General features: G+C 40.1%; 2 protein-coding genes across 3 annotated transcripts; both read right to left on the bottom strand.

Moving 5' to 3' along the window:
* Positions 1 to 1882: 1882 nt before the first annotated feature.
* LOC126236703 (nuclear fragile X mental retardation-interacting protein 1) lies at positions 1883 to 144694 on the bottom strand. Of its 2 annotated transcripts, XM_049946221.1 has the most exons (7): positions 144127 to 144694; positions 74999 to 75246; positions 66742 to 66884; positions 61516 to 61695; positions 46195 to 46383; positions 16442 to 16854; positions 1886 to 2787 (listed from the first exon to the last, which is right to left on the bottom strand). In XM_049946221.1, the coding sequence occupies exons 1-7, from the start codon at positions 144610 to 144612 to the stop codon at positions 2542 to 2544; spliced, it is 1905 nt and encodes a 634-aa protein (XP_049802178.1). In that variant the 5' UTR covers positions 144613 to 144694; the 3' UTR covers positions 1886 to 2541. The 2 variants fall into 2 exon arrangements, with proteins under 2 accessions (XP_049802179.1, XP_049802178.1); XM_049946222.1 differs by lacking the exon at positions 46195 to 46383 and having other exon boundaries at positions 1883 to 2787.
* A 37161-nt stretch (positions 144695 to 181855) lies between these two features.
* On the bottom strand, positions 181856 to 189845 carry LOC126234521 (larval cuticle protein 16/17-like). The gene is made up of 3 exons (XM_049943218.1): positions 189803 to 189845; positions 185713 to 185813; positions 181856 to 182106 (listed from the first exon to the last, which is right to left on the bottom strand). The coding sequence occupies exons 1-3, from the start codon at positions 189815 to 189817 to the stop codon at positions 181905 to 181907; spliced, it is 318 nt and encodes a 105-aa protein (XP_049799175.1). The 5' UTR covers positions 189818 to 189845; the 3' UTR covers positions 181856 to 181904.
* Positions 189846 to 229910: the final 40065 nt, after the last annotated feature.

The raw sequence follows: 229910 nt of genomic DNA, 5'->3' as shown, positions 1-229910 counted from the left end.
ATAGAAGCTTAACAACTTCAGTGCAATTCTCTTTAAAACTGAGTTATACCTCCTAGCCCAACACATTGAATTTTAGTGACCTTATTCTTACCTTCATTACTGGAACAATGTTTAAATCCTGGTACCATAGCATACTGTATAAATGTTCTTAACTGTTTCAAAAAACTGGGCTGTCTCTTGATTACTCTCTGCAGTGACCTTCAAAGACTAAATTTAAATTGTGACTTTTACAATGGACAAAATTATGCACAAGCCTCTTATTTCTTTATTCTGTTTTATACATCACTGATGATGGATGTTCCCAAGATAGCTTTGGTCATGGAATTCGTTCAGATCTAGCGCCCTTTCATTCTAAACATTTAATGAGCTGATGTTTGAGGCCTAATGCAGACTGATGTTTGACTTTACGTGCCTTGGAAGGATTTCCTGGATCACCTTTGATTTTAATATAGCAAATGACTTCACTTAACTGGTATCATGTTATATTTCCATGGCTAGTGAGCAAATTTATATTTACTTATGTACTTGGCACTGATCAATTTGTTTACAGGTGAAGTGAACCATTATTACATCTTATAACAAATTAAAAAAAAAAAAAAAATGTTTTAGCTAATCTACAGATCATTACTCATAAAAGTTTCTTTACTTACTCTCCATGATTATATTACATTACATGTATCCAAAATTCATAATCGTGTCATTCATTAATGAACAGATTTTTTTATGTTTGATTGTCACTTTTTTACAAGCAAGCAAGCATGAGTAAGGGGTTGGCTTTCTCAGCAGAAGCATATGTTGTTTTCTCCCTTAGCAAACTCTCATCACCATTTTAAATTTGTCCAGTGTTTTGCAGCTCAATTGTTAAGTTAGTTTAGATACTTCCATTTTCACTTTGCTTGGTAATGTTTACTCTATACCTTGGCAAATGAGATGAAAAACCAATGATCATGACACTACAGCATATTATAACTATCGGTTCTCTCTATAAGACGGCACCTGCATCATTTTCTGAGAATTTAAATTGTTTAGTTTTCAGTTATATCAAAGAATTATAGTATTATGTTTGAAAACTGCAACTATGGTATCTTTATGGCTTATACTGTCAGAAAGGAAAAAAATGCATGTTGTTTCAAAAGACTAACCAGATTTTACAACACTACCTCTTCTAAATGAATGAAGACAGAAACTTTGAGATTTTAACTTACACACAGGACTAAAATGACATTACATTCAAAAGAACCATCCAATTTTACAAGAGTACTTCTCTCACGTGCACAACTGTGTCTGAATTCCAACTCATGCAAAGATAAACTTTCGATTTCAATGGGCAAGTTAAAATCTACTCCAAGTTTCTATCTTCATTCATACAGAAGATGTAGTCTTCTGAAATATGATGAATCATTTTGAAACACCCTGCTTATGAAATATGATGCATATGCTTGAACCATCTCAGATTTTGGATTTTTATATGAATAGTTAGGTCATCAAAATATCATAAATGAATTATCCACAACTAATATTTTATTTTTCTTGTGGTAGAAGTGTCAGTAGATATATTATAGCCAGAAGAACCTTCTTTGATGAAATGAGGCAATCTGATGACATTTGATTAAATAAGAATGTGTGATGGATTCTATTGTCATACGGAGAAAGTGTCAATAAAAACTTACTCCTATACTTAATAGGAAACATCCATTCTTTAGGTATATTTCACAACCAAAATGGAGGGTGGAGAATAGGAAAAGGGACAGGTCTAACACATAAGAGATTAAGTGAGCAAACTGCCAATTTGATATATCATAGTTATGTTCATTGATCTTTTTTAAAAGTCAACCAACAATTATTCCTTTATGACCACTAACAAAGCCATTCGAAAATCATAATGGTTATTTAGCTGGATGATTTTTCAGTGCAGTGTGTTTGATTATATAGCTAGTTTAAATAATCTTTTGATCTACTACATTTTGAACAGAAGTAAAACTAAAAATGAGAATATTATTCTATCTAGGAACAAAATCTGGCAATCACATTTGAACTCAACAGAATGTTCTATTAAAAATGAAAATGAAAATAACAACATTTGTCATTTTAGCAAACTTTGTGCAAGATGCAGCCTTCAATTTTCACTTTGGCATCACAAGGATTCATAACAAGGAATTACACGTCAATAAAGCCTTATACAATGAAGATCAACAGGAACGTAGCACAAATAACAAAGTTCACATAATGGAAAGTATAAAATTTGTATTGACAATATAGCACTCATGTAGATAATTTACTCATTCACATCACCATTCAGTTTCTACTGCTACTTCATTTTGCAAATATGTATATAAATATATCACAATAACACACAGTGACTTAGCAAATTGTTACAGGAAAACAATGATAGATATCTGCAAGTTTTCAAGCAAACATTTTTCAGCTGTTACTAGCACAAAAAATAACACTGAATCACCATGTAAAAATCAATAACAGGCAAAATAACACAAAACTAACAAAACTTCTATTTTTATAGTACATTTAGTGTAACAAATGACTTCAATCATCTTTATCTTCATCACATTTAATGCCTTCACTGCATGGAACACCAAAAAAGTTTTTTTCCACCACATAATGATTACATTGCCTTACAGTTTCTAATTTGCCAAGTATTCTGTCATAAATCATCTGTTTTTCTTCATCCTGTGTGTACTCAGCTGGTACATCAAAGAAATTTTCATTCACCACATACCTGACACACTGCAAGATAACATTCCTTTCATGGCGAATTTCACTGTTAAGGAGCTGAAAAATGAGACATTTAATTTTCTTAGAAAACTATGACAATAAGGTGTAGTGCTTTTTACTTGCTTTTAGTAAATGATCTAACTAGGGACTACAACTACTCGACATCACCAATTTAGACCAAAGTTAAGGTGGATTCAAAAATGAATGAGACAGAAGTGGAAGCTCCAGATGGGTAACTGTTTTGAAAAAAATAGCATTTTTGGTGCAGGTTGGCAAGGCATGAGCCATTAATGTTAAGTGTTGTTTCCATGCAGCAGTTGGTGGAGAGGAAACAATACAGAAGGGTAATCTAGGGCCAGGGGTCAAGTCCTATGAAAAGGAAACCCAAAGAAAACTTTTTGATTCCAAATAAATTTCCAAGAAGTGACTGTAAGATGCACATGAGAACTTTGCACATAAAATATGTTAATTTTGTTATTCTACAATTGATGATTTACACATGGCACAATGATATTCACCGTAAAAACCTAGGAAGTACTTTTGTACACATTATGAATGGCACACTTTTATCCCACAGTTTGGCAGTAAATCACGTACAAGACAAACTTTTGCCAAATGTTGGCGATCGTAGCTGGTGATGTACAATGTAATGTATTTTGATGCAGTCTCCTCCAAGGTCAAAATGAAACTAATGAAATACGATGTCCTGAAACTTTTAATTGCACTCCCTTCTTTAAATGCTATTTGCAGATTACTTATGGGTGGTGTAAGGGCAATCCCTTTTTGGAAATCTATTTGCAATCCCAAATTTTCCTTTGCCTCAGTTTTTCATGCTTGTTATGAAAGTATTAATAAATACAATATATTGAGCATTATTTCAATTTATTTCCATTGTAAGTAACATAAAAATTGAAGATAAAAAATAATTTCCACTAGGGGACTCGACCCTATGCCCTTCAGATTACTGATCTGTAATCTTTCCACTGCACCAACCACTGCCTAGAAACTGCCTTAACATAACTGGCTCCTCCCTTGCTCGAACCATGCCAAAAATGCTATATTTTTCGGAACCTTTCGAGATCTGGGGCACACACTTCTGTCACTTTCATTTGGACAAAATTAATGACGACGGGTAGGTGAAGTTCCCTTGTAAGTTAAAAAAAAGTTTGCAAAATAATACAACAATCTATCAATTTAGAAAAAAGAAATCACTAGGAATACTCTACTAGTGTGATGACTGAGCCATTCTTCAAGCAACATGATAAGATTTGGATGTAGGAAAATGTTGATCATGATGTGTAGTGTTTGTGAAGTAACTCAGGAGACCAGAGGGTGCACACAGCAGTGTGCGTAATGCCTCATGCCTCTGTCTACATGTATCATCTGAGCTGTTCCTTGCACCAATTATTATCAAAGTGCTCAGTATATCTTGTGAAGGTTTTATGTAACATTTAAGGTTTTTAAAGTTTAAAATCAGAATTTGATATGAAAATGTTTTCTAATGCAATATCTGTAGATCAGCTACAGGTACTGCCAAAACAGCTACTCACTTGCAAATTAAATAGAAGAAACTACAATGTTAGAAACACAGTTGCTTCTGTTACACATCAGTGGATTTAACCATTTAAGTTGAACAACTGTTAAAAGTTCAGGGATTGTCAATAATGAGAATCACCTTTCTTTGATAGATGTCAACAAAGAAATACATAATAAGCACAAAAAGGAAATGTGTTATTTTGAATTGCTGGGTATCATAATAGTAAACTTCTAAACAAAATGTTCAAATGCGTGTGAATTCTTAAGGGACAAAACTGCTTAGGTCATCGGTCCCTAGACTTACACACTACTTAAACTAACTTATGCTAAGAACACAAACACCATGCCCGAGGGAGGACTCGAACCTCCGGCAAGAGGGACTTCTCAACAAATTCAAGGATACTCATACATAAAACTCTTCTCATGCATTACACTAACAAAATTAGGAGATGATGAAACTAAAAATGTTTGAAAGGAACATTTTAAGAACAATTAGTTAGAGGAATTCAGAGCAGAATAAAGAAAACCAACAAAAACAAAAGTCTTATGATTCATATGAAGAGACAGACATCACATCCTCAATTAAAGCCAGGAGTCTCCACTGGATCAGGTATGTACTTTAAGCTCCAGCATAAAGGGAAAAAAATCCACCAAGTGTGTACAGGGCACTTTTGAGAACAAAATCCTCTTGCAGACCTTTGACAACATCAGAGAAGATATGAAAGTCATACACATGAGGAAATTAAATCCCAAGATAGAACACCTAGCACAGCACTGTGAAATCAGCAGTGAACCTTGTTTCTATTATGTTATTATCATTACTTTATGATTTGAAATATTCCCGGTGTAAGAAGATTTTGAATCTTTCTACGGTATTCAGCTAGGTAATGTAATCAAGAAGGTGTGATACTTCGACAAATTGATTTCTTGCCATCTTCAGGCACTCTCCCCAACCCCCACCCACCCATCCATCCTTGAGGTGGATGGGCGGGATGGTTGATACCTCTCAAGCTCTTGCGGCCTTTCTTCTTATATTTATTTTGTTTTGACACTGTTTACTTGTGGTTTGGGTGGGATGATTTGGGTGGGCTCATTTTCCAAATATTGTCTTGGACTTTATTGCCACCCCCCCCCCCCCCCACCCCCGCCCAACTCCTCTGCCTGGTCATCTGCAGGGATGGGCCTGGTGCAGTGGTGGAGAAAGCAGTGATGATACATTCTCATCCTCCACAGCTACCATGACAGAAGTAGATTTCCACACAGACTGCCACTGTGTTTTGACCATACTCAAGCTTGGGATGCATGCCTCACTTAAATGCTCTGCCACAATGGACTTCGTCAGTTGTTCGTTTTGTGTACAGAATTTATGGTCAGTGCATCTCTTCTATACCATCCATGTAGTCTGGCCTGCCTACACGCATTTTCCCACACTGGCAAATTATGAGATAGATTCCCAGTTTACAGAGACCTGTGTCATCCCTGACCGACCTCAACAAGGCTTTCATCATGGCTGGTGGGTGGAACCTGCACTGTGTTATGTTTCTGCCGTAATCTTCTGACTTTTACAGATGTGTTCCCACAGTCTACCAAAGATGAATAGAAACCTATTGTGGCAGCAATTATCCTGTATGTTGGGAACCTACAGGATAATTGCTGTCACAGTAGGTTTCTCATCTTTGGCAGGCTGCAGCCTAGGCTTCTTCGGTCTTATGGTACATTTTATCTGGGGGTTGCCATAACTGTTCATAAGCCTCACAGCCTTCAGTTGCAGCAATTCGGCTGCTAGACTGTCTTGGTCTGAGGTTTCATATGCTCTGTGCACTAGTGTCCTCCTCATAGTGAAGTGTCATAATAGCTGGAGCCATGCAAGTACAAATCCGGATGCACCAATTTAAGGTAAATGCAGTGTCCAAGTGTGGCATATGGCCTTGACATGCACATCAAGAAATGATTATTTTCTTCCATCTCCATCATTAAATGATGTTTTGGTGCAGCAAATTCAGGTGTTGTAGGAAGTCTGAAGTCATGTCATATGCGTGGCCAGATTATAAGTGTATCATCCACATGTAAATAAAGCACAAGGGCATGCAGGCTACTGACTCCAGGGTTTCTTCAACAAATGCCTCCATAAACATATTGGCCACAATGGGCCGCCCATTGCTGCCTCATCTGTTTGTTCATGATAATTGCAGTTGAATAGAAATTAGGCTGATGTAAGCAGAAACTCAAGTAGTTTTGTCATAAGTGGCCCGAACTTTTCTCCTATGAGGTTTAGGAAGTCTCTTAAAAGGTATCATTGTGAAGAGAGACGCCACATTGAAGCTCACCACAAGGTCATCTTGGCCCAGTTGGAAGTTAAGATCCTGCTGGATGAAATGCATCAAATTTTGTATGTGGTACTGGCATTTGCCCACAAAGGGGCTTAGCATCACTGTTGGGTGTTTGCTAATACGACAATCAATCAACAGGAAAGACTGAAGATGGCTTGCCAAAATATCAAACCCTCTGAATGGTGTCACCCTGCTGAGTACCAGATAAATATGCAGAATTATTAATTAGACTCAATTATTAAAGAAACATCAAAATGGAAACTCAAAATAAGCTAAAACGAGCCTGTAGATGGAATTCACTTAATGGTCAATACCCAAACCACCTGGGAAACGTCAATATTGACACAGATGTGATGCACCTATGGCTTAGAATACACAGACTGAGGGCGAAATCATAAGCTCTAATAGTAACTGCCCTAGATGAAGGCCTCAAGGATAAAGAACTACAAAAAAAGTTATAACAAAACTGCTCAAGATGATGGTAGTCAACTTTATGGGGTACTCTCCAAGGCAAAAACCACATACTGTTAGGCTGTCATATATTTATGAAACATGAATACAGAATGAAGTGTGCACATACCTTCACTGGCAAATATGAGGAGCTCTAGCAACATTAGATCTTTTCAAAAAAATGGTACAAGCACACAGCAAAAGCAGTCACAACAGCTGGATGTAGCACTATCCTGTATGACCAATACACACATTTTGACTTAATAGTTGCAGCTAACTAGCCTGACATTGTTGAACGCCAGCCAAACCCAAGAGCATGCCTCCTAATTGATTTATCAGCACTGTATGAAGAGAATATTAACAATCAAGTGGTGCAGAAGGAACTGAGCATCAGGGACAGTCAAATGTAGAGTGAAGGAACTAATGTCATCACTGTCACGGGTGCCATGGGATCTATATCACAAAACCTGAAGATGCTCTGTCTAGAATCTTAGGATATGTAAACACAGTGAAATACAAGGTATAGTGCTGTTTGGAATCACCCATATCTTGCACAAAGTATTGTAAAACTGTTTAAGTCACCAGTTGTACTCCTGCGGTAGATGGATATAACCTGAAATAGACCTGACTGTATCCAGAAATGTAATCTATGATGTGAAAAATAAAGATGGTGGTGGTGGTGGTGGTGGTGGTGGTAGTAGTATTAACAGTCCCCATTGTTCCTGTAAGCCACACTCAGTTTCCACAATAGCCAGAAATAGTTTGCAGCATCCTAGGTCGACAATTTGTGAAGGAATTTTGTGGGAATGATGCCTTTGCAGTCATAGAAAAAGGTTTCAATGTTTCTCCCTGGGGAAAGATGTGTTTTGAAGCTCACAGCACATGGCATGGCATGGCGTGGCGTGGCATGGCGTGGCATGGCGTGCCTCCACAATATGATATTCATTACTTTTATCTTAGGAATGAAGTGATGGCTTAGTATTCTCTAACCAGTAACTTGAAAAAATTAGCCTCTCATTGAAATTCTTTCTGTAGAGGCTGAAAATGAGGTCAGTGCAACAACTCCATACCAATAATGATGAATTTTCTCATGTTGGCTATAAGAGAATGGGCCAGTACATACTAATGTGAACCAATGGAGCTCTTCTCTATATTTGTATAGGGTATCCAGAAATGTAATCTATAATGTGAAAAATAAAGATATAAGAATATAACTAAACAATGGAAAGAGAAAGAGAGCACAGAATATGAGCAACAAACAGTACACAAAAAATAAAAAAAGGTATTTCTAGTTACCTAGCAGCAAAAATAGGCAGAAAACAAAGTGATTTGATAAAAGAAAGGGCAAACAGATGGGAATGAGTGATGAGAATTAACTTTGATACATCTGCCGAACCCCATCACAAACAGAACAAGAGGTACATGAAAAACAAAATGTAAGCAAAAGAAACAATTTGAAAATACAGGAAGTTACAAGTCTCAGAAGAATTAGCAAGAGCAAAAACATGGAAGGACACCAGACGAAATTGGAAGGAAATACCAGTTTTAACAGAAAATAGTGAAGAGAAAGCATCCAAGGACAGGAAAGGCAGGAAAATCCAGACAAAGAGATGGAAATGAAAAATAAAGTAAAATTATGACACTGATGAATAGAAAAAGTTAATGCATAGATACATCATCAAAGGCCACATTATTTCACGATGTATATTTTAACTTCTGCCATGCACTTCAATGTGGTGTGCAGAAGTTTTTTAAATTGTTTCACTCTGCAAACAAGAGCATCTTCAGTTGCTTGTTGTGCTAATGGAAGCATGGTGAAGTTTCAATGTTCTGTTCAGTATCATCGTCAACACAAAGCAGCGTATGTTAATGACTATGGTGAACAGTGCTTTAAACCTTCAGTGTGATGACATCATGACAATAAGCATTTGAACATGCTCTCTTTTACAGAGTCGAACTAATAATAGAGCAAATATACTTGTGGGAATCTATATGCACGAAAATTTGTAATGGTTGCTGTGCAGTTTGTGAACAGGAGTAGAATGAAAAAAAAAAAAAAAAAAAAAAAAAAAAAAAAAAAAAAAAAAAATGGTTCATGCATATTCATGCTGAATACAATGAAACACCTGTTTTACTTTTTAGTGCAGTCCAGACTTAAAAAAACGCAAAATGGAGGAAAATGTACATTGGAAAAATGTTAAAGCCACCCAAACACAAGCAAAAACACACGTAATTGACATATATGATTAAAAATCACAATCCTGTCCAATACTTTGTATAAAATCTGTCTAAGTGAAGGAAATGAAATATACAATACAGTGTTTACAGTTTTTAAAAAATCGGGTACAAGGTAATTGGGCTGTTTTTCAACATGCTACAACCAGAAATTATATGTTCAAAACATGCATTTTTGAGAGATCATCCTATTGTGCTGACTCAGAAAAAACATAAATAAATGAACATGTTGAATTAAACCAAAAACATCACAGCAGTTATGCGGTTAAACAATAAGCATAAATGCAAACATCTGTTTAATGACAATTTTTGTCACCACTGCTATTTTGTTTAATGTTTTTCTTATGAGCCGCACTTCCAAAGCTCACCACCATTAAAGCATTATTTTGGGCTTAATGAGAAACAGAGACATCAAAAAATGGGTTTACTTCCCTAATTGACATTACAACTTATTAAAAGTCAGCTCAGTTAATTTCTGTGCACTGTGTAAAACGTAAATTTGAAAGAAAGCTCAGGTGCTACAGTTCCGTTTCATGCCCTCTGTCACTACTGCCACTCTTTAAGATCTATAGTTTGTGGTGTGTGGGGTACAAAGTATATATGTGAGCAATGTATGTAGTTCTTGTAACTGTATCATGTCAGATTTGAACACAAAAGTCTTTAAAATGTGCTATCACAAAACCCTTCTTCTATTCCCACTTGACATCTCTGTCATAAAACATCATCAGCATGAAAAGTGTATTTTCAGCACTTCACAAAATGGTTTCACCCCTACCTGCACTCCTGTAGTTGAAGGGCCACTTGCCCTCTCCAGACATCCAGTAGGTGAGCTCATTTCGTGTGTGTATGTGTGTGTGTGTGTGACGCTTCCTCAATTATGACTGAGCATATTCTTCAAGACTCAGTGTTTGAACTTAAAAGATTGATGACTGATATTGATGCTGGATACACTAAATCAGAAACACATGCAAAAAGATGAGACTTAGTTGTGAGTGTACAAGAAACAGTGGTGGGTGCCCCTTTGTCACGTACTGGTTTGGTCCAGAACACTTTGTGCTGACTGTCTTGGTTTTCTATTACCACTGCAGCCTAGCAGTAGTTGTATCACAACTGAGCAGTGGAGCTAAATATTGAGGACTGTGTTGGCAACACCAATTGTGGATTACATTAGCACTTTCTCTCTCATGTCTCCCCTCTCCACAACAGCCTAAAATATTCCCTTAACTCCACCACCACCACCACCACCACCACCACCACCACCACCACCTGAGATGTGAACCATTTGTCTTTTGTGCCACTTATAACTCCCCCCCCTCTTGGACCATGAACCTTGCCGTTGGTGGGGGGGGGGGGGGGGCTTGCGTGTGTCAGCGATACAGATAGCCATATCATAGGTGAAACCAGAACAGAGAGGTATCTGTTGAGAGGCTATACAAACATGTGTTTCCTGAAGAGGAGCAGCAGCCTTTTCAGTAGTTGCAAGGGCAACTGTCTGGATGATTGACTGATCTGGCCTTGTAACTTCAACCAAAACAGCCTTGCTGTGCTGGTACTGTGAACAGCTGAAAGATAGGGGACACTACAGCCGTAAGTTTCCCCAAGGGCATGCAGCTCTACTGTACGGTTTAATGATGATGGCATCCTCTTGGATAAAATATTCCCCGAGTTAAAATAGTCCCCATTCGGATCTCCGGGAGGGGACTACTCACTAGGATGTTGTTACCAGGAGTAACAAAACTGGCACTCTATGGATCAGAGCATGGAATGTCAGATTCCTTAATCGGGCAGGTAGGTTAGAAAATTTAAAAAAGGATTTGAATAGGTTAAAGTTAGATAAAGTGGAAATTAGTGAAGTTTGGTGTCAGGAGGAACAGGACTTCTGGTCAGCTGAATACAGGGTTATAAATACAAAATCAAATAGGGGTAACACAGGAATAGGTTTAATAAGGAGTAAAAAAATAGCAGTGCAGATAAGTGACTACGAACAGCATAGTGAATGCATTATTGCAGCCAAGATACCGTATTTACTCGAATCTAAGCCGCACTCGAATCTAAGCCGCACCCGAAAAATGAGACTCGAAATCGAGGAAAAAAAATTTTCCCGAATCTAAGCCACACCTGAAATTTGAGACTCGAAATTCAAGGGGAGAGAAAAGTTTTAGGCCGCACCTCCAAGACTAAACAAAGTTGGTCCATTGTAATATGAGACACAATTTAGGTCGAATGAATGACGATACAGCTACAGTAGTTTGGTTCGAGTCGAAAGCTTAGAAGTTAAGCTTTACCAGGTAGCCATTGCTATGCGTCAGGCGCTCCGTCCGTATTTATACGGGTACCCTTCCTTTTTCACGTGCTTCGACTAGTTTGAATTCATTGCTTATTTTTCTTTGATCTGATAAGTGCCGTTCTCTTTGTTATAGGTGTTTATGTCACTCTAAATTGAAAATGCATTACTGTAATGTGTCATGCATTGTTTGTCGCATTCTGATAATAAGTGCTTACGGCCTGTCACCGCTCGCGGCATGGCTTGCTTTTGTGTGCGCTACCACCACTTACAATTTAAAAAAAAAAAAGAGAGTAATTGTCTCATTAGCGAAACAATGGCAAGAGACTGCTATTTGTTGTTATTGCTGCTTTCTTTGTTAATGATCAACAAGAACCAAATAATAGACTGCATATGATAGAAGATGTTCTGAACGAGAGTTTAGCGAAAATTTTTATCCGTTTGAAAATCTTTGCAGACACCACTTTAGTACATTACATTCTGCACAGAGCCATCTTAGATTTAAAAATCTAGTCAATTGCTGTGCTTCATTTCTGACTGTATAACTATTAGGCACACGAATAATACAAATATAAACATGAAATGATATGTATATTCTTCCGCGTTTGCTGTTGTCTCACTCTAGTTTCGTAGTTTATTAGGCAGACAGGATTTAAATGAGATAGCAGCAAACACGAAACACATACATGGCAAAATGTTTATATTCGAATTATTCTTATGGTGAAGAGAATACTGCATGTGATTCACAATTCATAAAAGTTCCTATTAGCAACCATGTCTTCTCACAGGTAGGAAAAAATTCAGATCGTAGAGTTGGCCATATTGAAAAACATCCCAAACAGTCTTGCCAGTTGGATTTTCATAGTACACTGAAGTGCTGCTACATTCGAAGATAAGCAATACGGAATTTGTATTCACTTTGTTGGATAATGTATGAAAATGCAGTGGTCGAAACTCAGGGCGGCGAAAAAAGCTCGTCTTCCACCTTTTTTTATTTAATTTATTTAATGACGCAGAGGTTTTGGCACCAGTATTTATCTTTGTGCCTGCAAAGCATACCTGTGTAGCGCTACATATATTCGATGGCAGAAGTTAGTTGTGGCAGCACCTACCAAATTTTTCAGAACTTCCGCTTGCTTTGCACTCGATTCTAAGGCACAGGCGGTTTTTTGGATCACAAAAACCGAAAAAAACGTGTGGCTTAGATTCGAGTAAATATGGTATACACGAAGCCCACGCCCACCACACTAGTACAAGTCCATATTCCAACCAGTTTCGCAGATGAGGAGGAGATTGAAGAAATGTATGATGAGATAAAAGACATTATTCAAATAATTAAGGGTTCTGAAAATGTAATAGTCATGGGGGACTGGAATTTGATAGTCGGAAAAGGAAGAGAAGGAAAAGCAGCAGGTGAATATGGATTGGAGGAAAGGAATGAAAGAGGAAGCTGCCTGACAGAATTCTGCACAGAGAATAATTTAATCATACCTAACACTTTGTTTACGAATCATGAGAGAAGGTTGTATATGTGGAAGAGACCTGCAGACACTGGAAGGTTTCAGATTGATTATATAATGGTTAGACAGAGATTTAGGAACCAGATTTTTAATTGTAAGACATTGCCATGGGCAGATGTGAACTCTGACCACAATTTATTGGTTATGAACAGCAGATTAAAACTGAAAAAACTGCAAAAAGGCAGGAATTTAAGGAGATGGGACCCGGATAAACTGAAAGAACAAAAGGATGTAGAGGGGGGGAGGGGGGGGGGGGGGAATGATCATCACAATAAAATATGGGAAATCAGGGCCGGCACAGAAAGATATAGGTGTTTGTTTTTTCTGTGTGCTGTACAAGATGGGAATAATAGTGTGTCATTGTGAATGTGGTTTGATTAAATCTCTGCCAGGCACTTAAATGTGATTTGCACAGTATCCATGCAGATATAGGTGTAGATGTAGCAAGCAGTAAAGGAAACAAAAGAAGAATTTGGAGTAGGAATTAAAGTCCAGGGAGAAAAAATAAAAACTTTGAGGTCTGCTGATGACATTGTAATTGTCAGAGACAGCGGAGGAGTTGGAAGAGCAGTTGAACGTAATGGACAGCATCTTGAAAGGAGGATATAAGATGATGATCAACAAAAGCAAACAAGAATAATGGAATGTAGTCAAATTAAATCAGGCAATGCTGAGGGAATTAGAGTAGGAAATGAGACACTTAAAGTAGTAAAGGAGTTTTGCTATTTTGGAAGCAAAAAACTGATGATGGATGAAGTAAAGAGGATATAAAATGTAGACTGGCAATGGGAAGAAAAGCATTTCTGAAGAGGGTTGGGTTGGGTTGTTTGTGAGAAGAGACCAAACTGCGAGGTCATCGGTCTCGTCGGATCAGGGAAGGAAGTCGGCCATGCCCTTTCAGAGGAACCATCCCGGCATTTGCCTAGAGCGATTTAGGGAAATCACGGAAAACCTAAATCAGGATGGCCGGACGCGGGATTGAACTTTCGTCTTCCCGAATGCAACCACTAACCACTGTGCCACCTCGCTTGGTGCATTTCTGAAGAAGAGAAATTTGTTGACAGGAAGTGTCAGGAAGTATTTGTATGGAGACTAGCCATGTATGAAAGTGAAAAATGGATAATAAACAATTTAGACAAGATAAGAATAGAAGAAGTTGAAATGTGGTGCTACAGAAGGATGCTGAAGATTAGATGGGTAGATCACGTAACTAATGAGGAGGTACTGAACAGAATTGGGGAGAAGAGAAATTTGTGGTACAACCTGACTGCAAGAAGGGATCAGCTGACAGGACACTTCTGAGGCATCAAGGAATCACCAATATAGTACTGGAGTGAAGTGTGTGTGTGTGTGTGTGTGTGTGTGTGTGTGTGTGTGTGTGTGTGTGTGTGTGTGTGTGTGCGTGTGTGTGTGTGAGGGGGGGGGGGGGGTAAAGATAATCATAGAGGGAACCAAGTGATTAGAGCAGATTCAGAGGGATGGAGGTTGCAGTAATTACTCAGAGATGAAGAGGCCTGCACAGGATAGCGTAGTGCGGAGAGCTGCATCAAACCAGTCCTTGGACTGAAAACCACAACAACAACAACAACAACAACAACAACATAACTCATTCAGTCACATCAATTTTCAACAGGGAGAAAACGGGATGGAGTGAAGCGAGACATCGAGTAAGAACTTAGAAACGAGGCAAATCTATGAAGAAATGTAAAAATCAGGGAACTTTTAGCATTGATCCTATGACTTCATCACAGGAGCTATGAATTTATAGTACACCATAAATTCATAGACCCTGTGATGAACCCATAAGATCAATGCTAAAAGTTCCCCGATTTTACATTTCTTCCTAGATTCACCTCGATACTGCGAAAAATATAAAATTGGAGAACGTAAAATCAAAGTTCTACTATAGTGGATGGCAAGAACCAGATACATACTTTAGAACATGTTCCAATTTTCGTAGTTCTCAAGTATCAATGCTGGGCAAAAAAAACTTAAAATGCCTGCAAGATGAAGCAGGGACCAACGTAACTGTCACTATATTACAGGCTCTGTGACAGCATAATGTGTGTTAACAATGCAGCCTGTCATAAGCACACTTTCCTCACTAACGGGACAGAAAGACAAAGTGGTGACATTGAATTTGGGTACATGTGGCAAATCACTGAACAAACACATTAAAAGAATGGCAAGCCTCCACAACAGGGAGGCATCACACTGTCATAAAAATGTGGACAATGTCTGTACCTCAGCTTGTCCCATAGAATGCTTTCCTCTTTATGAAGTCAAGAGACTGAGCAGTGGTGGGACTAGAATAGATGGTGGTAGGACAAATTTGACAATGTCTGCAGTCATAGCAATAACCACATGGCATGAATGCTAAGGCACGACTCTCATTGAGAGACCACCTCAGAAATAATAGGCCCGACACAGATATTTGCTAGTGTGCCTGTGAATGAAGCTGGTGCATTACTGTGAAAAGTGGTGACACTATAAAAATCTTGAATGCAAAAATCTTGAAAATTCTTGGTGTTCCACAGCTTTTAAATATTTCTTAAAGGATGTCTTCTAAATACCATGAACTTCACTTGAAACACTTATTAGTCAAATCAGTATTCAGGTATACAGCACATCACTATGACATATCATCTATCTCTTTATCAATGACATGAGTGTCAATTATAAATTCTTTGTGATTTTCAATTGACACCATTCCTGCCATTGACGATGAGTTATACAGATGAATACCAGTTTAGCTAATAAATGTTTAAGTGCTGCTCATGATGTTTAGATGTTGTTTAGCAAATGGTGACATCATGTTCATGTAGTGAAGTATTGGACTGACAGACATTTAAAAAGAATGTCAACACCCTATGGAAGGAACTGCTGCCTATACAAAAAAGGTAGAGAACAAATATTATTTTTTATTGCTCCATATAACTTGCAATGAAATAATGAATTTACCATAAATTAGACAGAATCAACAATGAGGAATGTGGTATGAGATTCATAGACGAATTAACACAGTTGTCCTAGGAATTTCAGCAATTTCCTCTCAGTATGTATGAGAATGTCAAAGCATCAGAAAGCTGACAAAGATTATCATCCATGGATACCAAAGAAGCACTCTCCATGCAATGCACTGAAAGAAACACTTAAGAGGGATTGGTTCTGGTTTTGACAGCTATATCCTTCATCTGTCTGTTTATTTCAAAATTCATTGCAAATTTTTCCCTGCTGTTACCAAGCTGTTCCTTTCATGCTGTAGTGTCCTGAGTGAGTAAATGCTTCAAGAGATATAGCATTTCACAGTTAAAACTTTTTATACATAAAGATCAAATGGGAAATAAGATCATTACCTTTTCAAGAAGTGTTAGTCGTCTTCGGTGTAAATGTATCTTCCGTTGAGGAGCTTGGGGCTGTCCAGTTTTCTCTGCACTCTGACCATTTTCTCCTTTTCCTTCAAACTTCCGTTTGCTAACCCGCTGCCTGTGAAAACGTTTTCTTTTTCGTCCAGTTGACCGTACAGGTGGTTGCTGCTGTTCTTCACTTTCAGACTGGTTTTCTGTGGGCTGAGTAGTTTCCAGAGCCTTCACTACAGGAACTTCTTCTGGTCCACTGCCTTCACTGTCATTTGAAACTGATGGCTTGCAAACTTTATTACTGGCAGGGGATTTACTTTTACTTTCAGGAGATACAGCTACAGCTGTTTCTGTATTTGTTTTCTTTGCATTGTTTTCAACTCCTTTAACATTGCTGTGGGATTCTTCTCCTGGAACAAAAAACAACAACAAATCAAACAACATTTTCCATAACAGTTTTGTTCAAACCTGTTGTTCAAAACTGATGCAATCGAGAGTTATTTGTCTGCATATGTCATAAATATCAAATGTTTAACGGAAATGCAAAGGTTTTTTACCATACAATTATGAAAAATGTTTATATAAAATAGATGACTATGGGGTTTGCAATGTTACACTGACACTGATAAGAATGGATGTCTTTAGTTTAACGTCATTTAATAAACCTTCAAAGGCAGTAGGTATAATTTAGACATTTAGAGCTACTTTTGTTTGGCAGGGAACTTGATGGAGCACTTCACATTTACATATTGCTAAAAATATCATTTTTACACAAAGCTTTACACGTGAATCAGTTGGTTGGATGCATAATAGTAGCTTCCCAGATTAGAAGTCATCTTTTAGTAAACCTACTTTTGTCCACTCAATGGTTATAAAACTGCAACTACAAATATATGAATGAAGGTGAGCTATAATTTAATTAATATAGAATTGATCACACTTAAATAATTTCTACCAAGCTTTCTGAGCATGGATTTAAAATGAAGCACTATATAAGAAATACAGGCTGATGGAGTATGTCACTCATGATCATTTTCCATGAACAAAGACCGAAATTTTTGGACAAGGCATTTCATTAAATTATGATGACAATGATGATGATGATGATGATGATGATTGCTTTGATAATCCGAGGTAAATTTTCTTTGTTTCATGCAAATCACTGCTCATGGCTATGTTGCAATAAAAAAATATTCTTCAGAGGGGGATAAAAAGGGTGAGCTTATTTAAAAAGAGAAGAAGAAGAAGAAGAAGAAGAAGAAGAAAACATTACTACTGCTAGTGGAAATGTGCAGGTCTACATCTGATCATCTGTTCATAAAATTATTACATTCAGAGTTTAAAAATTTTAATGCACGATTATTTTCCACATCAGATTTCCAAGTAATATCTCTATAATGCAGAGTAGTTGCATTTAATGACAGGGTAACTGAAATGTTTCAGAAATAGTGAAACAAGTTGTATTTTGAGTGTCAGGAAACACTGCTAACATTATCCGATGCTAAAATACATAGGGTAACTTGGACCAGATGGACGAAGGGAGACATTAGCAAAAGATATGCACAAGGAATGTTGGCTGATGTTCAGTAACTACTTTCAGAAGCAGGAGTGGGAGAAAAAGCTACTCTATAACAATTTGGAGACAAGCCTGAGCATAGCTTGGGCCACAACTCAGTGTTAAAAAGACTGCACCTGAGTACAGGTTGGGCCATGATAATCTCAACTGTGAGCCATCTATCACTCAAAAATTGGACTCATTCCATATGAGAACAATGTATGGTCATCTTGTGACCTGCCCATTGACTGGTGCTGCTTCTGTTGTCAACTTCCAGAATTATTAAAAACCACTAGGGAACGTGATAGCTGCTGTCATGAATGGCTCAGGCAGTATGATTGCAGTGACATAATTTTGTGATGTACTCGTTAAGTTTTGCAGTTGGCTGTAATTCTGCTACAAATATGTCACGTCTGTTGAGTGAGCAAAAAATTTTGAGAACTTGAGAGGAGCAAATAAATTCACCATCCAATTTTTTCTTGAGCAGTAACTACTTTAAAATTCATAATTTATCAGTGAACTAAAGTAAATAATAAAAAAAAAATCTTGGTGCTTGGTCATTTTTGGCATGTATTATTCTTGGTGATATATCAATATACATATGTACCAGTAAGACTTTAACTAACAACACAAATGGCCTGTTTCCTAGGCCCAAAATTCTTCTAAGTGGCTGGTCTCCAAAGTGTTAATGGAGGCTGAATGGTGAATGTACGAATTAACTGTAACAGTGTGAAAATTGTATATGGTTTATAGTTATAATTGGATGGGACATGATAACGATATATCAGCTGTATCACACTTACAAATAGATGGGCAAACCATCGGTAATGAATGTGGTCAGACATTTGTAGTTGGCAGTAAATTTTCCCAGTTAATTCACGAAATAAATAAAATGAAATGAAAAATTTACACTCACAACAGCAATTACAGGTAAAACTATCCTGCTGCTTTGAAGTGGTTTATGAGACCAAGAATCAGATTTTCGCATTTCTCTCTGAGCATTGTCATGAGAAGTTCATTGTCACCATTTCTCAGCATTGTCACAATCTTTATGCCCATTATTCAATATTAAGCACGATTTCTAAGTTCTGGACACATTCATAACATTGCCGTACTTGATTACCATGGTGAATATTACTAGGTGTAGTACTCAATGCCTGTAAAAAATGAACAGTGCCTTACATTGCACACTTGAATGGAACTTCAATAGCATATCTGACTGTCATAACTTTTTCTGCTTTTGTAACTATGCTACTAGGGAGCTCTAAATGTCACAATATAACTGCTAAAACATTTTTTTTCCAAATGAATTTCACATATTTCTAATGAAAATTTCATGTTGGCCAAACAATTAGATGTCTTCCTGAAAAATAAATGACAAATGCAAGATGTATTTATCTTTTTGATCAGCCACTTTTTTACATAAGTTAGTTGTGCTTTGTGTGAACACTTGTGGCAGCAAAAATTACTCAAGATTCTATTGTACAATACTTTATTTCTTAATTCATCTAAGGAACACCTTAAGATAATATAGGATTTGTCATCATAATATAAAGAAAATAGATAGCTCAAAACATGTATAATCATATATCAGTCGCCTATATTTGTGACCATACAATACATTGTTATTCTATGAACCACAGTATGTAGTAGTTGAACTGCACTTTGTAATCTTGTTCACTGATTTATGTTATGTAACCAACATACCTTCCTTTGCCCTTTTTTATTCTCCTTTCACCCTCAACCTTTCCTTCTATTAACAACAGTAGAAATATACACACATCAAAATAGTTTTGCATTATCTCAGTTTTGAGAGTTCTGGAACCTGTACAGAAAATTGGAATAGAGATCAACATAAACATCATTTCTGCCATTTTTTACTGATCATGAAAATCACACATTGCATGTTGTACAACCATACAGCGAGACCTTCCGAGGTGGTGGTCCAGATTGCTGTACACACAGGTACCTCTAATACCCAGTAGCATGTCCTCTTGCATTGATGCATGCCTGTATTCGTCATGGCATACTATCCACAAGTTCATCAAGGCACTGTTAGTCCAGATTGTCCAACTCCTCAATGGCAATTCAGAGTGGTTGGTAGGTCATGTCATTCATAAACAGCCCTTTTCGATCCACCCCAGGCATGTTCGACAGGGTTCATGTCTGGAGAACATGCTGGCCACCTAGTCAAGCAATGTCGTTATCCTGAAGAAAGTCATTCACAAGATGTACACAATGGGGGCGCGAACTGTCGTCTATGAAGACGAATGCCTCGCCAATATGCTGCCAATATGGTTGGACTAATTGGATGAATGATGGCTTTCTCGTATCATATAGCCGTTACTGCACCTTCCATGACCACCAGCAGCGTACGTCAGCCACATATAATCACCCGAAGACAGCAGGGAACCTCCACCTTGCTGCGCACTCGCTAGACAGTGTCTCTAAGGCGTTCAGCCAGACCGGGTTGCCTCCAAACAAATCTCCGACGATTGACTGGTAGAAGACACATGCAACACTTATCAGTGAAGAGAACATAATGACAATCCTCAGCGGTCCATTCGGCATGTTGTTGGGCCCATCAGTACCGCGCTGCATGGTCTTGCGGTTGCAAAAATGGACCTCGGTATGGACGACGGGAGTGAAGGGTGCATCATGCAGCCTATGGCACACAGTTTGAGTCGTAATATGACATCCTGTGGCTGCACGAAAAGTGTTATTCAACATGGTGGCATTGCGGTCATGGTTCCTACGAGCAATAATCCACAGATAGTGGTTATCTACTGCAGTAGTAACCCTTGGGCAGCCTGCGTGAGGTACGTCATCGACAGTCCCTGTGTCTCTGTATCTCCTCCATGTCCAAACAACATCACTTTGGTTCACTCCAAGACGCCTGGAAACTTCCCTTGTTGAGAGCCCTTCCTGGCACAAAGTAACAATGTGGACATGGTCGAACCACAGTATTGACCGTCTAGGCATTGTTGAAGTACAGACAACACGAGTTGTGTACCTCCTTCCTGGTGAAATGACTGGAACTGATCGGTTGTCGGACCCCTGCGTCTAATAGGCACTGTTCATGCATAGTTCTTTACATCCATGGGTAGGTTTAGTAACATCTCTGAACAGTCAAAGGGACTGTGTCTGTGATACAATATCCACAGTCAACATCTATCTTCAGGAGTTCTGGGAACTGGGGTGATGCAAAACATTTTTTTGATGTGTGTATATTTGGCATTCCATAAGATATATCCTCTTTTTAAAAGTTACTAACATTTCTCTGTTTACATATTCTTCGCAATACTTTGGTGCTGGATACTTTTGCTGTCCAAAGTATTTTAAGCATTCTGTGGCAAATTCACATTTGAAACAAATCGATCTTCCTTGCTACTTTTAAATGTAGCACCCATCCTTCAGAATTGCATAGAAGTACAGACCAAATATAGGACCTTACAAATTGAACTTTAGCTCTAGGTCTGTATTTCTGAGAATTTTCTCAAATTTTATGAAAGCAGCATGGGCATTCTCTATGTGACATTTTATCTCTGTATCTGATCTCCAGTCTTTCCAGAGCCTTGTTCCAAGGTACTTAAACTTGTCAACTCTTTGTATTAAGAAGCCACTGAATCATAGATCTGCATTTGTAAAGGAGTTGGGCTGCCATGTGTCTTTTTGATATTAATACTGAGACCTAGATTACTGCTTCAATCTCTTACTATTTCAACGAGTTGTTGAAGATCACCTGAGTTATCAGCAATCCATATTGTATCATCACTACAGCAAAATGATGCTGATAAAGACTACATTAACCTTTATGCCTTTTTCTATATCACCAAGTGCTTCCTGAAAAATAGTCCGAGTACAGATTCAATAACAGGATTGAAAGAACACATCCTTGTTGGACTCCTCCACAGGTGTTAACCAAGTTGGTGACCTCATTATCAAACTTAACCTATGCTGTCCAATTCCAATACAAATTCTCGATACAGCTGATGCATTTATGATCTATGTGCATTCTTTTGAGGATTTCCGTCATTTTTATGACATTACACTCTATTGAAAGCTTTTCCATGATCAATAAAACAAAAGCCAACATTTTTATCCTGGTACAGCAGTTTTGCAGTAGAACTTTTAATGCCACTATTGCATGTCTTTTATCTAAAGATTTCCCACACCCAAATTCTGTCTCACTAATCATTTTTTCAAATTTTTCATATGACCTTTGGTGGATGACTTCCAGAAATATTTTTGTGGTGTCACCGTCAGACACCACACTTGCTAGGTGGTAGCTTAAATCGGCCGCGGTCCATTAGTACATGTCGGACCCGCGTGTCGCCACTGTCAGGATCGCAGACCGAGCGCCACCACAAGGCAGGTCTCGAGAGACGTACTAGCACTCGCCCCAGTTGTACGACGACATTGCTAGCGACTACACTGATCGAAGCCTTTCTCTCATTTGCCGAGAGACAGTTAGAATAGCCTTCAGCTAAGTTAATGGCTACGACCTAGCAAGGCGCCATTTGTACCATTGCATGTATCTCAAGATAGTCTCACTTGTATCATCAAGAATGCTGTATACCAAAGGACGATATAAAAGTTAAGTGTTCTAGTAGCTACGTTCTTTTCTTTATCACATTCATTACAAATCCTGTTCCAGACTTCGCGCCAGTCGGCGTGTGTGTACGTGTGCCCTTTCGGCTACCTGTCACTGTGGACTGGCTGCCTTAACAGTCCACTACAATTTTCAAGGCATGGGTTATAAGACTAATGAGTCCATGACCTTCAGATTTTCTTGTATTCTTCTTTTTTCGAAAGGGAATGAATGATAATAGCCATTGGGCAGGATAATGCTCTGTATCGTAAATCTGTATAAGACTCTAGATACCTTCTTCACCAAGAAGTTGAATGAACTCCACTGGAATTCCAAAAAGTCCTATTGCTTCATTGTCTTTTGGGTATTGTATAGCTTTCTCAATTTCTTTTTCCATAATTCCAGGTCCTGTTAGATTTTTGTTCCCAGAAATCTCAACATTTCGTTTACCATCCAAAAACACATTCTTAGTACAGTGTTCCCATGTCTCTATCTTTTCCATAGCATTAATAGCTATTTCATTAACTTTGTTGACTATCAAAGAGACATATTTTCTTCTATATAACTCTGTGGTTTCTTTTAGGTTTTTATGTAAGTTATCATTATGATATGAAGCTTGCAAGCTTTCAATTTCTTCACATTAATGTTTCAATCATTTATTTTTTGTTGCTCTAACCTTTGACTTCATGTGTTTCTGATAACCACATTACTGTAATGTAAGAAAAATTAGTGGATTGCAGCCATAGCAGCAATAATAAATGGTAACATAAAATCGAATGTGAAAAACTGAGTTAAATCTATCTGGGATCTATGCTCTTGGTGTTCATCAATCAATGAAATAATTTCATTATTCAACCATCTCTCTCTCTCTCTCTCTCTCTCTCTCTCTCTCTCTCTCTCTCTCTCTCTCTCCCCCCCCCCCCCTTTCTGCCCCCCAAGCTTATCTTGAGCAGTGGTTATCACAAAGTTTTTCATCTCTTCCCATACTTCAGTACAGTTTTCTTGACCAGAGATGTCATTGTTATTACCACCTTACAGTTGATATCCATGCCCACTTCGCTTCTCAATTCAGGCTGTTTGTTTTTTCATAAGCCATATTCTTTTGCTGAGTTCATTTCCTGTGTTTTACTTGTTTTGTTTCTAGAGAGCTGCAAGTAGGTATGTGTCAGGTGCAGTCAAACGGTATATCTGCTCTACGATAAGTGAATGCTCTTGTGATTTGAGTTTCAAAACACTTGTTGATCACAATATACCCTATCTGATGATGATGATGATGATGATGATGATCATGGAGCTGGTTATAATGCTTGAAAGTCTGCCTAGCAATTATAAAAAAAACCACCACCATGACGCACCAGACTATGACATCGAAAAACAATTAATAAAAATGTGAAACTGCCTGGGTAAGCTATCCATCAGAACATACTGATCTCCCTTCCCCAGAACTTTAGGCACAGGCCACACAGTACACAACACTTCAAAACTGGTGTTACACTGGTGTCAGTATCAATGAGGATGTGACAGATCTCTTGTCAAACTAATGGCTGCCCTAAATGTCGGAAAATAGAACACACTTAGCCAAAATATGATGAATTGAATGTGACATATCACAAACCTCACAGAATGGGGAATCCTCCCAACACAGGAGGAAACCTGACTTTAGTGGGCAACACCCTATGTGCAGTCTCATGAGCAGCTCTTCATTCCATCAGTGTGGTTGATATTAAGCCCACCATGCCCGTGTGGTCGATTTGAGTGACCATAGTTTATCATTTGCCACTCCCAATCATTTTATTTGCCACTGATACAGGATTATTCTGTCAGACAATGAGATAACAGCATTCCAGGGAACAGCATATAAATCCACACCACCATTCTTATACCCTTCTTTGGCTGCTTTGTCAGCTTTGGCATTTGCCTATACCCCAACATGCCCAGGTACCCAGCATAATACCACCTCCTTGCCTTGGTGTCAGATCTGCAAGGTGTCATGGATGATATGAGTCAACTGGCCAGTTTGATACATGTGGTGGACCACTTGTAGTGCACTGAGTCAGTCAAGAGTAGTTGAGAAACTTCATACTGTGATATCTTTGAATTCACTTTAGTACTGACATCATATTCTGGAAGCCATACTTGGAAAATACTATCATGGAAAACAGCTGAAGAACCTAGTGCATTCCCTTGCTGGGAGCCATCCACATACATAATGATAAAATTGAAGCAATGTGTAAAACCATGAACTGGTGTTTTCGTGTCCAGTGTCAAGCATAAAATCACTTTGTGGCTCTAAAGATACAAGGGTTCCATACCTGGCTGCATATTCAAAGATCTGACATATCCCGATCCACGAGACAGTTGGTAGCACGTGTCCCAAATGACTCTGTCGCATAGGGCCAATTCCTGAATAACCATTCACAGTTGGGGTTGCCAATGACTGAGGCAATGCTAGGATTTTCAGGGCTTGCTGGGACAGAAGGGTGCACTGTCGAGTCTGGAGTGTTGGTTCACCACCCCCTGTACATATACTCTGAACTGGGCCAGTCTAATAGTATCCAGTTCTACATCTACATCTACATCCATACTCTGCAAGCCACCTGACGGTGTGTGGCGGAGGGTACCTTGAGTACCTCTATCGGTTCTCCCTTGATATATGAATGCCCTCATGGTGGACAGCATCAAACATTTCGAGGTAGGATGGATGAATCATGCAGCCACAATTTAATCATGCTTCGGCAAACATCCTGTAACACTGCAGGACGTGGGCCTGTCAGCTACCTGCACCTTTCCACTGACAGAATGGGTAGACTGGGAAGCAGACTTGAAACAGGGTTCAAACATGGAGCAGAAATAGATATACAGTTGGAATTATTAGATGACAAGGTAGAGGATCAGTTACAATGCATACAGTCCATTAAGACAACCCAGGACATTATGAAATGGCTCCGAACAGTAGAAACCACGGCTTTTTCTTTTTCTTTCTTTCGTCATGAGTCTTCTGACTGGTTTGATGTGGCCTGATATGAATTCCTCTCCTGTGCTAACTTCTCCATCCCAGACTAGCACTTGCAACCTACGTCCTCAATTATTTGCTGGATGTATTCCAATCTTTGTCTTCCTCTACAGTTTTTGCCATCTACAGCTCCCTCTAGAACCATGGAAGTCAGTCCCTGATGTCTTAACAGATGCCCTATCAACCTGTCCCTTCTCCATATCAGTGTTTTCCACATGTTCCTTTCCTCTCGTTTATGTGCAGAACCTCTTCATTCCTTACCTTATCAGTCCACCTAACTTTCAACATTCGTCTGTAGCACCGCATCTCAAATGCTTCAATTCACTTCTGTTCAGGTTTTCCCACAGTCCATGTTTCACTACCATACAATGCTGTACTCCAGATGTACATTCTCAGAAATTTCTTCCTCAAATTAAGGCCGATATTTGATATTAGTAGACTTCTCTTGGCCAGGAGTGCCCTTTTTGCCATTGCTAGTCTGCTTTTGATGTCCTTCTTGCTCCGTCCGTCATAGGTTATTTTACTGCCTAGGTAGCAGAATTCCTTAACTTCATCTATGCATTACTAGAGGCTAAAATGAGTGTGCAAAAATTGACAAATAGAGATACAGAAACAATATCATTCATAACTGATGAAACTGAAGTTTGTTTACAAATGCTGGAATGCCATAATGAACACAAAGAAACTACATTACACTCAAAGCTGAATAATACCTACAACACAAAAGATGTCCCCTATTCAGATATTGTAGAAAGACCAGCAAACATTAGGTCAATGCCTAGTAACAATAACAACGGGCTCCTGCAATTATTGTCCAATAGAGACAATACATCCACTCAATACTGCCAACCAGAAAGAAAGAGTAGGGATGAGAAATCAATTAAGAGCAATCAACACAGTAGTGTATGTAATGGTTTATGTCAACACTTAGTAAAGTAATCAACAGTAAATTTCCTCAATTTACACTAGGTGGACATATACAACCTGTGCTATTTCTCAAGGCATTTCAAGGTATGTTACCCAGTACCTGGTCGAACCACAGAAAAATCAGATTCGCCGTAAGCCATTCATCATGAAATGCTGCACAATGGCGTATGTTAAGGCTACACGATTTCAAGTCTTTTATTGATTTTGAAACAAAATTCAAAGCTACATACTGGAGTGTGGAGCACAAAAGAACTGCACTTGAAATTATTGGGGTCGAAACCATATAACAGTGATGAATGGACAGGATACAGAGATTCTGTTGAATTCAATTAAATAAAACCAAATACCGTGATGATCGAATTTGTGAGGAGCACTTATTAGAAGTTATGATCAGCTGCATACCATGGAGTGTATGTATAAGTTATTAGGGAAGGGCTGGGGAAAAGCTGACAGCCTTTTAGAATATTTGGAACAGCCAGATACAATAAAAACCCAATTGGAACATTAGGACAATAATTGTACAAACACAGTTAGGGACAGTAGACAAGTCCAAGCTAACAGGCAGTTTATGGGACAAAGAGAGCAGAGAAATGAATATGAAAAACAACGTAACAATAGATTGAGATGTAGATGGAGAGATGGTAAGTGACATACACCTGGCAGAGGTCAGGAAATTTGAAAATTTCATAATAACATGCAGAGGGAAAATGAAGTTTCGGAAGAGAGGCTTGATCTTCTGAAGCTGTTTCAACTGAGCCAGTATCACAGGAAACTGAAATGATTAGGTATGACAAAGGTGATATGATGGATGATTTACTACATGTCAACAAATGTATACCTACATGTCAACAAATGTATACCTGAAAATTACATCCTATCAAAGTTATGTGGCACAATAGGAGAGGTACCAGTAGCTATAATAATTCATTTGGGCAGTGTAATTTGTCTTGTGGTCCAGAATTTTTTAATGATTTATAATCTGATGCGTATATTCCTGGTGCTGATGGTCACTAGAGTGATGTTGGTGGGAATTACAGGAAAAGCAGTAAATCGGAACAGGCAGGAATATTAATTAATTTTTCTATTGGCACATATAAGTTCATTTACCTGATGTTCCCTGTATCTGATTTAAACATCCCTATCCTTCTCAGAATGGGCTATTCTAATACTTCTATTACATTTTAACACTTATACTAAAAAGGTTCACACAATTAAAGCTTTCGGCCATAAAGGCCTTTGTCAGCAGTACACACACACACACACACACACACACACACACACACACACAAACACACACACACACACACAGAGAGAGAGACAGAGAGAGAGAGAGAGAGAGAGAGAGAGACATCTGCAGTCTCAGAGAGCTGAAACCACACTGCGAACAGCGGCACAAGTGCATGATGGGCGTGGTGACTGATTGGGAGTAAGGAGGAGGCTGGGGCAGGGAGAGGGAGGGATAGTATGGTGGGAGTGGCGGACAGTCAAGTGTTGCAGTTTAGACGAAGCGCAGGAGAGAAGGTGCGGAGGGGGGAGGGGGTAAGTAGCGGAAAGGAGAGAAATAAAAGAAATTAAAAGACTGGCTGCGGTGGTGAAATGACGGCTGTGTAGTGCTGGAATGGGAACAGGGAGGGGCTGGATGGGTGAGGACAGTTACTAACGAAGGTTGAGACCAGGAGGGTTACGGGAACGTAGGATGTATTGCAGGGAAAGTTCCCACCTGCGCAATTCAGAAAAGCTGGTGTTGGTAAGAAGGATCCATATGGCTGTGCCCTATGGATGCGCCTGGTGGTCAGTGTGAGTTCGTGATATGCACCATTAGTGCTGATTTGAGACTGCGAGATCGTGTGTGTGTGTGTGTGTGTGTGTGTGTGTGTGTGTGTGTGTGTGTGTGTGTTTATATAGCAATACATATAAGGCTAAGAACTGAATTGCTAAAGACTAGGTTTAAATAATAATAGTTTACAGGTAAAAGGAAATTAGATTCTGTTTATATTGGTGTGGTGATTTATGTTGGAGATATTCCAGGGACACCAGATGGCTGCTCATGATGTCAGAGAAGGCAGGGGCTCAGATTTGCAGAGCAGTGTGGTGTGCCATGGCACTTCATCCATGGGTTTTTTAGGTTAGAGGATTCCGTCCCTAGGCCGACAAGATGCCTCCTGAGATGCAGCAAGGTAGGAGTAGGCAAAATGCAACAGGGAATAACAATATTAATGTGCTAATAGTAAACTGCAGGAGTGTCTATAGAAAGGTCCCAGAACTGCTCTCATTAATAAATGGCCACAATGCCCACATAGTACTAGGGACAGAAAGTTGGCTGAAACCAGACGTAAACAGTAATGAAATCCTAAACTCAGATTGGAATGTATACCACAGAGACAGGCTGGACAGTGAAGGGGGAGGCGTGTTTATAACGATAAGAAGTGCAATAGTATCGAAGGAAATTGATGGAGATCTGAAATGTGAAATAATTTGGGTGAAGGTCACGGTTAAAGCAGGCTCAGGCATGGTAATTGGATGTCTCTATAGGCCCCCTGGCTCAGCAGCTGTTGTGCCTGAGAACCTGAAGGATAATTTGGAAAATATTTCGAGTAGATTTCCCCACCATGTTATAGTTCTGGGTGGAGATTTTAATTTGCCGGATATAGACTGGGAGACTCAAACGTTCATAACGGGTGGCAGGGACAAAGAATCCAGTGAAATTTTTTTAAGTGCTTTATCTGAAAACTACCTTGAGCAGTTAAAAAGAGAACCGACTCGTGGCGATAACATATTAGACCTTCTGGTGACAAACAGACCCGAACTATTTGAAACAGTTAACGCAGAACAGGCAATCAGTGATCATAAAGCGGTTACTGCATCGATGATTTCCGCCATAAATAGAAATATTAAAATTTCAGAGTACCTGACGGCTCAACACAAAAGTTTTGTCTCAAGTACAGATAGTGTTGAGGATCAGTGGACAAAGTTCAAAACCATCGTACAATATGCGTTAGATGAGTATGTGCCAAGCAAGATCGTAAGAGATGGAAAAGAGCCACCTTGGTACAACAATCGAGTTAGAAAACTGCTGTGGAAGCAAAGGGAACTTCACAGCAAAGAAACATAGCCAAAGCCTTGCAGACAAACAAAAATTACGCGAAGCGAAATGTAGTGTGAGAAGGGCTACGTGAGAGGCATTCAATGAATTCGAAAGTAAAATTCTATGTACTGACTTGGCAGAAAATCCTAAGAAATTTTGGTCTTATGTCAAAGTGGTAGGTGGATCAAAACAAAATGTCCAGACACTCTGTAACCAAAATGGTACTGAAACAGAGGATGACAGACTAAAGGCCGAAATACTAAATGTCTTTTTCCAAAGCTGTTTCACAGAGGAAGACTGCACTGTAGTTCCTTCTCTAGATTGTCACACAGATGACAAAAAGGCCGGTGGACCTGATGGGATACCAGTTCGATTTTACACAGAGTATGCGAAGGAACTTGCCCCCCTTCTTGCAGCGGTGTACCGTAGGTATCTAGAAGAGCGTAGCATTCCAAAGGATTGGAAAAGGGCACAGGTCATCCCCATTTTCGAGAAGGGACGTCGAACAGATGTGCAGAACTATAGACCTATATCTCTAACGTCGATCAGTTGTAGAATTTTGGAACACGTATTGTGTTCGAGTATAATGACTTTTCTGGAGACTAGAAATCTACTCTGTAGGAATCAGCATGGGTTTCGAAAAAGACGGTCATGTGAAACCCAGCTTGCGCTATTCGTCCACGAGACTCAGAGGGCCACAGACACGGGTTCACAGGTAGATGCCGTGTTTCTTGACTTCCGCAAGGCGTTCGATACAGTTCCCCACAGACGTTTAATGAACAAAGTAAGAGCATATGGACTATCAGACCAATTGTGTGATTGGATTGAAGAGTTCCTAGATAACAGAATGCAGTATGTCATTCTCAATGGAGAGAAATCTTCCGAAGTAAGAGTGATTTCAGGTGTGCCGCAGGGGAGTGTCATAGGACCGTTGCTGTTCACAATATACATAAATGACCTTGTGGATGACATCGGAAGTTCACTGAGGCTTTTTGTGGATGGTGCTGTGGTATATCAAGAGGTTGTAACAATGGAAAATTGTACTGGAATGCAGAAGGATCTGCAGCGAATTGACGCATGGTGTAGGGAATGGCAATTGAATCTCAATGTAGACAAGTGTAATGTGCTGCGAATACATAGAAAGAAAGATCCCTTATCATTTAGCTACAATATAGCAGGTCAGCAAGAAGCAGTTAATGCCATAAATTATCTGGGAGTAGGCATTAGGAGTGATTTAAAATGGAATGATCATATAAAGATGATCGTCGGTAAAGCAGATGCCAGACTGAGATTCATTGGAAGAATCCTAAGGAAATGCAATCCGAAAACAAAGGAAGTAGGTTACAGTACGCTTGTTCGCCCACTGCTTGAATACTGCTCAGCAGTGTGGAATCCGTACCAGATAGGGTTGATAGAAGAGATAGAGAAGATCCAACGGAGAGCAGCGCACTTTGTTACAGGATCATTTAGTAATCGCGAAAGTGTTATGGAGATGATAGATAAACTCCAGTAGAAGACTCTGCAGGAGAGACGCTCAGTAGCTCGGTATGGGCTTTTGTCGAAGTTTCGAGAACATACCTTCACCGAAGAGTCAAGCAGTATATTGCTCCCTCCTACGTATATCTCGCGAAGAGACCATGAGGATAAAATCAGAGAGATTAGAGCCCACACAGAGGCATACCGACAATCCTTCTTTCCACGAACAATACGAGACTGGAATAGAAGGGAGAACCGATAGAGGTACTCGAGGTACCCTCCGCCACACACCGTCAGGTGGCTTGCGGAGTATGGATGTAGATGTAGATGTAAAAAAGTTCTGTAATTGTGGAACTTAGAAACGATGGAAATCTATGTATAACACAGAACTGAACTTGACTCAGAACTGTACTGAGAGTCTATTCTTATTATTGCTTGTAAGAAATTATTGTTGATTGGAAGTTAAACCAATCTGTAATTGGGCTAATAAACCTTGCTTGTGTACCTACCAGTGCTTGTTACTAAATAATAGTAGTCATTTCACAGGAAAAGTCTGGTGGAAGGCGGGCACCTCTGAAACGAGTGAGAAGATCGCATCAAGGGGGAGAGAATTCTCACACCTCCCAGGAGTTCCTCTTCCATTCCCTTATCAGTCACCTCATTTGTGCTCTCACTGATGTGAAGGAAATGGCATTATCTGTAGTTGGATGGTGTTTGAACTTGCACAAAGTTGCACACATGAGTGTGATTGCTGAGTGGCATTCTTCATTTCATTGGCCATTACCAGAGGTGAGGAATGGGATCAGTGGCAGTTTGGTGGATCACACAGATGATATGGTCCCTATCTCCAGTCCATATTCCTGTTTGAAGATGGCCTGCTGACTGTCACAACCAAGTCAGCAGGTTCCACATCAGAAGATGTTCCCTACAATATAGATTAACAGCCATCATCGGTGCTTTCAACGTGTATGTTCCCTGAGTAATAACACTGTCTTAAACAGTTTAAAACAGTGCTATTACTCAGGGAACATACACGTTGAAAGCACCGATGGTGGCTGTTAATCAGTTGAAATCGATTTGCAAAAGTAAATAAAGAAAACATGATCTTGCGACTGGTTGCTGCTTATTTGATAATTTTTTAAGTACCTTACAATACTGTTTGTAATGGGCTACTGTAGCTCTATTGTGACTACTTCTAACACTTTTATATAATTCCCACTTTGTTCTACATGATATCCTTATCCCACTAGTCAGCCACCCGGGCTGCGTATTACCACTAGTACCCCGTTTAGAGCGTCCTAATGGAAAGCAACTCTCAAATAACATGAGAAATGTGTTAAGGAAAGCATTATACTTATCATCTATGTTATCGGCACTATAAACATCCTGCCACTCTTGTTCCTTGACAAGGTTAAAAAAAAAACACTCTACTGCTGTTGGATTAACTTTCCTACATAGTTTGTAATAATATGTGACATTTGTTTGAGTACAAGAGCCTTTTAGTGTTAAAATTTGTGCATCATGATCTGAAAGGCCATTCATCCTTTTACTAACAGAAGCCCATCTAGTAATGAAGAATGAAAAAAATTATTGTCTATGGCTGTGCTACTGTTCCCCTGCACCCTAGTTGGAAAAAACACAGTTTGATTCAGCTCATATGAATTTAGGAGATCTACCACCATTTTTTTTCTTGCACCATCATATACAAAATTTATATTGAAGTCACCACATATAACTAATTTCTGGTACCTCCTATAAAGGGAATCAAGAATCCTCCCTAGCTTGAGCAGAAATGCTCTGAAGTCAGAGTTTGGAGACCTATAAACAACAACAATTAGAAGTTTAGTTTCACTAAATTCAACTGCCCCTGCACAAGATTCAAATATCTGCTCAGTGCAGTGCCGTGATATGTCTATGGACTCAAATGGAATACTGTTTTTTTTTACATTCATAGCCACTTCCCCATTCCACAAGGAACTCCTTGAAAAACAGCCAGCTAATCTGCATCCTGATAAAGGGAGCCTCTGAATTGTCAAATTATTTAAGTGGTGGTCCAATATACCAATAATTTCAGAGTCAACATCTATAAGCAGTTCACTAACTTTATCCCTAATGCCTCTTACATTTTGATGAAATATGCTAATTCCTTCTCTACTTGGAAACATGATGTCCTCTGAAGGCAAGCCCTTAGTTAGAGGGACTTCCTTTAAGCAGGCATACCTATCAGCTGACTTCAATCTAAAACAGGTGCAGCTCTAACACCAACTACTACAGGAGTTTTTCCATGAGTTTTCCCACCACCACTCACTACACTGTCACCTATAAGCTTTGCCAGCCTCCCCTTCCCATATCTATTGAGGTGCAGGTCATGCCTAGAGAAACTCTATCTACTGATAGACTCAACTGGCACCACTGAAATGTGACCCACGCCCTCTGCCATCAGTGCCCCCTCCAGCCTCATGTTAACGCGCCTAACAGCCGTGTTAAGATGAGGCCGATCATGATGTTGAAACAGCTGCACGAAATGCACATTAGTGCCACCAGTTTGAGTAGCTACCTTTACCAGATCACCACCTACATCATACTCCCCATCCCTATCAAGACTGCTCCCTGCTCCACCCACTATCACTACCTGATATTCCTCTGTAAAATTCCTCCATAACTCCCCTATGCTGTCAGTCACCTGAGCCAACCCTGCACTAGGCTTCACAATGCTGGTGAACTGCTACTCACTCTCTAGCACTTCCTGCAACTGCTGGCCCACACCTCTACCATGCGAACTACCTAGCAGCAGAACCTCCTCCTTTCGGTTAGACATTGCAAACCTAGGCCTCCTAACTGCTGAGGACTGCTGCATGTTCCCAACATCTACAGCTACAATAGGATCCTCTCCAGTCAATTCTGACAGTTGGTCAAATCTATTGCATATATGCAAAGTGTAACTGTCTGAATACCTCCTCCTCCTCCTCCTAGCTGCCTTCTTGTCAACTGCCAGTCCCCATTCCAGTTTTTTGCCATAATGAAAAACTAAAACCTAAATCAAAATATTATGAATATGAAAATTAGCTGCATGTCAAATAACAACACAGACAAAAATAAAGTCTTTCAGGGACTCAGCTAACAAAATAACACTCATAACCACCCACTCTAAAAATTTATGCTGATTACAAAAATGTTGAATAATACACAAAAACAAATCCAAACAGACAACAATACTGAGTAACACAAGTAGGGCCTATGTACCCTAGAAAATGTGCAGGAAAGAGGAAAAATAACAATCGATACAGCACACATGACTTCCTGATTTTTATAAACATTGATACTTATGTTGATTAGAACCTATTACTGAGCAAACCGAAATGGTGGGTTTTCAAAACAAGTGTCTTCAGTTAGATGACAATAACTAAAAATTGGGAAAATAATGGAACAATAGAGAGGCGGAAGAAAAAGTGGAAAATTGGGAGTCTCCCACCAAAACTGGTAGAGTTAGCTGGTATGGCCAAATGCATATACTCTTACATTAATCTGTGGTCTGGGTTCGTGTTGAGGTATCACACTACACATCTGGCTTCTTAAGAGCAGATGCACAAGGAGTAGTTAACAATGGAGGTTGTGTAGCTTTGAAAGCTTTAGTAGCTCCGCCATTGGGTATGTACTATATCTTACATCATAAGATGCCTAAGAGACAACACACTCCAGACCAACAACAGAAAGGTTTATTCACAAAACAACAGGGTACTGACGAAACAAAAACTTCTTTCCACATAAATTAATGCAAAGCCCTCTCAGTCTTCTATCAGGTGTGCATCAGGAAAACAGCAAAGTGAATTAAGATGCAGGGACTTAAAGACTAATCCAATGAAGTTTCCCGTCAGAATGAAGTAGAGTGTACTAGGCAGAAGCTGGCCAGATACTTTCAGGGGAGTTCCGAAGTCCCACTGCGGTGGCTCCTACTGGCCTCCAATTGAGGGGCTAGGATTAGCTGGCACATGAGTGGTCCAGAGCATCAGCAGAGAACTGCAGATGATTGAAATTGTACCACTATGAATAGCCACTGTACAGAGGTACACTTACAAATCTCTTTCCGCATACGTGACTCAGTGGAGGGAAGTATCCCCGGTGAGAAGGACCTCCAGTGACACTAGGCCTGCTGTCTACCCGTTTCAATATGACTGTCGCTGGTGACCAAAGTCCTGGGAGGTGACACCCTGGAGTTACATGTGTAAATATGGGATGCTTCTCCACTCAAAAGGTTGCCCATCCTTCAGACGTACTGCTGATATATGACATCTCTCCCCTGCAGGAAGATAGAGGGAGGGAGGGGGAGTGGGAGGGGGAGGGGAAAAGAGAGAGAGAGAGAGAGAGAGAGAGAGAGAGAGAGAGAGAGAGAGTAACCAGTCTCGAAGTCTGGGTTGTTCTCCCTAGTGTTGGCAGGTCGCCCTGGCATGTGATGGTCCAGGGCACTCTGACCTACATCCATCAGGGTTGACCAGGGGGTGTGTGCTGGATGGCCCCTGTGTGCTGTTAATGGCAGAGGGGCCACCATAGGAGGCACTTGGGTGAAGCTTCTGGCTATTGACTAGACCAATCTGGTACAAAAGACAGGTGCCGAGCCTGCATTGGGATACAATTGTCCATTCCAGTGACGGACTTGGTTCAGACATTTTCAGCTGCAGGAACCATTCGAGAGATGGACCTCTACCATTGCCTGTCCGAAGAATCGCATTGTTACTGCCAGAGTCCAATAGTGACTGCGTTGAGAGAACATCACGGCCCAGATGTCATCGCAGAAGGAAAAACAGTGCAAACAACCCCATGATGGTGGCACCGTTGGCTGTTATGCATGTAGATGGGAGAATTGTGATAGCTGTGGCCACCCATTGAATCATTCAGCTGGACATGTCCCCTCATGCAGGGTTGTCCGATAAGAGGCCAAAACGATGGAGAGTGCATCATCCAGTGAGTGGTGACTGTGGAGCTTCAACTATTGATCCTTAAACATTTGGATGAAATGCTCTGCTGGACTATTGGATGCAAGGTGGATAGGTGTTGTGTGATGTGAGCAATTTCATTGTAAGCACAGAAGGATGTAACTTGGTGGATAAAATCGAGGCCCGTTATCCATGACAAATGTTTTGGGAAGATCTTGTAACATCCACGTGATAAATTTTTGGCTACAGTGCGACGAGAGGAAATTATGGCTCTAACAGTTATAAACATTATCTATTCGACATATGAAAAACAGTGAAAACTTATAAATATTAATTATTTATATAATATTCTACGATGTAATTGGAAATATCAATGTGTATCATACAAAGACAATGATAATTGTAATTTCCTTTTATGATCTGCGTTTGTCTTCCTCTGTTTTTACCTTTTGTTGGTTGGCTTTTGTAAGTTGCGGACGCATATCAAACTGAGGTCTGTTAAGAAATTGTAATTATTTGTTAATTATTACTTGAAAATAGAGTTCATTATTATTATAAATATGAGTGATTAATTATTTGTAACTCTAATTCCTCTCTCAGTAAGCATTATCTGTGTTAATTATTTCTTTCCGCTGCAACGAGCGCAGCCATTGATGATAGCAATTTGTATTGCGTGTTTGTCTGTGTTTTCCTTAGAAACAAATCAAATGTTTGCTTGACGAAGTCTAAATAGTGCACAGTACGAAAGTAGATTTTATAGTGTTTAATAACCATTTTAAATATTTACTTATTTGCTCTAACAATAGAAAGTCTCTATCAATTGTCTGCCGCCATCTTAACAATTATCTCAGCGGCAAATTCAAATTTAAATTACGCAACTCTGCAGAATAAATGCCGAAGGTGATACAAATGTGTAAAAATAAATGTGCACCGGTGGTCCCGAACTCATTTTAATGAAAATAATTCGAATCAGATTGGTTCTTAAAAAACAGTGCTCATAGCACGAACGTTATAACAAACTTTTATAGCTGATGTATGGAGCCGATGGAGAGTGCATCATCCAGTGAGTGGTGACTGTGGAGCTTCAACTATTGATCCTTAAACATTTGGATGAAATGCTCTGCTGGACTATTGGATGCAAGGTGGATAGGTGTTGTGTGATGTGAGCAATTTCATTGTAAGCACAGAAGGATGTAACTTGGTGGATAAAATCGAGGCCCGTTATCCATGACAAATGTTTTGGGAAGATCTTGTAACATCCACGTGATAAATTTTTGGCTACAGTGCGACGAGAGGAAATTATGGCTCTAACAGTTATAAACATTATCTATTCGACATATGAAAAACAGTGAAAACTTATAAATATTAATTATTTATATAATATTCTACGATGTAATTGGAAATATCAATGTGTATCATACAAAGACAATGATAATTGTAATTTCCTTTTATGATCTGCGTTTGTCTTCCTCTGTTTTTACCTTTTGTTGGTTGGCTTTTGTAAGTTGCGGACGCATATCAAACTGAGGTCTGTTAAGAAATTGTAATTATTTGTTAATTATTACTTGAAAATAGAGTTCATTATTATTATAAATATGAGTGATTAATTATTTGTAACTCTAATTCCTCTCTCAGTAAGCATTATCTGTGTTAATTATTTCTTTCCGCTGCAACGAGCGCAGCCATTGATGATAGCAATTTGTATTGCGTGTTTGTCTGTGTTTTCCTTAGAAACAAATCAAATGTTTGCTTGACGAAGTCTAAATAGTGCACAGTACGAAAGTAGATTTTATAGTGTTTAATAACCATTTTAAATATTTACTTATTTGCTCTAACAATAGAAAGTCTCTATCAATTGTCTGCCGCCATCTTAACAATTATCTCAGCGGCAAATTCAAATTTAAATTACGCAACTCTGCAGAATAAATGCCGAAGGTGATACAAATGTGTAAAAATAAATGTGCACCGGTGGTCCCGAACTCATTTTAATGAAAATAATTCGAATCAGATTGGTTCTTAAAAAACAGTGCTCATAGCACGAACGTTATAACAAACTTTTATAGCTGATGTATGGAGCCGAAATTAATTACGCACGAGTTGCGAAGAGTATTGTTTCAGGTAACATATGTCAGTGTTGTGCGTGGCTAATATTCAGTGGTTTCAATGATCATTTTGCTGAAGATTACTGTTTCCATCATAATCCATAATTGTACAGAATCTGTTGTATGAACTGTGATTTAGTGACACTTACACAAGTTACAGACAACACTTTAACACGACGTTAACTTGGAGTTCTTTAGCAACTTCATCAAATCTTTAGCCGGGAGAAAAATTATTTAGTAATTACTCAATGTAATAAAATAAGATTATCATTTCCATTTACAAATTAGTTAAATACCAAACCACTGAGTAACCCAGCGAACGCCACAACTTTCAATAACAAAGATTCATGTCAAGGCTTGGATCACACATGTAGAGGACGGAGAGAACATCCAGGAGACATACGAAACACCACACCCAGCATTGACCATGACCAACGGTGAATGGCCCAAGAAAGGGCCCACAAAATTCGGATGAAGCTGCAACCAGTGTCAATGCCTCCTGCCACATGCCACTAGAACCACTTGTTTGCTTTTGTAGGATGTGCAGGCTGCCACCATGGCAGCAATGTCAACATCCATCCCTTTCCAACACAAATGCTGACATGCAAAGCATTTTGTTCGCGTGACGCACCAACGACCACGGTGAAGCATTCTCCTGCTTCACCATGGTCACGGGCAATGGAGGAGGAATGACCACCCTAGTTCGGCCTTTTATGGTCTGGAGCAGCAGACCACCACTGCAGGCAGAGAATTGGTGCATACAATGCCAATAACTTTGAACTTATGGGTTGAGCACCATCTGGTGATCCAATGGCTATCTCTACAGGACCAAGAGCAGCAGCTCGCAAAGAATCAGGTCTTCTGCCAAAAGCTGGACCACTAATTTGGCATCTATAGGGAGCGAGGCAGCGACTACTTCATAACTGACAACCAAGTAATAGCACATTTCCAGATCAGTCTAAAAGGAGGAGTTATGATCTATTGGCACTCATGAGAGTAAGTCAGATTTGTCGTGGTCAGTCACAGAACAGAATGATACTAGATATCATAGGAATAACTGTTGAGAAACAGTGAGCCAATTTTGTGGGAATGTTCCCAGGGTAGCAAAGATTTGTGGTCTGTCAACAGGGTAAAATGGCGACCATACACTTAGTCATGGAATTTTTTTTAAAGCAAAGATGTGGCCACACACTCCTTTTCTATTTATCCATAACTAAACTGTGTCAGTGTCATTATTTTTTAGGCAAAAGTGAGTGGTTGTTCCAGTCTGTCGAAAATGTGCACAAATACAGCTGTTAATCCGTAATCAGATGTGTCTGACGAGACAACCACAGGGAGCGAGGGATCATAAGCTATCAGATGTTATTTCTCAGGGTGCATCTACATTATATTGGAGCAGTTAACAAAGCCTTTACAGAAGTTACAGGTGTTATGCAATTCAGTCACTACAGGATCATTAGTTAAAAATCTTACATACCAGAAGTTCAGGTAACTGGCGTGTTGTGACAGTTTCAACTAGAGATGTACCATTACAAAGTATTTTCAAATAACTTCCGGGAATTCAGCCGGGTAACACTTTCAGCGACAGCCAATATTTCAGCAGGAGAACACCCCAACAATTTCAGGGCAAACTGCAACACACAGCTGATGTACAAGCAAATTCTCACACCGAAATATCAGCAGTCGCTGAATTCTCAGAGGTTATTTGAAAGTTGTATATGCCAGGAGAAACTCAGGTCTTACATTACAAAGTAATTTAACACTTTTTAAAGACCCAAGTAACCCTTCAATCCCATGTGAATACAGAAAGGGGAGATCATTTCAAATGTTCCCTCTAATCTGTTGATTATAATGAAAGTATTATGGTAGATCAGTAATTCCGAGACTACTACTTGGGTGGATTGGCCAACCAAGCTCTCTTTGTTGGTTCGGAATAGGTGCATGACTGCACACCCATCCCAACAGGAGTAGATTTGAGTTTAAGTTGCTCTATATGAATCCCAGGAGTCACTAGGAAAACAAATTTTGACTTAGGCAGAGCCTCGCATTGCTGAGCATGCCTTATACAATACGGAGGCAGCTGGTTGCCGACTAGAGGTTGCCGACTAGAGGCTGCCTTACTCAACAGCCATTCACCTCCCTCAGCACATAGCACACCTCAAGGTTGAGTGGTTTTTTAAAGAGGTGTGTACCTTGTGGTCTAGGCAGCGAAGCCAAGGTCTCTGTTCTATGAAACAAGCAACGTTCCATTGCCTGAAGTACACACAAAGTTTACGGTAGAAGAAGTCTGGCAGTGCTGACCAGTTCAAAGCTCAGAAGTCTGGAGTCACTGGGCCCATAGCCAACCGCTGCTGGCAGAGTTCCTTGGGAAAACAACAGCCCTCCTTCCCTAAGTTTAGGACACTCTTCTTCAGGCTTCTTCATTGAAGCCCATCCGGCTTGGGTGGCCCTGCCAGTAGCTAAGCTACCGCATGCGTAGCTCTCAATGTCACTGTGGCACGCAAACCCTCTCATCCAGCACTAAAGGTGCCTATGCTAAGGCAGCATCCCCAGGCAGTGTAGCCTATCTGGTTATGAACAATGTTTTCTTGGTCGTATGTTGGGAATTCCATGTATACAGTCAGTGAGGTGGTAATTTGAACTTAATACTAGTGCATTTCATTTTTTCTTCTTGGCAGAATTTAATGCACCTACGACAAAAGGCCATGCCAGATCTCCATATCTGCCATTTCCCTGTCTCCCATTATTATATTAAATTTGTCATGTTTCATCAGAATAAGTACTTCCTTGATGTGGTCATATAAAGTGTCCACTTCTTGCTCATTTGTGTCTGCTGTTGGGGCATACACTTTAATAATGTTCAGTTTCACTGGCTTGGCACTAAGTTTTTAACAATACAAATCTATGACAGCAGGGCAAAATGTGTAACACTCTCAGAAATGCACTCTCAAGACTACCAGGTGTGCCAGTACGAGATGAGCGTTAAGATACAAATGTGTCGATAGGGAACATTTGTTGTGAACGAGCCTTAATTTTTTGTTTGTTTGGTTGGTATGACACCTGTCAAAGATATTTAGTATACATCAAGTCATGGAACAAACAACATCATATGTTTTCATCGTGTTAACAATGTCGAATTTTGTACCAGAAAGTGATGATTTACGGAAAGCATTAATTTTTTGTTTTCATATGAAAAAAAGTGCTGCAGAGTCACATCGAATGCTTGTCGAGGCATATGGTGATCATGCTCTATTAGAAGCAACATGCAAAAGATGGTTTCAACGGTTCAGAAATAATGATTTTGATGTAAGAAATGAAGAACGTGGACCACAAAAAAAGTTCAAAGACGCAAAATTGCAAGCAATATTGGATGAAGATGATACTTTGAGTCTGAAGCAAACGGCAGCAATGCTAAATGTTGCACAACAAACAATTTGTGACCATTTGAAAGCTATGGGAAAGACCCAAAAATGTGGGAAATGGGTGCCACATGAATTGAATGGAAGACAGATGGAAAACCGAAAAACTATTTGTCAAATTTTGCTTCAAAGACATGAAAGAAAATCAATTTTGCATCAACTTATTACTGGTGATGAAAAATGGATTTATTTTAAGAATCCTAAACGGGAAAAATCATGGGTTAATCCAGGACAACCATCAACATCGACTGCAAAACCAGATCGATTCGGCAAGAAGACAATGCTCTGTGTTTGGTGGGATCAGAAAGGTGTGGTGTATCATGAGCTTCTAAAACCCAGTGAAACTGTGAATACTAATCGTTACAGACAACAAATGATCAATTTGAACTATGCATTGATCGAAAAAAGACCAGAATGGGCCAGAAGACATGGCAAAGTAATTTTTTTACACGACAATGCACCTGCACACAAAGCAAAACTGGTTCAAGATACAATCAAAACACTTGGCTGGGAGCTGCTACCCCACCCGCCGTATTCACCAGACTTGGCCCCTTTCTTTTCTTCAATGGGACACGCATTGGCTGAGGAACACTTCGTTCCTATGAAGAAGTCGAAAATTGGTTTGCTTCAAAAGACGAACATTTCTATTGGCGTGGTGTCCACAAATTGCCAGAAAGGTGGTCAAAATGTATAGAAAGCAACGGTCAGTACTTTGAAAAAAATGTTTTTACTTTTCAATTCAAAATTAGTGTTTCATTTTAATTTAAAAAAAAAAAAAAGGCTCATTTCATACCGGTACACTTGGTATAACAGCCATTCCTGATTTTGGTCCTGATTCCCAGAATAAAAGAGATTACCTCCAACAGTAGAAAACACTCCACTGTCACACCACTACATTTCTATTATACATGGGATATCAGTATTTAGCCTTGTTATTTCCTGGATGACATCTATTTTTCTGCTTCATATACACTTCAAGTAGTCTGTGTTCCAACACTGATTTTCTTCCTTGTATTTCACTTTAATGAGGATCCACTCAAAACTGTTCCCCTGGAGTTCCAATTGGGGAACTATTTCAAATTCCCAAATGTCTAGAGATGAATGCATCCACGTGGTTCTCTAGGAATTCTGTTGGGGTAGTATCCTATTGCATTCCCACACAATGTCAGCTGTTCTTATCATGGAGGCAGATGCTGTAAGCAGCTGCACACTTTGGACCAGATTCTGCTGCTGCTGCTGTGCCTGTTGGTCTGCAGGAGGTATTAATCTTCCTACTTTCCAGCATATCAAGGAGGGATCCCCAGGTGATGGAAAACAGACATAGAATACATAAGAACATTTTAAGAGGAAAGGACAGGTGGCTGGCCATGACATTGGTCGAGGCATCATCCTGGAATTTAACTGAATTTTTTTTAGGAAAAGTACAGAAAATAAAACTAGGATCGCAGGTTAGCGAAAATTTCCACTCTCCCACATACCAGGTCACTGACTTAACAATTACACTGCCTCATTCAGTTGGTCCCTATTGTTAAACAGCTATGCTTGCCTCTACCAGGTCCTTTAAATGGCATATCTAAAAAAAATTTCATAATTTTGAGGTAAAACTTCGGAGGCAAAAAAGAAAAGACAATAAATAAAAATTTGTAGAGGTAGGAGGTTTTTTTTTTAATTCTATCTATAAAGGAAGGAAATGTCACACACTAACAGCTGGATATACATAAAATTATCTTCCTGTAAGCAATTACTTTTCTTCTGGCATGGTACAGACTATTCTAATTATCTCTGAGAAAATAAAACTGATGGTTGGGTCAGTACCCAAGCACAAATGCCGGTACTTTAATTAGAATTTCACTTAACATTAGAGTTGAATCATAATAATAATTTCAAGGAATCAATGGCCTGGTGCAAGTCTTTCAATGCCACATCAATGACTTTAATGTCCAAACCTATCCCACTAATGCCGCTAAGGAAAGGTTCAATAAGGAATCTGAACCACGTGTCATTCCTGCCAAATCTTCACATCACTGAGAAGTTAAATGCACAAAGAAAAAATTCGTGGACCCAGATTCAATTCTGCAACCTTTCAGTTTTCAGCAGTTTTCAGGCCCACACTCTACTGCTAGACCACCCGACCCAAACTGAGATGGATTGATTGAAAGATTCATTTGAACATAGAGTCAACTAACTAGAGCTGAAATTCCATAGATGCTGTAGAACTTTACATATAACTATTATTTATGTATTGGGTTAAGTTTTGTGTTCATAAATATATAACAGGCAATATTAGCAGTGGCTTGGTCTTTGCTGTATGTCTCAGTTCAGCCAAGATCGTTTTGTGCTGTTGATGTAGGATGTCTTTTTAAGAATTCTGCCTGTTTCTCGGGCCAAAATGAAATGGCCTCATAAGATGATACTTAATGTATTGAGATCAGTTCCCTTTTGTATGATCTCCACAACATGATTGGATTTATGCAATGTGATGTGTGAATTACCCCCATTTCTTTGTCATCCATCCCCATGCTTCTCCTGAACTGTCCACAGTTTTCTGTATGATCTCCAATCCCAAGAACAGTAGCTGATGGCAAGACATATTGTTCAGGACAGATTTATTCGTTTCTGGACTTGAGAGTGTTTGTTTCCAACCTTTCAATGATTTTGAGGCAGGATTTCACAACTTCCTGAACTTAAGCAAGCATCTCTGCTGACAAGAGTTGAAATTGATAACATTTTCCAAATTACTGCATACATGCCAATATTTTTGTTTTACTGTAACTCATGGTGTGCTCAAGCAGTAGACAGTGTTCAGTGACAGCTGATTTTCTCACTTTGTCTTTTTCATAATCTTTTGATACATTTTCAGGAACAAATTTTAACAGTATAAATGAGATCTGTTAATTTCTGCGATCCCCTGAAAGTTTGTTGGTAATAATGATCATAGTTAATAACATTTACTCAAGCATCATGTGCACCTTAGCTTGCCCCCCCCCCCCCCCCCCACACCTTCCTCCCCCTCCCCCCCCCCCCCCCCAAGTGCTTATTATGATGGTTCAATATCTCAATTTAACTAAACTTATTTAAGAGAGTTCACGAAACATAATGTACAAAATATCCTAGCATTTTTCTGGTGTACCGTATTTACTCGAATCTAAGCCGCATTTTTTTTCCGGTTTTTGTAATCCAAAAAACCCCCTGTGGCTTAGAATCGAGTGCAACGCAAGCGAAAGTTCTGAAAAATGTTGGTAGGTGCCGCCACAACTAACTTCTGCCGTCGAATATATGTAGTGCTACACAGGCATGCTTTGTAGGCACTATGATAAATACTGGCGCCAAAACCTCTGCGTCAGTAAATAATTTTTTTTTAAAAAAAAGGTGGAAGACGAGCTTTTTTCCTCCGCACCGAGTTTAGACGACTGCATCTTCATACATTATCCAACGAAGTAAATACAAGTTCCGTATTGTTCATCTTCGAATGTAGCAGAATTTCAATGTACTACGAAAATCCGACTGGCAAGACTGTTTGGGATGTTTGTCAATATGGCCTACTCTAGGTTCTGAATTTTTTCCTACCTGTGAGAAGAGATGGTTGCTAATAGGAACCTGATGAAATTTGAATCACATGCAGTATTCTCTTCACCATAAGACTAATACGAATATAAACATTTTGCCATGTATTCTTTCGTGTTTGCTGCTATCTCATTTAAATCCTGTCTGCCTAATAAACTACGAAACTAGAGTGAGACAACAGCAAACACGCAGGAATATACATATCATGTTATGTTTATATTCGTATCACTCATATTCCTAATATTGATACAGTCAGAAATGAAGCACGGCAATTGACTAGACTTTTAAATCTAAGATGACTAATTTCTGTGCAGAACTTGATGTACTAAAGAAGCGGCCACAAAGATTTTCAAACGGATAAAAATTTTCGCCTAACTCTCGTTCAGAACATGTTCTATCATAAGCGCAGTCTATTATTTGGTTCTTGTTGATCATTATCAAACAAAGCAGCAGTGTAAGTAACAACAAATAGCAGTCTCTTGCCATTGTTTCGCTAATGAGGCGATTCCTCTCTCTTTCTTTTTTAATTGTAAGCGGCAATAGCGCGCACAAAAGAAAGCCATGCCGCAAGCGGTAAACATGCACTATCAGCATGCAACAAACAATGCATGACACAGTAAACTAATGCATTTTCAGCTTAGTGACGTAAACACCTATAACAAAGAAAATGGCACTTATCGGATCAAAGCAAAGTAAGCAATCGATTGAAATAGGATGAAGCACGTGAAAAAGGAAGGGTACCCGTATAAATACGGTCGGAGCACCTGACGCATAGCAATAGCTACCTGGTAAAGCTTTACTGATAAGCTTACGACTCGAACCAAACTGCTGTAGCTGTATCGTCATTCATTCGACCTAAATTGTGTCTCATATTACAATGGACCAACTTTGTTTCGATTTGGAGGTGCGGCCTAAAACTTTTATCTCCCCTTGAATTTCGTGTCTCAAATTTCAGGTGCGGCTTAGATTCGGGAAATTTTTTTTCCCCTTCATTTCTGGTCTCATTTTTCAGGTGCGGCTTAGATTTGAGTGCGGCTTAGATTCGAGTAAATACGGTAAATGAGAGGCAAAATGGGAGTCTGCATACCTTCAGAATCAGATGCTCCAGATGCATACATTCCCATTATATTGCTTAGAGCTGTACTCACAGTCACAATAGGACCTGTAAAATCCTTTGTTTCAGCTTTGTTCTCCTGGTTTGCATCCCACTCATCATCACTAAACTTCTTTTCTTCTTTCTCATTTTCAGGCTCTTCATTTTCATGACTGAAAGCAACTAAAAAATCACCATTTGTTCAAGTTTTATTTCAACTGAGAGTCAAAAACTGAACTAAAATATTTTGATGAGTAACAAGAGTATCTAAAGCACTTAAAACAAAGACTATAAAAATGAACATAATTAGTTCTAAGAATAGTGCTCTGTGAATGTATAAAGCCACAAAGTGGTCAATACTTTGTGTAATACCAGGAAACTACTTGGAAATATCATATATTGCTTAAAGACATCAAAAGATCATATCAAAATATGGAAACTTTATTTATTCAATACAACAAGGATTGCCTGTTTAAGATGACAAAAATAAAACAACAAAGCAGCTATTACTCCAGTCTGGATTACATACATAGACGGATGACCCACTTCAGTACATTATGTTGTACATTTTGTAGCGATATGAAGATGGTCATAATAAACGGAAACCAGTTATTAAATTATCAGATAAATGAATCCAGTAAAGTTTCTAAAATCTCCTTGTTAAAATCTCCTAGTACATAGAAAACAATGAATGTGAAAACTGAAGAGTATTCAGGATACAACAAGACAGCACTATGAGAAAATGTTGGTGACTGCACCACAGATGCCTTCATAGAACATTTTTAGTAAGACATGTAGTAAAGAAACTGATGAGTCAATAGAAGCAATGAATTTAGCTAAAACGTGTAATTAATTTTCCTTGTGGAATATAGCAATTTGATGTACTGAAAGCAGCCTCAAAGCTCAAGTTACAATCATCTAGTGTGTGGATTGACATATAATCCCAATTCCTTAAAGAATCCAGAAATGAATTAATAAAACTATTAACACAAAGAAGAAAAACCAAAGTTGATTTATCGTACCCTCCGAAAAGGGTTATTTGAATAAATAAATAAATAAATAATAAAAATACTGAAATAGTTAATAAGTCACTGGGACTTTTCTGGATTTATTGAAGACAGCTGAATCTGAAAAATTCAGTACTTTTAAGCAAATTAGAAAGTTGCAGTATAAAAGGAGTGGCACGAAAGTTTCTTACTTTCTTATCTGTGTGATAGAACACAGCACGAAACTTCATTTTAAGAATGAAGGAAGATTCTAACAGTAAAATAAACATACAAGTTTCTCAACTGTAGTGTCATACACAGAGATAATACTGAACATTTTTGTTTCTCATATGTTCTTGTGACACAAAGTGGTGACCTAGAATATCAGGGGATTAGCAAAAGAAGAAGAAAACTTAGCAGACTTCTTGAAAAATATTTGAACAGACATCACAGCAATAAATGAAACAAAGAAGAAATTATGAGGAAACAAATACTAACAAAGAGATAGAGGGGCTGGCCAGTACTTACCTCAGCTCAGTACAGCCGATAGATAACACAAAACAGAACAGAAAATTTACATTCCATTCTTTGGCTTCCCTCTGACAACCATGCCTCCATCTTTGCTACCCTCCATGTTTACCTTTCCCTGTTGCTTCATAACCTGGGTTGTGAGTAACTAAATCCACTTTCCCTTCTTCCCTTTTTTCCCCTCTCTCCTCCCTGATGAAGGAACAAAATTCCGAAAACAGGAATGTAAATTTTCTGTTCTGTTTTGTGTTATCTATTGGCTGTACTGAGCTGAGGTAAGTACTGGCCAGCCCCTCTATCTCTTTGTTAGTATTTGTTTCACATCTTTGTATGAGATTTTCCATTAATCATTTAAATTATGAGGAAATAAAATTATAGGCAACTATCTGATGCTCTGCAGTGGAACAGCTCCATAAGAGATCCAATACAGGTGTAGCAATTTATGTTCACAACAACTGGGGAGAGAAAATAAGACAACTACATTAGTAATACAATCATAGTGCTGAACATCCTGGAGGAAAGAAGAAATCTGTCAGTGACTGGAGTCTATTCCCCTAAGGAGTCAAAAATTGCTGAGTCCACATATTTTCGTAACATCCTCCAAGAAATGCTACATAGATATAACAATAAACACCAAACAATACTTCTGTGGGATATCTTCATCTCATAAGTAATGAGAAGAATGGAGGAGAAAACTGTAAACAAAAACAAGAGGTAGCACAGAGATTTTGCTGTTTTTAATACATTAAAAAGAGCAAACATATTCTTTCAGAATGAAGACATTCACAAATTTTACAAGCCCAGGGAGAAGATACAGGTTACCATAGAATATGTGATAACACATGATAAACTTGAGGGAATAGTAAGACACACAAGAGTTTTTACAGGATATGATGTGGGGTCATATCATTTTATAGTAATATCCCAAATAGACAGGTTCATAAAACTGAAGAAAAAACAAACGAAGTTCACATACAGTAGACTTGCTTAACAAAGACAGTGTCAGGGACCTGTATCAAAGAAAATCAAACAGGTATCTGCAGCAGACAAATGCAGTAGAACATATTGGGCAGGAATCGAACAATACAAGAAAAGCAATAATGAAGGCTGCTGATGAAGCACTGGGTAAGTAGAAAATTATACGATGGAAATGGGACCTCAAAATCTGGACACTAGCCCTTGAATTACAAATAAATCTCAAACAAGATTATCTCCATTATTTTAACAACTTTGGAGAAGAAAATCATTGGATTTACAAACAGAAGAGGAACACCACTAAAAAGGTAGCAAAAGATGGGAACAGTTTGTAAGTACAATCAAAGATGACATCCACAAAAGATGAGCACTACCTACAAGAAAATGAAAATGCTTTACAAATAGACAGATAAAGAAATAGAAATAAGTGACACAGAAAAACGGCACTGGATTAAACACTACAAATACCTTTGGTATGCAGCCAGGCAGATAGGAAATGGGGAAACTGAATAAACAGGCTTGTAAAGTGTGGCTGATTTATGCACAGAAGAGGATGTGGAAGCTATGGTGGCCTTGAAAAAAAGGAAAACTACAGGCACGGACAGCATGAACAATGAATTTGTAAAATATGGTGGAATCTTTCTCCACATGAGGCTCCTAAATCCATTCAACCTATTTTGGAAAAGAAGTGTCACACCAAGAACAAGGCAACAAGCAAAAGTTGTGTCATGTATAAAAAGGAGAGAGAAATAACTGCCAAAATCATAGATGGATTAGCTTACTAGAAGCAGCACACAAGGTTTACATTAGGGTCCTGAATAGTGGATTAAAAGTAATATCAAAGTGCTTATTAAGTGAAGTACAAGAGTACCTGTATAGAAAGATCGGCAACAGATACAGTATTTATAATAAAGTAGATCACTGAGCAACACACAGAATTCAATCGAGACACCCATTTAGCATCTGATGATTTAGAATAGACCCTTCATGAAGTTAACTCAGATGAACTGAGAAGCACCATGAAGAAAAAAGGTTCCATTTAATAAACACTTTAAGAAGGCTAATACAATAATCATGTTACATACAAATGGAAAACTAAATGAGATTTTCGCTCTGCAGTGGAGTGTGCACTGATATGAAACTTCCGGGCAGATTAAAAATGTGTGCCGGACCAAGACTCTAACTCGAGTAGGAAGGAGACAAGGTACTGGCAGAATTGAAGCTGTGAGGGCAGGTCGTGAGTCATGCTTGGGTAGCTCAGTTGGTAGAGCACTTGCCCACGGAAGGCAAAGGTCCCGAGTTCGAGTCTTGGTCCAGCACACAGTTTTAATCTGCCAGGAAGTTACAAATGGAAATCTCTAATACAGAGGTGGGGGGAGGGGGGGAGAACTAAAATGGCTTTTATAAAATAGGACCCCATAAGAATGTAAATAGTGCTGAGCAATATAGCAGTAAAACAGGTCAGCCATTTTAATTATCTAGAATCTGATATCATACCTTACGAAAAAGATGGTGATTTATTATTTGATCAAATCATACCTGGAGAGGAGATTTGGGTCAAACATGTGGACTGCAAGATCAAATTGAAGTTTATGGACTGGAGCACACAAATTTCCTCCAAAAACAAAGAAAATGCTAGAAAAATTATCTACAAGAATGGTTATGGTGATTGTTTTTTGGGACAGGAAAGATGCACTTCTTGTTGATTTTCTTGAGTGTGCACAACAATCAATTCTGGAAGTTATTGTCAAATTTTGGAAAACTATGAAGAGCAATTCAGAATAAACACAGAGGAAAGTTGAACTCCAAAATTTTTTTCTTGGATGAAAACACTTGACCACACACAGCAAATTGCTCTAGAGAAGTGTTCGATGCTTTCAAGTGGGAGGTATTTCCTCATACCCCGTATAGTCTGGATCTTGCACTCAGTGACTACCACCCATTTTCAATGATGAAGATTTGGCTCACAACAGATGCAGAAGTGAAAGGGGTGGGGGGGGTGGGGGTGGGGGGGGGTTGACTACCCAGTTAAAGTCTCAGGTGGCTGAATTTTATGACAACAGAATTTCAAATCTCTTCTGCCGCTATGATAAGTGCATAAATTTGCGTGAAGACTATGCTGAAAGGTAGTATATAAGTGTCGCTTTCAAATGAATACAGCAGTTTTTTCCTGTACTACTACTTTTTTGTTTCGCAACACCAAAATATATTCTGGATAGTCCTCCTTTGATCCTGCCCATAGTCGACAGTGACTATGAAGTTATTCTGGTGTTAGATTTACTGGTTGCCAAAGTTGACTTGAATGTTATTTAGTGGAATTAGATGGAGCACTTTTTCATCTTGGCATCACAGTCAGAAAACTATTACTGTCACAAGGAATACCCAAGATGTTGGGTGGACTGCCTAAACTCCATACTAGATTCCTTAAAGTCAACTTGCAGGATATCACAACTGAAGGTACTGGGAAGTTAATTTAGGCTGAAGTAGGAGCTGACCTGCTGCTGAATTCATTGCATATGGTTGAACCTTTGTCTGACAATGAAGAAGTGGGTAAAATGAAATGTTTTGCACGGTGTAGTTTATCCTAAATACAGGAACCTGAAGGAACCAAAATAATGCCTGTCGGTGCTGATAACTTCAGCACGGAAGAAGTACAGCTATCATGTGGTACTCTGATAGCTAATTTGGAAATATTAGACAAAGAAGAATTTGACAATGTTTCCACGTAAAATCACGCAACACCAAGACAGTCTATCAATTTGACTGCACCAAGGAGAAAAGTAGCACATCTAAAGAGACCGGACGATGAGGACAGGAAAGGCTTTAAGAATAATATATAGGATTGTTTAATTATCCTGGCCTATTGTCTGCCTCGTCGCTAATTCAACATCATATCCTCAAGGGAAATGAAGTGTCTATCTATAAGAAACCATATAGAGACCCACAGAAACTATAGCCTGTCATGAAATAATTTATAATGCAGTGACTTCAAGATAGAATCACTGCAACAAGCAACAGCCCCTAGTCAGCACCTGTTGTCACGGTCCTAAAGCAATCACCAGGTGGCAGCAAAGCATAGAAGTTCTCTTTCGACTACCACTATTTAAAGCAGCAGATGCCTAGCCTATGCCGAATACTGAGTGTATCAAAGAGGTCTTTCCTATTTTGAAAATTCATCCAAACTTATTCATATGCCTTACGAACTTAGTCTTGGTGTCATCTTGAAGGAATATAGATCAAGTTTTGACTCACTTGGTATGTTAGTATACCACTGTGCCATCACAACTGCTACCGGCAATTGCAGCAAGGATTGCTGCCTTTACCGGTCCCAAGAATGCTCAGCATTTGTTTTGGTTTAATGAATTGAGTTCTATGACAACTGTGCAATGTAATTTTTGTACGGAGTATGGCAAGATCCAGTATACCCACTATTTATGGGTGGCATAAGTGATTTATGGAAAATGGATGTTTAGTAAGACATAAATTCTCAGGTCATCCCTGTGTCTGACAGTACCATAAAACAAGTGAGACAAAGCTTTGTAAATAGTCTTACATCGACCCAGTGTGCTGCATGAGAGTTGCGTGTCCCACATATGACTGGAGTGTTTTCGGAAAAATCCCACCTCTCAAACCATAGAAGTTACAATAGTGCAAGAACTAAAAGACACTGATACGATTGTTCATAAGGACTTTTGTGTGGACATCTTACATCAGTTGGATGATGATGATTTCATTTGAGAGGTTATCTTTAATGATGAATCACCTTTCCAAAAAAAAAGTTAATAAACATAACTAAGATTTGGGGCAGTGAAAATCCAGAAAAATGAACATGAACATAGTAGTCCAAAACTGAAAGTATTTTTTGCATTGAGCAAGAGCAAAATTTACTGACCTTTCTTTTTATGAGAGAAAACTATCAATAAAATAATGTACTTAAGACATGCTGGAAAAGATTCAGACTAAAGTTGAGATCAAGTACGCAATGTAGTTTATGCAAGATAACACACCACCACACTACCTCCCTGACATCAGGAATTTCCTAAATGTCCGCTACCCATGAAAAAAGCACACCTTGGCCCATTCACTATGGTAAATGAATGGGTGAAGGAGTGATAACTGCATGGGTCCCATGTTCACCGGACCTCACACCTCTTGATTTTTTTCATTTGGGGATTTATCAAGGATGCTGTGTTTGTTCCAACACTGAGCTGCAGTTCACCTCACAATTGAACAACTCACACGTGAGATGGCGCAACAAGTTTGGCAAGAAATTGACTTCACATGAGATGTGTGCCACATGACCAGTGGAAATTACATTGAAGCTGTTTACATTTAAGGTAAAAAACTTCATATATTTTGCTATAAAATGACACCAAAACCATATCTGTAAGTTAAATGAACAAATCATCATTAGTTTTCAAACTTCTAAAGTTCTTTTTGATACAATCATTATAACAGAAATCCTAGATAGACTGGGTCACTTGTTATTTCACAACTATAGACCTATGAAGTGTGCACCATCAATTAGAGGTAGTGCCTGGAGATCATTCGAAAACAGCATTCTTAAATCCCAGCTAATTTCCAGCAAATTATTAGATGGTTTATTGCAAGACTACAACCAAAGTAATGCAGAGTCTATTTGGATGATTTGTTCTCCAACGAGATCCAGGATTTTTTATTTAAGTTTTAGTTTACATGCAGCACAGTTAACACGGTCTGGAAAATCCACCTGTTTTGCAAGAAGTCCATTGTTTACAACATATAATTAGCCAAAATAGTGTACATACCTATTAACAATTTGTTGATTTCATAAAAAAATTTCCAACACCCACCACTGTAAAAGAATTAGTCGTTCTAAGGCCTTGCAAATTTTTAGTGAAAACTGTTTCCAAGATTCACTGAAATTGCCAGATACCTCACCCAACTAAAAAAAAAAAGGAACAAAGTTTCATCGGTCATCTGATCATAGAACAGCTTTTCTGAAGCTGAAACGTCTATTAACAAGTACCACAGTTCTCACTTTCCATGACTATCAGAAACATTTTATACTGCATTGTGACTTTAGCAGCTTTGTCTTAGGTTGCAGGAACAAGAACTCGATGGACAAAAACACTCCTAGTGTGCACAACAAGGCAACTTAATAGAATTATTCAATAACTGAGACAGAAATTCCTGCATTAATATAAGGAACAACTTATTTCCAATGTTATTTATACAAATAATGTTTTAAAGTAATAACAGAGCATGCAGCACTCAAGTGCTTATTTAGACTTAAAGATCCAGCTAGTAGATGAACTACGATTTTGATTTTTAAGTAATACAATGGCCAGGGAAGTCATGAGCAACCACAGATATTCTCAGCTGTAAAATACTCACCGTGGAAAGCACTGGCATAAATGAGGATGAATGGAAAGAAGAAAAAGATTGTCAGCAGTTTGCCAGACAGCCACAATTCACCACAAAGACAGAGTGCTGTACAAAAAGATGGGTTGAAGATTATGCATAGAAATACCAGTGAAGCTAAGAACTGAGTTACTGATGCACACCCATGATTCAATTTAAGCCAGACACCTTGGTCAAAGGGCAATGGAACGTACATTACCACAACATTACTGGTGAATACTACACTGACAAGATGTCAATCAATCGTCGAAGGTACTCCTTGCGAGCAAAATGTGGAGCTCAGTCAAAAAAGGATTATGTTACAAAGATTACTCAAGGCAGATAAGCAACTTCAAATAATTTGAATGGACATCCTCATGTCACTTGCACTAACACCAGCAGGAAGCTGTTATGTATTGTAATAGTCAATCATTTTTCATGTTTCGTTTCTGTGACAGCTATACCAAACCAGCAGCCAGAGACAGTAGCCATAAGATAGTGAATCGGTGGATACTAAAATTCAGATTGCTGAAACAGTTATTACTGAACAAGGAACAAATTTGAGGTCCAATTTAATGAAGCACTTCTGACAGTTATTGCACATTAAGATACTTTGGACTAGTGTTTCACACCCACAGCTAAACAGTCAACAGAGAGAGTCCATCATACCACTGCAGAAATGCTAAACTATTATGTTAACTCACATCATAGTGACTGGGATGATCTACTTCTGTACATCACAGGGATGTATAATTCGAAAATCCAAAGACAGAACCCATAATAAGAAAGAAGTGTTACGTAAGTATTACATAGGCCAATCGGTTATGATGACCAACCTATGTGTACCACAGGAAAGACTGAGAGTTTGTGACACATTATCATGCTCCCTCTTAAGTGATAGAAATTACATCACCAGTTTACATCAAATGCAGCTTCCAACCTGCCCCACAACTATTCACATAAGTTGCATTCATCACTACAAGGGAGCCTTCACTGTTGGCAACATTTTTAGAAGAGGGGAGGGGTCATGAGCAGGAATAATAAACTAGGAATAATACACTAACAACAGGATTTTCTCTTCCTTTAGGCATATGGTTCTTCCCCGCAACAAGAAGCAGCAGTTTCAGCACCAGGTATTGGGCTTTGAACAAAGAGGAAAAGGAATACAGGAATCTTCGGTGTAATACGTGTACTATGCTGTAGGAGGAGGGCAGAAGCCTTCAAGGTACATCCTCTAACATGTGGTGTTTTGTCTATATGACAACCAGACATGTTAATGTCAGGTCATAAGTGGACCCTAAGGTTAGGCTGCAATCTTTGGGCCTATGAGACAAACAAGACTCAGTGATATGCATGGAGAGTGTCAGCTGCTGTGATCAGCTTTTGCACAACTTTTCAAGCAAGGTTGACAAAGTGCAACCCAGCGAACAGAAGGTCAGGGCTTGTTACTCAGTGGTGCCTAATGTGATGTATCTGGACTGACCTTCCGATTTCTTGCCACCATAAAAGGAACTAACCTCCAAAATGTAACTCGCATGCTGATTTATGTATCTGACCTACCCCTAGAAACTCTACCCACAGAAAATCCAAATTAGCTAAATCACATATTACATCCGACTCTCCTTGCCTCCTGAGACCTAATGTTGACTCTGAAAAATGGTCACACACCTCAATGGAACACGTTTTAGACTGCGTACGAAAGTACTATACTGAACATCAACAACAACTAGCAACTATAGAACCCTCAACCTCAGCTGCCTGTATGAATTTAGCAGTGACAGAAATTGTATGCTACTAATTCAAGCACAAATCAGTCCCAATCCCATCTTTGCCTATCTTCAACCTAAGTGTTCAAACAACTCATAACAGCATCAATAAGAAGCAGTTCAATGACGGTCAAAGTGAACCATGAACAAAGACCTCTTTGGAGAGCCAAGTGCTAGTGAAGTCAGGCAGAAAGTGTAAATAGTGCAAAGGATAAAGTGACACTGTGAGTGAAGGTGGGAGTGTGAAGTCTAAGTAGTTATAAATAAACCAATGTCTATGTTTCAGCAAAATCCAAGAGCAGATTTTTTTTCCTTAGGGGGTAGGAATTGTAAAGGGAAAAAGTTATATCCAGACTTGGATGATGATGATGATGATGTTGATGCTGATCAACATCTGTATCAATGCTGGTATGGATTGAAGGAAATGTAACTGTAACTGATGATATTACTTTGTATTACAATTATTAATAAAGTGTGATCTGTAGCATCAGCCACTAACCAGACAAGGCTTTTAGGAATAAAATTCCCATTTGTTAAAAGCAATTTCATTTTGATTTAATCAGTTACTCCCTGGCAACTACTTCCACGCTTACATAGTGTGATTAAATGTGTTAATGTTCTTGATGAATCGCTAGTAAATAAAGTAAATTCTTAAGAAAAAGTTTTGAAAGTAAACTCATGGTTCACATCAAATCTCTGACATCGCTGCAGTTGGAAAAACATCCTGCATGAATGGGACCAGCGGTGACTGAAGAGAATCATTCAAGGTGACATAAGTGCAACCCTTCCGCAAATTGCTGCAGATTTCAATGCTGTGCCATCAACAAGTGTCAGTGTGCACATAATTCAACGAAACATCATCAATATGGGCTTTTGGAGATGAAGGCCCACTCGTGTACCCTTGACAACTGCACAACACAAAGCTTTACACCTCACCTGAGCCCTTCAACACCGACATTGGACTGTTGATGACTGGAAACATGTTGCCTGATCAGGCGAGTCTTGTTTCAAATTGTATCAAGCGCACGGACATGTAAGGGTATGGAGACAACCTCATGAATCAGCATGTCAGCTGGGGACTGTTCAATCTGGCGGAGGCTTTGTAATGGTGTGGGGTGTGTGCAGTTGGATTGATATGGAACCCCCGACACGTCTAGATATGACTCTGACAGGTGACAAGTACATATGTGTCCTGTCTAATCACCTGCATCCATTCATGTCCATTGTGCATTCCGGCAGACTTGGGCAATTGCAGCAGGACAATGCGACACCCGCCTCATCCAGTATTGCTACAGAGCGGCTCCAGGAACACTCTCTTGAGTTTAAATACTTCCACTGGCCACCAAACTCCCCAGACATGAAAATTATTGCACGTATCTGGGATGCCTTACGACGTGCTGTTCAGAAAACATCTCAACCCCCTTGTACTCTTACGGATTTATGAACAGCCCTGCAGGATTCGTGGTGTCAGTTCCCTCAAGCACGGCTTCAGACATTAGTCAAGTTTATGCCCTGTTGTGTTGTGGCACTTCTGTGTGTTCGTGGGGGCCCTACAAGACATTAAGCAAGTATACCAGTTTTTTTGGCTCCTCAGTGTTTTAGATACTTTGAAATTTATGATTTATATAGCTAAATAAAATTAAATTACAATGCTAAGTAAAAAAACACAGAATCCTCTGAGATTTTATGAAATTTCTGTAATTCGCTGAGACTTCCCTGATTCTTCCAGGTAAAACATAATTCTCTGAGAATTCCAGGTTTTCCAGAAGAATTGCCACTCTGAAGATGCACACACCAGCAGAAACTTGGAGCCGACATCTTCTTCAGTGATTAAGTTTGTTTTCATTTAAACAGGAGGGAGAATCGACATAACACCATTCACTGGAGAAACAACAATCCGCATCTCACTGTCGAGGCATATGGTCCAACTAATTCTAGGATAAATGTGTGGTGTGGCATACAGAGGGATGTCGTTACTGACCCAATATTGTTCAACAGTATTCTCAATGCTGCATGCTACTGACATCATCTTGAGGAAACATTACTACCCTATTTGGACGATCTGCCTTTTCTATGGAAATGTAGGTTTTTCTTTCAGCATGATGGTGCACCTATACACTTCAGACAAAATGTTTGCTGGACCCTAAATAAGGTTCTCTTTGGGTGTTGGACAGGTAGACGGGTTCTGGTGGAATGTCCACCTAGGTTGCCAGACCTGACACCACTGGACTCAAGTCTACAGTGTACACCAACACACCAAGAACATTAACTGACCAGCAGAAGAATATCACTAAAGCCTGTACAGAAATACCAACAGTGACGTTACAGCCAGTGTCCAGCAGTGTCCATTGCTGGAGCAGGATGACAGTCAGGCTGAACACCTTCTGTATTAGAGGTACGTGGGAACAACTCACCGAGGATGGCAATTCCATTGAACTAGGCCTACTAAGTTTCAGGTCATCACTGATGAATGACACAACATTTTGTGCATACGATTAAAGCATATTTATAGCGTCCATTTCATTCTTTGCATTATCACTATCTCTACTAATTACTTGTAGACATTGTCCTATGGAACATTACTTTTGACTCAACCCTCATAAGAAAAGAGAAGTGGAGAAATGAATAGAGCAGCGGAAAGGCAGCTGTCAAAGTGGATAAATGATAAGATCAATGCTACAGAACATGCTTTGTAGCCATAAAACCATGAGATTCAAGTTGATAGGACACAGGTCTTAGTATACACTGGTGGGAACTATGATAGGATGTAGAGTGAGGCAGTAGACATCATCAACTTAGTTCCTACCAGGAAGAGGTATTAAAGTCAATTGTATCTGGCTTCTGTACTGAAGAGGAAGTTCACCAGTCTTCAACTATGGGATGGTATTAGGCAGTGTATCCATGAATCAAAAATGGTCAGCCATGTTTGAATTTTTTTTTTTTTTTAATGTGATTTACCCCACTCTTGCTGCAAGTGTAGCTCATCACACGATTTCACCTTAGTCAGCATCAAGCCACTGTATGTAGTAAATTTAAGCATGACACTCTCTGCAGATGGTAAAGAAATATTTGATTTACCAAGAAAATCAATTGCATCATTGCAATTTTAACAATTATGAACAATTAATTCTAGAACATTACCACAGGCCACTACTTTTGATCCTAATCACATTGCTCTAAATAACCCGATGGCCTGCAAAGTAGTAGTTGGGATTCAGTAGAATCAAAGGAGGATTTTGAGCATCCAATCCGAGACTGTTCAGTTATTATGGAATGGTTCTAAGTGAAATGTGACTCAAGAATCTGAAGCAATCTTTGAATGAAGGGCAACCCATTTTTCCACTGACCATTGATAGATCCAGAAATCTCATTCTCCTCTAACTGTCATACACTGTATTCAAGCCGCTTGTAACCTGTTAACAACAGTTTCATTATGACCATGCGCTTTATCTCACAAAGCACATTACTTTCATTGAAAAAATTATTTGCTGTAGCTAATAATAAATAATAAATCTGTAAAATAATCATGTCTGTCTGCCTGCCTTTGAACATGCTAATCTCCACAACTAATAGATGAATTTTCGTTGTGTTTTTGCAGGTAACTTAAGAATAGTTCGGGGCACCGTATAGGCTTTATTTTATCAAAATCGAACCATGGTAAAAAAGGTTTCCATGAATATTATGGAAATGTATGTATATATGTATGTTCCACATCTCCTCCAAATGCACTGGACCAATTTCACCTGATACACACATCACTTTCTATCTAGAAATAATTGCTGTGGGAGTAAGAACAACCTATCTATCAAGGTGGTGGGGGTGAAGAAATAGTGCAAGTCACAACAAGTAAATACCCACATTTTCTTCACTCAGCATTTGAGAACGAGAGCACTTAGTGAATTGCAATTAAATTTGCACAAAAAACTTTACAAAAGTTTTACTCACTGACACCCCCCAAATAATGATGAAATGGAAAAAGTTTATTGCTTACTGGCAACTGATCTTGTTGCATGTACAGCAGCTTACATACTCACTATCATTCATCATAACAAAATTGAAGATATGTGAGAACAGTCATGGATAACCTCTGGTACACATATGGGAATGATCAAAACATTAGTATGGGTGGGAAAACTTGACTTAAGCGATAACATGGTAAATAATGCAAAATTAGCAGTTTTTAGCTCAATAATATGAAAATGGTGGTTTTTATGATATATTGAAGTTTTAATAATTTTCTCATATGAAAATATTAGAAATCTGAGGACAGGAGTTTTTTTAACATTTGAAACTGTTACTTCTTAAATGTTAAAACTGCATTTAGTATGCTCATCTCCTCAAGGCTAAGTTTCATGTGTAACCTTCAAAATGGTTGTTCATTTCATGTGTAATGAACTTGGCTTTGAGGACAAAAATAGCACTGACATTGGCAAAAAATACAAACCATTCTGGCAGAAACCAACACCCATTCTGGCAGAAACCAACGCCAATTTGGAAAAAAAAGAACAAACCAAATTTGGAAAAAAGTGCTGAATTTGGCAAAAATGACATGGAAGTTGCCAAAATAAATTATACTGAATTTTGGAGAAAACACGGACTTTGGCAAAAAAATAATACCAAATGTGACAAAAACGCAACTATTTTAGCGGTAATACAACTAATTTGACATAAAATAACAATGAATCTAATAAAAAATAGCATTTGGCAAAAAGTAATGAAACAAAACACTTGGCGAAAGTAACAAAACAATACAAAACACTTGGCAAAAGTAACCAAACGAAACACTTGGCAAAAAGTAACATTGCATTTTTTTCTTTTTTCTTTTTTTGCTTCTACTTCATTCATAATGCGGGCACCTGATTATATCACATCACACATCCCTGACACAGAATATATAATTGTAAAATTCACCTTATGTTCGTTTTGATAGCAAGGATGCGATTGTCTTTTGTCTTTTTCCCACGCTGTTTTGAGATCGCAGTTTGATGACAATGACATCTAACCACATTTCAGCTGACGACCAGTCAATCACCTCACCTGAAGAGGGCTGAATGGTTGTCAGGTCGATTTTTCACTCTGCAGCAAAGTGTGTGCTGATATGAAACTTCCTGGGAGATTAAAACTGTGTGCCCGATTGAGACTAAAACTAGGGGACTTTTGCCTTTTGCGGGCAAGTGCTCTACCAAACGAGCTACCCAAGCATGTCTCACGAGCTTCTGTGAGGTCTGGAAGGTAGGAGAAAAGGTACTGGAGGAAGTAAGGCTGTGAGGATGGGTTGTGAGTGATGCTTGGGTAGCTCAGCTGGTGGAGCACTAGCCTGCAAAAGGCAAAGGTCCCGAGTTTGAGTCTCGGTCCAGCACACAGTTTTGATCTTCCAGGAAGTTTGATACCACTGTTCTTTGAGGGGGGAAAAAAAAAAAAAAAAAAAAAAAAAAAAAAAAAAAAAAAAAAAAAAAAAAAAAAAAAAAAACACTAATACAAATGAGTCATGTGCTCTTGTGATGATATGAAGATTCACATTCACTAAACATCCAAAAATATTGAAAATGAAACATCATGCAAATCAGTGAATCATTGTCTTCATTTTTAAGTGTTTAAAAGCTACTACCAACGAGAACTTTAATAATAATAATAATAATAATAATAATAATAAAAATAAAATTAAAATAAGACTGTACCTGTGCCAAGAAATGCAGGTAGTTTGCCTCTGCAGTTTCTATTCTCTTCTTCATCTGAATGATATGTCGTCGATATCTGCTGTCGTGTCTTTCGAGGGGCTCGGTTCATTTTTGCTGGTTTTGTATTGATAGTGTTATCAGCTCTGCTTGCTGATCTTTTTCCTCTCATATGTAGTGACCCTTTTTTTACATTGAAAAGAAAGAATTAATTAATTAAAACAGTTCAGGAACAACTGATGTTAAAATAATGTGTTTAATGTTATTTGTTCTGCAATGGTGCCATTCTAAGTTCACATATCATGAATCCCTCAGACTTACCCAGACTGAAATAATCCACACAGAAAGCAAAAATTAAAAATCTTTAAAAGGAAGGTAAGACATACCTCGAGCCCAGATTTTTATGTAATATCAACAAACAAAATACATTCATATTTTTGTAATGATAATGGATAACATATGTCAGGTAATATTGCTATCATGAACATATTTCATAAATATTTAACATAAAGCAATAATTTCAAGTGAAATCAACTTTTGAAAAACACTACATCCTACTGTTTTATCTTAATGCACATTTTAACATGCCAGAAACACAAAATGTACATTAAGAAGGTGCATTATAATTTTTGAAGTCTATCTTGCACAAATTAAAGAAAGTTAGTTTCAGTCACATCTGTTTACTAAAATGTTCATCTTCACTGCAGTTACCTTTCATTCTAATGGGCAATGAATGATCAGATACTTCTCCAAATTCTCTGCAGAATGTCACTAATCAAAAATAATGTTTTTGTGAAGAAAAATGATCTCTCCATCTCACAGGATATTAATAGTGAAACTTTTAGGGAACGACAGCTGGAGCATCTTGTCCCCCACTGAGGATATTGCAGATAGTAGTAAAACATAGTGTCAAACCTATTCACTGCCATCTGCTGAATGTCATCTTTAATGTCAGTTAGACATCCTCAACAACATCCGTAAAGGCAACCTGATGGATTCTAATTCTTTAATGTCTGTGGCAAGGAAGACAAATTTCATATGGATGTATGCCAGATTTCTGATTTTAGGTTCGGTGAAAGCATTTTGTGGCTCTCATGAGGAAACTGATGATTCTCTTGGAAATGAATCAATCATAGATATGACAGCATAAAAATGTTCGTTAAAAGAGCCAACAGCTTCGATCCACGCACCCCACCACATTACCATAGAGTAGGGCAACAAAGCTAGGTTTGGGAGCAATTTTTGAAAGAGACACACACACAAATCAGGACTTTGAGAAAGACTTTCTCTGTGCATGAAATTATCTTATTTACTTCTGGGTAGGTGCTTCACACTTTTTCAATGATCTGTTTCACTACATAGGCCAGACGATGAACTGGATTAAATATGGACAGAATACACGTAGGGTACTTGCCACCTTTGACAAGTTGGTTGCAGCATCTGAATAGATAACAACCTTCTTCTTCTTCTTCTTCTTCTTCTTCTTTTTAAACTCCTCAGACCCCGGCATTGAGACTGCCCATTCACAAAACGAGCTACTGTTGAATTATGTTTTGCATTCCAACACTTTGCAGAAAAGCAGTAATGGCTTTGAGGGTTATTTTCTGGAGAGTTTCCAAACAAAAAAAAACGCAATAAAGTGGCCACATATGCCCATGTTTCACTGACGACTAGCCATATATGGTGGTTACTTATGCAGGGTGATTTTGATAAATGGGCACAAACTGCAGGAAATGATCCTTGATGGATAGGGGTAAAATGAGGCACAATGACATATGGACAGAAATGCATTCAAGTTGAGGAACACCCACTTGAAGGTGAACCCAGAAGATCTTTTACTGTGACTAAGGTATCAGCACCGGGCAGTGACCCCTCAGCATGGGGTAAGCCGAACAACCATCTGGAATAGTCTCCTTGTCATCTGTCACTATCTGTATCACTTACAACGTGTGCAGGCATTATTCCAGTGGATTTAGCTCTATGATGATTGTTTTGTTGCTGGTTTGTCTCGTAGGCCACCACAATGCTGGGAGTTCTGTAATCCATCCTATTCACAGGTGAAACTATCTTTATGAGGGGCATTACCATTAACATTCACAACACTCATCTGTGGGCTACAAAGAATCTCCTTCATATTATGGCAGTGAACCATTAGTACTGGTTCAGCTTCAATATGTGGGCAGGGATTTGGCGACCGCCTTCTGGGACCAGTCATCCTTTCACAAAGCCTCAAAGGTGAAGTATATCTGACTTCCTACAGGTGGTCCTGCCTCCCCACTGGAAGACATGTCTTAAGTGATACAAAGGGTAATGTGGTTGCTACACGATGGTGTTAGAGCTCACTGCCCTCTTGAGTGTGAGGCTAGAACACTAGTACAGACTGGCAGTAAGTCCATACGATCTTTTTTTCTCCTTATCCTCTCAGAGGCAGTTTCTAGCGGTGTGCTTCCAATTAGAAAAATCACTGTTTTGTGCCACACACTTTTCAGAGCCTCTTGGTAACAAAAATGGAAATAGTTTTTCCTTAATGGCAATTCATCAGGAATCAGTTGGCTGCAGTACTTTTGTAGAAATGTGCAGTATTCAGGCATTTCTAGTTTATACAGTGTTATGTTTGCAGCAACAACAGTGGAGGACATATAATGGAAATATACATTTGTGGAGTTTGGTGTCTTTGGTATCCATATCAAAAACATTTGATTCTTACAATTGTACTGCTTTGTTCTTGGTGTGAACATCACCACGTATAAGTTACAGAAGTTGCGACCTCATGAAGCAACTGATCTGCTTACTGCATGCTTGATAGTGATCAATCACTCCATCAGTAGTGGAAAGTGTTGTCTATCATAATCCAAGATCTTAATTTTGATGCAGCAGGAGGCATCATGAACACACACACACACACACACACACACACACACACACACACACACACACACACAGAGAGAGAGTCATGAACTCATTATTTTTATAGACAATTTACTTACTGTCTTTAGCTGTTATGGTACATTAGATTTGGATATTTTTCAAAGGGCAGTCTACTAGGAGTGTGGGTAAATAAGAATGGTAAAAAAGCAATAATATGCAATTTTATGAGGTACAATGTGTAAATATATAATTATGTAATTCTTGTGAAACATGTAAAAATATGTAACAATAATATGAAACATATCAAAACTGGCAACATAATTACTGATCATTTACATTTTTCACCTTCACTTGATAAAGAACTTAATTTCTTTTACTGTGCATCATATTTACTGCACTGCATCAAATGAAGTAAAATGTTGCACAAAATTTTAAAGAGGCTGCAGAGGTAAAAAAGCATTGCGTAAACTTTGTGTATGACTGATTTTAGCTCATACATTGCAGTATATGAAATGTAATAAGATACTAAAATTTTATTTAAACTTTTTTATTTAAACTATTTATTTAAACTTGAGTTACTGATGTTTATATCCAATGGCCGGTTGGGAACAAAGCACCCTTTTCCAACCTTTGAATAGGGTATTATGGGGTCATAACAATCATCATATTTGATATACAGTTCAAGATAGTAAAACATGGTTTTTGCAAATGATAGAAGGCACATATGTTGTTGGTAAATTCTCATTTTTGTTATTAACCGAAATATGTACGTAACTTGTCTGCAACACTAAGAGGTCAGCAGTTAAGGGTGTATACATACATTAATAGCACTGTACGAAAATGCAAGTGGAGCACCTATACATGTCAACTGCAGTGAAAAAGTTAACATAAAGAAGGAAATGGATAATAATGATAAATATGACAACAACAACAACAACAACAACAACAATAATAATAATAATAATAATAAAGGACGATATTTGCAAAATAAAGGAAACATTGTGGGCTGATTATGAAGTCAGTGCTGTACAGTGAAATTTTTTCCATTGATCTTCTTTGAAAATATGCGAAGAAGGTGAGAACAAAGAGAAGAGAAGATGGATGGAAAAGGTTGAGGTAATAGGATTAGAGAGGGAGTGGGGAGGGAAGGGAGGTTACAGAGAGGGGGGAGAGATTGGAGTGAGAAACATAAAAAGGTAATTGAAAAGAGGATGTGTGACAACAGGGCAAGGGGGAGGATATCTGAGAGGATATTCAGGGGGAAGGTGGCTAAAACGTGGAGAGACAAGAGACAGTTGGGGAGGCAGAGAGACAAGACGGTAAGAACGTGACGAGGGGTGGAGATCCAAGGGAAGCAGGGAAGAGGAGAGAGCAGTGGCACATTATGTAGTGAGGCACCATCACAGGGAGCAAAAGTGGTAGGACCACATGGCACAGTGGAAGCTGTGGAGAGGCAATACGATTGGGTGGGGGCGGGGTAAATGGTTTGTAATATAAGAAATGAGAAAACTGGAAAACATATAAATAAAAAAATAATCAGTGTGTGGACAGAATATAATTGATTTACTGCATAAAATCCAAGACATGTTATTAGAATGGACAGTTTTGAGGATTTAAACTTTTTCTTTCACTCAAAAACTCTGTATGCAATTTTAACTACTTTTTGTTGACCCTTTACTTCTGGTCAGTGCAACAGTAACACAAAAAATTAATGTGTAAGTTATGGTGGTATTATCACATGTCTATTGTCTCATGTCTAATACTCCACATACAATAAGCCATCAACATTGAAAGTAAACATTTCTAGACATTTAAAACAACAGGAGATACCACAAACATGTTACACATTCAGGGGAAATCGAAATTTAGAGTACTGCAAACAAACCATCCTCAGTCACAGAAGACCTTCAATTTAAAGTGTATCCATATTCTCAAAACCAGATTCAATTCACTGACTTCAATAAACTTAATGAAAGATAATACACTCAGTAATCACTAAAAAATAACTTAGTACTAAGATGTCATGACTGCAAAAGAACATATACAATGTCAGAGTTATAATTATTAAGCATTTTCAAATTTCCTGTTTTTGTTTACAATGTAACATTCACATCAACCAAATGACTAGATTTTGTGTATGAAGAAAATATATTGTTCTATGAAATAAAACAGTTGATATTATTGTAATATCATTTTTACTCCACATCTCAACCACTCCTGTAACATTTTTTCATTTATCGTCACATTAATTTTGGCAAGACAGAGGTCTACCTTTTATTTAATTATATGGAAATTGTGATTCAGTGCTCTGAATTTGAATGTCTGCACTAACAAGAAGAAAAGCTCTGTACATGTAACTACCTCTCGATTCATTACGTCTTCCTCTTCTTACTGAAAAATCAGGGTTAAATCTAGTTTTCTGATCCTCTAACCTTTCACCTCGTTTCATTTTCTCCTCACGTTCCTTCTTCTGTTTCTCAATGTTTTCTTTAGTTGGATAACGTCTGTAAGAATAATGATCATAAAATGAGATAATTATATCATTATTACACTTAATCTAGCAGGAGATAACTTTCCAAAATGACATCTATATTTGTATGAATTTGGCACTATATTTTGCATCAAAATATCTCTTCTTAAAGGTTACTCACAAGTCGGGTACCCTTACAATGACCATTTTTTTTAATTGTACTGGTACCCTTACAATGACCATTTTTTTAATTGTACTGATTTATTAGCTAATAACACAACATGAAAATATTGCCTAGAAAAACTTTTACAGGGATCCAACAATGGTGGCCTGTTACCCGGTTTATATTTATAGACATCTCTTACACATAGACATGAAAATCAGAAGCTAATGTTCTAGAACAGTGTTCTGGGTAATTATGACCATTAATTTGCTAGGAGAGCACTGAGGAAAAAGAAGCACATGAAACAGTCCTTTATCCATGCTACCATTCTTCATCTGCTACAGAGCCTTCAGGATGACATACAGCTTAGTGCTGTATGCAGTAAGCTGGCTTGAAAGGCAAATGTTGATGAAATAGGCTGGTAAAATGACTGACAAGGAGACCTTACAGACTATGTTAACTGCTAGCACTATAATGTTATTCTTGAAAATAAATAAATAAAACACTAAAAAATGTTTTTGAAGAGTAGATAATTTCCGAGCACTGTGAAGTACAAAGCATTTACAACACCTAAAGTTACCTCTATATCTGTTGATAGCTCTACTTTCAAGATAATATGCTACATCCTCCCTACCAAGAAATCCTCAATCCAGCCACATATTACCCAGTTTGACTGTACTTTTGATAATAAGTGTACATGTGGTACAGAGTCAAATGCTTTCTGGAAATCAAGAAATACTGCAGCTACCCAGCTGTCTTGATCCATGGCTTTCAGGATGTCGTGTGAGAAAAGTGCAGTTTGGTTTTCACACGATCTATGTTTTCGAAATGCACACTGGCTGGCAAGGATGAGGTCATTCTGTTCAAGATACCTCATAATGTTTGAGCTAAGGTCATCTAACACTCTACAACAAATACATGTCAAACCTGTACTTTCTTCCAGCTACTGGACACAGTTTTTTGTTCGAGAGATTTACGATAGGTTATTGTTAACAGAGGGGCTGACTCAGCCATGAATTGAGTATAGAATCTGATAGGGACTCCACTGGGCCCTGGGGCTTTGTTCAGTTTTAGCGATTTCAGCTGTTTCTCAATGCCACTGACACTAATAGCTATATCACTCATCTTTTTTGTGGTACAAAATTAAATTTGGAGACTACTCCTGGGTTTCCCTTTGTAAAGAAACATTTGAAAACAAGAGTTAAGCATTTCAACTTTTGCTTTGCTACCCTCAGTTTCAGTTCCTGTCTCATCCATGATAGCCTGGACACTAACTTTGGTGCCTCTAACAGAATTTACACATGACCTGAATTTCTATGGGTTTTGTGAAAGATCATTTGACAATATTCTGCAACAGTAGTCACTGAAGACTTCATGGATTGCTCTCTTCACTGACAAACACGTTTCATTCAGCATCTCTGTATCTATAGCCCTGTGCTTTGTTTTATACATATTATATAGTAGTCTATGTTTCTTTAGAAGTTTTTTTACAGTGACCGTACACCATGGAGGATCTCTCCCATTATAAACTGTTCTACTGGGTATATATCTATTCAGTGTATGGTCAACTATTCTTTCTAACTTGAGCCATAGCTCCTCTACATGCTCATGTCTTGAGCTAAAAGTTTCATATTCCTCTTTGAGGCATGACACTATCATTTCTCTGTCTAGTTTGCTGAACATATAGATATTTCTGCTTGTTTTAGATGTCCTTTGTGTTTTGGTATTCATTGTTGCTGTAACTGCCTCATGGTCACCAATACCACCTCCGATGTGGTCTTCCTCAAAGAGGGCAGTTCTGTGTGTTGTCATTAGACCTAATATATTTCCATTACAAGTTGAGTTCTGAACTACCTGTTCTAAGTAGTTTCCAGAGAAGGCATTTAGAATTTTTTCACATGATGTCTTGTTACCCTCACCACTAACAAAACTACAATTACCTCAATCAATTGTTGGATGATTAAAGTCTCCTTAATGATTACGGTATGATAAGAAAACTCTTGTACAAGTGAAATGAAGTTTTCTCTAAAGTTTTTGGTTACTTTAGGAGGAGAATCCGGTTGTTGATAGAACGATCCTATTATAATTTTATGCATGCCCTTGATACTGAGTGTTGCCAAAACAATCTGTTCAATTTCTATCTTGCTGGATTTAAATTCCTAGTCTACTACGACAAATACACCACTTCCATTTCCAGTTTCCCTATCCAGTTTCCCCCAATTATGTCATTACTGTAAACTTCAAGTTTTAACCTGCTTTCTATGTTTATATTATGTGAGCTTCAGAGCTTTTCAGAAGCACTTCAAATTCTGGCACTTTGTTGCAAATGCTTCGACAATTGATCACTAGGATTTTGACACACTCATCTGCGGGAGGCAATTCTTCAGATCTTACGCTGGTACTTTTGGGTTTCCCACAGCTACTGTTAACTGGATTGGATGGAGAGTTATGTAATCTAAATAAATCATTGTTTACATCCCACACACTGTCAGCTAGCCTCTGATGTACAGTGTACACTTGACCTGTTTAGGGCAGGCATCTAACTCTCAACCATATGGTGCAAATCTAGGAAGTCTCAGCCTAGTTTGTCACAGAACCCTCAGTCTCTGGATAGAGCCTTCCACTCAGTTCAGCACCTGGGAGCCACAATCTGTTATGGGGACAATGCTGCAGATTGTGAGCTTTGTTGAAATTGTATGAGGAAGGTTGGTACTCTCAACCCTCTCTCTAGTCACTGGAAAGATACAAGTACGACCTTGGATCTCAGATAAAAGGCATTGTTTGTTTCAATGTGTACCACAATATTCAGTTGGTCCCAATCTGTTCCCCCAGTGGCTGCCAAAACAGCCTCTTCAACATCCTGAATGAGGCCTCCATGCATAAACACTGAGTGTACCTGGTTGTCCTTCCCATCTTTTGCTGCCATTTTCCTAAAGGATATCATTATTCACTATACAATTAATAGACCCGACCCTTTTGTGTTTGCATTTTCCTGACACGGGACAAAGTAGGTTTCCCCAAAACAAGTGAAAGGCAGCACCTCAAACTTGTTTGTTAGCGGGATTGGTGTAACACCCTGATTACTCCCTGGTCCCTGTCTACCTTGTACAGGATGCCTAGATCCACCACCGACATGCCACTTGCAGTCAGTAATGATGAGGCTTATATTTCCTGCAGGGAAGACATTGTCCACAGGAGAGGATAGTACTTGAGGTAACTTTTGAACCTCTGGTACACAACTCTTGGTAGTCCTCCCAACAAACAAATTCACAGCAGCTTCCAATCGCTTGACAGTAGTCAGGGTGATTCCGAGCTGCTTAGTAATAGGAACCAGCTCATTTCCTGCCTGAGAACAATAAGCACAGTGGGTTTGCCTTATGCCTGGTGCAATGTTTTACAGAACAGTAAACAATTTATGCTAGTGTAGTGTTCTATGGAATAGTAAACAAATAACTTTATATTAAGTTTGCTGATTCTCTTTTAATTTATGAGTTTGATATGTGACAGATGTTCTCAAGTAGTCTTGTACAATTTAATTAATTTATGGTAAAAAAAATAGATATCTATTAAAACAACAGTAAACTTGGTACAAGTTTCACTACTTCTGTGAAGTGTTTTTCAGGTTAAGCATTAATTTATGATAAAGGTAGACAATATACACCCCTATTAAAAGATAAAACTAATATGACATGATACTTTACTTATTCACAGTTTGTTGTCTCTTAACTGAAAACTTTTTTGAGTACTGAACAGTATTAAACAGTGACAGACCTGCAGTGCAGTAAACACAGTTTTTACTCACAACAACCAAAGAAATTAATGGAGATATTTCCCAGTGCCTACTGTTAACAAGAGAAATGACAGGAACAAGTGAATTCTTGGGGATATGATTGTACACAGACTTTATACATTACATTGCAGCACTTGATCCAGATGAGGACAAACTTGAGTTCACATGTTAACAGTACTTTCTAGGTACCAACTTCACTGCATAATTGTGCATACTGATAGAGAGAAGTTCACATGAAGACTGCAGCATGTGCACTCGTTACACAGAAGTTAACATGATAATGGCTAGCCATGGATGGAAGATTTTTGGTGGGGTGGGATATTTAGATACTTTAATGTAAGTGGTTTTGGTTTTTGGAAAACACACATTTGTTTATGAAACTGTATGGTTGACATTTACTAGAGTAGATGAGCTACAGATCAAGCAATAGTCTGGTTTATGTAATAAGTAGTTAGTTAACAAATTACAAAAGGTTGCAGAACTATTTAGTGTATCCACTGGAATTACATGTTTACAAGTACAGTTTTCATATTAGAAATCATGATATTTTCTACAAATTCCTAATTATTGGCTTTATTGATTAAATATGGGTGACATTTGGTCCAGAAAAATAAGAGTCCTGAAGTATCAGGGTAAATGTGGAAATTAGAAAGGCATACTGGCACAAAGCCAAAGGTAATTTTGGTTGCGTCTAGACTTCAATATGAATTATCTGTTAAGTTAATTAGTTTCCGGAGAATTAAAATAGGTTACTGTAAAGTTTTTCTAATGGTATGTGTTGAAACCACTGATCAGTTCAGTCAAAGTTTGAGATTTGATGTCATTATGATCATTTCAGTTATTCATTTCTTTTAATCAATATGATTTCCAGTAAAACTAAACACATCACAAATCAGCATACTGAAAGTTATCATCTGAATAATGAATTTGCACGGAATATGGTGTGAATAACATTTTGACCCATGTGGGCATACATTACATATATTTTTTGGAAATAATTTCATTTATTCATCTACATTAATGTTATCTACTTCAAAGCAGTCACCAATAGATACTATATACACTTATGCCAGCACTTCTTCCAATCCCCGAAACTCTTTATCTTTTAATCTCATCTATGCTTGTAAAATGATGGGCCTTCAAAGGTCTCTCTAATATGCAGAAAAAAGTCACAGGGCCATGTGTGCCGAACATGGAGGCTGGGGCATCATTACAGTGTTGTTTTTCAGTAAAAATTCGCAAACAAGCAACAGAGGCATTTGGCACAAATTCGCTGTCACACATTTCATTGCCATTGGCACGAGCCAATTGATACACCAATGTCATCAGCAACTTCTCTGACTGATTCTGTTATCATTCATAATCATTTCTTTCACTTTTCCATGTTTTCATCAGTAGTTAATGTTCCAGAGCATACAGAACACTCTTTATTTTCAACATCTTCACAGCCATTTTGGAAATGTTTATATCACTCGTAAACCCTCATTTTACCCACAGCAGACTCACCAGTAGCAATATTAAAAATAGTTAAATTTTATTTCACTTCTATAGAAAAATTCTTTGATCTATTTTTAAACCATGTTAATAATCACCACTTGTAAGAAAATATATGTAACTTTCTTGACAAGTAACTGAACATACAATATGGCTACCAGTGTACACATGCATTTCACCCAAGTTTACCAACACAATGAAAAATCACGAACATCTCACAAAAACCTCATAAAAACACAAAAGTCCCAATACTTCTGAATACACCTACTTCATGATATGGATAACTAGAGAAAATGGAAAATGAGAAAAAATTAATTATTAATAGGAGGTTGGATAGTTCTAGCACACACTGTTTCACATCCACTACCAGGTTTTCCCAAATCAAATCAGCTACTGAGTTCAACATTTTGTTAACTACTTGGAAAAGTATGTTCCTTCATATATCAGAGAGAGAGAGAGAGAGAGAGAGAGAGAGAGAGAGAGAGAGAGAAATACACTGTTCCCTGTAGGTTGGAAATTGAACTGTTGGCGCCATCAGGTAAAAGAGCAAGAATAATTTCCTTTTGTAGTTTGTAACAAATACTAGAAGTAATAAATACAATCATATTAAAATAATATAACTTTTACTGAAACATACCTTATAGACTAGTTTTGTGCATCACCATGTCTATCTCACAAACAAAAAACGCAGATTGTGCAATACTTTTTTTCCAGAAACAATAATGCCATATATCGTGTGGCCTCATAACATTTAGTCTGCTTGCTAAAGGGTTAACATAAATATTATGTCCTGAGTTAAGTAAGTTAATACCTCAGATTTCCCAAGAATTATACTCTCAATTCAGTGTTAAATACTGGTACTTACATCTTTCTAATTAACAAAAAACTGGTGTCTGTTCAAGAAAAATAAATTAAAAAGCAGTAATGTTTCTAGGATACTCTTATGTACATTTCTTCACATCAGTGTTAATGTTGTCAGTTCAGGTGATGGTCAGTTTATAAATTGCTTCATATTTCCCTAGTATTTTTGTACCTGTTAAAGACTACCCTCCTCCTACGATTACTTCAATCTGAAAGTCAGTTTCTTAATTGTGCTTACTCCAGTCTCATAACAATGAATTTGGTAACACCTTAAAATGATTATCATTGGCAGACTGAACTAATGAAAGCAATGATACATATATGTCGTCTTACAATCACCATTAAGTTCCTGTGTTTGTGTGAAATTACCTTAAGCAAGAACATGTTTGTACCATACGAGGATATGTGTATTTGATAGGGAAACAACATTCAGTAATAGCAGTTACCTCATTTGGCACATGGGTTAGTTTTAGTACTAATGTGATGTGGTGTTTCACTTTGGTCATGCGTACTAACATTGGAACATTTTCGATGGCATTCTTTCCTTAGTGAATCGTGTTCCGAGTCCCTTAACTTCAAATAATGATGGAAACTATACCACAATTCTAACACTGAATATTACAGATGATTCAATACATAATACATGTCTAAAAGATATCTGGTGCCATGGTAAAGTTTGCGACTTATCATATGTAGGTGAAACAGGTGGCAGATTTCAGTTCATTGGTACAATACAGGGAAAATATGGTTATCTACAAAGGAGACTACATACAGAACACTCTTACATCCCATCCCACGCTCAAGTGCATGGAGTCCATACAAAACAGAACTAATAGGAGATTTTGAAAGATGAAGAAGGGCAACACATATGGTCATAGATTTGTTTGAAAAATGGGAGAGCATCATGGAAATAATGAAAAATTAGAACTCTTGGATGCTTTAAGATAGGCACCAAGTAGCCCATGAAAGCCTAATTAAAAAGTCTCAAGAACCAGTATGAAGTGAGGAATATAGGAATATACTACAATAACCATATGCATTCCTGCCCTGAGAGACCATAAAGACAACATTAACTACAGCCCACACAGGGGCATTATATTAGTGTAGTTAACAACAAAATACAGTGCATTGTTATTCTGAGAATAAGCCCAGTAATGAAGTAAAAAGAAACTCTAATATGAGGTACAATGGGAAATCTTCCTTCACCCCCCACCCTGGTTACCTATTTCACCAAAGTTTCCAGCATATGAATGCATACATGAACTGAAGTAAATCAAGTATTTTAAATGCGGCTCACCACACATTACTGTTAATGTATGGTAGGTCAAGCTCAAAAATTAGGAGGAGGGAGAGAGAGAATTCTAACTGACACTGAACCAAGTGAGGTAGCACATTGGCACAGTAACAGTTCCGTTTAAAAATTATCCTTATATTATTAAAATGCAAGGTGTAATTCTTGAAGATACACAAGAAAATTTGTTACAGGTATGTTAAACACACAAAAATAATTATTTGTGTTTATTACATCCAAAGATGCACAAGGGAAATGAATTAACTCTTTCGCCACAAAAGGCATAATTAACTGAATACATGAAAATCTCGAAAGCTAAACCTGGGATCTAAGACCAGTAACGTATTATATTTTCTTATTAACTACACAAACAAAACATGCTGATATGAATAACTTTGTGCCATGATAAAGCAAATTCGAACATACAATTCCCTACAGTTATTTTATTTGTGGTGATAAATTCTCACTGACAAATCTGCTGTTTTAATTCAACACCAGCAAATAAGAAATTCATTGACTTTATGGTGGACCGTATAAAATGTAACTTACTTTTTGCGTTCAGAAATCCATTTTGCTATGTCTTCAGGTTTGTCTGTGATGGCACTGATCTTACTGTACAGTCCTGTTGCATGCTGCATCTCAACATGACGCATGACGACAGCTGCATGTGCGGTGAACTGACAGCCTTCCAAACCACAAGTCTGATGCTGTGACAGATGTTCTGTCAGAGTTTCTTCAGAGCGAAAACTTCGATCACATGTCTCACAGTAATGGCTGCCATCTTTAGAACAGGTACCCTGTAGGGATAATAAAGGACATTATTAGTTATTTAATAGAGACCATTTCTTCTTATCCTCTTCATTTACAATATTCAACAAGATGCACACAATACATCCATTTTCACCATTCTAACCTTCTTAAATGCATATGTACCGGTAACTCTTTTACCTATAGGTATTTCACAAAGAAGTAACTTATTTCTACGTGCTAACTTCTTTCTATGTACTTTCTATGTATCAAGGAAATCCAGCTACATTTCTGATAATCTTTGAGAAAAATGTCCTTTAACAAACACATGCTCTTAAACTACTTACTAAACTTTCCATTCTGATGTGTGTGCCCTCAGAGATGTTACCTAGAAAACGTTCAAATAACCTACTGGAATACACACACTTGAATTATCGTTAATTGTTGTTGTTGTTGTTGTTGTTGTTGTTGTGGTGGTCTTCAGTCCTGAGACTGGTTTGATGCAGCTCTCCATGCTACTCTATCCTGTGCAAGCTTCTTCATCTCCCAGTACCTACTGCAACCTACATCCTTCTGAATCTGCTTGGTGTATTGATCTCTTGGTCTCCCTCTACAATTTTTACCCTTCACACTGCCCTCCAATACTAAATTTGTGATCCCTCGATGCCTCAGATCATGTCCTACTAACCGATCCCTTCTTCTAGTCAAGTTGTGCCACAAACTTCTCTTCTCCCCAATCCTATTCAGTACCTTCTCATTAGTTATGTGATCTACCCATCTAATCTTCAGCATTCTTCGGTAGCACCATATTTCGAAAGCTTCTATTCTCTTCTTGTCCAAACTATTTATCGTCCATGTTTCACTTCCATACATGGCTACACTCCATACAAATACTTTCAGAAACGACTTCCTGACACTTAAATCTATACTCGATGTTAACAAATTTCTCTTCTTCAGAAACGCTTTCCTTGCCATTGCCAGTCTACATTTTATATCCTCTCTACTTCGACCATCATCAGTTATTTTACTCCCTAAATAGCAAAACTCCTTTACTACTTTAAGTGTCTCATTTCCTAATCTAATCCCCTCAGCATCACCCGATTTAATTTGACTACATTCCATTATCCTCGTTTTGCTTTTGTTGATGTTCATCTTATATCCTCCCTTCAAGACACTATCCATTCCATTCAACTGCTCTTCCAAGTCCTTTGCTGTCTCTGACAGAATTACAATGTCATCGGCGAACCTCAAAGTCTTTATTTCTTCTCCATAGACTTTAATACCTACTCCGAATTTTTCTTTTGTTTCCTTTATTGCTTGCTCAATATACAGATTGAATAACATCGGGGAGAGGCTACAACCCTGTCTCACTCCCTTCCCAACCATTGCTTCCCTTTCATGCCCCTCGACTCTTATAACTGCCATTTGGTTTCTATACAAATTGTAAATAGCCTTTCGCTCCCTATATTTTACCCCTGCCACCTTCAGAATTTGAAAGAGAGTATTCCAGTCAACATTGTCAAAAGCTTTCTCTAAGTCTACAAATGCTATTGACTAACGTGTTCCAATATTTCTACGGAATCCAAACTGATCTTCCCCAAGGTCGGCTTCTACTAGTTTTTCCATTCGTCTGTAAAGAATTCGCGTTAGTATTTTGCAGCCGTGACTTATTAAACTGATAGTTTGGTAATTTTCACATCTGCCAACGCCTACTTTCTTTGGGATTGGAATTATTATATTCTTCTTGAAGTCTGAGGGTATTTCGCCTGTCTCATACATCTTGCTCACCAGATGGTAGAGTTTTGTCAGGACTGGCTCTCCCAAGGCCGTCAGTAGTTCTAATGGAATGTTGTCTACTCCCAGGGCCTTGCTTCTACTCAGGTCTTTCAGTGCTCTGTCAAACTCTTCACGCAGTATCATATCTCCCATTTCATCTTCATCTACATCCTCTTCCATTTCCATTGTCCTCAAGTACATCGCCCTTGTATAGAACCTCTATATACTCCTTCCACTTTTCTGCTTTCCCTTCTTTGCTTAGAACTGGGTTTCCATCTGAGCTGCTGATAGTCATACAAGTGGTTCTCTTTTCTCCAAAGGTCTCTTTAATTTTCCTGTAGGCAGTATCTATCTTACCCCTAGTGAGATAAGCCTCTAAATCCTTACATTTATCCTCTAGCCATCCCTGCTTAGCCATTTTGCACTTCCTGCCGATCTCATTTTTGAGACATTTGTATTCCTTTTTGCCAGCTTCATTTGCTGCATTTTTATATTTTCTCCTTTCATCAATTAAATTCAATATTTCTTCTGTTACCCAAGGATTTCTACTAGCCCTCGTCTTTTTACCTACTTGATCCTCTGCTGCCTTCACTACTTCATCCCTCAAAGCTACCCATTCTTCTTCTACTGTATTTCTTTCCCCCATTTCTGCCATTTGTTCCCTTACGCTCTCCCTGAAACTCTGTACAACCTCTGGTTTAGTCAGTTTATCCAGGTCCCATCTCCTTAAATTCCCACCTTTTTGCAGTTTCTTCAGTTTTAATCTACAGTTCATAACCAATAGATTATGGTCAGAGTCCACATCTGCCCCTGGAAATGTCTTACAATTTAAAACCTGGTTCCTAAATCTGTCTTACCATTATATAATCTATCTGATACCTTCTAGTATCTCCAGGATTCTTCCATGTATACAACCTTCTTTTATGATTCTTGAACCAAGTGTTAGCTATGATTAAGTTGTGCTCTGTGCAAAATTCTACCAGGCGGCTTCCTCTTTATCGTTAATGTTTTAGGAAAATGTATTTTAAGAATCATATAGAGAATTATTATCCACATGCAAAAAATGTTAAATATTTGGTGTAAACATAAATACTGAATGAATGCAATTTCAAACAACTTTAACACACACAACACTGTAGAGTATCTGTACTCACTTCCTGTTGATAAAATCAAAATATTTCACTGTCATCACGAAGTAACTCAACTGAATATCACACTGGAATAATTTCAGTTCCCCTATCAATTAGACACATAAATTACATTTCAAACATTTCATTTATAATGAGAATAACAATTACATTGACATTAGCTCTGGTATCATCAGTGTCATATAATGGTTAGTGTTGCTGGTTGGCATTGCTGCAGGTCAGCAGTTAAAACATGACAACCAGCAATTATTTGCTATTTTGCATTTATCATTTCTGGTAAGGTTCTTGAAATATCTTATGTTTGTAAAGTTTGTATACCTGGAATATTCAATGTTTGTATAAATAACTGCATGTTAGCGTTCTTAATGAAGGTGCCTTCATTGATAAGTATTCTATTTCACTGACGAACCAGTTTTTGGATTTGGACTTAAGTGTGGCTATGATGTGACATTGTTTGGTAGAGATACCGGCTACTTTGAAACATCTACATCACCATGGCTCCAATTAGGCAATGTAAAACCCATCGCCTACAAGGACAGGAACCAAAATACAAGCAGTACAGCATTCCTACAGTATAAATATTGAGGAGACCAATGGATTCAAAGCCAGCAGTAAGTCAGCTGCACATCTTGCACTGATCAGTGTTCTCTAGAGATGCTGCTCAAGACTCAAAGAAATTGCTGAAAGGATTCAACCTAGTTGCCATATACAACAGGTGGGATGACATGATTTGCTTGGCAAATGTTTACTTTTACTTGGATGGTAAAGCCCAGCAGCAGTACAAGAACAACATAGCTGAGACAAATTTCCGGCCAAATTATAGAAAATGTCTGGCAAGAAGCAGCACTTTCATACATACTGAATGTTTTGGCTCAGTAAAACATAGTGAAACTGAATGTGACAGAAGCTGACTTAATGTCACACTTGATGAAAGGAGTCACAGAAGACATGTACCTTGATCTTCTAGTAAATGGTGTCACAAAAACAGGGAAATTCATCAAGTGGCACCAATGAATCAAGGAAATACAACAGAAGAGAATTGGATGAAAGAGATATGCCCAACGGCCAATTATGGTCCATGTAGCAGTTATAAAAGACCACTGTGAGCTCACCTCTCTCATACACCGGATAGTATGAGAAGCAATACATGACAGCCAGGAATGTCAAACCAATTATACAAGAGATATTGGCCTTGAATGTTAAGCTGATATGTCAGCAGGTGATAGAGAGTGTCGAGGACGAGATGTATTGGTCTCTAGCACCAATCACCACTACTGCTTGACGCTCCATCAAGAATGATCTCTGCCAATCCGTTTTGCTACCACTATCAAACGACAATCCAAAATCCGACTAACACAGGTAGAACCAACTCTTTAACCAAGTAAAATGTCCTGCAGAAGAACAGACATTTGGAGGACAGACGACAATATGCCACTCTGTTTTCACTGTGGACATCTTGGACACATTGTGCACTACAGAAGAAAACGCTAATGTTCAACAACTATTACCCACAAGACATCAACCATCACAACAGTCCCATTCATGCAAGTTATCTGTAGATGATTATAATCGATCTGTGAGCTGAAGCTCATCACTATACTCAGGATGAAGTCACACACCAACACGATGTAGTCATCTGCCATCACCGTACAGAGGTCCCAACTGCTCGCTTAGCTGTCAAATTCGAGAAACCTAAGGTAAGCTAACACCTATGGATGAGAGGCAGCCACAGATCAAAATCCTTCTTAGATGAAAGCTACAAACAGGACAGGAAATCTTACTGACATTGTCATTGATGTCCAACCAGTCAGGGCACTAGCCAAGTTGATGGTCTTTTTTTTTTTTTTTTTTTATAATGTAGAATGCTTATCAACACCAGCTGACAGGAACAGGGACTGCAAGAATAGCTATTACTCACAGAACATGGCTCTTTGAAATTGTCATTTGAACAGAATGTAGCCATAATGTTATTCTGGGTTGGAACTTCTTGAGACATCACAAGCAGTCACAGACCGTGGAAGATCAGAGCATCAGACTGACGAAGCTGTTCCAATGTATCAACAGTGTTGATACGAATTCCATCCAATAGATGAGCTTATATTACACTCAGCAATCTCTTCTATACGCTTCTTTTCAATCCATACTCAGCTTTAAAACAAAGCTAATACAACAAGGCATTTTCAATTGTCAACCACACAATAAAAGAAAGAGCCAGTAAATATATGTCCGTTCCCCTTCCTATCTGATGCACAATGCACATGCAGTTTTAATATAAGAAGAATAAGGACAGAGCCAAAAAGATAAATGCCACTACCCCATCTTAGGTTAAATTGGTGATGTGGCAACAAGGAGGGTGCTCAAATAAATGTTAAAGAGGTTTAACATTCCACCGGCACTGACATCATCAGAGGCAGAACAGGCTCAGTTGTTCAAGCATGGCGTACAAAACCAATTAACTCACTAAAGGAAACAGTTACAATCCTTAATCAGGGTGGCCAGATAGGCATTTTAACCTATGGTGACTCCCTTTATTCACCTCCACTGATAGCAATAGACGACATGCCACACTGGCCAAAAGCAATCAATCAGCGAAGCACCTGCCGGCAACTACGTCACTGCATTTCTCCAACAACCACATGACCATTTCTCCAACAACCACATTGGTCACTTCCATCGCAGGTAGATCTTTGACCACCTCACATTCCAGGAGACAAGTGCCCCCATTGGCACTTGCCCAGTCCCATTCCTGTTTCAACGAGGTAACATCTCCTGGGTATGCCTTGCATAACGCCATGTGGTTTTGTCATTATGCACTACACTTCATCAGAGTTCACACTAACAGCAGGGGTTTCATGCCAGTATTCAATTTCTATATTTCTTCATAGTTTGGTAAACATGAGAGGTTCCACTCCATCTTCCGCACCCCATCCTGAAGCTGTGTTTCCTTAATGGAGTTGTGTCACGGTTCTGGAAAGTCTGATGCCAGACACCCAGTCCACTCACCTAGATTACTAAGTGCAGTGAAGTGGGTTCAGTGCAGTGAGTGCCGAAGTACCAGGTGACTTACATTACCATTTCATCCCCAGCTGCTCTGGTATCCCTTTACCGTCAAGCGCACCCAGAAACAAGTTTCTTTTGTCCAACCACGCTGGCTTCCTTCACCACCAAGCGAGGCCACCTTTCTCCTAATCCACCACTCCCCCCCCCCTTTTTTTGTGTATACGTACACTATGTGATCAGAAGTGCACAGACACCTGGCTGAAAAGGACTTGCTAGTCCGTGGCACCCTCCATCAGTAATGCTGGAAATCAATATGGTGTTGGCCCACCCTTAACCTTAATGATAGCTTCCACTCATGCAGGCATACATTCAATCAGATGCTGGAAGGTTTCTTGGGGAATGGTCGCCCATTCTTCATGGAGTGCTGCACTGAGGAGAGGTACTGACGTCGGTCGGTGAGGCCTGGCATGAAGTCGGCATTCCAAAACATCCCAAAGGTGTTCTATTGGTTTCAGGTCCGGACTCTGTGCAGGTCAGTCCATTACAGGGACGTTATTGTCATGTAACCACTCTGCCACAGGCCGTGCATTATGAACAGGTGCTCCATCCCGTTGAAAAATGCAAATGCTATCCCCAAATTGCTCTTCACCAGTGAGAAGCAAGAAGGTGCTTAAAACATCAATGTAGGCCCATGCAAAACAACAAGAGAGTGCAAGCCCCTCCACGAAAAACTCAACCACACCATAACACCACCGCCTCCGAATTTTACTGTTGGCACTACACATGTTGGCAGATGACGATCACAGGCCATTCCTCGTACCCACACCCTACTGGCAGATTGCCACATTGTGTACTGTGATTCGTCACTCCACACAATTTTTTTCCAGTGTTCAATCGTCCAATGTTTATGCTCCTTACACCAAGCACAGTGTCATTTTGTGTTTACCACTGTGATGTGTGGCTTATGAGCAGCCACTCAACCATGGAATCCAAGTTTTCTCACCTCCCGCCTAACTGTCATAGTACTTGCAGTGGATCCTGATGCAGTTTGGCATTCCTGTGTGATGATCTGGATAGATATCTGCCTATTATACATTACAAACCTCTTCAACTGTCAGTGGTCTGTCAGTCAACAGATGAGGTTGGCCTGTACGCTTTTGTGCTGTAAGTGTCCCTTCACATTTCCACTTCACTATCACATTGGAAACAGTTGACCTACGGATGTTAGAAGTGTGGAATCTCATGTACAGACATATGACCCAAGTGACACCCAATCACCTGACTACATTCAAAATCCGTGAGTTCCGAGGAGTGCCCCATTCTGCTATCTCACAATGTTTAATAATTGCTGAGAGCACTGATATGGAGTACCTGGCGGTAGGTGGCAGCGCAATGCACTTAATATGAAAAACATTTGTTTTTGGGGACATCCGGATACCTTTGATCACATAGTGTATTTCATGTGTGTGAATGTTATTTCAGTGGTACATTGCAGTAATGTCTCCCCTTCCATGTTTGTTTGTTCAAGTCACCAGATGTTGCTGTGTCTAATACTGTAACCTGTGAATTGCTATGTCTTGTTTAAAAGACTCTGCCTCAAGTGAGTGCTCCTCTTAACTCCAAAAATGCAAATTCATTATGCTTTCTTGTAATAGTTAGTCTTTAGGAACAAGTATCATGCAAACCAGCTCATGTGTTTCCTTCAGTACTTTTCATTAATCGTTATTTATTTTTTTCCAAATTTCTGTAAGCCCAGAAACTTGCAAGCCCTTAAGAGTGAAGGAGGAAACAATGTCATTCCTTCAAACCTAACTAAACTCTGGTGTCTTAAGTAGTTTGTCAGATGGGAGCACCTAGACAAAGGACTGTCAGGTTCCGTGAGGGCACAGAGGCTCATATACAACACCCAAACAAACAATAGTGTCAAACTTACAAAGAGAACATATTTTAAAAATTTCTCAAAACCCAAATAACTCCAGAAGAATTTCTTCTGTATACAATATGCAGTCCATGATTACAAAAACCACATGTTCTAGTGACTGGTATTTCACATAATGTTGCTTTAAAAGACAAGGCAATAAACAGAAATACATATGAGGTGTCTGCTTTCTGGAAGTAACAAACATAATTGAGCTAGATGAAATTTTGTTTCAACTCTATACTTTGTAAATTAAAACATTGTCTACTCCAAATCAGGTGATTATTCCCACACCAAGTTTTGTAAAAATGTATTTAGCGAAAAAGAGTTTGGAGAGTGAAATGAGTATACATTACCTTTATTCCAGCAACTGGTATTTTGTTTATTGAGTCAGTGCGTAAATTCTTAGTCTTTTTCCATTCATTTAATAAACACAACAGACACACATAACAGAGCCTTTAGTCATCAATAATACAGGGTGATCAAAAAGTCAGTATAAATTTGAAAACTGAATAAATCACGGAAAAATGTAGATAGAGAGGTACAAATTGACACACATGCTTGGAATGACATGGGGTTTTTATTATAACCAAAAAAATACAAACATTCAGAAAATGTCTGACAGATGGCGCTTCATCTGATCAGAATAGCAATAATTAGCATAACAAAGTAAGACAAAGCGAAGATGATGTTCTTTACAGGAAATGCTCAATATGTTCACCATCATTCCTCAACAATAGCTGTAGTCAAGGAATAATGTTGTGGACAGCACTGTAAAGCATGTCCGGAGTTATGGTGAGGCATTGGCATCGGATGTTGTCTTTCAGCATCCCTAGAGAAGTCGGTCGATCACAATACATTTGCGATTTCAGGTAACCCAAAAGCCAATAATCGCACGGACTGAGGTCTGGGGACCTGGGAGGCCAAGCATGATGAAAGTGGCAGTTGAGCACACGATCATCACCAAACGACACGTGCAGGAGATCTTCCACGCGTCAAGCAATATGGGGTGGTTCTAATAAAACCCCATGTCATTCCAAGCATGTGTGTCAATTTTTACCTCTCTATCTACATTATTCCACGGTTTATTAAGTTTTCAGATTTATACTGACTTTTTGATCACCTGGTATATTCTCCTTCGCTATTTACAACAGTCTGCCATTTCTGGCAAAACTTTTCAATTCCAAAACTGTAAAAATCATGTGGTTTTGAGACAAAGAACTCATCAAGTCATGTTCAAACCGCATTTTAATCTGGAAAGGAAGTTTTCAGAAGGTTGTTCGACAGGGAAAGGTGGAAATCTGAGGGCGCAATATCAAGTGAATATGGTGGATATGGAATGACTTCCCAACCAAACTACTGTATAGTGTTTTTTTTTGAGTCCAGCAGAATGCAAGTAGGCATTATTATGGAGTAGCATTGTTATGCAGTCTTTCTGGCCATCATGCCTGGACTGTGTCTGCAAGAAGTCTCAGTTGTTGACAATACATGTCAGCACTGATATTTACATCTCAGGGAGGTAAATCACAGTACACCACACTGGAACTGTTCCACCGAATGCCTAACATTATCTTTTGTGGGTACAAGCAGGTCTTCAAACAGCGAGTTGCTGCTTTGTTTCAGCTCAACCATTCCTTTCTTTTCCTTCTGTTAGCATGAAGACACCATTTCTCATCACCAGTAATGATACAGGATAGGAACGGTTGGTGTTGCTTTTAAGTCAACTAATAGCGAGCAAACAGAGATGCACATATGGCCACTCACTGATTTCTGCTATTTTGGCTCAGAGCATGTGGTACCCACATGCCTGATTTTTGAATCTTCCCCATTGCATGCAAATGTCGCATGATGGTGGAATGATCACAGTTCATAACATTTGCCAGTTCTCAAATACAGTGACAAGGATCACTGTGGACTAATGTGTTCAAATGACCTTCATAAAATGGCGAAGGTCTTCTTGAATGTGGAGAGTTCCTAATGTCAAAATGATCCTCCTCAAAACAAGAAAATCGTTTTCTTCTGTGCACTGTCCAATGGCATTATCCCCATACACGCTGCAAATGTTTCTGGCTGTCACCACTGCTGTCATCCGTCTATTGAACTCAAACAGAAGAGTATGTTGAAAATGTTATGATTTTTCCACTTGATACCCCAATTTCTAGCACCCACAGCTCCACTCACTATCCCCGAATGACAAAATGACCATATTTAAACTCAAATACCAACAGTGTACCACAATTAAAAAATGATTATCGATAAATAAACCCATAATACTAAGAAGCAAAACAAAAATGCTATGAACTTATACACCAACCTAATATAAGGGCTCTGAATTACAAAATGCATTTTAATCAAGAGTTACCAGTACAAAAGAAATGAAAATACAGCTGTCATAAAGCAAATATTTTAAGTGGGGCAATGTGTGAGTACACATACTGACAACTCTTCTAGATAAGTTTATGGTTTTTATCGCTATTTCAATGTGTTTCATGTAATTCTAACACCAATAAAATTACTTCATTAGTGAACCTCAGAAATTTTATAACAAGAAATATTGCTTTAAGGTTTTTTTATACAAACAACCCTCTATGTGAACAAGCCACAATTTTGACTTAATATACTTCATAAAAAGCACAAAAGATGGCTGCAGCCTGAATTTGAGCTGCATTCTATTTTACATAAAAGCTAAGCCAATTACAGCACGCACAGTTCTCCTCATTCAAATAATAATTGTAAGAATTGATGATGGTGACATATCTTAAATTGCAGAGTAAGGATGAATTCACTCAAATCACACAAGAACACTTATGCTGTCTGATTACAAAGATTTCACACCTGTAATAGGCACTTATTGTCATCAGGTCCAGAGCACAATACAGGTAAGGAATAGTGGAGCTACCAGTATAATGTCCAGGTAGTTTTGTGGTCACATCTAAAGGCTGTAAAATGGGAATGTGTTTCCATTTGGTTCAAATACTACTTCAGCTTAATTTTTTGTGCTACTGTTATTTGTGTTGCAGACAGACAACACAAAGTTTGTAAAGCAAAGAGATTGCCATTCCTAAGATATTTCCAATCCTTAAAATGGCACAGCATATGGTTTCTTAAAAACTTAATCTCTCCATAAAAGGTCTGTGATTTCAATGAACGTATACATGCCATGAGAAAGGCAGTCTATGAGTTAGGCAACTAATCTGATTTTTGCCTGGTTTCTCCACACAGTTAAATGTCTTATTCCCTTATTCCAACTTGTCTGATTCAGTCCTATTTATAAAGATACTTTATCACCCTAATAATAATGTACTCACAGTCACATGCAATTGCCCTGAAGTGCACCAGACATTTTTCATTGCATTTCATATAAAATGAAGACACAGTTAACTGTTATTGCTGATCACATCTAAGTATCAGCTTCAGCACTTTTTCAGACAGCAAAATGAACTAAGTTCTTAGGTGTATGACATCTGAATGGCAAGTGCTGCCAAAGATCACACTGTAAAATATGGTTGAGGAATCTATCTTTGTGTCATGACATATATGACAAACATACTAACTCACAGAATAAGATGAACTGCTTACTGTCATCTCCTGGGTCAGTAGGCCTATATTAGTGAAGACATAGGATTAACAATCCAAACCTTATCTCTGTATCTTATGAAAGGGTCAGACCAAAAGGTGGCAATGAAGTTGAGGTCTGCTGAAGGATATCTATTAAGAAGAACAATCTAGTTCTGTCCAGCAAACTGTTCCAGCATATTCGTGTTGGAAACATTACACCCTCAAGATACAGTAGTCATACAGCCTACATCATGGTATTACTCGTAACATGGACATACTGGGTAGCTCCATCAAGCTGATTATCTACCTGTGAAGTTTGCCAGTCCATGGAGAAAGATCCAGCCTTATATTGCCATAAATACAGTGTCAATGCAATGGTGGAATATTTGTTCTGGAACAGATACCTTATAGCCAGTAAACCCATGTCTGAACATATTCCACTGACAGAAGTTTCATTTTGCAAGAAAATATAGCATTTCACCATTTGCAAGTGACATTTTCATACACAAATGCTAGCAAATGTCGATCATGAAGCCTCTAATTGAATTCTGATTACATTCCTTATCTTGTCTCCCGAAGACAGTGCCACACTTTGTCTGCTGATCTGAGAAATTTTGTATTGTCTCTCATCTGCATTGCATTTTAAACTAGTTTTCTCTACTGATTACTTTAGTATCCTAAGCTACTGTTATAACATGAAATTCTTTACCTTACATACAACCACTGTTTTATCCACCATCACACAGGCCGTTGAGGAATATATCACACTCAGGCCACTAATGGCAAAAAATTCCCTTCAATCAAAAGAGCTACACTGTCATCACAAATACAATATTTCAATGCCTATGTTAATCTGATGACACGCAGTTCCTGAGCACTACAGCGACCACAGCCATAACAAAACATATCAAATTCTACAGATGATGGTAGTCCCTGTTCGCAATTGCAAATTCATTTGAGATGTAATCACAAATGGCTTTATGACACATAGTTATGGCCCAGGAAAAGGTGACTAGATTCCAAGCATAGAGGTGCAAGTGTGTGATATTTAGTTTTATGTTGTCACTGGTTACCATAGGACAAACGATACACTTGCAGACACACGTAACATGTCACACGTAACATGTCAGAATAGAGCCACCACATACTGGATGTCTAAAATGCAAAACTATTCTTATAAATGATGACCAGATCCTATCCATTTGGGACTGTTCAGTGAAGTAGCTGGACACACCTAAAGCAGTGGTACACAACCATTACCACAAGATGCTGAAATGATGTTACCAGAAGGCTTTTAAATCATATTCAAAATTGCAGGACACAAAAGAAACTCTGAGTTGATAAACCTTTAATAACCAAAAGCTAGTGGGAGAGAGATGAATTTTATTGTTTGCATAGCTCGTTACAAAGGCATCAACCATGGTCTGCAATTATCAGTTAAAATACTAAATGCAAAAGTAAACCAATCACAATTAGTCAACAGTGAATACAGGAATTTATATTTTGTTATGGCTATGAATTGAAGGGAGTGATTGAAATGTATCTTACCTCACAAATATTTTAAAAAGAGCAGCTTTTACTAAAAGAGTCTAATGTTTTACCACAACAGTAGTGAGAGTTAAAGTAAAGGCAAGAAGTTCACAACATAAAACATAACATAACAACATCTGTTGCAACCTACACAAATAAACAAAGTTTAATTTGTGTCAAGTTTATGACACTTTTTTTAGATAAGATTTCTGAGTAAGATATCTGAGATCTGCAAAAGTAATGACAACTTATGATGCAGCTAATATCCTGGCATTCCTTGATAAGCCTACATAAAAGCACCATGGTGGGTTTCCGCTCTAATCATCATGTTTCTTGTTGAGTGGAAACTGCCTAGATGACATTGGCTATCCATCACTGTTTCAGGCTACTTGTATAGAACTGAAATTCAGAGAGAGAGAGAGAGAGAGAGAGAGAGAGAGAGAGAGAGAGAAGGGGGAGGGGGGGGGGGTGCTGGACACTACTTACCTTCAGAATATGTAGTTCCCAGTATTGATAGCAAAAAGAAGAAACAAGTTACTCCTACCTTTTTTAATCTATGTGCTGCTGCTTCATTCTTCAGGGAGTAAAGAGCAATTTGGTTGGAAGGGAGTTAAGGGGTGAAGGTCAATTACACTGTTAGGTTGAGAAGGACCAAACCTTGTTACTGTGAAAGAATAATACCTCCTTTCAAGCTAGGAGGGGAAAATGTGGGATTTTAATGTGAAGAGGGAAAGTTTGCAAGCACGTAGGCAGGGTCCAAGTGAACTGCCCCTTTCCTATCATTTTTCTTTCCTCTCTTTAGAACAAATTCCAGGAGTATTATTTAGTGTTTCTATAAAGGATATTTCACTGTACTGCTCAACAAAAACATAAAATATTCTGTTAAAGTAATAGGCATGAGATAGGTGTGTGTGAATAATTTTAGAATTTCTAGCCTGATTAAAACACTTCATGCAATTATTCAAAGCACCCCTCTCCACTTTCTTCAGCTTCATATCTTGATCCTTCTTTTTAATATGAGAATCCACATAATTTTAAACACAAAATTAAAGTATCTTTTAAAAGACAGATTTTTAAGTACATTCTACACTGCCATGCAGAAAAAAAAATTAGTACACCTGGAAAGAAGTCGATTTTGATAGAATGACAACATACATCACCAGCGTATAGTCAATATACTGAATCATTTCAGTGTCCACCACCAACAGGTAGGGGAGTGCCATAGCTACCAGAACACCATTTGTGTCTATCCTTCAATAGCAAATGCTCACAGCCAGAAGTCCCTGTGGGGCAAAAATGTGTGAAGCAAACAGGCAATGATGCCATCAAGACTCAGCACAGATCCCCAACGGTATCGTCGTATTGTAAGAACAGCAATGGCAGATCGTACAGCTACCATAGCACAGGCAAGAGAGCTTACACACCCAGACGTGTCAACATGAACTGTTGTGAACCAATTACTGGCAGTGGGACTATGAAAATGAACACCTCAAACCCATCTTCCACTCACACCACAGCATCAATGTGTATGGTTCAGCTCGTGCTCTCAGAGGATCACTTAGATGATGGAATGGTAAACTGTGGTCTTCCATGATGAAAGTAGATTCTACCTGCATGCAAGAGATTGTCATTTGCATGTACAATGTAGATGTAGTGAGCACTGTCTCGTAGCATGCATTCATTCATCCGAGACGCACTGTTCCCATCCCAGGCCTGGATGCGATAAGCTACCTTTGCTGTTTTTGGAGGGGATGCTAACCGGCACTCACTGTTAGACCAGTTATTTGGCCATTCTTGCAACAGGAAGGTGATGTGTTGTTCCAAAAGGATAATGCTCAACCACACACTGTCCATGAAACTCAACATGTGTTGCAAGACATGCAGCAACTTCCCCGGGCAGCATGATCATCGGACTTGTCTCCAAATGAGCACATATGGGACATGATGGGATGAGAAGTGACTTATGTGACTCCTCAACTAAAACTTCTTACAGAACGATGTGGAGAGGTTGGATAGGTGTGGCATAACATACCAGGACAGTATTTGCCATCTGTGCAATCAACTTGATGCCAGAGTCAGTGACTGCATTGCCACTCGTGGAGGCTACACCCCATCCTAACATGGGTGTTTCAGCATAGGTTGATACCTAGTATCTCAAAATCACTTGTGCTATTTATCTGTAAATGTAATCATTTTGTAATGGCCTATACAAATGACACATTACATTACATTACAAGGCAACAATTTTAATGTAGTTACAGTGGAATCAGCAAAAAATAATAGTGTGTTCTCACTGATCAAGAATTGGATTCTGTGTAAAGGCAACACCCATTTTCACTTTGTAACATTATTGAGTCTCAGCATGTGCTTCATGTAATTACTACTGTCCACAATGAATTATTCCCATTCTTCTTTCCAAGATATTCTTCTTTCCAAGATACGAGATACTGTTTGCTTAAAACCAGAGAGAAGTGAAAGATGCCAACGATGTTGACTAGACACTAGTGTACTGATTATTTGGAAAGTAGTCTTAACATGTAGTGAAGAGACAGTGACTGACCCCCATGTGTTAAGTATAATAAATAACAGCATACACATCAATTTTTTTCTGCTGTACTCAGGAGGAATTATGATTGGGTTTCTACATCACTCAACATCATGATTAGTCCCTTAATCCTCATAATCAGTTAAAAATATATTCACACAGTAAAAGACCAGTTTGGATCAAGACCTGTGATTCTATCAGAGAAAATGACTTGCAGAGTACAGTTAACTGTTGATACTGGTAAAGAATGATGTACATGCACCAACACCAGAAGAGGATACCATAAAAAAAGAATAAGTCATTGACTATATTATGGGGGCTGAAGATAAATAATGTAATGATGGATTTGAAGTTTAGGGAGGGAAAATTTGGCAATTATGACTGAGCAGGGGTGGAACCATGTGAGGAACCCTCTTGCACAGAATTTGTGGTAGATTGTGACCTCACCCCACACCTGTCCCATGTCTTAAGTAAATCACTAAAATGAGTGTTTTAAATCAGGTGGTAATATCAAATTCCCACAGGAAGATTAAAACATGGGCTGCTTTCATTGCATCATCAACTAAGATCGCTGGTAAGAACTGCAATGATACATTGTGAAGGTTTGTCTTGCCATATTTTGGTGTCATGGGTAAGGTTGGTAGACCAATATGGATGTGACACTACACCTTCTCTTCAAGAGGGGCAATGCAATATTCCCCACAATTCACTGGGGGCTTTTATCATTGAGAGTTCATTGAGTTGGACTTTTACATTTCCTCTTCTTGCCACTCTTGTAAGATATGGTATCTGAGATGTGCCCGTAAGACAGTTTCTGGGATTTTTATTTCCAACAGTTCAATTGTTGAGACTACTTTAGCTAATGTATCAGCATCATCATTGCCTGTAATGCCTATGTAACTCAGCATCCAGACAAATATGATTAAAGCTGCTGTATTATGGAAGTTGCATAAAAGTTCAAGAATGAGGAAACTAATGGATGAGTCAGAGTAATTGTCAATCACCTTTTAACTATTGAGGAAATCACTGCAAATGAATTTTTTTTTTGGGGGGGGGGGTGTTATAAGTTTGTGAGAGTTCTGTGTACTAACTCTGCACTCACTGTGATTGACTGGTGTTCATAAAATTTTTTATTTGTAAATGCATAAAGAACTCTCTCATCATCCTTTTTGCCATAAAGTATACATCAAAACAAAGATTATACAGCCATGGAGAACATAACCTAAAAGTTGCAAGGAAATCTTCAAATTTGGCATTCCACTGTTGCTAATGTAAGAGCTAGACCTTGTTTCTGGGTATAGTGGTACAACTTTTTGTGCTGTACACACAAATGATGGGAGTAGAGTTCAGAAAGCAATGCTTTTGGCATAATCTCAGTTCAAAGTGGGCAACAAATCATGCCACGAAAAATTTGTTCCATACTTTAACGAGGCATAAGTAGTGAGGAAAGTGCGCAATGGACCTAGTCTTTTGTCAAACTATGTCTGTCTGGGTGTTTAGTGTATCAAAAATTTGGGCCTGGCTTGTGTGTTTAGTTACTGTGGTACCATTCTGTAAATTTGATAAAAAATATGAATGTATCAAAATATACCCGTGTTCAATGTCATGTGTCTCAAAATGGACACCTACCACATTGCAGTCATTAACACCGTTCAACAGAGCACATTTCTTTCTATTAGAAAAACTTATTTTCATTTTGGTGTGTCTTTCAGTAAGGTTCAAAAATTGTGTCTTAAATTTGAAATTTTGTTGATTATGTCTGCAGTGTTTAAATATTCATTTTGCTGTTTATTTGGTGATTTTAAACCTGTTTGTGACAGGTTCATTGCTAAATTTAACCATTTAACTGTGCTATAGACTGCTACATAATTTTTGTGATGTTGGATGCTTATTAATTTTGCTTCTTTTCTTTATTTTCAACTTTACAATTTCACTTTGGTGCCTGAAGCATATCAAGTTGTTTCTAACATGGAAAAGCAAGATCAAGTTCATGTATGCAGTTTTGGAAATACTGATTCCCCTTACCATTTAATGACATATAGTGCTTTAAAAGGACTAAAAGCTGTAAAAGAACTTGTCCAGAATAAAACAACTGTATTACTTACCAGACGGAGTGGTTTACACTCTACTGAGAATACTCAACTATGCTTCCACCATTAAGCTTTACTTCTACAAAGATTTGAATTTTCCCAAAGAACATGCTGCAACCCATGTGGTAAGAAAAATCATGTGATTACACAGGCTTTCCCGGCGTAATAAGTCATGAAAGTCTCTTCGGGTTTGCTGCCGGATCCTAAAATCACGAGAACTGAAGATGGCGACCAGTTGGATCACCGAAATATCGAGTCAAGTTGATTTTAGGATCCGGCAGCAAACCCGAAGAGACTTTCAAGAAAAATCATACTGCATGAAAAAGTTTGCACTCAATCAACATAAACAGCTGACCTACTAAAAAGGATAACCTTGTCTGATATCAAACCAGGCCAAAATATGTGCCCTTCCTGTAGGAAAGAATTTGATACAGTGAAATATTCACAAATGGAAGTTACATCTCAGTCAGATGAAGATGATGAGACCAATGTTGCTCACAATTTGAATACAAGCTTAACAGCTGTTGGAATATCACCATTAAAAATTCAACAAATTGGTGCAAGGGATACAAAATTATATGCAAAGTGCATAATACATCTAAGTTGAAGGTGCAATTAATAAGAAAATTGCAGAAGTGGGAGGACTTGATTCCAGTGAACTGGAGCAACCATCCAAAAGAGCAAGCAATGCTTGGCTTGTTCAGATTACAGTAAGCTGATCCAAGAATTGAAAGACAAATTACATATATCAAATCATAATGAGAAAATTCAAATTTTGACCTTAGTTCCCCAAAGATGGTCTATAAAAAAGTTTATAGAACAATTGTGTGTTTCAGAAAAAATGATAAGGAAGGCTAGAAAGTTAAAAGTGAACAGCGAATATTGGCACAGCCTGAAGGTAAATGTGGGGGAAAGCTTTCTGAGGCTGTGAAGGCAAGAGTCATAGAACATTTTTATGATGAAGAGTTTAGTTGGATTTGTCCGGGAAAAAAAGGACTGTCTTAATGTTCGGATCAATGAAGAAAATGTTCAAAAACAAAAATACTTATTACTGAGCAACTTACAAGAAATGTTTGTTGCGTACTGCAATAAAAATGGATTGGAAATTGGATTTTCCAAATTTTCTGAATTAAGGCCAAAGTGTGACTGTAGACACAGCTGGTTAACATTCAGTTTGTGTCTCTGCACAATGCATCAGAAAGTGAAACTAATGTTGGCACGTAGCCCAATAAAAGAAAATCGCAAAATATTACTGAGCAAAATTGTATTTTGGAAACAAAGAATTGCAAGCTTCATCGCTGTGAAGTATGCCCAGGAACAGAAGCTCCAATGGAATATTTGGAAAGCGCTTTTGTAGATACTGATCCTGAGGATACAATTCAGTTCAAACAATGGACTCACATTGGCAGAGATACACTCAAAACCAGAGAAATGACAGTTGAATTCACTGAACTATTAGTTACAAAACTTTTGGCCCTTTCTACTCACCACTACATTGCAAAACACCAGAGCAAGCATTTGCAGTTCACTAAAGAAGGTCTCAAACCACGAGAATTGATTATGTTAATGGATTTTGTTGAAAATTACTCCTTTATTGTCCAATACACAGTTCAAGGATTCCATCAGGAAAATAGTCATTCTACAATACACCCATTTGTCATTTAGTACAAAGATAATGAAGACCTAAAAAGCATCAGCTACTGCATAAACAGTGATTGCCTCTGACATGACACAGTTGCAGTGCATGTGTTTTTAACGTACTTTATCAAATCCCTGAAGTGCATTTTTAAACAAATTAAGCATATTCATTATTTCAGTGATGGTTCTGTCGCATAGTACACAAATTTTAAGAGCTTCCTAAATCTTTGCCATCATAAAGATTTTGGCATTACCACAGAATGGAATTTTTTTCAGAACAAACCATGGGAAATCACCATGTGACAGAACTGGGGGCACAGTTAAGCATTTAGCAGCTTTCAGCACCAAATTGCCAACCAAATCTTAATGTCAACGGATATTTTTGAATATTGCCATAAAAATGTGCATGGCATTGATTTTATCTACATTAAAAAAGAAATTATTGAAGGTGCAAAAATTGATCAATAAAAATTTTTGAGGATGGATGTACAGTGTCTGGTACAAGAGGGCATCACCATTTTGTGTCAATTGGTGAAAAGCAACTTCACATTCATCGAGTATCAAGTGATACTTCATCCTTTATAGCAAATGTTAACCGATATGCTAAAGTGAGGAGATGCAGCTTTACTTTATGATTAAATGATGATGGCGTCCTCTTGGGTAAAATATTCCGGAGGTAAAATAGTCCCCCATTCGGATCTCCGGGCGGGGACTACTCAAGAGGACGTCGTTATCAGGAGAAAGAAAACTGGTATTCTACGGATCGGAGCGTGGAATGTCAGATCCCTTAATCGGGCAGGTAGGTTAGAAAATTTAAAAAGGGAAATGGATAGGTTAAAGTTAGATATAGTGGGAATTAGTGAAGTTCGGTGGCAGGAGGAACAAGACTTTTGGTCAGGTGATTACAGGGTTATAAATACAAAATCAAATAGGGGTAATGCAGGAGTAGGTTTAATAATGAATAAAAAAATAGGAGTGCGGGTTAGCTACTACAAACAGCATAGTGAACGCATTATTGTGGCCAAGATAGACACAAAGTCCATGCCTACTACAGTAGTACAAGTTTATATGCCAACTAGCTCTGCAGATGATGAAGAAATTGATGTAATGTATGACGAGATAAAAGAAATTATTCAGGTAGTGAAGGGAGACGAAAATTTAATAGTCATGGGTGACTGGAATTCGTCAGTAGGAAAAGGGAGAGAAGGAAACATAGTACGTGAATATGGATTGGGGGGAAGAAATGAAAGAGGAAGCCGCCTGGTAGAATTTCGCACAGAGCATAACTTAATCATAGCTAACACTTGGCTCAAGAATCATGAAAGAAGGTTGTATACATGGAAGAATCCTGGAGATACTAGAAGGTATGAGATAGATTACATAATGGTAAGACAGATTTAGGAACCAGGTTTTAAATTGTAAGACATTTCCAGGGGCAGATGTGGATTCTGACCACAATCTATTGGTTATGAACTGCAGATTGAAACTGAAGAAACTGCAAAAAGGTGGTAATTTAAGGAGATGGGACCTGGATAAACTGAAAGAACCAGAGGTTTTAGGGAGTTTCAGGGAGAGCATAAGGGAACAATTGACAGGAAAGGGGGAAAGAAATACAGTAGAAGAAGAATGGGTAGCTCTAAGGGATGAAGTAGTGAAGGCAGCAGAGGATCAAGTAGGTAAAAAGACGAGGGCTAATAGAAATCCTTGGGTAACAGAAGAAATATTGAATTTAATTGATGAAAGGAAAAAATATAAAAATGCAGTAAATGAAGCAGGCAAAAAGGAATACAAACGTCTCAAAAATGAGATCGACAGAAAGTGCAAAATGGCTAAGCAGGGATGGCTAGAGGACAAATGTAAGGATGTAGAGGCTTGTCTCACTACGGGTAAGATAGATACTGCCTACAGGAAAATTAAAGAGACCTTTGGAGAGAAGAGAACCACTTTTATGAAAATCAAGAGCTCAGATGGCAACCCAGTTCTAAGCAAAGAAGGGAAAGCAGAAAGGTGGAAGGAGTATATAGAGGGGCTATACAAGGCCGATGTACTTGAGGACAATATTATGGAAATGGAAGAGGATGTAGACGAAGATGAAATGGGAGATACGATACTGCGTGAAGAGTTTGACAGAGCACTGAAAGACCTGAGTAGAAACAATGCCCCGGGAGTAGACAACATTCCATTAGAACCACTGACGGCCTCGGGAGAGCCAGTCCTGACAAAACTCTACCATCTGGTGAGCAAGATGTATGAGACAGGCGAAATACCCTCAGACTTCAAGAAGAATATAATAATTCCAATCCCAAAGAAAGCAGGTGTTGACAGACGTGAAAATTACCGAACTATCAGTTTAATAAGTCACGTCTGCAAAATACTAACACGAATTCTTTACAGACAAATGGGAAAACTGGTAGAAGCGGACCTCGGGGAAGATCAGTTTGGATTCCGTAGAAATGTTGGAACACGTGAGGCAATACTAACCTTACAACTTATCTTAGAAGAAAGATTAAGAAAAGGCAAACCTACGTTTCTAGCATTTGTAGACTTAGAGAAAGCTTTTGACAATGTTGACTGGAATACTCTCTTTCAAATTCTGAAAGTGGCAGGGTTAAAATACAAGGAGCAAAAGGCTATTTACAAGTTGTACAGAAACCAGATGGCAGTTATAAGAGTCGAGGGGCATGAAAGGGAAGCAGTGGTTGGGAAAGGAGTGAGACAGGGTTGTAGCCTCTCCCCGATGTTATTCAATCTGTATATTGAGCAAGCAGTAAAGGAAACAAAAGAAAAATTCAGAGAAGGTATTAAAATTCATGGAGAAGAAGTAAAAACTTTGAGGTTTGCCAACGAGATTGTAATTCTGTCAGAGACAGCAAAGGACTTGGAAGAGCAGTTGAACAGAATGGACAGTGTCTTGAAAGGAGGATATAAGATGAACATCAACAAAAGCAAAACGAGGATAATGGAATGTAGTCAAATTAAATCGGGTGATGCTGAGGGGATTAGATTAGGAAATGAGACACTTAAAGTAGTAAAGGAGTTTTGCTATTTGGGGAGCAAAATAACTGATGATGGTCAAAGTAGAGAAGATATAAAATGTAGACTGGCAATGGCAAGGAAAGCGTTTCTGAAGAAGAGAAATTTGTTAACATCGAGTATAGATTTAAGTGTCAGGAAGTCGTTTCTGAAAGTATTTGTATGGAGTGTAGCCATGTATGGAAGTGAAACATGGACGATAAATAGTTTGGACAAGAAGAGAATACAAGCTTTTGAAATGTGGTGCTACAGAAGAATGCTGAAGATAAGGTTGGTAGATCACGTAAGTAATGAGGAGGTATTGAATAGGATTGGGGAGAAGAGGAGTTTGTGGCACAACTTGACTAGAAGAAGGGATCGGTTGGTAGGACATGTTTTGAGGCATCAAGGGATCACAAATTTAGCATTGGAGGGCAGCGTGGAGGGTAAAAATCTTAGAGGGAGGCCAAGAGATCAATACACTAAGCAGATTCAGAAGGATGTAGGTTGCAGTAGGTACTGGGAGATGAAGAAGCTTGCACAGGATAGAGTAGCATGGAGAGCTGCATCAAAGAAGTCTCAGGACTGAAGACCACAACAACAACAACAACAACAACAACATGCTAAAGTTGCTACTACACATGTCGCCATCACTGAACTACATCCTGGCCCGTATGTCACTTGCATTTATGATGGAAAATGGTGGATAGGAAATATCTGAACTTTCATGCACCCTCATGGAGCTGCTCAATCATTTCACTGGCCAGCTAGAAGAGACATATGCTGGATTCCAGAACAATGGATAATTGCAGTCATACCAGTTCCAGCTGCTTCAATGATGGGATGGCAATACAGTTTGCCAGAAGCAATAGTTTTGGATCTCAGCAACAAATTTAAAGCATTTAACAACTGAAGAATTCTGCATTATGGCTTGGGAACCACAAAGAGACCCAAACACGGCTTGGGAACCTGTTTGATACCCACATTCTGGCTTGGGAACCTGCTAGATACCCACATTCTGGCTTGGGAACCTGCAGTGAAGAAACCCACCCATCGCTGACCTTGCATGGCTATCAGGTGTGGCCCATTGGTAATGGGGCTACCAGTCACTGAGATTGGTAGTGGCATAGTCACCATGGACCAATGCATGGATTTTTCTCTAATTACAAAAAAATTCAATAGTTTAAGCACAATTTTTGCACCTTACCCAACGATACACCAAAATGAAAATAAGCTTTTTCTAATAGAATTATATGTAATCTGTTGAATGGTGTTAATGAATGTAATGTGGTAAGTGTCTATTTTGAGACATGTGACTGAATATGGGTGTATTTTGATACATTCACATTTTTTAGCAAATTTGCAGGATAGTATCACAGTAATTAAACACACAAGCCAGGCCCACATTTGTGACATATTAAACATCCAGGCTGACAGTAGTTTTCCAAAAGACCAAGTCCATAGTCCACTTTCTCCATTACTTCTGCCTCGATAAAGCAGGGGACAAATTTCTCGCGACATGATTCGTCGCCCACTTTGAACTAAGATCATGCCAAATGCATTGCTTTCTGAACTCTACTTCCATCATTTGTGTGTTGAGCACAAAAAGTTGTACCACTATTCCCAAACGCAAGAGTCTAGCTCTTTTAAATTAGGAACAGTGGAATGGCAAATTTGAAGATTTCCTTGCAACTTTTTGGTCTCAGTAAAAGTGGTCTTCACAAAAGTGGCTCTAGCACCTCAACTGAGTTACAGGTGAGCCTGAAACTTTGCATAAGTTACTGTAGGGCCCTCAGGTACATATTGTACAAAATTCATCAAAATTGAAGCTGATTGAGCTGGGAGCCATAGGACACTTCCCATGGAATAACCCAATATCAGGGTCTGTATGATCATTAAAGCCACACTAGAGCTCTGTTCCTACAGCAGATCAGAGAGTACACTGCAGAGTAAACTACTCTGTGGGGTAGAAAGGCAAGCTGTCTTGAGGATAAAGAGCACTTAATGCATGTCTTAGTCTAAACATTGTTCTCCTTGTTTCAAGTGATTCACAAGGAGATTGATGGATTCCTTTAAAAGTATCTTGCAAAATGGACGTTCAGGCATAATTATGAGTTGTTAGTGGTGTGTGTTTAGAGATTGAATACCTGGTTCCACATGGAAACCATTGACAGAGCTCATGCGGGAAGCTCTAGATGCAAGGTGGATTCCACTGAGGTGCACAGGTTTCACCAGGCTTTACGTTACACACCAGAGTCTCACCAAGTTAAAATAAGTGACTAATGAATTTTTTTCTAGATCCTGTAATCATCTCCCCATGAAGTGTAGGTTATTTAATTTCCACATACAAGTTGCCATCAGCTGCTTTGTGTGCATTAAGCATGTCACTTTGTGACCAAACAGCAGCAGACCTAAAAATTGAAGGTCGTCAAACACTTCCAGTAGATGGCTATCCAGATAATTCAGAGTGTGGGGAGACAAACAGAAACCTGTAGAAGTATATGACCCTTGATTTGATAGGCAAAAAACTGTACCCATAACTCTGGGCCCATCTCTGGGTCTTTTCAATGGCCATTTGAATACAACGTTCTCAAGAATAGTGACGTAGAACTATACTGCAGACTGACATTGTCAACATACATGGCCTACAATACATTTAGCACCCAGAATGGTGCCAATTCCATTTATGGAAACTGCAAAGGAGATATCACTTAAGGTTGAACCCACTGGAACCTTTTTTCTTGTTCGTGTTATGCCAACTCAGAACTCAAAAATGCCAATGGTGCAGGGTTTTTTTAATTGAAATTGTTATACTGCCTCAAAAGCCCCAAACATGTATTGTACCCAAGATGTAGTGTCACCAATGTGTATCATATACCTTTTATTAAGTGAGGAAAACTGCTAATCAGGTGTCAACAAAATACAAATGTCCTCCTTACTGTGTACTCCCATTATAACAGCTGATTGCACATAAATCATATACGCAAATTTCTTGCTTACCACAGCAACTGTGAGATGCAAATAGAGTTTAAAGGCTTGAGTTGGCAAGCTTCCATAAAGTAGCATTTGGATGCCTATCAGATGATGAATCCCATGGTTCTATCTTATTAGCAGCTGAACAGAGGCACATATCAAGCAATGTGTAGCACCACTCTCCACCCTGATGCCAACAATTAAGTCTTGTGGCCTTGGCATAAAATTGCTCAACTGAGTTGCAGATGTGACTAATAAAATTAGATGACCTTGTACCCTCGCATTTGTGTTTAACTGTGTTTACTGCAGCTCATCAGTAAAGGCCACTCTTTTGCATGGTACAAGTATTCAATGGTGATGTTCCTCTTTCCACACTGATCTCTGCACCATGTAATGGGCAGTAATAAGAAATACGCTTTAGAGGACGTGCCTTTAGTAACCGGCTGCTACATGTTGGTTCTGTTGACGGGTCTACTCACTGGTTCTTTTAGTTTAGAATTTAATTGTTGAGTTATATGCTGCACTGTGGCTCACCTATCCACTGTTACAATCTGAGACAGTCTATGATGATTTATCATTAACAAATTGTTACTCACAGCATTTGAATCTAGTAGTGGCTGTCTTCCTGAATATAAGAATTCACATACACCTTTGGCACAGTGGCATTATGATATCCCAATGATTGTATGTCTTCATACTAATGGGTAGTAAAAGTTCTGGTGACTTCTCACCAATGTAAGATCTCAAATTATATTTCTATTGCACTGGTCACAGCAACAAGAGTGATCTCACCAGCACAGCAGTTGTTTCTTGTTCTATCGTTCACAAATGCATTTGATTTGGTTAGTAACTCTTCCATTTAGACAAACAAATTAAATATCACCTTTTTCTAATTAATACTCTGCAGAACTGAATGGGAGGGAAGGGAAGGGAGGGACAAAATACCATTTACAAGTAGTTAAATATTTTTCTTAATATATCATCATCATCATCATCATCAACAACATCATCATCATCCAACCTTCCATTGTTTTATAAATGGAACTACTGAAATTGTAAGCAACTCTATTATTGAGCAAATGGTTTCAGAGTTACTAGGTATATCATCCATAGGGAGTATGTTTCAAGTCCACCTTTGGAGGGAAGAAAGCTGAGATCCATCTCTATTCCATTCCAGATGGTTTATACTCACTTCTGTCTGACAAAGCACACTTTTAGGTTGTCTATTAATGAAGCACTGAACTGAGTAGCAAGCTTTCTAATTTGGTCATTTAATGAAGCTTTGACTACAGTGTAATGATGAGGGTGAACACAAGAGATAGGAAATAGAAATTATTTCCATCAAAAACTGTTTAATGTATTTACAGGTCCCTAGCACTGTACATCAGAGAAAAGCTACCCGGAAATAACTCTAGGGCCGACTAACATACTTCTTTTGTGACAAAATCACCAAAACCCAACCAAATAGAAAATAAATGGGCACATGTTATTAATCAATTACCATGTAGACGGATTGACATTAATAATCTTTGGACAAATAATTAAACAACATTGTGGGAAAGTAATGTGTCATTTATGCATTTTTATGCATTTATTATTTAATATCCTCAACCATCTTAGAGGTGGGTGGGTTGGCTATGAGCAACAAAATAAGATTTGCTCTTATCAAAGTGTATATATTTTCCCCAAAAGCCACTTTACCTTCTGATAGGTACTTAACTACTGCTTCATGACAGCTCTATGCCTTGTCAACTGTTTTGTACAGCACCTGTCTTCTGTCTGTTACAGTGGAAATTTGGGATCTACAACTACCCATTTTCAGCTTAACATCTGGATGTCCTTTTTAAGACATTGCACCTATAACCAACTTCACAGCGTCACATTTCTGACTAATAAAGATTTTTTGTTGTTTTTAAAAAATTAAGAAAACACATGTTTCAATGGCAAATAAAAATTATGTGTTTTTCAATTATTTTTTGTCCCCTGCACGTTATGTTAAGAAAATACTTCAAAAATTACTTTTGAGTTGATAAATGCATTAAAGCATTGCCTTAGAAAAGGAAGAAGTAGAAGAAGAAGAAGAAGAAGAATTAACAGTATTGACTGGCATGTTTATGTAACAGAGGAACATTGGAGCAGATTCAGTATGTAAAAGGAAAAATAGTTGGTGGTCTTGATTGTTAACCTAGTATGCACTCTTTTCGTAGTCTACTAGAACCCATAAACTGTGCCCCTGTTCACAGTCCTGCTGCAACAATTAAAACCAGTGTTACAATGTAACTCAAATATCTGAAGATGAAAGGTCATCATTTTGAGAAGAAATGAGAAACTATCACAGAAAGTAAGAACAAACTCCAACAAAATACAGAAAAAGAATCTATGAACTATCAACCTTTAAAGCCATTTGTAAGTAAATATGTTTTCCAATGAGCATTTAATACATCTCTCCCTGCCACAGAGTAAAACATAACAGTGGCTGATAGGAGTCAGCTGAATGGTTACAAACTGCATGTACTATACAGGCACTGGCACCTTTCCCTAATTGCCAACCTTGCATTACACTGTTAGAAACCAGTACTGAGGTTACAAGTCATCTGCTTTTGTAATGAAAGCTTTGTTAACAGTACATGGAAGAAAACAGTACAGTGAAGACAACACTGAATGGTAACAATAATGCCAGTGTACACTTCATTGTATGTTGGGTAACCATGGCAGTGTCCCACAACAAGTGAATATTGATCTCAAGTCCCTCATCATCTAGCAACTTGACAATTCTACTTCCATCATTCACTGCACTGAGTGTCTTCCTGTACTATGTGCCTAATGTACACTCACAACTTTGTAGTTTAATGTGTCATGCAATATGACATGTTCCTGCCTCAGAAAACTGTATATTCAGTATGTTGTAAAAAACTGGAGTTTTATTACCACTGCCGACACTCATTAAGAGACAGATTCACTCTCTGTACCCTACTTACCTACCTATTAACTGAATAGTTCTCATACAAGCTACACTAAGAGCAAACTGGATTAACTGCATGGTACTGTACATAGGACGTGTTAATTTTCGATATATAGAACACCATCAGTGAATCTGAATATTAATCACAGCTTCAGTTTAACCTCTTAGCTAGACTTAAAAAATAAAACTAACAAAACTACGTATTACATTACCCTGATATTACAGTCCTCATTAAATTCGACATTGGCACCACCATTTCTCTGAAGGCCCACCAACAGAGAGAGACCAAGAACATTAGATGTTTAGCCCAAGAGACATACCAACTATATGGATGCATTCATTCTGCTCTAACTGTAGTTAAAGAGACTTCAGAACATCAAAAATGTTAAGTAACTGCAACTGCCTACTTAAAGTGTCACACAGAGTTAACTATGGTGTTCCCTTGTCATCTTAAGTTACCTAAACTGTTGAGCTCCTGAAAGCTCATGCTGTGCGAGAATGTGACAGGATGAAGATTTTCAATAGCTTTGCAATACCATGTCATCCTCTGGCAAGAGTTACTGTGAATCTGTTGAAATCTCATTGAAAAACATCTTTTTGTAAGACCACCTCCTCTCCCTTTCTCTGATACAGCTACAACAGCTAAAATCATACTTTAAAGATTTTTTTTAAATTACCGCTACCAGTCACAAACTTTGTCAACTATTTTATTAATTATTTATTTAGCAACATGTTTTGAGGGTTAAACCTCAACTTCAGGTTAAATGGCATTACAAAAACAACTTTACAATAAGGTCATACTGATATTACATAGTCTTTTCATAAATGCTGTGGTCATCTTTGTTCTTCTGGTGTGGCAGTCTCGTTGTGATGTGTTGCAGTGTAACCATGTCCATGGCTCTCTTAGTCACTGTTCACAAATCGTCACTAACATAGCAGTTACTGATAAGAGAGCCATGGAAATGGTTACACCGCAACACATCACAATGAGACTGCCACACCAGAAGAACAAAGATGACCACAGCATTTATTAAAAGACTATGTAATATCAGTATGACCTTATTGTAAAGTTGTTTGTGTAATGCCATTAACCTGAAGATGAGGTTTAACCCTCAAAACATGTTGCTAAATAAATAAGTAATACAATAGTTGACAAAGTTTGTGACTGGTAGCAGTAATTAAAAAAAAAAAAAACCTTTACATATTTCTTGAGATAGTCACAGTCGAAAAAGAGTCAAAATAGCTTCAAAAAGCTAAAATCAGTTTCAAAATTATTGTGTCCATCCTGCTATAATTGTATATATTGATTTTTCAGCATTAGATAATCATATTCAGCATTAGATAATCATCAATTTCTTTTAAAGATTACATCTTTTCATTAAGCAATTATTAATAATATTATTTCTTACTCAGGTCAAGCTATTATGCTTAGACTAACTCAGAAGTTGCTGCTATTGAATTTCAAGTTTCATATTTAATCATACCTGCCACTGAAAATGTCTTATGTTTTATGGCTATCACTTCTACTGTAGAAAAATTAACTGCATATTATCACACTGCAGATATTTATTTCATGTGTCACAGTGAGCTCATCCTAGATACATACTTGTTAAGCCCAAAAAATTAGTATATAAATAAACAAATATATAAACTATCTGGTGTTGTATTTTAGATACTCTCTACATAAAATTTTGTTGTTGACAATTCAATAAGAGTAGAGTATTGTGTGTGCCCCTACTCAGTTACTATGCAGTGTATTTTGAGAATGACAGCATATTATATTCATAGAGAAGATTGTCTCTTCTTGGACTGGGCCTTGATACTGATTCGACTCTTACTTGAAGCTGTTCAGAAATATTTTCTTATTTGTGACATGGACTGAAAAACTGATGTGTTGCATTAAATTAAGGCCACCATTTCTGTGGGCTAATTTTTGCACTTTACTTGTACATGAACTATGGTGGAAGAATTGTGGAATAAATGAGAGTGCACATTCAAACAACCAACAAGTTAAAACATTTTTTTATCAATAGTAGTTGGGGACTTGTTCACACACAGACCTAATGTAATCGTTTGTGCTGCAACAAAAATTGTTCCCACAAATGCCAACTTTGGCAAAATATCAGCTTTCCCTATGCAATAATCAGAAATTAACAATGGAGCTATAACATCCAGCTATGCATTTCATGCAGCTATTTTCTTCATATCGTTTTTATAGTAATTAATGGTTAAAGTAGCCCTTCTTCAATAGTAACAATTAGCCAATTATATACAGTTTTTTTGCACAAATGCATAACATTAATTAGAAAAAGAAACAAAAATTATGAAGCACATTAATTAGAATCAGCTGGAAACCAAACTAGGGTGAGTCAAACAAGGAAGAAAAAGTTTCACTATCTGTTTTATTTATTGACATAATTGCAATTTTTAAAAATGACAAGCATAAAATCATTTTACAGATTAATTTAGAAAACATTAATAAATTTATTTACTAAAATACATACATAGTAATGTAATTAATTGACTACTTTTTCAGGTACTTCTTTAAAAATTTTCCATTTCTCAGTTGCCTGAAAAACTAAAAATATTTACTAACATGATCGAGTATGCACTCGCATTGTAGGGTATGCGACACAGCAACCAAACACAAATTTTTATGTAACTGGTTGAGATTATTTACTAAGAATTGTAAATTCTGTATCTCAGCAAAGGAAATGAATTTAAATTATGTCTGTAAGTGCTTTCCAGCTGAAAAATTTTGTAGTTTCATAAGTGAATATAAAAATCAATACAAAGATGTTCTACTAAAGTTATTTCAATATAAATATGCTGAAAATTTATGTCAAATTTGATTAACCTGCAGGATAGCTGAGAGTTAACTGCTTACATTCAGTTATGTGGGACTTTTCATAACATAAGCACAAACGGAGTTGCAGCTTCATCATACAACTGGCTGTTTTAACTGAGACACTGTAAAGAAAAAACTATTCACCAATATTTTAATTTCTTGTGTTTAGGAAACAAAATTTCCTCTTAGGTCTGGGTGTAACATAAAAATAGTTCTGAATTTAGGCACAGGTACCAGAAAATGTATATTCTTGAGCATATAACTTTTACCATATCTGGTATGGTATGTTGTACTTAGCAATGACAATTTCATCTTTTAAAAAGAATTTTGCTTACATAGTGAATGACGCAAAATTTTTTGCACAGTTATTGAATCAGTACATGGGCTCCATCTGTTTAATTGTATGTACTTTCTTCCCCACTCACAATCACAAATTTTGTAACCAGTACAAAATTATGGAACTGCCATTAGATGGCTGACTTTTCCATAAAACCTTGTGTGCCGCTTCACAACAAATTTAGTAAGAACACAAAGTAGATGGAGGAATTTAAATTCACCTTATTTGATCAGGACCTTATATGATCAGGACATCTTTTCCTTCAAACATATGCAATCTTACTCAACTCAGTCAATGAATACATCCTCACTCTTAGAAACCAACAATCTTACCCACTTTTAGCCAAATCATATATCAAAAGCAAAAAGATGAACTGTTGATTAAATACAAAATACCGGTACTGAAACCAATTTCTCTACAACACAATGAAAAATCTGGAACTACAGATAAATGGGAAAGTTTCATTGGAGTGATTTTTGGTTTGACCAAAATCCACACAAACTAAAATTAATTTTTCTTTGTGATTTCTTGATGAAATAATCATCAAGCAAAAGAGCTTATGTACTACAAATACTGACAGGTATTACCTTTATATGAATTACTTGACCCTATGTGTTAACAGTTTCACTACACCTTTGATACAATAGCGTTTCATTCAAACATTAACAACACCAGACAACTAATAAGCAAGAGAACTGATCTCTGAATACGTACAAAAGAGCTCTCTCTATACATTTATAAGTAAATAAATACATGGACGATGTCTAAATACTTTCTAAGTATTTCAGGTAATGTCTGCCTACTTTACAAACTATTATTTAGTGGCACAGTTAAATAAATCAGTGGGATATCTGAACTAGTATACAATGCACACCAATTATTCTGCAAAATCACAGACATTCACATACAAAATCACAGGTAACCACTGAAATATGATAGACGAATATCAAAGAGGGTGTATTGCCGGACTCAGGAGAAATTACATCAGCTGCCCTCTCACTTCTTTTCTTTACTGTTGACCTCTGCCATGATTTTATCAACATCCTGTAATTAAATCCCAGGAATAATGTTATCAATCATTTCTCTCTAATAGTATGAAATTGATAATTGAAAAAGTCTGTGGTTTTTTCAGTCATTATCACTCGGTAAACTGAAAAAAATGTATGGGAGTGACAAATTAATTTGACTATGCAGTATTAATCAAGAAAATTTTATGATGAACTCTACAGTTAGCAATGAAACAATGGGGCATATATATTTTAATTTTTTGCTTTTAATCTGGGTTACTCATTATTACAGAGTTTTGACAAATATGATTCCTAAGCATTAGAATGTCTCTTTGGATTAACTGAAAGTAATTGTTTTGATTTTCTATACAAAAGAGCCACAGACATGATAACTGCAGTCCTCAAGCATTTTGCCAAATGCCACTTTCACTAGCTGGGATAATAAAGTCAACATTTAAACATAAAATAAATGCAGAATGGTCATGTAAAATATATCTCTGAGTTACCATACTTCAGATCAATAACTTGCATAGATGTCACTGTCATTCTAGTATCACCTTGTGGTTGTCAACTCTAACCCTGTGTTGATGACTTTATTATATGAACACATGTTCCACATCCATGAAAAATTCACTACAGATCCATGGATTGAAGAATTCATCTAATCCAATATGTTCTAATATAAGATTTTTAAAATGTCTATGGCTAATACAATAGCTGAGTTGTGCTTAATGCCTCTACAGTCTCTCAAACAAATATATATATATAAAAATAACTGGTTATCATTAACATATCACAATAACTGAAACAGATACCAACTTAACAGCGGTAATTAGAGAGTGCCTTCTTTCACTTCATACATCGGACACAATTTTACACTTGTTTGAATATGACATATGAGCTGCTACTTCACTACTAAGCAAGCCATTATTTTGATCAGGAGGAAAAGAAAAAGAAAATTCACCTTCATATTAATCACAACTGAACATGTTAGACAGATGTTTCCTTAGTGTCAGACAAATAATTACCACATTGAAATCAAACAGCAATAAATCACAAACTGAGCGAAGTACAATAAAGGTTTTAATCAAAATATAACTGTGCTTAACACACATCTAACAAACATGCAATTTCAGTAAAGAGCTCTGATAAGGGCAAACAAAAACATCTAGCACATTTCCATTCTTCATGCACACTATCTAAATGAGTGTAGCAGCAAACTTTACTAAGAAACTATCCGTGATGGAGATCCTGGTATTTCCTACATCAGATGAGGGCTACATATAAAAGCAGCCGTATCATTTGCCAGTTTCAACACCTATTCACACAGATTTACATAAATACAATCAAAAATAAACTAGAAATCCAGATGAATGACTGCTGCCTGTCTGTGGTCAAGGTCAAACTACACCACAAATTTGTGGAATTCATGCGTGCATGTGCACACGCAAGGGTTTCGTTTGGGGGGGGGGGGGGGGGGGGGAGAAGCGCACACATGCACATCGGCAGCCCCTTTAAGGAAAGGACTGTCTTTAACATGGGAATAACTGATCCATCATTACATGTCACATAACTTTTTTTGTAAATTTATTTTTAAACTATATCTTTATTACCATAATTTCCTATAACTATGGTTCGATATGTGACTGGTCAATGCTTCCAGTCTCAACTCATATTATTGTGTCAATACACACGATTGCTATCTGCCTTTCTTTTCCACTGCATTTGGAAGTTCGATAGGTGATGTTCTCAGTGAAACCACCAAACTACTATATCAGCAGATCTGGAAAGCATCAGTAACAACTGCTTTCTAGAGAAGGGAGTGTAATTTTGATTTTGTTCCAAACTTTTGTGTGTGGCCAGAAAAAGGTAACTAATTTTAAATAATGCTGTATAATATTCTTACTTCTCATTATTTAGCAATGCTCTGCCATGGATATTTTTAACAAATTTCCATTGCATGTTATTTTACATAAAACTTAAATCTGAGACTAAAATTTCTATCTACATGGAGTTCATGTTAAATTATTTTACATTACTGGTATAGTATTTTAATACCTGCAATCAAAATAAGGGCTCTAACCCTCTAATACAAATAAAGATGTTACTCTCAGGTTTTCAAATCTTGTCTGGTGCTATCCCTAACAGTCAAGTTTTTCCATCTCATCCCATCTGCTAAGTCTTCCCTGACACAGGGTTCTGAGCAACTTTTCTAAACTATCCCCATTTCCTACACCACCAGTCCTTTTTCTTCACCCCTCTTCCTTCCACTTCAACTGTTCTGCCAAAAGGAGGAGCCCCTGGCTCCAGAAGTTTGCAAATTTAAATACTTTTATATGTGTATTCTGGCACCGCTTGGTGGCTACTTTTTATCTATTACAGTATACTTTCAAAAATTAATTTCCTTTGACTTATGTTAGGTACACCACAGTTAGGAAATCAGCCTCTAACTATGGTCCAACTTTTAATTATTAATAACTTCTTTGTTAATACTTGAAATGAAAAAAATAGAATAATAGTTAGTTCCATTAATAGAGTAATTTGACTGTCATATACATGCTCTCCAGACGAAATGGAAAATGGACCACAGCTATGGGAAGTTACACTACCTATCGTTCGCAATGACTTCCTTCCGCTGGATCATTTCAGGTACCCACAACAAAAACAGTTTCAGAGCTCACCATGTTTTATTTCAAATTAACAATTTCAATGTAAGGAAAATTACTTTATGGGATGTAGGGAAATTACAAACAGTCACAATGATGAGTAAACTTATACAAGATGAGTAAACTTATACAAGATTATTACATGCCACAATCTACTAACTACACTGCAGGCAGTTTCAAAAAACTGCTATTATTACCAAATTAAGCAGTTTGGTAGACACTGATTAGTGTCAACTAATTTATATTATGTCCTGTTTTAGATGCAGACCATGTTGAAGTCATTGCTATGTTCAAACCAGGAATAGAGCTATGTACTTAATAAACAACAAAAACTGGAGTACATAACAATGAGAAGAACAGTATAATGTTTATACAAGCAGAAGAAAATAAAAATTTTCAAAAACCAAAGTACAAAAAAATAAATAACCTAAGGTTCACAAAAGTCACATTTAAGTTTTGGTACTCCCACAAACTGTCAGTAGTCGCTTCTGATGCACATCAAAGATGTTACTTTGAGAAAGAATGATTGTCACATAAGTATTGAATTTTGCCTTTCATGTGTTTTACATACACAAAGCAGAAATGACTAGTCATTTATCCTTTTACACAATTTGGTAATATAAGACAGCAGACAAAATTAAGTGGAATACTGGTGAATCATGAGTCCTTTAAGGCAACTGTTCTCTCGGCATATCTAACTTTTATCACCTTTTAAACTAACTGTGTCAGGAGGCACTGCATACTTGACAGGATTTTTTTAATGGGTCAGTTGTATGTATGTATGTATGTATGTATAAGTGAAATCATACATCACGAACTACCCCAATAATGTTAAGATTTCTCTTATGTTACCTTCCCTCACACTTGATTTACACAGCAACTTAGGAACATAAATAATGTGTGCTGGTCGCTTCACACTGTAACATGTATTAAATGTTACAATTTTTCAGTTACAGTAAGTTCTTTACTAAATTCTTTATTCCCTCTTTGTTCCTCTGTGGGTAGTTTTTTTTATGTCTTATCTTTCAGTGCTGTCTACACATGTTTTATTGCTACATCCCGAAGCATTCCCTGTCAATAATCCATGTACTGTGGATTGTATTCTCTTTTACATTGTGCAGTAATTTTAAATCAACTGTCGTTTAGTTCTGTGTATTTTATATTGCTCTCAAATGACCCTACCTATACTTTATGGACTTTTTTATCCTTTATCTCAAAGGGGAAAACTTATTAAAATACTCAATACAAAAGAAACTGGACAGGGTTTGTTTTGTTTCATTTTTTTTTTTAGGACACAAAAACAACTAGAGTCATACGTGTCCATGTCAGAACTGTAGAACATGAAAACAAAGAGGAGTTAAAAATGATTACACCTTAATCCCAAACAATGGAAGGTTGTTTGTTTTGTTTTAAGGTGCAGAAACAAGTAGGGTCATATGTGCCAATATCAAAACTGTAGAACATGAAGACAAAGAGGAGTTAAAAACAACTACATGTCAATCCCAATCGACAGAAGAGAAGATGGCTTAAAACATGGACATGGAGAAAGATCTGTAAAATATGCCACGGAGAAACACAGGTCCACAACTAAAAATTAAATGGCCATACTGCTACGACAGATAAAAAGTAAAATGCGGTCGATAGTGTGTGTTGTTTGCTAAAATGGTGGGCAACTCAAGACGGCAAACAGAAACAGAAGTGTAAGTGGTTAAAAACGGGTATTCTGTCAGGAAATGGCAAACAGTCAAAAGTTGTGCACAATTTGCACAAAGTGGTGGAGGAGCATCACTTAACAAATGCAATGGCTGAAAAGACAGTGCCCAATACACAACCAAGTTAAAATGATCTCCTCACAGTGAGAGGGCTGAGAGGAGGTCATCCAAGCCGCTTATAACCAAGAGCTTGCTCCCATACCAAAGTGACACCACCAGCTGACAGACAACAAAACAGAGATCATCAAAGGAAATTTAAGACCTAGCAGGCTGAGGTAAGAGGACTGCAGCCTTCGCAGCAGCGTCAGTGGCCTCATTTCCTGTCAGATCGACATGACCAGAAACCCACATAAACATCACAGTGGCTCCATTAAGAGTGAGCAAGAGACAGCTTTCCTGAACCTGTTGCACTATGGGATGGACAGAGTACAGCACACAGAGGCTTTGAAAGGCACTGAAAGAGTCTGAGCAGATGACACTTGTCACTGGATGTACTGCATGGCCTGATACAGGGTGAAGAGCTCTGCTGTAAATACTGAACAGTGTACACTGAATCAAACATTCCACCACCTTGCAAACACAGCTCGTGAGAGAAATGGGGTGGTAGCTAGAATGAAGGTATTTGTCCTTACCAGGCTTAGGTACAGTGACAGTGGCTTCACGTCAACATCAGGAAAACGTGCCCTCTGCCCAGATGTGGTGGTACGTACAAAGCAGAAAGTGCTTGCCCACAAGAGAAACGTGCTACAACATCTGAATGAATGTCGTCGCACCCTGGGGCTGAGGATCAGGATGAAGTGAGAGCACAATCTAGCTCTCTCATAATAAAGGTGACATTGTAGCACTCATGACTGTGAGAATAGATGGGTATTGCTCGAGCCTCCTCCGGTCGTTTCCAATGGAGGAAGGCATGATGATAGTGGTAGGAGCTCAAAATGTTCACAAAATGGCAGGCCAAGGTTTTAGAGATAGCAATAGGGTCCACTATGACATTTTCTGCTACTATCAGGACAGAAATTGAGAAATGGGTATAGGTCCCAGAGAGCTGCCAGAGATTGGCACACATGACAGATCAGGAAGTGGAACTGTTAAAAGAACTAGCAAATGAAATCCAGCTAGTATTTTTGCTATCTCGAAAAATGTGATAACACTGTGCACGCAACTGTTTATAAGGATGCAGTTTTACATTGTAAGATGACAGTTGTAAATGCGGCATGCCTCAGTCGACCAAGGGACCAGGACATAGTGTGGTAAAGAGGAAGTGTGAGGAACGGAACGTTCTGCGGTGGCAAGGATAACTTTTGTAAGATATTCCACCTGGTCATCACAACTGGGGAAATGTTTTTCGTCGAATGTTGCCAGGGACGAGTAAAGCCTCCAGTCAGCCTTAGTAAGCTGCCATTTGGATGTGCATGTAAGCTGGGATAGGAGTCAGTAAATGGATAGCACATGGGAAATGGTTGCTCAAGTATGTGTCAGAGAAACCACTCAAGGTGATTGTCAAGCTGACCAGTGCAAAAGGATATGTCCAAATGGGTAAATAGATGTGTGAGCAGTCTGAAAGGAATGTGGGTTCTCTTATGTTAAGGCAGAGGAGGTTAAGTTGACTGAGAAGGTCAGCCAAGAGGGCACCTCTCTGAAAGGTTCTAGGAGAAAGCCAAAGGGGATGGTGTGCATTGAAGTCACCAAGCAGCAGAAAGAGGTGAGGTAGCTGCCCAATAAGCTGCAGGAATTCGGCCCTGGTGACATCTAATTAGAGGGATTCAAATGGTACAAAGGGAAAAGGTCAAGTGAGGAAGGAAAAGGCGAACTGCAACAGCTTGAAGGTGAGTAGTCAGGCAGATCGGTTGACTATGAATGTCATCCCATATGAGCAGCGTGACTCTCAGACATGGAATGCCATTCTCGGGGAGCAGGTCAAAACAGACCGGGCAGAAACGCAAGAGCTCAAAGCGGTCACGAGGATGCAATTTTGTTTCCTGGAGGCAGAGAACAAATATGCTGGAATTCTCAGAGCAGCTGTAAATCCTCTTTGATAGAACGTCACAAATTTTCCAATGAAGGAGAACCATTATGAGGAAAGGGGTGGGGGGGGAGGGGGGGAAATGAACGAGTGTCACCTCACATGTCTGTGTGGCCAAGTCTTTCATGGATCGAGATGTAGCAAGAACAGTACTGTAAGTGCCAGACATTGGAACACAGAGTTCGCGACTATCCAATAACTTGCAAGCGACTGGGTATGGCACTTTTTCCTTCATCTGGATCTACTTGACAGCCCGCTCATCGAGATACACGGGCAATCTTGGGAGGAGGCAGCACAGTCACCATTGCAGTTGATACAGCAGGAAGGAGGAGGCGAACAATTTCCCTTGTGCACATCCCTACCTCAGGTCACACATTTGGCTGAGTGTCGACAAGACATTCAAGTGTGGTTGAAGCGATGACACTGGTAACAGCGTGTCAGGTTCGGAATGTACAGTCAGACTGTGATAAATTCATACTTGCTTTGATCTTTGACAGAAGTACCACTCTATCTAAGGTGAGAAAATAGGTACGCGTGGGTACTAAGGATGCATCTACTTATCTCGTCACCAGATGGACAGCAATGACACCCTGATCAGAGAGGTATGTTTGGATTTCTGCCTCGGTCAAACCATTGAGCAGCCTAGTGTAAATTCATAGTTCTATGGGCATAATCATGAACAGGATAACCGTGGAGAAGCAAAGCTGCAAGCTGCTGTTGTGCCTGAGAATCAGAAGTAGTCTCCAAAAGCAAGATGCCATTGCATAAACAAGAGCAGGCAACTGCATCAACAATTTTCTGATTTAGAAACAGGTTTACCATTGAAAAAGGACTGACTGTCTTCAGTATGTGAAACCATGGAGCCATGGTGCAGCTGGAAGGGTCTTTGAATTGGGAGCTTCATTCCATTTAAGTTTGGTACACATGGACTGCAAAGAAGATGATTGGCTCACTGTGAGAAAATCCCCCATAATTGCCAGTGCCTCTGATGGTGTGCTTTTTGCAACTGGGGGGGTTGTTCACACGTCAGGTCACATGTCCTGGACGTCTGACAGAGTGACCAATTGGAAAATTGGGAAGGTAGCAACTCCAGCAATCGCCCCCTCTGTGGGTTGGCCTGTACTAGGGGCTATATGGGGATCCTGTCTGATGACTCGGGGCTGGGAATTACATGTTACCCAGTCACCTGATATGCGTCACATGCACGGACCAACCTTCAGGAGCACACAGGGAGGAAGAAGAAAAAGAGGAGCCTCAAATATTGAAGTGGAGGAAGGATAGGAAAAGGTGAATGAAGGAAGTAAAAAAATAAACAAAAATCAATGGCAAAACTGTTCTTAAGTCAGCTACAGAAAATGCAAAATATTACCAAAAACATCCAGAGATGTTCCCCAAGGGAGGGGAAAAAGAATACCAAAAGGACATACTTGCAGCACGGAAGGGGGGAAAGGTGATGTGAAGGCTGGGGCTCCGTGGTAGCCAAGCACGAACCCACTAAACGGTTAATCACCTACAACTTGCACCGCAAATATTGCAAAAATGGGAAGTGCTGTTGATGCATAGTTTCACAGAATGGGTTGGTAGTCAGGGGCTCGTACTCTTAGCCAATCAACAGATTGTAATGATCCTTAGGTGCGTTTTTTGTGCAAACATACATCTTTTTAAGTGGAACAATGCCTACTGATATTAACAAACTAATGTACAGTAAATTAGAATGTCAGCGGTGTTTGTTGCAGGAGTCTAGTGAGAGTCATTTAGGAGATATCTTATTGTGCAAAGTGCGATGGTTTTACAGAATCCCTTTCTTGGCGTATTAAATTATAAATAACCAACTACTACATTAGCATGCAAAACAATACTTTTTATGCCATTCACAGACAATGTTACCAAAATTAATGCACTTCAAGAAAATATATTACTTCTGCATTTGCAATAATGTGTCAAAATCACAAGAACTATAAAGAGCTCCTTTACATGGTAGCACGGTACAAGTCAAACTTCATGCGACACAGTAATGATCAGTCACACAAAAATGCAAACAAAACTGAATTAACTGAGGGGAGGGCAGGACGAAGATCAATTTCTCTCCCTTTCAATATGATTTTAACACAGACGTAAAAGTAGTGAGCTAACTATTCTTTCCACCACGAAAATAAACTGACACCCTCAGCATTTTAAAGTTAGTGCCATATACTATTGGAAATTGAAGCTTATTCTGTAATGCCACTTCTCAATTAGCTAGCAAACCTTACAGAGATAATTTGCACTGTGAAATCAGTTGTCACCCTCAAATCCATTTATTTCAACAAGAGAACTGTTTTATTGCTGTTTTGTGAAAGCTACAGACAATATGTTCGGTGAAATGTGACAATTTAGAGTATGCAAACTAATTTCTGTGAAGGGTGTTGTATCTAAAACAATCTTTAAAAAATATGAATCAAATGGAACAGTGTCAATCTCATACTCAACGGATATCCAATACTTGGAAGAAAGAATGACATGGCATGAAATACTTGAGGACTTGCAGATTTATTTAGAGATAACTGACATTTAATTATATTCCAAAAGTAGACTTTGCTTTGTTTCAAAATAAATCACAAAGATACTATGGGATGCATTTTGATAGTCTAGAGTAAGCTTTTGTCATACCTCCTCAGGGTGACTGCCAATGTATTCAAGTTTTGCCTCCCTGATCATTGTTGTTACACGGTTTCTTTGTTCTTTGAATTCATCCCAGTCATTCTGGGCATTACTTTTTTTTGCCTTCTGAAATAATTTGTGTTTCTTCTGTATTTCAGCTTTCATAGCTTCTGTTACCCAAGGTTTGTTGATTTCAGAATCCTAAATAAGAAAGAACTCTAGAGGTATGAAATTTACTCTTTATGGGTACAATCCATAATGTTATTTATTTCTCACAAGTTCTGATAAAGTATGACTTCTCGGCTGTTGCAACAAATGTGCAGCTCGAAGGAGTACTATTCTCACTGCAAAATTCTAGTTTATACAGTTTTGTCAACAGTACAAGAGTACTTATGCAAGCAAAAGTAAAGGCATCATAATTAATTTACTACACTGGGCCACACAATTTATGTAGTTCTCTCATCACAATGTCAAAATAGTAATAAGCATTATTTTAATTATCTTTCCATTCAAAAACTGTTGGTCTAAAATGATAAATATTGTTGTGCAAGAAGGGAGGTACAGTATCTACTAATTAATTTCAGAGTTGTGCCTTTTCCTCTGTGCTGCAAATATCTCAGGGTTATTCACATGCAGTAATGATTGGAAAAACAACACACCACCATTAACATATCTTTCATTACTACGAACTATGATGCATAGATAAATGCTGATAATGCAATGCATCCTGTAACTTTACCTCAGAAAATAAGTTTAAAGGCAACTGATGTAGTACATTATACTAATGAGCCCCTAAATTAATGTGCACATATCTGACAATGCTTAGTCTCAGTATGCTAATGGACATTTTTGCATTTTTGCTGATAAACACTTTGTTAAGTTAGTTTACTTCCCCTCAGCTACAAAGCTACAGTTATATAAGAACGAAGAGTTCTAGTGTATATAGTCAAAATTGATTACCTAGCATACCCGTTGAGATTAAGTATGATAGTCAGCCTAAATGTGGCAGTCATTATATGTGTGAAAAAGTGCAACTCCAAGGAGTATACATGTGAGCAAAATGGAATTTATACCTTCAATTAGATACAGCACAGTATACAAATATTACTCATCTCATGACTGAAAATTCATTCATGGTGAAAGCCTCCATGTGCTGCAATCACAGCCCCTAATCATTGTTACTGAGAATATGACAATGTTCCTGAGAGGTCTCCTGCCATACAGCCTGTACGCAAATGTACACAACAATAGAAGTGGTTGTTTGAGGATCATGATGAAAGAGACTTATTTAACAGGCAATATATCAGTTTACTGACAAGGAGGAGTCACCAGTTCTCTAAAGAAAGCTTGCTCGTTCCTCATCAAACATGGCAAGACCAAATTACAAAGTTCAGGTAACTGCAAAATACACTATTGTCGGTCACCAGAGGTTCAGCAAGGGAATATGTAGGTCTAGAGCTCACAGTGGAGTTTTATGAAGGGCATCACACAATTTTAAAAAAACAGCAAGTTGCAAATTTTCTTTAATTAAAAAAAAAAAGTGCTTTGCATAGAATCAAACACCGGCAGAAAGGATAATGTTTTTCCATAAGCTGGAGCACATGCAGACCTAGAGGAATTCCATGCATTGAATTAGCAGTCATTATGTTACCATTATGAATTATTTTAAATCATATCAAACTCCAAGATAAGACTTTCGTAGAGAATAATTTCACCAGCTACATAATACTGCTAATAGAAATGTGTGCTTGGGATACCCAGCTGAGGTTCTCATTTAGGATGCTGAAGACCCAACACCTTCAAAGGTGGTTAAGGGTTACATCCACATTAGTATTTGTAGTAAGTGGTTCAGAAGATGAACATTACAAGCCTTATATACGGAATTTCAGAGAAAAAGTGTTTCCACGCTGTTAGAACTATCCGTGTCTTTGGTTTCAAACAGTGAGGAGGCTCAGGTTCAGACACATGGGCTATAGAGTGATAACCAAAGTTGTGACAGCGCACATACCACCATAAGATCAAGGATATGACTGTACACCTTCCACATGACCACATGTGAACTAAACACAATGCATCAAAACCCTTACCAGACCTATAGAAGTACCACTATTATTAACATATCCACTATGAACTGGTAAACATTAGTTTAACAAAATCCTGCTTTTAAGAAAACTCGTGAAAAATGATTAGTATACAATACTTGGAACAGAACTTGTTCTTCAACTTAAAATCATACCAGAACAACTGGGTAATTAAAATTGGAGATGGCATATCTGCAGTGGACAAAATGCTCACAATCACTCAATAGATATTTACTCTGCTGACAAATTCACAGCCAAGTTTGTATCTCAAGTGCCAATTAAAACTTTCAGTTATAAGCATTTTTTCATGTGACCGCAACCAAAAGTGAATACAACATTAAGCTACATTTCTTTTGACATCTGTCCACACGCCATCATTCATTACAGACCCTCCAGCACAGATAGTCCAATTAACATTAAACCCATCTCTATTCCTTTTGCTGACAGTGCACAAGTAGAACAATTTTATAACACTTTTTTATAATCTCTACATCACTACACTTTCTTTATATACAGCAACCAGTTTCAACTGTAATTTAAGGTCTTCTTCAGGCATAACAATAAAAACACAATTGTGAAAGTCCAGCAGGTTAAAATAATACATAAAATACAATATTTTTCACATATCACATGATATATTCATTACCATAGTTTCTTCTCAATTCATTACATCACAATTTGCACACTGAATGTTGCACAAACCTTTTCAGACTGTGGTTGTGAGCTGCTCAAACCTGCACACCATCACGTGGAAGCACAGTCCTACAATAATGTGTGAGGTTCAGTCAGCATTCAATATGGAAAGTTGCAATTTAGTGAATTGCTGTAATGACTGTATGATATGTTGAGTTTATTTTATTCTATATAGTATTTTAATCCAGTTACCTTTACTTATTATTACTCTGTTTATCATTAGAACAGAAGAGGATGACAATGTGTAGCTGAAACTGGTTGCTTACATACAAAAAGTGTTCCAATCTATGTGTTATAATAAAAAGTTTTATAAATTACTAAGAATGTGTGTTCCACAAGTTAGCCATATTAAATTTTGTAACACTTATTGGTGCGATGATATTTCACTGTTGTAGAGACATCATGTTTCGTTATCTCAGAATTCTGCTCCCTGGAACTTTGGGGGTGGGGCTGGAGGTGGGGGTAGGGTCTTGAGTGATGCTGTACCTCTTGTAACAAGTTACATGCATGGCTGAAAAACACCTGTGCTGGCTAATACTGTAATTAATTACCTATCCAGAGGATAGATAAGTTTCCTAATATATTCTAGTCCTAATTAATAGTGGGAGGATAATTTTTACTTTAACCGCAGAATTTACAATTTCATTTACAGGAGGACAAAAACTACAGTACAATAGTCATACTGCAGCTACTTATCCCAAAACCTTAGGAAACTCTGCTCTTATGGTATATCCATCAACAGTTCACAAATTGATGTTGGGACACTCATTAATGCCACAAAACTGAAAACAGTAAATCAAAATTTGAAGTGCTAAAGAAACAAACCAAAATAGCATTTTCTATTTGGGGAAAAAAATGGACTGTATGGTACATTTTGGCAAGGAGACCCTACCTGGGATTGTTCAGCTGCCTAGTGCAAGTCTTTATTTGATGCCACTTCAGAGACTTGCACATCGATGATGGGAATTGTTTTGTTTTGCTTTGTTTTAGGGCGCAAAAAACAACTGGGGTCATACACACCCAAGTCAAAACTATAGAACACAAACACAGAGAGGAGTTAAACGACTATACGTCAGTCTCAATGGACAGAATAGAAGACAGCTAAAAACAGGCATGTGGGAAAAGGGCTAAAAAACAACGTACAGCAATGGAGGTCCAGAACTAAAAATTAAATGGCCTTCGCCACATTGCTTCGGTGGATAAAAGGTTAAAGGCGCTGCAGTCTGGAACCGCAAGACCGCTACGGTCGCAGGTTCGAATCCTGCCTCGGGCATGGATGTTTGTGATGTCCTTAGGTTAGTTAGGTTTAACTAGTTCTAAGTTCTAGGGGACTAATGACCTCAGCAGTTGAGTCCCATAGTGCTCAGAGCCATTTGAACCATTTGGATAAAAGGTAAAACGCGGTCGACAGCCTGCACGTCGTTCGATAAAACGGCTGATAAATCAGATGACAAACCCAAGCTGGAACATAAATGGTTAAAAAAAAAGTCATTCCAGCAGGAAGTGGTGGACAGTTAAAATCTGGGCGCAATGTGTAGAAAGTGATGGGGTAGCACCACTTAGCAAATGACGATGGCTAAAAGCACAGTAACCAATACACAGCCAAGATAAAATAATCTCCTCCCGGCGGGAGTGCCGATAGGAGGTCGTCCAAGGTGCTGGGAGAGGCTTAATAAGTGGAAGCTTATTCCTGTGAAGGGAGGACCATTGGTGATGCCAAAGTGACACCACCTCCGGACAGATGCCAATGCAGAGATCATCGGAGGGAATATAAGTACTCGCAGGCTGAGGTACGAGGACTGCAGCCTTGGCAGCAGTGCCAGCAACCTCGTTTCCTGGCAGACTGATGTGACCAGGAAGCCACAGAAACATGACACTGGCTCCACCAAGAGTGAGCAAGTGACAGGTTTCCTGGACCTGTTGCACTAAGGTATGAGCAGTGTACAGCCCACGTAGAATTTGGAGGGCATTGAGTGAGTCTGAGCAGAGGACACAATTGGAAAGGCTGTGTCACCAGATGTACTCCGTGGCCTGGTACAAGGCGAAGAGCTCAGCTGTAAATACTGAGGAGTGTGCTGGAAGCCAATACTGAAAGACACGGGCACCGATGACAAAGGCACACCCGACACCATGGTCAGTCCGAGAGCCATCAGCGTATACGAAGGTACTATTGTGAAGGTCCATGCATAGGTTGTGAAATGGAGGTGACAGACCAAGGTTGGAGTAGTGTCCTTAGGAAGTGAATTAAGGCCAAGGTTAACATGGTCTGCTTCACGAAGCCAAGGTGGTGAAGGGTACACACCAACTGGGAAAATAGCAGGTAGTGTGATGTTAAGCTGCCGTAGCAAGTGGTGAAAGCGGACTCCAGGAGGTAACACAGAAGTGGAGCAAGCCCCATACTGACAATCAAAAGAATCATCAAAGGAGTCATAAGAGGGGTGGCCACACATGGCAGACAAGTGGTATGCATACCTGCTGAAGAAAAATTCAAGGTGGTAGGACAGTGGTAATTCAGCAGCTTCAGCATGCAGACTATCAAAAAGGCGCCCATGGCTGAACGGATGCCATGATGGTGGATAATGTCAAGACGGATGGGAGAGATGGGCATGTAGATTCACAAACAAAGCACCCATAGTTGAGTTTCAAATGGACAAGGGACCGATACAAAGGGAGGAGGGTAGATCGATTGGCACCCTAGGAAATAGGAGATTGAGGAACCGCGTACAGCGGGCTGCCATGTAAGACACGTGGGAGGACCAACAGAGCTTCCTATCGAGCATGAGCCCCAGAAATCTCATAGCTTCAATGAATGGAAGGGCAACAGGCTCAAGATGTAGAGGTGGTGGGAGAAACCATTTGTGCCGCCAGAAATTCATACAGACGGTTTTGTCAGGGGAAAATCTGAAGCCATTGACGATGCTCCAGGAATAAAGGCGATCAAGACACCACTGAAGACGCCGCTCCGTTAGACAGGTCCATGGAGAACTGCAATAGATGGCAAAATCGTCAACAAAAAAAAGAGCTGAGGAAGCCCGGCAAGAGACAGGCCATTATAGGGTTAATGGCGACAGCAAAGAGGACGATGCTCAGAATGGAACACAGAGGTACACCATTTTCCTGGATAAAGGTGTCAGACAAGTGAGGGGGATGGAACATTCTGCAGCAGTAAGGATAACGTTTGTCAGATGACCATGTCATCACAACTGGGGAAATTGTGTTCTTTGAAGGTCGTCAGGGAGGAGTAAAGCTGCCTGTCAGCCATAGGAGGCTGCCATTTAGGCATGCAAGCAGATGGGGTAGGAGTCAGCAAATGGATAGCATGCAGGAAATGGTCGCTCAAGTAGGTGACAGAAAGAAAGAACGAACCACTCAAAATGATAGGCAAGCTGGGCAGTGCAGAAGGATAGGTCCAAATGGGAATAGGTGTGCCAGGAATCGGAAAGGAAAGTGGGTGCTCCGGTGTTAAGGCAGAAGAGGTTAAGTTGGTTAAGAAGGTCAGCAAAAAGGCCACCTCTCTGACAGGTCCTGGGAGAACCTCAAAGAGGATGATGTGCATTAAAGTAAAGTCACCGAGTAGCTAAAATGGGGGAGATAGCTGTCCGATAAGTTGAGGGAAGTCTAAACTGGTGACAGTGAATGATGGAGGGACATATACAGTACGGAGGGAAAAAGTCAGGTGGGGAAGGAAAAGGCGAACTGCAACAGGTTGAAGATTGGTAGTCAGGGAGATGGGTTGACTATGAACGTCATCCCGTATGATCAGCATGACGCCCCAAGAGATGGAATGTTGACCTCAGGGGGAAGGTCAAAATGAATCGGTAAGAAATGTGAAAGCTCAAAGCGGTTGTGAGGGTTCAATTTCAATTTCTGAAGGCAGAGTACAAGGGGACGCTGTGACGTTAAAAGCAGCTGTAAATCCTCTTCGTGGAACCATGTTTCATTAGAGGAGAGTCATGATGAGGAAGAGATGTAGGGGTATCACCTCGGTGGCTGCTAAGTGACAGTTGGGAAAGAGGCACTACTACAGGTCACAGAAGCAGGAGGATCCTGCTCCATGGGGTCCACAGAAGCATCAGCTTGCTTGTACGGTCAGTCTGTGGAGTCCCATGCCAAAAAATGGTTGGTGGTGCACACTGGCGACATGGAAGCTGGGCGGGCTATGGTATCATGTGCGGACACCATCGAAGAGGATCTTCGAGGTGGCAGAGGAGAAGATCATTTAGCTTTGATGGACTTCAAGCCTTTCCAGTTAGGTGAAGACCCGGGTGTTTGGCTGGAGGGACAAAGGAAGTCTTCACAGGAGTACTCCTCCTGTCCCTTCTGGCTGACCAGTTGTGTAGCTGGTGGTTTCACCCCTTGAGGAGAGAGTTTGATGGCCTGTTGCAAAACTGGGTGGCGACATGGTGATGCTACCTTGACACTGGGCGATTTCATAACCTCAGAGCTGAATTGGAGGTCGCATGTCTACGTGGCCATGTCCTTCATGGAGTAAGGGGGTAACAAGAACAGAACTATAGGTACCAGTCGGAAGAACACAGGGTTTGCGACTAGCCAGTAACTTGCGAGCAATTGGATAAGGCACCATTTTCTTTACCCGGATATCTTTAACAGCCCACTCATCAAGTTACGTGGGACACTCCTGAGAGGAGGCAGCATGGCCACCATTGCAGTCGATACAGTAGGGAGAAGGAGGTGGACAATCGCCTTCACGTGCATCCCTACCACAGGTGACATATTTGGCTAGGTGTCGACAAGACGTTCTAGTGTGGTTAAAATGATGACACTGGTTGAAGCACATCGGGTTTGGAATGTATGGCCAGACGGTGATAATTTCATAGCCTGCTTTGATCTTGGATGAAAGCACCACTCTATCATAGGTGAGAAAGAGTGCGGGAGGGCACTAAGGAGGAATATACCTTTGAGGGCACGAAGGAGGAATCTACCTTTTTCATTACATGATGAATGGTAATGGCACCCTGATCAGAGAGGTAAGATGTAAATTACACCATGGGAACACTTTGAAGTTCTATGGGCCTCGACACGAATAGGGTAGCCACGGAGAAGCAAGGCAGCAAGCAGTTGTTGCGCTTGAGAATCAGAAGTGGTCTCCAAAAGCAAAGTGCAATTCCTTAAATGAGAGCAGGATGTCACAGCGCCAGCAATTGCATCTACATATTTCTGAATAATAAACAGATTTACTGTGGTGAAGGACTGACCATCTTCAGTATGTGAGACCACAAGGAACCATTCTGCAGTGGGAAGGGTCTTTGAATCATTAACCTTGTTCCATTAATGTTTGGTCGACATTGAGTGGGAAGATGATTGACTCATTGCAAGGAAATCCCCCATGATTGTCAGCGTCTTCGATGGCACGCTCCTTCCAACTGGTGGCCCCCTTGCACAAGGGGGCACGCTCACTTTAGGTGATCGTTCACACCTCCTGAACACCTGATGGAGGGACCAAACGGCAATTTGGGAAGGTTATAGCTCAGGCAATCACCCCACTCTGGGCCTGGCCTGTACCAGGGGTTACGTGCAAACCCTAACTGTAGACCCGGGGCTGGGAATTACACGTTACCCAGTCACCTGTTGCGCATCAGATGTGTGGGCCAGCCTTCAGTAGTACACAGGGAGGAAGATGGAGGATGTTTTAACAATGAAGCGGAGGAACGAGAGGAGAAGGGAAACAAAGAAAGGAAAAGGGAGTGACAAACAAAGGTGAGACAGTTCGCACGTCAGTGACAGTTTCCACAACATTCCCAATAATACCCCAGACATGCTCCCCAAGGGATGGGAAAAAGAGTATCAAGAGGATAGACATGCAGCACGGAAGGGAAAAAATGCTGCAAAGGCCGGGGCCCCCTGGTAGCCAAGCACGAACACAATGAAGAGTGGCAAGCCCCTAGAGGGGGGGAGGGATGATGAAAAGATGATTAGAAAAACACAATACTCAGTCGCCAAAAAAAGCAGACATAATCTCCACCTGGCTGGGAAATGAACCTGAGCCTCCCCACATGGCAGTCATCCACACTGACCACTCACTCAGTTGTGGAGGCAGACTTCTATAAGGGAACAAAACTGTATAATAAATTTCCCCACGGATATGAAAGAGATTACTCAAATACATCTGTTCAAAATTGAACCAAAAACATTCTTTGTAAGTAATGCACACCACACAATTAAAGATTGCTTCAAGAACTCAATGTACTGGGTAATAATGAAAGGGATTAACTCTTTGTCAATTTAAATAACTGATCACAGTACCACTTTTACAAGAAAACCATGTATCAGGATCTAAAGAGCTGGATAGTAATGTCTTGTCCTTCTCCCGACTTCAACATCCCACCGTGTAATTAAATGTTGATGACCATGGAATCAGTTTTCCAAAGAGACTTGGCCCAGAAGTCATCAGTAAGTATACTCAGTGTGTGTACGGCAATAAAGAGCAGAACTATGTTTTATAATATAAGTTACCAGAAGCAAATTGTATAATAGGGACCAACCAAATGAGGAGGTGCTTGGAGACGCTACCTTTTAAGAATTCTTGGGTCGGACAACATCTCAGTCATAAGTATGAAGAACATTCCAACAGTTTCTACAAATATCATAAGTTTTATAACCAATTTGTTGCACCTATAATTTCTAAATATATCATGATTATTTTTAATATTATGTTAACACAAAAATAAAAAAATGAAGTGCTTTCCTGCTGTATATGTTTGCAATTTAAATGTAAAATGAACTTTCAAATGAACATTTACAGGCAATATAAAAGTTCCATTCGAAGTTCAGATAAAAAATAGTGAAAAATCTTGAAGACAATATCCAACAGTAACATGATGGCTGTTTCAAATTTCTGAATGCATATTTTGCATTGCTGTTTGTTGCTTTCTGTAGTCCTTCACAGTCCACCTCTTTTTCAGACAATTCAATAATTTGACCAACTTTTACATATTTTCACTTTTTCTGAAGTTCTCTTTTCACTAAGATCATGGAAATTCTATTTCTTTCTTCAGCATACTACAGATTTTTTCGGCAAATGAGTTGCTGGTAGGAACTGAAAATATGTATGACCTTAAACTCGGATGCTAGAAATGCCAGATGTCAATTGTGGTCTGCTGTTTTAAGCAACCTACCAAAATTTGGTCTTCTGCTTTACTTTTATCAAAGTCTTGCATACGCATTACAGAAATCACATATTTCATTGTATAACTCATCTTCATCCAGGTCGAGATTCATTTTGTTAGTAACCTAACATACTGCCATTGTAAAAAGAAATCATTTTGCTGTTTAAGCAAAAAACTTTTATGCAGATTGGACGTGCTGTTATCAGAAAAATTCAGTTTTGGGCCAAAAAGTCAATGCAATGTGACACAGATTGTCATTTTCAAAACACAACCTCTGTGATTTTGGTATTTCATGAACTTCCTGTCCTAAGAATTTATCTTGTTCGCTGCTCCCTAGCTTGCTCTTAAGGTCACTTATTATTCTGTCCAACTCAACAGAAGATAACTGAAGTGTTTTCTAGCAAGCAGTTTGAAGCAGGGGAAAAATATACTAGAGAAAATATACCAGTGGATAGTATTCAGAACTGAACATTCAGTTTCATCAGCATAATTTGAAGTCACAAACTGCAAAATCAATCTTTAATGATCTTCCTTGCCCTTTGAAATAAAATCCAACTTTATGGCAGGCCAGCAGTTTACAATTATGTCAACTGCAGGAAGTAGCGAGAGCCATCTTGTACAGACATGTCATAATATTTTTTGAAACTGTCTCCACAAACTCTGAAAATTCCCTTAGTGAATAAACATTTGATGCAGAGAAACTAAATCCAGCATAGAGTTTGAGGCCTCTACATCATGAAGAAATTGTTTTAACAACATGTTTTACAGCATTACTAATGACATGGCAGTCGCAGTTAGCTCGCCAAATTGACAGATTCTTGTTTTTCTGTTAAATAAAAACTGACTATTTTTGCAATAGCTGACTGGAGCATTATCAGCACTGTATGCAGTTACTTGATTCAGATGGAAGCCAGTAGATTCTGTAATGTTCTTTATTACACAGAAAATGTCTGTATTTCTTCGGAGTCTTCATAAACATCAAAGTACTTATCTACATCAGAAAAAGTTTTCATATTTTGTCAGTTTGAAGTATCCAAGGCCACAGGAAAATTAAAATGTTTATGAAGCTAACTTATGACTACATCTTTACACTATGTGTCAAGAATAGTTTCCAAGATAGTCACTGCCTTAGTTCTTCCACACAAAATCTTCAATGCAATACTAATGTCTGGAAACAAGGAATGATGCAATTTCATTTGACAATCCAATGACTTTTTGTCATGGCCATGTTTTACACTGTAATAAAGAGATGCACGTTCTTCAGATATATGTTTCTTTACAAAGGAAGTTGAAATGGTTTTATTTTTGTAGTGTTAGTGTTGTGGCAGAGAGAGAGAGAGTGTGCGTGCGTGTGTGGGGGTGGGTGCGTGCGTGCGCGGGTGTGTGCCTCCTGATAACCCACTAGGCCTACAGCTTTTCTTTCTTCAAATTTTATCAAAAAACATGGCAAGAGGACTAAAAAACTTTGCTGTGAAGTTTTTTCTTCAATCAGCCAAGTGAAAAAAAAGCTTGGTTTTCTCATCAGTCTTTGTCGAAAGCAGTATACTTTAACTTTCTTCTTTAGAACACATGAATTTGACAAATAGGCATCACTGGAGGAAGAATGAAACATCTTTTCTGAATGCCGAACCTTCCCAATTTTAAAATGCTCAAACTGAATGTGAAACATGCTGGAAACCTAAATACCCAGTAATACCTAATTTAATGGACAAATGTGTATTTTGAATTGTGAACAGTGATTGGTGGAGAAAATTCATACTTAATTCCTGCCTTCACTTGCATGATTCCTCAAATTCAGCAGAAGGCGAGATAAAAGTGTCTCCCGAGTCCCATTACCCAGTATGTGGAAGTGTGATTTCCAGGACAATCCAGATGAAAACTGGACAGGTGGGAACACTGGGCAATGCTGTTGCTAAGATACTGATCTCATATTTGGGACAATGGGGTTCACTCTGTCCGGCCATCCTGATCTAGGTTTTCCTTAATCACTTCAGGTAACTGTGGGTAGAGTTCCTTCATCAAGGTCACAATCCACCACTTGACCTATCCTTATAGACCATACTTATCTATTCTCTCTCTCTCTCTCTCTCTCTCTGCATGTGTGTGTGTGGAGGGGGGGGGTAGGGGGGAGAGGGGGGGGGGGCACGGCACACACGCACATGTGCTTATTCCAAGCTGCTGATTTTATTGCGTTGCCATTATAATTTCTATATCATTGTGATATTATCCTTGTATGAATAAAAATAAACTACTTCCAAATATTCCTTCAAAATGAAAGTAAGTGTGTCATCTTGTCCCACACCCAGTCAATTAGTGTACCACTACTGTGGTGAATTATGTAATCAGTGATAACAGTGGTACTGAAAAGCTTCTTAAACACTGTAGATTTCTACTAAAAAATACATAATACCTCTGAATTTATATGTATTAATAAATTAAAGTCCTCTCTTGCATTCTTCTTTCAGTATAAGCAGACTAATCTCTGAAGCTCTTGCAGTGATTTTGATACTGGTGTTATTCCGTATGAAATCTGTAAGTGCTACAACTTGACCCTCTTGGATTTATTTGAAGTTAAGTATGCACATAGTATACATAAACAGTAACACAAAATAATTTCACATTTTTCTGATAAATGGCTATTGGGTAATAAGTGCTCAAACATGTGAAAAAATATCAAATTTTTGAATTGCAAAACAATATTGATTTGCTCACAACTTGTGTTCTATTTGAGCTCACTTGAAAGCTACCTTACAGGGCTTTAATATGACAAAACATAATTAGCTGAAAATATATATTTCTTATAAAATCATGATTATTGAATTCACTGAGCTCTGAAATACTTTATTTTTAAAATTCTCAAAAAAAATGTGTGAAAAATACTATTTTCTTCCACATATTCTGGAAGGGGATGAGCATACAAAACTATCAAAAGTAATTGTATGTTTAAGATGGTGCTGGGAAACACCTTCAAAAACTAATTTATTTTAAATATTAGGCCTACTTCTCATTAACTGTGTGTTATTGTGTCATAAATGCTAACATTAAGATAAAATAGCTTAGAACAGGTAGCCGGAATATATATTTGTCTCATCAGTGTTTAATTAAGAAAAATAAGCTGCAAACCTAGCTTAATATCAGAGATGGACCTAAAATCTGTTATTAGTTCTTGTTACCTATTGAGATGAGCCACATCAGTCCAACTCATCATGCTTCTTGTCAATTGGTTTGTTGCAACTATTTCTGCACAGAATAATGTATATGTTTGCCCTATAGCAGTTTGAAGGTTCAAGATTGTCTTTAGATTGCTGTTGCTTATGGAAGGAGTGTGAATGGCTGAATAATGTGAAAGATGTGAATGGTCCACATGGCTGTAAGACACTAACTGCTATTTCATCCTTTTCCTAATTTTTTCCAACTACACATGTTGACCACTAGTGTCCATTATATTCACAAGCAACACCTCTATAAACTGTCACAAAATCCTCCAATGAATTTATTGATTCTTTTCTGACAAATTAAAATAATTTACTTGACATTTCTTTGAGGACAAGTCAGCAATTGGCATTCCCAAAAAAGACAAAACCGAGCTTAAAGAAGGCAAGTTTTTTGTGATTTTACTGAGAACTGTAACTTTGGTGTATAGGATGAAGTTTAAGGTTACCACTGGACCACCATACAAGCAAAAGTTCATCCCTTTATAGCTCATTAAGAGGATATGACAAACTTGAGCACACAAGTCTTGTCATTATATCTGAGTGCCTCACACATGACTCTGTTGCTGTGCATCTGTTCCAATCGTACTTTATTGACTTTCTGGCCAAAAATTTAATAAAAAAGCCAATAAAATTATATTATGTCTCTGATGCCCAGTACAAACGTAAAAATCACTTCATCAACTTGTGCTATCATGAAATACATTTCTATATCTAAACCCAGTGGGATGGTGTTTGTGGAACAGTCACGTAACTGACTAACCAAGAAAGTCTGCAGCACCCATACACAGATCAAATCCTAATACCTAAGCAACTTTATGCATTTGCTAACAATAATGTAGAAGAGGTCAGTTTCAAGTATGCTATTATGGAAGATCACGGAAATGAAGAATGAAACTTATGGATATATTTGAGAAATGTTCGCAACTGTAGGGACACAATAACTCCATGCCTTTATTCACTTAAGCAAGAACGAAGCAACAACAAAAGTATCTGGATTCTACTGAAAGCAAAATTGAATTGGTGACAGTTGTTGATGGTGATCAAGTACCATTTGATGACATCAAAGGTCACTGTTTGTGAATATAATCAACAATGGTGGTTAGCCTGTGAAATTGGGGGAAAAAAATCAGGAAAATGATTAAATTACAGATAGCTCCATACATCCACATGGACCATCCAAATCTTTCACATTCCCCACTCAAAGACGTTCTTTTCCTTAGTAGCAGGGAACTAAAGGTAATTTTTAACCCTCAAACTGCCACAGGGTGAACATATCTCAAGAAATAATAAGATCTAATAAATGACTGATTTTAGGCATCACTCTGGTATTCAGCTGCATTGATTTTTTGATGGTTTGTGACTAGTACTTTTTAATTTGACACTGATGAGGGTTTCTTTTACTATATTTTCTACTTTATTTTGATGCCCACATTTAACTATGCAATGACATACAGCTAATGGGAAGTAGGCCTAACAATTAAGATATATTAATTTTGAAGGTGTTTTTGAGCAACATGTTAAACATGAAATTACATTTGATAGTTATCCCACACTCATCCCAACTTGAAACTTGGGAAACATATAAAGAAAAACTATCTTTTGTTCTTTTTCTTAGAATTTTAAAAAAGCAGTTTTCCCAAATCCAATAAATTTAATAATGATGTTTTAATACAAAATGAATACATATTTTCAGGTAATTATAAAAGAGCTTTCAAATGAACTCATTAGAACATAAGTTGTGAGCAAATCAGTGTTGTTGCCCAAGTAAAAAATTTATTATTATTATTATTATTATTGTTGTTGTTAATCATCACATTACTCAGTAAACTTTCATCAGAAAAAGGAAAAAAATTGTTTTGTGTTACTATTTATGAATATTGCATGCACACTTAATTTAAAATAAATATAATGTGATCAGGCTGAAAATCATATTTTCATTTGTTGATTTGATATGGAATGATCCATAGTTTTCTTTAACAGACTGATTCACAAGGAAACCATTACACCATACAAGTCATCTAGCCTTAGACACTTAGTGATACTTGTGCGAATCTGGAGTAGATTGCTAGTAAACAATAAACTAATGCCAAAGCAATTTCAATAATTATCCATGTCGGTACGTTAGCATCAGTCACAATTTTTTGGTAGTAATACTTTACTGAGGCCAACGGCCTTGCCACTGTGGTAACACCGGTTCCCATCAGATCATCTAAGTTAAAAGCTGTCGGGCTGGCCTAACACTGGGACGGGTGACCATACGGTCTGCCAAGCGCTGTCGGCAAGCAAGGTGCAATCAGCTGAGGAGCTACTTGATTGAGAAGTAGCGGTTCCGGTCTTGGAAACTGACATACAGCCGCAGGAGTTGTGTACTGAACACATGCCCCTCCATATCCACATCCAGTGACACCTACGAGCTGAGGATGACACAGCGGCAGGTCAGTGCCATTGGGCATTCAGGGCTTGTTTGGGAGGAGTTTAGTTTGTTTAATACTTTACAAATGTGGCCTGAATTGGGTGCTTCTGCTAACTGATGTATAATTTGACTGGCTCCATATAACATGATGGGATTTGTGGAAGTTCACAGACTCCACATGCTTTTGGGCAGAGGACACTTTGCGTAAGTAATAGTCACACTCATACTAACCCCCATCCTCCCAGTAGGCTCTTTCTGACTGAACATTAAGAGTAAGGGCTGAAGTATGATAGCAGACACCCCCCCCCCACACACACACACACACACACACACACACTACCTTGTGGTGGTGACAGACTGACCTGTACAGTAGCCTAATGTCTAGGTTAGGTTGAAACCTGATAATCTATTTATTGGTTGGTAAAGCCAAACAACGTGAATGCGAATGGGACATAAAGGCTGTGGTAATACAATGACCTGTCACGTAGCCTGATGTCTACATTGTTGACATATTTAACAACTTTTCATAACAAAACAAACTTTTTGTTATAAAAAACTGCAAGGTGAATTCAAAATGCCTACATTATACAACAGACATGTCTCCAACAAATATTTGAACCTTTATACTCACTTCGTTAATGTATATTCATGTATATATACTTTATATGCCAACATTGACAGAATGCAGTTTCTGCCCCTTCAGCTGGAATCCCTGCCTTAAAGTATTTAAATGTAATCTCAGCCAGTGACTATTCATTTTGACATCATTTGAGTTTCAGTCTTATTGCAAATTGATCTTCACCCTGTGTCTCACAATCATCTTCAGTGCAACAATTTATCCCAGTACACAACTGAAAAGGAGTGAAAGGAGTTTCTCACCTTGCCCAGCAGAAATCTAGCTCAAATTATATATCATCCATGAAATTCATCATGCATACTATGATAGAAATGTCTATCTTCATACATATTATCTCAAAATTCCCCCAAAAGACTAAAAATGCTTCCACATCAGTCATATGTTGCTCCCCTGCAATTTCTATCCAGCTCTTCAGGTCCCTACACCAAAATATAGGATTAAGGTTTCGAAAGTCCATTACAAATTTTCATTTTCTTAATTTTTATTTTTTCTTCCTGAAGTTTTCCATATAAGTTACTGAATCACCATAGCAAAATACGGACTGAAAATGAAATTTACACACAGGTTTCTCCATTTGATCAATCTCTTCCTTTAGAAGAATCACATGAGCAAGTACACCTTGCATTTACCTACATTTAATGCAAGATGCCAATTTTGTCAGTATCATCTGGTACTTCATTTCAGTTATACAACAATGATAATTGTAAATAGTGAACACAGCAACCAGCAAACCAACTGATATAACATTGGCACTTTCATGAGTCATATCTATAATGGCAATACTGTGTATAATCAGATTTACTACGGAAATGAGATTGTCAACAAGTGTGAAATTGCAGTTAAGTCCAAACACTTTGTAAATGATTCAGTTACTTATAATTAAATATTTTCTGGGGGAGAAAAATCCTGCACACCAACCTATCAGATCTTAATAACTTTTCAGACTTTTCAAAGTGATGCAAAGATGAGTAACTTGTTTTAAATGTTTAGAAATGTAAAATAGTGCACCTGAGAAAATGTGAAACCATAGTACCATATCAGTGAGTCACTACAGCAATTAGTCAACTTCTACAAATGCATGCATGTAACAATTTGTGAGGACATAAAATTGAATGGTGACATCAGTCCAGTTCAATCTTAAGCAAAGAAGGTGGTACACTTCTGTTCACTGGTGGGATACTACAGTCAGTCTACAAAGGAGATTGCTTTCGAAATACTCTCGCAATCCATTGTTGAATACAGCTGAAGACTGTAGAACCCATAACAAATAGGACTTATAGGGAATATTTAAGATACACAAAGAATGGCAGCCCATACAGTCACACATTTATTTCAATCATGAGAGAGCATCACGGAAGTAATGAAAATCCTGAATTGGCAGACACTCATCTTAAGTGAGAAAACTAGGAATATTTTGCAGCCCCTATTTACCACTCTTGTGAGGTCCACAAAGACAAGATTAGTCTAACAGTAAGGGTAGATGCATTTAAACTGCATTGCTTCCCACTTTTTAAGCAAATTTTGATGTTATCCATGAGTAAAAGCAACACCCAGATAAAACTGTAATTTTGGATTTACTCCAGTAAATCTATTCACTTCACAAATTACAGCAGTTTTTCAGTGCACGACGAAGAAATCACTAAGATAAGTAGTGTCACATAAGTTCAGTCATGGATAGTGCATGTTGAATGCTTCACTCAAATATTAGGCCCCAGGAAACAGGAGAGTGCATGTTTAAGCAGTTATTTATCAAACATTTATACAACATAAACTGCGATGTCATGTGACTAAGGGAACTATTTGAAGTCTGCCTAAAAGCGCAGAGTGAGTATGATAACAGCTTGTCTGACACAGAAAAATGAAATGGTAAGGATGCCCAAATATCCCAATTATTTTGCAAAAGAATGTTAGGTCTTACATTTTACCAGTGTTGATATAAAGGCCCCTCATGCTCTCACAGGTACAGTGAGAGAGTGTTGTGTTTATGGAACAATATTTTGATAAATTAACTTCTTAGCATTGTGTGTTCCCTGAACCTGATGAGTTTAAGTGATGTGGGAACTGCTCTCACTTTTACACAAGCAATTACTCCATCTTTCCACACTCCTTGCTTCAGTGATCCATATTCATCTGCACCAAAGCATGTTTTTTCCTGTCTGAAGCATTTAAAGTAGGCCTAGAGAACATGCTGTGAGATAATTATGTAAAAATTTAATTTTGTAAGAAATTCTATATTAAAGTTGGATTAGGACCTTTTTAAAGTGTATCAATAGTCTTTTGTATAGGTGGGTCCACAGCCACTGCTAATTTGTTGAGGAAGTCAGTTTACTGCGTAGGCTGCTTTTCTTTATTTTTATCTTTTTTAATAATCACTATTTCACGCTTTAGCTGTTAGCTACTATCATTCCTTTGCATGTTTTCAAGTTACCTCTGTTGCTTGTGTCACAGTGAAAAAGCTGTAATTGTATGACATTTTATATTCCATACATCTGTGTGGAGAAAGCAACATCTGAGAGCATCCTTAATATAGATATCTTACAATTGTGGTCATTATGGGCACAACCTGTATAAACATCACAGCTCGCACGCATGAGAGACATGACAAAATACAATTGGGGGCTATAACTACCACAACTGTGATACATCTTTATTACAGATGCCATGATACGTTGCTTACTTCACTCAGATGTGTGGAATATAAGATGATGTACAGTTACAGCGTTCCATGGTGATATAAGTAACAGAGGCATGTCAAATCAGCCAATTTTAAAAATTATTCCCACCTGACTATCTTCAATTTTGTTCAAACTATTACCATTGTCGCAGGCACAGCTCAAAGGAAGTTCTGTAAAGTTTTAGATAAACATGTGCTGAATTTGGAGGTCCCTCAGTCAATCCGCATATTATCACAAATAAGTAATCATGTTTAATAACACTATATAAGCTGACTATTGTAGTGAGAAATCTGAAAATTGGTATTTCTACTTGCCTTTTGGTGTCAAGTTCAAATATAATATGGACAACGTCAGTGAGGTAGTAAATTTTCTAGAGCTGCTGCTCAAAGTGGCAAAGTGGGCAAGAACATTATCGTATGCTTGCCACCCCAGTTTCAACCATCGATATCTCCAGCTTAAATCATTTATATTTCACCATATTTGTTCCTCTTTATTAAGAAAGCTGACATAAGATAACATGATAAATATTAACTTTAAAGTTTGTTTAGTATGAGACATATGGACCCAGACCGGGTGTTTCAAATATTACCATCAACTTTGACCAATGTTCTGGGTCAAGTACCTCAAAATGGCAGTCAGTCAATTTTTTCTGACTGGTTCCATTAGAAAGAGCAAATTTTTATCTATCAGGTTCCAGTATGTATATTTTGTATGAGGAATAACATGTAAACAACTTTTGAGTGGTAAACATGTATTTGATGTAAATGGATGCATGAGAAATTATTTTTAAGACCACATAAACGGGTACTTTCACTGGTCCATGGTGGTAGTCAAGTAATCAATTTAGGAAGAAAAAAAATGGAAGCAGCTCTGCTGTTAGCAGTTTAATGAAATCAGCGAGTGTCGCCATGGGGCCATATCTGATAGCCACACAAGAACAGCAACAGGTGGGTCTCCTCATACAGGTTGCCAAGCCTGAATCTGGTTGCTCTGCCATGTTCCCAAGTGTATTACAGGGTTCTTAATCAGGTTCCCAAGATTGAGTTGCTCCTTACTATAGCCTAAGACATAAATTTTTCTTCAGTATTGAATAAATATCACCCAGGAAGCTTGTACTGCCATCCCATCAGTGCTGCAGATGGAGCAGAAATGTTGGTTACAATATGCTGCTCTGGAACTTAGCAATAGTCTTTTCTATCTGGCCAATAGAACAAATGTGCAGGACCTTCAGAATGCATGAAGTCTATTAACACATCTTGTTCAAGTGATCTGTCGCTGATATTTCCGATCCACCATTTACTGTCACAAATACAGGCTATACTCTATTGTCCAGGTTGGAGATTCAAAACCTTTTCCCCGAAGCAGCTTGTGACAGACTGGCCAATGTTAATTATAAAGATGCTGTATCATTTGAAACTTTGCTAATATGAATTCCTTTTTCTTCACACGACACAAATTGGTGACTGCCTCTTGTCCCAGAACTGGTTTTGGCATTTTCAAATCTTTCTTCTTGAGGCAATCTTGCAAAAAGCTTTCTGGAAGATCCATTGAAAAAACAATTTGTCCCATTTTCAAATTGTTTTTTATCATCTTCCAATGGTGGTGCTGATGCTTCACAGTGTAGTGGTAGCATGAAAGGCTCACTATTTTTTCTGTCAATTCTGAAATAAAATCTTCAGTTGTCAGCTGCTTTGTGTGCAATGTTTCTTTGTCAGTGTGGACCCACTGCTTGCATTCAGTACCTTCAGCATCACTATCCTTGAAAGGATCTGTCAAAAAATAGTTCTAATAATAGTTCTAATACTTCTTCCCCAGGGCATTTTTCACAATGATGGAGCATGCAGACTCTTGATTCTAACCTAGACACAGTTTTTAAAGCAGGCAATTAATATTCATGGACTCGACTTCTATCATTAGCTTAACATTATGATGTATTGTACATACACAAATTTAATGAGTTCCAGAAGAAATGACAGACACACTATTTGGACATAATTCACAGAATTTAGATAATTCAGTTTTAGCTCCATTGTGAGCTCGATAGATTATAAATAGGTCTTTCAGGAAGCAAAATGAGTTATTCCTGCTCCTTTCTCTTCTGTCCTTCAGTTCTAACAGAAACACAATCTAACACCATGACACAGCGTGCTATAGTAATCATCTTCATAAAATTGTCAAACTTTTGATTTTAGTTGGTCCAAAATCTTGTTTCCTTGCTCCCTTCCAAACAGTGCAAGAATTTCATATTCTTTTTCCAACTTTCTGGGAATATGAACTATGGGGTCAACCGAAGCGTCCGATCCCACCCATCAGCTTTGACCCGTGACGTAAGGCTGTTGTTGTGTGTGACGTCACAACGGCGCGGAATTTAGTTTGTGAGAGTGGCGTGTTTGTAGGTGTCGTTTTGATGCAATCGGGGGTGCTCTCTGGTGGTGCGTTAGGTGATGTTTTTGGTTTAGTTTGCGAGTGTGGCGTCATGTGTGAATTTTGTTAAATTGCTTTTTCTATGTCTCTGTTAGGTATGGATATGACTGACAGGGTCAACAGTTTTCGGTTGTCGGCTATGACGGGGGACAGTGCATTGCCTCTAATAAATTTTCTTCAACTATTTGGATTTTTGAATGAAGTCCTGAAGTATTCAGTATGTCGTGAAGAAATGAAGGTTACTTAAAGTTCCGGCGCCTCAAACCGGGGACGGCTGTATGTGGAGATGTCTAAAGGATAACAGGTCAAGGGAAGTGTTCGATCCCAATGTGTGGCTGTGAATCTTGGTATTGGTATCAGGAGACAGTTTTGAGCTATATAGGTCACGGGAAGTGTTCGATCCCAATTTATGGGATCAGGAGTTGCTGTTGAGCTATATAGGTCAAGGGAAGTGTCCGATTCCAAATGATATTGTGTTTAGTGGTATTTGGGGAGTTTTGTGATGTCGGTTTTTTTTTTTTTTGTGGTTTTGCGTGGTTTTGTATGGGGGTGGGTGTCTAAATTTGTTTATATTTAGTTTGACCCCACCCAAAAACATCATGATTTATTTGTGATGATATACAGACTGACTGGATGACTTCCAAGCTGATGGCTCTGGAGTCCAAAGTGCCACACACGCTGAGCTAAAACTTTACAGAACTTTCTTTGAGATATGCCTGCAGCTGTGGTAAAAGTTTTAACAAAACTGGAGATGGTTCATTAGAGACCTCTAGTTGACTTGACATGGAGTGACACAGAGATAGCTTGAATATTCTCAAGGGGATGAAATTAGCTAATGGCTAATGCATGAAATAAAGTGTATTTCAAAAAGCAGCCAAAACAGGAAAATGACTTCCCTCAAGAAATACTTAAGTGCTCGCAAAAACTCGTGGTCAGTCCTTCCTAAAAAATGTTGCATTTAAGAAGCATTACACTTTTAATATTATTTAGCTCAGGAATACAAGAAATACAGTTAGTTTCAGCCATCAAGGATTATATAACCATTCTGAAGAATCAAAAAATGTTACTGCACACTTGTATGCTAACTGAATGTTGTGAGTGGTACAACATCCAAAAGGAAACAGAAACCTACAAGGAACAAATACAATTTAGTATTCTCTTCTGCTACGATACATTCTACCATACCTTTGTGAAAAAGTATTGTCCTCAGCAGTTGAAGTAACATTTTAACAAACTCTCAAATTTTCCATTACTGTTAAACTAAAGGTCACTTCCTCATTCTTATGAAATTTAAATTAGCATATAAACTCATCTCTAGACGAGTATGAATTGTACTGTATTTCTTGATTTCCAAAGGGCATTTGACTTAGTACCACACCTACGCTTATTGTCAAAAGCGCAATTTGTGACTGGGTTGAGGACTTCTTGGCTGGCAAGTCATCGTCAGATGTAGTTAAGTAACTTGGGTTGTGCCCCAGTGAAGTGTGTTGCGACCCTTGCTGTTCATGTTGTAAATGACCTCCAGAACAATATTAATAATAAAATCAGGCTTTTTGCAGATGATGCATTTTTCTAACAAAGAAGCTGCATAAATATTTAGTCACATCTTGATAAGATTTCAAAATGGTGCAGAGGCATACAATTTGCTTTAAATGTTCACAAATGTAAAATTATGCACTTCACAAAACATTTTCCTATGACTATAATGAATCACAGCTGCAGTCTGCCAACTGGTACAAATATCTGGGCGTAACACTCAGTAGGCACATGAAATGGAGTGATCATATAGGTTCAGTCATGAGTAAAGCAAGTGGTAGACCTTGGTTTAATGGTAGAGTACTGTGGAAGTGCAATCAGTTCTACAAATGAGGTTGCTTACATATGACTTATGCGACTGCTTCTGTAAGCACATCTGACGATGACTCACCATCCAAGATAACACGCTGCATCCTCCCAGCCAAGAAATACAGAAGCGTCCGATTCCACCCGTCTGCTTTCACCCATTATGTCACAAATATGGCGGAAACGACCATACACCACGACTCCAATATGGTGCCTACGGCGTCATTACATAAACATTACCACAAACACGAAAATACATTGAAAAACCAACACACACACGTTCCACAAAAAACCTAATGAAACTAACGAGACAAGTGTGGGAAATTGGTGGTTTTTGGGTGGGAACAAAGTAAATATAAACAAATTTAGACACACACCATCATGCCAAACCACACAAAACGATGGGAAAAAAAAACCAACAACACAAAACTCCCCAAATTCCACTAAACACAATATCCTCTGGAATCGGACACTTCCCTTGACCTATATAGGTCAACAGCAGCTCCCGATACTGGAACACCAACAGCCACAACCACACATTGGATTCGAACACTTCTCTAGACCTGTATAGGTCAACAGAAACTACCGATACCAAATCATAAAACCCAAAACTACAACCGTGTCCACAATCATCACTAACTCAAAAAACACAACAAACCAACAAAATTGGAATCAAACACTTCCCTTGACCTTTTATCCTTACGACATCTCCTCATACAGCCGTCCCTGGTCCGAGACACCGGGACTTTAATAAGCCTCATTTCTTCACGACATACTGAACACTTCACGACTTCATCGAAAAATCTGAATAGTTGAAGAAATTTTACTAGAGACAACGCACTGTCCCCCATCATCGCCGACAACCGAAAACAGTTGACCTTGTCAGTCATATCCATACCTACGAAAGACATAAAAAAAAAAAAAAAACAAATTAACAAAATACGACGAACAGAAAAAAACTACAATAATGTCAAAATAACAAAACTAAAATTGTTAACTCACTGAAAAATATTCTGCTGAAGGCACAATCCCGATACCACACACGTGCAATGCTATCGCGCAAATGAACCCCATACACCACGTAAAATGCTACCCATAAACACACCACCACAGAGCACCACCGATCGCATCAAAACGACACCTACAAACACGCCATTCTCACAAAGTAAATTCCGCACCATTGTGACGTCACACACCACAAAAGCCTTACGTCACGGGTCAAAGTTGACGGGTGTGATCGGACGCTTCGGTTGACCCTGCTCAAGCGTATGAGACCCGCATAAAATAGGACTAAAAATGGGTACTGAATGTATACAGAAGGGCAGCACAAATGGTCACAGGCTTGTTTAATCTGTGGGAGAGCATCACAGAGATAATGAAGGAACTGAACTGGAAGACTTTTGAAGATAGACAAACTACCCTGAGAAACTCTGAACAAAGTTTCAAGAACCAGCTTTAAATGATTGTCCTAGAAATATACTAAAACCCATTAAGTATCACTCACATAGCGTCTGTGAGGATAAGATCAGAATAATTACTGAATGCACAGAGGTATTCAAAGAATCATTCTTCCATTTGTGAATTGAGTGGGAAGAGACCCCAGTAACTTGTACAATGGGACGCACCCTCTGCCATGCACCTCACAGTGGTTTGCAGTATATACATATAGATATGTACTTACTTTACCTTTACATGTGTAACTATTCAACTAATTTGGAGTCATAAATGATCTTTATGTAAGTTTTTGATATACATATTTCTTCAATCACAATGTAATTTGGGTATGAGTAAACCAACATCCCTGGTAAATGAGCCAACCACTGAAGACAAACCTAAAATAAGGAACATGGGGGAAATAAAATGCTTTTATATAAAAGAACTTAGTAAACATACATAAGCATTGCACAGCAGTCTCCACCCAAATGTGGTTGGTTTTCTATTGTCTCTATTTACTTATAAAATACTCTCATAGCGATGAGTTATTTCCTTAATTTTAGTCATGTTCTGTGGACAATAGTACGGGACCAAATAGTAAACTACTATGGCAACAAAAAGGATATATGTCAAACTGGGAAATGTTACTTTTAAATAGGCTAAATGAAGGAATCAAATGCACATTCCACAAACTATTAGTGTAGCAATAATTATTATACTTCAGGTCTGAAAGCTGCATTTGGTATCTTATTGATTTATTAGTGAACTGATGACACTTGGCAGTTACCTAAGAAAACCTCCAGCACAACTGTGCGTAAACAATTCCAAACGGCCAACAGCCTTATGGACTCAGTTTCACAAATTATTGATTTCTACATTTAACAAATCATTAACAGCTATTTTATGATAGTATGTTGATTGGCATTATATGAGCTGATGGCCAAATCATATTTTTCAAAACATTTTGGGAATAAACAGCAACAGATTTGTAATAAGCGAAATAGTCTAGATTAGGGCTTCCCAACCTTTTCAGCTGGTGGACCCCTTCTTCAGTTGAAAATACATGGCGGACCCCTAGTCTGTTCCCAATGACCCCCCTCCCCCCGAAGTATCAATAGTCTTTGGTTTAGAGATGAATGAAAACAACTTGGGAGGTCAAAAATCGACTTATGAAATAGGTAGTGCACTGACAAAGCAAGTTTAACATTTAATGATGCCTGGGGCCGCATACGTGCCAGCGAGTGCTGTGATTGGTCGTCAAAGCTCGTTCCACACATGTGTAAAAGGTTTCAGCGCATCTACCGCCATGAGCCGGCGCACAAACAACCCCGTATTGTTGCGAAACAGTCGATCAGAGAAGCCGCATTCTCCGGCACTAAACGGTGTATGCGTTCTTACTTAGGAACCGCAAAGGCTGCTTGAGAATACGACCTGAAGTGAAAGTACACATTTTTTACACACGAAAAAAAAAAAAAAAATTGTGAAGAATTTCATTTTCACATTTTTATTCAATAATTTTACTCATTATTTTACACGTTTTGTTGAAGGGTGGCCGCGGACCCCTAAGGGGTCCGCGGACCACACGTTGGGAAGCCCTGGTCTAGATCATACAGATCACATTTATTGGTGTTGGCCAGTTGACAGCACCTGGAGGCTTCTGCAGTTCATGACACGGATCCATCTCCGCACACAAACTTTGGAGTATGATTTGAAGATAGCCCACCTTTGGACTGAAACCAGTCACCAATAAATGTGATTTGTGTGATCTAGACTTTTCCGAGTACAACTATTAGCCAAGTAATGCAAAGTATTGAAACATCTTAAAGTTAGCTAAGTGCAACAGACAGCAACATCAGAATGTATTGGAAAGAAACCAAATATAAGATACACGAACAAATGGAAAACTTTGACTATGAGTTCACTTTAGAGTTGACTGAAGTCCGAGTGGTGTTCATATCTAGCATCTAATGAAGTAATTATCCACAAAAGTAATGAGAGTAACATTGCTTTTATGAAAAGTACAGTAGTAGTGGTTAGCACCTGTGATTTCACCTGGAACTGGATCATCATTCATTTCACAGCAAAGAAAGACAGGTCAATTCAGTATCCAAAGACTGTGACAGAGTTACTGCAATCAGTGGATCTGTTATTTTATCTTTCAATTTCCACTGATTCAGAAAGACAACTGGGTGCTCAGCACCAGTAAACTACTAGTACAGGAGTAGGAGAGCACTCAAGGAAATGAGGAAAAAAATATGCAAAATTACTGTTAGATGCTGCAGTGAAGATCAGGAGTCATAGCAACAGAGCCAAAGAAAGTGAATTAATAATATACTGTGGTATCAGTAGCCGAAAAATAACAGTGCCTGTCTCAACTTTTTACTACCAACTACCAGCTTCAATATGAGCCGCAGATGATCTTAGGTACTGTTAGTTTCACACCACTACTGGGGCGCTGATTGAAACTGCCAGTCGGTAATAACAAGTTATGATTCAGATGGTGCTTGTTTATCATCACAGAGAGATTAAGGCTCCCAAGACATGGCGTCAATTATGAGGATTAATATGAGGGAATACTGTAGCCTTATGCAACGTAACTGTGTAATCTTGAGAACACAATTCATTACATATTTGGAAATATTATATAAAAATACGGCGACTTGAATAAGTTGCACTTATTCCACAACGAAATTTGAGTATTATGATAATTTCAAAGAAGCCACGCGAAAGTACAACAATAAGGATATTATAAAAGTGCAATGCTACAGATGATATTCTGTTTTAAGAATAAAAAAAAACCTAAGCTACAACAACGCCTTACAAACGTCTCCTGAAGGTACTAGTCGTCCGTAGAGCGCTGTGTAGCAACACAAGGCTTTTACATTTGATAAACACAAACAAAAAAAAGAACTGCATTACGCTATCAAAACTTTATATATTTTATTTGTTAAATATTGTAGCTCCAGGCAAATGATGAACAAATAGTAAATAACATCTTGCACAAACCTCAAACTCGTTCTTCTTGCCTTTTCCTTTAAGTTTGCCTCCTTTTGGAATATTTACTCGTACTCCTCCTCTTTGTCCGCCGAATTTCCCACGTGATGACATTGGTGCAGGGTAAGTACCACTATGCATAGGTAAAGGTCCTCTTGATCTTATAAGCGATGGTGGTGGCATGGGAGGCCGTAATGGCATGAGCGGTGAAACATGGGGCGGAGGTATTGGATGGAAGGGGGGATGGACTGGTCTCCCAGGACCTAACATTGGTAATGGTGCAGTTGGCATACCCCGGGAAGGCCTCAATCCGGGAGGGGGAGGTCTCATTCGTGGGAGCAACGGGGGAACCGGCAAACCTCGCGGACGCAACGCCATCGGCGGGGGAGGAGCAGGACGCCCAAGCAACGGTGGTGGTTTCACAGCAATCCCACGACTTTTCGGTTTCACAACACCGCCTCTGCCTTTTCCTCTACCTCTGCCACGCGCCAAACCCATGCGGTTCTTACACTGCGCGTACTCCCTCCCTTACCTTCCAAACGTCAACTTCGACTACTGTTCTGTCTCCTGACTCTCAAACACCACAGTATCAAAGATATTCAACTTTCAAGTAATCACTGCGGATCACATTTAACAAACGCAAAGATCGACATAAGCAAAGAGATAAAACTAAACTTGCAGTTGCGTACAAAGTTATTAAAACAACAGAGTCAAGTGGGCTATGGATGGTAGAGTAGTCATTTGTCCAAAGTGAACGAACCAGACAATTCACTTCTCTATGAAACTACAACGATTAGTAGGATAAGCTGTGATGATTTCGCTGCACTATTCTCGTTATTATAGTCTTTCAAGTTAAAATTACACCAGACGTAGTCAAAGATATTCAATCTCATTCTTTAGATTTTCACAATTTATTTACCTAGGCCTATCTATGTACACAAACTAAACTATCATTACATTATTGCAAATACCTTACTGTGAACGCCGTTATTCACCTAAAGTTCTGTATCGAACAAACATTGTTTCGTTTAACTCTTTAAGTGCTCAGTCAATTAAATTCCTTACACAGATACCTCAGTGAGCTACAGGTTATAGTCTCGAAGTTTGTACATATTAAGGCATTCAAGTAAAGCAGAAAAAAGCGTACTGTCAAATTTCAACAATTATGGCGCAGGGTTGCTGCACAGCCTAGTATCAATTCATTGCCATAGAATGATGTACAGCAGGGGAAGAGAATTACACATACGATATTATTTATTAGTAGCGTTAAAATAGGACATGGAGGAGAAGAAGAAAGTTCATTTTCGAAATGAGGAATCCACATCAGACCACATTTTAATAACTGGAATTTTTCTGTATACAGAGAGGTGTGCATGGGACCTTGGCTACAGGTGGTTCCTGACAGCTGCCACTTCAGTATCATATAGACAACGTATCTAAAATTATAAGTAGTGTTCTTCATGATTTGCATAAACAATGTTTGATGATAAATATTGGTATAAGATGAGTTGAATAAATAAATACACAGTTTTAAAAGATAGTATAATTTGTTGATAATCGAACTTAAGAGTATTTGTACATTATCTGAAGCACCTATATAACTGCTGTTGTCTTTACCATACATTTGCTCGAGTCTTTGATTTGGTGGGCAGTTTTACTCTTTGAAATTTCTAAATGATGCGCTCTTGGGAAGATGTCACACAGCCACAACACCTTTTCATGGTCTTCTGGAGTGATGCCACCATATTTTCATGCAAAATTCCCTCAGCATCCCAGCAAGTCAACCATGCTGCAATTCATGAAGTCTTTGCACACTATGTCGTACTAAAGCATTTGGGTGAAGCAACGATTGAGGAGTACTTTGTTAATACTCAGTTAGAGATCGCAATGAATGCAACATCCTTAAACACAAATTGTCGTAAAACTCCTATATATCCACAGTAATGTTTACACTGTGAGGCATCACAGTGAAATACCGCAATGTGGTGCAATACCTCTATATTTATAGTAAACGTTGTACAATTCTTGTGAGAGATGTGTAGTTTATGAGATAGTCATGTAGCAGTAACGAATATGCTATGGTGCTTGAAGTTTTACGATGATTCGAATTCAGTACAAATGTGTGCAGTCCCAGTTTTCACTTCCTCATTTTATTGTGAACGGTCTGTTATCACTGTTAGTGCTAATTCATTAAACGTCTGTGGACTGCACATGCACCCAAAGTCATCACCTTCATAATAAGAAGACTAAAACCTTGTGTATACAGTATATGACAGATTGATGTTGTTTTTGCTCCAGTCAAGCTGTAAGTTATTGTAAGGGGAAAAGCTCCAAATTTAAGTACACTCTAGCAATGATTAGTTTATAGCTGTCAAATACACTTGACTCCTTTGTTTAGATTTCCCGTCTTGTCTGTTTGCAGTTCCAGAAAACTAAATTGAGGCATTTCTAGTTGACCTAATGTCTTAATCATCCTCGTTTGTTGGATAGGATACACACTAAATGATCACTTAGAAATCCATCTACGAACTCTCCTTCAATTTGCAATGCATTCAGGTTCAAAGTTGATGCTGAGATGCGTGTTTTGAGGGTCGATGTGTTTCCAACATTCCTTGTACAGTCGAGCTCAGTACCACTGACTTCGTATCTCATTTTCTGAAACAAAAAACCGAATGCATGTAAGTCATGGTGTTGTTGGAGAGCTCCTGTTCTTCCTGGTCACTAATTTTCCTTCCAAATATAGGAATCCGTTGCTGAGAAGTATTATGTAACCTTGATGTTGAATGAGAATTCTTATTTAACCCTTCTAATACCGTGGGGTCTGTAATGACCTCAGGCCGTAATTTTCTGTAAAATATACCTTTTTGTCCTACTCCTAAAAAATATGAAAAATTCGAACTTTTCCTGAGTTAAGTAATGGGTTTATAACATATTAATATAACTTTTTGAAAATATTTAGTATTGCAGAAAGTCAAGAAAGAATCACTGAATACCATTGGGGTCAAATGCGACCCCAATGCTCTCTTGCTGTATTATTACCCAATAATGCTGCATTGAACCCGTAACTGTTGCTGTATTTCTTTGTTTTATTCTTGTAAATATTGTTGTAACGTGTGATTGTAGCCAATACTTTACAAGCCGGCAGTTATTTGTTCCATACAAGTGGATACTACTATTGTATGTGTTGCATTTAGTGGAAAATGTCTCGTCACCTATCCAAAGACGAAGTGCTTGAAATATTACTGCAGGCTAATCCTTTACCTGGAGAATGAAATAGTGTTATCAGCGATATAGTTTCTGATGTCTCATGCAGCGATGGAGAAATTGTCGTCTTAGAAGAGAATATTCCTCAATCAGACAGAAGTTCAGAAGAAGCTTTGGAGAGCGCAGATGTCCAGCCTGAACAGGAAGTAACACATATTTCTGACTTGTGGCATTTCATGGTAGATAACCATTTCGGCAATATATTGCTTCAAAACCAGGAAAATATGGGTTGATATTATGGGCTGTATGTGATAGTGCAACGTCTTACGTTCTCAATCTCCAAGTTTACACTGGTCAACAAGAAAACGAATCTCGTGAAGTTGGTCAAGGCAAGAGAATTGCTTTAGATATGGTGAAAGGCTGAGACAACAGTGGCAGAAATGTAACAACTGACAATTTTTTCACTAGCCGTAGTTTGGCGAGAGAACTTCTGAAAATCAATCTCACACTCTTAGGAACAATTAGAAAAAATAAAGGAGAACTACCACATCCTTTCACTCAGACCAAAGGTCGAGTCAAATATTCATCTGTTTTTGGATTCCAAGAGCATGCTTCAAATGTTTCATATTGTCCGAAAAAGGGAAAAGTTGTAACTTTGCTCAGTACAATGCATTCAAGGAAGGAAATGGAAGATCGTGAAGAATGCAAGCCAGTAATGGTTCTGGATTATAATAAAACAAAATCAGGAGTAGATACCATGGACAAGCTGGTTAGAATGTACACTACAAAGAAGATGAGCAGAAGGTGACCAATGGTATTATTTTACAACATGATCGATATCAGTGCACTGAATGCATTTATCATATGGCTACATCTTACACCAGATTGGGCACAGAGGACCAACTACAAGAGACAGGCATTTCTTATAGAATTAGGAAAGCAGCTCGTCAGAAGAAAGCCAGACAAAATTATTTCCCCAGTACTTCCATCAACAGTACAGACAAAAAAAAAAGGAAGGTGTCCGTTTTGTAAAAGGTCTGAGGATAGAAAATTCACCGATAAATGTTCAAAATGTGGATGTTCTGTGTGTAAAAACCACTCTGCAATTTATTGCTGTAAGTGTAATGCGTCATAAATGTCAATTCGGAATTTAATCAAAAATGTATGTAGTTTCATGAGAATCATTTGTAAATTTAACGGAAATAAATAATTTTAAAAATATGCTTTTTAATTTAATGTAATATCACTGACACCGTGTCTTAGATTGTGGAAAAAATAAGGACTGTGATTTTATTCTACCATTGTTAAAACTATTCTTAATAAAAAATAAATTCCGTTGCGGTCACTAAAGACCCCAATGGTACTCAGTGTAACAAAAAATACTCAGTATTAGATGGGTTAACCATTATTATTAAATGGAGAAATGTTGCTGATGAATGACCCAATCCCCATATTTCAACTGGAGCTGATACATTGAGTGATGTGGTCACAAGGTTTCAGTCCTATCAATTTAAGAAAGTCGTAATTCTCATGTATAATCATGTTTTCCTTCTGGTGCGAAATAGTCTTGTGACATATGTGTGCATCGTTTTTGTATGTTACTTCAAGTGTAGTCTTACTACAATGTCCTTAACATGAAAATCGACGAGATTGTCATTATGGCTGTTATGATTCTCGTTGTCAGTTGTTATGATGACAGGTGGCCAATGCTAAATAGAAACATATATTGCAGGTTTGGCAGTGAAGTCGATAAGGAGCTGGCTGCATAGTCTGTATCTGCAACGACTGAAATAATTAGTAGTCGTTGGTAAAAAATAATATATATTGTACTTGACTTGTGTTACAGGCTTCTTCATATGCTGCATACATATAATTACAAACATATCTAGAGAGGCATTACTTATGCCATACTTGACTAAGCGCCTTGTTAGAGGTTGCTTCCTATCAGCTGAAGGCTATGCTACATTTCTAGGTGACGCCCTGAGCAAGAGCGGACGAGAGCTCGCTACATACTTGTCACAAGCTGCGGAGCGGCGCTAACGGCGCTAGTCGCGACTCGTGGGTCCAGCGATACACATTACGGACCGTGGTCGATATGTGCAACCTCTAGCAAGTGTGGTATCAACCGTTGTTACCACAATGACCTATAATATTCAGCTCAAATTGGTTTAATCTCCCACTGCTGGACTCGCTACAGTTAACGTCGTCACTGTCGCTGTTGCTGTTGTACGTCGCAGACCAGACATGGCTGGACATGGCAAGGGAGGCGAAACCAAGGGGAAGTCAAGATCTCGCCGTCCTACTGGAGCACCTGGCCGATGAAGTGCGAAGCGGAAAGAAGAGCGAGAAGAAGATGAAGACGCAGCAATGCTACAAATGCCAACAGCTCTGCCATGTAGCAAAGTCCTGCAGCAATATGGTCGCGTGCAAGAAGCGTGCGAAGGCACATGATACACGTGACTGTGATAAGCCGCGAGATGCTGCTACGAAGTGCGTTAACTGTGGCGGCGCACACGCTGGAAACCATCGTCGTTGCAGCTGCATAAATAATTGGAGCAAGCAGAAGCAGAATAAGAAGACTGTGGCAGCTAAACTTGGAGAAGTGGTCCAACAAGACAAGGCGGCCGCTCCGCCGCCCTCCCCTCCCCCCCCCCCCCCCCCTAATCCAAGAAGCGGGCCTCGCCGCCGCAAAGAAGACGACGACGATAGTTTCCGCAAATTGCTACAGAAAGCCACAGACGAAGTAGTTGCCGCGCTCAAATCCGCTATGGCGGAGGAAAGGGCGGCCCTGAGGGCGGAATTGGAAGAGGCGCGCCGTTAGGTGTGGCAACTAATGGAGGCCTTGACCCTTGCGATTCGCAAAGAAGAGGCGCAAAAGCAGGCTGCCAGATACGGCAAACATGACCACCTGCCGCTGCCACACAACCCGCGAGTGGCTAAGCTGGTAATGGACATGCTAGCAGAGTCGCTGCGAGATGGTACATATCCATACCTTTACCGTCCATCTCTAAAAAAGACCTATCTCTGATTAATTCCCATCCGAACTTCACGCCCTGGGATTGGCAATGCATCATAGATGTGTTGCAAAGAGCCAGGACCAAGAAGAAACATCACTAGATCTACTAGCACATACAAGTTATTTTATCCTGCCTTGTTCAGGCAAGTCCAGTTTTTCCTTTGTCCCAGTTATAACCTCCAACCCATCATTTTGGAGTAAATGTCATAGGAAAAAGACTTCTCTTTCTTAGGCAACCTCTTGGAGACTGTCATTCACAGTGAGCAGGAGAGTGGTTTAGTAGGAGGTCATACTGGATAGCTAGATACCTCAACAATTTTATAACGTGTACCCACTGTAGGAAAAGCACAAATAAATGCTGAGACAAAGTTCAGTATGTTTCTCTACATAAATTTTCATAAGGCTTTTAGAAACATACATATTTTTACCAAGATAGTGGTAGCACTAACTCATATGTCAATGTGGTAAAAACAAGAGAGTGGTTAGTTATAGTGCATATAGTATAATAGTTGTGCTTTGCGAATAACCATTAGCACCCAGTAAAAAAATATTTCTATTGTCATCATAGACATAACTGATATGAAAGAAAATGTAAAAAAAAGTAATGTAGGATAACCACCTATTTCAAGTCTCTTCATGGTTGTGTATTACATGTAATGTGTATAGTAACTTAAGACTGTAATGTAAGAACAATTTTCAAGTTTATATGCATAGATGTTCATGAACCAGAACACAGTAGTATTATAACTGTAGGGGCTTTCAACAATATACTGTGATACTGACACTATTTAGTTGCTAGGAAATTCTTATTCCTGTCGTTCTTGAGCTCTATGTTTCTTTTTCTTTTCCTGTTTATTGGAATCTACTTCTCGTATTTTGATGTAGGTGCAGTAAACAGAGAGACTTATGAATAATAGACAGTAAATGAACCAATATACAAATTATACAGTTCTATGGACATTTAACAGACTTGCAAACTGACAAGAAAATCTGGTCCCTAATAAAAATCATGGATCTATTTAATGTATTAAAGTAACTAACAATTTGTTTATGTCTTACATGAATTTGTGTATGAAATGATTAGAATTTTGTTTCAGACCAACCAAATGTAGGTCTTATGTTACGTTTTATGGGTACAAATGTGCAGCCATTTCATATTATCTGTCTCTGACGAGCTGCCTGACATGTCCCTGAAATAAAACCAACCTATCCTGAGTAGCGTGTTGTGATGTAGCTAGGAACTATGGACCTGAAGTGGAGTTTTAACGCGTTGTCCCGATCTCATCAACCCAACAAAAATGTTAATTTTTGTTTCAGGGAAGAAATTTTTGTTGCAAATGGGTAAATAAGTAAAGTATAACGTTACTATATTCTGAACTGTTTACGTAATTCGAAACAAAATAAGTGCGACATATTTTTCTAAATAATTTACTATAATTAATTATTAATAAAGCAGTACAAAGAACCGAAAGTCTTCTTACTGATAGGTGACTTTAACATGTAGCATAGAATATCTTCTTTCCAACTTTTTCTGCTGAAAATTTTGTAATTGTGACATCAATATATCATTAGCTACATTAATTTCCACCAACAAAATTGAAAAACTGGAGAGTCATGCTTGACTCATAGTTAATTCTTTATTAGCGTGAGTGTTGAAATACATCTTTTATATGATGCTACCGAAACACACAAAATTAAAAAAAAAATAACGCCATAATGAAGTTGTGAACAGATTTGGAAAATTTATATTCATCCACGAACTGTAGGAATCGTACATATGTCCAACAAAGAGACAATTCATTTAGAGCTTCGGCAGCTTGTAAAAATCTTCTTAGGCGTGATAGAGTACCTTCTTCAGAAATCTCGTAATTGTCAACCAAAATTTTTACAATCGTGGGAAGTTCCGTTTCTGAGGTTTTGGTTGGATTACTGCGCTCTAGAAAGCAAAACAATTTGATACATATTTTTTGGTTTTGCGACATGTCTCAGTTTCTTACTGATGCCCTCCAACATCGACATTCTTAGTTATTGATATGAATGCAGCACCTCATTTGCAGCCTTCTCTCTAGGCAACATTTTCTTCTTCCTGGTAGTTCTACGTTTTCCACAAAAATGTCCATCTCTTCCTTTGCAAATTGAAATTCTTCATGGACAAGATCATTTCTCTTTTCTTTCAAAAAGAGTTTTAAACTGAACATCTTCATTATACACATCCCAAAACAGCTCGAAGGATCTGCAAATACTTTAGAGCATGGTTGACTTCCTTAAAGACATTCCTCCATAAATACAAAAAGAGAAATTACACATGCAGGTAACAGAACTTGAGGAGCTCCTCTCGTTTCTATGGTTACTGAAGTAACCGAGAGTTCCTCAGTGGCATCAACAATCTTCTTAAAGTCCTGAAATGTCAATTTCAGAGTTTTGTAGTGAATACTCGATCGTGTATCTGAAAGTCTCGTAACTGTAACTCTTGAAACTGTAAGTCTTGCTACAGAATCGTCTATCAGTGGCTAGAGGCTGGGTAAAATTTCTGAGATCCCAAAAAGTCACATAAAATGGAACTATTCCAAATGTGTGTAATCCACACAGATCGAGAGACTTGTTCGCACAGGGTACAAACAATGTCTTAGGATCAAGTTCACACATTCTAGCCTGAAATGCTGAATGCACTCCAGCCATTGTAAGAAGCACTGTTGTATAATTGTCCACAACACATCGTTCCATACAGACGATTACATCCTGTAAGTTATCCTCCATTGAGTAATGGATTTCTTGCCAGTTTGCACAATCTTGGAGGCATTCATAATTTAATACATTTACATCATTACATATATTCATTTACACGTTTTGTTGGAAAATACTTTTTAAATCCAGGAGATCCTCTACCCACAACCCCGATGTCTTCACGATCACAGTGAAGCATCAGGAATAAAACGACAAACAAATTTTAGTATTCATGCCACAGAACTTGCCAGGTTTTGCCACCCCCACAGAGATGGTACCTGGTGAGGACAACACCCTCGCAACCCTATTGCTACGCCACTGTGCCTGTGACTACCCATCTACCTACCTATCATCGCCTTTTCTGTCCGATCGCCACTTCTCCACAATGGGTTCTGACGTTGACAACCGAAGCTTCCTTTCTATCTGGGGTCCAGTTAATCTTATTTCAACATGTAAGATCATAAACCGGCAGTTACCATACAAAATGTCCAAGCTTCTCAAATAAAATTGTTCTCCCACGTGCTAACAAAACTGTGTGAGTTTTGTAAATGATCTAACGAACTCTAAAGAACAGAAGTATACCTTCACTGCTCAAAGACAAAATCTGAGTTCCGTTGAACACTGTGTTCGCAATATCTGTACTTTTACTAATTCAGTTTAGAGTAAACGAACTTTGTCCAAAAGCTATATACTTTTACTAATTTACGAATATTTCTAATTCATTGTATGTGATGTAAATTCCAAACTTAATTTGGCATGTACCTCCTGATCCGTACTATTTGTAATTATGAATAATGTTAAAGATTGAAGGTTCGGTTCCAGTTTAGCTGAGGTTTCCTATGGAGAGGTGGTGGTGGGGGGGGGGGGGGGGGTGGCGGCAAACATGCTGAATATGATCCTGACCTTTGATGATAAAGTATCCAGACTTTAAGCAGATGCTATGATCTCTAATTATCTAGCAAAAATTAGATCAGACCTCTAACTAAGTTAGTGAGGTGGTTACCATCCCACATAAGGAAGCACAATGTTAGAGGTGCAAGCAAATGGGACACTCTGTTAAAAACGTCCACAGAGGCGTGAATGGTGGAATCAGCGTAAGACTTACGCTCCTGCTTTAAACGATACAGTTAGTGGAGTGATCACTATGTACTGCTCCCAGTAAGTTTAACTACTGGACACCCTAGTGCAAAATCAGTGGCAGATATTTGTCTATCGTGTAATTTAAAGGGAAGTCGTGTAAGTTCTTGTTGGATACAGGTCTGCAGATATCTTTGAGTAGCCAGAGTGTATTGAGTGCAGTGAATTTGAACTCACCACACTGTAACTTGAGTAGTGTGTGTGGTAAAAGTTTGCATTCTATCGGTTCCATGTTGTTGAGTTTCTGAATGGTAGGGAGAAACTTCCGAATATGTGTGGAAGTTCTTCCATCTGTGGGTATTAGCTAAGATGTCTTCCTGGGTATGGGCTGCCATCTCAGTTTTAGAGGTGAAAGAGTCAAACAGTTAAACTGTGTGCACAGTCTCTTGGACTTGACTCACAGAATACCAAAAGGTACAGGGAAGGTTGATGTGGATGAACATAGATATGATCTGCCAGTTAAAACTGCGTGTGTGATAGAGGCCTTGCCAGATAGTGAGCAACTGGATCAGGCACAATGTTTTGTACAACAAAGTTTTTCATACATGTAAGAGTTAGACCATAGCCAAATAGTACCTGTTGGTGTAGATAAATTTTGGTTCAGAGGAGGCGAGACTATCAAAAGGAAGCATGATAGCTAACTTAGAGGCTTTAGGGGATGAATTTGGAAGGGATTTCAATGCTGACTATCGAAAGTCTGGAGAGTATGTCGATATAACTGCACTGAGAGGAATAGTTATTGCATCTGAAAGAATGTGAGAGAGTAAACATGGAGAAGCTATTAAAAGAATATGCAGTACTGTTTAACCACTACCAGTTACACTTCTGGTACAACACAGAATTGCCACAGGAAACAAGCCCCCAATATATAAGAAATAATACTTTGTCCTCCACTACTTGCAACCAGTAATGGAGGATTTTACAGATCAACAGCTTCAGGATGGAATCATAGAAGAGAGTAGTAGCCCCTGGTCAACGCCAGTAGTAACTGTGCCCAAGAAGTCATCAGACAACAAAAACCCTTATAGGTTCTACTGCAGTTACAGACTTCTAAATCAGCTAATGGTCACTGATACATACCTCATGCCTATTTATAGAGACATTAGACAGTCTGGAGCAATGTCGTTACGTCACCAGCTTAGATTTACATAGTCGCTTTCACTAATTAGAAGTTGCACCAGAGGATCGGCCTAAGACAGCATTTTCAGTTCCATTTGGAAACTTCCAGTATTGTCGGATGATTTTCAATCTGAAAAACGCGCCGTAGACTTTCCAACAGTTATTATACGGAGTTCTATGAGGCCTGAAACCAAAACAATGCCTAGTATATCTAGATGACAAAATAGTACACTCCAAGGACATCCACGAGCATATGGTGCATTTGCAGGAAGTATTTGAACGGTTGTGTGCAGCACCGCTGACCCTCAGCTTAGAAAAGTGTCATTTTGTATTACAGGAGGTCCGCTATCTAGTTCACATTATTGGCCAGGATGGGGTACATACCGTCCCTTGGCTGCATCAAAAGTACATGCCATAGAATCCGCTAGAAGCACAGAAGTATGGTGAAGAGCTCAGGCCACTGACCCTGATTGTCAGTAATAAGCATAACATTCCCAGTTCCGCTCTGATGACGAAGTGTTTTTCAAGGAAACACGATAACGCCGACGTACCTTTGTGCCAAACTGTTTATGGGACGAAATGTTGAAGCAAGTCGATGACTCCATCTTAGCTGAGCACAACAGATGACGAGCCATGGACCACTGCACTACGGAATGGTGGCGTCAAAGGCAACAATATGTTGAGCCCTACGTAAGGAACTGCATCCTTTCTGCTCAAAGAGCCAAGTTGAGTCGTCAGCGAATATCACTGCAAGGACTGCCGGAGGCAGAGAACCTTTCTAATAAATTGACCTCAACGTCCTTGACCTTTCTGCACAAGCCCCAGCAGGGACCCGACATGTACTAACCATGACTGATCATTTTTCGCGCTACTTGGCCATGATCGCCATTACAAACAAACAAGCAAACACAGTGACTCATACTTTTGTTAACCGTTGGCTGTTGAAATTCGGCACACCAGAAGCAATAATAACAGATTAAAGCATGAACTTTATGTCTGAATTGTTTAAACAGCTATGTCGACTACTGCGTGTTAAGAAATTACAAATTAGTGTCCTTCAGCCACAATCAAACGGTAGAACAGAGAGAGTGCATAGGATATTGAGAAAAATGCTAAGTTATGCGAATAGCAGTCATAATAATTGGGACACGCTGTTAAATATTTCGTGAGGGCATACAATTCAAAAATCCTTGAAAACACAATCTTTCATCCTATGAGAGTGTTTTTGATAGAAAAATGCCCTCACCTTTTGAATTATGTCAGTCTACTTCAGTGGAGGGAGTGTCCTCCGTTTGGGACTTCACTGAAAGGCTAAAAGGGATATGGTATCAGCTGAAAAAAAAATGAATACAAAGGCTCTAGAAAAATAGGAAAACACTCGCAATAAAAAGCGAATTTACAAGCATCACGTCAGGCAGTGGGTTATGTGATCTAACACTCACATTCCAAAGGGGGAGACAAACATGTTCATTCCGCAGTACAAAGGACTCTATTAGGTAACCTAAACGACATTTCTAGTTATGCTAAAACACAACTCCCCACCATAACCACAGTTGGCCATATGAGTAGAATCTGCACGCTTCAAGGTGAACCAGAAGCACTGCTTCAATTGAGGGCAGCTTCTTCCAAAGGGAAGAAAAATAGAAATAAGCCAGTGATACAGAGTGTACCTGAGATTGTTGGAACTCGTCCATACACCTTAAGACAACAAGATGGCCAGACAAGTTTAGTGTTTGTAATTATTTATCGGGTATAATAAATCTGGCTACTGGGCCAAGTCTGATGTAATTAATTATCGGTTATATATTGTGGTGATATTCATGTTGTGTTATTTCTATCCGAAAGGTTCAGGAGGAACATTCGTGCATAGACCATACACCCTCACCCTCATTTGTGTCTATGCGATAGTTTAGACAACGATTAATAGAACAGTAGCATGTCTATTTCAGATCAACTGTTTGTTTGAAATTTAGCTGATACAGAAATAGATAAGCAGATAGATCGTAAGTTGACAGTAAATGAGAATGAGTGAGTATACTGTGACATGCTTTGGCACGTAACTTTTAAGATTGGAGATTATTATAACGGATGTTTTATAGGGAATTTTAGTTCACAAAGATAATGAATTTGAGGAATCTTCCGAACGTGAGATGGAGAGGTAATCTGACATGGAAAAACCGCTTCATTCAGAAATAATGCCATACCTCGATTCATAAGCCACATATAGTTTTTGACATGGATATCGTTAGCGATACATATGAACACATGTAGAAACAAGACCATTTGTGACAGTAAGATAGCCGTTGCAATCGTGTTTTTAACATCTGACGGCTTGTAAGACGATTACGCCTCTCTTTCTAAGACACCATGCGCAAGAAAAAAACATATGAGACATGTCTACCCATCGCTGATATTCGCTCAGTGTTGTTTCCAATCGCCAGCATTCAGTTATTAGGCAAGTATTGTACTTAGTAGTAGGGGATGCGTGTTAGATTCGCCTTGAGCAGCAGGCTTATAAAGTATGTGTGTGTTGCGACATGTGCAAAGAAAATAACTATGCCCTGTCATAAGAGAAGGTATGGATTTGATGTGGAAAACTGCGATAGTCGAAAGGGGAAGAGAGATCTTTTTTACGCTGCTTATGAAGGAACAATACAGGAACCCTCTCATGTGATTGATAGTCTGCTAGATATTATCTTCCTGCAGTACAGACGACAAAAGTTTGTGTAGATTTGCGCAAAAGACTTCGAGCACTGGCCTTCAGCTCCAATGGAGCGTTACAGTATATGTAATATGCTCAATGACAACACGCAAACCTACTGAGCCGGTGCGTCTGACTGGTGTGGCGGTCGGCAGCAGACTGCACGTGAGCGCACCTGATGGCTTTTAAGATACAGCGCGGTCGCCCAGAGCCACGGCCGCTGGTGTCTGCTAACGAGACACGCTATGGAGTGTGTAAACACTAGTGGGCGGCTTTGCCTTTCTCCTAGCAGGAATGCTTCTGCTCTCTCAAACACTCAACAACCAGTTTTTTCTGGGCAGACAGACAAAGGCATTCCTTGTCTTTCCACGTGTATTCTGTACGTGAGTGGCCCTAAAGGATGTGAAAAATGGCGGACATGTCTGAACTTGCTGACCAGGATTTTCCCCCACCTGGAAATTGGTAGGAGACTAGTTCACAAAACTGTAACCAAAGGGAGGTAGAAACTGTGATGTCATGGATTTTCTCCCATTTGGGTATTGGTGGGAAACTAGTTCTCAATATAGCTATGAGAGGGTGTCCTCCCTGGAGAAAATCCCCACCCCTCCCCTCTAGGAAAATCCCCCACCTCTCCCCACCCCTTAACTCTCCCCACCCCTCCAAATGCAGACCTGGAGTTTCCCTGTGGTTGTGTCCCCATCATTGTTAGTGATCTTATCCAGTGCAATGAAGCTAGAAGCAAGGAGCAGTAGTAACAGCAGCACCAGTGGCAGTGACAAACATCCGAAGCAGTAAAAATGGTTCAAATGGCTCTGAGCACTATGGGACTTAACTGCTGTGGTCATCAGTCCCCTAGAACTACTTAAACCTAACTAAGGACATCACACACATCCATGCCCGAGGCAGGATTCGAACCTGCGACCGTAGCAGTCAGGCGGTTCCAGACTGTAGCGCCTAGAACCGCACGGCCACTTCGGCCGGCTCCGAAGCAGTACTTGGAGGTTGTTATGTAGGCACACTATGTGATCAAAAGTATCCAGACACTCCAAAAACATACGCTTTTTTCATATTAGCTTCATTGTGCTGCCACCTACTGCCAGGTACTCCATATCAGCGACCTCAGTAGTCTTTAGACATCGTGAGAGAGCAGAATGGGACGCTCCATGGAACTCCCGGATTTCCAGTGTGGTCAGGTGATTCGGTGTCACTTCTGTCATATGTCTGTATGTGAGATTTTCACACGCCTAAACATCCCTAGGTCCACTGTTTCCGACGTGTCAGTGAAGTGGAAATGTAAAGGGACACGACCTCGTTTGTTGATTGACAGAGACCGCCGACAGTTGAAGAGGGTCGTAATGTGTAATAGGTAGACACCTACCCAGACCATCACAAAGGAATTCCAAACTGCATCAGGAGCCACTGCAAGTACTATGAAAGTTTGGCGGGAGATTAAAAAACTTCGATTTCATGGTCAAGCGTCTGCTCATAAGCCACGCATCACACTGGTAAAAGCCAAACGACAGCTCGCTTGTAAGTCATTTTCAGCCAGGCGTCTGGATACTTTTGATCACATAGCGTACAAATTTTCATACCATGTGTCCTGAATGGTGTGTGTATGTGTGTGTATAAGTGTGTGTGTGTGTATGTGTGCAACTTCCACTGCCAGACTGGGCCAATATTCATATAAGTAGAACACTTTGAAATACACTGAAGCGTCAAAGCAACTGGTATAGAGATGCATATTCAAATACAGAGATATGTAAACAGACAGAAGACGGCGCTCCGGTCGGCAACGCCTATATAATTACGGGTATGGAGACAAGCTCATGAATCCGTGGACCCTGCCTGTCTGCAGGGGACTGTTCAAACTGGTGGATGCTCTGTAATGGTGTGGGGTGTGTGCAGTTGGAGCGACACGGGACCCCTGATACGTCTAGATATGACTCTGACAGATGACACCTACATAAGCATACTGTCTGATCATCTGCATCCATTAATGTGCATTGTGCATTCTGACGGACTTGGGCAATCCAAGTTGGACAATGCGACACCCCACAAGTCCAGAATTACTAAAGAGTGGCTCCGGGAACACTCTTCTGAGTTTAAATACGAGGGCCGTTCAGAAAGTAACCTCCGGTTGATTTAAAAAAATACACCAAGTTAAATAAAAATATTTTAATATATACACTCCTGGAAATTGAAATAAGAACACCGTGAATTCATTGTCCCAGGAAGGGGAAACTTTATTGACACATTCCTGGGGTCAGATACATCACATGATAACACTGACAGAACCACAGGCACATAGACACAGGCAACAGAGCATGCACAATGTCGGCACTAGTACAGTGTATATCCACCTTTCGCAGCAATGCAGGCTGCTGTTCTCCCATGGAGACGATCGTAGAGATGCTGGATGTAGTCCTGTGGAACGGCTTGCCATGCCATTTCCACCTGGCGCCTCAGTTGGACCAGCGTTCGTGCTGGACGTGCAGACCGCGTGAGACGACGCTTCATCCAGTCCCAAACATGCTCAATGGGGGACAGATCCGGAGATCTTGCTGGCCAGGGTAGTTGACTTACACCTTCTAGAGCACGTTGGGTGGCACGGGATACATGCGGACGTGCATTGTCCTGTTGGAACAGCAAGTTCCCTTGCCGGTCTAGGAATGGTAGAACGATGGGTTCGATGACGGTTTGGATGTACCGTGCACTATTCAGTGTCCCCTCGACGATCACCAGTGGTGTACGGCCAGTGTAGGAGATCGCTCCCCACACCATGATGCCGGGTGTTGGCCCTGTGTGCCTCGGTCGTATGCAGTCCTGATTGTGGCGCTCACCTGCACGGCGCCAAACACGCATACGACCATCATTGGCACCAAGGCAGAAGCGACTCTCATCGCTGAAGACGACACGTCTCCATTCGTCCCTCCTGTCGCGACACCGCTGGAGGCGGGCTGCACGATGTTGGGGCGTGAGCGGAAGACGGCCTAACGGTGTGCGGGACCGTAGCCCAGCTTCATGGAGACGGTTGCGAATGGTCCTCGCCGATACCCCAGGAGCAACAGTGTCCCTAATTTGCTGGGAAGTGGCGGTGCGGTCCCCTACGGCACTGCGTAGGATCCTACGGTCTTGGCGTGCATCCGTGCGTCGCTGCGGTCCGGTCCCAGGTCGACGGGCACGTGCACCTTCCGCCGACCACTGGCGACAACATCGATGTACTGTGGAGACCTCACGCCCCACGTGTTGAGCAATTCGGCGGTACGTCAACCCGGCATCCCGCATGCCCACTATACGCCCTCGCTCAAAGTCCGTCAACTGCACATACGGTTCACGTCCACGCTGTCGCGGCATGCTACCAGTGTTAAATACTGCGATGGAGCTCCGTATGCCACGGCAAACTGGCTGACACTGACGGCGGCGGTGCACAAATGCTGCGCAGCTAGCGCCATTCGACGGCCAACACTGCGGTTCCTGGTGTGTCCGCTGTGCCGTGCGTGTGATCATTGCTTGTACAGCCCTCTCGCAGTGTCCGGAGCAAGTATGGTGGGTCTGACACACCGGTGTCAATGTGTTATTTTTTCCATTTCCAGGAGTGTACATCTTACAACTACATCTTTGCACTATTTTTCTACATAGTCTCCATAGCGATTGAGGCACTTATCGTATCTCTTCACAAGCTTTGAAATTCCTTCTGCATAAAAATCACCCGCTTGTGCCTGGAGCCAGCCTGTGACCGCATCTTTGAGCTCTTCGTCGTCATCAAACCGCTGTGACCCGAGCCATTTCTTCAAATGCATGAAGAGGTGATAATCACTTGGCGCCAGGTCTGGGCTGTAAGTTGGATGGTTGATAACGTCCCACTTGAAGGACTCAAGAAGGGCCGTTGTTCTGCGAGCAGAGTGAGGACGGGCGTTATCGTGCAAATAAACGATACCGGAAGTCAGCATACCACGGCGTTTGTTCTGTATAGCCCGTCGTAACTTTTTTATTGTTTCACAGTACACGTCTTGATTAATGGTCGTACCACGTTCCATGAATTCAACCAACAACACCCCTTTGGCATCCCAAAACACCGTTGCCATCAGTTTTCTGGCAGAAAAATCTTGCGAGGCTTTTCTTGGTTTGGTAGGCGAATTTGAATGTGCCCACATCTTTGATTGTTCTTTTGTCTCAGGGTTCACGTACTTAATCCAGGTTTCGTCACCAGTCACGATTCTGTTTAACAATGGTTCTCCTTCGTCCTCATAATGTGACAGAAAGTCTAATGCAGAGGCCATTCTTTGAGTTTTGTGGTGGTCGGTAAGAATTTTGGGCACCCATCGTGCACAGAACTTACGGTAACCCAATCTTGCTGTCACTATCTCGTACGAGAGAGTCTTAGAAATCTGTGGAAAACCAGTAGACAACTCCGACATTGAGAAACGTCGATTTTCACGAACTTTTGCATCAACTGTCTGAACGAGTTCGTCAGTCATCAATGATGGTCTACCACTCCTCTCTTCATCATGAACGTTTTCTCGTCCACTTTTAAATAAACGTACCCATTCACGGACAACTCCTTCACTCATAACTCTTGGTCCGTACACGGCACAAAGCTCACGATGAATAGCTGCTGCAGAATATCCTTTGGCTGTAAAAAACCTTATGACAGCACGCACTTCACATTTGGCGGGGTTTTCTATTGCAGCACACATTTCAAACTGCCACAAAAACTAAACTAGCGCAGGTACGACGTTCACTCGACCACGGCTTGATGCCGACTGACCCGTTGAGTGCGTGAACGCACAGATGGCGTCGCTACTCCCCCCACAACCCGCACTGTGACCAATCGGAGGTTACTTTCTGAACCGCCCTCGTACTTTCCCTGGCCACTAAAATCCCAAAACATGAACATTATTGAGCATATCTGGGATGCCTTGCAACGTGCTGCTCAGAAGAGATATCCATTCCGTTGTTCACTTAGAGATTTACGGACAGCCCTGCAGGGTTCATGGTGTCAGTTCTCTTCAGCAGTACTTCAGACATTAGTCGAGTCCATACCACGTCATGCTGCCGCACCTCTGCGTGCTCGTGGGGGTCCCACACGATATTAGCAGGTGCACCAGTTTCTTTGGCTCTTCAGTGTATTTCACTTGTAGCCTGGTATGAGGCAACTCTTTCTACACTTCAGTGATAGTTCGCTGTCCTATCCTTTCATACCTTTCCTCAGCATCTATTCATTTGTAGATCAGTAGGAGGCAACTCTGTGACAGTTTGCTATCCTATCCTTTTGTACCATGTATGTATGTGTGCGCACTAGTTCCTCAGCATGTATTCACTTGTAGATCGATAGGAGGCGATTCTTCTACACTCTAGTGGTAGTCTGCTTCTCTATCCTTTCATACTGTGTAGGTATATGTGTGTGATCAGTTTTGATATTATCTTCTCGTAATTTGTGTTTGTAATCAGATTTAGTAATATATTTTTGTAGTTTGTGTTCAGATTTTGTCGTATATTTTCGCAGTTTTGTCCAGATTTTGCAGCAGGAGGCAACTCTTTTTCTTCTTCTTGCTGTAGCATACATACTCCATATGATGGCTGAGCTTGACCAGGAACTGGAGGCTGAGAGAGAGCAACAGCAGCAGGTTAAGCCATCGCAGCTGGAGTCATGTAAGTACATTTTCTTGTTTAAATTTTTTTCTTTGCAATTTGTATGTGTTTCCCTCTGTTGTATAGACTTTTTTCTAATTCAGACTGTAGTTTCTGCATTAATAGATGACTGTGAACAGCTTGAAAATTGGATCTATGCCAACTCTGACGCTGTTTTGCCGAAATAGGTGGAAGAGATGGAGCGGGAGTTGCAGTCATGTGATAGTGAATCATCAGTGCCTGAATGGTTGAAGGTGGTTGCCGATGCAGAGCTTCAGAAACGAAATCGCTGTGGAGACAGGAAGATTTCAGTAATTCAGACACCCACCTTTATTGTTATTTTGTAATTCATATTGAAACGCCTGCTAAACCCGCTGGGCAGAACAGGTGATTAGGATTGTGGAAAGTGCCAAATAAGGTTGGGGTCAGTTTCACTTCAAAATTGAAATTTATTGTAATTTAATAACACCTTTAAACCAAAACAGCACATAGCTGAACCTTTAGAACTACGAGTTTCAAAAGGCAATTATTTCACGGCTGAAGGCCTCCAAACAAGAAATCTTAAAGCAACAAGATAAATCTCAAGTGGTAGAAACATTCAGTTTAAATTGCAAATAAAATAATTAACATATACATATACAGCGAGGCTGAGAGCCTCAAGGCAAGGGTAAATAGACAAATATAAACAAGAAACAAGATGCAATACAAACGGCTGAAGGCCCACATCAAAATTTTCAAGATTTTAAGTTAAATTACCATAACCTTTCAAAGGCAGAAGGCGGTAATGTTTTTTCTTTTTTTTTTTTTTGTTCTTTTTTTTAGATTAAGGATTTAAGTGGCTGAAGGCTCGCAATTGATTTTCCAAAATTCGAAAATACATAAAATCCAAAAAGCAAGAATTTTTTAAATCATTGGCTACGACAGAGTATATACAGACAATTAAACACCGGTGAGCAGGACAATAAGTAAAACGACACTCTGAAGTCTCCAGGGAGGTCGGTCTGCCCTCGTTCACTTAGGTGAGACAGGTAGTGAGCCGAACTACACTTGATACGTCGGAACCCAACCAGGGGACAGCCACGGACCGACCGACAAAACGACTTGCTTGCCACCAATCGGTACATGAGAACTCAAACACAAATTACGAACGTGATTATCCACAATGAAATATGTATTAGCTGTCAAAACTACACACCATGTTGGACAGTGACAACAGGTGAGGAAAGGATGCTGCCTGAATTTGCGTCAGTGGCCAGAGCAGGTAACCAAAACGCTAACGGCCACAAGGCAGGAAATTCCGCTGGTGCACTAGAATTGTAGTTAACCAACATAGTTAATTGCACCACACGGCGGCTAAATTTCAGCAATAGAAACACTCGATGTTGCTCGCAGGAAAACCTCCCCAACAGCGATCCACCAAAACGAACCACACAATATGAATGGACGTGGCTTGGGTAGTTGAAACCATTATTCAACCTTTACGTCCTGGGTCGGTGAACCACGAAGCTCATAGCGATCAGACAGCTCCATACATGCTCCAACACTGTGCAAGGACCGCCAGCGGACCCAGCCGACTGCAGCGTGCGGAAATAACTTCCTTGTTCCGCAGCAACCGAGACCGGCTGCCCTCAGAATGCCGACAACATCTAAAATAGGCGTCAGTGAAAAGAACACCAACTACACACACAACCTGACAAACACTGCACGAAGGCCTGAACGATACCCAATAGTAATTAAGCACGCACCAAGACAAATCAGGAGTCGATGCACACTCACACAGCAAACTGAAGGACGATCGGCGAGGCAAAACGCGTCGTCCGGTAGGACGACCGACCCACGATCCACCGTGGCCAAGCTCAAGTGATGCGTGGCGGCAATGGTCAGGCGAGCCATGTCGACACAGACCTCACTGCTCCAACCCGACTGCACTAGTGCCGCATTGCAACTCCCCGAATGGCAGGTCCGGACTGCGCTCCAGACGCGTTCCCACTGACTGGCAGACCCGAACTTTCGACCCGAACAGACAACGACCGGGAAGTAACAGCAGTCGAGCAAAGATACTACGAGAGGGGATATATCGATACGAGCTGCTGGCGCCGGTTACGGTCAGACAAAGCAGCAACTCAGTGACAGTAGTAATTTAAATAACATAGTGAGGTGGAAGTATGTTAAAACAGGGTGTAAAATACATGATGGCGGGAACACGAGCCACGCACGACTCACATAAAATCAGTGTTCTTTCTTTCTTTCTTTACAGTAGCTGGAGAGTTTATAAGATGTTTGTACCTATTCTAGTTCTCTCTCTCAGATCGTAAGGAGCAGTGAAGACTTTGCCAAAACGTGGTCCCATCCGACAAGCCCCACTCACTAGAATGAGGCTTGTGGCTGCATGGGCCACTGCCTCAGCCGCCTCTGCCACTCTCATCCACACTGCCCTAGCCTCACCCCCACTGCGGTATCTGTCTGGAGGGTGAGGGCTGGGAGCTGCTAGTGCTCCTGTCTGGGAGCCATCCCCACAGCCAGGCTGCTCCCACTGACTGGGTCCAGCGTCATCCTGCCGCCACCACCTGAGACATCCATGGAAAAACAGTGCACCTTGTTGAGTGTCACCTTCCTTCCTGCCACAGTCAGCATCACTGACAAGCTGGATGCAGTTTAGTCATAGTGATGGTTTTAGTGATCCTGTGACTGACAGTGTTTTTCTCTCCCATCCTCCCAGCAGGAGAGCAGAGAGACCCATTCGGATTTCTGAAAGAGTGTCTTCCTACCCTGGAGAGAGAGCTCCTCAAGGTTGTCAGTGATCCACAATAACTCCCCATAAAGTGCTGCTTGGTGCTGTGTTGTGAACTCATGCATCCACCTCGACATTTGGTTGGTTGTTTTGGGCGAAGGAGACCAGACAGCGAGGTCATCGGTCTCATCGGATTAGGGAAGGACGGGGAGGGAAGTCGGCCGTGCCCTGTGAAAGGAACCATCCCGGCATTTGCCTGGAGCGATTTAGGGAAATCACGGAAAACCTAAATTAGGATGGCCGGACGCGGGATTGAACCGTCGTCCTTCCGAATGCGAGTCCAGTGTCTAACCACTGCGCCACCTCGCTCGGTACCTCGACATTTCTACATATGTCTATGGTCCAGTAAATTGGTGTTCCAGCTATATCGAGCTTCCTGATGATATAGCAGCTAAGTGAATATGTATTGATGTCCAAAACAAAAAATATGGATTTTTTTTGTCGTTAATCCTCGCTTGGGAAAGAAATTACAGTTATAATGATCGTCCACATTGCCAATCTCAATATAGCAGAGATGTTGATGTTTGTGGATTTTATAACTTTGATGGTATCAAGATCCCCTTCAAGCTCCTAAATTTGAGGGACACAGTACCGATATAGCAGCATGTTTATGGCCTGGATGAGAAGAAGCAAGATAACGATGGTACAGTTACAGACAAAGTTGTCAGACCCCACTGCTCTTCCAGGTGCCACAGTTCCCTTTCCACAAGCGAGTTATTAGCAAAGCTTATTGTGGATTGCTCTACCAACAAACTGGTACATGTTGTAAAGTACTGCTCTCCTGCTGGGAGGATGGGAGAGAAAAACACTGTCAGTCACAGGATCACTAAAACTATCACTATGACTAAAATGCATCCAGCTTGTCAGTGATGCTGACTGTGGCAAGAATGGAGGTGACACTCAACAAGGTGCACTGTTTTTCCATGGACCTCACACGAAATCTTAAAGTTTAAGAATGCCTACCATCACGAGTAATGCCCTTTTGCAGTGTGTGATGACTCTGAGTGCCTCTTCACCCCTGTGATACCCTGTGAAGGAGACCCTACAGCCTCATTTACATCTACATGGATACCCTGCAAGTCACATTTAAGTGCCTGGCAGAGGATTCATCAAACCACCTTCACAATTTTTTTTTGACCAATCTCGTATTGCGCGCGAAAAGGACGAGCTCTGATTTCCCTTATTTTATCGTGGTGATCGTTTCTCTCTATGTAGGTCGGTGTCAACAAAATATTTTCGCATTCGGAGGAGAAAGTTGAGATTGGAATTTCGTGAGAAGATTCCTTCGCAACGAAAAACGCCTTTCTCTTAATGATGTCCAGCCCAAATCCTGTATCATTTCAGTGAAACTCTCTCGCCTATTTCGCAATAATACAAAACGTGCTGTCCTCATTTTAACTTTTTCGATGTACTCCGTCATTCCTATCTGGTAAGGATCCCACACCACGCAGCAGTAGTCTAAAAGAGGACGGACAAGCGTAGTGTTGGCAGTCTCCTTAGTAGATCTTTTACATTTTCTAAGTGTCCTGCCAACAAAACGCAGTCTTCGGTTAGCCCTCCCCTCTGTGTGTTCCTTCCAATTTAAGTTTTTCGTAATTGTAATACCGAGGTATTTAGTTGAAAAATGGTTCAAATGGCTTTGAGCACTATGGGACTTAACTTCTAAGGTCATCAGTCCCCTAGAACTTAGAACTACTTAAACCTAACTAACCTAAGGACATCACACACATCCATGCCCGAGGCAGGATTCTAACCTGCGACCGTAGCGGTCCTGCGGTTCCAGACTGTAGCGCCTAGAACCGCACGGCCACCACGACCGGCCATTTAGTTGAATTTAAGGCTTTTAAAGTAAACTGATTTATCGTGTAAACGAAGTTTAACGAATTCCTTTTAGCACTCATGTGGATGACCTCACACTTTTCGTTATTTAGGGTCAACTCCCAATTTTCGCACCATTCAGACATCTTTTCTAAATGGTTTTGCAATTTGTTTTGATCTTCTGATGACTTTATTAGTAGATAAACGATAGCGTCATCTGCAAACAACTTAAGACGGCTGCTCAGATTGTCCCCCAAATCGTTTATATAGATAAGAAACAGCAAAGGGCCTATAACACTACCTTGGGGAACGCCAGAAATCACTTCTGTTTTACTCGATGACTTTCCGTCAGTCATTATGAACTGTGACCTCTCTGACAGAAAATCACAAACCCACTCACATAACTGAGACGATATTCCATAAGAACGCAATTTCACTACAAGCCGCTTGTGTGGTACAGTGTCAAAAGCCTCCAGGAAATCCATAAATACGGAATCGATCTGAAATCCCTTGTCAATAGCATTCAAACTTCATGTGGATAAAGAGCTAGTTGTGTTTAACATGAACGATGTTTTATAAACCCATAACCCGTAACTGCCGTTCGCTTCACGTCTGCTGTGCAGCGAGCTACCTTAATTTAAGTATTAACTGCATTTTTCTTACTTGTCTACATCTACATCTATACTCCGCGAGCCACCTTACGGTGTGTGGCGGAGGGTACTTATTGTACCACTATCTGATCCCCCCTTCCCTGTTCCATTCACGAATTGTGCGTGGGAAGAACGACTGCTTGTAAGTCTCCGTATTTGCTCTAATTTCTCGGATCTTTTCGTTGTGATCATTACGCGAGATATATGTGGGCGGTAGTAATATGTTGCCCATCTCTTCCCGGAATGTGCTCTCTCGTAATTTCGATAATAAACCTCTCCGTATTGCGTAACGCCTTTCTTGAAGTGTCCGCCACTGGAGCTTGTTCAGCATCTCCGTAACGCTCTCGCGCTGACTAAATGTCCCCATGACGAATCGCGCTGCTTTTCGCTGGATCATGTCTATCTCTTCTATTAATCCAACCTGGTAAGGGTCCCATACTGATGAGCAATACTCAAGAATCGGACGAACAAGCGTTTTGTAAGCTACTTCTTTCGTCGACGAGTCACATTTTCTTAGAATTCTTCCTATGAATCTCAACCTGGCGCCTGCTTTTCCCACTATTTGTTTTATGTGATCATTCCACTTCAGATCGCTCCGGATAGTAACTCCTAAGTATTTTACGGTCGTTACCGCTTCCAATGATTTACCACCTATGGCATAATCGTACTGGAATGGATTTCTGCCCCTATGTATGCGCATTATATTACATTTATCTACGTTTAGGGAAAGCTGCCAGCTGTCGCACCATTCATTAATCCTCTGCAGGTCTTCCTGGAGTACGTACGAGTCTTCTGATGTTGCTACTTTCTTGTAGACAACCGTGTCATCTGCAAATAGCCTCGCGGAGCTACCGATGTTGTCAACTAAGTCATTTATGTATATTGTAAACAATAAAGGTCCTATCACGCTTCCTTGCGGTACTCCCGAAATTACCTCTACATCTGCAGATTTTGAACCGTTAAGAATGACATGTTGTGTTCTTTCTTCTAGGAAATCCTGAATCCAATCACAAACCTGGTCCGATATTCCGTAAGCTCGTATTTTTTTCACTAAACGTAAGTGCGGAACCGTATCAAATGCCTTCCTGAAGTGTGTTTTTGCTTTTAGGAAGCTTTAATTGTCGAGTGCTAGTAATAGTGTTCCATAGATTTCGTGTTTGTTTTGAATGCAGTCAGAGAGAGTCCCTTTTGTCAACCATAGTGCCAATAGTGCTAGTGTTTGTTTTAAATACAGTCCAGAGACAGGTAGTGCTATTTTCATTGTTTTCTACAAGAAGTGGCTAACAACCACAGTTTAGTCAGTTTAGTCAGCCGCCTTTAGTGAATTAGCAGTCTAGTTAAAAGTTGATTAACTCTCTACAGTAAATTGATTTCTTAGGATGGATAGGATGTGTGACTGCTGTGTACGGACGCAGGAGGAGCTGGCCACTGTTCGCGAACTGCTGAACGTGTTGATGGCCGCGGTCAGCCGTCTTCAGGCTGCTGCCTCGGAGTGTAGCGGCAGTGGGGAGTCTGGTGCGTCGCATGGTACACCCCAGGTGTTACATGCTTCACCCACTGTCCCTGCTGTCGAGACATCTTCGCGGGTACCGGGCGCTGTTGGGCCACCCTCTCCCCAAGGGGAGTGGCGGGTTCAGCGGCGTTCGCGGCGCACGAGGCGGAGGGTCAATGTGGAGGCTGGCCGTGTGGCGTCGCCCGCTCTGCCTGTGAGTGGACATGTGGCTGCTCCTTCAGCAAGGTCCGAGCAGGCACACGGGGGGGGGGGGGGGGGGGGGGTATTAGTTATTGGGAGCTCCAACGTTAGGCGGGTGATGGAGCCCCTTAGGGAAATAGCGGAATGGTCGGGGAAGAAGGCCAGTGTTCACTCTGTCTGCTTGCCGGGGGGTCTCATCCGAGATGTGGAGGAGGCCCTGCCGGCGGCGATAGAGAGCACTGGGTGCACCCGACTGCAAATTGTTGCTCATGTCGGCACCAATGACGCCTGCCGTCTGGGTTCAGAGGTCATCCTCAGTTTGTACAGGCGGTTGGCGGAATTGGTGAAGGCGGAAAGCCTCGCTCGCGGGGTGGAATCAGAGCTAACTATTTGTAGTATCGTTCCCAGAACCGATCGCGGTCCTCTGGTTTGGAGCCGAGTGGAAGGCTTAAACCAGAGGCTCAGACGATTCTGCGGAGATCTGGGGTGCAAATTTCTCGACGTCCGCTATCGGGTGGAGAAATGTAGAGTCCCCCTGAATAGGTCAGGCGTGCACTACACGCCGGAAGCGGCTACAAGGGTAGCGGAGTACATGTGGAGTGCACATGTGGTTTTTTTTTAGGTTAGAGAATTCCCTCCCTAGGTCCGACAAGACGCCTCCTGAGACGCAGCAATGTAGGAGTAGGCAAAATGCAACAGGGAATAACAATATTAATGTGCTAATAGTAAACTGCAGGAGCGTCTATAGAAAGGTATCCAGAACTGCTCTCATTAATAAACGGTCACAACGCCCATATAGTACTAGGGACAGAAAGTTGGCTGAAACCAGACGTAAACAGTAATTAAATCCTTAACTCAAATTGGAATGTATACCGCAGAAACAGGCTGGACAGTGAAGGGGGAGGCGTGTTTATAGCGATAAGAAGTGCAATAGTATCGAAGGAAATTGACGGAGATCCGAAATGTGAAATAATTTGGGTGAAGGTCACGGTTAAAGCAGGCCCAGACATGGTAACTGGATGTCTCTATAGGCCCCCTGGCTCAGTAGTTGTTGTGGCTGAGCACCTGAAGGATAATTTGGATAATATTTCGAGTAGATTCCCCCACCATGTTACAGTTCTGGGTGGAGATTTTAATTTGCCGGATATAGACTGGGAGACTCAAACGTTCATAACGGGTAGCAGGGACAAAGAATCCAGTGAAATTTTTTTAAGTGCTTTATCTGAAAACTACCTTGAGCAGTTAAACAGAGAACCGACTCGTGGCGATAACATATTAGACCTTCTGGTGACAAACAGACCCGAACTATTTGAAACAGTTAACGCAGAACAGGGAATCAGCGATCATAAAGCGGTTACTGCATCGATGATTTCAGCCGTAAATAGAAATATTAAAAAAGGTAGGAAGATGTGGATTATCAGACCAATTGTGTGATTGGATTGAAGAGTTCCTAGATAATAGAACGCAGCATGTCATTCTCAATGGAGAGAAGTCTTCCGAAGTAAGAGTGATTTCAGGTGTGCCGCAGGGGAGTGTCATAGGACCGTTGCTATTCACAATATACATAAATGACCTTGTGGATGACATCGGAAGTTCACTGAGGATTTTGCAGATGATGCTGTGGTGTATCGAGAGGTTGTAACAATGGAAAATTGTACTGAAATGCAGGAGGATCTGCAGCAAATAGAAGCATGGTGCAGGGAATGGCAATTGAATCTCAATGTAGACAAGTGTAATGTGTTGCAAATACACAGAAAGATAGTTCCCTTATCATTTAACTACAAAATAGCAGGTCAGCAACTGGAAGCAGTTAATTCCATAAATTATCTGGGAGTATGCATTAGGAGTGATTTAAAATGGAATGATCATATAAAGTTGATCGTCAGTAAAGCAGATGCCAGACTGAGATTCATTGGAAGAATCCTAAGGAAATGCAATCCGAAAACAAAGGAAGTAGGTTACAGTACGCTTGTTCGCCCACTGCTTGAATACTGCTCAACAGTGTGGGACCCGTACCAGATAGGGTTGATAGAAGAGATAGAGAAGATCCAACGGAGAGCAGCGCGCTTCGTTACAGGATCATTTAGTAATCGCGAAAGCGTTACGGAGATGATAGATAAACTCCAGTGGAAGACTCTGCAGGAGAGACGCTCAGTAGCTCGGTACGGGCTTTTGTTAAAGTTTCGAGAACATACCTTCACCGAAGAGTCAAGCAGTATATTGCTCCTCCTACGTATATCTGGCGCAGAGACCATGAGGATAAAATCAGAGAGATTAGAGCCCACACAGAAGCATACCGACAATCCTTCTTTCCACGAACAATACGAGACTGGAATAGAAGGGAGAACCGATAGAGGTACTGAAGGTACCCTCCGCCACACACCGTCAGGTGGCTTGCGGAGTATGGATGTAGATGTACATGTAGATGTACACTGTGTGTCAATAGACAGTTTTCTTCGAGGTAATTCATAATGTTAGATCGTAATGTTAAATCCAGACGCATATCGACGTTAACCATATGGGGATTTAATTTACTGGATTACTCCTACTACCTTTCACGAATATTGGTGTGACCTGTGCAACTTTCCAGTCTTTGGGTATGGATCTTTTGTCGAGCAAACGGTTGTATATGATTGTTAAGTACGGAACTAATGCATCAGCATACACTGAAAGGAACCTAACTAGTATACAGTCTGGACCAGAAGACTTGCCTTTATGAAGCGATTTAAGCTGCTTCAGTACCCCGAGGATATTCACTTCTACGTTACTCATGTTGACAGCTGTTCTCGATGCGAATTCTGGAATATTTACTTCTTTTGTGAAGGCATTTCGGAAGGCTTGCTTAGTATCTCTGCTTTGGCAGCACTGTCTTCGATAGTATCTCCATTGCTATCGCGCAGAGAAGGCATTGATTGTTCCTTGCCGCTAACATACTTCACATACAACCAGAATATCTTTGGATTTTCTGCCAGGTTTCGAGACAAATTTTCGTTGTGGAAACTGTTATAAGCATCTCGCATTGAAGTCTGCGCTAAATTTCGAGCTTCTGTAAAAGATATCCATTGCGGATTTTACGTCTGTTTAAATTTGACATGTTTGTTTCGTTGATTCTGCAACAGTGTTCTAACCCGTTTTGTGTACCAAGGAGTATCAGCTCCGTCGTTTGTTAATATATTTGGTATAAATCTCTCAATTGCTGCCGATACTATTTCTTTGAATTCAAGCCACATCTGGTCTACACTTGCATTATTAATTTGGAATGAGTGGAGATTGTCTCTCAGGAAGGAATTAAGTAAATTTTTTTCTGTTTTTTTGAATAGGTATATTTTTCGCTTATTTTTGGAGGATTTGGGGATTACAATATTCAATCTCGCTACGACAACCCTGCGTTCACTGATCCCTGTATGGGTTTTGATGCTCGTTATTAACTCAGGATTATTTGTTGCTAAGAGGTTAACTGTGTTTTCACAACCGTTTACTATTCACGTGGGCTCATGAACTAACTGCTCGAAATAATTTTCAGAGAATGCGTTTAGCACAATTTCGGATGATATTTTATGCGTACCTCCGGAATTAAACATGTATTTTCGCCAACATATCGAGGGTAAATTAAAGTCACCACCAGCTATTATCCTATGAGTCGGGTACGTGTTTGAAATCAAACTCAGGTTTTCTTTGAACCTTTCAGCAACTGTATCGTCTGAATTAGGAGGTCGGTAGAAGGATCCTATTATTATTTTATTCCGGTTGCCAACAATGACCCCTGCCCATACTAACTCACAGGAAGTATCTCTCACAGTACCTTTACAGAAAACCGCATACCATATGCAGAAACATATCTGGTTGTATGAACAGTACGACCACAATAATATGGCACTTGATAATCCAGCAGATCCAATAATCTTGCATACTATCGAAGAAAAGCTGACTGTCGAATTAATATTCAAAGTGTCTTTAACCCTCAGGAGGCACCAGAAACTGAGAGTTGCGAAGAAGAAACGCCTGCAACTTACATCACTTAGGCTGAGGGTTCAGAAACCTTAAGTACTTTATGAAATTGCAGAGAGTAGCCTACAGTGCAAAACTTCTGAAGTTGTAAATCTGCACGTGATACAAAACAATTTTTGTGAAAAAGAGCTCAATCCAAGAAATAAGTTAACACTTTTGGAATGTTCGGAGGGCTCCAAACAAAATTTCAGCTAAACTATCAGTGTCAAGATACCAGTCCCACATATTTCATACCCTGGACAACGTTAGCGATTGTGGTGCTCTGTGATATCACGCCATTTTCCCCCAAATATAGACTATACTCATCTCCTCAACACTGGGGTCTTGTTTGGGGGGATGCATGAGATCACAACACAGCACCAAGCAGCACTTTATGGCGGGTTACTGTGGATCACTGACAACCTTGAGTAACTCTCTCTCCAGGGTAGGAAGACACTCTTTCAGAAATCCGTATGGGTCTCTCTGCTCTCCTGCTGGAGGATTGGAGAGAAAAACACTGTCAGTCACAGGATCATTAAAACTATCTCTATGACTAAACTGCATCCAGATTGTCAGTGATGCTGACTGTGGCAAGGAGGGAGGCGGCAACCAACAAGGTGCACTGATTTTCCATGGATGTCTCAGGTGGTGGCGGCAGGATGACGCTGAACCCAGTCAGTGGGAGCAGCCTGGCTGTGGGGATGGCTCCCACACAGGAGCACTAGCAGCTCCCAGCCCTCAGCCTCCAGACAGATACCGCAGTGGGGGTGAGGCTAGGGCAGTGTGGATGAGAGTGGCAGAGGCGGCTGAGGCAGTGGCCCATGCAGCCACAAGCCTCATTATAGTGAGTGGGGCTTGTCCGATGGGACCATGTTTTGGCAAAGCCTTCACTGCTCCTTACAATCGTTCCACAGCATGGTGTGGTAAAGGAGTAGCTGTAGAGAGGGAGAGAGAGAGAGAGAGAGAGAGAGAGAACTAGAATAGGTACAAACATCTTATAAACTTTCCAGCTACCGCAAAAGAAAGAAAGAACACTTCTTTTATGTGAGCTGTGCGATGCTCGTGTTCCCGCCATCATGTATTTTACACCCCGTTTTTAACGTACTTCCACCTCACTACGTTATTTAAATTACTACTGTCACTGAGTTGCTGCTTTGCCTGACCGTAACCGGCGCTAGCAGCTCGTATCGATATATCCCCTCTCGTAGTATCTTTGCTCGACTGCTGTTACTTCTTGGTCGTTGTTTGTCGTAAGCCAGTTCGGGTCGCGAGTTCGGGTCTGCCAGTCAGTTGGATCATGTCTGGAGCGCAGTCCGGACCTGCCACTCAGGGAGTTGCAATGCGGCACTAGTGCAGTCGGTTTTGGAGTAATAATTAATACATAACTTATAACTATCCAATGAAATGCGATTTGTATGGCCTATTTTAGTTTTCCGAATAATCGGCTGTAATTATGAAGCATAAATATCGTATCTTAAACACAGTTGAGATCAGCAGTCTGTGCCTTTTCCATTACCAGGTTCTGATTTCTTTGTTTGCATCATATAGAATCATGGATGACTATTTTCGAATGTTCGGAGTAGATCAGAAGAGTTTATTTCCCTCAGAAGTAGCCATACCATCCTTCCAATTTATGCCCCTTTCATCTCAGTTTCAGCTCCAGGAGATGTCCACTAAAATAGCATATAGCAAATCCTGTGCCTTTCCAGTCTTTCTTATTGCCCATTAAAACAGCATGCCGCTAACTGTGAGCTTTGCTTTTTTTCTGTTTTACTCAGTTGGCTAGCCGAGAGATGTCACCCCTCCCCTTGTTAAGAGAGAGAGAGAGAAAGAAAGAAATGAGGTGCTGTCCTTAACGAATGAGCAGAGGCTGGTATTTTGGGGACATTTTTCCTGCAGAGTCCGTTGTGTGAGGAAGGTTGTTCATTTGGAACAGGGTCTTAGTATACAGTAAGCCGAGTTGCGTTGTGTGAGTTAAGGCGGTGTTGATTTGAATGTATCAGCACTTTCACGTTCCGTTACTGATCAATTATCCTTTTCCGTCAAATTCGCATGTGGATACTAATAGATTCGCGTGCAGCTTAAGATATTGTGTTCACGATTTGTTCTTCCATAGGATCTATCAGTGTGGTCGTTTCGCGCTGTCTGTTCATAAGTATCCAGTTCCGCGTTGGCCTCTTTTTCACCCAATACTGTAAGTTTGGCGGAGTGTGAATTGAGTGCAATTTTAAACGGTGACGAAATTCAAGTAGTTGAGTGGACTAGGTGTCTTTCATTAATGGTGGCCCCATGTGTGTTTCTTTGTAATCTTGAGTTCGTTTATTATTTCTTCTTCCCATCGTCTTCGTAGGCTGTTAATTTCTTTCTCAAAGCAAAACTCTGCGTACAATCACGTGGCAACAAACCTGTATTTTACGATAAATGATCCCTATTACCAAAGAGACTCGATTCTCCGTGCATAATGAGTAACCATATCAAAAATATTACACTCTTGTAATAAGTTTTACTGGGTTTAATTAACTTCTACCGCAAGTTGGTCCTGTTTCATTTATCCATTTGTAGCCTCTAACTTAACCGCATGACACTAGATGCCCTGAGTAAAATGACCTCTCACATGCATGGTGATACTTTCTCTGAACAGGTGTGATCGGAATGCTTAAATTCTTAACCAGCATGCTTGCCTTTGTGCTTTCTATCCCCGCAGTGGAAGGCATCCTATCCCACTTCATTTCGAGAGATGTTCCTGCTGATCCATTTAACTAATTTAGACAGTATCTTTTCGTGTGCACAAGGGACCATTGTAATGTAAGGTTTATCCCTGATGTTCAGATCGTTCTTTTATGCTGAGCTGAAATTTTTTGTAATATGTAACTGATTTCTTTGGGAATTAATAATTAGTTTGAGTCACCCCCTGAGAGACACTCCCACTGTAAAGCCCGCGCCCGCATCTCGTGGTCGTGCGGTAGCGTTCTCGCTTCCCACGTCCGGGTTCCCGGGTTCGATTCCCGGCGGGGTCAGGGATTTTCTCTGCCTCGTGATGGCTGGGTGTTGTGTGATGTCCTTAAGTTAGTTAGGTTTAAGTAGTTCTAAGTTCTAGGGGACTGATGACCATAGATGTTAAGTCCCATAGTGCTCAGAGCCATTTGAACCATTTTTTTTGTAAAGCCCGCTGAGAGACGCATTAAATCAGATACGTGAAATGAATCCCAATAGAATCGTTCGATGCCATATGGTATTTCTAGACCACATGCGTTTCCGTCGCACGTATTTGTCATGAAGATCAAATATACTAAAACTTAATGTTTTATTTTACAACGATTCAATACGACCTTTGCACATACAATGGGTGACGCTTACACTTCAGTGAGAACAGGGAGAAGTCAGATACCTTGTTACAATTGTCAGAGGTGTCTCGCCATTCGATACCAAATCCATTTAACATGGTGAAAGAGGAGACTCCCTAGAAGGTGGTAGTGGAACGCCATAGCAGAGGTAAGCCTAACGTTGAATGGTTCAGCAGTTAATTGTAAATAAGGAATAGGGGATAGGGATCATTTTATAGGTTCGCAAATGTTAATATCAAAAATTTGAAATTTTAAAAAGGTAGGAATCGTGCGAATAAAATGTCTTGCTTTGTCTACAGGAGACATTTTCTCACAATAAATGCTCTTACAACTACATCTGCATCAATACTGCGCAAGCCACCTGCCGGAATGTGACAGAGGGCACCTCTGGTACCACTAACTGATGCTCTCCTTTCCCTGTTCCACTCGCGAATGGCGCGTGGGAAGAACGATTCCGAATGCTCCCGGAAAATACTCTCTCGAAATTTCGTAAGTAGACCTTACCGTGATGCACAGCGCCTCTTTTATAGTGTCTGCCACTGGAGTTTGTTGACCTGCTCTGTAACCCTCTCGCGGCGACTAAACGATCCTGTGACGAAACGCGCCGCTCTTTGTTGAATCCTCTCTCTCTCACTTCTATCAGTCCTACCTAGTAAGGATCCCAGATTGATGAGCAATATTCAAGAACTGGTCGAACAAGCGCCTTGTAAGCCATCTCTTTCGTGCTTCCTATGAATCTCAGTTTGGTATCTCTTTTTCCTACTACTTGTTCTATATGGTCATTCCACTCAAGTTCGGTCTGGACAGTTGCTCCTAGATATATTACGGTAGATACTGTTTCCAGCAATTTTTCATCAATAGTGTAGTTGGCTTTCTCTTCCTACGCAAGCGCAATGAGCTACATCGATTTACGTTCAGGGTCAGCTGCCAGATTCTGCGCCATCCATCAATTCTCTATAGGTCATTCTGCAAATCGACACTGTCTTCTGGCGCTACTCCTACGAACAGTCCTAAAGAGCTTTCCACACTTTCTACTAGATCATTTATGTACACTGCCGGAAAAAATACTGCATCTGGAAAGAGAATGTCGATTTCGACCCGATGACGGAATGTGCCACCTGTAGGGATAGTAGATGTGCTGATAATGGTTTAATGGTTTTAACGTTGTCCGCCAACAGACAGCGTAGCGGTATAGCTACCAGATAGGGAATGCACACAGCCAGAAGGTTCAGTGTGTTGCGAACGTGTGAAGCAAGCGAACAACCACGCCACGAAGATGCACTCGTACTTCCTTTAGCCAACAGTGCGAGTTTGAAAGAGGTCAAACTGTGGCAGGATGATCGTTTCGGAGAACTGCCCCACAAGTTGAACATGCTGCGTCAGAGATGCTGGTGTCAGAGGTCATGTGAACGTTCTCACGCCCGTATACGAGGTTCTGGACGTCTTGGCAGCACAGACGCTCCTCAGGGTCGTCTTATTGTAAGGGCAGTTGTGGCAGATCGTACAGCTAACACAGCACAGATAACAGGGCTCGTGAGCCCACAAATGTCAACACGAACTCCTGAGAAACAGCTATTAGCAGTGGGACTGCGGGCTCACACACCCCTAGCCCTCTTCCACCCACGCCACAACATCGACGTGCACGGCTCGACTGATGCCGCCAGTGGATCACATGGAAGATGGAATGGCATGCCGTGGTCTTCAGCGATGGAAGCAGATTCTGCCTGCACGCAAGTGATGCTCATTCGTGCGCACTACGTAGTATATTGGTAGGTAGGAAAAGCCAAGGATAACCGCTGTAAGCGCCCGCAAAAGATGTATTTTGCTACGCCGGAAGGCGAGAACAAATGATAAAGACCTCATTCAATTTTTTTCTCACCATATGTCTTGACTTCTCGTGGAGAGAGGACGTGTTCAGATACGAGATGCGTGTAGTAGCTTTCACGGTCTCTGAATAATAATTTCTCTCAGTGCAAAATATGAAGCCTTTTTATTTTATTCCACGCACCACGAAAAGGTCATGTCACACCTGCTGCCTGCATATGGGGAAGAAGTCCGATAAATGAAAATTACATTAGCTACACGGTCAAGAATGAATAGTTTTGCGGTGTCGGAAGAAGAAACACCTAACAGAAGTGTGTAGATCTCGACAACATGGAAGTAAGTTCAACTCAATACGGACTCAAAGGAGAGAAGATATAAAGTTACAGAATTTAGCCATTAATTGTAAAACAAAATAATCGACTTCTGGTTACAAAAACTTAACTTCCTTATTTAGGTATTTTTATTATTACTAAAAAAAGATTTGCACAGTAGACCTGGTGAGCGCTGTCTCAGAGTGCATTCAGCCGGGACACACTGGCCCCACTCCATGTTTATGGTCTGCGATGCGTTAAGTTACAGCTCCCGTTCATATTTAATGTTTCGAGAAGAGACCCTAACCACTGCTCAGTGCCTGCAGTATGTTGTTAGACCAGTACTTTTGCAGTTATTGCAGCAGAATGGTGATGTATTGTTCCAACAGGATAATGCTCGCCCACACAGTACCAATGAAACTCAACGTACTTACCAAGACGTGCAGCAACTTCCCTGGCCGTCACTATCTGTGGACTTGTCCCCACTCGAGCACCTGTGGCACTTGATAGGACGAGAAGTGAATGGTGCTACTCGTCAACCAACAACTATTAGAGAACTAAGTAAACTGATAGAGCGGGTGTGACCTAACGTATCCCAGGACAGTCTTCCCCATCTGCACCATTAACTGGACGCCAGAGTTAACGCCTGCATTGCCACCCCTGGAGACTACACCGTCTACTAATATAGTTGTTTCGGCATGGGTTGATATCTGGTAGCTCAGAACCGCTTGTGCTATTGATCTGTAAATGTAATTATTTCATGTACTGCATATGCACTGTTGCAACGATAAATCTTGAGTGATTTGGAAATCTCTAAAATGGTGCACAATTTTTTTTCCAGCAGCGTGCACTGTAAAGAGTAACGGTCATATCACACACTTCCTTGGGATACTCTGGAAGTTACCTTTACATCCATCGATTTTATTTCGTCAATAGCGACGTGTTCAGCTCTTTCTGCCAGGAATTGAATCCTCTTAGGAGGACAGCCGTCGACTAGTGGGATGGCCTGAATCTCAAGGCGTCGACTACTTTGCGGATACAAGCATGTTAGGAGTACTACGTTATGAACAGGATGAAGCAAAACGGTGTAAATGTTACCCCAATAAGAGACTTTGATTTCAGGGATGTGCAGAGATATGCGTATTGGAACAGGCTGGCTTTTGTGAGTTTTTAGTTTTTATTTTACAGTAAAATTATTGTTTTAGAGTCATGAAGTTTATTCTTTCATTCTCTTTTCCCTTTAGACCAAGCCTATACACGCTCGCACTAAACATTTTTTAACACTCTTAGTGTTAGTTTGTTACAGTTTACTGCTCATGTTCTTCTTTCCTTTAATTTTTCATTGTTGCTAGATGTTAGGTGAGGTATTTGGGTTTCTTTCTTTATGCATTTGAAAATTATTTATGGCCGGCCGGGGTGGCGCTACAGTCTGGAACCGCGCGACCGCTACGGTCGCAGGTTCGAATCCTGCCTCGGGCATGGATGTGTGTGGTGTCCTTAGGTTAGTTAAGTTTAAGTAGTTCTAAGTTCTAGGGGACTGATGACCTTAGAAGTTAAGTCCCATAGTGCTCAGAGCCATTTGAACCATTTTGAACCAAAATTATTTATGTGTGAAGTTACACAATAAGTTATGTCTCAAGTCTTCAATGGGACATTGAAAGTATAAGATCCATTTTAGATTACCAGCAACAATATAAGTGAAATTAAATGCTGCAGATGTGTGGTAAGGTTAAAGAAGAACAGCCCAGGTGTTGTTAAACGATTTTATTCGTTCACGTCATGATCTTTTCTTTTTGTACAGAGGAGAGCAATCAGCAGCAACAAATCCAGTTCTGTGTTCTTAGGCGACAGGTGCAACTGGGATGGCGTCTCCGGTGGCGACGTAGCCGAACTCGTCGGCCTTGTACCTGATGTCGACAGGCTTGCCCTCGGGGCTGGTGTACTGGTATCCTCCGGTCTTGATCAGAACGTGGTCCTTGCCGTCAGGGGTGGGTTTCAGCTCGCCGTGCTCCACCACCGTGATGCCGTTGCCTGTCTGGTACCTGCGAGGAGAAGAAGGCGATTGTCTGAGTTGCCAGTGTCTCTAGTACTAGCACCATCATCTCAGTGTCCACAAGGGAGATCCTCTGCAATAACAGTGACGTGATGAGAATATCTATTCAGTACTATAACACTTTAACACCAATGTATCACATGTAACGACAGCAAAAACTACTGGGCTCCGGAATACGACGCTATACTGTTTTCTTTTTCTTTTTTTCTCTACATCTATACCTACACCCACTCTGCATGTCTTCGAATGGTTCTTGGTGGATGGTATTTTGTGGACCACTGTTTCTTCCCACTTAACCTGTTCCAGTCACGAATGGAGTTCGGGAAGATCGAGTGATAGTGTGCCTCTGTGTGAACTCAAATCTAATGTTTCCTTCACGGCCTTTTCGCAAGACATACGCGAGAGGAAACAATATAATGGTTGACTCTTCTAGGAAAGTATACTGTTGAAATTCAAACAGTAAACCTATCTTTTAGCTTGGGCCTCTGGAAATGGATGACGGTTTTCGTTGCACATTCGCGATTACCACATGAATCTGTCGTGAAATGTGCTACCCTTCTTTGATGAAATGAGCTACCTTTCTTTGGATCTTCCCTATTTCCCACCCCGTAAAGAGTCCCAGAGTGACAATCAGTAATAATGCACCGACAGAACGAAGATTTTGTAACCCGTCTCCTTCGCGGGTGGACTATACTTGTTGGAGATCCTACCATTGAATCTGCTTTTTCTATGATTACCAATTTATGTGGTCGCTACATTTTAAATCGCTCGCCACGCAGACTTTTAATGGATACGACTGGCTCCACTGATTGTTCGACAATCCTACAGTCATACACTGAATGTTTTCACCAGTCCCTGCATCATGCGTCGATCCTCTGCGGACCTTCCTGCATTTAGCTGCAGCTTTTAGCGTTAAGGTTCTCTTTATACAGCAGCATACTCAGCGAAAAGCCTCATGGTGCTTCCAACAGCACTCTCTATGTCAATCGTATACATATTGTGAACAGTAATAGTCTTATTCTTCTTTGAGTAACATCCATACGACGCCAAATGATGAAGAAAGGCAAACGTATAATAGTCATTTACCTTGTTAATCGCAGCAATATGTTAATGTATCACTCTTTCGTTACTGTCCGTCAAGAAAATTGAGCTTTGTCCTGCACTGTAGGTTTGTTTTAGATTTCCGGATAGTCAACTCTCTTCACAAGTTGTTATCGTTATTCTCTTGAACGGCTATTTTTCTTATGATTGAAATGTTGCCGCGCGGGATTAGCCGAGCGGTCTTAGGCGCTGCAGTCCTGGACTGCGCGGCTGTTCCCGGCGGAGGTTCGAGTCCTCCCTCGGGCATTGGTGTGTGTGTTTAACATTAGCAGCGTATTACAATAAAATTTCAAAATATTAAGTCATTTCATTATATTGTAGTGAAGTACAATGTACATTTTGATCTCTTCCCACGTCCTAGATTCCCCTCTCCATAAGATCCATGCAATCAGATAATGTAATGTAACGCAATAATAATCGCAATTGACGTTTTGTTTGTCTCTTGTTTTGTCTTCTTCTTAATTTGTCATTTGTCATTTCAGTCTCTTGTTGCGACTTCGAGGGGGTGAATTCGGTGACATATAAATTCGAGATACCACAGCTGCTGAGACAAGGGTCAGTACTGGGAACGTGTCGGTGTCTGTACTCATTTCGCATGCTCAGTCATGGTTTATTGAACAGGATAGCAACTGGCACCTCTTTCCATCCCTAACCAGCTAATACACTATTTTCTTTACAATAACCTCGTTGCTTAAGGGGTCTTGATCCTCTAAATGAAAATTATCGAGGCAATGTACACTCCAACTTTAATTTGCATGTATTAACTTTCTAGCTTTTTCTACATTAACCTTTCAGCTTTAATGTTTACGCCCTCAGTTTTATGTGTGATTCCGTTGTCAAGGTATTAAATTGTTATATACACGCGAAGGAAGTGAGAAAGCTATCTTCTCTTTAAGCACCATCATCGAACTGAATCAAAATTCTGAGTCGCGTGGTCACTTGTACCAAGCGTAGAAGTTTCTCTTATCTGATTTGCACTACAGCAGATAATTCTTGTTATATCTTTTTACGAATAACTTCCGTCGCTTTTGTCTCTAAGAAATTACAGCAGCTGCGTACTGAAGAGCACCGCTTATGCCATAACTGTAGTCAAAAGAAAGAGTTTCGCCATCATAAAGCGACAAGTTTATATCTGACGAAATTAAAGTCTCAGACAATTCGCTATATTGATGTGTAATCCACGCACCTCATTGTTACTTGAGTTGCGGTGTGCAATCCCCTATAAAATATCGTAATGCCAGCCCACTGAAAGGCATTAAGAGACTATATCCAAAACGAAGTGTATTGATCAGTATACAACGAGACGGGATGAAAGAGAATGATGTCCAAATGAGAATCAACGTTCCTATGGAAACCAAACACCTCTACGTCAACACTACCGAGAACTACAGCCGAACAAACCATTAGACTTCGGATGACACCACGTCTACCCACTGTTTCTACATCAATATATTCGCATTTAGGAATATCTCAACGTGTGTTACGCACCATTTCGCCTTTGTCCATGGGAAATGAGAGCTTCAGTTCCTCGGCATATACTTACGCTATAAATTAGTTACTATTTTGTTGGACAATTTACTTTTGTGGCACAGTATGATTTTAAACTTCACGATTGAACTATATGTAGTAATGGTCGTTTGACTTTTAGTGTACCTCACATTTGTGGAGATCAGTGTAGCACAACTTCTGTACATTTACAGTCTCCTACTACTGGATGTACACAATAGGAATGTGACTGAGTACTCTGTAAGTTCCGTGTCCTTGTTCTCGTGTACGTCAAAAGTACCTCTGCGGCGTAAATGGATACATACAACGGCTGTCTCAGATTTTGTTTTCTCGAGAAGGGTGTTAAGGAAGGGCCACTGGAAACATATCATTAGCATTACTGAAACATTTACATAGGAACAGTGATCCATAATGTAAGAAGAAACAGAGTTTTGTCCACCTACAATCTGTCTTGGAGACGACAACTTTGTACATTTGTGTCGGATGTAAAAAGACAAAATGTTTCCATGTGAAGACTCTATCTATAAATATCTTATGAAAAAGTTGGGCGACTATCTGCTTTTATAATTTTCTTAGGTTTTTACTCCTGATATGCTTTCAGGAGTCACTTGCGACATGTCTTCGAAACTCTGACGATGGAGTCTTTGGTCCGAAATAAGTTTTGGAAATAAAAACCTAAAAAGGCGAAATACCGAAATCGACGGAATTCATAAAACATATCCTTTCATTGTCCCAGTGTCCAACATGAAACCATTATGGACTCGTTAACAAAATTAGAGCTTCTGTATATATATTAATTTCTGTGATCAGTCTTGAATGACCAGTTGGTAGATAGGCTGTTTAAATAACACCATCGCCGCCTTCAGCTCATGTCTGTAGAACTACTAATTACATCTGCGAACTTTCGTGAATACATAGCAACTGTCTGAGGATACGCCTTACGCGCAGGCAGCCCTCACGCTCTGCGTGTGATGGGTGCGGTACTTACGACAGGGAGTACTGCCCGGCGGCATCGCGTTCTTCGGTGCGCGAAACTATGGGGATGACGTCACAGGACACCATCACGGCGGCGACCAGCACAAGGAGAGCCTGCAACAGGATGGCCAACATCGGCATGCTTAATCTGTTAGTCGGAGTTTACACACGTAACGCATAGTCTTCTTCCACGTGGAATGTGTATTCATACAAACTGCACTAGCAACTAGGGCGTTCTTTCTCTATATACTACCAGCTTATGAGAAGAATAGAGATTTCAATTTGGGAGTAGCAATTCTAGAACAAAATACCTACGCTTAAGAGGAGATAGAAATGCAAGTGTGCCAAATTTGTGTTTGCGGATCAATGTTCTATATGTTTTTTCCAATATTTGTAGTTGACGGAATGTGTATCCAAAGTGAAAAAAGAATAAAAAACAAAGCACAGAACCGACGTAAATATGAAGGAGAAAGCGCATGAAAAGCATACGTCGGTTGAAAGTCGCGCCAGATCACTTCTGATTTGCCTTCATATGGCCCATTTTTCGTTCTAGACCGCAATTAATATACGAGCTAAATATGCAGGAGATGATCTGAGGGCTATGGAAAAAGGAGAGAGAAGTACTGGTAGGCTGAACTGTGAGGTGTGACTGAGTGCCTCAGTAATTATGAGGATTGCCCATGAAAGACGTGGCACCAGGTCGAGCCACGGAGAAGTCAACAATTTTAAACTATAAAATTACTGAAGCTTTCGCAGCCGCTTCTTGGTGTGTCGCTGTTGACACTCATCTCGGGATCTTCAACTGATTATCGATTTATGGTTTTTCTGACGTTTCGTCTGCTTGAGAGGCTAGCATTCCTGATGGCGGGTCCACTTTGACAATGCTTGCCACTCGTGCTGGCGAAAAGTTAGACCACTAAACGAGCATCGGTCGAGAGATCTTTAGACTGGCTTCAACATGCAACGCGTCAGTTTTAAACAGTCAAGAATATTTTCGGATTAAATTTTGTGCGCTTCCTAATACACATTATCATAAGACAGCCGCGCGGGACTAGACGAGCGGCCTAGGCGCTGCAGTCATGGACTGTGCGGCTAGTCCCGGCGGAGGTTCGAGTCCTCCCTCGGGCATGGGTGTGTGTGTTTGTCCTTAGGATAATTTAGGTTAAGTAGTGTGTAACCTTAGGGACTGATGACCTTAGCAGTTAAGTCCCATAAGATTTCACACACATTTGAACATTTTGAAGATAATAAGACAAAGACACGTTCATGAAGTTTCCTGTACCAGTGCGAACAGTGGCGAATTAATATACGATAGAATTAAAGTCGAGGTCACCATCTTGTTAGTAGATCCGAGAGTCGTCTACATTAATTTCCGTGGGGAACATTTACACATACATTCTATATCATCACATTAACGGAATAAGTGTTGCATTGTGATACTTTTGTTGACTCGACTTGTATAATTAGTAGTCAACACTTGAACCAAGGGCGCCCTTACAGTAGTCTATACAGGGGATTGGGCTAGAGGTATAGAGTGTGTTTAAAACAAGCTAAGCCAAAAAAGAAGACACATCACGAAGGAATTATCCGAACTGGACGGAAATTGGTACGTGATGTACATGAGCAGACAAACAAATGATTACAATTCCAGAAAATTGGACGATTTATTCGAGAGAAATAGCTTCACAAATTGAGCAATTCAATGACGCTTTGTTTCGTCTCTGTCCCTTATGCAAATAGTTATTCTGCTTGGTATTTATTGATAGGGTTGTTGGATGTCCTCCTGGAGGATATCATGCCAAATTATGCCCAACTGGCACGATGCATCGTTAATATCCCGAGCTAGTTGAATGTCCCTGCCCATAATGCTCCCAACAATCTCAATTGGCTAGCGATCTGGTGACCTTGTTGGCCAATGTAAGGTTTGGGAAGCACAAAGACAAGCAATAGAAACTCTCACTGTTTGCGGGCGGCCATTATCTTGCTGAAACGTAAGTCAAGGTTCAAATGGCTCTGAGCACTATGGGACTTAACATCTGTGGTCATCAGTCCCCTAGAACTTAGAACTACTTAAACCTAACTAACCTAAGGACATCACACACATCCATGCCCCAGGCAGGATTCGAACCTGCGACCGTAGCAGTCGCGCGGTTCCGGACTGCGCGCCTAGAACCGCTAGACCACCGCGGCCGGCGTAAGTCAAGGATAGTCTGCCGTGAAGGGCAATGAAACGGGGTGTAGAACCGTACCGTACTGCAAGGATGCCGCGAATGACAACCAAAAGGGTCCTGCTATAAAAAGATATGGCACCATCACTCCCAGCTGTCGAGTCATAAGGCGGGTGATAGTGCGGCTAGTATCCTGCCACTGTACGGGGCGTCTCCAGACACGTTTTCGGCCTGGAATGTCATTGACTGCAGTAGAATTGTTTTCAGTGATGATCCCGTTTCTGACTGATCAGCGATGATCAGCGAAGACGAATCTGGAGATTCCCCAGACAGCGGTGGGATACCAGCCTCTCTGTATCGCACCATACGACCAGACAACCACCAGCGATTGCCTGGGGTGTCATTTCATATCTGGACCGCTTTGGTTGTCATCTGCGGAAACATTACGGTAAAGTTTTGTTGCTCTTCATAACAAGCCATCCTGGGCACACAGCGAGAGGTGCTACTGCTTGTTTACGTGCTTGCAAAACCCTACCCTGGCCAGCAAGGTCGCCGGATCTCTCCCCAGTTGAGAACGCGTGGAGCATTATGGGCAGGGCCCTCCAACCAGCTCGGGATTTTGACGATCTAACGAGCCAACTGGACAGAATTTGGCACGATGTCCCTCAGGAGTACAGCCAACAACTCGATCAGTCAATACTAAGCCGAATAACAGTTTGCATAATGGTCAGAGGTAGACCAAAGCATTATTGACTCGCTCAAATTCAAATGGCACTGAGCACTAAGGGACTTAACTTCTGAGGTCATCAGTCCTCTAGAACTTAGAACTACTTAAACCTAACTAACCTAAGGACATCACACACATTCATGCCCGTGGCAGGATTTGATTCGAACCTGCGACCGTAGCGGTCGCGCGGTTCCAGACTGTAGCGCCTAGGACCGCTCGGCCACCACGGCCGTGACTTGCTCAGTTTGTGCAGCTCTTCCCCTTGAATAAATCATCAAATTTTTTTGAAACTGTAATCATTTATTTATCTGTACATTTACATCTATCGATTTCCGTCCCATTCGAATAATTCTTTCGTGGTGCATCGGTTTTTCTTTCTTTTTCTCAGAGTGAATTTTGAAAGACGAATGGCAACTTGTAAAAGACCCAGTTAAGAACCTGCCTAATACCGACTTTCAAATCATTTTCTTGAAAGAAAAACACCTGGCTACATTACATTTTTTTCCCTTGCCTGTGGGCCATAGTGGAAGTCCCCCTTCCTCCGGGCATGGGCGCCCTTTGCTTGAAGTAAATAGTGAGTCTTATAGGTCAGGATTTGCAACAAATGGTAGTGTATAATGGCTCCTGAAAATTACTAGGCAAACGTGTTTAAACAGTATCTGTAGACAAATGGCTGTCGCAAAATTAGAAAGCAGAATGAGTAGATTGCTATAAACTTTTGGCACTGAAAATAAACTTAGAATCTATACGGATAGAGTCAGGATGCTAGTTTTAAATTGAAATAGATGTTAAATTTTATTTTTAAATAAGAGTTACATTATGGAAGTTGTGCTACTACCGCTGGTATGTGACGACTAAAGAAAAATCATGCTGGCTGAGAGTACTAGGAACCCACCGGTCGCTGCTAGTTTTAACTATTGTCCGAGACTGGCCTCGTCATATGGTACAGATTCTAAATACCTTTTATACGGCTATACTAATGCAGCTACCTACAGTAATGAAACTGCAGATATGTAGACAGTTTTACCGTTTGGTGACGGCTCAGACTTACACAGCGAACAAATTTAAAATTTCTAAATAAATATATTACCAATATTCACAGCAGAGAACACAAGAACGTCTACAAAGGCACTACCGAAGTTAAAATAACAGAAAGGAGAGACACGTTGTCAAATCGAAAAGAAACAAGACAGGGCCTCCATACTCACCACTGCAGCCTTCATGTCTTTTCTGTGGCGGTTCTTCAGCGAGCTGAGGATCGACTGTGGTCCTTCCCGGCAGCTGGAGCCCTTATATAGGGCTAGTCGCCTGCTGTTTACCGGCTTCCCCTGGGAATCCACCATTGTTTTGACGCCTACTGGCTAACCTTGGTCAGCTGCCGTATACGTAACACTTATTACAGCTTCTGTGACAGACCAGACGCGGTCAGAGAACGATCGAAAGCGGAAACTCTGTCTAAATTAGATAATTACTAGCCCACTGAAGTGTCTGACTGAAGCATAAAACATTTCTCAGGAGCAATATACAGGGTGTCCCAGCTATCTTGTCGCCGGCCGCGGTGGTCTAGCGGTTCTGGCGCTGCAGTCCGGAACCGCGGGACTGCTACGGTCGCAGGTTCGAATCCTGCCTCGGGCATGGGTGTGTGTGATGTCCTTAGGTTAGTTAGGTTTAAGTAGTTCTAAGTTCTAGGGGACTTATGACCTAAGATGTTGAGTCCCATAGTGCTCAGAGCCATTTGAACCACTTGAAGCTATCTTGTCCACCCAAAATATCTCTGGAACAATAACAGCTATTGGAAAACGACTTTCACCCGTATCAATGTAGGGCTGGGGCCCATGAATGTACATATTTGGAAACATTCTAAAACGGAAGCATGTGTTTTTTAACACAAACTTATGTTTTTTTTAAACGGACCTCTATATTTTTTCTTAAGCAATCCATAGCATGACAAAGCACATACACAATGGCGTTGATTGCATCGCAATATTCCCATTACATCCCGAGATATTAAGACGCGAAGTTGACGCTTGAAACACCCGACATGCGCTGCTGGCGCACGTCCTGAGGCTCAGGCGTGAACCCCATGTTGCCCGTAATCGCGATGTGATTGACAAGTAAGTGTCCCTCTTGATAAGTATGGAGGTGTGATTACACATGTCAATCACATCGCGATTACGGGCAGCATGGGGTTCACACCTGAGCCCCAGGACGTGCGCTAGCAGCGCATGTCGGGTGTTTCAAGCGTCAACTTCGCGTCTTAATATCTCGGGATGTAATGGGAATATTGCGATGCAATGAACGCCATTCTGTATGTGCTTTGTCATGCTATGGATTGCTGAAGAAAAAATACAGAGGTCCATTTAAAAAAACATAAGTTTGTGCTATAAAACACATATGCTTTCGTTTTAGAATGTTTCCAAATATGTACATTCATGGGCCCCAGCCCTACATTGATACGGGTGAAAGTCGTTTTCCAATAGCTGTTATTGTCCCAGAGATATTTTGGGTGGACAAGATAGCTGGGACACCCTGTAGAAGAACCAATTTTTTAAAGACCTGTGCTGTTATCCTTGACTCTACTAGTGGTTGGATATTTAATATGCACCTGCTGCATCCTACGATGATGGCTTTTATGAATGCAAGGAACAAACTTTCCATTTACTTCATTACAAAATCAACGTAAGTTAGAACCCTCTGAGATTAAGCTGTTAATTCATTAGCAGAATCTGATGTTAAAAGGAATATGCCATCTAGTGCCTACCACATCTAAGCTTCTGCGAAATGACCTTTATAGTTACCAAGGAGAGGTTATATGGAATACGATTTTTTTTCCTCTAGTTGCATTTGCCCTATACAACACATTATTCCATGAATCAAATTCTATTCGACTAATATTACTTTTCAGATATTTTGTTTTGTCGAACGGCACTCCAGTGATGTAAATTGTTGATCGAAAGGTGTTTACAGACTTGAAAGAGACCATTTCAGAAGTATTGTTACATAAATTGTTTTTTCCATAATTCCTGTTCCTGTGTAGAATACAACATATCAGTTACCGGGATTTAATTTTAATTTCTGCGACAACAGACCATAGAAGGAAATTCCAATAATGCAGCTTTCATCTTGGATGTCCACGGCCAGCTTGAACTACACCGTAACTGGTCTCTAATGGGACGGCAACATTGTTTGTGCATTCATTGTACATCAGCTGATAGAAGAATCGGTCGAAATTGACTTGCAAATGTCCGATAAAGGGCTTTTTGCGATGGCACTGCCATTGCTAGGATGAATGCCAAGATTTACGAGCACGTACGTTGTCCATCGTAACCGAGACGTTTCCTTCGTATCGTTAACTGACATCTCGCTATTTGCGACATAGTCAAAGAATTTCAGAATTTAAACAAATATCATCATCATCATTTTAGTCGATGATTAACGTCTCTTAAAGCCATTTCTGCTTTCATTTTAGCGGAAAATTCACTACTAAATGTACGAAGAAAGTAATGGAATTTTCTGTTGAGGCAAAGAAATAAGTGTAAGACATTCCAATAAAATAAGAAATAGAAGCCTAAGTAATCCTGAAACTGAATAGTCTTCCCTATTTGGAAGTACTGCAATTATATGGTTTTTCTGAATTCACTATGTCTTCTTTGGCACGTACTAATTTTAGGAGAGAAAATCTGGTTTAAGCATATTGTTTACAAGAAAATTACTAGACAATCACACAGAATTAATGAATTTTAGTTGTTATCATCATTGTTACAGTATTGTTCCTGAAAGTATGGAGGAATAAAGGGAAGAAAGTCGTTGTTAGAGTCTTCACACCCACTGTTTAAGAACTTGCTCTGTTTCTTCCAAGAAACATTTGAATTATAAGAAAAATATATTCGCACAATGTTCCTGTTTACCATCTTTATGCAGACGTAGGACTTGAATATAAGTTGTTAAGTACGAAACGTGAACCCATATCTGGAAACTTTATAGGAAGCCGCTATAGTGGATCTGAAACACGGGGTCAGTGACTGGTCTTATAACAGTTGCACCTCTTTCCCTGGAAACACCGACACATCGTGACTGACGTTAGTTCAGTGGTTTCAGGCGACTGCTCAGTACAGCACATGCTGATATCCGCGCTGCGCCAAATAGATTGCAGTAAGGGTTCTACCAATAACGCTCAGGGAAGATCCGTTTTGTAACGCAGGAAGCATGCTCCAAAACCCTACTGCAAACCGACGTCAATGATATAGGTCTGTAGTTCGATGGATTACTCCTACTACCCTTCTTAAACACTGGTGCGACCTCCGCAATTCTCCAATCTGTAGGTACCAGTTTCTTCTTCATTCACACAAGATGGTAATGTGGCCTTTTGCTTTAACTCTGGTCATCCTGTAACAAACAGCCCCTCATCCACGATATTTTTATCCAGAAGTTTTGTTTCCTACTAGATAATAAAAAAAATAAAATTTCAAAGTTCCGCCCCCCCCCCCCCCCCTCCTCTGGTGAAATGCTTGTAACTGAATCTGGAATGAAGCGTTTACTTTGCAGCGGGGTGTTCTATGTTTTTAAACATCATCGGACCGGGATTCGAAACCTTACCTTTACCGGACGACGCTCATACCAACTGAGCTCCTCAGGCAGACACACGACCCATCCTTCCAGCTTCACTTTTGCCCCCCACCTTTAGCCTACATTTCGAACTTTATTCTGGAAAGAACTGCCTAAACTGTGGCTAAGCCATTTCTTCCCGTCTCCCTTTCTTCCAAGAGTGCGAATCCCGGAAGCTATGCAGGAGAGCTCCTGCGAGGTTTAGAAGTCGGAAGGCAGGTACTGGAAAAAGCGTAGCTGTTGTCGCCGCCCAACTTGGCGTAGCGGTCGCTGGCTGGCGGCATGCACGTCGGTTCTTTACGATGCAAAGTCGAGAGAAAAGATAAAAAGTGGAATATAAGAGCATTTCCCTGGAAAGTCAAGTTCTGGGTTCGAATCCCGGTCGGTACACAGTTTTAATGTACCAGGAATGTTTTGAATCTACTTACTCTGTTACTTCTTGCTTTACCGTCTTGCAGAAATTTTGAACTCCATTTTTCGCTTAATCATTTTAACCACAGCCCTACTTTTTCGGGTCTTAAAGTCGTCATCCAAAGATATTTGAGCACGCAGCTGCAAATATGTTCCAATCTTAAGGTGCAAATACGTCTTTGAGCGTTTACGGTGTTGTTCAATAAGTAATTTCTTTTTTCTGTAAAAAGGCTGGTTCTATTCAGGACTCCAAAACGCCATATTATTCCCCCTTCTACAAAACCCTATTTTCAACATGATCTCCTTTCAACGCCACAGCCTTATTCCAGCTTACTCGGAGGACATGTGCACCCACATGCTACCACTCTAGTCGACGTCAGAGCCAACGTCTTTCTGCATCAATTACATCCCCATCACCCACATACAAGTGGGAGTCGGAAGGTGTGACGTCTGGGCTGCAGGGACCGATGACCTCGCTGTTTTGTCCCTTCCCCAAATCGACGAACCAACCAACCGGGCTGTAGAGTGGATAAGGAAGAATAGTGGAATGAACCTGAGTGAGCTCCCCTCGTGTGCGCAGACTTGTGAGGCCTTCCGTTGTCACGGAGAAAGAGAAGTTCCTTTGCACGTTTGTGGCAATGAACGCGCTGAACTCATTTCTTCAATTTCCTGACTGTAGCGCGATACACCACGGAGCTGACCATTGCACCTTGAGCGAGAGCACCAACAGAATAACCGCTCCAGAGCCCCAGAAGACTTTCTCCATGAGTGTACCGCCTGAGGGTGCGGCTTTTGTACTTTTTCTTCGGAGGAGAGATGGTGTGGCACCACTCCATGTACTGCTGTTTTGTTTTCGGTTCGAAGTGATGAACCCATGTTTTATCGTTTGTTACGACTTTCGATAAAAAAATTGCCATGGTCAGTCTTGTAACTCGCAAGCAATTCCGCACAAATGATCATTCGTTTCTCTTCATAGTCTTCTGTTAGGCAGTGAGGAACACAGCGAACACACATCTTTGAGAGCCCCAATTTTAGGACAAGTGTGTCAGGGCTACCAACAGAGAAGTAAAGTCGCGCTGTGATACGTCGATCACCTCGAATGAGAGTGTCCACACGTCCCAACATAGCAGGAGCCACAGCTGTGTGCTACCGGCGGAACGCGGAACATCGGATAGGCTTGCGCGTCCTTACTGCAATGGTGACAGACGCCTCTCCCAACGACTAATCGTGCTTTTGTTCCCTAGACACTCTGCAAGGGCCTATGAATATCTTGCGATGTTCTGGTTTTCCGTCAAAAGGAACTTAATGACAGCTCTGTAGTCTGAACGCACCTCCTTTACATATGCCGTTTTCAAGGCTGAGTGTAGCGTTGTCACCCATCGGAACTTCATGAGACTATAAGGGCTGAAGAGCAAATATTCCACGATATTCCAAAACAAATTGCGCATTTTTTAAACCGAAATTAGCCGAAAAAAAGTGTTGCATTACTTACTAAACGCCCTTCCTATCATCCACGTAAAAATGTGCGAACGTTTTCTAAATATTTTCGAATCATGTAAGTGAGGCGGGACTTGGGCACCGGCCCGGTGTTCACTTAGAAGGATGTGGGAAACCGCCTAGCCACATCTAGCTGACCGGCACATTAGCTCTCCTCATTAATCCGTCGGCCGTATTCGGTCCGGAAGCGCCGTGCTAACAAGCGTGGTTATCCGGACGAATAATATGGTCACAAACACTCGTCGTATAATGTGTTAATCTGTAAGTCGTCTCCTTTCGTTGGAAATATTATCACTGAAAGAAGATACCAGTCTTTCATAAGCCACAGAACTTGATGCCAAAGATAAATGTTTTTGATCCTCAAACGACAGGCCTGTCACGCTTCCAAAGAACGAAAGCATCACTCCTCCTTGGTAGTAAGGGATGCTGGATTTAAAGCTCTATTTCGTTCGGAAACAATCTTCCAGGCTCCACTAGACCTGTCTTGGCTACTTCTTGATCATGTGATAACAAAATAGAGTTTGCAGCTATTCTTATCTTCTCCCTTTGGAGTAAAGGTGAAAGTTTACCGACTTCGTCCAAGTAATTATTCAACTCTTGCGTCAAATTTGTAATGGGTTTGCTGGCACTGAGGAGCCTCCTGGACATATTTTTAAACCATGTGTCTAGTAATACTTTTGTACTTCTGCGATTATGGCTATACAGAAACTCCTGATATTGAAATTTGGCTGCAGTTTGTTTAGGAATAAAATTTTTAATTCAGTTTCGATAATGATCGTTAGGGAAATAGCAAGACTTACTGCAAGATATTCGCTTCCAGAAATCTCGTTTGTCAATTGAAGACAAAAAATCAGTAAACGAATCGGCGATCATGTTATGGAACTTTATTTGTATAGGTTCCTCTTGATCACAAAGTTGTGCAGTTCACAACTACACTGATTCTGTAATCTAGACGGACCTTTACAAATAAATCTTCTTTGTGTTCTCGTTGAAAGACATTAAAACATCTAATATTTCTCACAACAATTCAATGTCTGCATCAGAGATCATTCTTGGTACATTTTTTTAAAGATGGGATTGGCTAGTACCTGAGCAATTAAAGGGGACAGTTTTACATGCCTTTTCGACATAGGGTACCTTGTTTGGACTGACTGAACCAGAAGCATTTAATTTCCCTCTTCTGTGTCCTCACATTCTTGCTCCACCGTAACTTCTCCATAAAAACATTATGCTGCGTGGGAAATGTGACAAGTTCATGATTTTGGCTGCATCGTCCCTTTGGGATGGTGTCAATTTCTCACCCTAAAGCAAACACAAAAATAAGTGTTCATTTATTATCTTAAGTTTATAGTACGCCAATAAAATTATAAGTATATCGATCAAATTTACTTTATCTTTCAAACAACATAGTGTATTTTCCTTATATGATGATGCAAGTGTGTTGTGCCTTCTTCTGATGTCAATCTTTGTATTTCAATGCTACTGGGCTCCGTAAAATATTTGCAGACTAGGGAGGTTGCCATTCTGCAAGACAACCAGTCCGGCGACGACAGCGAGAAACTGCCGTATAGGCCACGAGGTGCAAATCTTGCATACGTGTACCATCTAATAGGCCAATATTTGAAAGCAATGGAAATATGATGAATAAACCTTAGTCTCCTTTCATTTTAAAAAAAACTATTCATTTAAAAATCAAAAGAATCCGCCCCACTATTATGGCAAATCGATACACCGTTTTTATCACAGTTATTCGTAAAACATAAAAAAGCTACTGTGGATTTTCTCATCCCTAGTCCCGTTGAGTGTAGCGTCCTTTGGCAGTTTGACAGGATACTTTCCGTATAGCCACCTGACATATAACCACACGACTGATACCTCTTCTTGACTGGGTGGCTGGCATGTTTTCTGCCTTTAACTAAAGTTACTAACTCAGTTCAGCACCTACTTCTATTTTTCGCTACAGTTGCGCTGCAACTCAAGAAAAATTTTCTCACTCTTACGTTTATTTCACGGCAGAGCAAAATCGAGCCTTTGCTTGTCGAAATTTTCGTGTCCATCCATGAGAGCTAGTCTTCAAATTACTTTATTAGACGTTCACAAAAACTAAATTACCGACAAGCGTTGCGGCAGCTGAAGACAGCAAATAAAAAACTAGGGGAGAGAGCAAATAACTGTAAGGAGCTGACTCTGATCATAATCCAAAACATTTCAGGTCTTACTGAACAGTATCTACTGTTTCTTCCTACCTTATAGCTGAATTTAAGGCTACATTTGCAATTTCAGTTGCTGAAGACACCTGTGATCCTGATGCAGACCGGTCTGTGAATTACGTTAAAGGCAAAGTGGTCATTGTTCGGTGGATCTTTTCCTTTACAAAATAACATCAGTGGTCTTTGAGCATTACAACCAACGCAAGTAAACCTGCATAAGTGGGTTATTTGACAGCATATTAGAATCAATTAAATTCTAACTGACATTCTTGTAGCAGAAAACTGCAAAGTCGCCGAAATTTGCAGCATACGTCGTAAGAACGAACAGTGTGATGCTACTACATGTTATTAATGTAGCAAATGAATTTCTTGTATGAGACCGTGATCATTGTGCATATTTTTTGAATAAAACCGTCTAGATAGCTTATTAGAACTTCTTTATTTATTACGACATTTCAGCTAGTGCTGTCATCAGGTATTAGAAAGCTTAGAGAATCTACACTGAGGTGATGAAAGTCAAGGGTTATCGATATCCCCATATCCGGAAGGCGATATTATCGTATACACAAGGCATAAAAGGGCAGTGCATTGGTGAAGCTGTTTTTTGTACTCACATGATTCAAGTGAAAAGGTTTCACGATGGGAATGCCATTTGGAGCCAAACGCATGGGGCATTCTGTTTCGGAAATCGGTAGAGAATTCAATATCCCGAGATTCACTGTGTCAAGAGTGTGCTGAGAATACCAAATTTTCGGGATTACCTCTCACTACGAACAAAGCAGTGGCCGACGGCCTTAACATAACGACCGAGTGCAGTGGTGTCTGTGTAGAGTTGTCAGTGCTAACAGACAAGCAGCACAGCTTGAAATAGCCGCATATATCAATGTGGGAAGTACGACGAACGTATCCGTTAAGACAGTGCGGTGAAATTTGGCGTTAATGGGATATGGCAGCAGACGGCCGACGCGAATGCCTTTGCTAGCAACACGACGTCGGCTGCAGCGTCTCGCCTGGGCTCGTGACCGTGTCGGTTGCATCCTAGAAAACTGGGAAACGGTGGCCTGGTTGGATGAGTCTCGATTTCAGTTCGTAAGAGCTGATGATAGGACGGAGTGTGGCGCAGGCCCCACGGAGCCATGGACCCAAGTTGTCATCGAGGCACTGTACAGATTGATGGTGGCTCCATAATAGTGTCGGTTGCGTTTACGTACAATGGAATGGGTCCTCTGGTCCAAATGAACCGATCATTTACTGGAAATGATTGTGTTTGGGTATCTGGAGATCATCTACAGCAATTCGTGGAATCCATGTTGCCAAACAACGAAGGAATTTTTACGGATGCCAATGCGCCATGTCTCCGGGCCACAATTGTTCGCATTTGGTTTGAAGAACGTTCTGGACAGTTCGAGGGAATCATTTAGCTACCCAGATAGCATGACATGAATCCCATCGAACATTTATGCGACGTAATTGAGAGGTCAGTTCGTGCACAGAATCCTGCGCCGGCAACTCTTTCGCAGTTATGGACGCCTATGGAGGCAGTATGGCTCAATATTTCTGCAGGGGACTTCCAAAGACTTGTTGAGTTGCTGCACTACGCCTGGCAAGAGAAGGACTGACACGATATTAGGAGGTGTCCCATAACTTGGGTCACGTCAGTGCATAAAAATAGGTTCTGTGTCAACACTAACACCAACACAGAACCTTCTTTTATAGGTTGTCCGGTTTCTTATATCTGATGATGGCAGCAGCTAAAACGTCATAATAAATAAAGAAATTTTAGTAAGCAGTCTTACTGTTTGTATTAAAAAATTTATCAAGAATATGGGCAAACTGCCTCAAACAAAAGAATGATAACAAAATGTTAATAACTCACTTACAAATGTCTGTACTGTTTTTAACAAGAAGACAGTAACAAAACTATATTACAATTACAAGATGGTTCAAATGGCACTGAGCACTATGGGACTTAACATCTGAGGTCATCAGTCCCCTAGAACTTAGAACTACTTAAACCTAACCAACCTAAGGACATCACGCACATCCATAGCGGAGGCAGGATTCGAACCTGCGACCGTAGCGGGCGCGCGGTTCCAGACTGAAGCGCCTAGAACCGCTCGGCCACTCCTGCCGGCGATTACAATTACAGCTATTCTCAATCGCTGTATCGAAATGTTACAAAAACGGTTGAATTATAAGACTGTTACTTATCCTCACTTGTCCCTAACCACAACACGCATACCCACATAGAGAAGTATGCCAATATACCTCGTACCGCTTCTAAAATCCGAACTGGTCATAAGACTGCGTATCGAAACTACGCGGAAGGAGAACAGACCAACAGCTTTTTACCAGGGAAGGACTTAAACGCAAATTCTGCCAACTTGTAGCTCATTTTCAGTTGCAGGAAACAAGTTTCGTGGAGGACGGATAAAGGTGTTTAATTCATAGCTGAGTTACAGTTATATCTGTCTGTTGTTTGAAGTTCTCAAAAAAGAAAAGTTCATTTTACTTTTTAACGGTTACATATCGACACTGAATTCTTATAGGGATGAACTTTCTCTATTCCTTTTAAACACTTATAGCGTTACAAAGTGACGTCATCAGACAAGGTGGTACATACATCTTTCTCTATATCTACACATACAATCTAAGACAGAGGAAACGACGCACCACGAAGGAATTATCCGAATGGGACAGAAAGCGGTACATGTGAAGTATATGTACAGACAAACAAATTATTACAGTTTCAGAAAAATTTGATCATTTATTCAAGAGAAAGAGCTTCACAAACTGAGCAAGTCAATAAGCCGTTAGTCCACCTATGGTACTTACATGTACATCTACGTTCATAGTCCGCAAGCCACAGTACGGTGCGTGACAGAGGGTAACTTATACCACAACTAGTCGTTTCCTTTCCTGTTCCACTCGCAGACAGATCGAGAAAAAAACAACTGTCTACATGCTTCCGTATGAGCCCTAATTTCTCGTATCTTATCTTCGTGGTCGCATGCGAAACGTTTGTTGGCTACAGTAGAATAGTTCTGCAGTCAACTACAAATACCGATTTTCTAACCTTTCTCAGTACTGTTGTTCGAACTGAATGTCGTCTTCCCTCCAGAGATTCCCACTTGAGCTCCCGAAGCATATCCGTAACACTTGAATGCTGATCGGACCTACCAGCAACAAATCTAACAGCACGCTTCAGAATTGCTTCGACGTCTTCTTTCAATACGAAATGGTGGGGATCCCAAGTACTCGAGCAGTACTCAAGAAGAGGTCGCACTAGCGTCCTATGCGCGATCTCCTTTGCGGATGAACCACGCTTTCCTAAAATTCTTCCAATAAACCGAAGTCGAGCATTCGTCTTCCCTACCACAGTTCTCACACGCTCGTTCCATTTCATGCCGTGTTGCAACGTTATGTCCAGATACGTATTTAAACAACTTGAATGTGTCAAGCAGGAGACTGCTAATGCTGCATCAGTACATTATCGGTTTGTTTTTCCTACTCATTCGCATTAACTTACATTATTTTTACATTAAAAGCCAGCTGCCGTTCATCACACCAACTAGAAGTTTTGTCTAGGTCATCTTGTATCAACATACTGTCACTTAACTCCGACACTTCCCTATGCAGCACAGCGTCATCAGCGAACAACAGCAGACTGCTGCCCACGCTGTCTGCCAGATCATTTACGTGTACAGAAAATGGGAACGGCTCCATTACACTTCCCTGGGACACTCCTAATATAACCCCTGTCTCCGATGCACACTCGTCATCTAGTACAACATACTGGGTTCTACTACTTAAGAAGTCTTCGAGAGAGTCGTATATCTGGGAGTCTATTCCTTATGCAAGTACCTTCGTTAATTGTCTGCAGTGCAGTACCGTGCCGGACGCTTTTCGGAAATCTATAAATATGAAATCTACCTGTTGCCCTTCATCCATAGTTTTCAGTCTGTGAGAAAAGAGCAAGCTGGGTTTTGCACGAGCGATGTTTTCTAAAGCATTCGTGGACATGAATTTTTCGGTCTCTAAAAAATTTATTATAATCGAACTCAGAATATGCTCTAGAATTGTGTAGCAAACTTATGTTAAGAATATTGGCCTGTAAATTTCCGGGCTCGTTATTTTACACTTCTTGCATACAGGAATCACCTGCGATTTTTTCCAGTCGCTTGGCAGTTTGCGCTGGTCGAGAGATTCGCGATAAATGCAAACTAAGATAGGGGCCAATGACGTAGAGTACTCTTTGTAAGATCGAATTGGGATTCCATCCGGACCTGGCGACCTGTTTGTATTCAACTCTCTCAGTTGTTTCCTTACTCCAGGGATGCTTATTACTATGTCAAACAGTTATTAGGGTTGGCATGATTGATGAAGTTATGGAATATTCTCCTGTGGGGTATCGTGCCAAGTTGTGTCCAATTCTAGCATTAGTCAAAATCCCGGGCTGGCGACCTTGCTGGGCAAGGTACGGTTTGGCAAGAATGAAGACAGGCAGCAGAAACTCTCGCCGTAAATGGGCGGGCAATATCTTACTGAAATGTAGACTCAGGGTGGTTTACCATGAAGGGCAACAAAACGGGGCAAAGAATATCGTTGATGTACTGCTTTACTGTAAGGGTGCCGCAGACGACAACCAAAGGGGTCCTGCTATGAAAAGAAATGACACCGCAAACCTACACTTCTGGTTGTCCGGCTTTATGGCAGGCGACAGTCAGTTTGCTATCTCACTGAGTTCCGGATTGTCTCCAGGCGCCTTCGCTGGTCGTTGGGGTTCAGTTCGAATCAGGACTCATCACTGAAGAGATTTCTACTACAGTCAATAAGATTCCAGATCGAAGGTGTGTTTGGAGATGCTCCAGACAGCGGTGGGATACCAACCTGACTGTCGCTTGTCGTAACGTACGACAAACAGGGACAATAGTCTGGGGTTATTTTCATAGCAGGATCTCATTGATTGTGATCAACGGCGCCGTTACAGCACAGTGATACGTCAACGATGTTATACGTCCCGTTTTGTTGCCATTTATGGCAAGCCATTTTAGGCTTACAGTTCAGCAAGATAATGACCGACCACAAACTGCGAAAGTTTCTACTGCTTGTCTTCGTGATTGCCAAACGCTACCTTCGACATCTAGGTCGCCTGATCACTCCGCAGTTGAGGACTTTTGGAGCATGATGGACAGCATCCCCAACCATCTTAGGATTTTGACGATCAGACGCACTAATTGGTGGCAGAAGGTGGCATGATATTCCACAGAAGAACATTCAACAAGTTTGTCAAACAGTTCCAAGCTGAATAACTGCTTGCATAACAAGTGGACCGACGTGTTACTGACTTTCTCAATTTGCGAAGGTTTTTCTCTTCAATAAATCATCCAGTTTTTATGAAACTGTAATCATTTGTTCGTCTGTTCACGTGCGTCACATCTACCGATTTACGTCTTCCCTCCGATACAGATAATACCTTTGTGGTGTGTCTTTTTGAGTGTATAATCGGATGTTCGGTAAGGTCCTGTACAGTGTTTGGTGGAGGGTACATCGATTTCGTTCCTATTCCATTTCGGTACTGAATGTCCATTCCCCAATCCCTGTTCTATTTTTCTCATTGCGCGATGATGGCAGCAAAATATTCTATCTCCTTCGAATTCTGACTCTCCAAATGTACCCAACACAATTTCGCGGCAGCCACTTCTTGTTTCTTCCAAGGATTCCTCCTAAGTTCTCCGAGAATTTCTGTTACTCTTTCGTATGGGTTATACAGGGCTGTTATGGTCCTAGGACAGCATGTCTGAATTCGGTTGATGTCTATTTGACAAGGGCTCCAGGTACTTGAATAATATAACCAGTCGTACTAGCGTTTTGTGTGCCAGTAGCTTTACAGATGCACTCCATTTTCCGAGTACTCTTCCAGCGAATCTAACTTAAGTCTTCCATTCACCTTCCATAATACTGATTTTACGCGACTGCCCACTCCATGTCTTTCCTTAGTATTAGCCCTAAATGCTTATACGATGTTCACCACTAATTTTATGTTGAGATTCTACAGGGTTGTTTCTTTTTGTTCCACACGGTCCAGTAACATTAAAGTCACCACCAACTACGTTCTACGTCAGCGTGCAAAACCGCTCACAAACAGCAGGTGGTAGCACAAGCACTGGAGGGTGTATAAAGCGTGTCGAGAGAAAGGTGACGCGAAAAACAGTGCAGTCGTTGATGTAATGCGAAAACAGTGCGATTTATCTGACGTCTAAACAGGTATGAACATTGGCTTTCGGGCCAACGGCGGAAGCATTTCCGAAACGGCTAAGTTTGTCAACTGTCACGTACCGCCGTGGGTAAAGTACACGGTGCACGACAAAATAGCATTCATCTACGTCTACATCTACATGGATACTCTGTAAATCACATTTAAGTGCCTGGCAGAGGGTTCATCGAACCACCTTCACTATTCTCTATTATCCCAATCTCGTATAGCGCTCGGAAAGAATGAACACCTATATCTTTCCGTACAAGCTCTGATTTCCCTTATTTTATCGTGGTAATCGTTTCTCCCCATGTAGGTCGGTCTCAACAAAATACTTTCGCATTCGGATGAGAAAGTGATTGGAATTTCGTGAGAAGTATACGTCACAACGAAAAACGCCTTTCTTTTAATTATTTCCAGCCCAAATTCTGTATCATTTCTGCGACACTCTCTCCCATATTTCGCGATAATACAAAACGTGCTGCCTTTCTTTGAACTTTTTCGATGTACTCCGTCAGTCCTAACTGGTAATGATCCCACACTGCGCAGCAGTAGTCTAAAAGAGGACGGGCAAGCGTAGTGTAGGCAGTCTCCTTAGTAGGTCTGTTACATGTTACATTTTCTAAGTGTCCTGCCAATAAAACGCAGCTTTTGATTAGCCTTCCCCACAACATTTTCTATGTGTTCTTTCCAATTTAAGTTGTTCGTAATTGTAATACCTAGGTATTTAGTTGAATTTACGGCTTTTAGATTAGACTGATTTATCGTGTAACCGAAGTTTAACGAGTTCCTTTTAGTACTCATGTGGATGACCTCACACTTTTCGTTATTTAGGGTCAACTGCCACTTTTCGCACCATTGGAATAATTTTTATAAATCGCTTTGCAGTTTGTTTTGATCTTCTAATGACTTTATTAGTCGATAAACGACAGCGTCATCTGCAAACAACCGAAGACGGCTGCTCAGATTGTCTCCCAAATCGTTTATATAGATAAGGAACAGCAAAGGGCCTATAACACTACCTTGGGGAACACCTGATATCACTTCTGTTTTACTCGATGACTTTCCGTCAATTACTACGAAATGTCCTCTCTGACAGGAAATCGCAAATCCAGTCACATAACTGAGACAATATTCCATAAGCATCCAATTTTACTGCGAGCCGCGTGTGTGGTACAGTGTCAAAAGCATTCCGAAAATCCAGGAGTTATCCAAACCGGCGCCGAGGTATCTGTAGTGTACCACGAGACATAGACGAGAGGGGTGAATGACGATTGCGGAGATGTGTACGGGCGAACAGACGTGCAACTGTTGAGCAACTGACTGCCCAGATGAAGAACCAAGTCGCTACCAAAAGAGTCTCCACCAACAGTGTCTACTTGCTGCGTATGCAGCAGGCACCTGGTTCATGCACCCGTGCTGACGGCTTGTTCATCGGTGACGAAGGCTGGAACTCGCTCACTAGTTCCGCAACAGGTCGTCCACTGAGTGACGACGGGTGGCCTTTACAGATGAATCACGTTTTATGCTGCATCAGGCAGACGCTGTTGGCGTGTACGGCGTGAAACGTCTGAAAGCATACACCCTACAACAATGGTCGCAAGGATTTTCGTAGCATTCCATGGGTGATCTCGTCATTCTGGAAGGCACAGTGGATCAAAACAAGTATGTATCTATCCTTGGGGACCATTTTCATCCCTACATGTAGCTATTTTTCCTCTCCAGGCAGCAGGACAATGCGACGTCACACAGAGCACCAGAATGAGCTTACCGTACTCCCGTAGCCACCAAAATCTCCAGATTTAAGCCAAATCGAGAATCTCTGTGACCTCTTCGGTCGGCTTGTTAGTGTCACTGATATTCAAGCGAGAAACCGAGCGCAGCTGGCCACGGCACTGGAGTCGGTGTGCCATATCCCAGTCGGTACCTTCCAGAACTTCGCAGAATCTTTTCCTGCACGTCTCGCAGCGGTTCACGCTGCAAAAGGTGGTTATCAGGATTCTGACAGGAGTTCATATTAATTTGAGTAGGCTATGTACACTACTGGCCATTAAAATTGCTACACCACGAAGATGATGTGCTACAAACGCCAAATTTAACCGACAGGAAGAAGATGCTGTGATATGCAAATGATTAGCTTTTCACAGCATTCACACAAGGTTGGCGCCGGTGGCAACACCTACACCGTGCTGACATGAGGAACGTTTCCAACCGATTTCTCATACACAAACAGCAGTTGGCTGGCGTTGCCCGGTGAAACGTTGTTGTGATGCCTCCTATAAGGAGGATAAATGAGTACCATCACGTTTCCGACTTTGATAAAGGTCGGATTGTAGCCTACCGCGATTGCGGTTTATCGTATCGTGACATTACTACTCGCGTTGGTCGAGACCCAGTGACTGTTAGCAAAATATGGAATCGGTGGGTTCAGGAGGGTAATACGGAACGCCGTCCTGGATCCCAACGGTCTCGTATCACTAGCAGTCGAAATGATAAGCATCTTATCCACATGGCTGTAATGGATCGTGCAGCCACGTCTCTATCCCTGAGTCAACAGATGGGGACGTTTGCAAGACAACAACCATCTGCACGAACAGTTAGACGACGTTTGCAGCAGCATGGACTATCAGCTCGGAGACCATGGCTGCTGTTACCCTTGACGCTGCATCACAGACAGGAGCGCGTGCGATGGTGTACTCAACGACAAACCTGGGTGCACGAGTGGCAAAACGTCATTTTTTCGGATGAATCCAGGTTCTGTTTACAGCATCATGATGGTCGCATCCGTGTTTGGCGACATCGCGGCGAACGCACATTGGAAGCGTGTACTCGTCATCGTCATACTGGCGTATCACCCGGCATGATGGTATGGGATGCCATTGGTTACACGTCTCGGTCACCTCTTGTTGGCATTGACTGCACTTTGAACAGTGAACGTTACATTTCAGATGTTTTACGACCCATGGGTCCACCCTCCATGCCGGCCGGTGTGGCCGTCCGGTTCTAGGCGCTTCAGTCTGGAACCGCGTGACCGCTATGGTCGCAGGTTCGAATCCTGCCTCGGGCATGGATGTGTGTGATGTCCTTAGGTTAGTTAGACTGAAGTAGTTCTAAGTTCTAGGGGACTGATGACCATAGATTTTAAGTCCAATAGTGCTCAGAGCCATTTGAACCATTCTACCCTTCATTCGATCCTGCGAAAGCCTACATTTCAGTAGGATAATGCACGACCGCATATTGCAGGTCCTGTGCGGCCCTTTCTGGATGCAGAAAACGTTTGACTGCTGCCCTGGCCAGCACATTCTCCAGATCTCTCACCAATTGAAAAGCCTGGTCAATGGTGGCCGAGCAACTGGCTCGTCACAATACGCCAGCCACTACTCTTGATGAACTGTGGTATCGTGTTGAAGCTGCATGGTCAGCTGTACCTATACACGCCATCCAAGCTCTGTTTGACTCAATGCCCAGGCATATCAAGGCCGTTATTACGGCCAGAGGTGGTTGTTATGGGTACTGATTTCTCAGGATCTATGCACCCAATCTGCGTGAAAATGTAATCACATGTCAGTTCTAGTATAATATATTTGTCCAATGAATAGCCGTTTATCATCTGCATTTCTTCTTGATGTAGCAATTTTAGTGGCCAGTAGTGTAGTAATCACCTTACATTTAAAGAGAGCTGTCGTTCATTAAACGAAGTGGGAATTTTGTCTAAGTGCATCTGAAATTCCTTACGATCGTTCAAGGACTGCTTCACCAGCGAACATTCTTACAGTTATGCTGATACTGTCTGCTAAATCGTGTATGTATATTGAGAATGTTACAGGTCCTATTACGTTTTCTTGGGCCACACCCAACGTCACTTTCGGTTCTGTGGATCATAACTAAAGGAGCGTCAGTATCATCTGAGTGCCAACTGATGAATTTTCAACCGAAGGCCCAGTTTTGTGTTTCTGTTCGCAAGTCGTTCAGGCACCTTGAACATGAACGGAACAAGAATCGTTAGTGTCAGTCCCCGATGTTAGACGAAGAGCTCTGGTTCAGTTCGAAAACCTAGAGGAGAAATTCCTAGGATTCAAATCAACTGATTTACGAAAATGGGAGTAAATCCAAATCAGCATGGTTGTAAAAGGTTTTAAACTCTTCGCCCCCGGAACAGCGTCTAGTGTGTCAAGCATTCCTCCTATCAGTTCGACTCTTGTATACGAGTAACCGAGTCGAATACGACTACAATCCGTTTACAAGCGATAGTGGTACGTATAGTAAAGTGACAGACTTCGGCTGCAAACAAACCCGAAAGTTATGAGGAGTGAAATCTTTGTTTGTTTATACTTATAACCACACAGGAAATTCGTATTTATAAAATTCAAACAGTTTATTGACTGTATCGTACAGAAAATTGTTGAGTAGCTACCTATAAACGTTTTGACCGTTGAAAGATATTACTTAATGGCAGGAGATTTTGTTGAAACAGTACACATATTTTTTAAATACATTTCATTTAAAACGGACTCTAGAGACCACGTTAGTTGAAAATTACGCATTACTAGACGCCCCCTTTTTCAGCATATAGTCACTGCGTTCTTATCTGTAATCCTGTCCTATTTGTTTTGTCTATCCCCCGTAAAGTTTCTGTTCGTCAAGAAAGCCTTTAAAACTATCAGTATCTGTCCTATAGTTTATCCGGTCTAAGATGTCCGCTCGATTTAACCCAGCCCGTTCAAGATACTTCCCCCTCCCTGAACAATTTGTAGGAGTTTAGGTGTGCCGTCAAGTATATTAAAAATCTTTTTCGTCAGCCTCTTCTCATCCAACGTAAGTAGATGTCGGCAGAATTTTAGTCTTCCTTTTCTAATCGAGTCGTTTTATTTTTCATTTTTCTGATACAGTTCTTTCCCTCATCGCCATCTATATTGTCCATCCACTATTACTGAATCCACTATCCTGCAGAGGATCTTTCTCTCGAATGTTTGCATTCCTCTTACTCCTGACATATCTGTCATTCGGAAGTATTCACTAGATTACAGACTCTCTGTTTTAACCATAAAGTTATACTCTCTTAGTTTAGTTCGCCTTGAGATGGCTTTCCTCTTGTGCAAAGCGCATGTGCTGCGAAAAGCGTTAGCCATCTCTTATCGCCTATTGATGTTAACATCTATTTTGCTAGGTTCTAATTTGTCTGAGGTATTCAAAGCTGTCAACTCTTTCTATAGTAGCGTGCCCCGTATTCCATATACGAGTTACGGCTTAAATGTTTGTCACGTATTTTTTTTTTCAAAAACAGAAGTAGGTGAAAGTTTTAAATATCTCGGAGAAAGAGTATAACTGAAAATTAGTGAAAGAGACGCCAACAACACCAGGCGAGAAAAAACGCCCGAGCGGTCTAAGGCGCGGCAGTCATGGACTGTACGGCTTGTCCTGGCGGAGGTTCAAGTCCTCCCTCGGGCATGGTTGTGTGTGTTTGTCCTTAGGATAATTTAGATTACGTAGTGTGTAAGCTTAGGGACTGATCACTTTAGCAGTTAAGTCCCATAAGATTTCACATACATTTGAACTTTTTTTTTTTTTTTTTTTGAAAAAAAACGCCCTATGTTTTCTCGCAGTACACACATAAAGCTGTAATGTATTCCGTTGGAAACGTCTGTTATGTGCTGTAACGGGATGAGGATCATTTGAGCGGTAACCTTTGGACGGCAGATGCTTCTCGCCCTTGCCAAGAGCTCTCTGAAAATTTCCCGTTATCCCTCTGCAGGCTGTTTGCTACATGTTGTGGTCGGATAGCGGATAGCCTTGCTCCTCTGCCGCAAACATCTTGCTGGCTACAACAGAGGCGGTGGAGAAATTGTGTACCCTAGGCGTTTAAGACGAACATTATTAAGAAATTTTAGAACTGGAAAATGAAATAAATTTTTATATTCCGGTAATGTCTGCTTCGTTCCTGAACCGTGTTCTATTCTTTTTGAAGCATAGGTGCGCTTTTGTGGGTCAGTTCTTGAAACAGCAGGCCACGTATACCTACGAAATATCCTCATATTTTCTACTACGTAGAAGTCTTAACATCATTTTGCGAAGTGTGGGTCAACTAGCCACCCAGGTCTTGTTTTAGTTGAAACAACGTGAGAAAGACGTTTCGTGGAAACTAGATACAATTTTAAAGGCTTATATTTTGTATGTATAAACTCCCGTCGTCCCACTATGAAACTAGACATCAGGCGTTCGGTACGCAGGCACACATACAATAGTGCTCAGTGCTGTGCCAGTAAGCCGCTATTGAAGTGTAATGGTCAACACCATGCCTTTACCAAAGGGAAAAATGTGTAATGTATTTGTTTGCCACTTCACTTTACCGGATTAGTAGTCACATGCAAGTACACAAAGGAACCATTTTCCAGCTGTACGTTAACGGCTTTTAGCAGTTTCGTCCATAGCAGAAACGGTGATCCGCAGATAAGAAATGTGAGACCACTTCCTTGTCACGTTCGAAGTAACTAATAATAATTGCGTGTGGCTCAATAGCCGGGTGCAAGTCTTTCAAAATGGACGCCACATTGGCGAATTGTGTGTCCCTAATCTACCCTAATTACCCAACTAGGAGACGGGAACCTTCAGCTTAACGTGATATCTGAACCACATCGATGAGTGTGAACTTTGGATAAAAGGCAGCCTGAAAATTTCCGTGGTATGGCCATATTCGACCTGTGACCTCACGGTTTCCAGTCACGCGCTTTACCGCTTCTTTTCCAGTTATACCACCAGGTTCGATATCCGATGAGACTGTAGTGGCCTAAGATGTTAAAAATTAAGTGCACAAACATAGCAGAATTAATCGAAACTCCTTACCAGAAGACGTGAGACGTTGTAATTCATCTTGTACTGTATAGATTAAAGGTTAATCTCACTTGAAGGAGTAGCAGAAGGGAAGAAGCTCTGAGGGAGACAAAGATTAACGTGTGAAAAACAGACTGTCAAAGATTTTGAGTGTAGTAAGTATGTTATTGTTGTTGTGGTCTTCAGTCCTGAGACTGGTTTGATGCAGCTCTCCATGCTACTCTATCCTGTCCAAGCCTCTTCATCTCCCAGCACCTACTGCAGCCTACATCCTTCTGAATCTGCTTAGTGGATTCATCTCTTGGTCTCCCTCTAAGATTTTTACCCTCCACACTGCCCTCCAATACTAAATTGATGATCCCTCGATGTCTCAGAACATGTCCTACCAAACGATCCCTTCTAGTCAAATTGTGCCACAAGCTCCTCTTCTCCCCAATTCTATTCAATACCTTCTCATTAGTTATGTGATCTACCCATTTAATCTTCAGCATTCTTCTGTAGCACCACATTTCGAAAGCTTCTATTCTCTTCTAGTCCAAACTATTTATCGTTAACGTTTCACTTCCATACATGGCTACACTCCATACAAATAGTTTCAGAAATGACTTCCTGACACTTAAATCAATACTCGATGTTAACAAATTTTTCTTCTTCAGAAACGCTTTCCTTGCCATTGCCAGTCTACATTTTATATCCTCTCTACTTCGACCATCATCAGATATTTTGCTCCCCAAATATCAAAACTCCTTTACTACTTTAAGTGTCTCATTTCCTAATCTAATTCCCTCAGCATCACCCGACTTAATTCGATTACATTCTATTATCCTCGTTTTGCTTTTGTTGATGTTCATCTTATACCCTCCTTTCAAGACACTGTCCATTCCATTCAACTGCTCTTCCAAGTCCTTTGCTGTCTCTGACAGAATTACAATGTCATCAGCGAACCTCAAAGTTTTTATTTCTTCTCCATGGATTTTAATACCTACCCCGAACTTTTCTTTTGTTTCCTTCACTGCCTGCTCAATATAAAGCTTGAATAACATCGGGGAGAGGCTACAACCCTGTCTCACTCCCTTCCCAACCGCTGCTTCCCTTTCATGTCCCTCGACTCTTATAACTGCCATCTGGTTTCTGTACAAATTGTAAATAGCCTTTCGCTCCCTCTATTTTACCCCTGCCACCTTCAGAATTTGAAAGAGAGTATTCCAGTCAACATTGTCAAAAGCTTTCTCTAAGTCTACAAATGCTAGAAACGTAGGTTTGGCTTTCCTTAATATTTCTTCTAAGATAAGTCGTAGGGTCAGGATTGCCTCACGTGTTCCAGCATTTCTACGGAATCCAAACCGATCTTCCCCGAGGTCGGCTTCTATCAGTTTTTCCATTCGTCTGTAAAGAATTCGCGTTAGTATTTTGCAGCTGTGACTTATTAAACTGATAGTTCGGTAATTTTCACATCTGTCAACACCTGCTTTCTTTGGGATTGGAATTATTATATTATTCTTGAAGTCTGAGGGAATTTCACCTGTCTCATACATCTTGCTCACCAAATGGTAGAGTTTTGTTAGGACTGGCTCTCCCAAGGCCATCAGTAGTTCTAATGGAATGTTGTCTACTCCGGGGGCCTTGTTTCGACTCAGGTCTTTCAGTGCTCTGTCAAACTCTTCACTCAGTATCATATCTCCCATTTCATCCTCATCTACATCCTCTTCCATTTCCATAATATTGTCCTCAAGTACATCGCCCTTGTATAGACCCTCTATATACTCCTTCCAGCTTTCTGCTTTCCCTTCTTTGCTTAGAACTGGGTTTCAATTAAAGCTCTTGATATTCATGCAAGTGGTTCTCCTTTCTCCAAAGGTCTCTTTAATTTTCCTGTACGCAGTATCTATCTTACCCCTAGTGAGATAAGCCTCTACATCCTTACATTTGTCCTCTAGCCATCCCTACTTAGCCATTTTGCTCTTCCTGTCGATATCATTTTTGAGACCTTTGTATTCCTTTTTGCCTGCTTCATTTACTGCATTTTTATATTTTCTCGTTTCATCAATTAAATTCAATATTTCTTCTGTTACCCAAGGGTTTCTATTAGCCCTCGTCTTTTTACCTATTTGATCCTCTGCTGCCTTCACTATTTCATCCCTCAAGTTACCCATTTTTCTTCTACTGTATTTCTTTCCCCCACTCCTGTCAATTGATCCCTTATGCTCCCACTGAAATCCTGTACAACTTCTGGTTTTTTCAGTTTATCCAGGTCCCATCTCCTTAAATTCCCACCTTTTTGCAGTTTCTTCAGTTTTAATCTACAGTGGTGAGAGTCCACATCTGCCCCTGGAAATGTCTTACAATTTAAGACCTGGTTCCTAAATCTCTGTCTTACCATTATATAACCTATCTGATATCTTCTGATAACTCCAGGGTTCTTCCATGTATACAACTTTCTTTCATGATTCTTGAACCAAGTGTTAGCTATGATTAAGTTATGCTCTGTGCAAAATTCTACCAGGCGGCTTCCTCTTTCATTTCTTGGCTCCAATCCATATTCACCTACTATGTTTCCTTCTCTCCCTTTTCCTACTCTCGAATTCCAGTCACCCATGACTATTAAATTTTCGTCTCCCTTCACTACCTGAATAATTTCTTTTATCTCATCATACATTTCAACAATTTCTTCGTCATCTGCAGAGCTAGTTGGCATACAAACTTGTACTACTGTAGTAGGCGTGGGCTTCGTGTCTATCTTGGCCACAATAATGCGTTCACTATGCTGTTTGTAGTAGCTTACCCGTACTCCTATTTTTTTTATTCATTATCAAACCTACTCCTGCATTACCCCTATTGATTTAGTATTTATAACCCTGTATTCACCTGACCAAAAGTCTTGGTCCTCCTGCCACCGAACTTCACTAATTCCCACTGTATCTAACTTTAACCTATCCATTTCCCTTTTTAAATTTTCTAACCTACCTGCCCGATTAAGGGATCTGACATTCCACGCTCCGATCCGTAGAACGCCAGTTTTCTGTCTCCTGATAATAACGTCCTCCTGAGTAGTCCCCGCCCGGAGATCCGAATGGGAGACTATTTTACCTCCGGAATATTTTACCCAAGAGAACGCCATCATCATTTAACCATACAGTAAAGCTGCATGCCCTCGGGAAAAATTCCGGCTGTAGTTTCCCCTCGCTTTCAGCCGTTCGCAGTACCAGCACAGCAAGGCCGTTTTGGTTAATGTTACAAGTCCAGATCAGTCAATCATCCAGACTGTTGCCCCTGCAACTACTGAAAACAGATACCCCTCCGTTTTGGTTGCACCTACGGTACGGCTATCTGTATCTTTGAGTCACGCAAGCCTCCCCACCAACGCCAAGATCCGTGTTTCATGAGGGGGGGGGGGGTTGTAAGTATATATACACTGCTGGCCACCGTAAATGCAACACCCTGAAGGAAGCATCCGAATCAAGTGAAATTTACACCATGAGTTTGCAGCGATGAGATATGCAACTGATTAGAATTTCAGCGCAGACGCACATCACGCGCGCCTGTGGCGCCACCTCATAGCGCCATTTAAGGCTTGGCGATTTCGACGAGTGTACGTTCGGCACTTGTGTTTACCTTGTGGTTGTTTCACAAGACGATCAGTTATGCCTCGTAGACAACAGCGAACATCTTTTGATCAAGTATCCGAGTTCGACAGAGGAAGGATAGTGGCTTACCGAGATTGTGGATTATCATACAGAGAAATCGCTAGTCGTGTTGGACGAAACCAAACAACTGTAATGCGGATATGTGACCGTTGGATGCAGGAGGGTACGACGGACCGGCGTGGTTGATCGCATTCACCTCGGTGCACCACTGCACGTGCTGATAGGCAAATTGTGCGCATGGCAGTGACGGATCGATCAGTGACATCCCGAACCATAGCACAGCACATTGCGTCTGTAACGCATCATCCAGTGTCTGCGCGTACTATTCGACGCCGTTTACAGCAGAGTGGTCTGTCCGCAAGACGTCCATTGCTTCGTCTACCATTGACGCAGAACCACAGACGTCTCCGTCGCCAATGGTGTGATGACAGACGGATGTGGACGGCAGAATGGAATGACGTTGTCTTTACTAACGAGGCACGCTTCTGTCTGCAGCACCACGATGGTCGGATTCGAGTGTGGAGACACCGTGGAGAGAGGATGCTGGACAGCTGCATTATGCACCGCCACACTGGTCTTGCACCGGGTATTATGGTATGGGGCGGTATTGGATATTACTCTCGCACGCCTCTAGTACGCATTGCCGGTACTTTAAATAGCCGGCGCTACATATCCGAGGTGCTGGAGCCAGTTGTCCTTCCTTACCTTCAGGGCTCGGCCACAGCCATATTTCAACAGGATAATGCACGACCACACGTGGCACGCATTGTCCAAAGGTTCTTCGTCAATAACCAGATTGAATTGCTTCCCTGGCCGGCTCGCTCTCCGGATCTTTCGCCGATAGAAAACATGTGGTCCATGGTTGCTCAACGAGTGACCCAGATTACATCCCCAGCTGCCACACCAGATGATCTTTGGCAACGTGTGGAAGCTGCTTGGGCTGCTGTACCCCAGGAAAACATCCAAGTCTCTTTGACTCAATGCCGAGACGTGTGGCAGCGGTGATCTCCAACATTGGCGACTACTCTGGCTACTGATTCTGGCAGGAACCACATGTCACAGACGTCTGTAAACGTAATCATTTGATACTTGGTCAACATGTTATCTACAAAATAAATTTTGTTGTGCTACCTCTTGTTTTTCTTGGTGTTGCATTTACGGTGGCCAGCAGTGTATATGAAAAACTTCGGCGTAATGTATGAAGAAATTGGGGGTGGCGCCGAAGAAATTAGAAAATAAAAGTTGTAACTTGGAAGCACCTAATACATTGCTTTTTAATCGAAATTTTGTCCACTTTTTAGCATCTTGAAACATGTAAGAGCATATACAGGGTGAGTCACCTAACGTTACCGCTGGTTATATTTCGTAAACCACATCAAATACTGACGAATCGATTCCACAGACCGAACGTGAGGAGAGGGGCTAGTGTAATTGGTTAATACAAACCATTAAAAAATGCACGGAAGTATGTTTTTTAACACAAATCTACGTTTTTTTAAATGGAACCACGTTAGTTTTGTTAGCACATCTGAACATATAAACAAATACGTAATCAGTGCCGTTTGTTGCATTGTAAGATGTTAATTACATCCGGAGATATTGTAACCTAAAGTAGACGCTTGAGTACCACTCCTCCGCTGTTCGATCGTGTGTATCGGAGAGCACCGAATTACGTAGGTATCCAAAGGGAACGGTGATGGACCTTAGGTACAGAAGAGACTGGAACAGCACATTACGTCCACATGCTAACACCTTTTTATTGGTCTTTTTCACTGACGCACATGTACATTACCATGACGTGGAGGACGCATAAATTGGCCAGCCCGTTCTCCTGATCTTACACCTCTGGACTTCTTTCTGTGGGGTACGTTAAAGGAGAATGTGTACCGTGATTTGCCTACAACCCCAGAGGATATGAAACAACGTATTGTGGCAGCCTGCGGCGTCATTACACCAGATGTACTGCGGCGTGTACGACATTCATTACGCCAGAGATTGCAGTTGTGTGCAGCAAATGATGGCCACCACATTGAACATCTATTGGCCTGACATGTCGGGACACACTCTATTCCACTCCGTAATTGAGAACGGAAACCACGTATGTACGTGTACCTCACCCCTCATGGTAATGTACATGTGCGTCAGTGAAAATGACCAGTAAAAAGGTGTTAGCATGTGGACGTAATGTGCTGTTCCAGTCTCTTCTGTACCAAAGGTCCATCACCGTTCCCTTTGGATGCCTACGTAATTCGGTGCTCTCCGATACACACGATCGAACAGCGGAGGAGTGGTACTCAAGCGTCAACTTTAGGTTACAATATCTCCGGATGTAATTAATATTTTACAATGCAACAAACGGCACTGATTACGTATTTGTGAACGCCATGAGACGGGCGCACATGTTAGGTAAGACACAATTACATCATAATAGCAGCTCGTCAGACGCAGATGTCGCTATAGCCGTCTCACCCAGCTCTAATAATGCCTCACCACTAGCGGCTATTACTATACCAGTCATCTGAACAGATGCTCCGTCACTTACCATCTCATATGCTACATTACACACCACTAGATAAAAAGAAACGTAAACTTGCTTCCACAGAACATTACTTCGATCTGAATTCGCAGATCCACGTTAGAGTATAAAGACATATTTTTTGTGGTCAATAGGTATATACACTCCTGGAAATGGAAAAAAGAACACATTGACACCGGTGTGTCAGACCCACCATACTTGCGCTAGCTGCGCAGCATTTGTGCACCGCCGCCGTCAGTGTCAGCCAGTTTGCCGTCGCATACGGAGCTCCATCGCAGTCTTTAACACTGGTAGCATGCCGCGACAGCGTGGACGTGAACCGTATGTGCAGTTGACGGACTTTGAGCGAGGGCGTATAGTGGGCATGCGGGAGGCCGGGTGGACGTACCGCCGAATTGCTCAACACGTGGGGCGTGAGGTCTCCACAGTACATCGATGTTGTCGCCAGTGGTCGGCGGAAGGTGCACGTGCCCGTCGACCTGGGACCGGACCGCAGCGACGCACGGATGCACGCCAAGACCGTAGGATCCTACGCAGTGCCGTAGGGGACCGCACCGCCACTTCCCAGCAAATTAGGGACACTGTTGCTCCTGGAATATCGGCGAGGACCATTCGCAACCGTCTCCATGAAGCTGGGCTACGGTCCCGCACACCGTTAGGCCGTCTTCCGCTCACGCCCCAACATCGTGCAGCCCGCCTCCAGTGGTGTCGCGACAGGCGTGAATGGAGGGACGAATGGAGACGTGTCGTCTTCAGCGATGAGAGTCGCTTCTGCCTTGGTGCCAATGATGGTCGTATGCGTGTTTGGCGCCGTGCAGGTGAGCGCCACAATCAGGACTGCATACGACCGAGGCACACAGGGCCAACACCCGGCATCATGGTGTGGGGAGCGATCTCCTACACTGGCCGTACACCACTGGTGATCGTCGAGGGGACACTGAATAGTGCACGGTACATCCAAACCGTCATCGAACCCATCGTTCTACCATTCCTAGACCGGCAAGGGAACTTGCTGTTCCAACAGGACAATGCACGTCCGCATGTATCCCGTGCCACCCAACGTGCTCTAGAAGGTATAAGTCAACTACCCTGGCCAGCAAGATCTCCGGATCTGTCCCCCATTGAGCATGTTTGGGACTGGATGAAGCGTCGTCTCACGCGGTCTGCACGTCCAGCACGAACGCTGGTCCAACTGAGGCGCCAGGTGGAAATGGCATGGCAAGCCGTTCCACAGGACTACATCCAGCATCTCTACGATCGTCTCCATGGGAGAATAGCAGCCTGCATTGCTGCGAAAGGTGGATATACACTGTACTAGTGCCGACATTGTGCATGCTCTGTTGCCTGTGTCTATGTGCCTGTGGTTCTGTCAGTGTGATCATGTGATGTATCTGACCCCAGGAATGTGTCAATAAAGTTTCCCCTTCCTGGGACAATGAATTCACGGTGTTCTTATTTCAATTTCCAGGAGTGTATTTATTCAGGAGATACTAAAAGTTATCCTTCAAAAGCTACCACCACACTCACGTAATTATTAAATATGAACAGCAGATGGAAAGAGTATATAAACTATCTCTATTACTAATTATGTAAAGTAGTTATTTGTAGCCTTTAGATAATATTATGGTTGGAAAAGGCCCTTAATAAACAACATAATCGATACTTATGAAAGGTAGTTGGTTGTTATGTAATCCACCGCAGCACTTTATATTGCTTGTATCTCTGTCTGTTGATTTGTTCCACATCCCCGAGGGATCTCGATCATGATTTGATCCGTAGCAAATGATCTGCGAGTGAACACTATTTCATTCCTCTACGTAGCCGGAAAAGATTCAAGACGTTTGAAAAATGCAGTTGCGCGTAGGGAAATTTTTCACACGTTTTACCGCGACCATAAGTTTGAATGCAACCATCACTGATCTCATTCTGATACAAATGTCATCATTTTTTTCTATTCATATGGTAGTATTGCCTCCACGCAATCAGTGATAAAAATAGCCGAAGCACGTATTTGAGAGTTCACTAAAAACTTACACCATGTGATGTAAATGTTGTGCACTTGGACGACTTACAGAATTTACATTGCCAGTCGTCGAATTAAGACGAGTTGTTTGGAATACATCAAGACAGGAACATGCGGTTCAGAGTCTAGCGGTCAGGCGTTCGCTCCAAAATGAGTCAAGTTATTTCACTTAACAATTTCAGGTTATTGCTACGAACGATTTTTCACAAATTTCCTTCCCTACAGCTTCGCCTTTAATAACGGCAGGACAGTAAATTTTTAATTCCTTTTTTACTTTCCAAAATGATTGCTAAGTGCGTTTTGCAGTAACTTTCTCATGGTAATATTTACAGCAAGTGAAAAACAAGTCTTGAAGACAGAAAAATTTCATCATAGGTCTCTTGTGTGATCCCTTAGAATTGAGGTAATAGTGTTCATCAACATGCACATTGAAATTCCTGTTTAGAAAAAAATTCCCATGTCCCGTCGCATAGCGGTGCCACTAGGAAGTAGTGTAAGTTGTCACTATAGGCCTCAGTATCAAGGTAGGAACGTTATGGTCGTATTTGAAGAATGAATTTTCATAATTTCTTTCATTTATTCTTGAAATTGACACCCACTGTTGGGTGAATTATTCTGTTGCAAGAAACTTCAATAAACAAAGGGAATAGTAATTTCCGAAGCCAAACCAGAATTATTTTGCCACTGTGATTCTCCGCAGCTGTTTTCACGAACTGGAAATGTAAAGCAAATTACAAGGTCATTTTTATTACTTCTATATTACAATATTCGGGTAATAGGCATATTCTATATCTGTAGATTTCCGGAAAGCATTTGACACGGTGCCCCATTGCAGGCTGTTGACGAAGGTACGAGCATATGGAATAAGCTCACAGATATGTGAGTGTCTCGAAGACTTCTTAAATAATGGAACCCAGTATGTTGTCCCCGACGGCGCGTGTTCATCAGAGACAAGGGTATCGCCAGGAGTTCTCCAGGGAAGTGTGATAGGACCGTTGTTGTTATCTGTAGACATAAATGATTTGGCGGACAGAGTGGACAACAATCTGCAGTTCTTTGCTGATGATGCCGTGGTGTACGGTAAGGTGTCGAAGTTGAGTGACTGTAGGAAGATACAAGACGACTTAGACAAAATTTTCAATTGGTGTGATGAATGGCAGCTAGCCCTAAATGTGGTAAAATGTAAGTTAACGCGGATGAGTAGGAAGAACAAACTTGTAATGTTCTGATAGAGTATTACCAGTGTCCTGCTTGACACAGTCAAGTTGTTTAAATATCTGGGTGTAACGTTGCAAAGCGGTATGAGGTGGAGCGAGCATTTGAAAACTGTGGTAGGGAATACAAGTGGTCGAATTCGGTTTATCGGGAGACTTTTAGGAAAGAATAGTTCACCTGTAAAGCAGACCGCTTATAGGAAGCTGGTGGGACCTATTCTTGAGTACTCCTCGAGGTTTTGGGATCCTTACGAGCTCGGACTGAAGGACAACATCGAAGCAATTCAGAGGTGCGCTGCTAGATTTGTAACCCGTAGGTTCAAACAACACGTAAGTCTTGCGGAGATGCAAATGAGAAACCCTGGAGGGAAGGCGACGTTCTTTTCGAGAAACACTATTGAGAAAATTTAGAGAATCGGCATTTGAAGCTGACTGCCGAACTATTCCATTGCCGCCAACATACATCGCGCGTAAGGACCACGAAGATAAGGTACAAGAAATTTGGGCCCATACGGAGGCGTACAGATAGTCGTTTTTCCCTCGCTCTACTAGTGGAACAGGAGGTGAAATGACAAGTAGCGGTACAGTGTACCCTCTGCCATGCGCAGTATGGTGGCTTGCCAAGTATTTGTGTGGACGTAGATGTAAAGCAAGTGGAACAAAACAACAGTTCATATACTTTGTTTGACCTCTGCACGTGATTTACAGATCTCAACAACTAACGATTCTCTCAGCTAAAGAATCGTATCAAATTACAGCCAATCAAATTACTCCAAATCATTGGCGTTCATAGAAATTTTTCCAAGAAGGAGGGCAAGACACTAAAATTGTCATTTTTTATATAAAAGAACCGATCAGTTTCGAGACATGTAACGCCAAAAGAGCTAATTTCTATAGGTGACACAGAAAAAATTGTTGCATCTCAGAAAACTGATGACAGTTCGCTCAGTATATAAATAATATTCCTGAACTCCAGATTCCAGGGTGGGGGAGGAGGAAGTGCCCCCTCTTGACCCCCCCCCCTCCTGCTTGCGAACTCCTATGTCCAGAATTCATACGTAACAACCAAATAAAATGAAGGATCTCCGCAGAACCAAGGTGGGCAGCGTTTAGCAATTCATTTTGGCAAGACAATTGAAAATCCACAATTAAACGTGAAAATAATAAAGACAGAACGTCTAAGTTACAAAAGAGCTATAGTATAACTTGAAACCAGTATGACAAAATATTAATAGTCCGGGATGAAAAATCTGAATGTTGCAACACTAATTTCGCTCTGGACATTATATGCGTAAAATCAGGCTACTACAACACTGTAATTATGCTTCGGAAACCATGATTACTGTAGTAATTTAGCTAATTAAACACAAAAACAAGACATAAAATCTTAAAGCACATTTTCGGTTTAGCCCGCATAGAAGAAACTTGAGGGAAAAGAAAATCACGTGAAGCAGATTAACGCTTTGGGAAATTGTTTTAAAGGCCGTTGAATCTATGAAAGTAAATCGCTTTAGTTTCTTTTTTACGATCTTTGTCCAATCATTCAATTGATAAAAGAAAATGTTGTTTGAAAATAAGGGAGTGTTGTTTAAGCTTTTGTAGAAATTTTTATTGATGGTCTTGACTGTTCCTATCAAGTGATATAAACATGCTCTCCGATTTATAGGAAAAATGAAAAAAGAAAGTAAGTAAAAGTATCCTAGCAAAAACTGTTCTTTGAGTTGAATAACTTTCAAATAGTATCGCTACCACTTCTAAACCACTTTAACTTCGTGAGTTCTCGTAAAAGCAGATTTTGTTTATTTAGATATATCCTTAAAACTATATCTAATCTGGGATATTACGTAGATGTTGAAAGTTAGAAAATGAAGGATGATGAAAAGAAAGAAACTTTGTTACATGGATTCTTTTGTATTTTTTCCGTACTTGTTCAGTTTATTTTATTCAATAATTTAATAACACTTTAAGTCACGTTCTCAAGACTTTTGTTATGCATCTCAGGAGTTCATGAAACTGGCGCCATCTGAAGCTGACACACATTTGCGGCGGATTAAAATCGCATGTGATTTTCGCGTTTTACTCCTGGAATGCTCATACAATAAAAGCACTTTTCACAGAGATTCCAACTGAACATATTTCCCATTTTCAGCTGTAAATATTCTTGTCTGCAGTAAAGGCCTTCGTTACAGTTAATACTTTTGCATTAGAGGGTGTCCTGACTTTACACAGCAAAACCAAGTGAATTTTATTGAGACGTAATCTTCGTAATTCTTATCATTATTACATCATTTTCCCCTTCGCTGCTTGTGTATCAATACAAAAAAAAATTGAACTACTTTCCTCTGTGTTGTTTTTCGGTTGCAATCACTGAGATATCAATAAGATTAACGCTCTGTCTGTATGGTTTAGTATCATGTTTCCGAAATAAGGATTAAATGTTTTAATAATAGCGGTCTGAATTACAGAAATGACCAGAACCCAAATGATTGGAAGCACAGACCTACAGGCCGATACAGCTGACGTTCGTCTGTTAGAAAATCCTAAAATTATGACGTTCCTGGAGGAAAACAAGCTTAGACAGCACAATTCAGGAAAACACCTCTCACTTGGAACACAGGTTGTTTTATTCATTCACTGCATTTTGTAAACAATAAATGCAAGTGCACGGGTAGAATCTGTCTTCCCAGATTTCCGAAAGGCATTCTACACTATAGCACATCGTTGACTACAAATCAAGACAGGATCATACTGAGTGTCTTCGTAAATACGTGACAAGCTCGGGGAATATATGACTGATAGAACCCAGTATGTTATACTTGTAGAAATACGCCCTTAAAATTTACTCTCAGTCTGTCAGAGACAGGCATGTGCTAATTTGTAAAATACACAACCATTTTTTTTCCTCTCCTGAGTGTAGAGTTATTAGGGCTGCAATATCTATGTGTATATTTCCTAAACAATATTGTTCGAACGTGGATTCAGTTTTTGGCAATTACCAGTTTCTGTAACGTACAGACTGGTCTCACTTGTTTTCGATATGCAGTACCATGTCAAGAAATTAATTATTCAAATTTTCATCTAGATCGCACGTTTAACCTGTTTAATTTAAGTTCTATTGCATGTTTTAGCATCAGATAGGAACAAAGATAATAGTCAATATACAGTCTCATGTCAGAACGATAGAGTCCGTGCCTGTTAACGCTCGTTTCTGATGCAGGTTAGGCCCTCTTTATTTACAGCGGTGTATTGGACACAGTTGTCAGTTCGTATCTGACAATGGCTACTTGCCGAAACATGTTATGTACCGTAACTGGAATTAAATAAACTATTGGTGCAAACTGGATGGAAACTGAAATAAAAAATACATAGTATCAACTGAATTTTATTGTTATTATTATTACAGGATTAAGTAACACAAACATTTACTAATAACATTCAAGTCATCCTCCTTGCTTACACCAGATTGCTCCGTTATTTCACTGATGTGGTCCTTCCACGAACATCGTGGTCTGCTGCGTTAACGTCTGCTGGATGGTGTACATTCACAAATTATCCTTGGCCACCACTGATATGGCATCTCAACAAGAACGCATACCACTGTTTTGATTTTTTTGCAGTTCCATGTATCACTGATCCATTTATCTTCATTCTAGCTCACTTCATCATTAGTTTTTTCTCGATTGTTGATACTCTGGCGCTCCTTCGTAAATAACACATTTCCACAATTATTAGTCTTCTTTTGAGACCAGCATTTAAAATCCGTTGTTGTGATCCATAGTACTGGACACGTTGAAACATTAGCCTACCCGCTCTTCACTTATCGTTCTTAGAAATTTTCTAGTCACACCAAAAGTAATTATTTTCCTGCTTTGATATATTCCGTATTTTGCTTTGTATTACCCAATGCACTTTTGTTAATATATACCCCCAGGTAGTACTGAAGTTTTGTTTCGCCGTTCCTACATATACTAGAGTTCCGTAGCTACGTCTTTGCTTGCAATATCATAGTACAAAGATAAGTATGTCCATGTATAGTATTTTACATTGAAACATTGAGGTACTGCACTATTAAGTACCAGCAAGAATAAATTTATTTTCTGTGACACACGTAACCACATTTGTACTATCACGAAGACTACAGAGTAACCCAGTATCCTCGCTCTCCGTTTTGAATGTATTGACGCCAGCATTACGTGAGCAAAGCGAACAATAACGGCGTACGCACCAGCGGCGAAAGTTCAGCTCACTCCTAGCCGCTGTTATCCGGTTGCATTCTGTTCTCTTCCAGGTCTCGCAGTACGCTGACCAGTCTTGCTGGTGTGTGCATCACCCTGTACCAAACTTGCTACATCAAATAGCATTAGCAACAGAACATCTTTCTCTCATAAGGTTTTATCAAATCAGATAAAATTTGATCGAAGCAGAATCTTTTCTGCAGCGCTCTGCTTGCCCCTCCCCCTCAAAAGAACTGCTTAATTTAATTGCTTACAATCCTCACCAGTGAGTTTCTGAAATATCTACATCAAACAGTTTCCAGAGGAAATTATTAGGACGGGTTAGAAGAATGTTTTGTCAAGTCCGCTGCTTATAACATTGGGATTTTTCGAATATAATGCAGGATAATCTAACGTTACGTCCAGCTGTTAAGGCATCACTGAGAAAAAATAATGTTTTCTCCCTGTTTTCACTTACTTTGTTAACGAATCTGTTGTCTAGTGGATGAAATGAACTACAGGTTTGAACGTATGCTTGATGGTGAAACACATTCATGCGACTTCACACGTTTCTCTTTAATGTTCTGTACCTCCTCGATGAGGAGCCTAGATGCATACACAATACTCAGCAATTTTCTGCGTTCAAGTGGAAAGAAATCACATTGTATGCTCATATGAAGTTTATCATTTTGTATGTATGTTATGATTACCGGTGAGGAATAATGTATGTTTAGATATTTTCATGTAAACTGATGGGAACTGTGTGATTACACTTAAACTTAAGGCTATGGTTTGAAAATCAACGTAATGGTTCGGCAACAGTCACCACAAAGAAATGACTGTTACTGCAACCGTGACGCTTACTGAAAGAAAATTAATATTTAATAGCCCAAGTTGCTGCTCCTATCCTTCGTCAGTATGTTGGAATTTCATAAATACGGCATTTATGCTTATAAAAAGAGATATACAAATCAAAACTGCCACTACAAAATTTCTGTCCATTTTCCATGCAAATACGTACATCATTTTTACGTAATCCTGAAATATTTTTAGAGGCAATGCTGAATAAATACACACGGACTGCATCAGAATGCCATGAAATGAAAGCTACATGAAATCTGCTGTCACCGTCGTTAGAAAGTGCAAGATGGCGTGGCTTGAGCGCCCTTTCACATTCCTGTTGGGTGACAAAAAATTGTGACTTGCATCGATAAGACATTCAGTGAATCGAAAATACTGCCCAGGAGCTGAACACTAGCGAATTTTGAATGTGAGTTGTTAGTTTTTGAATTACTGGATATACAGGGTAGTGTCATAAGAAATTTTACATTTTTTTAGTGAACATTGTTACTTTGTTAGAATCACAATTCTAATCTTTAAGTCAGATATCATGTATTTATGTTTATGCTGATAATGATTTATTAGTAAGAAAATGAATATCTCTGCTAAGAGAAAAAGTGTGTCGTTTGTTAACCGGGTAACCAAAAGTGATAAGGTGAACACAATTTGAAAATTGTGAATTTATGGGTAAATTAATTATTTTATGTTAAATTATTCATTCATATGCTAATCTAGAAATATTTATGTAATCTAAAGTTGCACTTACACAGTTTTAACTGCCCTAAGCCAGCTACTGAATACAAATGAATTGTCGTTCAGGGCCACCTTCCTCCACGGTTTAAAAATGCTATTAAATCCAATCCAATATCAATTTCGATGAACACCTAACTCATTTGTCCATTTTGTCTAACCAGTGTAACTATTCACTCAGGCACCACGCCAGGTGGCTCTACTGTAAAATCAGTATTCAGATCCTAGGCTGGTGAACCAGATTTAGGTTTTCCCAAAACAATCATGTAATTGACTAGATAACTACTTAGGATTTCCTTGATTTTCTTCCTTATCCCTGTCCATTCCAATCCAGAGTATCTTACGTAATGACCTCTTTGTCAACACGGCGTTAGGCCCTAATCTTCTTTCCTTTAAATGGTTCCAATGGCTCTGAGCACTATGGGACCTAACTTCTTAGGTCATCAGTCCCCTAGAACTTAGAACTTCTTAAACCTAACAAACCTAAGGACATCACACACATCCATGCCCGAGGCAGGATTCGAACCTGCGACCGTAGCGGTCGAGCGGTTCCAGACTGTAGCGTCTAGAACCGCTCGGCCACTCCGGCCGGCTTCATTCCTTTTTTTGCCTTACATAAAGTGCTTAATTCTTTTTTCTTCGCTTGTATTACACTACTTTCACATGTAGGGACATCTGCTAATACCATCCCAAACGCTCATTTTGTGAAAATCTTCCTAGATTTCATAACGCTTATTTTTGCTGCACCCTTACATTCGTTCACCAATACAAGTGATTTTGATGACACATAAAAACAGCTTTACGCGATATACCAATGGAATGCGCCTGTATAAGACATCCTGAACAATTATGTCGAGCTATATGTGTACACGTTTTCTATGATGATATGCATGACTGCTTAAGATGGTGAGTTATTGTAAGTCTGCATGTAGAAATGTCACGATCTTATGTGTGACAGGATATCAGGATCTGGTTTTGTCATTTATGTATGTGACGGTAGCGGTGTTGTTTGTAACGGAAAATAAGGCAGCGTGTATCACCACGACCGGTACAGTTGTTCTGACACTCCTCTGAGTAGCCCAACTATTAAAATGGGTTTTGGTTAAGTACTTGGTTCGATAACCATGTCAGTTATCTTGTGGCAATCAGAGAGTTAAGGTCACGTTGTTAATGACCAGATTTAATGAACAATAGTCTGAGGTCTTCCGTAAAGCATCAAGCTGTTCCCGTTACTGAAGAAGAATATTTCATTAAAGTTTAGTGTATACAGCTGTTAACAAGCGGGTTTTCACGGGCAAGCGTTTGCTGCCTTAATCGATGAGAAGTTTTTATCCAAAGTTACAAATATGATTTCCAGGTTTGCTTTTTTAACTCATCTGCATAAATGCTCGTGATATTTCGATGATGTGTTCTTGTGCTATAAAATGTAGAAAATTTCATTTCCATGTATCTGTTAGTAGTCTATAAAATCAACGAGTCAAACATTACTCTGTTTTATATACCACTTGCACGACTTGGTGATGTTAGAGGAAGCTTAGAAATTCCATTTATAATTGTGTACGGACAGCTGCCTAAACTCAAAATCCTCAGTGGCATACTCAGCTATAAACTTAGTTGCTTCTAGTTGCTTCTGATGTAAATAATAATAATAATGTCGTGTGACGAGGGTCTCCCGTCGGGTAGACCGCTCGCCTGGTGCAAGTCTTTCGATTTGACGTCACTTCGGCGACTTGCGCGTCGATGGGGATGAAATGATGATGATTAGGACAACACAACACCCAGTCCCTGAGCACAGAAAATCTCCGACCCAGCCGGGAATAGAACGCGGGCCCTTAGGATTAACAGTCCGTCGCGCTGACCACTCAACTATCGGGGGCCGACTTCTGATGTAAAGCAGCAGTCAATTAAGAAAAATTGTTGTTTTTCTAATGTGCAGTATATAATGCCTCTGATTTTATGTGGTCCCAGTACTGTATAAAAATCGGATCAGATTCCGTTATGGGTTATTTTATTACAGCTTATTTTGAAACTGTCTTTTAAGGACTGCGTGGTATGAGACTTTAACATCCCTTGTCGTTATTCTTTCGATTCCTTAATACCGATTTGGCGACGATCTCGAACTTCCTTTGGTTCTATAGCTCATATTATAAAAAATATTAAGTTGCAGTACTGGAAAAAAGGTGGAATTATATGGATTTAAAAGGCAATTATCAGAAGCCACAGCTTCCTTCATCAGGAAGCCAACTATGGGAAGTTTCTTAAAGAAAGTGATCAAAGCGACATCAAAATTAAGCAAGTTATTTGGTGTTTGATGTCTGTGGTCTTACGTAAAAAGTCATCCCAGTGTGATTCAGTAACAGGAGGACGTCCAAGATTTGATTGTAGCTCCGTGTCCATTGTGTTAAGGTTGCGTCACATCATTTGCAGTGTGACCTCTCCTGTGTACTGTGAGTCCATCGGGAATAAATACGTGATTGTGCAAATACGATTCCACGAACAATTTAGATTTACTATACTTTTTTGACATATTCTACACTCGTCTAAGCAAATGCTTAAATGGTATTCGAATTCTTATCTATTTTATTCGTAGATGATCTGCACAACACAACATGCAGTTCAACAAGTTTGCATGTTTCACGCACGGTATCAAGGTTATCAAGCCCTAATGGAAGTGGAAAGATGAATTCATTGCGAACAGAACGTGACTACAGGCAAGGGTGTCTTTTGAGAGACTAACACTGCAAAGAAAATAGAAAAAAACGGAACTTGTAAATTGATTCTAAAACAGTTATTCGACAGTCGTAATTTAAAGGTGCTTCCAAACATAAAAACCAGATAGCAAATAGCGTACGCACAGATCTGTCTAGACTATTTTATTTCTTTTCGTTACACCAAGTAGAGGTAGAGAGGTCTTTTTATGTTATAGACTCTGAACTCGGATTTATTGCGGATGTTACCCTAAGAGAAGTGCAAAGTTTTTCATTCTTTGTCACTCCGGCAGTTGTTTAAGCAACTAATCAAGTGTCTCCATGTGCTTACTGCATCTCATCGTAAATATTACAGCACAAAAAAGGTGATCGTATTAAGTCGAACCCTAGAAGTCCTTGTCAACATCCAACAACGCAGTCCAGCAAACTACGAAGACGATCAGTGCTAAAGAGATGAGATGTTTCAAGTTCAAAAGTGTGTGACTTATTCGTTTCATGATGCATGTCATAACATTCCATCGCAGTGTGGTGCGGGAAACACTGTGCTCAGCCACAGCTGAAGGGTTGCCTCTGAAGGCTGTGTCTCCCAAAGCCTTGTGGTGTCGGTGTTTATCGACCCTAGTTAGAAGACACGTGGCTCATCAACTGCCTTGTATAACCAACCCATTCCAGGAAGCAGTTCGAATGAACCTAGGCACAAAGTACGCAATATTATCTACCCTGATTCAAATCCTCGTCCATTATTACGAATTTTTGCTTTTCCGTTATTTCAATTGGACTGAAGATCTGTATGGCTCCTTGCCCTTCGTTCTCAAACTGAACAGATGCTCCATGTCTCACAACTGAGGTTTCTACGTATGGCATGAATGCCCAGATTAGTACGTGTTTATTCAAAAAAATTATAAACTTTTTCTAAATGAATCGAACAAAACAAAGCAAGTCTGAGCATTGGTCAATACACCGATACTACGTTCAGAGGCAATGACTTTCAAATCGTTCTAACGTCTTTAAGATTTAGGTTTCCTGTGATATCTCTAAACTGATGTGGATCAGTGTTCGAATCATTCACTGAAAAGGGTTCAAATGGTTCAAAAATGGCTCTGAGCACTATGGGACTCAACTGCTGAGGTCATTAGTCCCCTAGAACTTAGAACTAGTTAAACCTAACTAACCTAAGGACATCACAAACATCCATGCCCGAGGCAGGATTCGAACCTGCGACCGTAGCGGTCTTGCGGTTCCAGACTGCAGCGCCTTTAACCGCACGGCCACTTCGGCCGGCACTGAAAAGGGCTTGGACGAGATCAAAAAATGGTTCAAATGGCTCTAACCAATATGTGACTTAACATCTGAGGTCATCAGTCCCCTAGACTTAGAACTACTTAAACCTAACTAATCTAAGGACATCACAAACATCTATGCCCGAGGCAGGATTCGAACCTGCGACCGTAGCAGCAGCGCGGTTCCTTGGACGATTTCCTTCTTTATCCTAGTGTTTGAGTTTGTGCTCCACGTATAAAGATTTCGTCGCCGAAGATATATTAGATTCACATCAGCCATATTTTCTCTCGAATCGAGCA

This window comes from Schistocerca nitens, chromosome 2 (assembly GCF_023898315.1).
Source record: "Schistocerca nitens isolate TAMUIC-IGC-003100 chromosome 2, iqSchNite1.1, whole genome shotgun sequence".
NCBI lineage: Eukaryota > Metazoa > Arthropoda > Insecta > Orthoptera > Acrididae > Schistocerca > Schistocerca nitens.
This window is presented reverse-complemented; position numbering and strand designations above follow the sequence as displayed.

Bases quoted from the DNA above. Each gene is read 5' to 3' on its own strand.
- LOC126234521 (XM_049943218.1), bottom strand. The intron at 182,107-185,712 runs GTAAGTACCGCA...TTCTCCTCGCAG, and splicing joins GCCGGGCAGTACTCCCTGTC to GTACCAGACAGGCAACGGCA.
- LOC126236703 (XM_049946221.1), bottom strand. From the start codon at position 144,612: ATGGGTTTGGCGCGTGGCAGAGGTAGAGGAAAAGGCAGAGGCGGTGTT. The intron at 61,696-66,741 runs GTAGTTACATGT...ATGTAAAAAAAG, and splicing joins AAGACGTAATGAATCGAGAG to GGTCACTACATATGAGAGGA. The intron at 2,788-16,441 runs GTAATGATCTTA...CTCATTTTTCAG, and splicing joins GACTAACACTTCTTGAAAAG to CTCCTTAACAGTGAAATTCG.